Here is a 285,334-nt window from a genome sequence, read left to right as displayed (position 1 = left end):
AGGGGCAGGGGCAGGGGCAGGGGCAGGGGCAGGGGCAGGGGCAGGGGTGGGCTAACAGAGATTAAAGAAAAAAGGAGACGCCATCCCTGTGATCATGATACTTAGCAACGCAGACTTTTGACTCTTCCCGAGAAGAGCCCTTGTTTCCTCAACTCCTGGTTATAACCCAAATCATGAGCAAATTAAAAAAAAAAAAGGATCAGTGACGCGGAAGAGGAAACAATGGCAGGAAGTACATTAGATGTCCTAAGACTGGAGGCCTAGGGAAATATTTTCCAACCACGATTTCCAACCACTGTGCCTTCCCTCAGCTGTACTTTAACCTCGTTAGTATTTCCAAAGGCTCAACACACTGGAGAAAAACCATGTTTCCTCTTCCACTTTGTAATCTCCCAGCATCTACAGGAGTTTCCCAAGTACTAGTTAGATTTGCCTGGCTTCCCCAGAAAGCAGAGCCCAAAGCAAAGGTGAGGTCCTCTACATAGGAAAGCAGTAAAGCACCAGGGAAGCGCAGTGAGGGAAACAGGATGAAGCAGGGACAAAAAAAAAAGAGCCAAGGCATCTTGCCAAGGGTCTACTACTCAGGGGGCCATCACCTGGTATCGGGTGAGCCTTGGAATCAAGTGTTCCTTCCTGTAGGACTGACTGCCTTGCAAGAGGCTGTGAAAGCAACTGCTTCTTAGGACAGTCTAACAGGGGAGAAAGACTTATCTCAACTCCTGTTACCTCCGTTTTAGCAGAAACTTCCAAGGGCAAGAAGAATAGATGCCAGGCACGACCCCCTCCCCTTTTCACAGTGAAGCACTAGACCATCTATCTCCAAAAGGCTTGTATAAGGGGTGGCCCCAAAATTATCATGCCTGCATTATCTCATCACCCGCCCCAAGGTTACTGATGGGAAGCTCTGAGATGGGTTAAGAAAGATCAGAGAGGAAAGATTTCTTTAGAGGGGGCGATGTTTCTTTTCTCGAACCAAGGGGGAGAGAAGTAGAATGCTCCTCCCTCCCCTTAAGCTGTGATGGGAACTTCAGGAGAAAAACTCAGAGACTTGACTTTTTCCCATGGAACTTGGGGACACAGGGACTAGTACCTGACTCACACCTGAAGAATTAATGGGAAAGGCCCTGGTGAGAGCAAGACAACTACATTAGCAGTGGTCTGAAATTTCAGAGTTTGGAATAAGGATGCTTAAGTATTACGTTGGGTCACATGAGCTCTTTCTGGAAGGGAGCGAGCCATGAGTCCTTTTCAAACGGATCCCACCTAAAAAAACCTGGAGGAACCAGGTGGCCCCAACAGAAAGGTGGACCGACAAAACCAGGAGACAAGGGAGTCGTGGTATCCAGGAAAATGAAGCATCACCTGGTCAAGGGGACTGCAGGTGGCAGACCTCAGCAGCAGAGGGGGGAGTCTCTAAAGAAACTCCTCCCAAAACTACACAAGAGAAAGAGGCTGAAATGTTCACTGTGACACAGCCAGAGCATACCAACGCCAGGGAAAACAGCACCACCTACCTAAGACCCCGATATTCCCCTCTAAGCTCGCCACTACCCCCCAGACAGTGATTGCAAGATGAAGCATGGAGAGGAAGTGGGGAAGGAGCTGGATGTGTCTACTCTCTCATCGCAGACCTCCAAGCAGGGGGAGGGAAGAACTTTTCATTTGAGTTAAGAGCCCGGAGTTCTGATGTTGACTGGCCTGGGTTGTATTATCATTATTACCCAAAGAAAAGTAGCCAGAAAAGCTCTGGGGAATCCCTGGGATTTCATCTGGAGGCAGAGAAAAACACATGAACAAAACAGGTCGGAAGAGGCAGTGGTAGTAAAGACGGAAATTGGTCTTTGCGCGGGGCGGGGGGACCTTGCAGAGCAGCTGAATAGCTACAGCGCTCCACCAAAGGGCTGCCTTGGGGGGGGGGCCCTTCAGAAACGGTATGCATCTTGTCTTCTTATGTCAATGTCAAGAATGAAACTAGATACCATGGAAACCCATCAATTTATTCTTTTGTAGAAAAGGTTCTACAAAAATTAGTTTATTAAACCATCACAGGAAAATCCCTGGACGTGTGAGGTGTTCCTTGAATGAAGCCTGTCCTGGTCCTTCAGCCTCTCTGCCAGCCTTGCCCCACCCCCACCTGGCAAATAAACGCTGTCAACAGCAAAGAGGTCAAAAGCAAATGTGTAGGTCCAAAAAACCTATTCTTGACTGTGAGACAAAAATCACTAGAGATTGCATGAGAACCAGTAACGCCAAGTAAAAAAAAAAAAAAAAAAAAAAGGGAACTTCAATTTGAGAGCACGGAAAAGCAAGAAAAAAATAGAGCGATAAGCAAAACAGAGCTTGAGCGAAATCAGGAGAGAAGAGAGGAGATACCCACAAAGTTTGGGGTGTACGAAGGAAGGGAAGGCTTGCTTGCTGGCTCCCAGCTGTTATTTGAAAGAGGTGCATATATGTCAATCCCAACCTCCCAATTCATCCCAGCCCCCAGCCACCTTTAGTAACCATAAGTTTGTTCTCTACATCTGTGACTCTATTTTTGCTTTGCAAATAAGTTCATCTGTACCATTTTTCTAGATTCCACATATAAGTGATATTATACGATATTTTTTTCTTTCTGACTTACTTCACTCTGTATGAGAACCTACTGTACAGCACAGGGAACTCCAGTCAATGCTCTGTGGTGACCTAAATGAGACGGAAATCTAAAAAAGAGGGGGTATATGCATACGTAAAACTGATTCACTCTGCTGTACAGCAGAAACTAACACAACATTGTAAAGCAACTACCCAACACCTGGCTGAGGTTGTTGCTTTATAATCAGAAACAGCAGGGGAGGGGAGGGAAACTCAGACTGACCCAGCTAGGAATCAATCGATCAGAGGCACAGAATGGACTGGAATAAGTTATATGTAGGCAGTAACCGTCGGATCAGAGCAGAGATCAGAACAAGTTAGAGAGACAAAGTTTCATTTCTAGGATGCAGGCGTAGGCTTGTGGACTCTGGAATTGGCAAGGCATCCAGAGAATACAGGGTCTCGCTTTATCCTTTTCCCTTGTGGCAGAGGGAGGGAGACAGAGTGGTGTGGAATGGACGTCTCCTGGCTGCTTCAGTATGATTTTCTTCTACTTTTTCCTTCCCCGATTACAACAGTAAAAGGGGCAAAAGACAGACTAAACTACTTAAAATATATTTCTTTGTGGTCTATTTCCATCTTTTTTTTCTCCGTTCGAATAAAAATGTCTCCACCCCATTCCCTGCTTTCACGTAACTTCCTAAATATTAAGAGTTTGCTTAACATTGTACAGCAAAGACATCTCTGGCAGAATCCATATTCCACCAGGAGCCATGTTTTCCTTTTTCTGCCTATTGAAGCAGAATAAAACCATTCAGAAATAAAAATACACAATGGCCTTAAAATTCCTGCCTTATGAAATTGAGGCTGTCAGTTCCAGCTCCCTCTTATTTAAAGGAATATTCAGGCTGCACCAACATGGAAATGAAGCATCTTGACAGTTCCTCGAGGGTAATGGTGTAGAACCACCTGTATTTAACATTCCCACTTCGATTCCATTAACACATGGAACTCAGTTTTCTCGATCTGCCAGGGAGAAATGGAATAAAAATCAATATCCCACCGAAAAGCACTGATGAGATTTTATCTTCTCTCAAATCACAAAGGAATGTCAGGCCCCTTGACAGAGAGACTTCCGGAATAAACTGCAGGTTGTCACCACATAAAGCGACATTGTATGAAGTCAAGAGTTGAGACAGGTGCCACCCTCATTCTATTTCTTCCTTCCTGCAACATACATTTCACGTTTGCATTAGTGTGTTCAGATGCCAGAAAGATAAGTACTTTAACAACCCTGAGGCCTAAATCTGTGGAGGCGTCTGTTAATAACAGCTTCAATACATTTCCTCGTGTTGTAAATTCCAGCTTTCATATCTTTCCAAGAAGTGCCTCCCTCGATCTTGGCAGTGAATGAACTTGCCAGGAGGCCCGCCCCACCCCCAGCCCCGACTATGGCCGGGCGTTACTCAAGTGCAGCTTCTGCCGTAGGAGTGAGGTGGTGGCTCCTTGGCTACCTCGGCGAGGCCGATCCTCTGCTGCTCACAGGGGAAGATGCGCTCGCCTGGACGCTTCCAAGCCTCCGGGGCCAGTCGTGCCTCAGCTGCCTTCTGTGACTTGATCTTGTACTTGCCTGGGCTGCAACCGCTTCCTCGCTCTCCTACTCCTGCCCCACCGCCTGTCTGACTCAAAGCACCTGCAGACCCCCAGCCTCACCTGGGGACACTCCTGGCCCTGGCCAGTCCTCCCCTGCCTTCACACCCTCACCATTCAGAGCCAGGACATCCAGGGCAGGTGCCCAGTGTTTCTGTTTTTTTAATGGCTCAACAAATAATGTTTTTAATGATGGTTTTAATCCAGAAAATGATTTTGATAGCCAGCTGGTACATTTTGTTTCAACTTTTTATTTTATGTTGGAGTATAGTGGATTAACAATGTTGTGTGAGTTTCAGGGGTACGGCAAAGTGATTCAGTTATAGATATACATGTATCTATTCTTTTTCAAATTCTTTTCCCACTTAGGTTGCTACAGAGTATTGAGCAGAGTCCCCTGTGCTATCCAGTAGGTCCCTGCTGGTTGTCCACTTTCGATACAGCAGTTGAGTACATGTCAATCCCACCTTTACTGAAGAGCAGGGGTCAGCACGCACTTCCTACAAATGGCTGGAGAGTAAATACCTTAGGCGTTCCTCTGCTGATAGGTAGATAGTTAGAAAGAGATTTCCTACGGGAACTGGCTCACATGGTTATGGAGGCCAAGAAGCCCCACCATCTGCCGTCTGCAAACTGGGAACCAGAAAGCCACTTGGTGTCATTCTGTCCAAGTCAGAAGGTCTGAGAACCAGGAGCTCCAACGTCCAATGGCAAGAAGAGATGGACACCCCAGCTCAAGAAGAGACAGAGAGAGTCTGCCCTTCCTGTACCTTTTCAGCCCTTTTGGGCCCCATTAGACGGGATGATGCTCACCCCCACTGGTGAAGCTGATCTTCTTTACTCAGTCTGCTGAACCAAATGCTAACCTCCTTCAGGACACCCTCACAGACTCATCCAGAAATGGTGTTTTACCAGCTCCGTGGGCATCCATTCACCCAGTCAAGTTGACACATAAAATTAACCATCACATCCTATGAAAGCAAAATTAACCATCACATCCTATGAAAGCAGCCCTAGACAATGTATGCAAACAAATGAGCCAGGCAGTGTTCCAATAAAACTGTATGGACAACTGAAATTTGAATTTCACCTAAATTTCATGAGTCACAACACGTCACTCTCCTTTTGATTTTTTAAAAATTCTTTTAAAATGTAAAAGCCATTCTTAGCTCGGGGGCCAAACGAAAACAGGGTGTGAGTTGATTTGGCCTGTAAGACTGTGTTTTCTGAGCCCTGTGTTAGAGATTTCAAGTAAGCATCCCCTGTAGTAGCTGGCGTAGAGTGGGTACCCAAAACAAATTTTAAAACGTTACTTTGTGAGTGAATTAAAAAAGAATGAGGAAATGAGTGATGGAATGAAGGGAGAAATGAAGCAATAAAGGAATGAAATAACTATGAAAAATGTCTGACTGATCCCAAGGGACTCTGAAAATGTCTTTGATCACTTTTCTTTTTAATTCCAGTCTCGAGTTTCATCTCGGGACTCCCCTGCATCCAATCTTCAACTTCATGAATGCCCTCATCATTCACTCCTTCCACAAATGCCTTCTGAACACCTACTATAGTATAGCCAGGCCTGGCGCCAGCCACTGAGACAAACCCCACAGGGCTCAAGCGCTAGAAGGGACTTTAAGACGTGGACGAGGAGTTATATTTCACGTGAATGCCTATGGACAGAACAGGGTTCTGGGATCACAGGAGATGTCACCAGTCAAGATGGAATCAGGCTTCAATAAAAAGTGAGGAAGGTGGAATGAGATGAGGCAGGGGGACCCTTGGGCCTCCACCAAGACAGGACCCCTTGCCTTCTGATCAGACCCAGCCCGTGTAAGTCAGAATCAGATTCTGGGTTCCTCGATAGGATCGAGCCCAAAGGGCTTTTTATGGACTGAACGTTTGTGTCTGCCCAAACTCCTATGTTGAAATACTAACCAGTAATGTGATGGTATTTGGAGGCGGGGCCTGTGGGAGGTGAGGCCTGTGGGAGGTGAGCAGGTCATGAGGGTAGAGCCCACATGAATGCCCTTTATGAAAAGAGAAAGGAGGAGATGATTTTTCTCTCGCCCATGTGAGGATACAACAAGATGACAGCCACCTATGAACGAGGAAGCGGGCTCTCACCAGACACCAACTCTGCCAGCACCTTGATCTTGAACTTCCCAACCTCCAATTAAATGTTTGTTGTTGAAGCCACCCAACCTGTGGTATTCTGTTCAAGCAGCCCAAACTAAGACCGAACTCGTTGAATGTTCAAAACACCTCCCTGAAGCTCTCCGAGAAGCCTTCTAATCATTAATTTGCACGTCCCTTGGTTATAAATTCCAAGAAGAATTTGGGATAAATTTTAATCTGAAAATACATGTAAAATATTTTCTTCAAACAAAGAAAACCCAGCTGCTATGTTTTTCTGAAAGATACAGAAAGGTTCCCAAAATGGATGTTTCTTTCAGGGCCCTTAGATAAAAGCTGGGAAATAGCATTAAATCTTAACGGAGTGGAAGCATTTCTGAAGGGGACTGGGATACTACGGACCAGACACATGGCTTTCTGAAGAGCTAACTCAACACTGGGCTTGAACTCAAAGAATGTGGATGAATGGATGTTTAACATGAGCCCTCAATGCTCTCTTACACACATCAAATGTCTCTAGCCAGCTTCTGGCAAGTACTGAATTGCAGCAAATTAATGATGGGTTTCTGTGATGCGTCCCTGAAGTGTCAGTGGATCCTGCTTTAATCACTGAAAAGCAAAGCCAGCCTTCCTGGAAGGTGGAGAAAGCCATCTGCAGTGTGATGGGAAAGGCAGGAAGGCCCACTACCCCAAAACATCTGTGTGCATCCAGGTGCCACAGGACGGCCAGCCCTTCCTGAGAGTGGACCTGATCACATCACCGCCCCTGGCTCAGCTTCCTTCGGGGACTCCCCATCAACTTCCAAATAGAATCCACATCCCCTTGAAGTGATATAAAGGGATCTTCCAAAAGAAAAAATTAAGTTAGATCTCTACCTCACGCTTTAAACCAAAATAATTTCCAGATGGGTTGAAGAGTAAAATGTAAGAAATAAAACCTAAAAAGAACCAGAAAAAAAATCGGGGAAGTAAGCATTCTTGATCTAGGGATTATGAAGATTTACTAAACATGCAAGCAGAGAAGAAAAGATGGGTAGTTTGGATCATATAAAAATGAGAATGGTCTGTATATCACAAAAATGAAACCAGTGAAATCAAAAGGCGAGTGGCAAATAGGAGAAACTATGTTGCTATTTGATGAAGACTTCATGTCTTTAAAGTGTAAGCAGGTCTTGGCAAAGTAATGAGAAAACACGATAAATGCAGCAACAGAAAAAAAAATTGGGTACAGGGCATGAACAAAAGAAGAAAGAGAAATTCAGTGACTTATTCAACCACGATTCACGCCTACTCCACTGAAGGCCCTGCATCCATCAATATATAAACAGCTGGCAGGCTGAGGTTGAAGGCGCTGCGCTCAGTCCCAGCAGCAGAGCCCAGCCGCTGGGGTGTTGGCCTGAGTTGCTCACTGGACTTTCCTCCGACAGAGGTAGCTGTTTCTCCCCAGATGGTGTGGGACACCGTCCCCTGGGCCAGCCCACACCCAGTGACGGGCCAAAGGAGAGGCTGCAAATCATAGGCCCCCCTGCCTTGAGTCAGGACAACTCTGAAGATGACCCAGCTCGCAGTTCTGCCTCTCCTCCACCCGGTCCTGTTCTGCTCTCCATCTTTCAGGAGGTGCCCCCAAGATGCCTCCCCAACAGACACACGGCAGCCAACCTATCTCAGGTCTGTTTTCAGGGCACCTGCCTTGAGACAGGTGTTCAGCTTCAACAGTAATCAAAGAAATGCCAGTGGAAGCCATATTCTGATTTCCCTTCCTGGGGAGTGGAAGGAACGTCCATAAGGGAGAGGACAACCAGGAAAGTGTAGCAAAGTGTCAGAGACACGAATAAAAGAGAAAGTTTCAAACTGGAAGTAATGATCAACTATAACAAATAACGCAGAAAAGGAGAGGGAGTTAAGGGTTTTCAAAAGGTCCCCTGAATTTACCAATAATAAGGTTTTTCATGAACTGGCAAAAGAGTAGCTTTGGGGGAATGAAAGATGTCAGAACTTTGAGGGGGGAGTGGGAGGGGAGAAAGAGGTGATGACAGGTAAAGACGACCCCTCCAAGATGTGATAATAGCTTATAAATATGCAGGGGAGTCTTCAAACTCATGTATATTCGTGTGTGTGTGTGTGTGTGTGTGTGTGTGTGCGTGCGTGCGTGTGCGTGCGCGCACATAATAGCCAAAAGTGGGGTTGGGAAACTTTTTCTGTAAAGGGCCAACAATATTTTCGGCTGTGCAGGCCATATGGGCTGTGTCACAACTATTTGCCTCTGCCCTTGTAGAATTTTTACAATACATCATTTTATGGTCTCTCATGCATCTCTTTAGAACAGGGGTTCTAAGGACGTTAGCTTGCATGAGAATCACTTGGAGGGCTTGTGGGAACAGGCTGCTGAGCCCCACCCTGGAGTTCCTGACTTTGTAGGTCTAAGGTGGGACCTGAGAATTTGTGCCTTTCTAGAAAATGCTCCAGGATGCTGACGATGTGGGTCCAGGGACCACACCTGGGCAAGCGCTGCTCCAGGTGTCACTGTTCATATTAGGTCTCCCCAATGAACTGAACTGGTCCACAGAAAAGATCATGCCTGCTATTTCTTTTCAGGATAAACTCACTCTCTCAGGCAACTTCCTACAGTTCAAGACCCGCAAAACATAAGGCTACTGCCTTCCCCATGTGTAACAACCTGCCAGCAAGAGGTAAAACTGATATATAAGCATTTACCCTGGGCTTCTTTTCTTCCCAGGAGTATATGAGGAGGTCCCAGCTGCCAGGGAAGAAAGGGAGCATCTAAATTCTTCAATTCAGAGACGTGACAACAAATGTTTAATGACCCGCTTACGGGGAAAAGTGCTGATCTGTAGCATTTGCCAATTTCTGTTCTGTAAACACACCTGGACACGGCCAAGTGCAAGCTACCAATATGATGTTACTACCCAGAGCACTGGGTGGAGATGGGCACCATCAACTCCTGGGTCCAGGGTGACTGGCCTCCACCCATCACTGTATCACTTTCCTCGAATCGCCAGGAAGATGGTGGTGGATGGAGAATCGCCGCCGCTGAACGCTCAACGGCCGGACCCAGCTCCGCACCTGGCCTGTCTGGTTTTCTCTGTGGGTCTCAAGCCTCTGAAATGCAGACTGCTGAGACCACGCTTCCAAACTGTGCGGCCGCCAAAAACCTGTCCTAGGAGCCCCACTCCAACAGCCTATCTTCTGCAGTGTTCCCAGTGGAAAGAAGTCCAAGAACAGGCAGCAGTGGGTCCTGGGCCCTGCTCCCATCAGGATGGCAGAAGTTGATGTGGTTCTTAGGACCCCTGAGGAAGGACCAGGGCAATGTGCTCTTGTGGCGCAGCCTGCCCTGGTTCTGGCCATCAGGCTTCCAGACATTTCAAAGAGACAAAGCAGAGCTCTCAACCACCGCTGCCCATTAGGCCACCCGAGTGGTATCGTTTATTTTTCAATATATGAATACCCACCCCTGATCTTCTGATGTAATTAATCAGGACTGGGGCTTGGGCTTCAGGATTTGTAATAGGTGTTTGTGATGGGCAGCAAGGGTTGAGAACCCCTGAGCTGGGACGGAAACATTGACCTCTTGTCCAAAGGGACCTAGACCCCAAAGAGTCCAACCCTCATCTGAAAGATGAGAAAATGAAAATCCAGAAAGACTTGGCGATTTGGCAAAGATCATGAAGCTGGTCAACTGCACAACTGGGTATAGGATCTGTGCCCCGTGACTTCCAGTCCAAGTCTCCTTCTGATCCATCACACTGGCTGTTGTGGTCTGAAAGGCAACGACACTACAGCTATTTGGCCTCTTGAACTTTCCTGAGACAAGGGCTTGGGGACTCAGGTACTCAGCCTAGTGACTTTTATTTCCATAAGGAAGTCCCTAATGTTTATATCAGGGGAAGACAGACAGGCACGATACTTTTCCCCACCCCCATCGACACCATCGATAGTAAGCTGTCTTTGAAACATCTTTCTCCTCAGTCCAAAAGAAAATGTTTTCCTGACTTGGCATGCTCACAAATACGAAAAGAAAAAGAAAGGATTAAATTTGCTTTTAAGTCACCAAATGCACCATGCAGGTCTGTAATTGACCATGAGAGTGTTGGGAAAATATGATCTATTCTCTATAAATCAGGAAACCTTAAACAGGCTCTCTAATCGTAAATGCCGATCCTGGCAGTGTCCAAAAAGGCTCATGTTTATAAATTGTTCCCTGCTGTTTTAAGTAAGTGCACAAACACAAATCATACTAAGGACTTCAGAAAAGACTTAGCTGTGTGGCAATTTATTATAAGCAGTGTAATTTTCATCAGTCAGGCTGCCCTAGACTGTAATTACCTCTCCACCAAAAGAGTTGCCACTGCTTTCATTACACTTTCCTGGTCATATGCTCGTCTGGATTGCCACAGAGACACTGAATGGAAAACGCATTTATTTATTGTTAGTCCTCCTAATGGCTCCTTACTTGGTTTCTAAAGATGTTATCAAGTCACTTGCTTTTCCTGCTCCTCCCACCCCCACTAGTGGCATTTGTAGAAGACAAAAGAGGCCCAACTTGAAAACTCTCAGCTCATGTAGAACATCCACAAACTGCCCAGCATCTGCAGATACGCAGCTCTGGCTGAGGGTCCCCATCAGCCTGGCTAAAGTTCAAATGCTGAAGATTAATTAAAACCACACGCCACTGAGCACAACGACCAGCCTCCAGGTCACAACTGAAAAGAAACCACATTTTGTTCCCTATAGTTAGAGCTTTACAGGAACATTTAAAGGACTCAGAAGGTGACCCAACAGCCCTGTCTCCCACGTGGGAGGGTGTATGAATTAGAGGGCATGGTTACACCTTGGCCCTTGAAACAAGCAAGAAGCAGGGGACATTTTCTTCTCCCCAGAGCCCTTTCTAGTCCCTGATGCCATGAAAAGAAAATCTGGAAACAGAGATCCCAAATTCAGAGGGTGGGTGTGGATGGGAGATGAGGAGAGCCTGTCTACATAGTGACGGACGAGCTTTATCAAGACCAAGCATTTTGTCAGTAGACGAAGGGTTTGCTTATTGCTTAGAATCAGACTCAACTCTGGGCTGCATCCCCAGAAATCTTCCCACAGATCTGCTGTGTGCAGGCAGCTCTGCCACTCGGCTGCTGTGACCCTGAGTAAGACCCTTGACTTTCCAAAACCTCTGCTCCCTGAAGGTCCACTAAAGAGCCAATGACAGGAATTCAAAACAGTTGACTCTTTCAACTGTCACATCAAACTTAGGACACATAAGAAAGGGAAGGGTCCGTGTATCGGGAACAGGAGAATTCCCTTCCCGTGATGTTGGTTTTTTTCTTGTCTTTTCTTGTTTAAATCCACGTCACCACACACAGAAGGAGTAGCCCTGCCTAGGAGCTCCTCACTAGCAGCCTTGAGAAAGGACACAGGAAATAGCCCAGAACCACGGAATGCTAACATTTTCAATCTCAGAGAGGTGTGAGCAGGATGGCCTACTCTGTCTTCCTGTTTTATAGGTAAGAAAACTGAGGCCCAGACATGCTCAATAATGTATCAGAGTCACAGAAATGCTTCAGAGCTGCCTCCCAGTGACCAGGCCAGATTTTGCCCCCACTGAAGTCCACCCATCCCTGGTATACTTGCTAAGTGGCCTGCTGGCCATCATTAGGGAATGTCATTCGCCCGCCCGACTTTGCCCTGCACAACCCAGGGCATGCACCTGCTTGAGCATGTATATGAAGTGGCTTAGGACAGGGGACCCAGTAAATGCTGCTAAATCTGAATGCCCTGACTTCTATAGTCTTCCCCGATAATTACTCCTAGGTCTGGGCGCAGGAATAAAATCACACTCTTTCCACTGTGGACAAGCTCGGGGGATGCCAGCCAGGGAGCACAAGCCTGTATGTGCAGTGACCAGACACGTGTGTCCACTTGGTGGCCAGCTGCTGGGAGCTTGAAGGCAGCCTTACCTCCATCCTGAACGGCTTCCTGTGAGAGGGGGGGACATGCACAATTTCATCCCACCCCAAACGAGCCCAGGTTGGTTGTGCCACCACCGGTTAAAACTAATCCAAAATTCTTCCCAGTGACAGCTGGGCATAAACTCACGCTGTAGAAGGCTGGTTCAATCAGGGTAGAAATTTCTGCTTTGTATGGTTTGTCAGATGGAAGAGTGCTTGCTTCTGGATGAGTCTGTCACTTCTGCAGAAATCCTATACCCTCCATTTCCCCTCATTTGCTTGCATTTCACAAATGGCCACATCATTTTGTCAAATTGTGGAGCCACTTGGAAATTGGGCGTAAAGTTTTGCATAATCATTCATGTCATGCCTGTGACAGTGCGTGATTATATATAATGGTCTCTGAGGAGTCCCCATGCAGGGGAATGCTACCTGGCTGGCCTCGGAGCCAAGTTCCATTACAACCATTTCATAGAGGACACTGAGGGGAAAAATTGCTACATCTACACCGGGCCCCTGTGTAGACAGGGAGGAAAAGCAGGCAGCTCAGCCTGAGTCGGCGAGTTAGTGCCGGGAAAATGAAACAGTAGACTTTGTCTAGAGTTAACCTTGGAAACCATCTCAGTTCAACTGATTTCTGAGCCTAGACACAGAGGCCAAATTTAACCAAAATTTCACTAGGAGGAAAAAAAAAAAACAGCTTTTGCTTCAAGAAAATTTACCTCTATCTCTGAAGACAAAGATGTAACTGTTTCTCAAGAATGGAAAGATGTTTGGGTTTTGGGGTTTTTTTTTTTCTGCTTTTAAATTTTAAATTTTTTTAAATCGAAGTACAGTTGATTTACAATATTGCGCTAAGAATGGAAAGATGTTAATAACAGTAGAAACTGGGTGACATGGGTACATAGAGGTTCATTGCTATTCTCTCTACCTACCTATTTGAAATGTTTAATATTAAAACACCTTTTTAAAATAAAACATGTAAAATGTCAGTTTGGATGTATTATTAAAATGTCTGACCATACTGTTGAATTACAGATTATGTAGGGGGAACAAATGCACCCCAAGGAAATCCCAAGAGAAGCAAACACCTCTAGAAAGGTGAGGCAGGATGAAAGGGCAGAGGCATCGCTTTTGCGAAGAGCCCATTGGAGGCTGCTAAGTCCCCAGCGAAGAGGCTGTGTGGTATGTCAGGGTAGATAGGTTTTATATAGTCTCACAGAGTTTCCCAGAACCTGCCTTAGTAACAGAGATGCAAAATGGGTCACATACACCCCGGAGTGGCATAGAAGTTATGGAAATGCCTGCTGGACCAGATGCAGCTGTGCAACAAAAATAAGGAACACCTCAGCAAATGCTGTGTAACAGATAACAGTAAGAGCGTGATTCCCCAAAACCACAATGCAACTCCTATTTCCTAAAGTGACAGGCATCGTATTTCCAATACTCAGGCAGTAGGAATTGAAATAAATTGAGCTATAAAAAAATCCAAGTTGCATTCATCACACAATTGAAATATGTAAACTAAGATTCGTACCTGCCACATGAGCCTGCCAGAGAGCCATTTCTTCCCGTCTTGATGCTGCCGGATTCTCAAGCCTCTGTCTAAAAATCACCTCTTCCATGGAACTTTCCCTAAAGATTCTAACCCTGAATTAATCCTTAATTCTCTCCTCTCTTCATTTCTGTAATACTTCTTCTATGCCCTCTGGTTTTAGGGCTTATTTATGAGTTGCCTTACTCACTCGTGTCTCCTGTGTGTTAGACTTACCTCACCACAGACTGTAAATCCTTCCAGAGCTGGGATTACGTTGTACACTTTTAAAGGCTTCCCCCAGCTCAGCTTAAGACCCATCTTTACTGGGCAATCGTCTCTAATGATTACAGAGTTTACCGTCCTTGTGTCTAATATTTTTCAGTATTACAGTCAACATATTGGGATATTCTTGGCACTCACTTTCTGTACCTATTTGATCTTTCATTATGACAGTCTATTTCTATGTTAATGAAATGACACAGCAGTAACAATCCCTGTGAGATGGCGTGAAGGAAAGGAGGAGATGCTTCAATTTCTCTAAGGCTGTTCCTGGTCTCAGACCCCTGCCTCCTTGCCCACCCTCATTCTAGGGGTGAGAAAAGCTCTTTAGTGGCTTTTCCGTGCCTTCCCTGGCAGCTAGGAGTGGCCAGGAGATACCAGCTTGGTCAATGAGATGGAAGAAGAAGCCTGCTGGGGACTTCTGGAAGTCCTCTTCCTTTCCCTTCTTCCTGCCCATCTTGTGGATTCCGAATGTGATTCCTGAAGTTGGGGTAAATTTCCTAAACTAACTCCAGGCTTTCTCTAATCCAGCTCTCAATTACTTTTCTAATTTTGCCTCTTACAATTTTCTTCCATTTGAATTAAACTGATTTTCAAAATTTGTTTTTCTCAGTCTATAACTTTGGTTATGTTGTCTCCCCTCTATAGAAAGACCCCTCTCCATTTTAATCCAAACTTTTAGACCCAGCCAAATCTCTGTCTCATTGGAAGAGCTGCCCTTAAGCAAATTCTTCTCTTCTATCTTAAATCTCATAGCCCTTTTGACCCTACCACTTAAATAGGCATTTGCAGATTCCCTACAGTATTTCTTATATTATTGCCTTTCTTTGATATTAGTTCATATGAGTCTTGGTCTCTCCAATTGGGTTATTAGTTCATTCAGATTGTATGTTCTCTTCCTTTGTATCTCTCATAGCACCTGATACAATAATAAAATCAATGTTCAGGCACTCAATATGTACTTATGGAATGAGTGAATGTTGTTATGTTTAGAATATTCTTGCCTTATAATGAGACGTTCAAAGGTATAAACCTATCCATCCTTGGCTGATAGAGAATGGAGATCCAGCAAGCTAGCAGAGAAACTCGAGGGTAGTTTGCACGATGAGTTACTAATATGGACTGTGACTTGTCCAAGTAGGGTGCTTTACAAGCCCAGATGGGACAGGCTACGCTATGGTAACACGCATTTCCAAAATCCCAGGGCCTCATAAAAACAAAGGTTATTGTCTCACTCACTGTATGCCCAATGCAGGTAAAAGGAGAAGCAGCAGAGGGTTTTGCTTATCAGGATCACTTGGGAACTGAGGCTTAACAGAGGCTCTGTCTTGCTACGTTCACCCATAATCACCATGGCAGGAGGAAAAGAATGGGGTCTATCTTACACTGGCTCTTAAAACCTCTACCTGTATATGACATTTGCACTCAATTTTTACAACCAGAGAAAATGATATGGCCACACCTAACTTGAAAGAAGGCAGGACAGTGCCATTCGACCCTATGTCCAGGTAGAGAGGAAAACCAGATTACTTGTGACTACCACAGATGCTAACCTTGGCTAAGAAAAGTATATCAATCGGTGTTCTTTAGCTGCAGCCAACAAAAGCTGGCTCTGGTTAACTTGAGCAAAAAATGAATCTATTGGGAGGATATGGGTAGCTCACAATTGAAGGAAATCTACCTAGAAGAGACCAGGACCAGGGTCAGCCCTGAGCATACAGAAGAATGACCAGATTGACAGGCTCTTCAGAGAACGTTCAATAGTATGAATCAGCCACAATCCTATCATTGTGTCATTTGCTTAACTTTCAGATTCTTAGATGAGAGCATCTCATGGGCTGAGCTTGGACCATGTGCCAACCTTGACCAGGGGTGAGCAGGCACCTGCAACAAGAGTCCCACTAAGACTGTGTGCAGTGGAAGGAAGGATAGTGGGACCCTGTTAGAAGAAGGAGGAATAAAGGAAGATAAGAAAAAGCTACTCATGTCCATTTTGCACAGACTATTATACAATAACTTAAAGACTGCTGGTAGTATGGCATGCCTATGCAGCAAGACATTACACAAGGACTGAATATCTGTATCCCTTGTCCAGAGACCCCTAAGATTGTACCTTTCTCTTGGTTCACTTCTTCCAAAAGGAAGTCTACCTCCCACTTTCCTCCTCAAGTGTAAATCCTATCTTAGGGCATTAGTAACAGCATTATATGATTGTGGGAATAATCCATGGCTGCAATCAAAAGATGAAAGTTTAGCTGAGCAAAGTCACATGGCTGATCTTCTAAATAGCTTTCAGCAGATCCACGGCTGATTCACTCCTGTCTTCCCTGGTAGGAACTGATCCTAAACGAAGATGACTAGGTGTGCAGCCCTTTGAATGACAAGGGAATGATTTAACTGGGGGACAGATCAGCCATCCCTAGAAACTCCCCCCAGATTTCCAAAGGACAAAACCAGAAGTAGTAGCTCCAGGGCTGCTAGCTCAAGGCTCCAGCAACAGGAATATTCTGGGATGCTGCAGACAAAACCAAAGGCTCTCCACCTTCTGCCACTAGCCCCCAAATACTTCACTCCATCAAGAGCTTAACTGAAAGAGTAAACAAATCACAGCTACTCTGCATGAAACCAAACTTGGGAACCCTGAACACTGACTGCCCTCAGCCTCCCTAGTTCTGCCCGTAGTTAGTTTTTGATGCACAACATACCACCCAAAACTAATGACTTATGACAGTAGCCATTTACTTCGCTGGCGATTCTGGGAGTCAGCAATCTGGGCTGGGCTCAGCTAGCCAGCTCTTCTGCAGACTGCAGCTCGGGTCATTCTGGCATCTGCACTCTGCTGCCCATCAGCCAGGCGGCTCTGCTTACAGGGTTTGGCCAGCTGAGATGAGAGAACCACTGGGTCTCTCATCATCCTACAGACATGCCTGGCCTTCTCATGGTTTCTAAGAGCCTCAGGAGGGAAGCCTTAACGCACAAATGCTTTTCAATCCTTCGCTTGTATCACAATTGATAGCGTTCCACTGGCCAAGACAAGCCACACACTCAACGGATTCAAAGAGCAGAGACGCAGTCTCCACTTCTTGATGGGAGGAACTGCGGTGGTGCGCTGCAACGGTGTGAACACAGGAATAGATAAAATCTGTGGCCATTTTTCAGTCTTCCACAGAAGGCAACCTCTGTTGGAACTCCGTGGACCCATATTTGGAAATCACTGGGCTAAGCTAGCCTGATTTGTCCATCCTCTGTCTGGCTGGATAACTTCAGGTCCACCTGAGTAATATGAAAGGAACCAGCTCTGTCTAAATCTCTTATTTTCTGCAGACTGCTAGGTGAACAGGTTAGCAAAAGGGACTCTGCGGCCCAGCAACATAGACATTTATCTTGCCTCCTCAGCCTTGGCCATCTGCCCTAATGCTGCTTGTTCCTTTAAAATGCAGCGTTAGCAGACAGAGACCCCTGTGCCATCCACAGGCCTTGGAAAGACAGGCTGGCTTTCGGGTAGCACATTCTGCTGATGGTGAAGCAGTTCAAAGTGGGATAAATTAAAGCCCTTATTTAACTCAAAGAATTCATTTGCCTTTTGATCCACCTTCCACTCTGACAAATGCTCCCTTCCTATCACATTCAAACACACACCCCCCTCAGAAGCTAGTAAACTCATCCCCTGCCAAGGAATGGATTTTCCCCGTATTGCTCTATCTGAGTGATAAAAGGGTTTAATGTCCCAAGTTCGTTTTTCAGGAGCTAACTCAGATACACCCGACACAGCAAAGCGCCTAAGCTCTTTCTACAGTTATTAAACTGTTATCCCTAATTCCTCCGGAGATCCAACATGGCAGCGATGATTCCGAGGGCGCTTTCCTATTAAATCTGCATTTTGCACAGAGAGATAAAGCAGGCCAGTTCAACCCTGTTTACAGGGATGGCGGAAGAGCCCCTGCAGGCTGCTGGGGCTGCCAGCATTTTTCCTCTCTCTCGGAAAGCCTGGGTGGGATGGACCCTCACGGCTCATGGCCCAGACACATCTGCAAACTTTGCAGACTTTTCTAAAACACTTCCAGGGTGAGAGCTCAGGGTCACCTGGCAGCTCTGCTACGGGTGTATGATGAGAGCATCAAAAAGCTCAACCAACCATCGAGGGATAGGCGTTTCTAGACACAGCTGTATAAAGCCAAAAATCACTCTGGAGGCAGACATATCTGTGTGGTGTGAGATATAAGCGGGGTCTCCAAACTGTGTGTACATCTCCCAAGGGAGTATAAGATGATGCATTTGTGTATAGAAACAATACAGTAGAATTATTTATTTTTGCCTTGAAAAGAAAAAAAATTAAGGTTTTCTAGTTTCTAACATATAGATTTCCTCTGGCACCATCATGAGCCCACTATGTAAGATGGGACATGTCTCATTTGATACATGGGTCCACAACAGGAAGAGGTGTCCTCTCTCATCTATACTTTAAGCAGACTTTCAGGTATCACAGTTCATATGAGGTCAGTAAAATTAACTTAATGACTACATGATTTATTTCAGCCCAAACCAATGCTTACAAAACAGACCAGTGGCCTAAAGGATTCTTGCAAAGATGCTGGGACTGAAGATACTACCGATAATACTGACAATGTAGACTCATAGCAACAGTGGCCAAGCAGCTCTCATTGCTATTTGATCTCTCTGTCAGCCACACTATGAGGAAAAAAACCAAAAGAATAGGGCTAATGAGATCTGACAAAAGTTTGAAATATGAATGCACATCCACTGTTGCTGATGACAACCCTCATGCAAAGTACCATGAAGTAAGAGCTAATGATGGTTGGAAACCTTCAGGATTAGAAAGACAGTTTACTGCTTACCTCTAATTTATCTCAAGCTCTTGTAATTTCTATTTTGTGCATATCTTACAATATAAATAAAGATGCACATATTGGAATGCATGATAGGACATTTTTAACCAATGGGGTTAATCAATCAAAAATAATTTGGACTGAGACCACATAGATGGACCCTGAGGACATTGTACTAAGTGAAATAAGTCAGACAAAGAAAGACAAATACCATACGATCTCACTTAGATGTGGAATCTAAACACAACACAAAACCAAGTTCATAGGTACAAACAACAGATTGGTGGTTGCCAGAGGTGGGAGAGGGGTGGTGAAATGGGTGAAGGGGGTCAAGAGTTACAAAATTCCAGTTATAAAATAAATAAGTCTTGGAGATGTAAAGCACAGCATGATGACTACTGATAATAATACTTTACTGTGTATTTGAAAGTTGATAAGAGAGTCAATCTTAAAAGTTCTCATCACAATGGAAGTATTCTGTAACTATGTATGGTGATGGATGTTAACTAGGTTTACTGTGGTGATCATTTTGCAGTACATACAAATACTGAATCATTATGTTGTACACCTGAAACTAATATGATGTTATATGTCAATTATACCTCTTCAATAAAAAAATTAAACAAAACAGTGGCAATTTTACTACCTTACGTACTTCTTTAATATATAAACCTCGTAATTACAAAACAACACAATAATTTGGAAAGTCTAGCTTAAGAAGAAAGTGAAGATGACAGCCAACATTTGTGTAGTCCAGAGAAAGCTGCCTACGAATTCACTGCTTTTCAAACTCCAAACCCTGCATATTTCCCACTTGCCATGCAATCTCCAACTAAGAAAATGAAATTAAGTGACAGTGGTTACTGGAATTTTTTCATTTATTAACTACTGTAGGTGTTTGTTTAAATTGAATCCTGTCATCCCGGATTCCCTGAAGACTGTTCAAGGACCTTCCAAGAGCAAGTACAAGTTAGAGGCATCTCCTTCTGATGACGGTACCACCACCACCCCCACCACAACCAACTCACTGTGCTTCCTGAGAAAGGGTCCCCTTCTAAGAGCCTGACGTGTGTTAACTCACTGCCTCCTCACGAGAGCCCTACGAGGCACTGTGGTGGACACAGTCTAAAGCTGACCCCAGGACCCCCATCTTCTGTGTTCATGCCTTTGTGTCATGACCCCACCCATACCTTTGAGTGAGTGGTGGGTGGGACCTGGGACTTGCGTTTACTCACTAGAATACAGCAGAGGGGACATGATAACATGTGTGTGATTACAGTGCCTGGCTTGCTGGAGCCTCTCCCCCCCCCCCCCCGGCTGGTTCTGAGAAAGCAAATGGCCTCTGGTCACCAGCCAACAAGAAAATGAGTCCCTTGGTCCTACGACCACAAGGTCACACATTTTGCTAACACCTTCAGTGAGCTTGGGAGTGGATCCTCCCCCAGTCAAGTCTCAGATGAGACCTCAGCCCTGCCAGACCCTTTGACTTCAGTCTTGCTGACGACCTGGCTGAGCTGTGCCTGGATTCCTGACCCAGGGAAACTGCAGACAATAAATATGTGTTGTTTCAAGCCACTGTGTGTGTAGTAGCAAGGCTCTTCGGCAATAACTAACTACTACAGTGGTGTGGATATCTGCATCCTTGCTTTACGGGGGGAAGGTTAAACAAACAGTCCGCGTTCACACAGCAAGTAAGAGGCAAGATGAAAAACTAGGAAGTCTGGGGTCTGGACGATCAGCCTGAACCACCGCACGTTACTGCCTCTGCTGACATTTTATAGTCCACCTGTCTCACTCCCTCTTCTGAGGGTGGGGACCCCTGTCCTGAAGCCACGGGCCCCGCTAGGGCACCAAGCCCAATCCCTTGCAGCCCCGGTGCCAAGGCCGCGGCATGGCATTTGTGCCGGCACAAAGGAGAGAGCAGGGGTAATGGGCCATGACGTCCCTCCCACGGCCCTGGCATCTGGAAAGGAGCAAAGCTTGGTCGCACACCAAAGGCTCTGACTGTCTGCACTCTGAATAAACTCTGCCAGTGACTCAAGTTTCCCCACAAATAAAGGAGAAAAATAAGTCTGTGGGTGTCACAGGAAGAGTCTTGGCATGAAAGTCCGCAGACTTAGGCTCTGACTGAGGCTCTGCCGACCCGGAGGCCATGGGAACTTGAGGAAGTCACTTGGGTCCTCTGGGCCTCTGCTCGTTCGTCTCTATAAGGAGGGGTTTGGACTGGAGGAGGCTTAAAGTCTCCAGACAATTACATAATATTTAAGGTACTGTCTTGGTTTGAATTGATTCAATGCCTTCCTCTTCCCCCCCTCTGCCACAGAACTGAAAGGGCTGCCTTCTTCATGTCATTTACCTAATTTTAAAACCCAGGTAACACATTTTTAATGGAGAAAAAAAAACAAAAAGGAAAAGAAATATCGTGGGGTCAGAGACACAAGAAAGGATGGACTTAACAGCCAGAAGGAAGAAATTCTCACCCAGAGCTATGGAAACCCTGAGCCCCCAGCCTGGGCGTTTTCCATCTATCGTCTGCTCAGCAGCCAGGGCTCCCGCGTCCACCATTTCCTGGTAGATTGAGTCCCAGCCTGCATGACAGTCTCATTTTTCACTGAATGCATGCACTGAATGCTAAACTGTAATCTCTTTTTGCATGCTTCGGCTCCAAATTCATAACCGGAGGAGAGAGCCCGCTGCCTGGAGCAGGGGAGCTCCGTTGGCTGCTCGGCGGGCCCAGCCAGGCAGTCCTGCAATCCCGTGGCTTTTTCCCTGCTTCACACTTTGTCAAAATGCATCATGAGTGACACAAAGAAACGGCCGCTGGAAACTCCCCGTTTTCCAATCCTTTTACTTTCTAATTGTTCTTCTTCTTCGAGGCTTGGCCATCCTCAGAATAGGCCAGGGTCCCCGCCTGGGCTGCTTTCATTTGAGAGCGGGATGCACTGCATCACAGAGGCCCTTCCCACAGCTCTGAGCGGGGCGGTGCTGTCCTCATTGTCTCAGGCTCTGCCTTCCATGCCCTGGGCTGCCTGAGATGCTCTTTTCCCATTACTCCAAGTGACCAGCCCGTTCCCACACTATGAAAACTTGATCGAACAAGGAAGATGTGGTAACAAAACGTAAGGCAGGCATGCCAGCGAGACCCCTCTGCTGGCTTCCACTGCGCTTAGACTGCCGTGCGGGGACCGGGAGCCCAGCCTGCCTCTCCCTCTTCACCTCCAGCCATACTGGCCATCACATCCTTTCTCAAGAAAAGGGCCTTTGCGCACACTGTTCCCTCTGCCCTGAATGCTCTCTCCCTAGATCTCTCCACGGCTACCTCCTGTTTGTTGTTATCTGCAGAACAAGCCCAGCAATGTCATCCCTGAAAAAGCAAACGCTGCCCATGCACAAGGCCAGATTCCCGGCGCTGGCATCAGTGACTCCCCCTGAGCCACTCTGACCACTGGATCCCACTCTGCCCAGATGCAGGCCCGGCTGGACCTACCAGTGAACTGATGGCCCCAGGAGCAGCCTCAGTCCGTATGCCTCGCCCTGGTCCCGCAGCTCCAACATCACTGGTTCCCCAGCACCTGCGTGGTCACCTGTTTGGCATCACACCTCTGCCAGCTGTGTTCTTTCCCGGCCCACTTCCCCACTCCTCTGCTGGTACTTCCTGGCACAACGTCGCACTCGAGTGCGTGCCCGCACAGCCTCGTCTCACAGCCTGCTTCTCAACCCTACCTAGGCGCGTCTACACTCCTGATCCTTCTCTGCCTGGTGGCATTTCCTAGTTTCTTCGTGGCTCTTGATCTCTGAATGTTTTTTCTGTATATTAATTGCTTACTCTTTTATATTCACCGGCTTCTATACAGAGAGAGAGAGAGGGATCCGTGAAGGGAGAGAGCTCTGCATCTGTCCACACTGAGCACAGTGAGCGCTCCATAAACGTCTGCTGAGAAGTGAATCAATTCATTTACACCTCGCTGTGATTCTGAGCTGCTCCTTGTCTCTCAGTGGAGTTTTCCACTTACGGCTCAAGGTACCCTACAAAGCCTTCCTACATATCTGACACCCCCACTAAAGGAATTTCAAGCCACTGGAAAGTTCTTCTCAGTGCCTCACAGATCACACTCCAATCACCAAGGCACCCAGAGTCCACCAGCTCTGCAGGTAAGACCTGAACTTAAAGGGCAGTTAGACAGACAGTGTGATAAAAATTGAATGGGTCCTTGAATTCTTGGGACAGTGTTAACTGTTGGAACTCTGGACTCTTGCCTCAAACTTAGCTTGTTTATTTCTGGCAGATGAAAAAGCATGTTTGTCCCAAGTGGCCATCCTTTGCCCTGCAGGGTTTTCTCTGTGGTTAAGTGGGTCTTGCCTGGCCCATCCACCTAAGTTCCCTGGATCCAGGGCACCAGACATTATCTCTTGTTTGTTCACCATTGTGTCTCCAGTGTTTACTGTAGTTACTACTATAGTAACTACTATTGCGTGTCCACACAGTGGACACGCAATAAATACACAATGGTTGAATGAATGAGTGAATAAATGCACAAATTTCACTCTTCCCAGAGGGAGAACCACTAAAACCCACTGAAAGAACACACTAAGAGAGTAGGGTTCTCAGGAACCCCCGATGAAGCAACAGTGACAATGACTAGCCCACTAAGAGAAATCACAGTGTCAGACAGAGGACACATGGCATTTAAGGAGAAACATGGGATCTCCCATGACTCCTGCACAGGCAACCATGGGTTAGCCTTAAACAGATGGGCTAATTTCAAGAAAACTCCAAAACCAGTACTTTGTTTCCAGAGCTGGATTTTCTGCCAAAGAGGTCTAAACCACTCCTCTGATCACGTGGGGCACCTCCGGCTCCTGTCTTACAATGCGAAGTGACGAAGGGATGGTGAGCACTGGGAGGCGTCTTGGAGGAGGTGCTCGGCCCAGAGGAAAGACGCTGCAGAACTGCCCCAAGAGGTGAATGACATAATGTAGGAGAAGGAGTTCTGTAGAGCATGAGTCTCTTTACCACACTGTGTGCTTTCATGATGATGATAAAGATGGCTACGAAGTGTCTTCAGTGGATAATCAGCCCCAGACTTTGTCCCATTGGAAAGAAAGAGAAAAATCAGTGTGGTCCTGCTGGACTTGATCACGGGTCCCTCTTAGAATATCCCTCAGGTAAAATCTGCATGGGTCACACATGAAAAGATGCTCAACATCCCTACCTAGTCATTAAAGAAGTGCAAATGGAAACCACCATGAGATGCCACGTCACACCCATCCAGATGGCTATGATCAAAGAAAACAGCAAGTGCTGGCGAGGGTGTGGAGACACTGGAAGGCTGTGCACTGCGGGTGGGCATATAAAGTGGTGGAGCTGCTGTGGAAAACAGTACGGAGGCTCCTCAAAAAATTAAAAATAGAATTTCATGTGACCCAACAATTCTACTTCTGGATAGATACCCAAAAGAAATGAAAACAAGGACTCAAACAGGCATTTGCACTCCCACGTTCACTGCAGCATTACTGACAATAAGCAAGATGTGGAAACAACCTAAATGTCCACCAACAAATGAATGCATAAAGAGGGTGTAGTCTGTACACTCAGTACTCAGCCTTAAAAAGGATGGAAATTCTGACATGTGCTACAACGTGAACCCTGAGGACACTATGCTAAGCGAAATAACCAGTCACAAAAGGACAAATTCTGTATGACTGCACTTATATGAGGTCCCTAGATTTGTCAAGTTCCTAGAGACAGAAAGTAGCAGGGGGGTTGCCAGGGGCTGGGGGAGGGGGATGGGGAGTTATTGTTTTTTTTTTAATTGGAGTCTAGTTGCTTTACAATGTTGTGTTAGTTTCTGCTGTACAGCAAAGTGAATCAGCTGTACGTATACATACATCCCCTTTCTTGGATTTCCTTCCCATTTAGGTCACCAGAGAGCACTGAGTAGAGTTCCCTGTGCTATACAGTAGGTTCTCCCCCATTAGTTATCTATTTTATACATAGTATCAATAGTGTATATATGTCAATCTCAATCTCCCAATTCATCCCATCCCCCACTTTCCCCCTTGGTATCCATACGCTTGTTCTCTATGTGTCACTATTTCTTCTGGGGAGTTACTCTTTACTGGGTATAAAGTCTCAGTCTGGGATGATGAAAAGGTTCTGGAGACGGATGGTGGTGACGGTAGAACCACCATGTGAACATACTGAACGTCACTGAACTGTACGCTTAAAAATGGTTAAAATAGTAAACCTTATGTTACATATGTTTTACCACAATTAAGAAAGCAAAGAACTCTAGAGAGCTGAGGATTCAGCCCAACCTTCTGGCTTCTGGGGAAGAGAAGAGAGCAGCGCTCCTGAAGGGCCACAAGCCCCCTGACTGGCTCTGCCCAGAGCGGGTGTGACTGCCGCACCATGCCGACCAGCCTGCCCGGCCCACTCAGACACCACGTACAATGATGCTCTCAGCAAGCTGTCAGCTGGTCTGCCTGAATGAACCCTCCTGACAGATTGTTTGCTGCTGTTCAGACAAAGCTAATTCTGCCAGAAATAATGAGAATGGCCTGGTGTGGAAGTGCTGGATCATGAATCACCAAAGTCAGAGTTCCCTTCAGTCCATAGCCAAAAACACCACCCCCTGGATTAAAAAGGAAGGAACCGCTGATGAAAGCAACAGAATGGATGAGCCTCAGAAACAATCTGCTGCATGAAAGAAGTCAGGGTACGGATGTGGTGATCCCATTCAAACGAAGCTCTGGAATGGGTAAAACGAATCCCTGGTGAAAAGGACTGCAACAGTCTTCACCTGGAATGAGGGGATGGAGCATGGGGGTGTGGCTAGCTGAGAAGGGCTACCAGGAAACCTTCAGAGATAATGGAATTGTTTTACATCTCGACAAGGGTTTGAGCGGCATGACTGTATTTTTTAAAACTCACAAACTATGCGCTGGATCTATTCATTTCATTGTACGTAAATCCGATCACTTAAAAAGAACTACACACAGAGACGGGACTCTAGTTAATGCTTGATACGCATTTGGAAGTACTGATGTCTGCAACTTACTTTGACATGAATTTAAAAGTAAGATGAACTAATAGATATGGAGAGACAGTGATGAGACAAAAGGAGAAAAACACTGGCAATTTTAGAATCTAGGTGTCACGTGTATGGGTATTTATAATTCTTTCCATTTTTATCTAGAGTTAAAAACTTTTATATAAAATGCTAAGAGGAATAAAATTATGCTTTAGAAAATTATTTTAAACCACTTGATTCTTAGCACATGGTAGGACCAAAGAAAACATCAGAACTGCATGCCCATCTGATAGCACCTAAAATAGTGATTCTTAAACTGTTCCCCCCCAAAATTTTCAGGGACCTCCTCTCCTTCAGGAAAAAATACCTCTTCTTTAATATGGTTTATATTTGGGGATTCTACATAAGATTTTTATTCGAAAAAAGTGCTTCCACCATTTTAAAATGTGGATGCCTCTCAAAACTGTGTCATCAGCATTTGGGACTGGCCAGGTCATGGCTGGGCAAGGCTGCCCCTCACGCTGATGTACTTGGGCACCCTTGGTCTTTAGACACTAAAAGTCAGTGGCACTCCTGCCCCATCACTGTAGCAATTTTTAATGCCCCATTCATCTTTTCCCCTGCTCCCACTGACTTGCTCATATCCCTTTAGAGTTAGCACTACATCTAAGAAACCCAGGTCAACAGGTCTGCCCTTAAGTGGAGAAAGTTGTCCTATGACAGCATCTTGCCTGCAATTCTTCTTGAGTGTTAAAAATGCTAAAGGAACCCTGAGAGTATGGTTTCTACCATCCAAGTACAGTTCTCCTTAAGAGAAACCATCATTCTTCCATCTTTCCACGCTGAGACCTTCTGGTCTCCTGGTAAACAAATGGCTTTCAGATACTTTCACATCTTGACTCCAGGAGAAGAATGACCGCCTCTATCACGCCAACATTTGTACATCTGGTCTACCCACAATTCTACTAGCAGTTGACAATGAATAAACTGGCATTCTGGTACCCAAGAATAAAATTGAAAAAAGACCACCATGCTTAACATCCATGATAAAAAGCAAGCAGGGGGCAAATGTTAGGGCACATCATCGGTTTATAATTCTGTCTCACCCTCTATGGGGGCAGTGGCCTCAGAAGAGGACAGTGGTCAAGTGACACCCCTTTTTCCCCAGACAAACCGCTTTCCTGTTGGTTTCGTGTAAGAACGTGCAAAATGGAAAATGAGTGGAAAGCAAGCTGGAACAGATGTCTAATATCATTGAAGCTGGCTCCGAAAGAATCCAGATCTCAGTTTGGTATATTAATGCTCTATTTATCTTTAAGCACAGATGGATATTTTTATTAGTATTACTTTGTTTATCTGGTTTCGAGAAAGGTTAGTCCAGGGGGCAGATGCCTGTGTTATGAGAGCACATTCCTGCCGAGAGTCAGAAGAGAGGGGTAGCCTTTTCAGAGGAACTTTAATTAGAAAAGCCAAAGTTATAAATGTTGGCAGCTCTTGCCTGACCTAATGAGGCCAGTTGCAACAATAAACAGAAAGACAAACAGGACACTGGCAAGCCTGTGTCTTCCCACCTCTCCTCCTCACCAACCCAAGAGAAAAACAACATACCACCACCTCATTCCCAGATGTAAAACAGACCATGACAGAGTCCAAGTTCTCAGAAAACAGATGCTTCATAAGCAGCTGGTTATCATTGAGGATAACCAAGAACAATAGGCCTGTTACTGACGTCCTAGTTATGAATGCACGGACCTTCCAGAAGCTTCTGGGTGAAGCAATTTCTATTGTGGATTTTATGGCTTTTCTTATATGACAGACTGGGACCCTGGGGGAGGAATGCCCAGTGCCCTGCCACAATTATTTCCTCTCAGTTTGTTTTTCACTGGAGTTGATTTCTCACTAGTCTCTCTTTTTAGAGGACTTACATAGGATTATGGATCCACTTGCCCAGGAAATTTCTCACTGGGTTGGATTAGGAGAGTTTATTTACCTGATGGCTCTCCCAGGAATCAGGACAATACATTTGTTTTCCTTACCCATAGCATAATTTTTTACTACTCACCTTTTTGTTGACTCCTTTTTGCTACTGTCCTCTCTGTACATCTACTTAGCAGGTGTGTAAGGAAAAGAGCAAAGCTTTTAGAACCCAAAGGTCTGGGTTTGAGGGTCACCTCTGCCTTGTACCCTGTGAGCAAGGACACTCCGCTTACCAATCTGTGTCATAATTTTCCTACCTCGAAAATGGGAATCATTGTCTTTATCCCACCCAACTTACAAAAGCTGAAGGTGTGATTCATCATGTTCCATCCAAAAAAAAGCTCCGCCTCTTGGACAGCATGCTGTTCTCTCTTCCGAAATGCTCGTGCACGGGTCTCCTTGGACTTCTCTCCTCCCTCACCTCAATACCCGCCTGCTCTATCTCCCAACCCCATCATCTTCCTGGTTGAAAAGAGAGAAGACGCTTCAATCTCTGTACCCATACCTGATGCTGCAGAAGACTCCCCACTGGTCTACCCACCCAGTCTCTCCTATCATCTAACACGCACTGACCCAGGTGAACCTGCTTGGCCCAGAGTCACACCCTGCTGCTCCTCGATGGCTTCTGATGGCTCCATCTGGTATATTATCTCAGTTGGGTATATTTTGCCACATACGAAATAAGACACAGAGGACTCAGCTACTGGCCACGGGTCTCCTGTACATAGTCTCACTCCCCCTTCCCACCATAACTTCCCCAAACATTCCCTCCAGCAGTGTAGGTGTTGGCCCATCTGAAGCCTTGCCATCCCATTGTGCTGCTGGGAATATCCACCCTGCGCTCCTTCTTCCTGGAATTCCTTTCTAGTCACCTCCTCCAGGTGTTTGTGTCTCAAGGCAAACCTCCATGAAGCTATTCCTGCTTTGTCCTCTCTGCTCCGTTATCTGTGCCTCTCTCATCCCACTTAGCTTTCCCTCCCCTACCACTTGCTTATTTACTGCATGTCTATTCACATAATAAAGTCCTCGAGGGCGAGTCCTGTGTCTGAATTGCTTCCCAGCCCCACCGCGCCCCTTTGAATCAAGATGTGCCACCAGGAGCCTGAGCCAGTGCCCGCTTTGGGGAGCCAGGCAGGTCTGGGCACGTCCAGCCTCCCAGTGCCAAGGTGCACAAAGACCCGAGGAGCCCTCTGGGAAGGAGCCCATCCTGAGAGAGAAGGAGCCCATCCTGAGAGAGAAGGCGAGCAGAGCAGCACTGCCCCTCACAAAGCCTTAGTCATGACGCAGCGGCTTGGGTGTCAAGAAGAGCATAATGTTGGCCTTTCAGCTCTGCCTCCCCGCCCCAGAGCTCTTTACTAAAAAAATCTAGAAGGTGCTGGAACACAAACAGCACAATTTTACAATCCCTGGGAAAACACTGGTTGTGGAGAGGAAGCATTCTCCAGACTCTGAAAGGCTCCAGAAGAAAGACAAGGGGCTGATGCTCTGGTGCCTTAAGGATACAGCTCATCAAATTCCCACGGGAGCAGCAGAGAATAAAGAAAAAAAAAAACAATGCAGATGTTACACGAGACCTAACCGTTTATTAGTGAACACATGTGAGATACCTCTAGAGACGCCCCCCCACCCCGCCCCGGGGAAGTAATTTGTGGGGAGCAGGGAACTGCAGAGGCTGGAGATCCTGCAAAAGCAGGTGGGGATGGGAGCACAGATAACATTGCAGGAATGAGGAGATAAGAGAACCAGCCGTGTATACAAAAGAATTTTTCAAAGTACATACAGCTCCCAGGTTTGGGTCTCTGTGATTAATTCGTTCTGCGGGTTTCTCTTGGTTATGTAAACACAGTCTCACAATCTTGAGTCTTGTCACTCTAGGATTAACCTGTCTCCTGGGACCTCCATGCCTTCTTACATTAAATTTTCTATTTTTTAAAAAATCCCTCCCCCCAACCCCCATGTATTACATCTATTTGCATCATCCCTCTAAGGCTGCTACAAATAAATCTATTGAGCCATGGGTACCTGCGTCACAACTCATAAGAACCTTTTGTTTGTCACTGCACATATTGCAAACACCAGATATGAGCAAAGGAAAAACCTGTGATGCATGTCCCTGGCGTTTGGGAGCTGGTGGAAATGGTGGCGGGGGGAGGGAGGGGAACTGGGATAAGACAGACTATCCTGCTTAACTGCTCCTCATTTCTCATGCCTGGTGATTATTCATTACACTTGTGCGTTGATACAATTTGCTAGTTTTCTGAGTAGGCGAATTGCGCTTAGTCATCTTGGCATTTTTAAATGTAAATGAAAAATCACCCAGTGCTCCGAGCCAGAAGCGAGAAAGATAAATAACACGGGGAAGCTGGTGGTTGCCCGTCTGTCATAAAATTTCATTAGTTCTCACAGCCTGTACGACATAAGCAATGAATGATGCTAACTATACTTCCTCGACTCGTCCGCTCCCATGTCACCGGTGCTGCACCGGCCAGAGGAAGGGCCACCTGCCGGGGTGTCGGGATGGAGGGCACGCAAGCCTTAGCTGGCCTCAGGACGGCCAGGACAACCACCCTCGGGGGTGGACTCGGAGACCGCGGTCCACGTGGGACGGCTCTCTCCTGGGACTCACTCATCAAGCAAATATTCCCTGATACCTCCACGTGCCAGGCACAGCACTGAGCACTGGAGGGGTAAGACTCCATCCAACCAACACAGGGGAGAGCAACAAGAGCCAGGAGGAAAACGCACCAGGGAAGGGGGAGAGGATCCCTGACCGCAGCCAGGCGAAGGGCAGCTGCAAGCTGCCTCACTGACCACGGGGCCTCGTTGTCTCCACGTCCTGGAAATTGAGGACAGCCTGGGGGTCCTGAGTCTCTTGGGGTAACTGGCATAAATTAAGATAAAGACGCCCTGTTTCCTCTTCCCTTCCCTTCCCTTCGCATCCTGAACAATTCAGCCTTAAAGCTGTGCAGTGGGTCAGAACAAGGGCCAGCACCTGTGCAGGAACGGGAGGGAAACACAGTGGCCGAGGTACAAGAGTCTGAGCAGGTGAGGAGGCCATCCCATGAGGGGAGACTCGGCCGTGGAGGGTGAGTGGGAATCGGTCACATACAGGAGCACTGATCAAATCAGTAAATCAGTTAAGGAAATGGGGGCCTGGCTTCACTATCGGAGAAATGAAGGGGGAAGGCTAAAATAAACCCTGTGCTGTTGGGTTGGAACTGGAGGGATCAGAGTGAACAGGTAGTTTTCAAGGACAGAGCCAGACACAGAAATAAATACAGATGTATATACACATTCCCTTGCTGTGCCATTGAGAGAGCTTGGGAGCAAGTGCACCCAATAGGGATAAATACACCTTTCTTTGCATGGGGTGGCTGGGGTGGCTGGGGCGGCTGGTAACAAAAGCTTAGAGATGCCTGTGGCATCATTATCACCATAAAGGGAAAGGCTGCCTGGGAATGAAGTAGACAGAGGAAGAGGAAAGTAAAGAGACAGAATCCCAATGACATCATTTGAACTCCTGGATCCAGCCATGCCTGAAGATTATTTTATAAGTGAACAAATTTCTTCTTTCCTTTCTTTGTTTAAGCTTTTACTTGAGTCGTTGTTGCTTACAGAGGAAAGAGTTCTGATTATCAATTTGCTCAACAAATTCCTGATGACTGGTCTTAGTTAAATCACAACTTCAAATATTCCAAGCATCCTAGTTCTTTAGAGGCATTTGTGTATAATGCAGTCATTCGTTTAGCAAATACTGATTCGGTGTCTACTACGTGCCAAGCACCATTCTAGGTTCCTGGGATACATCAGTGAAAGAAAGCTGCCCAAAATCCCTGACATGTGGAACTGATGTGCTAGCAGAGCGAGACAGACAATAAACAACTCACAATTACCAAATAAAGAGAAGAGTGTAAATGCTGTGGCGGGAAATGGAAAAGAAAATGCAGAGCACAGGAAGGGGGTGACAGGCGTCCCAGTGTAGGAAAACCTGCCGTTTTAAATAGGGTGGGCAGGGTAGGACACAGTGGTACGGGGACATCTCAGCAAAGCCTGGAAAAGCAGGGAGTGAGACGATGACGAGGGAGAAGAGGGAACCGCCAGGGCAGGGGCCCTGAGGCAGAAGCAGGTCTGAGGTGTTCCAGGAACAGAGAGGAGTCGCTGTGGTGGGGAGAGAGCTGGGAGCCGAGGGGGTCATACAGGGAAAGGTTGGGGCAGACCAGGGAAGCCCTTAAGGGCATTTTCAGCCGTTAGCTTTGAGTGAAAGCAATCAGCATCACATCGTTTTCCGCAGAAAGCTGCATGGTGTTGGGTGTTAAAAGGATGCTCTGGCGGTTCTGTCGAGAATGGACCTGGGGGCGGGGAGGGGGGAGCAGAGAGGACAGGTGGGAGCACCAGGTGAGAGATGCTCGGGGCTCAGCCAGAGCCCTTCTAGGGGAGAGTCGGAAAGAAGTCGAGGACTTTGCGCTCCTCCTCCCGAGAATGAGGAAAGGTGCACGAGGTCTTCCTACTGTTACGAAAATGACTTTCATCTCACAGATGCCCTCCAAGGGTCTCAGGGTCCCCCGGGGGGACCAGTGCACACGCTGAGAAGCACTGGTGTGGAGAAAGGTTCCCGTTTGTGAACTCGACGGAAAACGCCCCAGAAGGAGAGGCCTGGGGGGGGAGGGGCAGATCGGTCCCAGAGACGCTGAGCAGCAGTTTCGTCACCATGAACAATTCCCGGCGATAAACAGAATCTGGGTAATAAAACAAAGTCTAACCTTTCTTTTCCTCTGTGCTGAGTCCAGTCTCTCTCGCTCACAGCAGGCCGCGGACACGGGGCACCCACCCGGCCCTTCAAGCCGGAGTTCCCCGTGGGAAACAACTGCACCTGCACCTCAGCTCGGGGCCGCGCGCAGAAGCGCGGCGCACGGCACTCAGCCCAAGATGGCGGCGGCGGGCCGTGTGCAGAGACGCTGCGCCCGACACTGCGCTCTCAGGCCGCCCCCTCAGAACCCCGCCCCTCCCCATGAGGCCCTATAAAGCAGCCCTGCACCTGTGGGTCGGGGAAGCACATGCTCTAGAGCGAGCACGCACCTGTCCGTACTTTGATCCGAGAACAACGCTTTCCTTTGCTTCTGAACCGAACTCGGTCTCGTTCTGTTGGCTCCAAGGACACCGGGCAGGAGGACCCTCATTGGGGTCCCACTCGAAAGGGTCGGTAATCGTTATATATACGAGTTTGCAGTTCCTAAGGTAAATTAGGATTTCATTCAACTTTTACAGAGCTGGCCGATATTTAACAGTTTGTTGGAGGATCCATTTCTAAGGACAGTACCGTAAAGATCAAGACAAAAGATCTCAAAGCCTTAGCCTGTAATTCTCAGTGCTGATGCCTCTGCTACACCGTTCTCAATGGCGTGTGGTCTGGTCAGCCTTGGGGGACCCTGAGACCCTTGGAGGGCATCTGTGAGATGAAAATTATCTTCGTAATAACAGGAACACATTATTCACCTTTCATCATTCTCATTCTCTCCTGAGTGTGCACGCAGTAGAGTCCTCCAGAGATGACGTGACATGTGATGTCACAATAAATTGAATGTCATACAGAGTGAAGTAAGTCAGAAAGAGAAAACAAATATCGTATATTAACACATATGTGGAATCTGAAAAAATTGGTATAGACGATCTTGTTTGCAAAGCAGGAATAGAGACACAGATATAGAGAATAAACATATGGATACCAAGGAGGAAGGGGGTGGGATTGAAGTATATACACTATTGATACTATGTATAAAATAGATAACTAACGAGAACCTACTATGTAGCACAGGGAACTCTACTCAGTGCTCTCTGGTGACCTAATTGGGAAGGAAATCCAAAAAAGAGGGGATATATGTATATGTATAGCTGATTCACTTTGTTGTACAGTAGAAACTAACACAACATTGTAAAGCAACTATACTCCAATAAATAAATAAATGAACTGAGTGTAGGAACAGATAGGAGAATACTCTTGCTTCTGTTAAGCTGCGATATTGTAATATGATAAGAAATATATATTTAATCTTTGTCCCCGGCTCCTGGCACAAGACTTTTATTTTAAATCCTCAAGGGTTTCCTGAGTGATAGGGGTGAGAGGAGCATCTTTTGTTTTACAGTATGAGCTCCTTCCAACTGTACCTGGGTTTATGCTAATGAGGTGACTCCTAGTGGTCCCCAACCAGCCTCAGGGTGGGAGCTGGTTGCCAGAGGGACCAACCATGTGATTAAAGGGTTGAGACTCTCAGCCCCAACTCCCCAACCTCCAGGCAAGGGAGAGGGGCTGGAAATTGAGTTACTCACCAGTGGCCAATGATTTACTCAATCATGAGTGTTTCTTTTTTTTAATATCTTTATTGGAGTATAATTGCTTTACAATGGTGTGTTAGTTTCTGCTTTATAACAAAGTGAATCAGCTATACATATACATATATCCCCATATCCCCTCCCTCTTGCGTCTCCCTCCCACCCTCCCTATCCCACCCCTCTAGGTGGTCACAAAGCACTGAGCTGACCTCCCTGTGCTATGCAGCTGCTTCCCACTAGCTAGCTATTTTAAGTTTGGTAGAGTATATATGTCAATGCTACTCTTCTTAATGAAACCTCTTTTCCAGCTTTGGGATTGGTGAACACACGGATGTGGGAGGGCAGTGTGCCCAGAGGGGGCGTGGAAGCTCTGCACACCCTCCTCCCCACTTGTCCCTGTTTGGCTGTTCATTTGTACCCTTTATAATAAACCAATAAACACAAGTTTCCCTGACTTCTGTGAACCGTTCTAGAAAATTATCGAATACAAGGAGGGGGTTGTTGGAACCCTCATTTATAGCCAGATGGTTAGAAGTACAGGTAGCAACCTGGGACTTAATTGGTGTCAAAAGTGGGGGCAGTCTTGTGGGACTGAGACCTTAACTTGTGGGATCTGATGCTAATTCCACATTAAGTAGAGTCAAAATTGCAGTGAATTATAGGACACCCGGCTGGTGTCAGAAAAATTGCCTGATGTGTGGAAAACCCACACATCTGGTATCAGAAGCTTTGTGAGTGCATGAACAAAGGAGAAACACAGGGGTGTGTTTTTTTTTCCCCAAGAAGCCCCGTAATATGTTATGTGTGTGTATTTCCCAGTTCTGTCCTCTGAGAGAATCTAGAAACACAAGCACCCCAAAAGCAAAGCGCATAGACCGTCCAGATCTTGATTTCTAAAAACTATTACGTGTTCACTGCAGAAACCAGGGATCCTTAGAGAAATGGTCAGGGCAGGGGGCCTACAAGGTGGGCCTGAAAAATCTTGCTGTGTCAGAGGAAAAGAAGGGTTCAAGCTGATAGGCTTGTGTGGGAAGGTCACAGGAGCTGCTTGAAAAAGCCCCCACTGGCCACATTTAGGATGATTGGAGCCTGAAAAACAATATACTTGAATAAGGAAAAATCCACGATTCTACACTGATAATAATAGAGAAGAAAAATTACTTTTGGCTTAGATGATACAAATATGATGAAAAACTTTAAAAAAAATGAATTTTCCCAAATCAGGGTAGTGGTTGTCTACAGGGAAAGGGGGAAGGGAGCTGACTAGTGCCTAACACAATTTGCTCTATTTACGTGTTTTCTGGATGTTGCTGTATGTTATTTTCTTAAAAAAGCAAGCAAAAAAAAAAAAAAGACATCTGCCACAAAATATGTGATCCATCGAATAAAGGCTAGAAAGATGAAAGATCAAAATTAGCTACCTATGGAACTATAGATGATTTTAAAATTCTCTTCCTTTTGCTTTCCTTCTTTCCTAATTTTCTGGGGTAAATATGCATTACTCTAGTAACATGAAGAAAACAAAGCCAGAAGGTTGCCCTCTGCACATACAGTGCAGACGGCTAGCACAACCTGAACGCAACAGCACGAAGTGAGATGTATCACTCTTTCGTGATTTCATTATAGGCACCTCTGTTTTTCTTCTTACGTATATCTTTCCACTTCTCCTTCTTTTATTCTCCAACAGATGTTGTAGAAACAGAAATTTAGTTATAGATGCCTAGATGGAGCACAATTCTTTGATTAATGCACTTGGAATACTTCATTCGGAGCAGAGTTTCATTTCTGACACAATGGAAGAGAAGAGAATATGAAAATGTATGTGGTTGGACTGCGAAATAACGAGACTTGAATTTTTTTTTTCAGTACCAAAATGTATCTGGAACTCCTCTTGAGTTCTGAGGAGTTCAAGTCACATTTCTTCAGGAGCTTCGGTAACATAAATCTTTCAGCTTCGAGGGTGTATTTCATTTTTGGAAACAACCAAAAATCACCCAGAGCCAAGTCTGATGAATAAGGTGGTTGATCGAGCAGGAAACTTTTTTTTTTTTTTGGTTAAAAATGAGGTGCAATTGTAGAGTGATGAGATATAAAACATAAACTAGCTCAGAAGACATTCCAAAGTGGAATTCTTTAAGCGTTTTGAGGCAGTTTTGTGGGGAAAAAAATGTAGAGCCCCCTCAAGAGAGTATTGTGAAAGAATAGTCATTTATCATCATCCCCTATCCATTTCTCTCACCAAATGAGGACATAACAGTCTCAGCCCCCATATATCCTGGGACCATCACTAATCTCCCCGAAGGGGACCCCCTCACCTGGCACACCCATGTGCCCTCCCCCATTCTGGAAGGTGGTTTGAAATGCTGTCCTCGCCTCACAGAATTGAGTACAATCATCCATAATGGTCAACTCTTCCACACTTCCTTAAAATTAAAATGTTGGGGTTGGGCATCCTGATCTCTCTGGACAGAATCACTAGCCAATTATTCCAACATCTTCCATTCTCTGAATCCCTGTCTCAGCAACTAAGGAGTAATTACCTCTTGTTCACTAAAACCAACCCGAAGGACCTGTAGCAGCAGTCTCTGGGTTGGGTTCCTCCCTTCCTAGGATGACTGTTTGCTCCTGGGGTCATTTTCTACCTGGAGTCTTCCCTCTGTGCAGCTGGAACCTGAGGGCCAGCGCAATTCATGTCAGAAGGTGCCTCTTTCCAGCTTTAGACTCTGAGCTGTTTCTTCTGTATCACAAGCCCAGGCCACCCCCATCTCAGTGTAACCTTTCCAACAGGACACTCTGAGGCTGCAGGGGGACCAATAGCCCTGGTCCCACAATCTTCTGGGCACCCTCTTTTTAAAATTTTTATTGGAGTATAGTTGATTTACAATGTTGTGTTAGTTTCAGGTATACAGCAAAGTCAATCAGTTATACATATACATATATCCCCTCTTTTTTAGATTCTTTTCCCATATAAACCATTACAGAGTATTGAGTAGAGTTCCCTGGGCTATGCAGTAGGACCTTATTACTTATCCATTCTATATACAGTAGTGTGTATATGTCACTCCCAATCTCCCAATTTACCCCTCCCCCACCTCACCCCCTGGTAACCATAAGTTTGTTTTCTACATCTGTGACCTTACTTGTGTTTTGTAGATAAGTTCATTTACACCCTTTTTCTAGATTCCACATATAAGTGATATCCCATGATATTTGTCTTTCTGTGTCTGACTCTCTTGATGAGAAAGTAAACCAGCGCCTGGGAGTGTGGCTGATCTGAACAGGGTGAGATCAAGCCAGGTCCCGAGTCTCCATCTTCCCCGACACAGAGCAGAATATCATGACAACGGCAGGTTGACGCAAAATAGATAAACCCCTAAAAGTTCCTAATGCCTAAAAATGCCATCGAGCTTTTAAATAATTACGTTTCAAAACATGAAAGGAGTGGGTGAGGAGTTAGGGCTGTGAAGGCCACGTTAGGGGGACATTTCCACAACCAGAGTCAGCGTGCCCCGTTGGTGGAACTTGGTTCTGGCTTCAGCAAACAGTATCCATTTCAAAGCCTCCCTTATTTGTCAAACTAAGTTTATAAACACAGCTATTTGCTCATAAATGTGACCTTTAAATCCCATTGCTCTAAACACAGACTCACTCTTTGAGCAAGCTGAGGGTGGGTGGACAGCAGGGGATGCCTAGAGAAAAGCCTTGAAGGAGCCCTACACAGCCTCTCCCCAGCGCTCAGACCTTAAACAAACCTCCTACGGCCCATCTCTGCCCACAACTTCACCAGTCCTTTCAGTGAGTCCATAGATTTTAATCTCTTGACTATTCACTACGTGCAAGGTGCTAGGTGGACATAGTAAAGGTACACAACTTGAGAGAACAGTCATTGTCTTTAAGGACTGCATGCGCAGCCATAAGACACCCACACAAATAGTATGAACTGTGGCAGCATTTGAGAACTACGGTCTGAAAGGTGTCTGGATAAAGTCACACTCTGAAGGGGAAGAGATCCATCTCTCCAGTGATGAGATGGACCGGAAGGCTTTGAAGAAAGTGACTTCTGAGTGGGTCCTGGAAGAATGCTTATTATTTTGGAAAGCAGAGAAAAGGTGAAGATCATTTTAAGACGAGCAAGCAACATGAGTGCAGCTAAGGAGGAAGGGGGGTGAATTAATATTTATTAAGCACATCATGTATACAAGGCATTATGCTACCTCTCATGGGGAAAAAAAAAAGGACAGCAAGTTTCATCAGAGCAGATTGTTCAATTATTTGGAAAGGGAAGGTTTATAATCTTAAATAGCTCTGGTATCAGAACTGCATAAAGCAGGAAGTGGTAAGATAATAGATGATACCACAATCGGTTTAAAAGAGTGTCAGCTCATTCAAAGGCATTATCTGTAGTCTGTGACCCAAACTATAGGGGTAGGAAGAGAAATAAGGGTGGAAAAGGTGGTTAGAAGTAATTTGATGAAGTATCTTGAATGCCCAAATTAGAAATTTATAGTTTGAAGACCCTGGGAGTCATTAAGTGTTTGAGGGTGAACGCAACTCTAAGCAATGTCTGGGAAATGAATATAGCCTCAAAGTAAACAAGTAAATATTCCAAATGAGGGGATACTGAAGAAAGGAAAGCCAAGTAAGTTTTGGATGAGGGCTTTCGTTTGACATTTATAGACCAGGTAGTGTTCTCTTTACGTCAATTTACTTTCCATTCCATTGAAAATTCTATTTTGGCATCCTTGTTTCCTTTCCTCATTGCTTTAATTCCATTAGCAGGCTGTTCATTTCAGTCTGCCGTATTTTCCATCCCTTTTTCTGTTCTAGAATTGATTTCTCCACCTCATGAGGGTAGTAGTGTTCCCAGCTCTTTACATTCATGAACTAACTTAATAACGGCCGTCTGAGGAAGGTAACTGCTCTCCAATGCCTAGAGTCATGCCCCAGCACCTAAAACAGCTCATTCTATCATCAGTGCCTGAAAAATATTTAAGTGAATCCCATTTTACAGATGAGAAAACAAAAGCATGCAGAGGTTATATAAGTTCCTCAAGGTCACACCACTCTAAATTCTGGAGCTGGGCTTCCATCTCAAACATGAAATTCCTGCATTCTTATCACAATTCTTATCATAATTGTTTATCTCTTTCAAAGATGTTCTTATTCACCTTCATCTAGCCAATCTCTCATTTATCAACTCTTTTCATTGGCCTAGCTTGGTATTTACCAATTCTTATCGGTTTAGGAGTCAAATCATCCAAACATTTCTGAAATGTTTCTAGAGCTCAGTGATGTGAAGTATCTTCATTCTCTGGTTAGGAGTATTCAACATATTTTCACAGTTCCGTGCACTGAAAACGTTTTGGGTTTGGTGCCCTTTTCTCTACACCTTTATTTCTGGGTTTCTTGGTTATTACACCTAGAGTTATGAGAACCAGAAAATCATTCATCAAGACACAAATAACAGGTGGATTGGATCATAAAAAGGTGATTGAGAGGAAACTGGTTAGAATTCCAGTTCCTGTGTGTTCAACATACAACAAAACACACACGCACACACACACACACACACACACACACACACACACACAACTAATCTCTATCTGTAATTATTCTGCCATTGCCTTTATGATAAACCATCTGTTCCCTTACCCCTGGCTGTATGCTTAGCAGTCTAAGTCCTTAAGTATAGGATTGATTACACTAGGGGTTTTCATGAGTTCTAGGTATTTGGTATTTATTCTTCCCCAATAGATGTTACAATCCTTGAAGATGAGAAGCAGGTTTCTTTCGTATAATAATTTCTCTTCCATTTTCCCTCAGTGTGTGCTGGAGTGTATAGAGGGTGCTAAATAAATTCTCTGTGCACACACACACACAAGCACACATGCACCCACACATATACACACGCATGTCACGTGCACACACACGGTAGCAACCTGCTCTCTTTCAAACACCAGTTATCTAAGTTGTATTTTGGACCTGTTTTTTTCTTCTTTGTTGACTGACTCTTCTGTAAAAGTTTAATCAAGAAGAAAGTAAGTGCCTCAAATGAACTTATCTACGAAACAGAAACAGACCCACAGACATAGAGAACAGAGTTGTGGTTACCAAGGGGGAGGGGGATGGGGGAGGGATGGACTGGGAGTTTGGGGTTAGTAGATGCAAACTATTATATATAGAATGGATAAACAACAAGGTCCTACTGTGTAGCACAGGGAACTATATTCAATATCCTGGGATAAACCATAATGGAAAAGAATATAAAAAAGAATGTATATATATATGTATAACTGAGTCACTTTGCTGTACAGCAGAAATTAACACAACATTGTAAATCAACTATACTTCAATTAAAAAATATAAACTGCAGTTGAGATTTTCAAAGAAATTATTTTGATTTTCTACTTAACCTGAATTCAGTCACATACCAGGTTTTACTTTACATTTAAAACAAACAACAACAAAAAATCAGCTTCCAAATTTATTGCATCAAATCAAACAAAAATTAAGTTCTTTCTTATTTACTGTCTTAGTCCGTTCAGGCTGCTGTAACAAAATGCCACAGATTGCATAGCTTATGAACAACAGAAATTTATTTCTCACAGTTCTGGAGGGTGGGACGTCCAAGATCAAGCTGCCCACATGGTCTCATGCTGGTGACGGCCCTCATGCTGGTCCACAGCCCACATCTTCCCCCTGTGTCTTCACATGGTGGAATGGGCAAGGGTACTCTATGGGGTCTCCTTATAAGGGCACTAATTCCACTCATGAGGGCTCCACCCTCATGACCTAAGCATCTCCCAAAGGCCCCACATACTAATGCCATCACATTGGGCACTGGGAATTCAACACATGAATTTGGGAAGGGGACACACAAAACATTCAGTCCACAGCATTTACCTATCAGTCTGTGAACTGGTGTTCTATGACTATGTTTACAAAGATAAAAATGCAGTAAGAAGCAAGTGCTTCCCCAACCCTTGTGGACCCAAAGGAATCAGACCAGGATCAATAAGGCTCTTCCCTCATGTTGGGCTGCACCCCGCAGGCCTGCCCAGCCTCAAGATGGAAGGAAGAGCCCAGAGTCAGCGACAGAGACATCGGTGGTTTAACGGATGGAGGAGGTTACATGCCCGAAGCAAGGTCCTGGAAGTACACCCCACTGTGTGTGGCGGACTGTGGGCAGGACGTGGCAGCAGTCTTTGTTCCTGGGGTAGCAGGAGGTTACCAGTTACAGGGGTTGGCTCATCGGTTACCAGGGAAACCAGCAGAAGGGCACACCCGTCATCGAACCTTTGATAAGAACCATCGAGGCCGGGGGTACTCACTGAAATATGATTGCTTTGAAGGAGCAGAAGCCCAGGGGAGACTGAGCCCTTGAGAAAACATGAGACCTAAGCTACCTACTCCTCCTTCGAGACCCAGTTCATCATCTAAATTAACTAATATTTTTCCTTAACATATCGAAGATACGATTCCACAGACTTCTCGCTTCTACTGCTGCTGGTGAGAAGTTAGGCACCCGTCTGAACAGCAGCTTCTTTCTAGGTGATCTGTCTTTTCTCTACAGCTCCATTTAAGATCTTGACTTTGACTTTAAGCGTTCAACATTTTCATGATGTGTCCTGGTAGGTATTCCTTCTTACACATCCTTTTAGGAACTCTGACTTCCTGGATCTCAGCACTGGTATCTTTCATCAATTCTGGTCATTTTCATATCCACCATCCCTCCCTTCAAACACCGACTTTCCCGTCTCCCTCTTCATTCTCTCTTCTCCTTCTGGGTCTCTGATTAAAGATTGTCCATCTCTTTTAAGCCTCCGTAATGTAGTCCAGCATTTATTTATATCTATTTTCTAGCTCACTAATTCTCTCTTCTGCTGGGTCTTATTTGCTGTTAAATTCAGACAGTGAGTTTTAAAATTTCATTTATGATATTTTTTATTTCCAGAGGAAGTTTTATTTGACTTTTTCAAATCTGCTTGATCATTTTCACGGTTTCTTTTCCCTTGCTCATAAGTTTAACCTCTTATTTATTTCTTTAGATATGACTCTTTTACAGTCTGTCTTTGACAATTCCAGTATCTGAAACCTTTTCATGTTTCATACTGATGTCCTTATCTGCTGCCTCTCAGTCATGGTCACTTGCTTCATAATTATTTTGGTATTTCTTACATAAATTAGTATCTTCTGGAAGTTTTTCCAAAGGAAATTTTTGAGGTTTAGTTTGAAGGTGGGTTCCTTCAGAGAAATCCTCCAAAAAGGGTTTGGGTTTCTGTTTGCCAGATGCCAGAGGGTACGACCAACCCAAGATCACTTTAAACCAAATTATAGACTTGAGAATTTTTCAAAGATTTCAGTTAGTCTAAATTTTGCCTGCAAAACGGTGTGAGGAAGAGATGGGTATAGACATGGTTTCAAAGGGGACACTTTCTTTCCTTTACTCAGCATTCAGTTTCAATCAGGTAATTTTCTTTGGTGTCCACTGGGTGTCAAGATAAATTCTAACTCAATTTTACATGGGTAGCCTTTTGGGGAAGGGTTAGTCCCAGCTTTAATGATGGGGTCTCCTATTAAACACTGCACCTTGGGCAGCTCCTAAGCCATGTCTTCTGCCCCTTGAAGCTGTGAAAACAAAAGCTTTAGGTCACCAACGTCGAGCAAATATTCTTTAGTACTCTGCTCATCCCTGCACATTTCTACTTTCACTTGATTTTGGCCTCTACTGAATCCTTATTTTTATAACAGCTTATCAGTACAGGCTTTTAAAATTGTGATTGCATTTTACCCTGACTTTTATTGTTTTCAAAGGAACAATGGATAAGAGCTGCAAGTCTGCCACCCTGTTGGAAATAACTGTCTGAAATTGTTTGTTTTCCCAATTGCCTCCCCTGATATTGAACTATTTGTGAACAAGGGACCACGTCCTGTTCATGCATCACCTGTCGCTGTGTGAGGAGCTCAGTAAGGGTTCGCTGATTAAAATTATGAGTGAATACAATTTTGATTAAAGCACCCCTTCAAAGGGATACACTTTTATTTTCTTTGATAACTAGAAATTTAATGAGTCATGTTCTTGAAGTTTTTTCATTAGCAGAAAACGACTTGTGCTACGACTTGCTCACTCTTTTCTTGGGAAGAGAAAAAAATTTTAAGGTAAGGTGGCAGTACATTCAAGACAAAATCTGGAGGAAAGAGGATAGTATAGAAGAATTTAGCATGCTCAGAGAAACTTCATGACGTTATAAACCTCCAGAAAAAAGGACTGGAATTTCATTTTGCCTCACTCATTAGATAGTACCCTATATTAAACCCTGGTTATTTTTTTAGTAAAGGAGGCTTAGCAAACTCACGGTTAGGAAATACACTTGGAATGGACACATAATTTAAGTGGAAAAAACAACCCAGAGTTTAGTGATAAAATATTTTCTTACATGGTAAGAACCCCAAAATCTTTACGTGAACACAAATCCACTCAAAGCAGACATTCCCCTGGACAGACATTGTACTTCCAAATTAGGAAGAGGAGTACCCCCTGCTTCATTCAGCTGCAGGTGCCACAAATAAATCAATATATATGGTATACATACATATATACCATATATATATATATATATACGTACCATATGTATGGTATATGTATACTTTATATACGCCTGCACAGACTTATTTTAGCTTAGCTATTCTGAAATGAGTATCTGTGACCTGGAATAGTCACAGAAAGACCCAGAATTTGGGTCAAAGTAATATGGGGAAAAAGAATTATATCAGCTAAAGGAGAAAGGATTTTTGGTTCTGGGAAGATAGCAGCCTTGGATCCCATGTATGCCTCCCACTAATAACATATAGAAATGCAGGATAAAATATACAGCTTTTTTAAAAATCTATGGCTGTTGCAGTAGAAAATGGTATGGTAGTTCCCCCCAAAATTAAACATAAAATTACCATATGATCCAGGAACTCCACTTTTAGGTATATATCCGTGCCCAGAAGAATTGAAAACAGGAACTTGGAGAGATGTTTGTACACCCATGTTCGTAGCAGTATTATTCACAATAACAAAAAGGTGGTAGAAGCCCAAATGTCCATCTGTGGATGAATGGATAAACAAAACACGGTCTATACATACAGCAGAATATTATTCAACCGTAAAAAGGAAGGAAATTCTGACACCTGCTACAGCACGGATGTAGCTTGTGGATAGTATGCTAAGTGAAATAACTGAGGCAGAAGAGGACAAATACTGTGTGATTCTCCTTATGTGAGTTACCTAGAGTCATCAAGTCCATTGAGACAGAAAGTAGGATGGTGGTTCTGGGGGTGGGGGGAGGGGGACAGTGAGGAGTTAGTGTTAAGTAGCTATTGGAGTTCAAGTTTGGGAAGATGAAAAAACGTTCTGGAGATGGAAGGTAGGAATGGTTGCACAACAGTGAAAGTACTAAGTGCCACTGAATTGTACGCTTAAGATGGTTTAAACGGTAAATTACATGTTATGAATATTTTATCGTAACACAAAAAGTCTATGGCTGTGCTCAAGAGCAAAACGGGAAAGCATACAAGTCAGAAGCTGGGAGCGGGCTGTGGGCCGCTGAGGTAGGTGTATGACCTCATGCCCCAGCCAGGGTGGTGCAGGGTGGTGTCAGGGGGAAGTTATCTAATCTGGTTAGCTAGGAATTCGACCGCTGATGGACTGCTAACTCAATGAAAACCGGGACTAATAAACTCTGCACCCCCCACCTCCCCACCCCCCGGTCCAGAGACACAAGATGGAACTTGTCTCAGCCATGACTCTTGCTGGGAAATCAGGAGACTAAATCAATAAATAATTCTCCCATGAAAACTCAGCATCTCGGGCCTGTGTGTTCAGAGTTTGCTCTGCGCTGCGTTTGTGGTGTGGGAAATCCCTGCGCTGAAGGGTAATGTAATAAAATCGCTCTTGGGCTGTGCTGGCTCCGGGGTGTTCAGAAGAAGCAAACAGAACACACTGGAGGGACCCTTGACAACTCAGGCTGCCAGGAGTCCCAAAGGAAAATAAAGTCCCTCTTGTAATCCCATATTACAAAATGCACAGGGAAATGATTCATGGTGAATGAAAGTCAACAGAAAAAGGAAACATGAAAACTACAGCCCAAAAATGTAATTGAAAAATAATCTGAAGGAGAACCCAATGTGACATGAAGAAAGAAAGGTATTAAAGAGTATGAAAAAATAAAAGGTGGAAAGAGTATTGATGAACTGGAAGCCTGTCTAGGTATACTGCCCAGAACACAGATGGGAATATACTAGAAGACAGGAAATTTAGAAGACACGGAATATAGATAGAAAAAATTCAACATACAGTTGGCCCTTGAACAACACAGGTTTGAATTGAGCAGTCCACTTTTACATGGGTTTTTTTCAATAAATATATACTGCAGTACTGTACAATCTAAATTCCTTGAATAGAATTCCTTGAATCCTTGGATGCAGAGCCGTGGGTCTGGAGGGCTGACTGTAAAGTCATATGCAGGTTTTCAACAGCATGGAGGGTGGGCATCCCTAAACCCCACTTGTTCAAGGGTCAACTGTATATCTAACAAGAATTCCAAAAAGGGGTAGAAATGATGTTCACATGATAATAGTTGACAATTATCCAAACTTGATAAAAAAAAAATCTTCAGATTAAAGAAACACAGGAAACCTAAGCATAAGAAATACAAAGAAATTCACACTTAGACTCATTGCAGTGAAATGAGGAAACCAAAACATTCAGGAAGAAAAAAATAAATTATCAATAATAGAACAATAGGGGCTTCCCTGGTCGCGCAGTGGTTGAGAGTCCGCCTGCCGATGCAGGGGACACGGGTTCGTGCCCCGGTCTGGGAAGATCCCACATGCCGCGGAGCGGCTGGGCCCGTGAGCCATGACCGCTGAGCCTGTGCGTCCAGAGCCTGTGCTCCGCGATGGGAGAGGCCACAACAGTGAGAGGCCCGCGTACCGCAAAAAAAAAAAAAAATAGAACAACAACTTAAATGGCAGCCGAATTTCTAACAGTATTATCAGAGGCTGGAAGAAATGGAGTAAGAGCCTCAAAGTAGTGAGGGAAAATAAGAGCAACTTCGAATTCTGTTATCAGAAGAGTAAAGATGACGGGAAAAAATTAGCTATATGCTGTTTATAAGAAACACACCGAAAATACAATGAAAAGGTGAGTGATAAAGGATTGAAAGCTATTATATACCAGGCAAATATTAACTGGAAAAAGCCACTGTGTTGACATAAGTAACAGATAAAAGAATAGTTAAGGCAAAATATGCTGTTAAGGATAAAAAGGACACTACACATTAATAAAAGGGAAACTTTATCAGAAAGCCGTATTAATCATATACTGTACCTAACAATTTAGCTTCACATTATATAAAGCAAAAACTGGTGGAAAACAAAAAGAAATTTACAAACCAGTAGAGTGGAAGATTTTAATATTCCTTTCCCAGAATTGACAGATTAAGCAGACAAAAAGTTAGTAACGATAGAGACTATTTGGACGACTACAATTAACAAGCTGATCAAAGGGAGGTGTGTAGAGCCCTGAGAATTAAAGAATACTCACGTCTTCAAGTATACATGGAATATTTTAAATAAGTTGACCATATAGTATGCTACTAACCAAGTCCGAACCAACGCCAAAGAATTGATATCCTACAGCCTACATCACAATAAAATTAAAAATCAACAACAACAAAATGATTTATTATGACTGGAAATTTTTTTTTAAATGTATTTCTAAGCAACCAATGAGTAAAGAAGAAATAAGGGAATTTTAGAACCAAATCATAATACAAACATTAAATACAAAGTCTGGAAAACAGCAAGTGTTGTGTGGGTAAATGTTTTCCAAGAGGCTCTCAGTGTTGGGTGGGGTGTGTGGGGGGGGGCGAGGGTTGCAGAGGGCAAGGAAGGTACAATTCATAGCATTTACCCATCCATACTGTAAGTATCCCACCAGGTCTGTTTCAAGCTACCAACCAAGGGTGGAGGTGGAATTGGGAAGAAATACACAAAATGAACTCTCACAGCCCAAAATGAGCCGGCTACCATTGGTTCCAGTACACCACTGTAAACAACTGAAATCTATCTTTAAATGCACATAAGAAACAAAGAAGAAGGATTGGAAAAGACTGTACTTAGCATGTAAATCAAAGGTTAGAAAAAGAACAGGGCAGCAGAGTAAACCCAAAGGAATTAGAAGGAAGGAAATAATAAAGATAAGAGTGGAAGTTGATAACATTACAAACAAAGACACAGTCAAGAGGAATAACAAAAGGAAAAAAATGGCTCTTTTGGAAGGCAAATTAAATAGGCAAACATCTGGCTAACATGATCAGAAGAAGAGAAATTAAAGTAAAAATAAACAATACTCTGAACAGAAAGAACACAATAGAGACGCAGTAGAAAAATAAAAGATAAACACTATGAACAATGCCAATAAACGTGAAAACGCAGATGAAAAGGGCAATTTTCTGGAAAAATATAACAACAAAACTGACTCAAGAAGAGATATGAATTGTGAGCATACACGTTGCTATCAGAGAAACTGAATCAGCCCACCTGCCCCCTGCTGCTCTCCCCAGACATACACAGGCACGATCGCCAAGCCTGGTTGGTTTTACAGGTAACTTCTGCCTTCAAGAGATGGATAATTTTAATATCGTAAAATTGCTTCAGAAAAATAGAAAAAAAATCCACCCAGCTCATTTTATGGGGCCATTAAGCCTTGAGACAAAACTGAAAACATTAGGCTCCTTTCATACATGCACAAAGAGACAAATGTAAGAAATCACCCATTATTTTTTAAATCTGGCAAAGCAATCTCTTAACTCGTTGCTAATTAAGACTTATCCAAGAATGTAAAGACGCCTTAGAAGGTAGATTAATATCATCATCACATTAACAGATGAAAGGAGAAAGATCATTTCAATAGATGCAGGAAAGACATTTAATACAATCCAGTAATCATTCTTGATTAAACCAAGATACCTCCCTCCAATAAATAAATAAATCCTCTCAAGTAAACTAGGAATAAGTGGGAACTCTCTCAACTTGATGAAGTTTGTCTTCAAAAGCCCGTTGCAAATACTGACATTAAATGTCAGACTACAGGTCCTAGCTAAGATAATGAGAAAATAAAAGAAAAAGTGAAAAGATTGAAATGTTTATAGCAGCCTTATTCATAATGGCCCCAAATTCAAAGCAACCCAATTCTATTGACGTGGAGATGGGATAACAAACTGTGGGAGATCCAAACAATGGAATATTATTCAGTCATACAAGGATGGATTACTGATGGCAACAATATAAATGAAATCTAAGAAAACACTGTGCCGTGCAGAAGCAGCCAGTACCCACATAAAATATCCTGTATGATTCCGTTGCTATAAAGTTCAAGAACAGGCAACACTGATTGACAGCCACAGAAAAGCAGACTGTTGGTTGCCTAGGGCTGGGAGGTGGGAACTGACTGCAAAGGAATGTCTTGGAGTGTTGAAAATGCTCTATATCTTGACTGGGGTGTTCATTACACAAGTGTGTATAGTTGTCAGAACTAATTGAACTAAATAATTAGGACCTATGCATTTTATTGGTTGATAATTATATCTCAGTTTTAAAAAGCACAATAGACACGAAAAGCTAAAGATTGCAGAAAAGGTATAACGTAATTAGTACAAAGAATACATGTCTACATAGAATACCCAGGAGAATCTGCAAATAAATATTAGTACTAATAAGAAAGTTCAGTAAGTTTGCTAGAAATCAATACACAAAAATCAATAGTTATTGTTAAAGGACATTATTAACAGCAGCAATAAAACTTTTAAGGTGTCCAGAAGTAAATCTAACAAATGGTGTGTCAGATTTTTATGGAGAAAGCAACAAAACCTTATGGGAGGGGGAAAGAAATAAAGGATTTACTATATTCATGGATGGAAGGGTTCGGTATTTTAAAGACTGTAATTTTCCCCAAATTAACTTATAAATTCAATACAACTTCAATAAAGATCACTGTAGAGTTTTTCAAAGAACTTGACAAGAAAATGCTAAAAAATTGCAAAGAAGAGGGAGGAGGAAAGACGGAAGAAGAAAAAGAAAAGGGGACTATCCTTTTGCATATTGGTACCGACTATAAAGTGTTAGTAGTAATTTGAACAATGTGATATCGCCATGGGGAACCTTAGAAATAGAATCACTTAGATATAGAAATTTGAAATATGGCAGAGATGGAATTTCAGGTCACTGGGCAAAGGATGAGAGTATTCAATAAATGATGCTGGGACATCACCGTATAGGAAAAGATAGGCCCAACTATTCATGTGAAAGAGGGTAAAATTGGATATCTACCTCTTTGTCACAGCCCCAAATCATCTAAATGTGAAAGTAAAATTTAAAAGAAAATATAGGAGGCTATCTTGATGACATTTGAGTACTGTCATTCCTATTTAAGATGCCAAAAGCATAAACCATATTGAGACAAGAAAATAATGAGAATATAACTATATCAAACTAAGAACTTCTGTGTATCAGGACAACAGTGAAAAGAACGTCAAAAAAGAAAAAAGAAAAGAAAAGAAAATCAGTAGCTACTATAAGGTGTATACAACCCATATAACTAGCTTTATATAATCGGAATATAATAGAATTCCTTAAAAACCAGGCAAACAATATGAGCAAAAAGGAAGCACAAATAAACAAATGGAAGATGCTTCAACCTCCCTGGTAATCAAAGCAAAATTCACACTAGAACAATAAAATACAATCCCATACTTATCAACTGGCAAAAATCAATAATCAATAATCAATCAATAAATCCAATACTAACAAGAATGGGTGGGGCTACTGGGAATTGGGAAGTCTTATACAGTACCGGCATGGCTACAAATTGGTACTACTACTTTGAAGAGCAATTCTGGAATAACTAAAAAAAAACGATGATGTGTAAAATCTACCAACCAGAAATTAGACTTCTCGATGTTTGCCATAGAGCAACACATGCACAAGGAAATACGTGCGTGACTGTTCATTGTGACATGGTTCACAATAGGAAAAAAACACAAATGTTATCGAATCATATACCTTAAAAAAATACAAATAAATCCGATGTATATTTATCATGGATGCGTTTATATTTAGAGAAAGTATATAAGGATCCCCAGCAACATCGGGATAGTGGTGGGATATGGGACACCCAGATTGCCTGGGTTGGAAGCCTGGCTTCTCTGGTTAACACCCGTGCGGCCTTGGTTAAGTTACTTAACCAATGTTTCCTCAGCCCCTCATCTAGAAAAGGGGGGATAAAAATAGTATGTATGTCACATGCCTGCTGAAGGCTTTAAAGGAGCTAATGTATGTAAAGTGCTCAGATAATGGCCAGTATATAGTAGATGTGCTGTTTCTATTGCCATCATTACCGTAATCGTCCTCACTGTTGTCATTATTCTCATCGTCAAGACAGTGGGATGGGGAGGGCGGGGAGGCACGGAGATAACTCTATAGCTTTATCCATGAGGACATACGGCTACATGCGAACACACAGTAAACCTGAGTTTAATGTGAGTATGTGGCTGAGGGTACCAACTACAGGATTACTTGTCATAGAAATTTCTAGACTTTGCTGTGTGTTTCAAATAGTTCACATCAAAAGTTTCTTTTTAAGTAAAAGGACAAATGACCTGTGCGATACTATGGAGAACTGTGTTAACTGCCTTGTGTATTGTATCACTGCGAGAGGAAGGTGCTGTAGAAACATACTTTTGGACAAATGCTTGATGCCTAACTAGCGGCTAGGCAACCACAAGTTACAAGTTAACTGCGAGAGGGAAAAGCCAGGGAAGTGAAAAGTACCGTTTTCCAGGAACATCTGAGATCCTGAAGCAGCAGAAATATGTGCCATTTCTAGGAAGGACATAAAAACTGAGCTCCTGGAAATGCCAGAGAAATACTTATTATTCCCTGAGAAAACAATTATAGTAACCTGTAGAACAATTCGTTCACTTTTCAAATGAGTGTTTATTGAGCTTCAATTATGCATACATACATATTTTCAGCTTGCCTTTTTGCCTGAGGCATACTTACCAGCTATTAAAAAACAATAAGAAAAAGAAAGAAAACTTTACATCCTTTAAGTGCGTCTGTCACAGTAAAGGGTTTTGGGGTTATATATCTAGAAAGGTCACCCATCAAGATGTTTTTGGCAACAAGAAGCAAACGCCACCTACAAATGGCAGAACCAGGGGTTTGCTGCTGTCTCACCTGAGAAGCCGGAAGGATTCAACTGCTCCCCATTACCCACAAGCCTTGGGCCCTTTCTGCCTCTCTGCTCTGTCATCCTGTGTGTCAGGAGTGCTTCCACTCAAGGTGGCGACATGGCGGCTGCTCGAAGGCAGAAAGCGCGTTAGGTAGCGGACCTCTTGCCCATCTCCTATTTTATACGGTAGAAAAATCTTTCCCAGAAGCCCCTCAGGAGAATTTGACTTCCATCTCAGTGACCAGAAGAGGGTGACATGGATGTTCCTAAACTGTTCATTGGCCAATTGGGATGACCATGACTGTTAGACCCACCACTAATCCGTCACCTGGGACTGGGACTTTCCTCTTTTAGTATATTACCCCTTGTATCCAAACAAAACTTGGGTTATGTTATCAAGGAGGAAAGCTACAAAGAGGATCTATGAGGGTGGGCGATTCTTACCTAATTAGAAAGACAAAGGCAAACGACAGAGAAAACACAGAACTCAATAAACAGCATCCCCTCAGTATTCCCCAGGAGGACATATTGCCCAGCAGTAGGTATTACCCACCTCTTTCTTGCCAGGGGTACCAGATTTGCTTGGTAGTGAGCAGCCAAGTGTTCTCCAGAGATTGGGCCCCTTTATGGTCTAGGGGTGACTCTTAATTGGTCTTTGGCCACCACGGTAAATCCGTTCCCCCTGCCAAGTGACCAGTATAGGAGTGGAATGTGACACGAAGGCGAGTCTTCTGCGGAGCCTCGGGAAAGGGACAGAGGAAGGAGGCCCTCTCTGCAGTCTTGAAGCACTGCTGTGTGGGAGCATCTTTGTGGCAATGCTGCAGCCATCTAGCAAGTCTGAAGGATGAGGGGCTGTAGCTACCATAGGGAAAGTGGTACCTTTGTCCAAGTTTCTAAATTAATCAGCCTTTCAACCACTCAACCCCCAAATTTCTTGTAATATGGGGTAACAAATTGTCTTTTTTGTTCAGGCCATTTTTGTTTGATTCTTTGTTGCTTACAGTCAAATCATCTTGATATTATACTTGCACTGAAAAATATAAAGCAAATAATTTAATGAGGGATTTAAAACATGTAGGTAGATAAGAAACTAACAAGAGCACATCTAGCTGCTTTAAACTGGTTCAAATCCATATGTTCAGAATAATCAAGTTTCACGATACTGCAGGAAAACGCTTTACTAAGTATTTCCTATATGTAAGGCATTTTTCTGAGCCCCAAAGTGAGGCTGCGACTAAGACAGTGAGTTAGGGACACAAAAGATATAAAATGCATAATCCTTAAATTCAAGGAGCTTATAATACAACTGAGGAGAAAATCAGTTGACAGTAAAAATTCTAAATTGTACATCCCTTTTAAAGAAGTGGTCCCATTAGTTCAAGGATGGTATCTATTATCAACCAAGTAATGAATTGTACCATCACGTCACGCCATAATATATCAAATATCGGATCCCTTACCACAGAAAAATCTCTAGATCCTGAAGTATATTAGAAAAAACTTTAATTTCATAAGATCAATCCTTCTTTTGAAATAGCAACTGACATCTGAATAGATCTACTTTATCCCTGAGCAAACTGAAAATTCATAGAGAAAGACATTGTCCAATTTTTTTACTTAAAGCGTCTTACCACTTATGAATAATCATGACAGACTTGGAGTTAGTGGAGTCTAGATTAGCGAGTCTTCGCTGTGTTTGCATTTGCGCATGATTTCTGATTTGATACTTTACCTTTAAATTTATTGATGAAAATAAAGCTACCGCAGAGATGGTGAGGGCAAGTTGACCTGCTCACACTTGATGTAATACATTTTGGGATTTGGGAGTGCCCAAGGCAAGTAGGATTCTAAGTAGTGGTAAGTGTGCATTTTGCCTTCCTAGAGACCCAGAGGGAGATGAAGAATGCTAAGCCCTGGCAGGAAGGAGCAACCCAGATATAAAATACGTCGGCTCTGAATGTATCCACCAGAGCAGAAATTTATTAAAACCCCATTTTAGACCATAAAGCAAATGCATCAATAAAGCAGCAGCTCTCACTAAGCTAAGTCAGGTTTGTTTTGTGTTTTGTTGCAGTAGTTTTTTTATGAAAATGTGAGTGGTTGAGCAACCCTGGCTCTAAAAGGAGTATCTCAAGGGCCAGTGCCATGACTGGCTGTAGTAGAGTGGGCTCCGTTCGATGCAGAATGGCCAAGCCATCACCTTCCCTGTAAAAACATTTGAGAGGTTTTCACTATGGCTGTGTTGCATTTTCCTCTTCAGAAACCAGCAAGTACCAACTTGGCCTGTAAATAGAATCTCTTCCTTCATAGAGGATGATCATTTTGGCTGATTCCCAACTGGAAGAGTTTCACTAGATTGGAAAGGAGAGAAAGGCAAGTGGAGGATGAAAGAAGTTTTAAGGAACAAGAGGGTGTTTCAGTTTCTAAAACTGCTTCATCATCCCAATTACCAGTTGCTGTCTGTAAGGCTAGCTGCCCCCTGCTTTTCATGGAATCCTGCAGTCCTGAAGGATGGTATGACTGTACATTAATTTTCAAATGAGCACACTTCACTGTCAAGGTCATGAAAGACAGGAAGGATGGAGAACCGTCACATGTTGGAGGAGACGGAGGAGATGTGATAACCAAAGACAATGTGGATATTGGATTGAATCCTAGAGCAGAAAAAGCATTTCTGCTTTTTCCAGGATTTCCTGTCTATCTATTTCCAGTAGACAGACAGGAAATCCAAGTGAAGTCTGTAGTTCAGTGAATAGCACTGTACACTATTACGTTCTTAGTTTTGATGAATGAATCATGGTTATTTAAGATGTAACTGGTAGTGTGGAGTCTATAGGAAAACACTCTGTATCGCTTTACAGCACATTTTTATTTTTCCTGGACTTTAAAGTTCACTAAATAAGGCTAAAATTAAAAGTAAAACATATTCAATAAATTGTTTGCTGTGTGACAGAAACGCAGTGTGTTTTTCTCCAATGAAAATGATGGCTGCAGAATGATTATTGCCTGTGGAACCTGATACCAGCTATTATGAAGAAATCCAGGGAACTTGCTTGACTCCTTGAAGGTAAATATGGTGTCCAGTACTGGGCTATATGCTCCCTGTCTCTTCAGGGCATGAGGGGGAAGCTGAAGTATGTCACTGGTGATGCTATTACTATGACCCACTTCCTACATGGCAATCTATTTACCAGCAGGGTTTTAAGCAAGAACTAGAGTTTGGGGAAGCCAAGAGGCAGGGCATGGAGGTTACATGGAAACCAGAGCTATGGGGCCTGGGTTCCTAGCCTCATGCATATAAGAAGAGCTGTCCTTCAGCCTATACTTTGTGGATTGATTTCACTTGGGGAAACAGTTCTATTGCATGAATTTGGCCATGGGGATGGGAGGAACGCTTTGTTTTTTTTTTTCATAGCGAGGTATTTTATTTTAAATATAGCAGTGTGTACATGTCAATCTCAAAGTCCCAATCTATCCCTCCCCCCCACCCTGGTAACCATAAGTTCAGGGAACACTCTTTTTAATTTTTAGCTTTCCTTATGGAAAATCTCAAATGTACACAAAAATAGAGAGACTAGTTCAGTGAATCCCCACGTACCCATCATCCAGCCTCAACAGTTAGCAACTCACGGCCATTCTTGTTTTCTTGTTTCATCTACACCATAATCTCTCCCCCACCATCTGCTCTGCAAGAATATTTTGCATTAAATGTCAAATATCCCATCATTTTTATCTGTCAACAATACTATATGTATCTCTAAAAGTTTTTTTGTAGAATCAAACATAACCACAACATTATGCTAAGTGAAATATGCCAGTCACAAAAAGACAAATACTATATGATTCCTAGAGATGCTTAGATAAGTCAAAATAGAGACAGAAAGTAGAATGGTGGTCGCCAGGGGCTGGGGGGAAGGGCAATGGGGAGTTAATGTTTAATGAGGACAGAGTTTCAGTTTTACAAGAGGAAAAGGGCTATGCAGATGGATGGTGATTGCACAACATTATGAACGCGTTTAATGCCACTAAACCGTACACTTAGAAATGATAGAGATGGCAAATTTTATGTGTATTTTACTGCAATAAAAAAGAACAGGGCTTCCCTGGTGGCGCAGTGGTTGAGAGTCCGCCTGCCGATGCAGGGTACATGGGTTCGTGCCCCGGTCCGGGAAGATCCCACATGCCGCGGAGCGGCTGGGCCCATGAGCCATGGCCGCTGAGCCTGCGCGTCCGGAGCCTGTGCTCTGCAACGGGAGAGGCCACGACAGTGAGAGGCCCGCGTACGGCAAAAAAAAAAAAAAAAAAAAAAAAAGAGCCAAAAAATTATAAAAAACTATAACAGTCTTATCATACTGAAAAAAATTAATAATAATGCCTCATCAAATATCCGGGAAGTGTTTAAATTTTCCCAATAACTCATAAGTTTTTTACAGTTAGTTTGTTTCAACAAGATCCATGCTTTGCTTTTGGTTTTTATGTCTCTTAATTGCCACAGAATCTAAAGATCTGCAGGATTTTTCATTTTCTGGGTTTTGTTGATTGCATCATTTGCGGTGTCATTTGACACACGCTTTGAGCTAGAGGCTTTCCTTCTGCTCACCCTCCCTTAAACATTCTCTTCCACACCAGCTTCTGTTCTGGAGCCTGTGATGGGGAACACTCCCCAGCAGGGCTCACATTCATCGTTATGGCTTTATTCCCACCCACTTGAGACCCACACACCCAGCTGCCTAGTGGAAACCTCGACCTCCAATCTCAGTGAGTCTGTTCAAAACAGAGTTCACTGTCTTCTCTCCCTCCTTCTACCAAACTTCCAGCCCTGCAGTGTCCCTTCTCCTCAGTGAATGGAAGCACAGTCTGTACAGAGGTCAAAGTCACAAATGGGGGCACCATATTGGAGTCCTCCCTCTCCTCCACCTCCTCTACCCCATCCTCTCAATCCTACCTGAACCACCTAATGCATCCACTTCTGCCCATCGCCAGCGTCACCACCTCAGTTCATGCCACAGGTGTCCCTCATCTGGATGTCATCTGGTATCTCCTCTCCATTGCTGAATATCCCCTAACTGGTTGTCCTGTCATATTTCAAATTACGTTTTCATTCAGCATTTAAAATCATCTTTCTACAACAGATCTGATCACATTGCTTTGCTAGTTAGAACCCTTCAGAGGCTCTCCATTGCCCTAAGGATAAAATCCGAACTGTTAAACAGGGAAGGCTCTTCAGGATCTGGACCCTCCTTGCCTTGGGAGGCTCACTTCCCCACTACTTCCTGCAGAGCCTCACGCTGCAGCACCCCTGTCATCAAGGGGTCCTTCTGAATCTCTAGATGTGCCTCTAGGCTCTGGTGTGTCTCCCTGTTGCCCTCACACTCTTTCCCCCCACCTGCTCAGCCCGACTTGTGCTTGGATTCCTGCAGTTACGTTCCTCCAGTGCCCCTCGCTGTGACCCCCATAGATGGTGTTGGTTGTTCCCCCTAGGCCCTCGTAGGCCCCAGATTTAGCCCTAAGAGCACTGTCTGTATCTCTCACTACACATAATCTCCTTAAGATCATGTCTTTTACATGCTTTTTATATGCTCAGGACCTGATAGATGCTTAGCACATAGTAGGCACTTAACTAACTGAACTGATTAAGGAGTGAAGGAATAAATGAATGAATCAATTAACCAGTGAGTGAAAATGCTCTTGTAAATGGTCCAAGCACACCAAAGGCAAGCTAGATAATTATGATTTTCAGAAATTTCTAGCAACAGAAGTCTTTTAGTCTTTTACTATGACTTACATAATTCAGCACAATCTGTTATTCCCTTTATCTTGCTTGGTAAGGCTTTTTCTTTCTTTTTTAATGTAGCAAAGGAAAATTACCTTCAGAACATTTTCCAGATAAATGATGAAGTTATTAGAACACAGGGCATAGCAGGCTTCTGAGAGTTGATAACGCTTGCGAGATTAAAGAGATTAAACAGGAGATTAGAGAGCTCGAGGACATTCTAGAAACAATCTTAGTTTAAAAAATCAGATGAGATATTAGATTCTTTTCTTCCAACATACCAAAAATGTGTAATGTTCTCCTCTTTGCAGGATAGTCCTATTAATGTGGTGTTTCCATGGCTACTTATAATGCATTTCTCTGTATGAAAGAAAACATGATGTGACTCTTTTTAAAGCTAGCAGTGCACATGAAAAAAGCTATTTTAGTACCTAACAAGAATGTCCATGCTTGTAATGTTTGCACTCTTTTAACAGACAGGCTCCAATCCTCTTTTGACTTGTCATGAACATGACTATGAAATTCTGGCTCTTTGATGACTGACCTAAAGTGAGAGTCCTCCCACCACCCCCACTGTGGCCTCTCTGCAGGTCAGTGTAATTTAAGAGAAACCACTCTTGTTTGTAGAGATTAGAAAAACGATAGTGACCTTACGATGACCTCTGCCATCCTGGGAGATGATGATGTGATTTTTCAAACCCAGTTCCATGCAATAAACATTGAAAGTTTATGTAGGTTATTAAGTCCCATCAAGAAGAAACATCCTTCACCAGCCTCTTTGCTCATCCCTCTCCCCCTACTGTTACAATGCATACACCTTAAGAATGCTACCAGGAGAACCAGGAGAAACAAACCTAAAATCCCCCATGAAGCCCCAGTTTCAAATAACACATCTGTAAGGAACCCCATCTAGTGATGACAAACGCCTTCAGTGTGCACTGGCCAATCAGCACTTGAAAACCATCATCTAGGCAAGGTCCTTTCCATTCTTAGCTGGAGCAATAACGAGAACAGCCATAAATGTCCTAGCATCGTGGGAAAAGGCTAGTGGCAAATAAGAAAACGTAAAGCAGGCTTGCTGTTAGTAATTCGTCATAGCCACGTAAACAGCAGAGCCTGACTGCATCCTAAATTATAAGTTGAGTTGAAATCTTAGTTCAGTTATTCCAATTGTACTTAAGGTGATAAATTCATCTCTGAGTACAACTTGATCCAAGGCCTATTAATTGTGATATGTAACTTTGAAATTGCCATTATTTTCCTTTTTTTTTAATGTATGAAACTTTTATACTTTATTTTTATTTTTTTTAATTTTATTTTTTATACAGCAGGTTCTTATCAGTCATCAATTTTATACACATCAGTGTATACATGTCAATCCGAATTGCCCAATTCAGCACACCACCATCCCCACCCCCCCGCGGCTTTCCCCGCTTGGTGTCCATACGTTTGTTCTCTACATCTGTGTCTCAATTCCTGCCCAGCAAACCGGTTCATCTGTACCATTTTTCTAGGTTCAACATACATGCGTTAATATACGATATTTGTTTTTCTCTTTCTAACTTACTTCACTCTGTATGACAGTCTCTAGATCCATCCACATCTCTACAAATGACCCAATTTCGTTCCATTTGATGGCTGAGTAATATTCCATTGTATACATGTACCACATCTTCTTTATCCATTCATCTGTTGATGGGCATTTAGGTTGATTCCATGACCTGGCTATTGTAAATAGTGCTGCAATGAACATTGGCATGCATGTGTCTTTCTGAATTATGGTTTTCTATGGGTATATGTCAGAGGGATTGCAGGGTCATATGATAATTCTAGTTTTAGTTTCTTAAGGAACCTCCATACTGTTCTCCATAGTGGCTGTATCAATTTACATTCCCACCAACAGTGCAAGAGGGTTCCCTTTTCTCCACACCCTCTCCAGCATTTGTTGTTTGTAGATTTTCTGATGATGCCCATTCTGACTGGTGTGAGGTGATACCTCACTGTAGTTTTGATTTGCATTTCTCTAATAATTAGTGATGTTGAGCAGCTTTCATGTGCTTCTTGGCCTTCTGTAGGTCTTCTTTGGAGAAATGTCTATTTAGGTCTTCTGCCCATTTTTGGATTGGTTGTTTGTTTCTTTTATATTGAGCTGCATGAGCTGTTTATATATTTTGGAGATTAATCCTTTGTCCGTTGATTCGTTTGCAAATATTTTCTCCCATTCTGAGGGTTGCCTTTTCGTCTTATTTATGGTTTCCTTTGCTGTGCAAAAGCTTTGAAGTTTCATTAGGTCCCATTTGTTTATTTTTGTTTTTATTTCCAATACTCTAGGAGGTGGATCAAAAAAGATCTTGCTGTGATTTATGTCAAAGTGTGTTCTTCCTACGTTTTCCTCTAAGAGTTTTATAGTGTCTGGTCTTACATTTGGGTCTCTAATCGATTTTGAGTTTATTTTTGTGTATGGTGTTAGGGAGTGTTCTAATCTCATTCTTTTACATGTAGCTGCCCAGTTTTCCCAGCACCACTTATTGAAGAGACTGTCTTTTCTCCATTGTATATCCTTGCCTCCTTTGTCATAGATTAGTTGACCATAGGTGTGTGGGTTTATCTCTGGGCTTTCTATCTTGTTCCATTGATCTATATATCTGTTTTTGTGCCAGTACCATATTGTCTTGATTAATGTAGCTTTGTAGGACAGTCTGAAGTCAGGGAGTCTGATTCCTCCAGCTCTGCTTTTTTCCCACAAGACTGCTTTGGCTATTCAGGGTCTTTTGTGTCTCCATACAAATTTTAAGATTTTTTGTTCTAGTTCTGTGAAAAATACCATTGGTAATTTGCTAGGGATTGCACTGAATCTGTAGATTGCTTTGGGTAGTATAGTCATTTTCATAATATTGATTCTTCCAGTCCAAGAACATGGTATATCTCTCCATCTGTTTGTATCATCTTTAATTTCTTTCATCAGTGTCTTATAGTTTTCTGCATACAGGTGTTTTGTCTCCCTAGGTAGGTTTATTCCTAGGTATTTTATTCTCTTTGTTGCAATGGTAAATGGTAGTGTTTCCTTAATTTCTCTTTCAGATTTTTCATCATTAGTATATAGGAATGCAAGAGATTTCTGTGTGTTAATTTTGTATCCTGCAACTTTACCAAATTCATTGATTACTGCTAGTAGTTTTCTGGTGGCATCTTTAGGATTCTCTATATACAGTATCATGTCATCTGCCAAGAGTGACAGTTTTACTTCTTCTTTTCCAATTTGTATTCCTTTTATTTCTTTTTCTTCTCTGATTGCCATGGTTAGGACTTCCAAAACTATGTTGAATAATAGTGGCGAGGGTGGACATCCTTTTGATCCTGATCTTAGAGGAAATGCTTTCAGTTTTCCACCATTGAGAATGATGTATGCTGTGGGTTTGTTGTATATAGCCTTTATTATATTGAGGTAGGTTCCCTCTATGCCCACTTTCTGGAGAGTTTTTATCATAAATGGGTGTTGAATTTTGTTGAAAGTTTTTTCTGCATCTATTGAGATGATCATATGGGTTTTTTTCTTTAACTTGTTAATATGGTGTATCACATTGATTGATTTGCGTATATTGAAGAATCCTTGCATCCTTGGGATAAATCCCACTTGATCATGGTGCATGATCCTGTTAATGTGTTGCTGGATTCTGTTTGCTAGTATTTTGTTGAGGATTTTTGCATCTATATTCATCAGTGATATTGGTCTGTAATTTTCTTTTCTTGTAGTATCTTTGTCTGGTTTTGGTATCAGGGTGATGGTGGCCTCATACAATGAGTTTGGGAGTGTTCCTTTCTCTGAAATTTTTTGGAAGAGTTTGACAAGGATGGGGGTTAGCTCTTCTCTAAATGTTTGATAGAATTCACCTGTGAAGCCATCTGGTCCTGGACTTTTGTTTGTTGGAAGATTTTTAATCACAGTTTCAATTTCATTACTTGTGATTGGTCTGTTCATACTTTCTATTTCTTCCTGGTTCAGTCTTGGAAGGTTATACCTTTCTAAGAATTTGTCCATTTCTTCCAGGTTGTCCATTTTATTGGCATAGAGTTGCTTGTAGTAGTCTCTTAGGATGCTTTGTATTTCTGTGGTGTGTGTTGTAACTTCTCCTTTCTCATTTCTAATTTTATTGATTTGAGCCCTCTCCCTCTTTTTCTTGATGAGTCTGGCTAATGGTTTATCAATTTTGTTTATCTTCTCAAAGAACCAGCTTTTAGTTTTATTGATCTTTGCTATGTTTTCTTTTTCTCTATTTCATTTATTTCTGCTCTGATCTTTATGATTTCTTTCCTTCTGCTGACTTTGGGTTTTGTTGGTTCTTCTTTCTCTAGGTCCTTTAGGTGTAAGGTTAGATTGTTTATTTGAGATTTTTCTTGTTTCTTGAGGTAGGCTTGTATAGCTATAAAGTTCCCACTTAGAACTGCTTTTGCTGAATCCCGTAGGTTTTGGATTGTTGTGTTTTCATTGTCATTTGTCTCTAGGTATTTTTTCATTTCCTCTTTGATTTCTTCAGTGATCTCTTTGTTATTTAGTAACGTATTGTTTAGCCTCCACGTGTTTGTGTTTTTTACGTTTTTTTCCCTGTAATTCATTTCTAATCTCAGAGCGTTGTGGTCAGAAAAGATGCTTGATATGATTTCAATTTTCTTAAATTTACTGAGGCTTGATTTGTGACCCAGGATGTGATCTATCCTGGAGAATGTTCCATGCCCACTTGAGAAGAAAGTGTAATCTGCTGTTTTTGGATGGAATGTCCTATAAATATCAATTAAATCTATCTGGTCTATTGTGTCATTTAAAGCTTATGTTTCCTTATTTATTTTCCCTTTGGATGATCTGTCCACTGGTGTAGGTGAGGTGTTAAGGTCCCCCACTATTATTGTGTTACTGTCGATTTCCTCTTTTATAGCTGTTAGCAGTTGCCTTATGTATTGAGGTGCTCCTATGTTGGGTGCATATATATTTATAATTGTTATATCTTCTTCTTGGATTGATCCCTTGATCATTATGTAGTGTCCTTCCTTGTCTCTTGTAACATTCTTTATTTTAAAGTTTATTTTATCCGGTATGAGTATTGCTACTCCAGCTTTCTTTTGATTTCCATTTACATGGAATATCTTTTTCCATCCCTTCACTTTCAGTCTGAATGTGTCCCTAGGTCTGAAGTGGGTCTCTTGTAGACAGCATATATATGGGTCTTGTTTTTGTATCCATTCAGTGAGCCTGTGTCTTTTGGTTGGAGCATTTAATCAATTCACGTTTAAGGTAATTATCAATATGTATGTTCCTATTGCCATTTTATTAATTGTTTTGGGTTTATTTTTGTAGGTCCTTTTCTTCTCTTGTGTTTCCCACTTAGAGAAGTTCCTTTAGCATTTGTTGCAGAGGTGGTTTGGTGGTGCTGAATTCTCTTAGCTTTTGCTTGTCTGTAAAGCTTTTGATTTCTCCCTTGAATCTGAATGAGATTCTTGCTGGGTAGAGTAATCTTGGTTGTAGGTTCTTCCCTTTCATTACTTTAAATATATCGTGCCACTCCTTTCTGGCTTGTAGAGTTTCTGCTGAGAAATCAGCTGTTAACCTTATGGGAGTCCCTTTGTATGTTATTTGTCGTTTTTCTCTTGCTGCTTTCAATAATTTTTCTTTGCCTTTAATTTTTGCCAATTTGATTACTATGTGTCTTGGAGTGCTTCTCCTCGGGTTTATCCTGTATGGGACTCTCTGCACTTCCTGGACTGGGTGGCTATTTCCTTTCCCATGTTAGGGAAGTTTTTGACTATAATCTCTTCAAATATTTTCTTGGGTCCTTTCTCTCCCTCTTCTCCTTCTGGGACCCCTATAATGTGATTTTTGTTGCATTTAATGTTGTCCCAGAGGTCTCTTAGGCTGTCTTCATCCATTCTTTTTTCTTTATTCTGTTCTGCAGCAGTGAGTTCCACCATTCTGTCTTCCAGGTCACTTATCTGTTCTTCTGCCTCAGTTATTTTGCTGTTGATTCCTTCTAGTGTAGTTTTCATTTCAGTTATTGTATTGTTCATCTCTGTTTGTTTGTCCTTTAATTCTTCTAGGTCTTTGTTAAACATTCCTTGCATCTTCTTGATCTTTGCCTCCATTCTTTTTCCAAGGTCCTGGATCATCTTCACCATCATTATTCTGAATTATTTTTCTGGAAGGTTGCCTATCTCCACTTCATTAAGTTGTTTTTCTGGGGTTTTATCTTTTTCCTTCATCTGCTACATAGCCCTCTGCCTTTTCATCTTGTCTATCTTTCTGTGAATGTGGTTTTTCTTCCACAGGCTGTAGGACTGTAGTTCTTCTTGCTTCTGCTGTCTGCCCTCTGGTGGATAAGGCTATCTAAGAGGCTTGTGCCAGCTTCCTGATGGGCGGGACTGGTGGTGGGTAGAGCTGGGTGTTGCTCTGGTGGGCAGAGCTCAGTAAAACTTTAATCTGCTTGACTGCTGATGAGTGGGGCTGGGTTCCCTCCCTGTTGGTTGTTTGGCCTGAGGCGACCCAACACTGGAGCCTACCCGGGCCCTTTGGTGGGGCTAATGGCGGACTCTGAGAGGGCTCATGCCAAGGAGTACTTCCCAGAACTTCTGCTGCCAGTGTCCTTGTCCTCACGGTGAGCCACAGCCGCCCCCCCACCTCTGCAGGAGACCCTCCAACACTAGCAGGTAGGTCTGGTTCAGTCTCCCCTGGGGTCACTGTTCCTTCCCCTGGGTCCCGATGCGCACACTACTTTGTGTGTGACCTCCAAGATTGGAGTCTCTGTTTCCCCCAGTTCTGTCGAAGTCCTGCAATCAAATTCTGGTAGCCTTCAAAGTCTGATTCTCTAGGAATTCCTCCTCCCGTTGCCGGACCCCCAGGTTCGGAAGCCTGACGTGGGGCTCAGAACCTTCACTCCAGTGGGCAGATTTCTGTGGGATAAGTGTTCTCCAGTTTGTGAGTCACCCACCCAGCAGTTATGGGTTTTGAGTTTTTTGTGATTGCACCCCTCCTACCGTCTCATTGTGGCTTCTCCTTTGTCTTTCGATGTGGGGCATCTTTTTTGGTGAGTTCCACTGTCTTCCTGTCAATGACTGTTCAGCAGTTAGTTGTGATTCTGGTGTTCTTGCAAGAGGGAGTGAGAGCACGTCCTTCTACTCCGCCATCTTGGTTCAGGAACCATTATTTTCTAAATAGTCTAAAATTGCTGTTTTGATTTCTTCCTTGCCTTGAGTTATTTAGGAAAGTTGTAAAGGGCCACGAAGTTTTTGTGTGTGTGTGTGTTTATACTAGTGTTAACACATTTTAAAGTGTTATTGCTGCATTTTGTGCCTGTATAATTCCTATGATTTGGAATTTATTAAAATGTTTGTGTCCTCTGATTGGTACTTGTAAATGCTTCATGACATATGATGTAGTCTCTTTCAAGAATTAGGTTTTTTAAAAAAATTTACATTGCTTTTTGAACTTAGTAACAATGATCACTTAACTGTTGAAATTTTTATGCTTTCATTATGCATCACCATTCTTTTATGCATTAGTCTCTTATTCTTCAGTTCTCTGCTATGGCTCATTTCTAGTGAGCAGGACATTTCTGGTCATTATTTTTTTAGGACTGGCATATATGAGGCATATTTTCTGCATCCCCAAATATATCTAAGAAAGTGTCTGTCACATTTGCACATACAAAATACTGGCTTGATCTAAAACACTTGAGCTACATTTTTTCCAGCAGAATTATGTTTTAATTGCTTCTTTTTATTTTGGTGTTTATGTTTGTGGGGGAAAAATATGCTTAATTTTTTCCCATTATATTTAGATTCCTTGAAATTAGAATGTTAATTCAGATAATCTATGCGTACTTTTATTAAATTTGCCTAACATTAATTTTGTCCTTTGATTTAAATATGTAAATCTTTCTCCCATAAAAAATTCGTGCATAATTTTTTTCATTATTGCTCCTCTTTACTGCTCCTTCTTTCCTGTTGGAAATATTTTTGTGTGTATATGAGATTTCTCGATTTTCTCTTCAGAATCTCTCTTGTATAACTCTTAGGTATATTTTTAATTAATAGGTATATTAGGCATATTTTTAATTAATAGGCTTTTTTGGGGCAGCTTTAGGTTTTCAGAAAAAACTGAGAGGAAAGTAGAGTTCACTTGTGCTCCTCACACTTCTCCTAATTACCCCAGTTACCATTATTAACATCCTGAGTTACTGTGGTCATTTGTGACAATTAACGAGCCAATATTGGGACTTCCCTGGTGGCGCAGTGCTTAAGAATCCGCCTGCCAATGCAGGGGACATGGGTTCGATCCCTGGTCCAGGAAGGTCCCACATGCTGCGGAGCAACTAAGCCCGCGTGCCACAACCACTGAAGCCCTTGCACTCCAGGGCCCGTGCTCCGCAACAAGAGAAGCCACTGCAATGAGAAGCCCGTGCACCACAATGAAGAGTAGTCCCTGCTTGCTGCAACTAGAGAAAGCACGTGCGCAGCAACGAAATCCCAATGCAGGCAGAAAAAAAAAAAAGAGCCAATATCAATACATTATCATTAACTAAATCTACAGTTTACATTAGGGCCGTCTCTCAGTGGTACACATTCTACAGATTTTGATAAATGTATAATGTATAATGACATGTAGGTCACCATTATGGTAACCTGCAGAATAATAGATTCATTTCCCTAAAAACTCTCTGTTCTCTACTTATTATTCTTTCCTTGTACTCCCCAAACCTTTGGCAACTTTGATCTTTTTATTGTCTCCATAGTTTTACCTTTTTGAGAATGTCATATGGTTGGGATACAGTATGTCGCCTCTTCAGACTGGTTTCTTCACTTAGTAATACACATTTAAGGCTCCTCCATGTCTTGCATGGGTGATAGCTCACTTCTTTTGTACTGAATAACATTCCATTGTCTGGATGGACCACAGTTAACCTACTAAAGGACATCCTGGTTGCTTCCAAGTTTTGGCAATTATGAATAAGGCTTCTGTAAACACCTGTGAACAGGATTTTACGTGGACATGAATTTTCAACTCATTTGTATAAATACCAACAGGCACAATTGCTGGATCATCCAGTAAGAATATATTTAGTTTTGTAAGAAACCGTCAGTTCCACTTTGAAGCTGTCTTCCAAAGTGCCTCTATTGTTTTACATTCCCAGTAGCAAAGAATAAGGCTTCCTGTCGCTCCTCATCCTCACCAGCACCTGGTATCGTCAGTGTTCTGGATTTGGGGCCATTCTAATAGGTGTGTAGTGGCATCTCATTGTTTTAATTTATATTTCCCCGGTGACATATGAAGTTGAACATCTTTTCTCATGCTTATTTGCTATCCATATATCATCTCTGGCAAGGTATCTGTTCAGATCTCTTGCCCATTTCTATTTTTTTAAATTTTTTTCTCTTGCCCACTTTTAATGGGTTTTCTGATTATTCAATTTTAAGAGTTCTTTATACATGTTGGATACTGGTCCTTTATCTGATTTGTGTTTTGCAAAGATTTTCTCCTAGATTGTGGTTTGTCTCTTTACTCTCTTCATAGTGAAAGCAGAAGCTTTTAAATGATGTTGTATCTAAGAAGTTATCATCAAACCCGAGATCACCTAGATTTTCTCCTATGTTATCTTCCAGGAGTTGTGTAGCTGTACATTTTACATTTAGTTCTATGATCCATTCTGAGTTAATTTTTTGAAAGGTGGAAATTCTGTGTCTAGATTAGTTTTTTCACATGTGGATGTCCAGTTGTGTCAGCAACATTTCTTATATATTTTTTCAAGTAATTTTTTTCAATTTATCCTGTTAGTTCTTGAACTTGTTGAACTTTTCCTTTAAGTCACAGTGAAAAGGGCCATGAACCCACAATTGGCTAAGTTACCTCCATCATTGTAGAATAGAAGTTTGGATTAGAAGATAAGTGGTTATGAAAAAAATGGAATAAAGTACACCAAAGAAGAAACATTTCTTGCTTCCCTGTATCTGTGGCCTGAGAATCATACCTGCTACACTTTCTGACCAGTTGTGTACCATTACTTATTTCTGAGACAGACATTTCTAATACCATGTAACATCATGCATTAAATCAGCACTAAGTGCATATTTCTATATTTCTTAACTTGGCAAATGAGGTGGTTCATTAGAAAAAGGTGGGGTTATTGGTTTGATTTTTTTTTTTCATGGCATAATTCTGAACAGCAATCTTTAAGGAGTTCTTAAGCAAATTCAAACTTTCCTGACACTAAATAATGGATATATACTGAAGTCGTACATTCTGGACAAAGTTTTCTAATAGTACAAATATTTCATAATTTCTTGATAAAATAATAATCTGTATTAAGTACTGATTTTTCTGTCAATTCTTAAAATACTTTAAGGTACCTAAGTTCAGCGTGTTCGTCTTCTCATTTTTAAGGAACAAATTAGTTTGAGTTCAAATGAAAATAGGACAAAATTAAAACAAAATAGGACATTTGACCCATTTTATAAGCAGCAGCCTAGTAAATAAAGGCAGGCATGGTAAATAAAGGTCTCCAGCTACCTTCTCTATAAAGCAATGGATGGAAGTGATGAATGAAAAAAAATTTTCCTATTTGGCTTTTTCTAAACTCTCTTCAGCTTTCCAGCATTTGTACCAAATTCACCTTAGTTATAATTTGAAGGGGACAGTCATGGAAAAGTCCTAAGAAGTGTCATCAAGTTCGTTTCCTAATTGAGACACATTTTTTTCTAATACAGATTTTTTGTCTTATGTTTTCTGTACTTAAAAGCCTCTACTATACAAAGAAAACTTTCTGGTAAACAAGGAAAATACACATTATTTAAGTTTCTCTTTCACAAAAATGCACATCTCATATGTGCACAGATTCAGACATATACCCTGAAATCTAAAGTACCTGAGTCAAATCACAGTCATTAACACCAAATGCATAATCTGTTTCAAATCAGAAATGTTTTATTTTTACTTTCTTACTTCTCCCACCTCTCACTCCACCATATTTGTATAATTCCCTCTATCCTTTCCACTATGCCACATCCTTTACCTTCTTGAAATCAGAGTGTAAAGTGACCTCTTCCAGAAAACTTTCCCCATATAAGTGTACCCTCCCCTTTACAAAAAGCTCAGCATAAGTTATTTTCATCCTCCACATCACTGTTAGACACTGAATTTCATCTGCAATTTACATAGAATCCATGCTACACCCAATGTTCTACTCTATTCAGTCACATATTCCTTGAAGGCACAGAGGTAGTTTAGATGTCAGGACTTCACGTTCCCAAGGTTAGGGCTACACATGGAGCTTCCAGGAAAACCCCCTTTTGGCTTTCTCTTCTTCCCCTCTTTGCCAGGAACAGGAAATAGTGACCAGAGTATGGTGGCTATACCTTGTCATCCTGAGGATGGAAGCACTTGTGGTAAGGATGGCTGAACTGAAAGACAAGGTGCGTCCTCCATTCCAACACTGGGCTGTCCACTTCTGCGTATCAGCTAAGGTCCCATCAGAGAAGCAGAATCCCTAGATGGGTGTGTTCTGTTACAGAGTCTGGACCTTAGGCAATCGCAGGAGCAGGTTAAGCAGAATCTGTAAGGCTGTTGTCCTTGCACCCGATGCTGATGCTGGAGGCTGCAGGCAGTGGAGAGAGGAAGATGGAAATGAGGAGGAAGAGAACAAGCGGGACCCACAAGCACAACCCGGAGTCCCTGGAGACAGACTGAACCAGTGTCAGATCTCACTGCCTCTGACCTTAGTGGTGTGAATATCCTTTAGAAACTGGGCATCTTCATCACCGAGCTAAATGGGTACACCTGGCCCAGGGGCAGGTGTCAGAGAAGCTGAAGGCGGATCCAAGAAAAGATGGAGCAACTGTGGGCCCAGGTGCTGGCTCACCTCATTGTGTGATAAGGTGAGTCAGCAGGTAATGACAACATGTGTGAGCTACACAATGGCTGTGATGGCCCTTCTATCTCCAAATCTCCCAGAGAACCTCTCTGCGACCCACTCGACCTGGAGATACACAGGAAAGGTCATTCTGGGATTTGTAGTTTAACACAGTCTGGTTGATAGAAAGCCATCACGTTTTGGATTTCTTTACACTTTCTCTTGTCTACACCACCTTATTTGGGACACCATTATCAGCAACCAAAATGTAATTCCTAGCCAGTACTGGACCCCTGTAAGTAAATGTTGACCAATAGTTGAACTGGATAATGAATAAGATGTGTGGATCCAGATGACTTCAACAGAGACTTTTCTTGTCTTGATAATATATAAGACATCACTTTAAAAAAAACAAAACACAACTTTTTTCTGAAAATCTTAAAGAAAACCATACTTTACTGAATCACTTTGTTGTACACCTGAAACACTGTTAATCAACTATACCTCAATTTAAAAAAAGAAAAGCACACTTCAAAAAGGCAAAATTAAAAGGTCATGGACCTGACAGAAAAGAACAGAAGGAAGGCTGGGAAGGGACGTGGTTATTGTCTAACTGGTCACGAAACTCCTGGCTAAGGGAAACACGGGCTTGTAACCAGAACTCTGAAATGTTAGTTCCAGGATGAAAGAATACTATCACAGTGCCAAGTCTTTTTTAAAAATACGGCTGTTTTGTGTATGGCATAAACTTTTGCAACTTGAGCATCTATGATTTAAGTCTGCTATCATCCTGTTATAGCTGTTCCTCGTAATTTCGGAATTATTTCCATACCACATGTGTCGGGTAGATCTTCAGGGACTGAGTTAGGCTTCAGGGCAGATCATTGGAGCAGGCAGGATGCTCTCCCAGGGAGAGCCTCAGATTGTCATGTGGATTTGACAAGGTTTAGGCTAATCCAATGGGGATCCCTGAAAGAGCCCCACATCGGGCAGAGATGGCCAAGCCCTAGATTCATCTCATGCTCAGTCATTGGTTGGGGGCCTTCTAGAAACAATGTGGTCTCAGCTCAAAAGCTGAGTTGGATCTGGAAGGTGCTGTGAGCTCCCTTGAAGTGGGACCTGAGCTGCCCACTTCTGTGTCCACTGCAAAAGCACAGTTACTAACAGGCACACCCTTTCGACATGATAGACAAACCCACTTCTCAAAGCCCAGCTGATAAGGAGAATACTTATTAGGGCAGAGTGACTTGCCTCAGGTCAGAAATTAATTGGAAAGAGCAGTTAAGAAATTAATTGACTTTCCGAAACTCACTCCTCTTGATTTGAGCTGGAAGGCCTTGCTGAGTTCACACAGACCTGAACTAGGTTGGAGAGCCTATTGACTTCTGTCCACAGTGCTCCCCAGTTCCAAGTTCGGTGACTTTTCTTCCTGTTCCACATACACCAACCAGATGATTCATGCGCTCACGTTTTCCCGGCTACTCCAGGTCCCGTCCTCCCAGCACCCCGCCTCCCCTGACTCACCCCAACTTGTTTTACTTTGTAGGTCCAACCACCTGAGAAGTAGCTCCTCAGACGTCACGTTTCCCTAACACCCTAGCTTCCCATCACAACCGACCTGCTCTGTTTTCGTTTCCTCGGTAGCAGGATGATGACTTAGGCTGAAAAGCGAATCGACACTGACTCATGAAGGCACACCGATCACCTTGTTTGCATCTCTAGCACTGAACCCAAACAAGGGGTCAGCTAATGGGGGAATTTAAAAACATTTGTTCATGCCCATGTTGGTGAAATTTTGGACAAAATTGGTACGTATTTATCCTTTACAGTGAGAAGGCAGCAGCTCACACTAATGACAATGGCCAGTTACAGATTTTACTCTCAAAAGGTACTCATTCCTAAGTAGTGACCTCAGCAAGTGGACAACGGTCATTTATCAGCCTGTTTGGAAATTTTGATATTGTGAAGGACTTTCTCTTTCTATACTTTAGGTTTTCTACTCTAGATAGAGGAGTAGAATTAGTAATAAAATAACAATTAAGGACCTGCTAGATACAGAGAATGGTGCTTGGTACTTTAACTGCACCATGGGTTTAATGCAGTTGTCCTACAAGCTATGTACCATGTTCCCATTTCACAGATGAGGATCAGAAAGTTTAAGTGGCCTAAGATCAACCAAGCAGCAAATTGTAATGGTCCAGCCTGCTTCAGGTCAGGTCTATCTGGCTCCCTAATCTTTTGCTCTATTCTCTCTCACCCCACAATTCACAAATTACATAGAAGAGTTTCTAAGACTTCCAACTTGAACTCCATAGCTGCTGGCATTTGCAGTGTCTAATAGTTGGGGTAGGACAGTGGTGGGATTATAAAGGGAATAAGATTGGCCATGCATTGATGATTGCTGATGCAATTATATGTACCCCTATTTGGGGAGGGTCAACTCTCTGATTTTTATATATTTGAGATTTTCCATAATAAACAGAGGCTTATATGAGTGTTCACGTTCCATAGAGACATTCAATGGATACAAACGGCTCACCCCTAACTGGAACATTATGAGGGCTCCCCCCACCCCAACTGGCTACACACACACACACACAGAGTCACACAGTTTAAAACATCTTCTAGCATGAGCAGTGCAGATGTGAATTAGTCCTCAAGGTGCAAAGCAGAAGTCTGGAGACCTTAGCATCTCCAACGCGTATGGTGTAAGCAACAGCCTCTAGCACGCGTGAATCACAGCGCTCAGCCCCATTCACCGTCTCAGTTCCTCTTCATTTGCTCAAGCCCAGCCAAATCCAACCAGGTATCACCAGTGGAGAGAACTGCAAATGCAAACTGTGAGCAAATTCGGAGAAAGCCCCCGATTTAGCCGTGAATGATGGTGAAGAGATATAAATAAACATTGCTCTCAGCGCAGGTTCCGTCAACACCTCGGCGCCCCGCACGGACTCCTCCAAAGGTAAATGAGCGAGCGTTACTCATCCCTGGTGAGCTCCAAAAACCACCTGATGGGGCACACGCTGTACTTGGCTTAGCTTGTTTGCAAACCTCAGCCCTTGGAATACAAAGCTACCAGAAAGCATGCAGCCAACTCTGAAATATGTGTTTTCAGGCAGCCATGAGGGCACAACAGTCATTCTCTTTTTTTGATCCACACGTCAGACCCTGGCAGTGGCCACTCTGGGAGTCTCACAGTTTTTTTTTCCCTCCACCTTCTCCATTTTTTAATTTAGTGAGACATACTTATTGTAGAATACATATATTTTTAAATACAGAGAATGAAAAAGAATAGTTTAAATTGCCTTAATTCTATCAACCAGAGGTGACTGCTGTTAATTTTGAACGTATGTTTCTAGAATTTTTTAAGGCATATATAAACTCTGAAAAATTAAAATAGGAACATACTGTAGGTAGTTTGCTTTGTTCATTCAAATATAGCCTATGAACATCTTAATGCCTATAAACAAACTTTACAACAATATTTACAATGTCTGTGCATGTGGACATAAAACAATTTATTCAGTCAAGACATACTGGATATTTACCGAGAATTATTACTGAACATTTAGGTTGTTTTCAAACTTTTGCTCCTAAAACTGAGATTGGATGACGATTTTAATAAATAATTATTTCTACAAATGTATTATTATTTCCTTAGAATAAATTCCTAGAAGTAGAATGCCCAGGTAGAAACTTTTGGAGACTTTTAACGAATTGCCCTCCAGAGAGAGTGCAGTTGTCAGTATCCACAGCGGCCTGATTCCAGAACCTCCACAGTTTCCAAAATCCATGGATGCTCAAGTCCCTTATATAAAATGGTGTAGTATTTGCATATGACCTATGCACATCTTACCATATACTTTAAATCATCTCTAGATTACTTCTAATACAAGGTAAATGCTATGTAAATAGTTGCTGGTGTGTAGCAAATTCAAGTTTTGCTTTTAGGAACTTTCTGGAATTTAAACAAATATATTTTTGATTTGAAGTTGATTGGATCCACGGATGTGGAACCCGTGGATATGGAGGGCCAACTGGATACAAATGTATACTCCCTGTCACCCTGCACCCTGACAGCACCAATTATCACTTTTTTAAGTCTTTGCCAATTCAGTAGGTAGAAGACTATACCAGTTTTTCTGAATTTGTACTTTGACCCTAATGATATTGAAATTTTTATGTTTATCAAAAAAAACCCATGTCTTTTCATTCATATAATTTTGTGCATTTACCATTTATCTCTAGAGCTGTTCACATGTTAATAGTGGTACTCCCTTGTCTGTCATATATGATGCAGTTGATTTCCTCATTTTTGATTGCCTTTTAGCTTTATCTGTCGTTTGGGATAGAGAAGTTTAAAACTTTTAGGTTAAAAGAAAAACGCATGCATCTTTATGGATCCTTTGACCTAAGTCATGCTGAGATGGTCCTTCCCAAGCCTTTATTTCCCTCTATTAACTCATTTAAACTTTTCAGTCCGTCTGAAATAGATTTTGGAGTTCAGTGTGAGGTACAGACTTAACATTCCTCCCAAGTGTTGATTCGGTGGCCCCTATGCTAAATGCTTCAGCTAAATATTCTTTTTCATACTTATTTAGCATGCTGCTCTTATCTAAACATGCTAAATGTGTATATACCCTTTGGTCCGTTCTTAGACTTGTCATTTTGTTTCAATGATCTTGGTATCTATTCTCGGGCAAGCACCACCAAATTATTTGAACTGGAGCTTCACAATACATTTAACACCTTGGTGGACAGCCCTGCCATATTCACTTTACTTTCTAACTTTTCTTGGCTATTCTTGGTCATTTATTCTTCCTGAAGAACTCGGGGGTTATTTTATTAAGTGCTGTGTCAGGATTATGTTACAGCCCTATATTATACTGGAGAGAATTAACATCATTACAATATTACCTCTCCTGATACAGAAGCATGGTATGCCTTTCATTTTATCCAAGTCTTCTTTTATGTCCCTGTGGCAGAGCAATACCCGTATGTTTCATTGCTTACCTACATTTCTCAGATGCCCTTGCACTGCAGTTATGTTGGGGACATTTGATTAGTCCTGAGCAATGGATTGGGAGTATAAAAGACATTTGCCATTTTTGATGCGTACGCGCGAGTCTCTTGCTTTGATAAGGTGGTGACCATACAGGACATATTGAGAAAGGTGGAGCCACAACACAGAAGCAGCCTGGATCTTTGTGTTAATGCTTGGAGGATGGCAGCCTTGAGGAGTCACCCACCTTGCATCAAGCTTTAAGTGAGCAAGTAAACCCTTTTGTTGGTGTCAAGTCATTTAGATTTGAGGACTTGTTATCACTGTATAGTCCCTTAGGAAAGGTTGCAAATGTCTTATTCAGTGTGTCTTCGGATTGATATCTCTGTAGTTACTGTGATAGGGAAATTGTGATTTGATTTACCATAGTATTACTTCATACCATATAGAAGGTCCGTGTGCCTAGCAGGTGAGGAAGGGAACAGATATGGGGGAAGAACTTCACCATGGTGCCTCAAAGTCTCTGTTCCTGATTGTCATTCTAGCTTACCCTTAGCTAGGGCTCTAGGGCAAAGGCTCCAGGGCAGCATTTCCCAACTCACACCCACTTCCTCAATTTTAAGCCAGCTTCACCGCTGCCCTTTACTTAGTCCCGGAACTCATTCCAAGTATAAGTGTGATTGAACACTTCAAGCAGCCTCTGTGTCTCTACCTGATACACTGGCTTCCAGATTCTGTTTGTCCTGGCTCCCAGCCCCTCTGGCTCTGAGTTTGGGGAGGGAGGTACTGGTTGAATTTTGCTAGGCGGCCACTCCTCTTTCTCCATACATGAGTCTCACCCTTTATATGTCAGGAATCATAGACTGATGGGTTCTTCTCTTACTCTGGCCTCACCTGTACTCTAATTTGCAGAAATTCTCAGAAATTATAGCCAAATGGGCAAACCCTCAGTTTGAAATGGAGACATGTTCTTTTTATAGAGAATCGGGGAGGGAGAAGTAATTAAATGTGCGAATGCAAACCATTATTTTAAACTAGTGGTCCTTTCATGGGTATTTTCATGAGAACTTGGAAAGACTAAGTGGAAACCCAGATGTCAGCTGAGGGAATAAGTTATCTCCTTCCTTCTACCCTCTGTATGTGGAAGGGAGTAGCAACTGCAAAGACTGATTTTCCCACTGAAACTTTCCTGAGAAGATGGAAATGATTATGGTCAGTTTCAAATCATATTTTCCCCCCAGTGGCATAAATCCTGAATGCTAGCCAGAACACATTTTCACTTGTCCTTATTTAGGTTCCTGTGAGCTCCTGATTCTCAAACACCCATTCATGGGTGAGATCTTACCTACAGAAAAAGTTCTTCGCTCCTCTGGGGTAAAATATATTAAATACAAATATTTTTTCCATAAAGCTAAGCTATTCCATTTAAGTAGCTATCAGATTATATTCTTTTAATATTTTTGGCATTAAAATGATCAATCTTTTATGAAGTCATTATATGAACACTAGATGGTAGTTTGATTTGTTATAAATGCCTTTACACAGTTAAAAGCTGGCAATCCCTATGTTGGTTTCTAAATTATTTTTGAGATTTTTTTCTGGTCTCTTATAATCTCAAACCCTCTGAACCACTGGAATGTATCTTCAAATAGTTTTTCAACACGTGGAATATTTTCTGAGCCCTTGCATTTCTGAGAACGCCCGCCTGTCCCACTGAAAGAGAAATTGCTGGGTATAAGGTTCTTAGCTCATAACTTTTTCCCCCTCAGAACACTGTGTGGAGTCACTTGGCATCTAACTGTTGCAGAGGAAATGTCGGAGACTCACCCAGAGTTTTGTTCTCTTGTAAATAAATTATTCCTGAACAGTTGCAAGATTTTTCTCCCCACTTATTACACCTCCCCCTGCTCGAGGCACTGCAGCACAACGTCCCCGAGTGTCTTCCCGAGACAGGATATGTGGTGGCTCACGGCCACGGGGCCAGACTCTAGCATCACCCAGGTTCAAATCCAGTCCTGCAGTTTACTAGCCATTGTATCCTTGGATAGTATTATGGGTTGAATTGTGTCCCCTAGAAAGACATGTTGAAGGATCTGGGAATGTCAGCTTCTTTGGAAATAGGATCTCTGCAGATGTAATCAAATTAAGATGAAATCCTTAGGGTGGGCACTCATCCAATTAGACTTACGTCCTTAAAAGAGAGAAATCTGGACAGAGACACACACAGAGCATAGAATGCCTTGTGAAGACAGACACAGAAGGAAGACTGCCATGTGAAGGCTGAGGCAGAGATGGGAGTTTGGCTGACACAGCCTGGGAACTGAATGCCTGGGTCTCTCAGAAGCTGGAAAAGGCAGGAAGGATGCTCCATAGAGGCTTCCGAGGGAACATGGCGCTGCTGATACCTTGATTTCAGACTTCAGGCTCCATAACTGGGGGACGCTACATAACTGCTGTCTTAAGCCACCCAGTTTGTGGCACTATTATTGCAGCCCTAGGAACCTAATACAGACTTCTCAGACTATGAGCTTCGATTACTTTATCTATAAATGTGGATAATCGTCTGTTAGCTGTAAGGTTGCTGCGAAGGTGAAATGTGATTAGATGAGACAAGGTATGTAAATTCTGGGACACAGGAAGAATCTAAGAAATAGAGGGGGTGTCTGTGCTGTTATCATCATCATGGCCGCCATCACCACCATCACCATCACCATCTTCCTTGGGGACCCTTTCTCTTGGGAATGCTTTCTTTCTTTTTCTGCACTCTTGACATTTTACACAAAGCTTATGTGATTTTTAAAAAATAATAAAGTCATTTTGCTTAACTCTGGATTCCCAGGCCCACCCCCAAAGATTTTTGATTCGGTAGGTCTCCGGAATGAGTATTATTTGAAGGTGTCCAGACATGAACTCTCATTAAGTACTGAAAGTGCAATGTAATTGAAGTGGCGGACCTGGTATTAGTATTCCTGTTCTATATACCCAGAAACTGAGGTCAAAGGAAATTGAACCCAAGTCAGAAAACGCAAAATCAAGTAATTTTTTGAGGCCGGACTACAATAACTTCACTTGTTTGATGAAATGTGAAACTCTATTCTAGTATGAAAAAATGCCAGATAATGAGGACTCTATAATACATAAAATATGGGAGACAGCCCAGTATTAGGATTAAGAACACATCCTTTGTAAATCAGGTAGGTTTAAATTCTAGTTGTGGTACTTACTTCCTAGCTATGTGAACTTGGAAAAATTATTTAATCTTTTAAAATCTTTTAAGGTCTCAAGCTCTTCATCTGAAAATGGGAATGACACACATCTTGGTTCTGGAGAAAAGTAAATGATGTCATGACAAAGCACTTAATGCACCGTAAATGCTAAAGAAATGGCATATTTTTGCAAATATGCATTGATACTTATTTCAAAAAAGAAATCAACATCTTCATTTCCTGTTATCAATTGTCTTAAAGGTACAAATGCAGGGAGAAAGAAGATCCATAGATGAGAACTAATAACTAATTTTAGAAAAGATCTGATGTTTATGCTTTCTTAGTAGCTTGCTAATTATTTTTGTTCCGAGAATAACCTTGCTGGGATTCTTCTTTAATTTGCATTTAGCAAATTTCCTTGTACCTTGGAATTCTCTAGTTTTATAACACTGACAGGTCATTTACCAGAATATATAAGAACCATTTTTAAGAGTTCCTGGTAACTAATAAAAAAATGTGTGTTTAGGTGTTTAGGGATGCTCTTTATGGGTTATGATTTTCTCAACCAGTAGTGCCCAACAGGATTTGTTTCCTGCTACACTTGGAGCATTCCACCATATTCTTCACGAGGCTTCAAGATTCCAAGGAGGAGGAAAAGAGAAAAGGGATACTTTCCTGATGTGGGGAAGCAGGACATTGTGACATCAGCAAAGGAACCGGGTGCACAGTAAACAGCCAAGCAACAAGATAAGAAGCTAGTCTGCACAAAACTGCATCTTGTATTTGTTTTATTTAAACCGTTGTGGGTTTATATCCTATTGGAAACAGCTACCATGTCGAGTTTGTGTTATTCTTGTTAGACACGGCCTGCGTTTCAGCGGTCTGGCGTGATCTGGGTTGCTTCTCCATGCCGTCTTCCTCCGCAAGCTCTGGTGCAGGTCACTCGGCTCCCCAGCCCTACCCCGCAATGTCCCATCAGGGACGCGACGAACCGGAAACCCGGAAGGTAGCTTAAGCAGAACAGGATGCTTACAGCAGTAAGTCTGCAGACAGATGCTCCAGGCTTGGAGCAGGGGCCCAACAAGTTCATCTAGAATCTGGGCTCTCTTTTTCCTACTCCACCTTCCCTGGCATGTTTCTTTATCACTTCACAATTGCGAGACGGCTGCCTCAGTGCCAGAAATTCCACTTTCAGCCCTGCTTCCTGAGAATGAAAGGAAGGGAAAGGCCCAGAGCACCGCCCTTTGAACACCTTCAGTAGTGAATGAGGTTTTTCCTAGAAAACTTGTCTGCAGGTTTCTCCTTCTCTCTCTCTAGTCAGAACTGGGTCACATGGCCTCTCAGGCTGTCAGGAACTCTGGGCAAGTGTGGCTGAGATCCCTCTGTTTGACTGGAGGCCATCGTGACTCACCTCCTGGGCTGCAGGTACTGCTTCCCTTAAAATCGTGGCCTGTTGATTAATGAAGGTGGAAGGCCGCGGCAGTGAACAGAATTTGCTCGAGTTCATTTCCCTGCGGCTGTTTCATTTTCCTGCATTCCTGAACTTCGCTTTCCACTTATGATGTCACCAAGCTCCTGGATGGAATCAGCCCTGGGGTGTAGAGCTGGAAAAGGTTACAGCTGAGGGGTAATGTCTGACTGGAGTGACCTTGGACCAGGATCCTTACTGGTTACCTTGGAGGAACTATTAAGAGATCTGAGGAACTGATTTAGGTTATTCAAGCTCATAGGAGGCTGATTTGTAAACCTTAATCTGTACACTTACAGTGGAACGTCTGTTCACCTAAGAACTCACAGCAGTTATCTGTCCTGGCTCCAAACTTACCCTGTATCCGGTGCCTGCTGGTGCTGGAGCTGGGAGTCTGCAAACCACACTCCTGCAGGCTCTCTCACCGCTCGGCTCTGCCAAGATGGGACAGTGATGCTGCAGGATGGAGAGGGCAGGGGTCCCTCCTGCCACCTGCTTCCCATCTGCCTGCGCCCCTGAGCACCTCACTCCAGTGCTCCTTCACCCCAGCAGCAGTGGCTGAGGCCACGTACAGCTTTCCTAACACCTTAAGATCCAGCTTGGTCAGTTCCCCGCAGAGGTCACAGCATCAGTAGAGCAGTGCCTGCTCCTCTCGGTTTCCACACTGTAATAATCCTGACCTCACTCCCCATCGTCCAGTTACAGAGGTGGTAGCTACTTTCTGAAGCTGCTACCTCTGTGACACTTAGAGTTTTTTTTAACCCTTTCGACTGCCTAATTAACACCAGTCTCCTGACCTGACTTGACCCAGCATCACCACCATGAAGCCATGGCCAAAGGCAGGGTCCTGAAATACTCCACGCTTCCCACACCTGAGTTGCCTACTGTAGCAGTGGTCACCTTTGCTAAGCCTCCAGAGGAGGACAAGCGTGGGCAAACGCCAGTTTATTATCACACTGAGGCTCTGGACACACACACTTATGTGGGAGCCCTGACGCTGGTGAGCAGAGCTACATCTGGTGGGAGCCCAGCTCACTGGAAGGAGCCTGAGCATCGGCCTTCTCACAGCAGGAGGGAGGCCTCCCTCAAGCACGAAGCAAACCAGGCCTGTCTTGTCACCACCTACCCCCAACATCATGGGACCAGGGGAAGAACCCTGTCTTTCTATTGTTGAGTAAGTATGTCTTCATTTCTCCATCTAGGAGTGGAACTGCTGGGTCATATGACAGCCCTTTATTTAACTTTTTGAAAAACTGCCAAACTGTTTTCAAAGGCAGCTGCACCATTTTACATTCCCAGCAGTAGCACATCAGGTTTCCAATTTGATTTTAAGTCTTATTTCTCTGACTGCTAATGCTGTTGACCACCTTTTCATGTACTTATTGGCCATTTGTATATCTTCTTTGGAAAAACTCGATTCAGATCCTTTGCCTATCCTTGGGCTCTGAAATCTATTTTGCTTTTAGATGGATAATTCTGTGCTAACTGATTACATCCTGCATACTAGGTTGGGATTTTGCCTAGAGGAAGCTACGTCTGTATCTACTGCAGTAAATTCACCAAGGCTTTGAGAGAGTTAGCACCCACTCAGAAGTCACATCAGACGGAATAAAATGCAGATTGGATTCAGTACAGACTCTCCAAGGAGAAACTTTGAGATTCTGCTTTCAAATTCTGAAGCAAATCCACTACAGGACAAAGTGGGAGTTGAGGGTAGCTTGGTTTTTAACTGAGTGCTAAGCCATTATCTAGGTAAATCGTGATAACATTAGTTTTAAGAGACAAAGTACAAAGCTTTACATTGGTTATTCAGAATCACGTTTAAAAATACATATGCAAGTGATAACTGTGCTTAATGACCACATTAACATAAAATTGAATACAACTCAACTTTCAGTAACTGTGGGCTAATTAAAACTATGCTTTTAGCTAAAAATAATGCTTTTAATTCTTTATGTCTCTTGTCATAAGCAATATTAAACAAAATAAGCAGGTAATTAAAAACATATTCTACAAAAATCTAAGAAACATATTTATTTTACTTGAAATGTAAAAATTAAAAAATCCAAAGTCAAAGAAATATATATAATTGTGAAGCCCTACTTAATTTCATTAGTGAAGATGCCACAGGTAGAGTCAGGGACAAGAAAGACAATATAATGAGATGGAAAAATGCTGGCCTGGGTGTCTGGAGACAAAGTTCTATCACTCAGAGTAAATTACTTAACCTCTCTGGACCTCAGCTGCCAAATCTATAAGATGAAAAGGTGCAGTTATATGGCTGTTGAGGCCCATCTCTACATGTCCTATTAATCTACAGTGACTGAAGGGCAGAGCTTGTATATGGCGTTTTCTAAGGAAACCTGTCCAGGAAAAGTAAGTCAAATGAAGTAAGATTGCTCCAAATCAGGAAGTCTATTCACCTTAGAATAAGTGGAAACTGTCAACACAAACATAGTCCAAGCCCCAAATTGTTTGTTTGTTTGGCTGTGTGTGTGTGTGTGAGAGAGGCTGGCACTTCCCAAGTTTTCAGGGTATTTCACAAAAGGGTTTGTTTCCAAAATGTTTGGAAAACAACAGGTTCAACAAAACTGTGGCACGCCCTTTTAGCTGCTTAACCAAAATCCATTCTCTACTTTTCCTTAGTTTAACATCACTGTGGTTTGATTCCAGACAGCACTATGTCTGGGGGATGGATTGTGACTGGCCTAAGCTCATCACTACAATCCTGCTCTCTGCTTTCTCAGCCTCCCTTGCAGCTACAGGCAGCCAATTCACCGCACATGGCAGTGGAATTCTCTTCCTCCCGGAAGTATCTCCAGGGATTACTTTTCCGGAGACTATGCTTTGGGATTATTGACATAGGCTAACTTAATTACAAATGAATGCACTTCCTGATCAATCTCATCAGAAGGTATTCGTCATTTAGGCCTTTTTTCCCATATGACACTGACTGGTTTCTCTCAATAAATAAAAACTGATGCATTCAATCGTGTACTTGACCTTGCCCCCATTTTTGGAAAGAACTGAAAATGAAGAGAAAAATCTGTTGGCCAAGGAGGAACATGTCTATTAAACTTCTTGTCTATCACAAACCTAGAGAACTCACGAATTCATATTTTCGGAGTACATGAAACATTAACACTCATGTGAATCAACCTTTTAGATATAGCCGTGTTGTCAAAAAAAGAAAAAAAAGTTGGAATCTAGTAATTCTCAGCTCTGTGTACCAAAATCACCTGTGATACTTTAAAAAGAAAATTATACGTCCGTTCCATCCATTCCCCACCCTTTCTAATTTAATAGGTCTGGAGGTGGCTCAGGCATCTGTAATTTTTAAAGCCCTACAGGTGATGCTGACAGGCAGCCAAGGTTGAAATTCTCTGTGTTTTACAAATCACAGAGGCTGTGACTCTTCAAGATGCTTGGGTGAATAAGGCCATAAGGCAAGGTGGAAATCACGTGGTAACAGGTATCAGAGGTTCTGGTCTTGGTCTGGAACTCAGCAGCTAGGTGACTTTGGGCAAATAAAACTCTTTGAGCCTTAACTTGTTATTCAAAAGAGGTTACCTTTTCCTGTGGATGTCAACACCAAACGTTTCTAAAGAGCACATGGAAAATTACAAGGCGTTTTGAAAACTTTTAACATAGTATTTAATGCTGTTTACCTCTTCAGGGAATATCCTTTCCCCTCCCTGTTCGCAGGAAAAATCCACTGTTCCTCCAACTGAGTACCAAGTTTCAATCTCCAAAGCCTTCCCTGACCAACCACACAGAACTGCTACCTCACCTGGGTTTCTGAAGCACTTTCTACATCACCCCCATCACACTGACCTTGCTAACTGACAACCCCTCTCGCCCCACCGGTACCGTGTCAGCTCTCACACAGTCAGGGGGTCTCATTCTTCTCGGTACCCCCGTGCCCGGCAATGCTAGCCGAGATGACCCACGTGACCACCTATCACCTTATCACTGAAGACAGAGAAATTACCCTCCTAGAACCCAGTTACCTATTGCTTCTCTTTCAAATGCCGAATCTTTTTCCTTCAGTGCACTGTTAGTTGCGGAACTCCAACACCAAAACCGGAAGAAACGGGGAGCGCTGAAACCTGCCCTCCTCATCAGACACGAATGAGAACTTACCAGTTCTTGGCCGTGACAGGAGTCTGGCTGGGTCCCCACTGCCGAGACATCATTTAATTCTCTCAACCATCCTATGGGACATACGCTATTATGATCCCCGTCGCACAGCGACATAACCGAGGTTCGGGGGACTTAGGTCATTTGCTCGACACGTCAGGAGGCCAGAAGGTGGAGCCAGGAATACAGAGGTCACTCCGGAGCCTGGAACCTTAAACTCTGCACGCACCTTCCTCGTCCCGAAATGCTCCTGACGACTCCTCGGCGTGGCTCAGGGGCCAGGAGCCCGCGTGCGTCGCTCCCCGCATCTGACAACGAATATGGTAAAGCTGTAACCGATGGGGCTGGAAGCTGGGGGCACCGTTCCCAGAACCATTTCCTCCCGGCGCCTCGGCGGCCCAAAAGTATCCCGGAAGTATCTGCAAGCGGCCCGCAAGCAGCCCGCGGCCGGCCCTGCCCAAGGGCCAGGCCCCTCGGGTCCGGCCAGGGATGCTGGCCTCGGGGCGGGAGGCGCAGGTCCGCCGTCGCGCGCGGCCTTTCCTCGGAAGCCTCCGCCGCCCCGCGCTCCTCGCGCCCCGCGAAGGTACCTCAGGTCCCGTGTCCTAGGCCCAGCGCGCTCCAGCCGGGCGGCCGGTCAACGCCCCTCAGGCCACAGCCCTCCACTTCCGCGTCCCGCCCACCGGAAGTGACGACCCGGAAGCTCCCGCTCCTCTCACGGGGGGCGGGGAAAAGAAGATGGCGGCGCCCAGCAACCGGTGAGGAGAGAGGACGCGGGGACCCCGGGGGGCCGCCGGACTCGTGCGTGATGGCCGCATCCCCGCATACTCTCTCTTCGCGCGTCATGACAGGTACTGCGCCCGTTCTCGGGCACCACTTTGGGGGAATTTTCTTCTTTTTGCCACGTGTGACGCCGTGGTTCCGCCTACCTGCAACCTTGGGAGCCCTTGGCGAGGTCGGCGGGGCACCAGTGCGGGAAGTGACTTTTGGAGTAGCCTGACGTGAAGAGGCCACGGAGCTAGGGTCTAGTCTTGCACTGGGGCCCCGGTGGTCCGCACCGTCTCCATCTCCTCCTCCCCCTGGGCGCGATGTCTGGTGCTTCTTTCAGTTTTCAGAGACTGGAGGCTGCGAGAGAGAGGACGGAGTAGACCCTGGGGGCTCCACGAGCCTCTTGGCTTATTAGAGTCTTAGGTCCTAGCCATTTGTAAGTTACTCGTACGTCCCGCTTGAAGGACCGGGCAAGTGCTTTTCTCCCCCACCCCCCAACCCGGAAGCCTTGTTCCAGGATAAAGCGTCATGATGGCGATGATAAAGATGATGACCACCACGGACAGCGGGCCATAACCACCCCCTGACCCCCAGACTTTTGTCTTTCTCCATTAGCGTGGTCCCTGATATAATCCCTCCACGCCAAGGACCTGTCACAGCTATATGTTGAAAGTGGGATGCACTTTCCTGCTCCTTGGCTCGGTTTCAGCTCAAATGTTACGTGTTCAGAGAGGCCTGACCACCCTATCTAAGGAGAGCCCCCCGCTCCTCTCTTCTTGCATCACCCTGTTTCTTTCATGATGGTTAGCACAGTCTGTAGTTATTTATTTATAACCGGTTTATTACGTGTTTCTCCTAACTAGAAGATTGAACCTTGTGCAGGCAGGGACGGTATCTCTCTGGTTCACCTCTGTGTCCCCAGTGCCCGACACAGTACCGGGGGTACACTGTTGGTGCTGAATAATTACATGTGAATGAATGAAATTTCTCCTGATGGAGTTATTAAACTGGAGGTTGGGAACTGTTTTGCCCCCCTCCCCCCCCCGTAGTTTAGGATGATAACTTATGGGTCACGAATGTGTTGCTGGTGGCCCATGTTGGAGATGGACTCCCTTTGGGCCTATTAAATAAGGCAGTTCAACTAGATGATCTCCAAGGTCTCTTCTGGTTCAAAAGGAGGGCAGGAGGGTGAGAAGTGGGAGTGTGTATAGATGAAACAAGATTGGCAGAGGTTTGGTAGTTGTTGAAGCTGGGGGATCAGTGATGGGGGCTCATTGTATTCTGCTATTGCGTATGACTGGGATTTTCCATAATGATACATTTTATCTAAAGGGTCTGTAGTTCTTTTTGAATTTCTTTGTTGCCTTCTCCCATCCCCGACTCTGCATGTTTGATCCTGACCCTAGACACTCATTCTCAGAGAGCTCATCCTTTCTTAGTGCTTGAATTACCACCTCTGTAGGGAGGTTTTTCCAGTGTGCGTTCCTCAAGATTGGCTGCTTTTCTGCCTTTCAGTTCTGTATTTTCAGCTTCCTATAGGACAAGTCCGCCTGACTACTTAGAATTCCCCAGTTCAGTAAGTGGACTGCATATGGTCCACATGGTTTGTTGCTGGACCCGTCTTTTTGATGCAGGTATGGGGGAAATTAACAGACAGCTTAGCTTCCTGAAGCTGTGAACATAATCGCCAAAAGATCTGCTAGTAAGTGGTGTGTGCAACCTGCTATGATCCACTTGGAAGATCCACTGGAAGAGCTTGATATGGAAGCAGCATGGGGGGAAGGTGGCAGAAGGGTAAATAGGGACTGTATCAGGTATCTAGGGGTCATGCCTGACTATTCTTCTAAAGCTTCAAAGAATTTTATAGCCATTAAAAACTTTTCAGGACCTTTCAGCTTCTTATCTGTGCACTTCATTTTTTTAAAAATAAATTTATTTATTTATTTACTTATTTGCTTATTTATTTTTGGCTGCATTGGGTCTTTGTTGCTGCGCGTGGGCTTTCTCTAGTTGTAGTGAGCGGGGGCTACTCTTCGTTGCAGTGTGCGGGCTTCTCATTGCGGTGGCTTCTCTTGTTGCGGAGCACAGGCTCTAAGGCGTGTGGGCTTCAGTAGCTGTGGCACACGGGGTCAGTAGTTGTGGCTTGCAGGCTCTAGAGCGCAGGCTCAGTAGTTGTGGCGCACGGGCTTAGTTGCTCCATGGCATGTGGGATCTTCCCGGACCCGGGCTCGAACCCGTGTGCCCTGCATTGGCAGGCGGATTCTTAGCCACTGCACCACCAGGGAAGTCGTGTGCACTTCGTTTTAAAAGCCCTACGATCATGACTCAGTGTTGATGATGAATAGTGGATAAGATCATATGTTTCCAGATTTTTTTTTTTTTGCGGTACGCAGGCCTCTCACTGTCGTGGCCTCTCCCGTTGCGGAGCACAGGCTCCGGACGCGCAGGCTCGACGGCCATGACCCACGGGCCCAGCCGCTCTGTGGTACGTGGGATCCTCCCAGACCGGGGCACGAACCTGTGTCCCCTGCATCGGCAGGCGGACTCTCAACCACTGCGCCACCAGGGAAGCCCTGTTTCCAGATTTTTAATGCATCTATTATAAGCCATGTGTATCTTCAAACCTACATTTGTTTACATGGGACCAAAATGTCTTTAAATTTCTGGGCACTGATTCATAGAGATATGACGTGTTTTGACTAAATGAAGTGTTTTTTTCATCATTTAAAAGTACAGTTTCCTAGCTGTTTCCCCCCCGCCCACCCCGTAAAATCTCGGTTTTAACCCACATAATCTTGAGAGATATTTTCCAAAGTGGTTCTTTTCCTCACAGGAACGTGCGTTTCTCATTGGACCAATGGAACTCAAAACTCCTTTTGAAATTAAGGCCCAGAACAATAAAACTTGATGTCTTCTCGACATAATCTTTTAATACTGAAATTGTATTATCCCAAAGAACAATGTCAAGGCAAAAAAGGAAATACACGCAGCATCCAATAAATAGGTAACAGACCCTTGCTATCAGAGGACTGAATTCAAAGGAAATTTCAATCAGTGGCCTGATTTCAACACTACTGTTCCTTCCTGTACCTATATACAGATAACACATATTCATGTATGTGGAAAATAAGCATTTCATACTTACCTGAGGGTTGAGAATATGATTCCAGTGAAGAAGGGACTTATCTCCAGTCTAAGATAATTGCCATGTTTACTGAGGGGTGGTGATAGCTCTCCTTCCCACAGTCCAGGTGAGCGATGTGGGTGACCCAGTCATCAGACATCATCTCATTCTTATATGGAGGGCACTCTGCTAGCTGTTGTAACAGAGGGGAGGAAAGGAGAGTCCCTACCCCTGAGGAACTGAAAAACATGATGCAGAAACAAATGGAAATATTTGCATTAAGTACCACAAGGGACTTCCCTGGTGGTCCAGTGGTTGGGACTCCACCTTCCAATGCAGGGGGTGCAGGTTGCATCCCTGGTCGGGGAGCTAAGATCCCACATGCCTCTCGGCCAAAGAGCCAACACATAAAACGAGGCAATATTGTAAAAAATTCAATAACGACTTTAAAGGTGGTCCAAATCACAAAAAATCTTAAAAAAGAAAGAAAGAAGTGCCACACAAAAACAGTGTGAAGTGATAGGGTAGTTGAAGGAGACTTTGACATTTTACAGGCAACGGGTGGAAGGCAGGACCGTGCCAGCAAGGAAGCAGCGTCAGCGAAGATGCACGAGCTGGAATGGTGGCGCGTGCAGTGCAGAGCATGAGACAGCGAGTCATAGGTACAGGTTTGGGCAGGTGATGTGTATTCCGGGCTTCAGAAGAAAACCGTTGGCTCTATGGGACTTGGGTTGGAGAGGAAAGAGAGTTAACTGAAGCCAGGGCGAGTGGCTTGAATCCCACGCCTGTACCGTAGTCCAGGCGTGGGATGGCAAGGGTCTGTATCTCTCAGCGGCAGGGAAAGTAGTGGACAGATTTGACCAGTGTTTCCGAGTTGACTGGAGTTGATGATTATTAGGTGATGAAGGAGGAGTTCAGGGTGGTCCTGGAATCTCAAGTAGGCGATGGTTCTATCAGCAGTAGGGAACAGAGTAAAGATAAGGGTGAGAGTAACATTCTCAGAGACGTACTAGAACCCATCCACGTGGAGATACTCAGCAGATGGAAAGAGGCGTAGTGACTCTAGAAATGTGTTGAAGATGAACAATTACCCTGGAATTACGTTTGTTCAGGGACAGTACGTAGTGCTCAGAACAGCAATGACACAGCTGCCTTCACGTGGCTGACACAGCAAGAGGAGCCACTGCAGGAACCCGAGAACTGATAAGTTGCGGGTGGTAGAGAACCAGGGGTCCTTAGGGTCATGGAAGCCATGGAAGGAGAGACTTAAAAGAAAGGTTGGGGGGGGCGGTCTGTGCTGTGGTCCTGTTGAAGGCTTGCCCAGGATGAGGCCTTACATGGAAGCATTGGATTTGTTGATGTTTGAGAGAAGGTTTAGAGAGAAATGATTAAAAGCCAAATTCAGATACAACAAAAATAGCTTCTTCCTAACTAGGTTCATAGACTCATACTTTATTGAGAGCTATTTCCTCTCCCTTTTCCTTGGCTTACCTGACATGGCCAAAATATTAATCTGAAACATATCTTCCAGTTTACTGTTATTTATTGAGAAAAATTCTGCTTCTTATTTTATACTTTTTAAAAAGTGACTGAACTGATTGTTTTATATTTTATCCTTTTTTAAAAATTAAAAAATTTTTAAAATTTATTTATTTAATTTATTTATTTTTGGCTGCATTGGGTCTTTGTTGCTGTGCGTGGGCTTTCTCCAGTTGTGGCGAGCGGGGGCTACTCTTCGTTGCGGTGTGCGGGCTTCTCATTGCGGTGGCTTCTCTTGTTGCAGAGCACAGGCTTTAGGCGCCTGGGCTTCAGGAGTTGTGGCTCGTGAGCTCAGGAGTTGTGGCTCGCAGGCCCTGGAGCGCTGGCTCAGTAGTTGTGGCACATGGGCTTAGTTGCTCCGCGGCATGTGGGATCTTCCCGAACCAGGGATCGAACCCGTGTCCCCTGCATTGGCAGGTGGATTCTTAACCACTGCGCCACCAGGGAAGCCTTATATTTTATTCTTAAAAAGATCTATGGTTTGGTCATTTCAGCATTTGATATAATAAAAGCCTAATGATCCTGAGATGAAAAAGTTCCCTAGCCCTGCTGGAGAATTACACTCACTTAAACGGTGAGCAGAGCTGATCAATACCGTTCATTCACAGGTCTGGATCAGGTCATTTCAAAGTTCTGACCCATCACTCATGTGTTGCTTACCGTGGTGTGGGCTCTGCTTCTGGGTAGGTCCAGTCATCACTTGGTGAGAAGTATTGACGATTTTAACATTTTTTCCCCCTTCCTCTCTATTGCAGGCTGGGTAGGAGGACGTGTCTGGTATCTAGAAAGGAGAGCCTTGCAGGAGTCACCTCGTAGGTTCCTGCATCTTCTCAGGAACGTCAATCAACAGTGGGTTACATTTCAGCACTTTAACTTCCTCAGGCACATGGTACGTTGAGAAGACCATCCTTACTTTGTGCTCCCTGCCTTTACTTTCCCTGTATGAGGGGACTGTACGAAGAGTTTTAAGAAGTGCTCTTTGAAAAGGACTTTTATTTCATGTGGTCTGAAGTTTATCCACAACTTTAATCCCTTGTTCAGTTTATACTTAACTGAAACCAGAATAATTCTGGTGTCTGAGTTTTAAAGTATGATCTTGAACTTATTGATTAAGTTTGGGAAAAGATTGAAAACTGCTGGCATGTTTTGACTAGGCCACAATTAGGAAAAGCTGAACTGTTATGATGCATCTTTTTAAATTCTTTAAAGTTCTGTGAATACATCAGTAATACAGAAATAATTGCTTTAACCGTGTGACCTTCCTGTTTTCTAACATCAGCAGTGTATTCAAAAGTCTTTTAAACACATGCCCTTCTGAGCAGATTCAAACAAATTGAGTTTGTGATTTGCCGGGCATTTTACAGTGGGCGTTGGTAATATAGCTCAGTAGGTTTTTGTCCAGGTCGACTTCGTGGTATCGGCAGTGTGGTAACTTACATTTGCCACTTTCTCAAATGGCAAAGAATCATAGGATGAAGAAACGACAGCTAAAAACTCATGATTTCAGTGCAAGCAGGAAAGAATAGCAAATTCATACTCTGAAGTCCTATTTGACATTTCTCTCACCTTTTTTTTTAACTTAAAATGCCCACTTTAACTTTTAAAATCTTAATGAAGCACATTGTTTTGATGAGAGATTTTAATTTCCAGAAATGTTCAGACTTTTAAAGTTGGGGATCGAGGATAATGGATGTTTACAAGAGAAACTCAAATATGTTTAATGCCTTTTTTATGTAAACAGAACTCTGAATTCATTCATGAGTTTGTAACTCCTTTCTAAGATGAGTATATGTAATTTCAAGTCTTTGTGATGTAATGAAAAATTGCTTAACTAGTTATCAGGATAGGTTGCTCCAAGTCCCAGGAGCATCTATAAGTAACTAGTTGTTGATTCTTTTCTCTGTCAGTTTATTTCCGAGCCTTGGTTTCCTCATCTGAAAATTAAAGCGAGAGATACTAATAATGATCCATCTTTTTTAACAACTTCTGAGAACATTGGATGAGATACGTATTCGATAAACTCTAAAGATATATGTTATATAAAACTGTAAAGTGCCTCAAGGATATTAGTCATAGTTACTCCTTTTGCTAGTAAGTAATAGAGATTATCTGACTCTAAAATCCAATTCTTTCCCCACACCCACTGCCCTAAGGTCACTGAGCCCTGGGTTGTGTCCCCCACTGAGTATGTCTGCATGCACTGTTCACCTGGGAACATGGAAAGTCAACAGGTTGCCTTGGCTCTTGATTATAGAAAACTTTTTCATTGTATTTGGAATATGAAACCTCCAGTTTCTGGTACTACATGGAGGGAAATTCTGGGGGAGATGCATATGAAATAAATTTATCTTTCTTTCAAGGAACTTAAATTCCTAGGATTTTCTAAGCCGTAGAATTTGAAAAACCAGTTAATTGTATTCTCCATATTTCTTAGTAGAGTGAGTCCCATGTAACACTCTAACACAAGTTACTTCAGTGAGTATTTTTGAAGGTATAGGAAAATCTTTTAGGTATTTTACAAGTTGGACTGATGGAAGGTGCTACTGAATAAGCGTTTAAGAGCATTTTGGTCCTTGGTTTCCTAGTAACGTGTACCTTTTTTATTCAGTATGTCACACAACTGAACAGAAGCTTCAACCAGCAAATGAAACCAAAGCCGGAACCAGTGGCATCTCCTTTCCTTGAAAAAGCATCTTTGGATGAGGCCAAAGCCGAAATATACGAGATGAGACCTCTTTCACCCCCAAGCCTGTCTCTGTCCAGAAAGCCAAATGAAAAAGAATCGATAGAACTCGAACCCACCCCAGTAATTGAAGGCTCTATAGCTGTGGGAACAGAGACAAAAGAAGAAAAGCAGTGGAAAGAGATGAAGCTGCGTGTGGATGACTTGCCAGGAATTTTGGCTCGGCTGTCCAAAATCAAACTCACAGGTACTTTGTTTTTCCAGTCTAGTCAGATTCTTACTTGAGAGTGGTTTTTTTGTTTGTTTGTTTGTTTGTTTTTTGGTTAAACAAAATGCTAATTTTGTTATTGCCCCAAAAGGAATGATTTTGAAACTACGGGTCCCCTCTTAGTATTTTTCCTCTCTTCAACTTAATTGGGATTTGAAATCAAATTTTTGGAATTCTGTTTACGCAGAATAGTAAATAGTATTACCCTAAACATATTGTACTAAAAATGGTCTCTCTTTTATTTGCAGTTAACACAGAATATTTATCCTGCTTATTTCCTTGTCTTTTGTGTGTTCACACCTACTACCCTGTGACGATGCAGTAAGATAATGTGTTCCGTTTCAGTTCTGGAAACAAGAAGGACTGCACTGCTGGGCTTGATGGGCAGTGAACACACGGGCCCTGGGACTCCCAGCTCACTGCTGTGCTTTGCTTCTTGTAGGGCCTCTGGGATCGTCCCACATGTGCGGGAATGTAGATTGTTTCTCTGCGAAGAAAGCTGGTGACTACACTGTTGAGCAAAGCTTGTCTGATTTTGTAAATAAAGTTTTATTGGAACACAGCCATAGCCATTGGTTCTGTGCTGGTGTCATGCTACCTCAGCAGAATTGAGTCATTGCCACAGAAAACTTATGTCCTGGAAAGCCTGGAATATTTCCTGTCTGGCCCTTTAGAGAAAAAGTTTGCTGACCCCAGCTATAGAGCATGGACTAGTGAGAGGCAAGCATGATGGGAAACAAATCAGTGGTGGTCAACTGAGAAATGACTTGGGGCTGAGTTAAGGAGAAAAGGGGGGAGAGAGAGAAAGAGAAATATTAAGGAAGTGGAATGAACAGAACCTCAGGTAGACGTGGTGGAGTGCTGGGGGCCATAAGATAGAAGGGTTAGGACACAGACTTGCAAGGAGTCTTAACTGCTGTTAGGGGAAGCAAGCCTTCCCCGGTCCTGGGCACTGTGCTCCTTGCTATCCTCCACGCAGCCCAGTTCTGAGAGAGAACGTAGAGTAGTGACCTCTGGGCTGGAGTCCCTGCCCTCAAATCCTCTCTCTCACTGGTTGAGTGACCTTGAGCAAGTTCCATGCATCTCTGTGCCTCAGTTTACCCATCTGTAAAGTAGGGATAATAATGATACCTACTTCCTAGGTCAATACTGAGTTTTAAATGGGGTGACATCTGCAAATTGTGTAGAAGAGACCATGTTAAGACCTATACACTTGTTTCTTAAATAAATAAAATAACTTTGTCACCTGGGTGCCCCTGCAGGCACTTGAGTTTGCTGCCCCTGCTCTAGGACAACTTGGGGCCTTCTGCTGTGGAAGACTGGATGAATGGTTGTGTTGAGACTTAAGAATGTAAACAATGAAGGGAGAACCAGGTTTGGGGGGAGAACAGTTTTGGACACACAGAATTCGAGTTGCTGCTGGCATATCCAGGTGGAGAGGTCCAGTGGGCACTGGCTGTGAAGGACAGGAGCTCAGCTAGACCACTGGGCCAGAAGAGCAAGCAGTCTTCAGTGTAGGGTTGACTGTGAAGCCGTGGTGGTGAGCAGGGTTGCCAGAGGTCAAGTGTAGAGTGACCAGAGCAGAAGGCCAAGGACAGGACTTTGGGGCATGTCCCCTTTTAAGGATTGTGCAGAGTGTATAATGGAGTCTGCAAGGAAATAAATGGTCAGAGGAAGGGAAAGAGGAAGTGGCTTTGTCACGGAAGCCAAAAGAAAGCCAGTCCATAAAGGAAGTGATCAACACTTAAATGGTAGAGGTCTCCTAAGATGCCTGGCTATGAAGTTATTTTATTTGGCAGTTAGGAAGTCAGCGTTGACAGACTGCAAAGTCAGGAACTAATTATCAATGTTTCTTGTTAGAGTCTCAAACGAGGTACTTAAAATTATTAATTTAAAATAACGTCTTAAAGTTTGTTTCATAATGCTTATTTCTTTAGGGACAGATAGGAAAGGATGATAACTGGTTTAGGATCGTTGGGGGGGGCTGGGGGCACATTTTCCTTCCCTTCATACCAGGTGTTGTACTGGTTCCTTTCTGTACCTTACAGTGCTGCATATCTGAATAGGCATTCCAGGTGCAGGGTTTGATATTTAAAACATGGTGTCTGAAATCTAAAGCCATGACTAAATCCCTTCTTTAACGGTACATGTTGTGCTCTATTTATGTTGCTTGTCGACTTACCAGTCCCCAGGTGTCAGTTTGCGAAGGAGCATACGTGGCACGTGTGTTCAGACGGGGCTTCTGCTGTCCTCTGAGATCAACTCCCAGAGGCCTGGGACCGGACCCAAAGCTCTGCATGTCGGCACGCATTCAGATGATGTGATGCCGGCGGTCCTGGACCACCCTTCGAGAAAGTGAAGGAAGGGTTGCACAGGCAGAGGGCCAGGCCCAGCCCCAGTGGCCTGGAGGATGTGGGAGAGCTGGCCCCTTACTTCCCGTGAGCCAGAGCAGCCCTTGCCACCACTGGCACGGGAGCAGCCAGCTGGGGGCTCGGGACCACACAGGAGAGATGTGCACAGGCGAGGTACACATCTCGGAGGGGGCAGAGAGCAGCAGCCTCCCCTGCAGCCACAGATGGAAAAGCCCTGGGCAATAAATTTCTCCTCGGAGCATTTTATATATTCCATGCCCCAGGCTTCTGGACGAGCTAATTGAATTAAAGTCATTTCCTTCTGCTTATTCCATTTAAAGAGGCAGCACCCTTTGGGTGACCCCGACCCTCTTATTTGACCTCTTACCTCCCTGTTTATTTTATTACTTGAATTCACACATGTCTTGGAGTCAGCAGGATTTTTTTTTTTTTTAAAGAAAATCCCTTGTATCTATAAATTGATTTCTTTTGGACTCTTAATATCTTGGGCAATTCGTTTATAGCTAATGATAGCCGAGACAGAAATACCTGGGAGTCAGTGATCACTTTTAGAGAACTAGTCTTCCTTTCTTTGCCTCCTTCTGTTTATAGCTGAACTACGCCGAGGATAACTAACTGTAGACTTAAGTGAAGAGCCACACAGTGACATCTTTGCATTTCCTTTGTAGGATAGGAGGGTGGCAGTGGGATGATGCTTTGGCATTTATGCCAGGATCTGGGCCAAAGTTTGCAGGAGATAATGCCATTTAAAGATATTTTTTTTCTGTGAAAGGAAGTAAGACTGAGTTTATAAAGAAGTAATAATATGTCTCCCTTGAGTTTCTCTTGCCAGCTGAGCTATTTACAGTATGTTTTTGGAGTTTGTTGCAAGGACCACACTGGGGTGAAGAAATTTTATTTGGATTAGGATCATAAGAAGCTTTGGTACTCAGCTGAGTTTATACTTAATATGTGTCAATAAAAAGCAGAATTTTTTTCCTGAGTAATGTCTGTGCTGAAAAGCTACAACACATTTTCTGAGACCAGAATACTAAAATAGATCGTTTATTGGACCCAATAGATTAGGCTGTCCATGGAACTGATATAAACTACAGTCTGTCAGTGTATAGATTTTTTCCCCCCAGAACCTAGAATGCTGCTTTTTATTAAAAGGAGAAAAAAAAGAAACCAAGAATAGAGGATACAATTTTATGGTAGACTGCTTGTAGGTTTTAGAAGCCAGCGCGCTGTACTCACCAGCTCGCAGATACTGCGTAAAGGATTCTCTCATCTTCATCAAAATATTAGTTGAGTGGAATTTTAATTTTTTAAATTTTAATGTATATTTTGAAATAAATACCTTAATGTTTATATACTTGTTAAATGTTAAAGCAGTATTTTTATCAGTAAGTGTTGACTTTTAGCACAAATAGAAAATATAGATAAGAAAAGTAAGACGAATGGAATCTCCTTATAAGTCTACCCTCTCAAAGTAATAACCATTTTGATGATTTTGGTGTATTCTAGAATGTTTTTCTGTACATGCCATTCAGATATTTTTGCTTTTTAAACAAAAGTCAGATCATAATGTAAATGCTTTCTGTACTTTTTAAAAAATTCTGATTCTGTGCATATCTTTTTGTGTCCCTGTGCTCACCCTGTTTTTGATGACCTTCTCTTTTAATAAGTAGTGTTGTCTGAAGACACAAAAGCACATGATAACCTACCACCCAGTTTGACATGGTGTTGTTGGACTTCTCTTGCGTTTTAAGCTTGAGGATAGAGGCTCTCAGTTTCCATTACTGGTAAAACATTCCTGTGGCCCAAAGGAGACACAGAGGCAACCAGCAAGGGAACTTTTTCTCTGAAAAGGTTTTTCCAACGTGTTTTTGAAACCACAGAGCCAGCATCCTACTTCTTCCCAAGTCTGGTTTCTCGTGCCGTCCGCTTCCATGCTCAGCACACAGTGTGTCTGTGCCCAGCTTTTGCCCCAGTGCCCCCGCCTGCTGGGCATACCCGCTGTGCAGGAGCAGTGTTGGTGGGGGGCTTGCTCTTTGGGTTAAGGTCCTCAGATTCATCTCTGCCTCGGCTCTGTGAGAAGTACGTCTGGGCCAGGCCTTGCTTTCTATCTGGTGTGACTGCTCTTCTCTCCCTCCAGCTGTGATGCAGCTGCCTCCAGACAGTCCTGCTGTTGCATGAAGTGGGTCTGTGTCGCCGTGGTCCACCCTGGCCTCTGCTTCTGGCCCCTCACCCTCCACACCAGCCAGGAAGACAGGGTCCCGTCAGATAGCCTTTATTTCCCATATTTATCCATTTTCTTCCCACTTGGTATTAAGGTAGTCTAATTTTCTACTATTCAAATAGTGAAAGTAATAAGTCAGCTCTCAGCAACTGTCTTCAATTTCAACTCATCTGCACTGTATTTAACAAACATTTCTTGAGGGTTTTAGTATCCTCTCTTTACTTAATTTATTGCTGATGTAGGTTTTTCTCCAATTTTCATTTTTATTCCATCATTTCATTTGGTTTCTGGTAGGAGTGGGCCACGTAGATGCCTCAGCCAGTGTTCTAAGTTAGAAGAAAAATGCATTTATCTCGGCTATTCTGTTTTCTATTGATATAATTGTTTTAAATTCAGTTTGATGTTATTTGGATTGATTGTAAGTGTAAGAGGTGTGGTAGATGCTCGAAGCATGTAGAGATAAATTTCACGTGGATGATAATCATTCTCAAAAAAACATTGACGACTTTAAAGAAGAGAAGGAGGAAAAGCTATGAGTTGAGAATGGGCTCAGCTCCATGTAACTGAAAACTTGAAGAACAGTGACTTAAGCAAATAAAGGGTTTATTACTCTTTTGTAATAAACCTCAAGAGAGGTTTATTACTCTCTTGAATCTGAAATTAGGAGCCCAGAGCCAGTGCTCAAGGATGTTGTCTACATAGCTGGCTGCTGTTTTTTGCTCTGTTGTCATTAGCTTGTGGCTTTTGTCCTCAAGACCACAAGACAGCTGCCACTCCCCCATCATCATGTTATGTTCCAGGCAGAAAGAATGAAGAAAGGGGATGGTGTAGAAAAGCAGAAGCCTCCTTATGAGACTTGGCCTTTTTAGGGATTTCCCTGGTGGTCCAGTGGTTAGGATCCTACACTTTCACTGCCGAGGATGTGGGTTCGATTCCTGGTTAGGGAACTAAGATCCCTCAAGCCGTGCTGCCTTTTTACTTGGGAAGGGAAGCTTTTGATAGGAATGTCTCCTTATATCTCATTGGCCAGGACTGTACAGCATGGCTTTACAGCTGAAAGGGAGGTTGTAAAAAATTCTTACCTCTATCATTTAAAAAGCCAAAGCATCTGAAGTCCAGCCTTGTCAACTCTGTCGGTATCCAGCTTCTCTGTATTCTCACAGCACCCCCCGGGCTGTCTCATTATGCAGTGTATCCCCTCCCAGGAAGAGGATGCAGGGCTGCCCACCTCTTCACCCCCAATTTTCCAAAGAAAATAGAACAGCACCCCTAGGTCTGCTCTGGGACTACACCACACGTGCACTTCACATGTAACGTGTTTAAATGAAGACTGCTTTGCCACCTCAACATGCACTTTCCCAGTGGTGGTTGTGGACGTGTAGCCATCTGTCGGCAGTCTTTCCCTGTCGTCTTGATAATCAGATACACGTTTGAGACTCCTAGTTCGTGCTGGGGAGTTGTCAACCCTGGACTGTACAGTGAGGAAGGCCACCCAGCCCAAGACTACCTTGAAAAGTGTAGGTTTTAGGTTGACAGTGAAACTTGAGCTAAACAAGGGAACGAGCCAGGTGGTCCCATGGAATTTCCTCTTTCCTTTCTTTGTTGCATTTAACAGTCACTGAAGGCTTTGGCATCCTAAGTTTTCTTCCTCACCCCAAATTCCATCATCCTAGGGGACTTCACTATCTTTAGTGGTTCTGAAACTCCTCGAATCGCTTGTTATAATGCAGATTTCTGGGCTTCGTCTCCATAAACCCCTTCCCTCAAGGTCTGGGATGGGGCCTAGGAATCTGTATTTTAACAGAGGGCCCTGGTAGGCATGGTCCCCAGAACATATTTGAGGAGCTCTTCTTACCTGGAGAACTCATTCACCACCTCTGTACCACCTCATCTTCATTCTCAGCAAACTACCTTGCTTTCCATTTCAGAAAAAAATAGAGCTTTAGTTCTCATCAAGTGGGAACTCAGCAACTTCCTGCAAACAGAATTTATCTGAATTCTCACCTGTCATTGCCTCTTCTCCCCTCTGCCTGTTCCCCCGACCCTCCCCCCCCCCATCAGCAGACGGCTCCATCACCGTGGCACCTGGGAGTCCTCTTAGACTCTGCAAACGCAAGCAGGCCTCCCTCCTCTGTGGAGGGCGGGTTACTGCATCTCTGGAGGGGACCAGACGATTGCTTCCCAACCCTGCAGGTCAGAAATGCCCAGGTGCCTAATTAGCATTTGGGGGTATTATCAAGGGCTTGGTTTCCAGTTCAAAGCAAAACATGGTAGCATCTCATTTATTAAGATTAAGGAATGAAAAACTTACAGAAGTGAATTTAAAAGAATGTTACAGTGTTATCTCTAAGTACTAAAAATAGTTTTTGCTCAATACCATTATTTTTTTATATCTTAAGGGGGTGGATAGTGAATTGGGAAGTTAAGAATGAAAAGGGGAGTGCTAACATATCAGTGATTTGCTAAAAAAAATATGCAGGGGCCCGCTTTTTATCTGTATTCACACGGGCAGGGGAGGAGGGTAGGTCTGTCTGGCGCTCCGTCACCCTGCGGCCTTGTCCTTGCCATCGCCCTGCCTCTCGCAGTCACGTCTCCCCGATTCCCCATCGCAGGCCAGCTCCTCCTCAGCCTTCGGTCACACCTCTGAGCTCAGTGAGCGGGCACTCGGTCGGGAGCCCTTCACCTCCCTCACGGCGTCCGTCCGCAACTGCACCCTCTGACATGCTCCCACGCTCTGTGGTCATGCCTGCTGGCTTGTCTGAATCTTCACCAGCCTGTGGGCACCAGGAGGCCTGGGACCACATCCATCTTCCTGCCTTGTTGCATTGCCAGGGCCTTGCTCCTGTTCTGCCCATAATAGGTGCTCAAAAAGCAGAAGCTCGATGGGAAAAAAAGAAAACTAATGAACTCTGTTGCCACCATTTGTAGAATTTGGAACTGCTTAGCCTTTTAATTACAAATAATTATTTTACTGTGATATAATAGTTGAAATGTTTAGTGGTGACTGAAAAGTATTGTACTTGAACTAGATGACCTGGGGCCCCTAGATTTCCTCTGTCTGCTTTGTATAGTGTCACCTTCACCTGTTGTCATTGATACGAAACTGAGAAAAATCTTCGTTATTTTAATGAAAAGTGCTCAACTAACAGTTTCTTCTTGCCAAACTCATTTTTCAAAAGAAGTGTTTTTACTTCTTAAAAGCTTGATAAGCGTCGGTTTTATGGAAACGTTTTTTAGTTAGTTACAAAGGTTGTAAAGTGTTGGTTATTAAGTATATTGAAAAGAAAAATTTCTTTATTGAAAAGAAAAACTAAAAATAGGACGACAAAGTAGAAAATCTTTGATGGTTCAAGGAAAAACTGTGATTGAAAGAACACTCTTAGGGCCTCACTCGGTGTTGCATAATTAACTTGGATATAAACAGCTTTTATTTATGTGTTTTATTTATGTGTATCACCGACCAGATAGCAATTTCATCTTCCTTTTCTGAATGCTGTTTGGGTGCAAACCCAGCGCTTCCTGGGGACTGTACTTAAATGTTTCATTTTGGTAACAGTGTTGCTCAGTAAATTAGAAGTTAGGGGTTTTAATTTGGTTTTAGGATTTTTAAGACCAGCTCTGGTCACTGAGTATGAAAAAAAGAAAGGGGAAAACTAGAAGGCCCAGCAAGTTCTTAGTTTTGCAGCTGTGTTATTAAAAATCTCCACTAAAAAGCCTTTATCTTTTAACCAGAAGTGGCTATGGTTTGTAATCAGTTACCCCCTGATTGACAGGCTTTAATGTGGCTGAGAAGAAAATACCGTGTCTCTCATCAATTGACTTTTCATCTGAACATAACAATAAGCGTAGAAGTCGCCACCTTCCTCCGTACATGTGTGGGTAAGATAACCGTCGGGACGTTCGCGGAACACCGCCAAGCTGTGGAGGCTAAAAACTCTTAAATTAGACATTGAACCATTTGAAGCTTACGGTGTTAACAGAAATGAAGAGAGAGGAAGAAATCATTAAGTACAGCTACCAAGTAAAAATACATGCTCGTCTGAAAATCAGAAAAAACTTAATTCTTGCCTCTGAATTAAGTTGTATAATTTTGAACTTTGAGATCTGCTAACAAAAACATTCCATTGCTTGGAGCCACCGGTGAACAAAACCACGTACAAATTCATTAACTGCCTGTCCTTGGGCAGCTTTGTACATAAAAGAGCTTTCAAGAGATTCATCACAGGCTTGTAGGATTTGGGTTATAATATTGCATAGTATCTGCTATCAAGGATAATGAGATGTAATAGATCACAAGGATAATTTGAAATCTATAGAGGATCTCAAACTCTCATTTAGCCAGTGGTTTCAATCTTTTGAGCAGATCTTTTATCAGAGTTGATAACTATCCAAATTGACTTATTGGAGTTTTGTTTTTCACTTAATTCTTTTGGGGCCAGGGCTGAAAAATAGCGAGGCCTTGAAAGACAGAGATAAAGCAGGATGTAGAGGACCAGTGTGTTAATATAATCGTTAGAGTTATTTCTAAATGACGATCTCAGAAAAGAAAGCGCCTCCATTATGCTTATGCTCAGAGACCAACAGTTCTCAGAGTATTGAGCCTTTATCAAAAAAAAAAAAAAAAACCGTTCCTGACAAAGCTGCTGCTGCTGCGAGAAAACCTATTGCTTATTGGAAAAGGCGAAACCCTTCAGTGGTTCCTGGCTGCCCTGGAAAGCACACTGCGAGCTGGAGCCGGGGAGCCTGGCTACACGTGCACCCAGGACGTGCAGGGGGCGTCCCCGCAGCGCGGGACTCCCTCCTCTGGGACTTGTGGCCATCCCCCTTGAGACCCGTGATGCAGGGGCGTCGTGGGTTATGCGCAGGGACGCGGTGTCCTGCGAGCCCTGCTGGCCTGGTGGTGGTTTTGTGATCAGCTGGGTGGTGCGTGTGTATATCTTCCCTTCCTTTAGCGGAATTTTCTTCTGAAAATGAGTCTTTGGAGTACTTGCTACAGTACATCCCATAAAGCAGAGAGCCAAATATTATGCCTAAAGCGTATGACTCTGGGTTAGACGGTAGATTGAGTTCACTGCCGCTGGTTGACGCCTGGATCTCCGTGTATAAAATCAGACGTAATACCCACCAATGCTTGCCTTGCTTTTCATTTTAGAGCAAGCTTCTGCAAAGTTTGTTAGTCGTGTACTTTATCAGTAAAAGAGTTTTAAGTGCACGTGTGTATATTTATAAAATATTTATGCTATTGTATATAAATATGTCATATATAACAAAAATGCAAAGTTACTTGTAAGTAAAATTCATGTATTCTTACACCAGTGTATTATATTCATTTTAAGATATACAAAGTGTGTGTTTTAAAAGAGAGGGTTGAGAAGTCAAATATAAGTGAAAGTTCTCATGTTTTCTTCCCATAAGTGCAGTGTTTCCGGGACTTAAATAAATGTAAAGGCACTTTGGCATTGCAAAGTGCTTCACAAACGTAAGTCTTGTTTTTATCACTATCATGGTTAGTCCACATTTCTTAAGGACTGCACTCCGGGCACTCCCCTGGACGTTCTAAGACAGAGACGCGTGGAGCTTGTGTGAAGTGTTTTGCTGTTTCTCAGAGTTCCTTAAGACACCACTTTGAAATATTAAGTCTAAGCATAGTGGCTGGAAAAATACATCATCTTGAAGTGCATTTTAATAATTACCAAGAGCACTGCTTATTAAGCCCTTATTACTTGCCAGGCACTGTGCCGAGTGCTTTTGTTATACTAGAAACTAGTGTTTCTCTAAAAGGTGTCCCTCAGTGTGGACAGGAGCATGGAGGCTCCGCGTGGCGGGTCCCGTGGACAGTACGCCTGGAGAGACAGAGGCTGCGGGTAGCGGCATTTGCACGATTGAAGGTTGTACTAAGAGAGGTTAACTCGGTGTTGCTCCAGAAACAAGGGTTCTATCCAGAGGGAGGTGTTTCGAGGGAGCCGTCCTGACTTGATCTGGGAGAGAGAGAGAGAGAGAAAGAGACCCGTCCCACAGCTGGAGCCCTTCTGTGCAGGGCTGCCTGGGGAGAAACCGCTTCCTGTTGCCAGATCCAGGGATAGTGTCCATTCCTCCATCAGGACAGAGATGAGACTAGTTGACCCTAAATTCCCTCTGACCTTTTAGGGCTTTATTATTCTTGGAGTCACTAAATTGCGTTTCGCTCCTCTGCTGTACCCATTCCGCTTATTCCATATTGAAGGCCATGTCACTGCCTTAAGATCCCTCACGCCACCTGTGTTTGCACCATTGCCACCCTTGCCAGGTCCTCTCCCTGCCCACCTGGTTCCCTGCAGTGGCCTTTGCATGGTTCCTGAGCGAGCTTTCCTCCACTCCGGTCAGTCCTCTGTGTCCTGAAGTCTAGTCTTCCTTAAGTGCCACCCTTGTTACAGTATCACACGTTTTCCCTTACTGCAAACCATGTTACCACAAACTTTGCAGGTTAAAACAGCACGAGGTTCTTACTTTGTAGTTCCTAAAGGTCGGAAGTCCAAGTGTGGCCTGGCCGGATCCTCCACTCAGGGTCCCCCTGGGCTGAAATCACTGTGGGCCGGGGCCATGCTTCTCCTCTGGGGCTCGGGGGCCGCTGGCAGAACTCATACCTTTGCATCTCTGCGTCTGAGGTCCCCGGACCACTCTGCTCCTAGCGGCCGCCTGGGCTTCTTTGTCATGTGGTCCTCAGGTAGCTCACACGGGGAGGCTTGCTTCCTTCTGGGCCAGCCAGGGTGCCTGCTTGCAACGGTTTGAAAATCTAACAACCTGTTTTTAATTATAGAGAGCTTCTCCCTGGAGGAGGCAGGCAGACCAGAGACCGCATCTGGTCACTCCTTGTCAGCAACGGCATCTGGGAGGACGTGGCCCTGACCAGTCTTAGGTCCAGCCTGATGGTTCCAAAAAGAGTTGTGGGTAGAGCTGCAGCTGTGCTAGGTGTCAGGGCTGCCTTTGTCACCATGCAACTCCCTAGGTGGCTGCTGAGTCTCTGCATGGTGGTGATTGTGACTGGGCTGGACCTCCACCCACGAGCCAGGGGCAGGTGGGAGTGGGTGCATCGGGGTAGGGGTATCCCTCTTCCTTGGACCTCCAGAGTCACCCCTGGGCCTGCAGGACAGCGCTTCTGGGCTTCTGTTAGATGGGTCACACTTCATTGGCAACATTGATTTTATGTTTATTTGTGAAGGGACAATATGAGATTACCAAATAAAATATAATTTCAAGTGCTGTGAATGAAAGAATATATTACATTCACTGTTAATGAGATCCTGGTGCTGCAAAATGATTCCATATAATGAATCCCAGGAAATCAATGAACAGTTTAATTACCATTGTGGCAGTGCTGTGTGAGAGTATTGCTTTGCTTAGTTTTACAATTTATCAATTTTCTTTTCCTTTCTTTTTCTTTAAATTAATTGATGAAGTAAGTATAAATACATTCTTTGTTAGCTTTTGATCTTTTTTTAGAAATGTGTTACAAAATTCAGATTTCTTCCTTTGTAGTAATACTGGCCCCTGTATTATAAAAAATAATGGCCCCTCTATTATAAAAAAAATACACATTTTTTAATGTGTATTACTGTTTACAATTTGTATATTTTTAAATGGGGCAGTATTTCCATTTTGTAAATTTAATCATTGCTAAGTCTTACTAAAACATTGTCCTGGGATTCCCTGGTGGCGCAGTGGTTGAGAGTCCGCCTGCCGATGAAGGGGACACGGGTTCGTGCCCCGGTCCGGGAAGATCCCACATGCCGCAGAGCGGCTGGGCCCGTCAGCCATGGCCGCTGAGCCTGCGCGTCCAGAACCTGTGCTCCGCAACGGGAGAGGCCACAACAGTGAGAGGCCCGTGTACCGCAAAAAAACCCCAAAAACCAAAAACCAAAACAAAACATTGTCCTTTTCTCTCTGTCATTCTTTTGTAAACTGCTTTCTGTCTCTTCTCAACTTACCACTTGACCCATCAGTCAAAAATTTGATGTGCTTTCTGTGTTTATTGTCCATTACCCAGTCATGCTCTGGGGGCAAATAAAAAGAAAAACACTGCTTTTGTGTGTCTACATACCCTTTTCAATTTTAAACAAAGTGAATTTTCTTTTTACAGTATTTTTAGCTTGTCAGTTCAGTGACTGTGTTGCTATCTTTTCCACTATGGTGGTAATTGATTTTTAAAACTTATTTATAAATCACAATACAAAATATTGACCTGGATATTTAGAGACATCTAAAGTTGTTTTTTATTTTGGTGACTCTAGATTTTACTAATTATATATTGAGAAAGTTATCATGGATTTTCTACACTCTTTTAACTACCATAGATGTTTATAAGTAGTCTACTTTTTTTAAAACAAATTTATTTATTTATTTTTGGCTGCGTTGGGTCTTCATTGCTGCACGCAGGCTTTCTCTAGTTGCGGCGAGCGGCGGCTGCTCTTCCTTGCAGTGCGCGGGCTTCTCATTGCGGTGGCTTCTCTTGTTGTGGAGCATGGGCTCTAGGCACACGAGCTCAGTAGTCGTGGCTCACGGGCTCTAGAGCACAGGCTCAGTAGTTGTGGCACATGGGCTTAGCCGCTCCGTGGCATGTGGGATCTTCCCAGACCAGGGTTCGAACCCGTGTCCCCTGCGTTGGCAGGCGGATCCTTAACCACTGAGCCACCAGGGAAGCCCAGTAGTCTACTTTTGGTCTAAGATTCAAGGTCTCAAAATAGAATCAAGAATTATTTCAACTGATTTACTCTATGGAGAGAAGCAATTTACTGAGTTCCACTTTGAGAGGGAGAACCCTGCTGTCTCTTTTCCTTTGAATTCCCGCATTGACACCATGGACCCTTTGTTCTTCGGGTACTGCTGGGAAGGAGCCTGGGTTTTGAGGACTCTTCTCCCAGTCCTGGCTTGTTGCCACACATGGGGCGACACGTGAGGAGCCACTGAACCCATGTTCAGGGCTGCTGAGTTGTGCAAAACAAGATGACTGATCCTAGAACACGGCCTGTTGTGAGGCTTAGCGGTTGATGTTGTGATGTCTGGAAAGAGTGACAAGCCTCCACAAAGGAGGGTGCTGCTTGAGTTTTGCGCATCTCTTGCTAGGTAGGTATGGCTAGGGCTCCTGCCTCCACGGGCTTATATTCCATGGAGGCGCTGGAGTGTGACAAGTACCGGGAGGGAAATTGAAGGGTGATGTACCTGGGGAGGGCCTTCCGCACGTGAGATGGTCAGGGAAGTTCTCCCTAAGACGTGATATTTAAGACAAGATCTGAAGGACGAGAAGGATCCAGTTATGGGAAGAGGCAGAGGGAACAAAAAATACAAGGACTTTGAGGCAAAAAAGAGCCTGACCTGTTCAGAACAATGCCTCATGTCCAGCACGGTACTGATTGTGGGTTAGGTGTGCAGTAAATGTTTGTTGAGTGAATAAGTGAATGACTGGATCTGAAATACCTATCTTATTTTTCACTCTTGAGTGTAATGGAGTTAAAGGAAAATTGGCATTTTTCTACAGTGAACACATACAGTTTTTATAATCAGAAAAATGTTTTGTAAAACCTTTTTTTTAATGAAAGATCAGCCTACAGGTCATGTTGTTGTAGTGGATTGTTTCACATGGAGGGGGCTTGCTTGGCCGTTACCGTCTGGCCCTGCGTGGTGACGAGCTCTGCTCTGTTTCTGTGTTGCAGCCCTTGTGGTCGGCACCACCTCAGCCGGATTTGCCTTGGCCCCAGCACCTTTTGACTGGCCCTGCTTCCTGCTGACTTTTGTCGGAACTGGCCTGGCTTCCTGTGCTGCCAACTCCATCAATCAGGTCAGTGTGTCACCTTTCAGCTGGATCACGATTTTGTTACTTCTTAGATGATGATATTGTCACATAAAAAAAAAAAAAACCTTCCAGAATTGCACCTGTAACTGGGAAGGTCCTGTGAACCTGTGTCCTACAAAGTCTGGGGCACAGAATCAATTTGTCTTTTCTATTGAGGTGAAAGGTTTTCAAATATTTTCAGGGGAGAGAGTGTTAGAGTATCTGCCTCAAATGACCAGGATTCGGGGTTAGGAAGTGTTTTAGGGCCGTCAGACTTTCTCCTCTTACCCACTTCAGGTACGTTCCCCTGAGCTTACATTATTACGTGCTGTTCTTTCTTTGGTTTGACTTGTTTGCGTTTTAAACCACCACTATGCAAAACAGTGTATTTTAAACAAGCATATCCAGCTTAAAAAAAAAAAAAAAATCAAAAATTCAGTATTCAGTAAACTTGGTGTGTGGAATCAGAATATATCAAAAAATTAATTAGCACATTATTTTTAATGCATCTTCCCCTCCCTATTATGTATTATTTTAAACATCAAAGTAATTCTCTAAAATAGTTTTTTCCCTCCGCCTGGTCATTGTGGGGTGCCCCAGCCTTGTGGCTTTCTCATAAGATGCTGTGGTGGAAAAGTCTTGGCTAAAACGTAAAGAAAGTCATTTTCATCACCAGAACACCCAAGAGGACTTGGCACGGTTTTAAAACTGGCATTCAAGTTACCAGCAGGAAAACGGCTTGGCTGAGTGGATGCGTGAGTTGGTAGTCTGAAAAACATGAGTGTTTTCATTCGGTGATGCCTAACATCATTGTGTCGTTTACAATGTGTTACCAGCTTTTTGGAGAAGGATCCATGTATTTCAAATGAAGTTAATTTTCTGTTACAATTTTAAACTTCAAAACAGTCTTACAGTGAGGTTCAAACAGCCCTGCTCCTTTGTCCCTCCTGTAAACCATGATGCCATCTCTTCCAAGTTGCTCCTACCCTTTGCTGCCCTCCCATATTCCCTGGCTAAGAGAATGATCATGGTTTCACAATGAACATGTTTTTAATGAAAATTGGAACAAAAAGCAGTACAAGCAAAATGGATTTATGTGGCTATTTTGGGGTCTAGGTTTCAAAATAGTTTTTAAATTATTACTTTTATGTAATTGTAAATCTGGGTCAAAAGATTAAGCCAGGAAAACATTCCAGTTTTCAGGCTCCTTTTAAAAATTGAAGAACTGCGTTTATCCTTGGGATATTAACTGCTGTCTTCTGTTTCAATTACACGGATTTTTAAATAGAGGCTTCCGACAAAAGTGTGGAGACTCAGAAAACAACAAGAAACTAATAAGCATCAAATGGTTCAGAAATGCCCCAATATTATAAAAGATAATACAGAATGGCCTTGAGTTGGAGCTGCCTGCCTCCGCTCCCACCACCACCAGAAAGAAAAAGGTGGTTCAAGAATTCATCACGGGGGAAAAACCCTTCAGCTGTAGCAAAGAAATATCTGGAGGAAGTAAATGATTTACATTTAGGCAGAAATTTGTGGAAGCTGAACATAAACCAAGGTTTTAGAAATTTTACAAGTTTAAATGAGCTTAGATGGCTATGTTAGTTCGCAGTCTGTAGGAAGTATATTTGCTGCAGGGGGTGAGTTGGGTTCTGTTGGTTTTAAATTGGTGAGGTTCTTTCTGTGCTGACAAGTGGCAGTGCCTGTCACTTCCGTTTGTCGCCTCCGTAGGCTGGTTTCCTCGCCTGGCCCACCTCTCACGCACACAGCTGTCCTCCTCTTCTTCTGGAACTTTCTCACACCCTTTGCAGCAGCGTTGGGCGTGGCGTCCGCCCTTCATCAGTGCTGTTGGACGCATGAATAATTTCTTCATCTTACTGTATTCATCACATTGCTTCCTTCCTCTTGCCTTGGACTGTGATTTCATTGGGAAGCCTTGTAATACTTAAAAAATCTCAATGATTTCCACCGCTGTTGAATTTCATGGTTATTATGGTATCAGTTAGCTTCTTAAATTACAGTATTTTCTAAATAACGTTGGAAATATTTTAGTCCTAGCGTTGTTAAGCAGTCTCATAAAATTAAAATAAGGGAATGTGAGGCGATTTTCATTAGTGCTTTTCTTTAGTGTAAGCAGAACGAAGAGCACAAGGCCACAAGAATTTGCCTGAGTTTTTGACCAGCAGATAAAGAAAGAAATAGTCCTTGGCAAAAAGGAAGCGCTTCCTACTTTTTTTTTATCTGCAACCCGCAGCATGTAGTATCTTAGTTCCCCGACCAGGCATCGAACCTACACCCCCTGCATTGGAAGCATGGAGTCTTAACCACTGGGCCGCCAGGGAAGTTCCTTCCTGCCTTTTTGAGGGAGCTGGTGTTCAGCTGAAAGAATGCAGATGTGTGGTTGGTGTGCCCGAATGTTCTCCAGCTTCTGATAGAGTTCTATAGGGAGAAAATGTCCTTCCGTCACATTTATAATAGGATTCAAGTAACATTTCACATTTTTTTAATACTTCTCTTAGCTGTTATTCATTTAGTTCTGAGGATTTCTTCTTCATACCCTGCTTCTGTGATCTCTCTTTGTGAAAGTAGGAAAAATAAAGCGTTGGAAAACAGTTCTTACATTTCTTTTAAGGAGGGAAAATGAGGTTTAGCTTCTGATTTATGAAGTCCTGACTAATGCATAAAGAGATTCATGTATATGTAAGAAACCACTAACATGACAATATAAAAAGGAATTACACCCATGTTTTGTAAACCATATGCATACTTCATTTAAAGCCATAGGGCAGCTTGAAAGCAGGAATGCCTTCCAAGGATGAAAGCAATCCATAAAATTCAGCGACTGGAAGATAAAATGTTATATAGATGGCTTTGACTGATCGAATCTTGTAAAACGAGAGACCAAAAGGAAGAAGCTGAATAAATTCAATTAGAATGAATTAACAAGTTGAAAGATAAGAATTATCAGAAAATTATCATCACAACTCTTGGCTATTTGACATAACAGATATTGTAATAAGCTGTATTGGGGATTATTTTACTTATGTTACACATATATGAATTTTTAAAATAAAGGTCAAGAGTGTATGTCAGTAAGTGCATTTCTACAGGATGAATTTTAACAGTGATTCCATTTTATGGATTTGCCACAACTTTCCCAGCCAATCCTCTACAGTTGCAACTTTTTGCTTCTACAAGTAATGCCACACGCACCTCTGTTTTTAAAGGACAAAATACTGGAAGTGAAATTGCTGAGAGAAAGGCTACCAGCCAAAGCATATATGAAAATGATTTAATGCTGGAGTGTATGATCTTAGCAGAATAATTAATTTCTAATATTCATACAATGCTTTAGAGTTTACAAAGCGTATTTACATAAATTATTATCTAAGCCGTACAACCCTGTGGGGTAGGTGAGATTATTTCCATTTCTGTTTGTAAAACGTTTTGTTTTGCCGTTGAATTATTCTTTTTAAAAGCAACATTTAAAATTATGATGAAAATAAAGTGTTTATTGCACATCAGTGAGAAACTATAAGTAAGTAAAAATAACAGTAACATTTTTTATTTTATGTCCCCTTGTGCCAGGCACTGTTTTGTGTGTGAGTCACAGCAGAGAAAAAGCAAAAATCCCTGCCCTCGTATCTTGTATCCCAGCACCCAAATAGATCCACTGCTCTAGTAGCTTGTATCCCAGCACCCAAATAGATTCACCACTTACCATTGTGATTTATGTTATTACTGTGCAGACTTTTTTCACGCACATACCTTCCTATTAATTTCTCACAGAAATGATATATATATAATATGTATATTTTCTATATATTTTTTCCTTTAAGTAGTATGTCATGAATGTCTTTCCATGTCGATATTTGCTATATAGCATGATTTTAAGAGTCCTATATAGATATACCATGATTTGTTTAATCGGTTTCTCCTTATTTGACATTTTAGGGATTTTCAATTTTTGCCCAAATAAATAATGCTGAGCTGAAATTCTTGTAGCTGAATCTTTGAACATGTCCACAACTATTTCTTTAGGTAGATTCTTGGAATTGTGCCCCTGTATTAAAAGATTTATCGTTTTCAAAATAAAAAGTTAAAATTAAAAAAGATATGTATTTTAAGTACAGCTTAATTTCTTCCCTGAAGGTCTTTTTTTGTTTGTTTGCTTCAAATCAACTTATGCTTCCACTTGGCAGTGTGTGACAGCTCATCACTGACGCTGCGTATTAGAAAATCTATGCTGGGTTTATAGGTGACCTTAGATGTGTCCTTTTAATTCAAAGTGTTTTGATTCCTCAGGAGGTAGAGTGGTTTTTTATTTGGGGAGACTGTTTAAATGCTTATTTGCCATTTCTGTTTGCCCATTTTGCTGTCCGATGCTTGCCTTTGTTTAAGAAGTCTCGAAGTACGTAGATTGGATTAACTTTTTCTCACGTAAGGTCGGAATATTTTCTGCAGTTTTTTGGGGTTGTTTTTGAAGTGCAGATGTTTCATATGTTTATACAGTCAGATCTTTTAATTTTTAATACAGGGTTTCTTAGTCTTGGCCCTCTTGACTGTTTGGGCTGGAAAACTTTGTCCTGTGCATCCTGGGGTGTTTCCCATGGTCCCTGGTCTTTGCCTACTGGATGCTGTTAGCACCAACCCCCTAGTTGTGACGCCTGAAAATGTCTTCAGACGTTGCCAAATGTTGCTTGGGGACTTGGTTGAGAACTACGGCTTTGATGATTTCTACTTTTGGTTTCACTCTAGATTCTGGCTACAGCTCCTGCCTCGGGCAGTCTCTGGCTCACCTTTCTTCTTACGTAACTGCCCACTGATGGCTGGGGTGACCACGTGGCCTGGTTTATGCTGGTGTTCCTTGTGTAATTATTAACAACGCCCCTTTTAACTCAGTTTAGACAAGAAATCCTATGTCTCTCTCTTCATAGCCCACCTACGCCTTCCATCTTTCACTATAAATGTGGTGTGGTAAAAGCATCTTTGTATCAAATAATTTGGGCTTGGGTTCTGGCTTTTCTACTCCCAAGTACACTGATTGGACCCAGGTCAACTGGCTTGCCTCACCTTCACCCTCTCTGTGGTTATGTGTTGGATCTACTGTCAGGCTAATTGTGGTGCTGTGTGTGCGCCTGCAAATAAGACCAAGAATATTTTCCTCCATTATTACTCTGCTGTCAGTAGATTGTTCAAGAAGTTTGGTGACTTGTTTTGTGTTGGATCCCTTTTGTTTTTGTAATATCCCTGGCGTACTGGATACTACAGTTGCCGTTTACTTCCAGGGTAACTGGCTCTATTGATGGGCAGCCTGATGATTCGGAATGTCTTCCTCCTATTGAGCCAAAGTCGGCCTCCTTATCCCTCCAAACTATGGGTCATTGCTCTCCTGTCTGTGACAGTTCAGCGTCCCTTCTTCCTTGTGACCGTGCTCCCAGTCTATCACTTCCTAACTGTGGTTAATAGGCTCTTGTGGTGTTGCAGTGAAATTATTCATCTGTAGCTCATCCCTAGGGAACGCTGAACTCCTTGAGACCAGTGATTATGATTTGCTTATCTTGTCTGACCATCACCTCTTCCCACAGCATATAGCTGGCCAGGAGGGTGAAATTCCAAAGGAAGTCATACTGGGAAGAAAAGGAATATTTATGGGGGAAGCCGGGGAAAGTAGTAAGAAATTTCCATAATAACAGTAGTCGCAGCTGACACTTATTTCGCACTTAACCAGATGCCAAGTAAGGTTCTAAGCATTTTGTAAGTATTAGCTTGTTTGTTTAAATGTACGTTCATGGGATTTCAAAAAATGGCTCCTTTGAAAGATGAAATAAATGATGAATGAATTCATAACCTAGACTTAGCTCTAAGAAGAACTATTGATGTTCTCAGAGACTTTATTTTGGAGAAAATTACAAGAAAGGCACAAAATGTAAGTAGAGTTTCAGATCTGAGAGGTAGGTTATAATTAGAGAGGTAAAGGAGATAAGGTCATGTTATCTTTGGGATCTAGTGTATCAGAATGTTGAAGAATTTTTATGAAAGGAAATGAAAGAGATCAAGAGGTGTGAATAAAATAGGGTCAAGAAGAGACCTGTTTTTTGTTTGATACGGACAGTACTTGAGAGACTTTTCATGGCTGAAGTAAGGTAAAATGGAAGAGCTTTGGATAAAGAGCTCTGAATTATAGGGTGGGTAGGGCAAAAGAAAATTTACAGCCTTTTAAACTGTGAGAAGAGAGACAGATAAAGATTCTCCTGTTTTCTTAGTGAATATGAGATTAATATCTAAAGCATCTTTCTCTGTTTTCCCTTTCTCTGATGTTTTTTTTGTTTTGACTCTGCAGTCTGCCTTGAGCAATAGGAGTTGACTTTCATCTTCCATGTTGAACAGAAGTGGTTAGGAAACTCGGTGTTGCATTCTGGGGGAGGAAGGCTGATGTCAGCGAACACTGGCGATGTGATGTATAGAACGTATCGTCTGTGTAAGAAAAATCAATATGAGAAGTGTATTTTTCTTCTGAATGTTGTGATTTGTTTGACTTCGATGTTTTAACTGGTGGGCAACTTGCATTCACTCCGAGGCTTCTGAAGTCCGCAACTTGTGGCTTACTCAGATGACTCAGATTAGCTACTGCGCTAGATCAGTTTTGCAGAGTCTTCGAATAGCATGTGGGAAAAAGTCTCCAACTATATATGTTTTTTATATAAGGCAAACGATGAGCATTACTGAGCAACATAAGAAAGAAAATGCGTTTTCAATGCAGAGTCTCTTTCCCTGCATTGATATAACCCCAAATAGTTGCTAAATTGCATTTGATTCCTTACTCCAGCATGATCCATCTAAGTAGAGTGAGTTTGGCATTGGAATTCATAACCGCATAACTCTAGGTGAAGTTTGGCCAGCAAATGTAGAGATGACGATAATTTGAACATATATTCGTAGACAGTATTTTATAATTTACATGCCACCTTAACTGACCATTATTTTGTTTGCTTCTTACAACAACTCTGAGGTGGCATCATCCCAGTGCTATAGAAGAAAAAGCTTGATCACACATCTGAACCTGGTCAAATTGAGAGCAGAATCTGTGGGCCGTGGGCCCCTAGTTCACTGCTTCTTCCCCTCGCTTGAAATGTGTTAGTCCGGGCACCACTCGGAATAGGGCTGTTCCCACTGAATGAGTCACCTTCCCTCAGCTGACTGGCATCCTTGCTGCAGAGCCCTGGAGGTGAAGGAACCGTCATGGGCCGGCAATGTCTCTGTCTCTAGTGAGACAGGGAGGATTTGAAGCACTTACGCCCTGTAGAAGCCAAGTGCTCCACTAATGTTAGATGTTATTATTGTTATTGATATAAAAGTGTGGTCTGTTTCTGGCCCACTTTCAGAACCTGGTTACCGTCCAGTTATCTCCAGTTAGGGTCATAATATAGAGAATGGGATATTTTTTTCAGTGTACTAAGAGCCTTGGGTTAGCCTTGCAAACTGTAATATGTGCATGTGCATGAATATGCATATATATTATTTCAAGCGTGTAATACCTGCACGTGGTCTTGGAATATGTGGTGACTTGGGCTCAGCAGGCATTATTCGTCCTCTGCCACTTCACAGCCATGTGGAGTTGTGTAGTCAGTGCTGGTAAATCTAACAAATACTGGTGAAAAAGGTTGATAAATCACAAAAGCAGGAATTTAATTGAGACATAATGGAATTAATGGAAGTGATACTAATGTAGGTTTTTGGAGTTGTGGTTCTTGGCTTGTGTCTCTGGGCAGCGGGTTGTGATTGACTGTGATGTGGGAGGTTTAGAAACTTGCTTCCTGCCTGGATGGCTCCCTGTCTTCTGAACCCAGCAGGAGTCAGGCTGAATTTTTCCCAAATTATCTTTCTTTTCTTTTCTTTTTTCCCCAAGTCTTCAGTTATGTTTTGCCTTTCCTGATAGCTCGTTCATCTGAATCCCTTCAGCTTGTTTGTTCTCTCCTCGGAGCCAGCCTCCCTGCCCCGCTGTTTTCTAGGTGAGGTTGACTCTTGGTTGACTGATGGCACTGATGTCAAACTTGACCGTGAGGACTGACCCTGGGAAGCCGTCTCATACTCACTGTCTTTGTCTTAGTCGCTGCTCTTAGGGTTTAACGCGTGAAAAATTTCAATGTTTTAGTATTTTCACTTTAAAATCGGAGTCATTTGATGACTCTGAATTCCATACTGAACTTCCAGACCCTTGAATAAGAATAGGAATCAGGGTGTCGGCGATGGACAGTGGAACAGATGTGTTAGACCTGTGCTCTTGAATGCAAACCGACTTTTGAGGATCCTTTGTTTGTTGCTATTTCTAACCAGTAAAGGAGCTCCATACTGCTTTAGGCAAGGTATTAGACCTTTAAAATTTGTATGTAAGTAATTAAGTAAATCCTAAAATTCACATTTTCACGACCACCCAGTCCTGTCTTATCGATTTTCCAAGAAGTTTTAGAAAATATTGTTTGGCAAGAAGGGGAAATTACTTACCTGTGTGATTAATCTTAAGGAAAATGTCACTCTGGCATTTCCTTCAGATCCTATGCCAGATTTCTCTTGGAAGCAGTGATCACAGGGGGAACAAAGAAATTCTAAAGGATTTGAATGATGGAGTGTAAAGATAGGATGAAACAAAAGAGAAAATTGGGTAGTTAATAAGATTAATGTATACTTGTAATATAGAGTATCCTTATACCTGAAAATATACTGTGTAACCTTAAAATACTAAGAAAATACACAGTTTTAGCTTTTATTCCAACGGAGATTTCTTTAATCCTAGAAGATATTTACCTGCTAGCTTATAAAAAAGAAAACTACGGCTGAAATAAAAGTCTAGTGTATTATCCTAACATTTTCATTAATATATCTGAGTAAAATTACGTTATTCTGATACCACTTTTAGCAAAAATATGGTTGATGATCTAGAAAATTGCTACTGTTCATATTGCTGTTATTAGGTGAACTAATACGAAGGATTAAACGGTGCTGTGTATAATTTCCTTAAACAGCTTGATCAAGATACGTGACTAAAGATCTCTCTCCTAAAGCTAATGCTGTCAACTCCTAATTTAAAATAATGGGGATTAAACAAGACGTGGGATGTTAAGAATTTAAAAATATCTTAAGACCAGATTCTCAGTTCTTATCAGAATATTCAGGGATTTTGTAAATTAGGGTATTAGTAAAGGACACTTTTGACTGAGCCTGGATTCCCTCGATTTTCGCTTGCTCTTGAGTAAATGACGGAATGGCAAAATAGCTTATTTAAATAAGCATGCGGTTAACCTGGAACAATTAGACAGTCCCCGGATTCAAAGTCTAACATGTTTTCACAGAAGAAGAAAAATCGTTCTTAAGTTTTTCAGCAGAGAGATATTTAGCCATCCCAAATGCCTCTGGCTTAAGTAAAGTCAGGTCGCATTAAAAAATTATGCTTTCCGTAAGTACGTGGTGAACAATCAGGCCTCAGGACTTTGCTTTAATGCCTTTGAAAGTCAGGAAGATGTGACTGAGCTGGCTTTCACTCGCGCAGAGTTTTGTTTGTTCTGCTGAGTTCAAGTCCAAATCGCCGAGGCGGGGAAGAGGGAGGCTGTCGGAGTCTCCCCAGCATCCCCCGCCTGTTGGAGAGAGGCTCCGACTTGCCCGTGACCAAAAAAGCAGGGTGCAGTTACGTAGTAGGAAATGCTAGTACCAGGTGGTCGTCTCTTCCTGCAAGTCATTTTCGGGAAGGATCCTCGCATGTTCATCGGCTCCTTTTGCCAGTGATCAAAAGGCCAGTCCCTGCTCTGAAGTAGCTCCTAGTCTGGTAGGGAAGACAGTTGTGTAAATAAGTACAGTGGAATAATAAAGCACACTAGTATAGGGGAAGAATACAGGCAGTGTACAGGGAAGGGTCCGGGAGTGGTCATTGCCCCCTCTGGAGGGCAGGAGAGCTTCCCCAAGAAGGGACCAGAGCCTCCAAAGGTCAGGTGGGTGTTTACCAGCTAGATGCGTGTGAGAGGGGAACTTTCCAGGCAGAGAGAAGGTCATGAGTGAAGACCTGGAGACTGAGGCCCCGGTTGGGGCTGTGCTGTGAGATTCGGCCGAAGGACTCAGCAGGGGTGGGGCATCACAGCCGGCCTGCCATGCTCAAGCATCCGGACTACCCTGTAGGTGCTGGGCAACCATGGTGGGTGGTCATAAAGCCATCACACCTGTAACGGCTCTCGAGCACTCTAAGGGTGGAGAAGAAGGCGCTGACTTTGACCCAAGGACGCTGCGTGGTCCGTTTCCTCTCCAGCCCCACCTCCTTCCACGTCCCCGTCCTAGATCATGGAGTCTGCCGGGATCACAGCTGAAGTGTCATTCATTCAGCAGACGCTTCCTGCAGGCCTGTGTCCTGCCGGGCACTGTGCTTGGTGCTGGCAGCAGGAAGGTCGCTCGTCTGTTGGAGTTTAAGTGGAAAAGCAAAAGGTGGGCGATAAATATTTTAACAAGAAAACACCAGGCAGGGACGAGGACGCGATGAACATAGAAGCAGGCAGTGCAGCAGCGTCAGGTACCCACCTGCATCACCTGGGCAGCGTGCCTTCATGGCGCTTTTCACAATTGTAAGGATGCGTTTGGGTGATTGATTGATTGTAAGCTCAGCGCGGGCAGCGATCTTGTCTGTTTCTCTGGCGCAAGGGAGCCGCTCAGAGAGGCCAGGAAGGCTGAGGGTCGAGCCCAGGCTCACTGACCAGGCTGCTGGTGGAGGTTCGGTATCTGCCACCCGTGAGCCCTGTGACTCGGGCGGTTGACCGAACCTGTCTCAGCAGAGGACGTTGTTGAGAAAGTAAATGACGCAGTTAGTTCTTAGAGAGGGGCCTGGTACTTAGAAGGCAGGCAGGCAGGCAATGTTAATTATTATGACTTCTTATTAACAGGAATTTATTGACTGAGGAAAGGAGATGGGGAGATTTTCTTTCTATAAAAATTGATTCAGCTTTTCTGTGATGCCAAGCTTGAGGACAGACCGGTTCAGATAACAAGTAGAGCTCATGAGAGCTTGAAGGGGCATCGTTAGGAGAGATGCCAAGTTAGAGGACTTGATTATTAATTTGATGTCCTAGTGCGGAAAAGAAAGGTGGGTACACACCTGGTAGATTTCTGACACGGGGGAGTGGGTGGATAGAGTGCCATCCACCCATGATGCCCAGGTGGGGAACACAGAAGAAGGAGCAGGTCTTGGCAAAGAAATAATAATGCAGTCTGGATTTGGCGGCGTGGGGTGGGGGGGAGAGGGGTGGCAGGTAATGTTTGCCGCGCTTTTGGCGTCTCCAGGTGGAGATGGGTAGGGCCAGCATCCGAGCAGGAGACAGAGACAACGAAAATGTGGAGAGCTGGTACCAGAAAACTGGCGGTGGGCATCCAGGTGAGAGTGAATGGGGGCTGGGGGCAGAAAGCAGCCTGGACTTGAGGACAGTAGAGAGGCTGCACTCTGTGGGCTGGGACTGGTGTGAACATTTTGGGTGTTTTCTGTGATGGGAAAATAAAGATCTTGGACAAACAGAGGGAAGTTATGTCAGAGGCGTGTGGATGGATCGACTCAGAGTAAAACGCCAAGTCCCCCCGCCTGGGTGCTGCTCTCCTCCCTCTGGCAGCCTTGCTCATCCAGCTCCAGCCACGCGGCTTCTTTGCCCTCACCCCAGCCCATCAGTAACGCTCCTGGCGAGAGTCTGGGGGTCTTTGTGCCCACTGCCTCCTCACAGGTGTCCACGTGGCTTCGCTCCAACTTCCGCTCAGGTTTCTCTGGCCCTGAGCCAAGGGCAGGCCCACACTCTGCACTCCTGTCCCTCTCCTCTGACCTTGGTTTTATCTATTGCTCTTCCCCCAGGGCCTAGTAAATGGTCTGACACATAGTAGGAGCTCAGCGTGTGAATGAGTCAGTGATAACTGTTGCTTATCGTTTGGTGGGAGAAATGGATGTCAATCAAAAAATGACACAGATAAATGTGAAATCACAACTGTGGTGAGTGGTTAAGGCGTTCAGGGCACACAAAGGGGATGCCTAACCCGTCCGTGAGGAAGACAGTCAGTGGGTTGATGCTGAAGAAGCAAACTGGAAACCTGTGCTTGGCCTCGTCATTCACCCCGGTCTTCCTGTGGATTGCGTCTTGGGGTGAGGAGGGACTTACCTGGGGGCAGATCCAGCTATGCACCCCCCAGCCCCTTAGGCTACCTAGTTCCTGGGACTATAATTGTGTTTGTAGGAAACAGTCTTGCTGGAAAGTGATTATAGACAAGCCTAAGAAGTGAGTTTTTTTTTTTTTAACCTTTTCCGTGATCACAGGGAATTCGTCTCAGTTACCCACAGTGATTTTTTCCACTTCAGAGACAAATGCTTTGGTGTCTCTTCCTTCCATGTTTTATTTGCCATTTGAGGGCTGTGTGGTGGCCTTGATGAACTCGAGGGTGAGTGCCCTGACCAGGGAGCAGCTGCTGTGCTCAGCCCAGATCAATGCAGAACCCGTGCAGCTGGAACCTCCGGTTTTTCAATACAAGCTAGACACTTGGGTTTTCCTGTGAAATTTCCTGAGTTTTCAGTGTGAAGTGTTGGCTCAATTTTTTGAAACCCTGTGTATTCCAAACAAAACCTGTCAGTGGATTGAATTTTCCTTGAGGACTCCACCCCCAAGTCTAGCCTTTGAAATAGGACACACAATTTATATATTATCATTTACCAAAAATTTTTTAAGATGAAGGAAGCATAGAAAAATCTTCCTTCTGAAAACAGAATTCTTCACAACTAAATGGTGGAATGTACTTTTCTCCCCTTATTTTCATCATGCCAAGAAAAGTGAAGCACAAAATATCTCAGTAAGTTAGATAGAATCAAGCCGGTGAATCTCAGGTTGGAGATGAAGCGGCTGCCTTTCTTGGACACGTGTGTCTTCGCAAGCTGTACCATAGAAGAGCTCATTATTTCCAAATTTAAGAAAGGGGGTATGGTACTGTTGTAGCATACAAAAGGTAAAGTCAAGGAGGGTCAACTGAAAATTGCTTCAAGAAACACCTGGAAATTTCAAATGTGTTTACAATTATTTTATCACCGATGGTGATGGGGTTACATTTCAGAAAGTGCCATTAATTGTAATGGAGTAACAGACAGCTCTCTGTGAAATTTAAGTCCGTTGAGTATCAGCACCTTCAAAGACAATAAAAATTCCAGCCTGCATTTATCTATCCCCCTGTGAGAAGTTACTACAATGGATATTGTGTCATTCCATGTGAAATTCTTTGCCTTAATCGTCTCTCATTTATTTGCAGTTGTCTGAGGTCAGTTTTCCATTTTGCAGTTGTCAAACAGCTGTCAAATTAAAAGACCAGATCCTGTGTTAATTTACATTTCATGCCATTCCATATTAGTACATTTCTTGGCTTAAGTATTTAAATAGTTATCCACATGTCTTAATCATCCTTTCCCTCATTAGCCCATGTTTTCCCCCACAAATGTCCACATACAAATTAAGTATGATACTCTAAATATCTTTATTACTTTCTAAGCATAGCTTTAAACAATTTGCGCGAACTTTTAACAAAATCACTTGAATTAACCTGTTAATCCGCCGTTGCTTTTGCAAGAAGAGAAAGTCAAATCGATGTAAACATGTCATTCTTACTTTCATTGTCATGCTTGTTTGCATCCTTACTTTTATAATTTCTGTCAAATTGAAGCCTAAATAGTCACTGAATGTAGAATTCTTAATTTGCTTTCTAAATGTCTGCGTAGCAGAGTGTAATAGTAAAAAATTCAGCGTCCATTTTTAAAGTTCATTGATCAAAGACGTGTTTCTGGATATGCCACTGATGTTTTACAACAAAGTGTCTCAAGCTGCCAGCCAGTGACATCAACACTGTAATCCTCTGTAAAGAGGTGTTAAAAGATAAACTGAGGCATCTTAAATTTTTCAAGTTTCTTCGAGCAAAAATTGATCCAGGCTGGGCAGCACCAAACCAGAAGTGGTTAGGGGTGCTCCCAAGACAGGAGCCAAGGAAAAGGCTTTTCCTAGAGAGGAGGCTAGCGAAGCCAGGAAATGATTTGATTGGCTGTAGCTTGAGCCTTATTTGGGAACCTGGTTGGCTGTTTGTGTTTGGCTGTCCTTAGGTTTTGACTCCTTCACCTCTGAGATATTTACAGGCTTAGGTTTTGTTTTGCATACACAGGCTGCTGAGACATTAGGGACATCTCAGTCTAAAGGGCTCCTTGTTTATTGAATTTAACAGAGGTTCACTCTAGGTGTTTGAGGCAAATGTCAGAGTTAAGTAATTCAATCAAAGAATTACAATCATAAGCATATATAATTCTTAGTTATTCGATAGAAAACACTTTAAGTGGATATTCTTAAGTATGGCCATTAGAGATTAGTATGTGGTAGCACAAAAACATTCCCCTATTAAGTTATATTTAACCTTCTGCACTCAGGTCATTTTAATCAATATTTGTTTAGTATGTGTTTTCCATAAACTTGTATGTTAGGGCTTAATTTAACCTTTTTTGGATTTTGATGCATTCTGCCCTGATCTCATAATTCCCTGTAGCTTTCTGTGACACCGTTTATTAGATTGCATTTTATGTTTTGCATATCTGAACGTGCACTACCCTCTGAGCCCCTTTCTGGCTGCAAGGGCATATTTTGTTTATCTTAATTTCCGGCACTCACTGAATGGCTGTTGAATAAGAAAATGAGCCCTCAAGTGATAAGGTAGATCAGTGGTCAGAGGGGCCTAAATCAGCATTGTTGCTCTGGGCCTTTGTTATTCTAACCTCATCACAGCTGTTATTTAAAAAAATCACATTTTACAAGGTAAAGAGGAGGATAATCCTGTTGTTTGTACAAATTCTCTTGGAAACTTATTAGCCATCTTTGAAAGGATTAGCATTAAGATTATAATAAAACAAGTTGAATTAAAATTGAATAATACGAAGGGAGCAGGTAGAATCAAGCTTAAGTTAATGACAATGTAAAAGTTATTTATTACAGCACAGTAGGTTTTTTCATACAGTACTAAATGAGAGTGTTTATTAATTTCATCTTTGTCATTTGAAGACTTTAAAAAATTATTCTTCATTAATTGGTATTGCAAAACGTGTGGATGAAATGAGTTATGTGTTCTCTGTGCTTACAACTAATAACTGTTAGTGAAAACATATTCCAGTGATTCATTTCCTCACAGAAGCCTCATTACCAGAGGAAGAAATTAGATAGGAGATACAGAAGCCCAGACTCTTCACATACCCTGCTGTCTACTCAACAGCTCTGCTTGGATTTCTGTAAGATGCCGGAATGGTAATGTCTAAAACTGAACTTCTCATCTTTCCCCGTAAACCTGCTCTGACTGCCCATCTCCGTTGCTGTCAGTCAATCCAGTGTGATGGTTGTTCAGACCAGAGACTTTGGAGTCATCCACGACCCCTGGTTTTCTCTCAAACCCCAGATTCAGTCCATCAGGAAATTATGCTGATTGGGCACACACACACACACACACACACACACACACACACACACACACACACTTAGCTGTAGAGGTTATGAGGAGTGACAGGAGGATGGTTGGACCGTCACATCACCACCACTGGTGTGTCTTGCCTGGGTTATGAATAGCCTCTCACTGGGGTTGCTGCTTCTTCAGCCTGTTCTCAACACGACATCCAGAGTGACATTCTAAAACGTTAAGTGAGTTCACATCCCTCCTCTGCTCAAAACCCACCAGGGACTCCCCAGACCCCTGTGAACATCCTGCCTCTCTCCCCCCAAGTTCAGTTTCTTCACATTGGTCAACACATTTTCTCATCTCGCTCATCTCAGGTCTTGAGAAAAGGAAACCAGTCTTATGTTCATAATGTGTTAATTACAAGTATTAGTCATTGTACTTTCTTGTTGGTTAATTGCTATGATTGTTCTGTCGTGTCTTTTGTCTATTTTAGCATGAAGACATTTTCTTTTCAAATGATATGTAAGAGCTTTATGTGTGTTTAATAATTTGTTGCAAATATTTTTCCGAACCTTTCCTTGACATTGCCCTTTATTTATGTTATTTTGGAGTATAGGGAAGCCTTACATTTTTTAAATACTCAAATCTGTTGTTTTATGAGGTTTCTCCCTTGAGAAGGGTAGTTAGAAAGACCTTCTACCTTCTACCTATATTTGGATTCTTTAAAAAAACAATAGGTTATGAGATGGTAATTTAACTTAATATGGTCCTGAATTGTTAGCTTGTCATCCCAGGATTATTTTGAACTGCCACTCTTAAAATAGCTACCATTCTGTTCTATTTGGATTATTTCTGTTTCACTAATCTGTTCATTCTGTTGTTTCTAGAACCACACCCTTTTAAGAAGTTGATCTCTGTAATGTACTTTGATGTCTGAGGTTGCATGTCTCCTGCAGTGCACTTCTTCTTCAAGACTTTTTTTGGTGCTTCTCATCAGTTTATTGTTTCAGGTGAAGTTGAGAATCTTTGTTTTGAAGTTCTTAAAAGAAAAAAACCCATTGGGTTGTCCTTAGAACTACATTGTACCTGTGAATTTACTTGTGGAAAACAGACATCTTTGCACTATTCAGCCTTCTTATCCAAAAGCATTTCCTAGCTCCTAAAGACTATTTGCTAACTCTGGAGGGCAGGAAGGTGCAAATATAACAGGAGACAGCACTAGATAGACCAGCCAATCTGCAGATGAATCCCAGCTTCAGAAAGGTTAAAATATAGGGGAGAAGAGCACATAGAAGAATCAAAGAAATACACTGATTTTTTTCCGGTTTGCTCACACTTTATATTCTTAGTAAATGTAATTTCTAAAATTTAGACCTTCTCCCATTTTTGAATGTTCATTCCTAGGTTTTCTTAGCTCTTAGATTTTTAGTTTCTTTAAAATCAGGTCCCATTTCTCACCTGTTTTTCTGTTATATCTGCCTGTACTCAGGAAGCGTTTTCTTTTTTCCCATACAAGTATGCTGTTATGTCTTCCTTTAGTTCTTCTTTTATGGTATTGAGAGTAAAAAGCAAATGCTTTCCAAAGCTTACTTTTATTTTTACTAGTAGGATTTTTTCGAACATACTTTCTACTGCCTCTCGGTACTGTTTCCACTGTTTCTGTGGGAAAGTTTTGATGGTCCCACTGTTACTCCCCGTCTATTCACCACTCAGCTCACAGAGGTCTCTCCAGCCACAGTCCCTCCACCGGTGCAGGGTGTGCAGTATTTGCTTGAAATTGCAGGCGTGGGTGCTACTCCTCTCTGCCCTCGCGCTTTGCCACAGTGCGTATGGGTCTCCCTTCCACCGAACGCTGGTAGTTCTGGGTTCTTCATCTGCCCCGAGGTAACATCCCCTGGTCCCACTTCCTATATTTTGTGTAAGCTTGTAATTTATGCCTTTATTGAAGCAACTGGTTCAGGTATTTAACTTGTTTTCAACTATTTTGTCTTCCTCTGAGCGTCTATTGTATATACCCGTCGCTAGGCAACGGAGTTCCCAGGAAACTTCCCGATACCTGGGGAGTGAGGAGGCAGACAGTAATTCAATGATCACAAATTGTATTTGAAAATTACAGGATTGCTTTAGTGAGTTCTGCAGATGAGAGGTGCCTGGTACTATTTGAGTTTGTGAGAGGGATGGAAACGATGCCCAAGCTGAGAAAGATGAGTGAGAGTTTCCCAGGGAAATGGGGGAGGGAAGAGCGTTCTAGGCAGAGTGGCTAATTCGTGCACAGGCCCCACGGCAGAAGGGAGCGTGGTTGAGGACAGCTTGGAGCGCTGTCACTGGAGAGAGATGGGAAGGGGGCTGTTGAGTGCAGGGAGGCCGCGTGGGAGGAGGGCAGAGGGCAGGCCACGGATGGTGTGCGTGCCACGGTAAGGTTTCTAAGAGCATTTGGAAACCGTTGTCACGCTCTAGCATCTCTAGAGGGGTCACCTGATCAGATTTGGTATTTAAGCCAGAATGGATAGGGCGAGAACCGTCAAGAGGCTTTGCCATTCTCTAGGGAAAAGCTGGTGGTGGCTTAGACCAGAGTGATGCCGGAGGGGGTGAGTTGGAGAGATATTTAAGAGAGAAAATGAACAGCACCTACAGATTGATTCACACTCGAGGAAAGAGGGAGAGCAGTTGTCAAGGATGACTCCTAGGGTGTAACTTGTGAGATTAGGTGGATGGTGATACCATTCACTCAGAGGACCTAGGTTTGATGGAAGAATCATGAGTTCAGTTTCGGACATGTTGAGTTTGAGGTACCTTCATTATAGCCAAGAGGAGACGGCAAGTGGACAGATGGATTTATGGGTCTGGAAGCCAGAACAGAGGAACGTGTTACAGATGGAAATTTGAGAGTCATCCCAGAGGTGGTGGCTGTAGCTGTGGACACGAATGAGCCCAGCCTTGAGGAGCTGTGCTGTTTCATGGCACGAGGAGGGGGAATGCCCTTGCCGAGGACACTGGGGAGACAGAGGAGGAGAAAACCAGGGTAGCAGGGCAGCAGAGGGCATAATGAAGAGGGAGGGAGTGGTCAGCGGTGTAGAAAGCTGCCGGAGGCCATGCGGGCCAGTCCTAAGGCAGTCTGCTGAGGGAGTGGGGAGGGGTTGTGGGCGATGGGTTCAGGAAGAGCTGTTCCCACGGTTGCTGGGTGGGAAGCCATGGGCCCACAGTGAGGCAGGATTCCAGAAGATGCCGTTCCCACGGAATAGAAGCGCACGGTGCTTGCGGGAGTTGCGCGGCGTGGCGTTCGTGGTGGCCAGGGTGGAAAGAGGACTAGCCATAGAAGAGGATGAAATGGTGGCAGCGGGTGTGGGAAACTTCACGCGGAAATGGTGAGTGACGGCCACGCCCTCTGGGACACAGTGTCCCGAGGCTTGTCCAGGCCTGGCTCTCCACCCCGCGGCTTTGTGTCTCCGCAGCTTAGATCCTAGAAGTAGACCTTAGGATGTGGAGCACGCGCACCTTTGGAACGCCCTGTCGTCCCGTGCAGGCGTCGGTTGTGTTTTCCTTCTCCGTTGTCTGCCCTCCGCACTGTGAATTTCCTTCCTCCATGCTTTCATCTCTTGGTCCTTTCCTTCTGTGGTCTGGGTGAATGTGTCCTGCTCGCTCTGCCTGGGACTGGCTTAATCTCCTTCAGGGTGGATTTTGTTCTTTAATATTGCTAGGGCTGATTTTAATTCTGTAATTATATTTTTAATTTATTTGTCCCTGTTTTACAGCTCTCTTTTTATATCTTGTCTGCCTCAGCCAGTTGTATGTCATCTCACGTTTGATTTCAGGCTTTATGATCTGAATTTTATTATGAGTAGATAGTCAACGTCCATTTTAAAAATTATATATTTATTCCCAGGCACTTTCTGAGAACCATGACAAGGAAGAAAGAGTGACCAGTTGAAAAACTTAAGCCAGAAGCAAGGTTAATGCTTAGGGATGCATGTCTTAAACTCAGGCACTTCAGCTTTAAGCAGCCTAGCAATCAACGTGAAAGAGGAAATAATGCAGTAGGGAGGCTACGTAGTGTGACGGCTAAGGACACAGGTGTGAGTCTTGCCTGTTAGTAGTGGTGCGACGTGGAGCAGATTCCTTCACCTTCCTAATGTTTTGATTTCTTCGTGGTAAAATGCAGATGGTAACAGTGGTATCTGCCTGTGTCATGTGCTGGCATTCAAGACAGGCAAATGAAACATTATTTCTGTTCTTACAGCCTAGTGGGAAATAGATATATACACAAGAAACTGCAGTTGAAGGTAGAAAATAAATAAGAGAAATAAAGTTGTATAGGATATCATAGAAGAAAGATTATCTCCAGCTTCTAGAGGAGGGAGCACATTTAGCTTGGTAGACCGTGCAGGATTTGAAGCTGAGGAGACGATGGATCCAGTTGGAAGAAATAAGCTGAGCCTGAGCAGGGCAGCTGGAGGGCATCAGGCAGACATGCACGTGTGTGGTGTGGAGGGGCCTCCAGCGGCAGGTGGCCGGGAGGAAGTCGTTGGCCACAGACAGGAGCCGTACGTCAGGTGTCATAATCGCCAGGCGAGGGAGTCCAGGTCTGATTCAGTAGGAGAGCCGCTGACGTGGGAAAAGCCTAGAGGCCTGTGGCCAGTGAGGGTGTTGTTACCACCGCCCCAGCGAGACTGTAGGACACAGGAACTCAGAAATGACGGTGATAATACGGAAATGGATTTGAGAAAAAAAGGGCCTTCGTTCTGAGAAATTAATTTACCTTGAGCTTGACTCTGTTAGTGTGCAAGTGTGTCCGCCGGCCTGGGTGGCAGCCACCACTCTGTGACAGGGTCCCCTTCCTCCTAGGACATGCGAGACCGCCAAGCCTTCGGCGTGCTCCGGCAGCCACGGGAGTGAGGTCGCCGTCACCCTGTTGAACCAGTTGGTATCTGCCATCTGTGATCTTCCCAAGTCCATGCTAGCCTACTATTTGTAGTTTATCATAGTTTTATCATAATTTCTTTGGTTAACATTTTAAAACCAGTGAGAATCAAGAGAAGTGTAATACAATTATAAATAAGACTGTGATCCAGAGAAAATATGTTTTCTGAACTTTTAACTGTTAGTAAATGATTAGCAGTGCTTTTTCATGAAATTGAAAGAAAATTATAAGAAATGCCAAATTTTCTCTTTAAATCTCTTTGAGTAGTTAGTTCCCAAACTTTTGCTACATGGAAATTTCACAAATGTTAAAATTAGGTTATATTACAAGTGAAACAGATTTGCTTGCCTAAAGATCATTTCTTACACATTCTTGTTCCCATCTGAAGCTCCAGTATGGTGGTTATGGGACCATGAACTTGTTAGTTGCTGACCCGATGACAGTGGGCCATGTCAGTGGGGAATAAACCTAGCCTGCTGACATCCTTCTTTTTGGCTGATTTTTCTTTCTGTAGACATTTTTTATTGGCAGTTGTCCAATTTGTTGAGGGAGGGATGGGGTAAGATGATAAGAGGCCTGCTTCTGTAAAGGGAGGTGTGTGTGTGTGGGTATCCTTGGACTGTTATGAAAACTCATCTCCCAGTAGGAACCTCACCATCATCAGAGTGTAAATACAGGGCTAAAAGTTGCCTGCTAGAGGCTGCTCCTTTCCTCACTCCGCGTGATTCTGTCCATTCGGGTGTGTTCCCAATAATCTGCTTCCATCTTCTGTCTAATCTGTTCCTGGATTGATTGTATTGGGTTGTTTCCTGCCTCTGCTGGAACAGTATTAATGCTGTATGCCACAGGCCAGGGATCACCCTGATTCTGCCCCTGTGTCTGCCCAGGCGTCCCTCCACCCCTAAGTGCTTGTGTCCCCTGGTTCCCAGCGAAATGGGTTATACTTTGAATAAATACGTATTCAAATATATATTAAATATGTATATTTTTCTGCTTGCGGCCTGCAGGGCCTCCCGGTGAGTCACTGCAAATAACCGTAAACACAATGATGCTAATAATAGCATCACTTTACATACATCATCTGATTTTATCTTCGTAGCGACACTGTTAGCTAGGTCTTGCTTTCCCCGTTGGACAGATGAGAAAATGGTTGCTCAGAGAAGTTAAGTGAGTTGCCTCAGGTTATTTGGCCAAATGGCAGAGCTGAAAGTCCTTCCAGTTTTATCTGACTCTGGAGCCCCTTCTCTCTTGACCCTGACTTACCCACCAGATTCCTAACCTTGCTTTGACCAAACATCAACACACAAGGCACCTGTTCCCAGATTCCTGCTGCCCTTTCACCAGCAGTGGATTTCTGGGCCTGACCTGCTCCTCTGATGTTTTCTGCATGTTGACCTTAAGCCTTGGCGTACCTCTCTGCTCTAGCTTCCCACCCCTCACCCCACAGTCGGAGATTTTCTAGGCACAGGGCTGACTGCAGTCCTGGTTGGTGGCAGTGGCTGTGGGGATGCTCTGAGGAAGAAAAATGCCCTTGACCAACTGAGGGAAGTCCTGCCAAGCGGCAGGCGGTGCTGGGATGGCTGAGACTGGCCTCTCAGTCTCCACGAAAGCCAAGTGCTGGACAGTCCACTGGCCAGGAGACCGCTGCTTCAGTAAACTGCGTTGAATTAAGATCTTTCCTAAGTATGTGTCTGCCAGAAACCTGCTAAATCCTCCCTGAATCCCAAGAAAGCGAGGTAAGGTTTCCAGCACTTGCCTCTGGGGGAGTTGCCTCTACACAGGGTCTGCCTGCTTCCAAAAGGGCTTGAGAGCAGAAGCCAAGCCCATTCAGCCCCCAGAGAGGATGTGCAGGGGGACGGATGTGGAGAGAAGGCTGGCAGTGAGGACGATACTGCGGTGCCTTGCGTTTCGAGGGTACCTCACAGTTTACAGAGCTCTTTCCTGAGCCAGGTCTTTGATCTTCCCCGCAGTTTCCTGAGGTGCATGGAACAGGGGTCACCATACGAGTACCGCTCTACTGCTCCGGACACTGAGGCTCAGAGTTAAATAATCACCCTGCCTTGGGTGCCAGAGCTCAAACTCAGAATTCTAGCTTTTCTTCTGTCACGGAACCTATTGGTTCTTCTACCGGCTCATGCAGTAAACCTTTGATCTGGGGAAGCGACGGCTTCTGAACTTTTCTTTACACAGTAGGCTCACAATTCATCATTAAGAATCTGGATCCCCAAATCATAGATCTCTTCTCAGCAGCCTTAAGTCAGTAATTTTCTTAAGACTATTTGAGTATAGAATGGATTCACATAGGTAATATTATTGATGCACGAGTGAAAATTAAAACTTTTCTTAGAACTCAGGCTTTTATCCTAGTGTGGATAAAGTAGCCCAGAGCATGATGGAAGCATACGAAACTAATTTGTCTGACTAAAAAGAAAAATTTTTACAAATCATAAAATTAGGAAGGCAGTTTATAATGAAAGGCATTCGATAGAGAATGTAAATGTTATTTCTGTGGTCTATTTGGTATTACATTTTCAATGTAAATCATGTATCCCAAAGAAACTGTGAAATTGAGAAATAAATCCGCTCTTCTCCGAGTTAGGCAATGTGAGATGGTGTGAGCAGGGCTTTCTGTGCGGGACCAGCGTTCTCATGCTCACAGGGGTGAGGCGGGGCAGGCAGCCTGAGAGCAACAGGTGCCTGCAGTGTATGTTCAGAGCCGTTTAAGTATCTTTAATCTGTTTGTTTTAAGTCAAACCATGTGATGTGTGGACTAGGACCATTTTCCCTTCAGTATCAAGTGCTTTTCCCTTTTCTTCTCTTTTGGTGCCTGTGTATCAGTGGTACCCAGCTGTGAAACTAGGCTTGGTTAGTGTTACTGAAAAGCAGATACAGTATTTACAACAGTTAACAGTCGATTGGATGCTGTTGGTTTCACGTCTCTCTCTCCTGTCACTGTGACAGTGCGTCTCTAAAGAATAAATCAGGTACCTGATTCTTGTCTTCTGCTCAGTTCAGCTGTGAATAGGTTAGTTGTTGCATCAAATATTGCAGGGTGACCACTCTATTAGACTCGGACAGCTATGTAGCCATAGAAAGAATCGCTTCATCTCTTGAACTTGGCACAAAATTTGTGAATTGGGCGGCAACCCCTTTAGAGAGACTAGTGTTTAGCGTTTATTACACGCCATTGCCATTCCTTCGAGGATTGAGAAGTGAGGGATCGTTTTAGTGAAGTGAGCCATATCCTAAGAATATTCTGCAAGCAGTTTCCCGTTGTTGTTTTCCCTAATTTCAATGAACATAGAATTATGAAGTTAAGACTTCCATAGGACAATCCAGAGTTGATTATTTTTCCTCATTCCGTTCAGAACATGAGTTTGGGTGCTGCCGCCAGTTCCGCTGTCCTTTGTTGGTGGACATTTGCCCTCATGGTCTGTGTTGCACATGTAATTTGTTAATGGGCCTCTTGATAATTAGGATAGTGTATTCATTTCATAGCACCCGCTTGTTAGATGATTACTTGTGGGAATACGTACGGGGGTGGCTGGGGGGGGAAGGCCTGTCGCGGTCTTGCCGTCAGTGGTCCAGTGCCGAGCACCCTTTGTGCCCTGGGTGTCGCTCCGCTCCCCGGCTCCCCTCTCTCTGCTTTGGTTTCTTTATCTGTCAAAGTATGGAGTCTCCTTTCCCACTCTTAGGAGGCTCCTGAGGGTTGGGTGTTTTCATTATGTGACTGTGGCCAATGCTGGAGATTATTTGTTTAATGTTGAATCAGAACCAGTTTATAAGTTATACTTGAAACAAGTGTTCTTAATTTTAGAAATGTTCCTTTTCGTGTAGAATTATTTAAATCTCATTTTTTCTTCCTATTGCGTTATCAGTTTTCACTTTGATTTGAAATCCAATAGAAAATGGCCAGTTAAAGCAGGTGACAAATTGGTTTAGGAGATGCTGGTTGGGTTTCTTCCGCCCTGAAATGTGAACAATGAAACGTGAACTTCATCTTTAAGATGTATTTACACAGGTTGTCACTGATGAATGCACATCAGTAAAATAACTACAGGGATGTTTTTATCCTGTCACCTCCAGTTGAGACGTTTCACGGAGGCCGTAGTTTTCAACATGCGCTGAAAACAGAAGGCGCCACTCCTACAGCTGATAGGAGGTGACAGCATGCCCTTCTTGTTCCACGTTGTCATCTTATTAATAAAAATGCAATAAAGTCCTGAAACCGTCGAGAATTGGATTTCAGGTGCTACTGGTAATTTTCGCAGTGTTCAAGTCATTCTTTGCTGAATTAGCCTTGGACCAAAGAGGTTCATTGAAAGAAAAACAGTTGGGCTATTGAAAAATAAAGTTTTATTTCTATACCGAAAACCACGCTGTAAAATTTAAAACATATTCATAGGCCAGCGTTCAGAGCCAGACGACAAAATGCAGCTCTCCGGGGAGGTAAACAAATTGGATCACGGATTACAAACGGGATGCCTGTGAGTTTAAAGAACTGAACCAGGGCTCCTGCTGGTGTTAGGACTTGAGGCCTGTGTGTCTCCATCTTTATTGTAAGGCCTCTGAGAAGACTTCACAGCGAATGTTCTGGGTAGTTGAAGGCATCCAGTTCACTTTCAGTCTTTGAAATACATGTCAGTACTTAAGTCGGGTAGACAGCAGCACTGATCATATTAAGCACAGTGTCTGAACTTGCAGCGAATGCATAATTAACGCATTGTTTTAAAGGACCTGAGGTATTAGTCAAGGGCAAGAGCTCCACGCCCAGCATGTCCTGGGGGCGAGGAGGAAAGCCGTTCCCGGGCCACCTGCACCACCGCAGCGAACTCGGTGCACGAAATCTATTTTGTTACACCTCTAATACGAGCGGAAGCCACCAGACAACCCCCATTAAAGTGCTTGCCACGGAGAACTCTCTCTGGGGTAGTAAATGCTAATTCAGTGTCAATTAGAAAAATGCTTCTAACAAAAAACACTGCGATTAATAAGGGGGTACTTGTGTTGATTCATTGCTGGGATTTTTTTTTTCCCTCTGATTCCTTATAAGGATGCATCTTTCATTACTTTCTATTTATTATTTTAAATATGTTTAGTTTGAAGGCACTTTACCATTTCATCTTTATTTTAAAATGTATCCAAATGTTTACTTCTCCATCAATATCCATTTAAAGTTAAGCCATTTGGGTCTCGCTAACTTAAATTCCTTTAGTCAGCCCATTGAATAAAAGGTTCAGTATAAACTCTTGAATTAGGGCATTCAAACACAGGTTTAAAAGTTTTTGATTTCTATAATCCTCTTCCTCGTTTTAAAGATGTATAATGTATATTTTAAAAATAAATCAAGCTTTAATAAGCATCCTGTTACCACAGCTAATTAGCGGAAAGTAACTCTTTTTCTCTTTGCAACTTTTAGACTTTATATAGATGTGTTTATATGTTAATAGGGTATTCTACACTTTTATTAGTATACATTTTTCAAGCCATTTAATTGAACCAAGTGTGTTTAATGGTGAAAGTGGTTACAGTTCTGTCTGTCTTACTGTTTTGAGGAAAATCGACTTTGTTAAGCTCACTGGTATGCGAGTGTGTGTGAGGAGGGGAGTGTTGTTGGGTGGAGTTGGGCGGAGACATGCGACGGGGTGTGATTCCATGGGGTGAGCTTGCTAGTGTTTCTCTGGTGACTTCGTGTTTAATTCTCTCCAGCTCTTGCAGCATTAACATCTATATATTTTTTGTTCTCTGCAATGTTTTATTAGTGTTTAAAATTACAAGGAAATATTTACGTATTAATCAGTATGAGCATTACTGAAATACGCTGAATCGTATTGATTTGGTTTCTGACTTGTTTTTAACTTTAGAAGAGATAGATTGTTATAACTATAATTCGTCTCTCCTTGAATAATAGAATCACATGTTTGGTGCAAAGGACTGAAAGTGCGAGGCTTCATATTTAAATCTTTGAAATATAATCTTGAAAGAAAATAGTTTAATTTGACCAAGACTATGGTACAACTTTTGAATTAACTTCAGCTCTTTTAAAGAGAGTTGGTTTTAAAGTAGATGATGGAGCAATGGTAAATTTAAGCTATTTGCTTTCTTTACTAAACCAACTTCTCTACTGTAGGTGTATGTTTTCATAAATTTGATGTTTTGAGTAGATTATTTTCTGAAGACTGTTCTTCCTGTATCTACTTTCCTGGTGCTACCACTAAGTAAAGTTATACCGCTGAGACATTATAGTGGGGTTGACGACAGCTCTGTCATAATAAGCATATTTCAGCTATTTATTATTCTTACCTCAGTTTTCTCATGTATTTACATACTGGTGGTGAGGAGGGAGAGGTAAGATATATTCTGAGGTAAAGCATTAACATTTATAAATAAAAATAAGCCATACTCACTTTAAATTTTCTCTCCCTAGAGGAAGTTTTAAGATTATTGAAAATTCAAATGCAGTAAATGCATTCTACTTATTATATTCAGGTAGGTCAAAACTAAGAACGAGTCATTTGAGCTAGTGACTTCTATTAAATAAGAACTGTACGTGTGTGAGTGTGCTTCATTGAGAATTTATGCATTTGCCCTACGTTTAGACTGTTAATATTGTTACTGTCATTCTGTACTTAAAAATAAAAAGTAATATATTTTTTGCACACTTAGCTGTTATTCTATTAATTACACGCTATTGAGAAGTTACTGTTTTGCCCTCAGGTACCAAAACAGTCTGGTAACACAGCCACATCAAAGTTAGCACCACCTTCAGAAGTGTTTTTAATTTTTTCAAAAGTTGCATTTTTAATAGTAATTTGAGTCGTGTGTGTGTGTATGTGTGTGTGTGGTTTTTAAATTATAGCACGGGATCTTGAAGCCCTGGCCAGCACCTCAGATTTGTTTTTTAATTTTTTCAGAAGTTGCATTTTTAATAGTAATTTGCATCTTGTGTATGTGTGTGTGTGTGTGTGGTTTTAAATTATAGCACGGAATCTTGAAGCCCTAGCCAGCACCTCAGATTTGTTTTTTAATTTTTTCAGAAGTTGCATTTTTAATAGTAATTTGAGTCTTGTGTGTGTGTGTGTGTGTGTGTGTGGTTTTAAATTATAGCACGGAATCTTGAAGCCCTAGCCAGCACCTCAGATTTGTTTTTTAATTTTTTTCAGAAGTTGCATTTTTAATAGTAATTTGAGTCGTGTGTGTGTGTGTGTGTGTGTGGTTTTAAATTATAGCACGGAATCTTGAAGCCCTAGCCAGCACCTCAGATTTGTTGCAAATGCTGTGTATAAATCTGATTTATCTTTTTTCGTTCTTTTTTTACAGTGTAGACATTTTCTGTTTAATTTTGCCCTTTTGGTACCTCTCATAGTTTAATAAGCAATTTCACTGAACTGAATTTTTAGTTAAAAACAAAGATATGAAAAACTACTCATATGCTTATGAGTAGATTAAAACATGAAAGGATTATAAATTGTGTTGTTTCATCTGCATTTTAATGCTGCAATTTTGAGCATTTGCAGCTGTAATCTTTTTTTTTTTAGTTTGTCCTATACTTATGCGACATGTTAGCTGTGAACATGCTTATTTGACAAAAAACTGTTCCTGCAGTTATTCATTTAAAAAAATACTAAGTATCAGATATCTTTTTTTTCAATTATGACTTGATTATAATACTTGTGTTCTTTTTATGCTATTTTATGTTTCTGGATAGAAAGTAACTCTTTGCAAATATTCTTTTGGTCAGAATAAACCATTAAAATTGAATGACTTATGATACAAATTATGAATTCTCCAAATAGGGTGTGCATATAGTAGGGATTCTTTATTTTTTTTTTGCATGCGTGGTGACTTCTTGTAAAAATGCTTTCACCTCAGATATTTAGATAATTAAATAAAAAGGTTTGTGGAGGAGGGGAGAGGGTGCTTTGAGAGGGGGCAGTTAAGTACATTATGGATGGATTTATGATTGTACAGCTGGGCCGAGTTACAGCAGGAGTACAGAACCCAAACAAAAGTGTTCAAGAAGAGTATATCTCAAGGTACATTTCTAAAATCTGTATTTCTACATTTATTTATTTTTTAAAACACCCGTTTTGCGTTAGTAAAAATAAATCTTTTTCTTTAGATTTAAGAGATTGCCAGGTCCATTATGCTTCAGTTGTAGTTTGCAGAAATGAAATTTCTTCCCTTTGATGAAATAGTACTTTATATTTCTGCATTGGTGTATAAATAATGTAACCTTTCCTCAGCTGATGAGCCCCTTGCCACGAAGAACTATTAACTCAGGTTCTCAGTTTCTCCTACCTGAATTCCATTGTTTGATTTCCAGTTATACACATACTGTCTGAATCAGCTTAAAACTTCCTGTGGTATCTACATCTTTTGTAATCTTTACCAGGATCTTGCTCTCAGTGGTTATGTAGGAGAGCTATTTTTATTTAGGCTTATGTGGGTAGACCAGCTCTTTCAGCCTCCTATATTTTTGTTTGCCTTTACTCTGTTTCTTTAAGGCCCCTTGAGAAAACGACTCATAATCACCTCAATCATTTTCTTCATCGCACTGTAAGCCATGCGTCCCTTTAGCAAAAGATGTGAAGATGTAGGTTCTTTGTGCTCCACAAAAACAGACCTCCTTACTTGGGAAGCACGCCTGCAGAAAAGCCCACTTTTGCAGAGCCGTGAAAGCAAAAGGTCGGGAAGAGTATGCGTAAAATACAGCCAGATATGCTTGGCGGTTTTTTTCTTTATTTATTGAAGAATAAAGGTGGTAAGCCTCCTTCTCCTTTTTCAGCCTGAGGACCAACTTGTCCAGGAGACACTGTAGTCGTGTATTAAGAAGCGCGCGTAAGTTATAGCTTGTGATACTCCTTAACCCCACGTGTGTACACCTGTGAGCCCAGCATCTTCCCACATCTCTTCCTCTGGGGGGCTGGAGTGGACGTGCTGAAGTCAACCTCTGCCAATCTGCGGCTTCAACAAAAGTCAGGGAAGTAAAAGCCTTTGGACGTAAATGGAGAGATTTTAGTCCCCAATTAAATTACACGGAAGAAGTAAGAATCCTGTGAGTGAATGTGTTGTGCCCCCCTCAGGATTATTCCTCCCTTCCTAGGAAGACATTGCTCCCATAATTGTAAAATATTTCTGCAAGTAAAGGCACTAGATATATTACTGTTACTGAGTAGATTTGCCTCTTTAAGATAAAATCTGAGTAAATGTCCATCAGTGATTGGATGATTTGAAGCCTAGTCACTGCCTCTGTAATGATCAACTGATCTGTAATAGACAAAGTCCATCAAATAATGTCTTGGTGAAGGTCAGAAGTTTGGGAGCAGAACAGGCCCAGAGTCAAATTCCCGCTCCACTTACTAGGTGTACTATTTTTGTCACCAGGCAATCTCACTGAACCCCAGCTTTCTCACGCAGGAACTGAGACCTGTAACATCTACCCTGTAGAATTTTCCCTAAGGGTTAAGCTAGGTCAGTTGGTTTCAGAACTTCCTCCTTTGCCGTCTTCCTCACCGTCGCGTTTGCCTTCCTGGCCATCGTCTCTGTGGTCCTCACCGTCTCGCCATCTCGCATCCTCCAGGCCATCTTCCTGGTTGTCATCTTCATCTTTGCTCCCCTCTCTCTCCTTTGCAGCTTTCTTTTCTCCTCTTCTTCCTGTCCCCCATCTTTCCCTCCTCCTTTGCTCCTCTTCTCCCCCAGCATTCCCTATAACAGAAGACTTTTCAGGGACCTTCACAGAACTTTGGGGTTCTTCAAACACTGTGTGAAAACCCCTGAATTAGGCTGTGTTCGAAAAGCCCTCACACAGTGGCTGGTCTCTGGTTGTGCCCTCATTGACTAGTGGTTCCCCTAGATCAGGAACCTAGTTCCCTACTGTATCCCCAGCAGCACATAATAGATGCCTAATAAAATTCTTCTCGAGTAAATGAACAATTGGATTTTCATTGTGATGTGTAGCTTGGATATATTCAAGTCATTTAAATGAAGGGCCAAATGGCCATTGATTTGTAGACATCTTAAAAGGGCAGTTTATTGAAGAGAAAGTCAAAAGGCATTTCTAAGTAGTTACTGTAATTTAGAAGAACCAAAAAGCTGCTCAAGAAAAACTAAAAGGAGATTGTTTAAATACATCTTGATTTGTCCAGTGAAAGAAATACTCTGCAGTCATTATAGGTGATGAGGTAGATCTATTTGTGTATGTATGTGTGTGTGTGTATGTGTGTGTGTGTATATATATATATATATATATATAATTTTTTAACACAAATGATGTTCACTCTATAGTGTTAAGTGAAAAAGCATATTCAGAGCAATATGTAGGGAGACAGAGATAAAAATGTATTAACTTTGTATGTGAGTATCAGTACTATGGTTTATCTTTTATTTTTCTTTTTTTCCTGATTTTATAATTAGAAAACAAAGCATGAAACTGGTTTTTAAAGCCTAAGAAAGCTGCTTTATATATTAAATATAAAGGTGTAAACAGATCAATTTCCTTGTTGTTAGGGGTTCTGAATACTCCCGTCCAGTTTAAGATTATCTTTGAAGTCTTAGTTCCAGTTCCTAATTAAACATGATCTTCAGTACTCTATGTCCAGAATTTTCTCAGTGCTTTAAAATTTTGAACATCTTCTTCACCGTCAAATACACCATCTCCCGGCTTAATCCAATAAATAAAAGCCAGAGGGCACAAGCTTTAGGCGCAGGTTTTCCTCTTCAGTTTCTCTGATCACTAGTCCCTATGCTTTCCATTTTCTGTTTTCTACTCATTTTGTAAATATGAGAGAAGACTCAGTAAAATATTTAAATAATTTCACTAATACTATGGTTGAGACAAAAATAGCGCAGCTAAACTCAAACGTGAGGAGGTAGAAAACCACACTTTGTAATAGCTCAGATATTTTGTCAGCTGATGTACAAGTGTTTATATCACAGAAGACCATTTTTAGGGGCATCGAACATGTATAATGTACAAGAAGGGACATCCAGGGAGTTGAAGACTGTATATGAGATTAGAAGAATGAGTTCTCGGGGCCCATTCTAGCATCCCCCCATATAGCCCAACGGTCCACTTTATTTATTTATTTATTTTAAAAATATTTTGGCTGTGCCATGCAGCATGGGGGATCTTAGTTCCCTGACCAGGGATCGAACCCACACCCCATGCGGTGGAAGTGCAGAGTCTATACCACTGGACCTAAACGGTCCACTTTAAACACGGGGATAAAAACCTACGTGCAGGGCTGCTAGTCAGGAGATGCTGGCTGTTAACCTATGGGTTGGTAAGTCAGGCAGCCACCCACCCAGCGCCCAGGACTCCATAGACATCAGAGCAGGGGTGAGAGCAGGGGGGGGAAGTGTCTCTTTGGATTAGCCCCAGGCCCATGCTCTATTGGTGGTTAAGTATTTTGAATGGACCCTGCTATGTATCACTTACATGTTGTGGTTAGAAGTTTGCATCAACAGTCTTTGTAGCCAAAAGACCTCAGTTTCATGCAGTTAAATCTTAGCCCAAGAGAAAATCTAGAACAACCAAACAGGATATGATACACAGAGGCAAAAAGTGGCACAGACCTACCCATCTCATTTTACCTAAGGTTGTGTCTATGAAAAAACACTTTCAAGTGAAATAACGTATGTGAAAGCATTATGTAAGCTGTGAAACGCTGTTTAAAGGTAATTTATTCATAGGTCTGTGAGGCGGAGAAATTTCAAACGTTCCGTGGGAATAGGTTGATTCAAACTAAGAAACTGTTGAATGCCGGTTGCAAGGGTGGGAATAAAGAAGCACGTAGCAGATGCCAGACAAAGATGCTGCACCCGTGCGGTTCCGTAACCCTTACAGCAGCTCTGGGAGGCAGGTATGGGTAGCCTGTCATAGAGCCTGGGGATCAGTTAGAAGAGACGCAGAAAGCCCTGCCTTAGCTTGTGTTTCCTTTCTGTTCCCCGGCCTGATTTCCTGCATCCACGGGAGGTCCTCTGCCTCTGCCTTTCCTCCCCTCTTGGGGCGCTAGGGAGACATTAAAACTGCCACCATGTCTGGCAGGACCCCTTAGCAAAAATCAAGGGAGTAGGAGGGGGAAGCTCCAATTCTCAGCTCATTTTCACTGAGAGAAGGGCTCTGTCCTGGCCCCGGCTTTGCTCGGTGGGATAGTTTTAGGTCACTGAATGTGACCGGGTGATCACATTATACTATAAAATACGCTGGATGCAGCAAGTAAAACAGATAACATTCCATTTCAAATATTCTAATGGCAGTAATTTAGAAAGCAGTAATATTAAAAAATTATGAAACAGATTTTTCCCTTAAAATTATTATACGACAGCCTATATTGTTACCATGTGATAGTAGCAAATGCACAGGAGGGTTAGACGGACAGACTCAGTATAATAAAGAACGCTGATTTGTGTGTTGCAATCTTGGCATTCATCAGGTGGGTAGAGTAATTAGGAAGGAGATTCTGAAACCAAAGCCAGTAGCTTTTTGACAAAGTCCCTTTCATTCAGAGCATTTTCCAACTAAAAAAACTGGGGGATTAAATGATAAAATGATGAACAAATGAATTGTTTATGCCTGCCTTCTAAATAGACATTTCCTTAGTGATCTATACATTTTCATTATTTATAGTTATGTTAAAAATACTTGAACTTGCTTTTGTTTGGGTTTCCCTTTCCATAATATTTCTACATTCTACGTTAGAATTTAATCATGAACAAAATGCCACATCATTCCTTATCCAAACATCATGAAATCATTGCAGATGAGATGAGGAGATAAAGTAATTGGATTAGAAATGGATGGTTTAAGTTTACACCATTTTATTATATCAGGAATTTTTGATATTTGAGACGTAGATTTCCACAGCTGTTCAATCACTTGTGCCTAAGATGCGTATATGAAACCAGGTTCTGTAATTTTGTTATTTTAAATTCCGAAGGAGGATAAGTGTAGATGGTGAAATCCATTCACCTGAAAAAGTTTTATATGAAGTAAAACAACTGATGTATCAATTTTAAACAACATGGAGGTATGATCCTTGTATTACTAAATATGCGTTAGCTTGATTCTCTGCTTTCTCTCACTTTGGGTTTATAAGCACTTTAATGAATGGTGGTCATAGTATCTGAGCATAAAAGTTTGTTTTTTAAAAATTTTCTAACCATAATGTTCTCCTAATCTTAAAAAATAAAATTTTATGTATTTTTTCCCATCTGACAATTATATTGGCCTATTGTAGAACAGTTTTTGATAAAGTGTTAAATTTTCTGTGGGATATACATGTATTTTAACCTCTAACCTATTAAATTATTTGAGAAGAAGAAAAAGAAATTTGTTGTGCTAAGAAACTATATCAAAGAATAATCCTGGTTATTTTTACTTATTCTCTGCCTATGCTGATGCTAAATCATAGCATAAAAAATCTTTGGGTAGTATTAGAGAAAAATTATGCACTGTTACTATAGAAATTTAATAATCTAATGTTGAAAGAATTGTGTCATTAGAACTTTTTAACCGTTCTGATTTTGAGTTTAGTTCCTTTTAGATTTATTTAATTCCTAAAGAAAACAGTACAGTTCAGTCAGTTGGAGATTTTGTTGAACATTTTAAGTTAAAAATTTGTAATGTGGCAACTCTTGTAGCTTCTTTATTGAGGGGATGTGTGATGCTTGTGAAGTTCTTTACACAGGGACCAGATGAAGCTTGGGTTAATGTGAATTTGAAAAACTTTCCTAGAATTTCCCTGCAAGTTATTAAAAATAAGCCATTTATTCACTAGTTTTCTTTATTAGAAATGATGGAGTAAAACTTTAAAACTTAGTATTTCAGTAATTAGACTGTATTCATTTAGTTGGATTGGGCTGCAGTTTACTTTTGTACTTTCCGTGAAAACAAAAAATCAAAAATGTAATAACTGTAGTTTGTTGAATGTATTTTTAAAAATAATTAGAAATATTTTACCAATGCATATTTAGGACTAAATAAAGGAATTGTTAATAAATTACTTTTGTGACTCATACATTAAAGGAAGCTTTAAGGGGACCTCTGGTTATCCATTAATCTGTATTACTGTAGCTGCAGTTAAATTACACTAATTTGTACTAGCTGGATTTGTGAAAGGTTCAAATTATGGAATATTTCTGAAGAAATCCAGTATTATTTTTCAAATTAAATCAGAATAATAAAGTTCTTGAAGAGTTTCTTCTTATTAAGAGTAATCTTTGAGTGTGGGCACTGTGTCTATGTTTATATGCCCCCATTGTAGCTAATGGTGTAATTCATTGAATTAACAAACATGATTTGTAATTATACCCATTGTGTAATACAGAGTACTTGACAAAATATATTTGAAGATACTTAAACAGTTGGTTATCAAGCATTTTAAATGCCTGCTGTCACTACCAACACCAAATATTGTTAAAACTACGAAATGGTATTCTGTAGAATGAAAAAGTTTTCTAAATGGAAATCAGTTTCATCCTGACTCTAGTATGGGTGATGAAAAAAATGACTAATTAAGTAAAGTTTTAAATTCATGAAACCTTTATCATAATTGAAATCAAGGAAGGAAACATCCTTTTTAAGAAAAATTAGTCTTTAATTCAGATTTTTCATTAATTCTAGTACAGTCTTAATTAGTGAAGTTTTAGTCTGCATTGACTTTATGGGACGTAAGTGAGACTCTGTGTTACCATACAGAAATCTTTTCTTTTTGTGAGCATGTTAATAACCTAGATGCTGAATGACGTGACTTTTACAGAGAGGAACCCTGGTGTTCACGGCGGTTCTTTGAACCAGTGTCTCTGAGCTCTCTTTGGTTCTTTGCTTTGGTGTTAAAGAATTCCTTTCTACACAATAAATATTAATAACAGTTTTTCAGTTACTTGTAACTAAAAGGCTTCGTGATGCAGACCGCATAATGTCTTCAAATTCAACGAATGTTAGTGTCTGAAGGAAAAAAAACAATGATTCTTCACAATCCATTCCATCTAGATCTTTAAAGAGTATAGTTTTTCACGTTTCATCGAGTTGTCTCCGACACTTGTGCCCTTTGGGAATATTATTGATGATATGCTTACATGCTTGTTAATGTGCTCTTAAAGAAAATCGAGATAAAAATACAAAGTTACAGTATCTGTTGGCTTTAGTAAACAACTTATGTGTTAGAAAATGTCTGTTTTCTGGAAAATATTAACTGGGTCTTAGAATTACCTTAATGGTTGCTCATATTGGAAGATGAAAAGCATCGCCTCTGTCAGATAGGGTTTCAGAGGCACAGAATGACTGTAAGATGCCTAATTTTGCTTTGTATGTGGGACACAGATGGTTTCACCTCTGAAAAGGGATCACAAGCACATAAAAAGGAAAAAGGAAATTAAACCTCTTCCCAAGGAATATGTGTGGTGTAGTTCACTTTCGGAGAGAATTTTGAAATCAGCTAGCTTAATAAGCTAAAAAAGCCAGCATTGCCACTTAACTTCAGTAGCAGAAAGTATGCCTTCCAAAGCGGTAGTTCTTTGACCAGACCTGGGTAAAATCAGTGCCCTTGGAGGGTTTTTTGTTTTTTTTTTAATTAAACTCTTTATTTTGAGATCATCATAGACTCACATGCAGTTGTGAGAAATGATACAGAGGGATCTCATATACCCTCCACCCAGTTCCCCTCTGTGGTAGCGTCTTGCAAAAACATCACGTGACATCATAGCCAGGATACCAACTCGCCTTGTGTTTTCAAAATGCTTTTTGAGCCTGTCCACAAGGCCAAAGCATAGCACTATGTTTTTTCTTTCATTCTGAATAAAGAGCAACTGTGCATAACTATACATATAAAAATTATCTTTAAAATTAACCTAATAATATATATGATGAGATCTCTGTTATTACCTTGTGGGCACAAAGATCCATACTGTAAAGTTGTTCATTTGCGAATAGTTGACTCTTACAGATTTTACGTGGAGTGGTCTTTGTTTTCCTTCACAGTTTAGTTTATTGGTTCTGTTGACACATTTTACTTTGATTTTTTTTAAAAATCAGAAGTTGAAATCTTTGAATAATTTTGGTAATTAACCATTATCGTAATGATAAAATTTCTTTGGAGCTCATGCAGCTATTTTGTTGGGAACAAAAGTGTGTTAGCATGTCGCAAGCACGCCACCGGCTTTAGATTCTAGGTTAGTAGTTCTGAAATTTTATGGATATAAAGACTCACCTGCAGAGCTGATGGAAAAGGCAGGCTCCAGTCCCCACTCCTAGATGTTCTTCGTTTTAGTAGGTCAGGGGCGGGGCCCAGGGATCTGCATTTGTAATTAAGTACCGCAGAGGATTCTGATGCACTCGGCCCCTGAACTGCACTTTGAAAAACACTGTCCTAGACGTGGAGCCTTTCTAGCATTATATTGCAGAAGCAATAGAACGTTTATGTTTTCCTCTAAATGTGTATAGAGAACATCATCTTCATTTTCTAAATTTTTGTTCAAATATGGAATTACTGTTTTTCATAGTCTTATTACTGAATCTATTAGAATTTTTAGATTTTTTTTAAGCTGAGTTATAATTGACATGTAACATATTAGTTTCAGGTGTACAACATAACGATTTGCTATTTATATATATTATGAAATGATCACCATACAGTTACAAATTTGTTACTCTTGTGATGAGAATTTTTAAGGTCTACTCTCTTAGCAACTGTTAAATATACATACAGTGTTATTAACTATAGTCACCATGCTGTACACCACATCACCAGATTTATTTTTTTTATAACTGGACATTTGTACCGTTTGACCACCTTCACCCATTTCAACCATATTGAAACGGTTAGATTTCAGTATTGCAAGTCAGTCACACCTCTGTCCTCCAGTTGAAATCCTTTTTCAAACATAGAGAAGCAAAGGCATTTGCACAGTAAAGGGCTTGGAATAGAGATTGAGGAACAAACACCCTAAAAGCGCTGCCTTTGATGATTGCATTTAATCAAGTAGTTTGGTTGGTTGTCCTCTCCTACCACCCCCCACCCCCGCCCCCGTCTAGCCTTTTTTTTTTTCTTTTTTTTTTTAAGTAATGACAGAAAATTAAAAGTAATAAGGATTAGAGATGAAGTTAAAGAGGAAGAAAATGCTGGCGTAAAACAAAACAAAGAAAAATAAAGGTGATTTATTTTTAAAAGCTTAGGAGTTCGAGCAATCTCCTGTGAAGGCAAGCATCCTGAGTATTGCAAACAAGGTCAGATGAGGCTCAGTAAATTGTTCTGAAAGCTCAGAAATAGGAGAAATTTTAGAAACATTTCCATCAAAAACTGATTTTAATTTTATAAATACTTGGCTATTCAAAATAGAAAATTACTTCATTAATCTAGAAAATTAGTTTGTGTGCATCGTTTTCTTTCTCAGAGATGACAGAAAAATGAGGTGTGACTCATTCACTTGACCTCTGAGTAATAAGCATCCTTTTAAGGAAAAGCTGGGGAATTATATATACCCTTTTTTAGATGTTTTTCTTGCTACTTAACCCAAAAGTCTAGATTTGCTTTCATTCATTACCAGTTTGCTTAACCCCCTTTTTTGCTGTTGGCTTGGCTGCACCATACTGATGTTGTAGGAAATTTCTCACCATAAAGCCCAGTTGAGACTCTTGTTGTTTGAATGCTGTACTTAATTTGTTTTTTTGATATGTGCATGTCAAAACTTAGAGTGAATCTCCTCCTTCAAAATACATTTTTTGCTGGGGTGTTCTTTTTTGTGATTATCTTATTTATGAGGTTAGCAGAACAAGAACTCTACCTTGATTCACAGTGTTTGGAATTAATTATAGTGAAAGGAGACAGAAAAACATGCATGACTGTAGTCTGTTCATACAGATATTTGCATGTGCTGATGACTTCATGTTAACAATCAACGCTTTATTAACTTAAGACTTTTTGTAAAGTTGTAAGGTTTAGTTTACATCCTATGTTGAAATCTTTTTTTTAAGTCAATGAGAAATCTTTTTTTAAATCAATGAGAAATTAAATGAGTAAAGATGTTTTAGTTTTGTTTTTTTTTTTTTAATTGTTTTACCTAATGCTGGCGAGGATGCTGGAAGGCAGGCCCTCTCAGGCTGTTGAGAATGTAAACTGGGACAGTCTTTCTGGAGGGAAATTTTGGAAGTATAGTTTAAAATTGTTAAAAATGTACGTTCCCCTCAACCCAGCAATTCCATTTCTGGAAATGTTTTAAATTATCAAAATTCGTGCATGTATTTTATGTATTAAAATTCGTTAGACATAATTTCAACATACAGAAATGGGCTCCGTTAAATTATGTTTTATCCATATAATGGCATACTATGAACATCATAAAAGTCACATTTCCAAATAGCATTTAATCACACGGTAAGTTTGTGAGTGTTATGAAACAAATATTAGATTATTATAGTGAATACAATATGTATATGTCTGAGTGGTAGATCCAAAAGTATTTATAGCTTTTAACCTAGTAATTTTCCTTTTGGAAATGAATGTATATAAAGTGAAAGTAAACAAATATTTACACTTCTTTTAAAACACTGAACAAAGATAAGGAGAATAAAATAATTCTCCCTACGAGTTATTATATTTTTAATACAGAAAATCTTAAGGGTAGTGTTAAAAGACTGTGGTTAGGATTCTGATGCATGCTTATCTACAGACTGTAAGAACTTTCTAAAACAAATCACTTTAAAATAAATGGGTGAACGGAGAAAAAATAAACAGCATTAAGATAGACTGGAAAGGACACTCTCTGGGGTGTCAAAAGGAAAGAGGGATTTGAGTCCTGACATTCCGGGAGCTGGGGTGGAGTGGGTATCTCTTCAATTCGGTATCGGGAAATCACTGCTATTTTCAGTTGTCAAATGCAGTTTATATCGAGATTCATCGGCATGCCCTTAGACAAATTGCTTATATTTCTATGTTGTTTTTCTCCATGCAGATTTACAATTACAGTTTTGTGATTGTTATCAGAGCTCTTTAATACCAAAATGTTCTTGAAGTATTCTTTCAAATATTTCATACAGTGACGATCATTAAAGGGACACACATGAATAAAATTTCCTTAGAGAGGGAATAGCATCCCTCAGTTATAATATATTGGTTTATAGCTCTTGTCCAATCTTTTTCAATACACATACACAGATAGGCACTATACTGTATATGGTATGTCATAATTTTATTTTTTTCTCTTAATACCGAATCATGAACTTCCCAAGTCACTCAATATCATTTGCTTGTAAAAGGCTTTAAGCGTTTTGTATGCCATTATACAAATAAAACAAAATTTACATTAACTAAGCCCGTATTGTTGGATATTGGAATTGTGTCCAGTACTTTGTGTTTCCACTGCAGTTAAGCATGTCAGTGGTTCTTTTGGAAAAGAATAAAATCATTTGAAACATATTATTATTATTATTATTATTATTTTTTTTTTTTGCGGTACGTGGGCCTCTCACTGCTGTGGCCTCTCCCGTTGCGGAGCACAGGTTCCGGACGCGCAGGCTCAGCGGCCATGGCTCATGGGCCCAGCCACTCCGCGGCCAGGGCACAAACCCGTGTCCCCTGCATCGGCAGGTGGACTCTCAACCACTGCGCCACCGGGGAAGCCCCGAAACATATTCTTTATATTATTATACCCCTGAACCTTATTTTTGGCAGTTATCGTCTGCATCTCTGTGAATCTTACCATGCTGCCTCTTATTATTTTATAAATTAAGTATCTTATCTCCCGAGCTGGACTGTGATCTGGGGCCAGGGTCTCCATCTCACAGCCCCTCAGAGCATCCTCATCCCAGCCGTGTCTCACACTCAAGCCTCCTGTGTCGGGTGGCGTGTAGGGCCATGATTGAGCACAGGGACTCAGGCAGCCCAGGTTCAAATCCAAGCCTTACGACCCTGGTTAATTACTTGTCTGGGTTTCAGTTATCTCGACTTTCAAATGAAGATAATGGTAATACCTACCTACAGGAGATAAGGCTTAATACACAAAACACTGAGCCCAGGCGTGGGAATAGTAAACCCTCGGTGAGTAATAGCTAATAGCGGTACTTATTCCTGATTTGTTCAGAATAAGTCAGTGCATTGCTGTAGCCTCATCAGTATTAAGAAGGCATTTTCCCATTGCTCTTCCGTGTTTGCTTGTCCGTTACATTCATTTAGTCATGAAACTAACTATAGATTTTCACCTGCTTCAAGTTGTGACTGGTTATCGTGAGAAGCTAACATTTGAATGAACCCTCACACTATTAGTCAGGATCCATCAATTATTTTATGCATAGCAGATTTGCTGGTCACCTCATGGGAAATATATTTCCTTCGTTACTAAATCCATAGCTGAGAATGTGCACTGTCTTTCAAGTAAAAAGCTGATCAAAATAAAAGGTTTTACAATTTTATTATTTAAGCTTTCATAAGACAGTTTCAAATGAAATAACCTAGCTTTATATTTTTGTAATGTCTAAGTCAGTGGATTTTTTAGCAGTAAAATAAAATAAAATTGCATAGTGATTGCAAACGTAGGTATTTTGCTCATCAGCATCACAGCTCAAAGTGGGAAAACTACAGATGTGCACACTTGAGGCCTTCTACGTGGGAGAATCCCACTGTCACCTCCAATATTTAGTATCAGAAATGGTTTCAGCTGGTAGTCGTAAGCTTTCTGGACTAATAAATGTCTGTAAATTCTTGAGCAAATCAGAGTATGCTATAATAGTAAAAATAAAACAAAACTTCTGAGAAATATGGCCTTAGCGAGCTACAGCCATGAATAAACAAATGAACCTATGGAAAATATAGGTTTGAGGACTTCTTAAAAGTGAAGAAACCTTTTCTAAAAGAAGCCTCTTCTCTTAAGTCTGCTTGACCTGCCGTGTTTATAAGGGCCTTTCTCCTTCAAACTAACCTTCAAAAGCGTTTGTGATGAAACTTTTACATTTCTAATGTGTTTTGGAAAACCTAAAAGATTTAATGTGGTTTGGAAAATGTAATGTAACATTTAATTTTTAAAAATACTCCCAAACCATCTGCAAATCTTTCTTTAAATGTAGCCACATCTGTTTAATTTACTCTTTGTGCTTATTATTTTTCTCATTATTATAATAAAACAAAATTGGAAAAGAGAGCAAAAATTCATAGACCCACCACTCTGAACAAATTATAAACTATAAACTATATTATTAGTGTTTGAAGCATTTTCCCAGATTATTAGAGTCTTAATTATCATCTTTAATGACTGCCTGATGTTCCATCAAGGTGTCTTACCACATTGTAACCGTTCCTTTAGTGCTCTTCCAGTGTTTATTTGTTAAAAGCAACCCTGCAGCAGACGTTTTAAATTTTTATCATGTAGTTTTCTCCTATACTTCTATATCGTTTCCTTGATATGTAGTTCCAGAAGTGGAATTTATTAGAAACGAACTAAACTCATTAAATTTAGAGTTCCTTACTGCCCTTCATAAGAACATTTTCTCTTTCTTTTGTAAATGATATTGAAATAATATATTCTTATTTTCATATTCCTGTTTTTGTTTTTAATTTCAGGCGTTTTATATCCTTAATAGTAATCTCATTGACTTGTTATGAAGCAATACAAAATTTAGATTATTAAATATCATGTAATATATGTGGTCAGTAGATCTTCAGCGAGCCTGTTCATTTAATTGCAATGTTACATCTGATTTCTTGGTTGCATAGCTTTCAAAATCTTGATTTGTGGTGGTAGTTTTCTTTTTAAAAAAACTTTTAATAGAATTAATTTTTAAGTCATCACATTATGATAAATGATAAATAAAATGAGGTATATATTCTCATATATTTTTAAGGTACACATCCTCTCAAATATATTTATAAGAGCTGTCATTTTGAAAAATTATACTAGTATAAACTAGACTCTGCTTTATTGCTGTTCCTCATATATTCTTTCAAGAATTCATATGTGGATATTGTCTGGGATTTTTAAGCCTAATTATAAGTTATAGTGCTAATTTATCTGTTAAAGATCAGTTGACAAAGTCCCAACCCCCTCTTCCCAGTGTGACTTGTCTTATTAATTTGTATTATACCTGTAAAGACTGTCTTTTAAAGAATGAGAAGTATTTTAGTGACGTGTCGTTATGGAATAAAAGTCACTGTCAACGGATAAACCGAAATAAATGTCTTAATGGTTAGGTAGTTCGGCAGACTGTGTTTTTATAAAGACATTCATTACACAACATTGCTTTTCATCATTACAGATTTAATTATAAAAGTCTATTTGCCTTTCTGTTTGCTGTGGCTGCTTGTGGGAGTGGTAGTTACTTACTGTTTTCCTGGCACATAAATTCAGGGTTTCTCTGCTTCACAGAAGAGAGACTAGTACATGATCTGGAAGGCTTTTTTTTTTTTTTTTTTTTTTTTGCGGTACGCGGGCCTCTCACTGTCGTGGCCTCTCCCGTTGCGGAGCACAGGCTCCGGACGCGCAGGCTCAGCGGCCATGGCTCACCAGCCCAGCCACTCCGTGGCATGTGGGATCTTCCCGGACCGGGGCACGAACCCGTGTCCCCTGCATCGGCAGGCGGACTCTCAACCGCTGTGCCACCAGGGAAGCCCCTGGAAGGCTTTTTTTAAATATAGGAGAACGGTGGTCCACTTGGTATTTCTAAAGTAAAATCTCTGACTAGACGTGCACTCAAATCAGTTCTTACATGTTTTGTCTGTAAAACCTGACTCTGGGTACCGTTTAGAGTTTAACCTGGTGCCAGCTCCTCCTCATTTGCTTTTTTACCCATCCTCAGTGTGGAGGCTTCTTTCTGCTGTTTTCACTGTCTCCTGTCACCAACAGTAAGAAAGGGAGTACTTGCATCTCTTAGAAAGCCTGCCCTCCCATTAGCGTGTATTTAAAAGGAAACTGGAGGGGAATTCCCTGGTGGTCCAGTGGTTAGGACACCGGGCTTCCACTGCTGGGGGCTCGGGTTTGATCACTGGTCGGGGAACTGAGATCCTGCAAGCCGTGAGGCGCAGCCAAAGAAATTAAAATTAAAACAAATAAAAATTAAAAAAAACTGGTAAGAAAGGTGGTCGTTAAAATTAAAACCTTTTCTGTTTGGAAGTATTTCATTAAGACATTAATGCTGTCCGTTTAACTCATATTTATTAGAAAACTAGATTGCTACTTTACACGGATAGTTGTGCAAACACAGAAAATCGTATATATTCTAAGAATTGCCTCTGAGGCAAAAAACTGTGATGCTGACAGAAACTACATGGACATGTAATCGGTTGCAATTCTTTAAGTATTGGGATTTGATGACCAAATAAATAGCTTAGCCATTCACCTAAGCTGCATGATCATACTAGTAAGTTCACAGTCGCATATCAATTACTGTAATTCATGGGCATTTTTAAATGTTTGCCTGTTTTCTGGGATTATATTGATATTTGACAGAAAAGTTGGAAATATTTAAGTTCTCTTTATGCCATTTTTAATTAATTAAATTTAAAACTTAAAAAAAATTCCCATTGAAAAACTCAAAGTGGACGTCAGAACCCTATTATATCTTTTCTCTCCTAGAAACTCCAAGTAATTTGGAGTTTTTATCCACATATCTTAGAAAAGGAAACATTTCTTCCCGGTTTGCTTTTAACAGGAAGACTGAAAATATTTTGTGTGTGGATGGAAAGCTTTTCTTCCATGGATCAACCACTGTGTTATTTCAGCATCGTTCTGTAAGGTGGTCAATGCACGTGTTACACTCTCAGAACACGGTAACCATGCTTATAACGTGTCACGGGTTTTTGTTTGGCTTCTCAGGAAAGAAGTTATATACTTAAACTTTTCTCAGTTCTGGGAAATTTCCCAGTATCCTTCCCTTGCCCATGACATATGTCTTGCCCTACCAAAAGAATTTTCCGCCGTTTCCTGTGTTTCAGTGAAGGAACTGTAGGTCCTTCTCTGTAGGCCCAATTCTATGCTTAGATACATATTCTGAATATATCAGACACAGAATCAAGGCATGTCCAGTAATCAGGTTGAAAGGAAAGCAGTGGGAATATAGGAACAGAAACAATTATAAAAGGCTGTCGGAAGTATTCCACTTAATGACTACTTATATAACACCTGTGTTCCCTTCTTCAGCCTTTGAAAATGCCCCAATATATTTTATGTGCTATTTTATTTTTTGATTCAAGTATTATTTCCATTATTATTTATTTATTATTTTGATGTAATAGTCATTGTTTTTATTCACCATTCCAGTTTTTTTCTTTTTCACTTAAGTTCCTAAAGAAGCTCATTTTGTAATATACCTGCTTTCAGCACGAAGACTTTCAAAAGGTTATTTAAAAATAATTTTAGGTAATCGGTAAGAGACTGTTTGAGGATTGTAGGGGAAAATAGGCAGCAGAAAAACTTTATTAAAGTTAAAATGCACTATAATTGTACCCCCATCACAGAATCTCAGAGACAGAAGGGAATGGGGTCATTGAAGAGCGGTTTCGAGTCACTTTGCTTAAGGTAACATAGTAAGTAGTAGGTAGTTGGTGTCTCCTCAGAAGACGAATCATTTCCCTTTGCAGCCGTATAGGATCTGAAGTTCAAAAATAAACCGTAATCTTAGAAGAAATGTGTTAATCTTCCAACACGTTATTGAACATTTACAGAAGGCCTGCGTAACTATATTTTTAAGGTATTTATTCTCTGATCGGCAGAATGAGTGAGACACATTTTTCCCCCGATTCCCCCAGCCTCCTCCTCTCTGCCGCCCCCTCCTGGGTGTGTAGAGTAACGCGACGATTAAACCAACAGGGGCCGGGGTGCCGGCGCAGGCTGGCTCCGGGCCACATGCAGACAGGGGAGGTTTTGTGTTACTCCAGGTTTTGGTGTATCGACGTGTCCTCACGAGGGAGGGCATCACCCAGTTGAAATACATACTGCAACCCCTGAGGGATTAAGTGTGTTTCCTTTGCTTTATAGTTAAGAATTTTACAGTTTCTTTGTTTGGAACATCTCCGATGGCTTAATGATTTCTGTAGCTCCCACCCCTGCCCCGATGGGACCAGATGTGTATCAGAGCAGCAGCTGAATCTCTGTAGATTTGCCAGTTTTACTGCTCACCTTGTGATATAACCTTTTCTTTTCGAGTATCGTTTCGTTCTTCTGCCATGGATCCTAGATAAAGGTGATTTTACTTATTTCTTGCCTTTTAAAATGTTCATGTTCTATTTTTTTTTTTAATGGTGGCATTTAAGCTCTTTGTAGTATTTTAGGGAACTGTTTCAGAGGTCAGACTTGTCATATTATTGATAGTTTATCACCATTAATGGTTTCAGTAAGCATGCCTGTTTTTTTATAGTTGTGGAGGGATCCACAAGACTTTATTAATTTGCTAGTCTTTTGTTCCCATTAGATTAGGATGAAGTAGCACTAGTTGAGGAAAGGTTCCTTTAATCTGTGAGACCCAAGTTTTAAAAAGTTGGGTTTAAAAAAAAAAATTCGCAATCTAAATAGTCTGTTCATATTACTCGCCTTTAGTGGACTTTAATGCATTTACTTATTGTTCTTCAAAACTGGCCTTCAGAATGACCTGTTTTAAAAATGATTTTTGCAAAGATGGAATTATGGTCCTTGGCAGCTGTTAGAATAGAAATCCCTTGGAGCTTATTGCGAGATCTCTGGAGGGTTCTTAACCTCGCCCCGGACACCTCCTGCTGTTGACCGTGCTGGCTAAGATTAGGGGCCCGAACTTCATGTGCGGTAGGAGCAGAGACCACGTCCTCTCTTTTCTAAATGCTAACCTTGTGCTCAAGTCCGCTGACGACACGGGGAGACGTGTGGGCTTGGGGGAAAACTAAGCATGTTGAGGTAGGGGTGGGAAAGATCCAGCTAAAAGACACCATTCTGTGGAGAAAAGGGGTGCTTGATGGACTAGGTTTCATAGGAGGTGGGAGGGAACAGGGTCGCCAGCCCAGGTGGAGGGAAGGAGGAGGCTGCACCCATCAGTTGAGAGCGGACCAGATTGAACTCGCCCCCCACCCTCCCGTGAAGGGGAACAGAGCCAGTGGGCTAGAGAGGTCCAGGGGGCTCGCCAGGGAGTGCTACAAGCCCCCTTTGAAACTGGTGACTCTGAACTTGAAGTGAACCCTCTTGCCCTGTCGGTGGTTGTTCGGGCAGAGCTCCACTGCTGAGGCACACACGAGAAGCAGAATGTAGGGCACACCAGCAAGTCAGCTCTGCGCTAATGACGGATGTGGCACAGCACCGCGAAGGGTCCCTGCGGGCAGGGCAGACTGCCCCTGAGGACCTGACAGGAGGTTCCGACCCGTAGAGGGGAGCAGTCAGGGCGAGAGAAGGTGAGGCCCTGGGAGGTAAAGGGGCCAGAGCTTCTGTGAAGGGCTTTCTGTGCCACGTGAGTGCCTGGACTTTATTCCCTGGGCAGCAGGTAGCCGTGGAGAGTTTTAGGCTGGGAACTAACATGATCAGGTCTGTACCTGAAAAGATCGTGTTGGCTGCTGTGTGAGAAATTGGTAGGGGTAATCCGTAATGCAGATAGGAAGTGTGGGGAGGCTGCTGTAATCTAGGCAAAATAAAATGGTCGCCTGAGTTAAAGGAGCGGCACCGAGGATGGAGGGAAATGGGTGTCCTTGAGAAATATTTAGGATCAACATTTTATCCTGTGGTTCTTTCTGGGGGAAAAAAAGGATTCTAATTGACTAAGGCTCCATTGATATTGGCTTTCTACTAGATAAGTTTAGTTATTCTTTATTAGTTAACCTAACGAAGGTCTGTCCAGATTTTATATTTGTATCATTTAGGTAAAAATTTTTATTACTTTTTCTTTTTCCTAAGTAGAACATACATGGTCTTTATAGACAATTATAAAATACAAAAAGAATACTCACCCCACATCTCTCTACCCAGATCTTGTAAATATTTTGCTGTGTTTTCCTTCCATCTCTTTTCAGAAAGCAGTGTTACAAATTGAGTTCCCTCTGGGAGGAGAAAGGGTGACCTATAACACCATTTCTGAAGCTCGTCAAAACCAGTGCAACTTTCTGAGTTTTCTTTTACTTATAGGATATGGTACTTCAGGCCTCTGATAAGTGCTGGGTGACCTTTTAGGGCGAAGCCTTAAAATACAGCTTAATGAGCGACGGCCTGAGTAGCATGTTTGGAGGGGAACATTACCCCAGCACCACGTGAGCACGTACACACCTTATTTCAAATACCTCGTGGGGAAAAATCAATGGGAACAGCGAGTCTCGCTTAATTTGTTTATTCTTGGTATGGCAATGGAACACTGGTAACAACCAAAGAGCCATGGCTGACCGCGTATCTTAACTGATTTGTAAGCTGAAAGTAATGGTATGTGGAACCCTGCTAGATAAGGTGCCTCTCCCGGTGCTTTATTTATTTATTTTTGTTAACATCCCTTTTAACTTGGTCTGAGACCGATTGAGACATTATCTTGGACCTGGGAGGCTGTGAGCCATACTGGAATGACAAACACTTGTTGACAGCTTTGAGAAGATGGATGGAAAAACAAACTCCGACAGGGTTCACACGTTTGTTTTTCCTTTGAGCCTTTAGAAGAACGTTGCCCCCATTATTTAGCATAGGGGAAGAAAAAGTTGCACCTCGTTATCAAAGTCAATATTTCCTGAGCCTGACTTGCAGACATCTCTAGAACACATCTACTTTTTGCATAGCGTGTAATTAATCAAAATAGGAATAGGAAGTTCATCACTAGGGCCAAGTTACATTTCGACCTGCTTTTGGTGTCTGTGTCATTTTAGCTTACAAAATTCAGTAGTGTCGTAAGTACGTTGTTATCTGTTAGAAGGGCTAATAAGTATATTTTATATCTGAGCAGCATCTCTCTGGAGTAATAATAATTATCTACTAATATAAAAGCATGGTATAATAGAAAAGCACAAATCTGATACTAGGAATCTAATAAATATTTACCCGTTGGTGTAATAGTGACCCGTATCTTCATGTGATTACAAGGAGGAAAAAGTAATCCATTTACTACTCTATTAAATAGACAGAGCTCTTGATCCCCAAACTGATTATGAGACAAAGATTAATATAAATTATTTACTGTGTTTATAATGATTAATGCCTTTCAGATACTTAAACTAGGAGTAATGTAGGCAAGTTATTTTATAGGTATGACGTGAGATGAAATGATTTGGGGCCATTAGCTTTACAGTGAGTTAGAAATAATTTCACTGCATCCGTCTGCCTAACATCTTCCCATTTTCTTCTGGTAATAGAATTGTCCTTTCCTATCGAGAAAATAACACTCACGATTTGAGGGCGATACAGTATCACTGTGTCTCTCCACCTGCACCCTCCCCGTGGTCACAGCCTAGTCGCATCATCACCTAGCTGTGAGGATTCATGGCCATGGTTGTTCTGGACTTTTCTTTTGGAGGTATCAGGAAATAAACTTTCTGCTAGGGTCACCAGGAGGATGAGAGTCTAGGGCTGCCCGTGCCATTTTGCCTGCTTCCTGGAAGGCGCCTGCATGCAGGAGTATTCGGGACAGATGCGAGAGACGGAAAGAGCCAGAATCATGACAGCACATTTGGCACCGGACCCAGTAATTCCTAAAAGCAGGCACAGCCCTGTAGTAAGAAATTAAACCCCATTTTTTTCTTTGAGCTGTTTGGGTTGTGTTTCTACCATTTGCAGCCCCAAGAGCCTGACTCATATAACAGCTCATAGGATAGCTGGGGAGCAAGAAACTAGGAGGAGTGTCACCAGTGGAGGCTGGTAGGGTGGGGAGCCGGGATTAAAGGGGAAATTTTAAATGAAAAGAATTCCAGAAGAACGACGGATTTTTATGAGGGAAAGAGACTGAGAGAAAAACTTCTTTTGGAAATGAACATAGACAGAAAATAAGTTGTTTTCTGAAGGAAAAGCAAGTATTATTCACTCCTGGGCAATGCACTGCTCTGACGTTTGAAGTTCTTACAGCCTTTCCTGTATTGGGATGTTGGAACTAAGAGGTCTGGACCCATATGGTGTTGGCTTCAACTGGAAAGGGCGGAGGTGGAGCCTTGGAGGTAACTTGACCCAAGGAATCAGTGTTGGGCCTGTCCTCCACTTCCCTTTATCCTGTTCCATGGCCACAGGCAACCCAAGAGAAGGGAGGACATACGTTCCTGGGCTTTTGGTTTGTAAAATCCCAAGGAAAGACTCTGTTTGAATCGGATACCACTCAGTAAACCAGTCACTGTGTCCGGGGGGGGGGGGGGGGGGGTAAAGTACTGGGTGACATGGCCATTTGAGACCTAATGACTAGAGCCTTCTAAAGGAAGGGCCCGAGAGGACAGGCCTGGGTTGAGCGGCTGTCCAAGTGTGTTCACCGAAGCGTATCACTGGGGGTGTTATTCGAAGCAGCGAGGGTATATGAAAAGGCGGGCCGAACAGTGTGTTCTAAGGGTTGGTAAGACAACATTTGTATTTTATTTTCAACACAAGTTGTAGCAGTTTTACTTCTCTGCTTCGGACGTAGTTGGAGCCAACTGAAATGATAATAACATTATGAAAAAATTGCAAAGCACAGGGGAAAAATGTGAGTAGATTATCACGCCAGCTATATGTTCTAAAATGTTTAAATTTCTCATCTGCATCACCGCCGCTTTACGTTTTGGGAATGTGGTTTCAATAGCTAAACCAAAGCAGTGAACCTCACTGAAAGGCATTATAGGAAACGCATGAAAAACAGCGTAAAGCAGCATAATGCGCTCGGAGGAATTGTCTAGCCCTCGCTGGAATGAACCAGAAGTCTTGGTCAGCTTGGTATTTCTACCCAGATGTCGCTTGTCCTGATAAATTCGAGCGTTCGTGGGAGTCAGAAGCTACTGCCAAGTTTTGGCACCCTGCAGTTCAGTTGCTGTGCTCTAGTCCTCAGTCCCCATCTTTGGATGGCTGACTTGCCAGAAACAGAGAAAATATAACATCTTCTTTCATCCAGATGAAACCATTCATTAGAATTCCTGAACTAAGTGTGTGTGTGTGTGTGTGCGCACACAGACTTGAGAACTGCCAAGATAGTTATTTATACAAGAGTTTCTGTGTTACATTGGATAACACCTTACCAGCATTTAAATAACGTGATTTGTAATTGGAATCCTCATTAGTCCTGTGAAATTAATAGTTCAAATACTTATAGAATGTGTTTGAATATTGGGGAAGGAAGGGAATGTGACAGACGGAACATTTTAATTATGTGTAACTTGAACACATTCAAAGAATTTTTTAACACTTATAAATTGTAAATCGTTTCAACATGTAGTTCAGTCTACAAATATACTTATTTGCAGTGATGGTTTATTTAATAAATTATTTATTGAGTGCCTATTTGCGTAGTTCTCTTTAACATTAAGGATGGGAAATTCACATATCTCAGGAAGCCTGTCATTGAGATCATAAGATGGTCATACTGGACAGTTAACTACTTTTAAACAGCGGCCCTGTTGAAAGTATTAGAGAAGAGGCCTGTATCAGTTAAGGTTTGATCAGGATGTCGGAACCACTTGAGAGATATAAGGGATTAGGCCTGGTGGGACCATGGATGTGATGCAGTCCCGTAAGCCTCTTGCCCCTGTACCTGGTGCCAGGCCTGAGGAAAGCATAGGAGAGCAGGAGTGACCCGGAATCCGCAAGGAGGAGCAGAAGTGCATGAGAAAAGACTGGAACACGAGTCTGTTTCCTGCTGCTTCCAAGCCTGCACCTTTGATGATGCAGGTTGACCTGCAGGAGAGCCTGCACTTGACCATGGAACAGCACACAGACTTGGCCCAGGATCACGAGACGTGGACAAGCTCGGGGGGCAGCTGCGGGCCCCGTGCCGCTCCGGGCCAGCAAGGCGAGCCAACGGATCCCAGCTGCCACGTGTGAGCCGCAGTAGAGCCAGACCTCACACCAGTTTTGCAAGTGTAAACATGGCCGCTCCTGCATTCCCACCTTCCAGATCTCATGTGTGCTTCCGTGGCTGCCCCTAAGCTACAGCTGTGGGGAGAGGGCGTTCCGGGCAGCACGGTTCCCGGTGAGCTAAATCAACGCGGCATAGACGCATCACAGCTCGCCGTTGTCGGCCTGGCGCTCGGATACACCCTTCAGTCGTACTTCCAGATAAGGCGATAGCAAAAAGTTGTGTGTACACTGAACATGATGAAATTCTCCTTACAACCAACAGTTCACTGATCCACTCCCTGAAAGAGGAGGCAAAGTCCCTTTATTCATCTCTGGGGGAATGTTCACTTCTCTTCCAGCTGATCCTGTGTAACTTCAATACTGAGGCATGAGAGTAAATATTACTAGCATATATTCAGTGGTAGGAGAATGGGAGACAAATAAAAAATGTGGTTTATATATACAAACATATTTATAGTAAAACAAGGAGAAAATACTCAGAACTATTACATTCCTTGTTTCTGCAACTGGTCGCAGGGTTGTAGCTGGTGTTTATAAATACCTTCTTCTGCTGGCCAGTCCGCGTGCCCTTTGTCCTTGGACGGCTGTAGTTCCTTGCCACAAGAGATGACCCAAAGCTTAGTTCTTGGAGGCTCTGGGACTGGACCTCTTATACTCTGGTGGCAGGAAGGTAACGTGGCAATCCACCTCGTGGAACAGTTTCCTGAGTAGTTTCAACATGCATCTCCTCGATGACTCACTCCAGTGTGTTTACCTATGAGAAATAAAAGCATGTGTTCTTGCAGCGACTTATACACAGACGTTCATCGCAGCTTTTTCGTAATAGGTAAAACCCGGAAACAACCCAAATATGCAACAAGTGAATGGATGTACAGATTGTGGTATTACCATGTCATGGAATATTAACAGTAAAAAGGAATGACCTATTGGTACACTCAGTGATAGGAGGAATCTCAAAATAATTATGCCATGTGAAAAAAAATCCAGACAAAGAGAGGGCATATTATTTGATTCCATTTATGTAAAAGTCTAGAAAATGCAAATAGTCTATAGGGGCACAGAGTAGTTCCGTGTCTGCCTAAGGATGAGGTGTGGACAGGAGGGTGGGGGAGAGGGACTGCAAGGGGGCATGACCGAGCTTTTGGGAAGATGGATGCGTGCGGTGTCTTCGTGTGGTGATAGCTTCGGGGGTGTGTACAGATGTCAAAACTTAACCAAATCATATATTTTAAATACATGCAGTTTATTGTATATCAAGTGGACCTCAGTAAAGTTAAAAAAAAAAAGATTGAACCAAAAAATGGACAGTCTGTATTTTCATTTACCAACTAGAGTGACACTGCTATCATGTGAAATCAGAAACAGACTTATCACCTTTTAAATTCTGTAATTCTTGACAAGTGATTGTTGTATTTGCAGCATTTCGATTTCACCTCAGGTGCAGCCACATTTCCAAGTGGTTCAGGCAGGTGCCATGGGGATTGAAAGGAGGAGGGGATCACATCAGGTCAGAGGTTCAGGCTTCAATTAAACCGGACCTTAGTCTTGAAGGAAGGGTCGGGTTTGTGAGGGGCTGGGAGTCTTGTGGGCGGGTGCAGGTGTGGGGGAGAAGCGGCAGCTCTCGGCCTGCATGGCAGCAGTGTCGTCACACACTGCCCGACGCCGGTAGGTGAGAGCAGCTGTTCTCATTTGCTGCTGAGGAAACTAAGGCTCCAGACACTAAATATTTCCTGCAGCCTCAGACCTAGAAGCCACCTAAGTCTCCATCCCCACGGGCACTTTGCTGTGTTCATAAGACAGCGACAGGTGTGATACCCTGGTCTCAGGTGTACAGGAGAGCTGTCCCAGGCAGAGGGGCATGTGGCCTTAGTCTCGGCGTAACCTCATCACTTGTGTATGGTTTCATCTGGCATCTTATTCCCTTCAGACCTGGCTTTGGCTCTAGTAGCCTATTTCCCGTGGTCATCTGGTTCTTGGTTGATTCACAGGCTTTGGGATGTGTGAAAAGTTCTGAAATTGTGGACAGCACTAATGCTCTAAACCTGAAACATTGGCTTTGAGGAATGCAACTGTGTGTTTAACACGTGGTTTTCAAAGCGGGTAAAAGTAGAACTGTGCATGTTCCTGGTAATTAGTGCACATATTTTTTAAAATGTGTCTCTCCCGGAGAATTTTTCTCTAGAGAGTACCAAGAGTATGAGTTTGTAGTATCAAAATTAAAATGAAATGTACTGTGAAAAAAAACTGTAGAATTAAAGCAGAAGAGAATAATTGTTTCACACTGTATTTAATGTTTTGTTTTGTTTTCAATCTTTTTGCAGTTTTTTGAGGTTCCATTTGATTCAAACATGAATAGGACAAAGAACAGACCTCTGGTTCGTGGACAGATCAGGTAAAATCATGAATGTCAGTCTCCTCCATGTTACAAAACATTCATTTGCTTGTCCATCCTGAATCATTTCCCAGTATTTTGCCTTGAGTTGTAAAGTGAAAAGAACACCCCACCCGCGAAGGGACATACGGGGAGGGGGATATGTAGTGCTCTCCAACTCTAACCAGAATGCAGGGCTCAGAGCTCAGAATGGATCTGAGATGGGCAGTTTTGCTGTGGGAATAACTGACGCAATAGTTTTCCTTATTAGACTCGGTTTTGAGACGTGGGCTTGTTTTGCTCATAGTGGCTAAAGGTAAAAACATTCCATTAACACAGGTGATTTCAGACAGATCCATACAGGGTCTCAGCAGCAAGCTATGTCTGAATCCTTATGTTTTCAGATGAGCTGAGAGCACTGTTAGACCCCAAGTAAAGCACTGCATCCTTTACTGTCCTCTCCACCAAATTCAACTAAGTAGAACTAAAAGGCATATAAATATTTTAATACCACTAATGGTTAATAATTAAACATTTTACTTCCTGGAGGCCTCGAAACCGGCATTTTAAAATATTTTTTAAAGTCTAATAGCAGCACAGGCCGAGAAGAATAGAAAGGGCCAGTGGTTCATACTGCATGACTGTTCTAAGTCAGAGAAACCTCTGTCCACCTGTCCCGGCGGAGCCCTCACGGAGCTTCAGATTCATTGGCGTAACACTGTGGATCAAATAATCATACATATCAAGCAAAACAATAAAGGAAACAAGTTCAGATGAGTCAGATGTCTGTGTAAACGTAATTTTTAGTATTTGCTGCTTTCAGCCATTCAGTTCTTAATCTAAATATTGAAAAGGGCAGTAGATCCAGATGAAAACACCTAAGAACAGAAATCTCATATCTGACTGATAGTTTATTTCCCTTTTTGAGATCTGATGCAGCTCTCTGCTGTCTTTATGTTTAGAAAGTGTCAGAAGCACTTTGATTTGAGTAAAGTCGTTTTAGAGGGCACATGTAAGCCCTGTAACCCATCTCAAAAGCTAAACGATGCTCCTGCCACTGCTGAAATCACTGGTGCGTTCCTACTTGTTTGGAATTTCTGTCCAGGCTTTTTTCCTCAGTGAAATTGTACTCCTTTAGGACCAAGGGAAACGGGATAAGCCCAGCAAACAGCCATTAGGCATGGAATGGTCATCAGATAAAGGCCGTCATTCTTCTAGTAGGTCGTCTTACTTCGCCCAGCGTGCTCATTTCCTCGCGCCCAGGAAAGCACAGTCTCTCAGTACATCCAGGAGGAAGGAGCATCACAGCCTTGGTGGCTGGTGTTGGCAGTGCCCTTCCGTTAAAGGAAGAGGCTACAGTACGATTATTAGTCTTGATAGACTTGTAACTTATCTTTTGTTTGCAAGATGACCGAGGCAGAATCTCATTTATGATAATAAACTGTAATTGCTCTTCTAGAGGGCAAATTATAGGCCTGAAAAAGCTAGACTCAGACTTATTTTTCTAGCTAGGATGTATTTTATTAAATAGGTACAAGGAGCTATTATGAGTCTGGGGCAAAATCTTGCATTGAGAATCATAGTTTTAAAACTGAAGACTTAATATCTTGCCATTTAGTGTTTACTATAATTCAGTAAATTATTTTCTTCTACACAGATATTTTATAAATGAGTGGCCATAGGGGTATAGTAGAAAGTCTTGTAGACGACCGTTGACATTTATCTCTCAGCTTTGGTGGCTCTCCCATTCATAACGGCTACTGGGCCTTAAGTCCAAAGCCTAGCCAGTTTGCTCTGAAATTCTCTTTTAGTGGTTACTGTCCCATTTGATCTGGGCCCGTATGGATCTGCACAACCTTGTAGACTTAGTCACAATTTGGCAGGTAAACTGTGATCCCTGTCGTTATTGATGGGCAGCGGTGACGTGAATCTGGGGCAGAAATCCTTAAAGGTCGTTTTGCTGTTGACAGCCTTTGTCCATAGCTTGGTTGTATCCACTTGACAGACATACTGTAGACGTTTATTTTCATTATCTTTTTCAAGTGATTGCAGTTTTTTTTGAAAATTTTTGTTTAAGTGAACTAAATTCTATTCTAGGGAGTTAAAGTAATATAGCAGTCCTGAAGGAAAGAAGCACATGCCTGGACTGGTCGTTCTCAGAGCTCTTGAGGACCTGGGGGAGCTCCCTGAAGGGGCTCTTCGCTTGTGTGCACTGTCGGTGCAGTTCGCATGTGCCTGGCTGCCTTCTCTGCACTCCTAGGTGGCTTCCCTTCTAGAAAAACACGACAGGGAGGGTTCAGAGCTGGCAGAGAGAATAGTGCCTTATTGCTTACTTATTCTTTATTCCAGAAAGGATTAGAGGCTTCATAAGGCTATTAGTAAAGTAGAGAAATATGTAAAGAAAGTCGGGGTTACAGAAAATAGAATGGGGATAAATGGTAAGATCACAAGAAAAGCATATCAAATTCACATAGTTAATAAGGTTGAACTGTAAATGTCATTCTACATTTCCTGGTGAAACCACACTTACATCATAATGAAAAGCATTATACGCGTTATTTATATTTAAGTCTCACTATAGCACTGTGAGGTAGATGTTTTTTTTTGTTTTGTTTTGTTTTTTGTGGTACACGGGCCTCTCACTGTTGTGGCCTCTCCCGTTGCGGAGCACAGGCTCTGGACGCGCAGGCTCAGCGGCCATGGCTCACGGGCCCAGCCACTCCGCGGCGTGTGGGATCTTCCCGGACCGGGGCACGAACCCGCGTCCCCTGCATCGGCAGGTGGACCCCCAACCACTGCGCAACCAGGGAAGCCCAGGTAGATGCTTTTAAATTCCTCCCAGTACTCACGTGAGAAAACTGGGGATCCAAGTACGATGAATAAATTTGGCCTCGTCCACTTGACTCCACACCCTGAGTTCCTAACAGCTGCACATAACTCTCTGTAAAAGTCTCTCTGTCCATGAGAAGAAAACACCACTCCAGGGAGACCAAACTTCTGCCTCTTAGTTCTTAAAAAGTAAGAAAGAAGGGGCACTTGGATGATATTAGAGGAGCGGCCTCAGTGACTTCTGTAGCGGCGGCAGATCATGGATTTCAAAGGCATCGCTGGGTACAAGCCAGAGACAGGACACCAAGCACCAGCTCCCAGTGGGACCCACGGCGAGTGCGTGCGTGGCCTCGACACGAGCGGGGAGGGGAATGGACTCACTGGCCCTTCAGCCTGACCCAGGGTTAAACCGACATGGTGAAAAGAAAGAGGAGAGCAGCTGCCTGTGTGAGTGCGTCCCAGGTGAGGGCTGTGACCAGAGATGCTCGGGGACAGCACTCTGCCACGAGTGTGACCGTCATGTGGGCTGAAGTCAAGGGGCCCGTCCTCCCAGCTTACCCAGGACGGGCCTGCTTTATACCCGTTGTCCCAGCAGAATTGTGGGAGGTGTCCCCTCTCCCTGTCAGCAGTGTCCAGCTTGAGTGGTGACCAAATGCCACCTACATGAAGGGAGTGACGGTGACAATTGTGATGTTCACAGAATTCCCTTATTTTAAGGCTGTTTCATACAAATTCCAATTGTTTATTTTGCCTCGAAGAGAAGAAAGAGCATAAATGGAAAGTACGATGTACCTAAATCAGTTTGCGGGTAGGCATTGTCACACCGACCCCTTTAAATAGCTTTTTATTCAATGACTCTCAATATCTTTATGTCTTATAAATTGGAAAAGATAAATAAGGTCAGCTGACTTGTTTGGACATTCCTGGCCAGACTGTCATGGCTCTGGTCATCGCTGTGCGGGGGAGACTTGGGCTTAGAGCTCCCTTTCATTCTCAGACAAAGAACATTCCCGAGAACTCACCTTGCTGGTGACGAAACCCACTGAGGAGGTTGAATCTGCAGACTCAAAGGCAAGAGTGAAGGTAGACGTCAGAGGAGCTGACGTTCTTATCAAGAAGGTCATATAATCCCATAGTGTTAGGAAGTAATGAAAACATCTGTGTGAAACTTTTGAAAATTGTAAAGCACTATAGAATTTAAAGACTCATTCAGTTTTTCAGAAAAAAGGCAGATTTGATATAATCGAGTTTTAACTTGATGATCGGAAAAAGTGAACTAGCAATCTTTAAAAACTGTATGTAATAGAAAACATCTCAGTCTTCAGATCTTCTTCTTGTGGTCATTGCAGTCTAGGAAAAACGTTATCTCACTCACTGAGCCTGGGCAAGTCAGTGAATGGTTCTTCCCACACCACCACTTCCTCACGTGCAGGGTGAGATCGTATCTCCTACCTTGTTCATCTCGTAGCGTTGTTGGGGGGACAACGTAAGATCGATAAAACCACGTAAACTGAAGTGCATTGTTGGGGAGTGGGTTTGACACTCCAGAGGAACGTAGAGTTGTTTGCAGAACTTTCATCTTTTTCCAAATCTGCTTTGAAATACAAATATTTTCATACTTATCAGGCAATAACATAAAAAAGAAATTCAGATTCGATTCAAGGGATGGGGAAAAGGAAGCAAAACACTTGGCAGATAAGGGAACTCAGAAAATGAAAGTGCATGTTTCCATTTTCATGGTTAAGTTGGTCCAGCCAGTGGCAGGTTAGTGAATGCTTCATTCATCCTGTCATTATCAGGACGCATTTATGGAGGATGTCGTCCCTTAGAGGATGTGCTGGTTGCTAGAGTGACGAAGAGGCAAATGACATGGGCTCCATTCGTGGAATCCCGTTGGAGAGAGGGGGGCACACAAGCATGAGAACCCTAAGTGCTGTCCAAGGTACAGCTCACTCAACAAATGTAATTTTTGAATACACCTGCCAGCCAGACAGGCCCCACGCCAGACACTGGAGGGGTAGCAGTAGAACCTGTGCTGGGGGGTGCCCAGGGGAGGTGGGAGCACACAGAACCTGACCCAGACCGAGGAGGTCAGGGCGACCATCAGGGAGTGGGGTCTTGGAGCTGAGGACCGAAGGGTGAGTAGGCATGGGGCCTCCGGCTCTCCTTTCTGCCCCTCCCTCCCCCGTCTGCGCCCTGTCACTGGTCCTCTTCCCACCTCACTTCTCCCCTGAGGTGCTGCCCTCCACAGTGCTGTGCCCACAGCCCAGACTCCTCTTCCGAGCCTGGACCCTTTGAAATTCTCTTCTGGGAGCCCTGAGGCATCTCACATTCCGTAAGCTCATCATTTTCTCTCCCAAGTCTCTTTTTCCTTCTATGCTTGTTAATTTACATTCTAAAGTCAGGCACCTGGAACTCATTCTAGACTTTCTCTTTCTCTTATCCCCTTCATCTGACTATTCAACATATTGTGTCTTTTCCACCACCTGGATCGCCCTGGCGTCTGCCCTTTGACCATCCTCCGTTTTGTGGGGTGATTACAGCAGTGCCCCAGCCGCCTTCTCTGCTTTCTCGCTCACCCCCTCTCCATCCATCTTCCACTCAGCTGGCAGATAAGCATCACACTCGTGTCTGGCTTAAAACTTGTTGGGGTCTTCCAAACATATTTGGGGAAAAAAAATGTGTTTTAAATACTATGTCATACAAGGCCTTTCAGAGTCTGATCCTTTCTAGTCCTTCCAGCTTCATCCCTCTGTTCTTTTTATTCACGCTTTTATGTTGTATTGTCACTAAGTGGAATTGCTGCGTTTTCCACCAAAATGCCCTGCTTTCTCTGACCCCTGCCAGCTGTGCTAGCCTTGCCCTTCCATGCCCGGGTAGGTCTTCAGCCAAGCGGGGCTGCCCCCGGACGGATCGCTCTGTCCACGCTGCAGTAACGCGGTGCTGGGCTTTGGTCTTGGTGGCTTTCTTGCTCTTTGGGCTTGTGTCTGCCGCTGCACCACTCAGCGCACTACACGCCTGCCCTTGGGCGTCTTCCACTACCATGTTGTGAGCTCTTCCAAGACGAAGACTGAGTCTTCCATGTGTTTATGTCCACCGCCTAGGATTATTTATATAACACGAATATCCTGAGGGCCTCATATGCACCAGGCATGATTTTTAATGGCTCGGGGGCCACTTGGTGAACTTGAGTTCGTTGTCCCCACATCACTTAGGTGCATCCCTTACGCACATCGCTGGTCGCGGAGCCTCGGTGCGTTTGGTAAAGAGCTCAGCGTCTGCGTCTAAGAATGTCTGGAGAGGGGCTGCAGGGGTCAGATGGTGCTGTCTTACCTCCAGGACTGGCTCTTCCCTGCAGACTTGACCTCTGTTAACTGTGGGCCACACCCCTGCATCTGTGCCCCTGAGGCTGTCGGCACAGCCGCAGCACCGCCCAGGGGACCACGGCTCTGGGAGCCTGGATGACTCGGGGTTGAGTGAGGCAAAATCAAGAAGGAATTTGAGACCTCTGGGCCCCCCGTTTTTCTGCTGTTTTGTATTCTCACCAGTAACTTCCTGCCTGCCTGCCACTTACATGTCACACGCATATCCAGTGTCCTTGAATGCCCTCTGTGTGATGAAGCTCTGTATTTACTTGCAACATTGGTCCTAATTGGATAAAACGGATTTCGTAGTTCTCGGGTGGCGGAGGGGAGGGCAGATGGGGACCTGGGAGTGGTTAAAGTGAATGTCCTCAGTAGTTCCTCCTGAGACAGCCCTCGTTTCTTCCGAGGAGGATGAGACCAGGTGCTTTTGCACAGGTTTTCGCTGTCAGCATCTAACACTTGTTTTTGGCGGCTGGGGCCCCGTTTCTGCCTTCTGGGCCCCAAGCTCCAGCCCTAGAGGGCAGCTTGCAGAGTGTGGGTGCCTGGCCTAGAGGCTCCCTGGGCCTCCCAGGCCCTCTGCCCCATCAGGGCCTTTCCTTCTGACTTAATATTTGGACAAGTGGTCCTTCCGTCACAGAGATGAGTGTTAAATCAGCCCCTCCATCTGGTTTTTCTTCTCTTTTTACAGCCAGACTTCCAGAAAGCATGGCACCCCTCACCCCTCCCACCCCCGTGTCAAGGCTGCTGCTCTCTGCGCTTCCACCTCATTCCTCTCTGCCTGTTGGGTCTTCAGGTCCCAATTCCACTTAAACTGACTCATCGTAGACATGGAACCCTCAGCCTTGGCCCCCAGGTCTTCCGGCCGAGTCCTCTGTCCCAGTTCCCAGGCCCAGTGTGAGAAGACTTGCTGGCCCGAGTTCTGGTCCAGCGCCCTGGGCCAAGGGCAAGGCTTGTGGGGGCAGTTAAGCGGGGCGGGGGCGCGGATACAGGGCACAGCACCCAAGGCCACTCCTCCAGGGCTGCTTTCCAACAGCTTGAGCCACCCTCGGCCTCATTCTACTTGGTCACCTTCTAACTGGGGCCCACCTCCCCACCCCCAGAGCACCCACTTGGCGTCAGATCCCTTCTGTGACCTGTAGGCAGAGCCTCCGGAAGACCTGAGGTTAGACGTTCACCGTTTGCCTCAATGCACAGACCTGTGTGTGCTCTCACTGTCCTCCCGTATCTGGCGCTCTTCTCTAGGAGGGTTTCCTGGTTCTGTCAGAGTTGGAGCTTTCTGTTTTCTGTTCACTCTCCTGTTTGTTTTCAAAGAGGACAGAGGGATACATCTTTCTCTGAGTTGAAGTCCTTCAGACTTAAATTTCTAACATAGCTTATATATTTTTTTAAGTAATAACCTTTTTTCATGGTCTACCCTAATTAAAATTAATCTTTTTTAAGAATGTCAAGGCCAAATGTATCTTGTCTATATTTTAGAGTTACATAATTCCCTTGTTTAATTCATCAAAAATTTATTGATTACCTAGAATGGAAGCAGCACTGTCAGTTTTATTGTTATCATGCTCAAAAGGCTTATAATCTGGGTGGAAAAATTAGCCAAATGCATAAAATGCTTAGCAGACAAGACGGGGCAGCCTATAAACATGTGTTGACGGAAATAAATGAATTGGTACAAACAAGAAGGTCTCCGGGAGGTCAGAAAGGGGAGATTCGGATAAGGACCAGCTGGGCAGTGAAAGCTTCCTGAAGAAGTCAGGCGTGGGCTGGGCCTTCTTTCTTATTTTGATTCCGTCTCCTTTGAATTATCCATTTTCCAGCTCGGTCATGTTGACAGGGAAAGACTACATGTCAGCGTTAGTTTTCCCAACTTAATGGCTCCGATGAGAGTGATCCATAACTTGTAAGCTTGAGGTGTGGGCTGTGAGCCGGAGAGACAGAGCGATAAGAGCAGAGTGGAAGGTGATTCAGAGAGGCTAAATCAAAGCACTTGGAATTGGGGGCAGCCCATACCTGGTTTTGAAATGAATGATGAAGATTGAGTTTTCGGAGTGAAATTAATGGATTGTTTAGTTGGCATTATTAACTTAAAGAACGGGGTTTAGCTGAAGTATTATAGGGATTTACAGGAGACATTTTTCACATTTACTGAAGGTTTTACCAGTAAGCAGTTAAGCAAATGTAAACATCTTGCAGGCTGCAGGGGACCTGGGAGTGTTATTCATTCCCCCCACCCCCGTCACGCTGGTCTAGTAGACACGTAGCCGGCCCTGGTGAAGCTCTGCAGAGCTTCTGGGTGGTTACGATTAGTCTCTCGTTGTGTATATAATGCGAATGTAATAAGAACATAAACATTTTATAAGTGTAGAAATTTCTTTTTTTTAGTGTTAACAAGTCATTTGGAGTGGCAGGAAGAACAGATTTGGTCTCAACTTAATAATAGTGGTGCTAACAGACAGAACTTTATCCTTAAAATAAAATCATTCAACGTATGAAACATACTAGGAAGAACCAGCAAAAGGCCTGTGTGCACGTCATTGTGACAAGTCATCCCAGTGGCTCTATGAGAGGAACACGGGAGTTTTCTGAAAGTTAACATGCTTTTCTCTCATTGTCATAAGAAAAAAAAAAGAAAGCATTTATGAAAGCATCGTGAGTTGTGAGCATTTGTTGACAGCAGTCCTGGGGATGGAGGAATCCTTCAGCCCCCAGGCCCCTTTGTATAACCAGACAATACTTAGATATTCTAAGAAACATGAATATACAGAGTAACTATCGTATCGTAGCGACATAGCCAATACCTTGCAGTCACGTGGGAAATAAGTCATAGGAGCAAACACCTTTTACTAATAACCTGGAGTCATTTGGTCTAATGTCCTATCACTTTATTTCCTCCCTTTTCAAATAAGATGATGATGTGAAAAGATTCGACACCGTCAAAAGCTACTCCCATTGACTGCTGTTACGGGAGCAGTAGTCTTAAGATCGTGTTCTCTCTTTTGCCTGGTTTGTAAAGGTTTGTTTCAGCCAACATTTTGGGCCCCAGCCTTAGGTACCGGGCATGTAAAGATGAATGGTACAGAGTCGCACTGAAAGAGCGTACGTCGGGGATGGGTAGACAAGGCAGCAGGGGAGGTTAGCGTGAGACCAAGAAGTGCTGTGACAGCAGAGGGCACGTGGACCACCCATGGGGGACCAACAGGGAGGAGAGAGGGGTGAGGGAAGATGTTCTTGGAGGACGTGTTTTGATGTCAAGGCTGAATTTGGAGGATGAGTGAGAAACGGCCACACCAAAGATAAGAGAAGTGTCGCTGGGGGCAGGGTGTGGGGTCGTCCTGGGGCAGAGGAGCTGCACGCACTCGACAGCAGAGACCTTCCACCTAGACCACAGACTGCAAAACAGCAGCCACCAGACCAGATCCCGAGGAGGCACTTTTTTGTTTGGTGCACTGCTTTTCTGCAGTTGCCAACGTTTAAAAATAGAAAATTTGAACATAAAACCGCAGATTTCTAGGCTTCTTTGGCTCACTCCCACGTGGAATCCGCCAGCGCAACCTGACTAGCAGTTCCCACAGTCCTCACGCCTCCTGTTTTTTCTTAAGTCCGCCCACTTTACGCTTCACATTGCCAGCCTGGTCCCTACAGATGTCCATGTTTGCAAACACTGTTTGGACCTGTGGACCAAAGGCTCCGGTCCCAGGCGGTGCAGGAGATGCAGCCTCCCACATCTGCACCCTCATGTCCAAGTAGCTGCACGTGCATGCAGCTCCCAGGAGTCTCCAGAGCTGTAGGGATGGATAGTTTTATTTCCTAGCTTCATTTTTTATAAATTGTGTTTTATTAAAGCTTTTCAAAGACTCCTAACAATTCACTGACCCTAAGTTTATGTAAGTGAACAAAGCTGCTTTTTTTTTAATAGATTCCTATAAATTAAAAAGGGAAGGGGTCAGAATTAAACCATCTGGCTCAACCAGGAAAAAGGAAAAGTATGTGTCTCCCACCTAGGCAGGCCTAGGTGTTCCTCCCCGGGGCCTGGGGGTAATGGAGGAATTCCATAGGTGGTCCCGCCCTCAAGGATGTGAGAAAACACTGAGATTGGACCACTACACTAGAAACTTGCTTTTCATGGAGGAGATCGAACAATAGGAATCTTCTCTTTGAAAATTCCAGAGTCTTCGTACAAATAACATATTCTTAATTTGAGCTGAATCGATGGAGCGTCATTCAAGAGGTAACCATTCACTTCCTTCCTGAGTTAGAAGGCTGAATCTGAGAGGTCAACAGTGGGCCAGTGTTCCTTTGGGTGTTTTTTGTTTTGTTTTTTTTCCCCTAACCTATCTTTCTTATCTTCCCCCTAGATTAATAAGATTCTTCAGTCAGTTTTCAAAAACTCATTCAGCTCAGACCTGCTTTGTTTTCCTCCTTAAAGTTTTACTTAATGTAGTACCACAGTCCCCATATTTTGAATATAATCATGCCAGAAATACATACTTATTCTTGCATTTCTCTTAAACATGTTGTAAAATTTAATTTTTTCTTGAAGCAGGTTACCATCATTTTATATGTAACTGATAGTCTTTCAAAACTTGCTGTAACTAATTTCCTTTTAAAGTATGTTCTGTGTCCTCATTGTCATCACATATTCCTTAAATTCTAAATTTACATCAGTCCCCTGCTACCTTCCAGTATCTGTAACTTCAGACTTGTTCAGAAATAGAAAACTCCTAAATAAGGTTCTGAAGAGATATTTTCAAAACAGTTATTTGTGAACACTTTTCCCAAAAACTCAGGTCAGAGCTCAAATGTGGGATTTATGTAGGAAATTAAAGTTAAATTGGCTTGGTTTGATTAAGGTTTTGAGTTTTCTTTTGTTTTTGAAGAAAGGGAATTTCGTTTTACAATTTAAAAATCATTTATTCTGGAAAAATGACCAAGAAGTATGAGATTCATTTTTGTCTAAACCAATTACCTGCAGAGCTGCTTAAAATATAAAGCCTTCTTGATTTAATATAACATTTCTTAGACCTCTCTGACACATTACTTAAACAGAAAGGCCACATTTCTCCAGTAAATTATTTTAAAGTCAGGTAATTTAAATTACATTTAAGTGTAATAAGTAGGTATCATATTAAAGCTTGTATTTTCTCATTTGTTCCTAATTTCTATAGATTCCACGTTGATAGAGCTACTCAGGATTGGTCTTTACTAAACAAAGAAATACTAGATTTTATGGGAGGAATAAATAATTCATAGAAATGTGTTGACAAATTCCCCTCCCACTCGTATCTCTTAGCTTCTTTCCACGGTAGCCTTGGCCAGGAAAGGCACAAGTAGAAAGACCTCACGCTGGTGCTCAGTAGAAAGATCTCTCAATTTAAAATGTAATTCAGTTTTGGATGTGAGCTTGGAAATAAATCATCATTCCACCCTCAGCATGAGCCGTGAACCTATTTGCATGAGTGAGTGAAGGGATACAAAAGAATATTTTTTAGCTCAAGAAAATTGCTAGATCTTTTCCTGCCACCATTCCCCGCCCCCATCAAGTAGTGCTGTTTTCCTTATTCACACATTTTTTTTTCTGTTTTATTGACAATGAGGAATGTTTTGCAGCAGTATCACACCCCGTTCCCCTGCTTTTCTGATCTTTCCTTTATAAATTCACTCCAGCAACATCCACTCACAGAGATAACTCCTCGGTTCTTAATAAAAGCCATGACAGCTACTGTGGTAGACGTGTAAGCACACATTTAAAAAAAAATGTTTGGGGGCTTCCCTGGTGGCACAGTGGTTGAGAATCCGCCTGCCAATGCAGGGGACACAGGTTTGAGCCCTGGTCCGGGAAGATCCCACATGCCACGGAGCAACTAAGCCCATGCGCCACAACTCCTGAAGCCCTCACACCTAGACCCCGTGCTCCGCGACAAGAGAAGCCACCACAATGAGAAGCCCGCTCGCCGCAGAGAAAGCCCGCGCACAGCAACGAAGACGCAACGCAGCCAAAAATAAATAAATAAATAAATTTATTTTAAAAACGTTTTGCAGGTGATCAACCCAGTTTCTCCTGGTTCTGGTTTATTTTTCTGTAATTTGCTGTAATTAAATTAAATTCTTAATTTAAAGTTATAATTGGAGATAGAAATATTCTGCCATTTTAATTGTTATTATTAGAAACATGCTTCACAGCCATCATACATTTATAATTTATGATTAAGAACTGACATTCTTGAGTATATATACATGCGTTTTCATATTCTAGTATATATCCGTTACGTCTTTATAATTTTGAAAAAATAAATCAGGGGAAACAATTTATTGCAAGTTTATCAGCCTCTACCTCCAGCTCTATTTAAATAAGTCCTCTATTTAATAACTGTTTCGTATCACCTGTTCTTTTTCTTGTAGCTGATGTTGCAACTTGAGAGTTCATAGTACTTGTGTTTGTTTAACGTCTGTCTTCCTTTCTAGACTAAACTCTGCTCTCTGTCTTGTTCAGGGCTGCTGTACCCACACCCAGTGTAGCGGCTGGCTGTGTAGGCAGTGAGAGATTTGAATGAATAATGAATGAACACCTTGAGTGAGCACTCTTAAGTGCTTTATTTACATTATTGCATTTAATTCATAAGCAGTTCTATGGTGTGTCTCCCACTTCACAGATGAAGGAACTGAGGCCAGCAGGTTAAGTAATTTGCTCCAGGTCCCATAGCTCCATGGGGTAAAACCCCTGCCTTCCCCATAGTATTGTTACCGAGCCTTATGTGTAAGCCAGTTTGACTCGGGTTGCAATCTTGCCATCAAAAGATTCCTAATACAACCCTTACTTTACAGTTGAGGAAACTAAGGACCAGAGAGGTTAAATAATTCGCCCACTTTTACATAGATAGTTTACATCAGAGTTCTCATGAGAGAACTCGGAACCACCTGATTCCTGTACAACATGCTTAGTTATGCCATATACAGAAACCAGAATGATAATATGAATAAAGAGTATCAAAGCATTTTCGGAAACATTTTTGTTGTGAATCGTTCCATGGGACACAATGGTAGAGAGAGCACACTGAACCCCAGGACACCCATCCCCCGGAGTCAACAGTTATCAAGACTTTGCCACACTTGCTTCATCCCGCCCTTTCAGTGGCCAAAACGTGTTAAGCCACGTGACTAGGTTGGATTCAAGGTCTTTGGAACAGAGAGGGGTTGAGGGATACAGCTGAGTTCCTGCGTTAGCTGATGACAGATCTAGTTCACAGCGCTGAGTGCTTTCCACTGCAGTGACATTTATGTAAAGACAAGTGAAAGTGGGCGACTTACCAGGCCAGCACAGTCAGCAGTGGAAGCAGAACAAGGGTGCAGGGTTCTGTCGGCTCAGCCTGCGTCGGCTTGGCCAGACGCAGGCCAGGTAGGACCAGCGTCACGTTGGTGATAGTGTAGCAGCGGGTCTCCAGATCACCTGGGTTCCTAACAAGTTCCCAGGTGATGCTGCTGTGACTGGTCCAAAGACCACGCTCACGACAGAACCACAGGTGCAAAGGGTCTGCCAGCAGGTCCCAGCGAGACCCTCTCCCTCGGGTCACCCCAGCCCAGGGAAACCCGAGGAAGCCTCCTGTTCGCCTTCCTTCTGGTCTTACCTCTAGAAATCAGGCCTCCGAGTACCACTTGAAGTGTGGATGAACTTCTAAGGAATTTAAGTGAGGAAAAAAAGATGTCAACAAAAATTTTAAATAAAGAATAAAGGGAGAAATAATGGGGGGCAGGGGGAGTGGGGTGCCTCTCCCCAGGTTTGGGATACTTTCCAAAACCCGTGAGCAGGGAGACTAGGTGGGTGTTTTGATCAAGGGCTGAGCAGCATGATTAGAGGAAGAGTACAATGAGTAATTGGCCTAAAACAACAAGAAATCAGTCTTTGACAATATTGCCTTTCAGGTCTGAGATTTAGCTCTGAGCACATTTTATGAGACTAAGGCAGAAAATCATAGTTGTATAACCGAGATGAGAAAGGAGTGCGCTTTCCTAACCTTTTTCTGTATCAAAAATAGATCTATTTATTAAGACAGCTAAACTTAAGCAACTTTAATATCACCATGATATTTAAGGATTTCACGATAAATCCAACTTGAAAAAATAACCCAGATACCACTTGATGTATTTCCCCTTTATTCTTGCTCGGCCTCTTCCTACTTCCAGCTTCAAAACGAACCCTTCGCTTCTTTTACTGATGTATTTTCACTGTGTGCAAAGATTCTAACCAAAACCCTGTGGGTCGCCCTTTGTTTACTTAACTCTTTTATTCTGCCTTATTTGAAACAAAGCTTCTGTTAACTTCCAAACGTATGTAAAATGTAAAAAAATGATCAAAAAAGTCAACAAAAAGGAGACATGGGAGAGACAAGGAGAGGCAAAAGCAGGAGCTAATAAAGGGCGGTGCGATCGCCCTGGGGTCAGCCGAGGAAGGCCGCCCGGAGGAGCAGGCCCGGCCCTGCTGCCCTGCTTTACCCACCGTGGGTTTGGGGGTCTGGAAGGTAGATTACGGCTACTGGCTACCTGAGTGCTGTTTCTCTCAACTGAGCATTTGATAAAAATGGTGCAGTGGGGTGATCGCGATTCATTTTCCTCAAAAAAACGCCTAATGCGGACCTCTCTCATGAGTGGAGTGAATGCTGGCCGTGCTGGCAGGCAGAGGGCTCCTCAAAAGCAGATCTGATCGTTTCCTTCCCTGATTTAAGAAGCAGAGGGAGCTTCATGGACTCTGCATCTGCCCAGAGACCTCCCCATGGCCCTCCCTACCTCTGCTCTCTGACTCCTCTGGCCCCCAAAGCACGCTGCCCCGCCCTTTGCCTGCCTCCCATCCGTCCATCAGGGTTTGGCTTCAACATCTCCCGAACTTCCCGTGTCTGCTCCACACCTCCGCCCACACTGGGTTCCTGCTCCCGGAAGGCTCGCCCCTCACTTGACTGTTCCACCTGTTTCACTGTCGCCCACTGTGGGATAAGCACCCCCAGCATGAGGACCATGTCTATCTTGCTCACCGTGTTACATCCCAGGTCTGTCCTTTGTTTCAAAGAAATGGAGTGCTTCCCAGTCGTTTCCATGTCAGGGAATGCAGTAGGAAGTTAGGCCACGTGGGCAGTGGGGTGAGCTGAAGGAGCTGTGAGCACACAGGAGGCTGCTCCCAGCTGAAGACCCCAACCTCCCAGCCCCCTGCAGCCCCCAGAAGTGAGAGCGTCAGTAAATGGTATTAGACCAGTGCCCTCCACGTACCAGTTAGAGGGTGAACCCCGGGTTACCTGAATGAGCCCGCAAGGAAACCCGAGTACAGGTCCTGGTTCCGAGTCTCAGTTTCTCATCTGTAAAATGGGGATAATACTATCTATCTCAGTAAACTTGTCTGACTTTGTTCACTTTTGTTTTGTTTTCAATGCCGCCGTGCCCAGTGTTGATACAGGTTCTGGGAATAGGCTTTCTCATATACTGCTGGTGGGAGTGTAAACTAGTATAAACTCTCGAGTACAGTCTGGGGTACAAGTCAAAACCCCTAAAAATGTTCATGTCATCTGACTCAGTGATCTGGGAACTTATCCTCAGAATGTATTATAGTCAGAGCTGTGAACAACGACCTGTCTATGAGATATTCATCCCAACATTATTTCTAATTAAAAACTGGAAAAATGCTGTGTCCAAAAAGACATATTGATTGAATTAATTGCGGTATATCCACGGAATAGGCCACTATGTAACTATTAACGATAATGGTGTGAAATAATTCTTAACTGCATAGGGAAATTATTAAGATATATTGAAAATAGAGTAAGCAACAAAACCACAATTCATTGTGTTCTCAGTTTTGGTTTTTTTTTTTAAAGAGCCAAGCAAAGTAATTCTTTCTTTCTTCATTTTTGGCTGCATTGGGTCTTTGTTGCTGCACGTGGGCTTTCTCTAGTTGCGGCGAGCAGGGGCTGCTCTTTATTGAGGTGCACGGGCTTTTCATTGCGGTGGCTTCTCTTGTTGTGGAGCACGGGCTCTAGGCGCTCAGGCTTCAGTAGTTGTGGCGTGCAGGCTTCAGTAGTTGTGGCACGCGGGCTCTAGAGCACAGGCTCAGTAGTTGTGGCGCACGGGCTTAGTTGCTCTGTGGCATGTGGCATCTTCCCGGACCAGGACTCGAACCCGTGTTCCCTGCATTGGCAGGCAGATTCTTAACCACTGCACCACCAGGGAAGTCCCTGTTTCAGTTATTTTTAAAGTATTTGTATCATTGGAAAAAGGCTAGAGGACTTCCCTGGTGGCGCAGTGGTTGAGAGTCTGCCTGCCGATGCAGGGGACAAGGGTTCGTGCCCTGGTCCGGGAAGATCCCACATGCCGCGGAGTGGCTGGGCCCGTGGGCCATGGCCGCTGAGCCTGCGTGTCCGGAGCCTGTGCTCCGCAACGGGAGAGGCCACAACAGTGAAAGGCCCGCGTACCGCAAAAAAAAAAAAAAAAAAAAAGGCTAGAAAGCTATAAACCAATGTTTCTTTGAAAAGCTAATTTAGAATATTTTGTGTGATTTTCTGTCCTTCCAAATTTTTGGAAATGAACATATGTTACTTTTATGGGTTTTTATCCGCCCTCTCTCCTTCCTTTCCTCAGATGTAGGGGGGAGAGTAAGTACTTTTTAATTTTTTTTTAAATTTTATTTTATTTTATTTTATTTATTTATTTTTCAGTACGCGGGCCTCTCACTGTTGTGGCCTCTCCCGTTGCGGAGCACAGGCTCCGGATGCGCAGGCTCAGCGGCCATGGCCCACGGGCCCAGCCGCTCCACGGCATGTGGGATCCTCCCGGACCGGGGCACGAACCCGTGTCCCCCGCATTGGCAGGTGGACTCTCAACCACTGCGCCACCAGGGAAGCCCTAATTTTATTTTATTTTTTGTTTTGTTTTTTGTTTGTTTGTTTGTTTGCAGTATGCGGACCTCCCACTGTTGTGGCCTCTCCCGTTGCGGAGCACAGGCTCCGGATGCGCAGGCTCAGCGGCCATGGCCCACGGGCCCAGCCGCTCCGCGGCATGTGGGATCTTCCCGGACCGGGGCACGAACCCATGTCCCCTGCATCGACAGGCGGACTCTCAACCACTGTGCCACCAGGGAAGCCCCTTAATTTTATTTTTTAAAAATTTTTATCGGAGTATAGTTGATTTACAATGTTGTGTTAGTTTCAGGTATACAGCAAAGTGAATCAGTTATTCATATACAACTATCCACTCTTTTTTTAGGTTTTTTTCCCATATAGGCCATTACAAAGTATTGAGTAGAGATCCCTGTGCTATACAGTAGGTTCTTATTAGTTATCTATTTTATATATAGTAGTGTGTATATGTCAATCCCAGTCTCCTGATTTACCCCTCCCCCCTTATCCCCTGGTAACTATAAGTTTGTTTTCTACATCTGTGACTATACATTCCACATATAAGTGGTATCATATGATATTTGTCTTTCTCTGTCAGACTTAACTTCACTCAGTATGACAATCTCTAGTTCCATCCATGTTGCTGCAAAGGGCATTATTTTGTTCTTTTTTATGGCTGAGTAACATTCCATTGTATATAAGTACCACATCTTTATCCATTCCTCTGTTGATAAACATATATGTTTATGAAAAATAAAGCACAGGAGTAGAAACTTCACAGAATTAGTCATTGGGACCCTTTTACCCACAACATGAGCCGACCCCAGGCTCCTTGGACCAGGAAGGAAATGGGTTCCTTGAGCATCTGGGCGCTGAGAGTGATCGTCCCTACCAGGGTGGATATCCTCATTTTTGTTTACATGGTTTGTCAACCTACCCAATTTTCATTCGTGCCCCTGAGCACAGATTTAAACACCAAACTTGAGCCTCATGATTTTCTGTGATTCCGACAAGGGTCAGAAACTAAACTTCCACGTAAAATCGCCTATCTCAATAAATTAAATTCACGCGCACTTTTGTAAAAGGGCTTTTTACAACACTAATACCTTTGAATCCAACTGGCTTCCACAGTCCTTGGAGAAGGAGTGAACAGCCTTTTTTTTTCCCCACAAGGTCCAATTCAGGAAAAATAAAAATGTTTATGAGCCACATTTTTCTTCCACCCAAATAAAACTAGCTTTTCAGAGTCCCATAGGGAAAAAAAAATCTGTTCTTATAAGCTATAAAGTACTTGATTGAAAGAAGAACAGCAGTTACAATTTTTGCACTGCTTACCAGCCATTTCAGTTCCACTTTCTGGACCAATGTGAGAGGTGACCCCAGGCGTCTTCCTCCCCGTGCCCCTGGAAAACTGTGTGTCTGCTCTACAGGGAAGCTAGGTGGTCCAGGTCACATGGTGTGTATCACATGGTGTTTATCCAGGTCACAGCAGAGAGAAATCTGCTTCAGTAGGTGTGAGGGAGAGAGTTGGGGCCGATAGCAGAGGGAGGGATGGGGAAGTCAAGGCTAGTTGGGTTTGGAGGGGATGGTCAGACCTTGGAGAAATGTGAACAAGGCCATTGACGTGAGGATGTGCCTCAGTGGAGGGAGAAGGTGAAAGACAGACAGGGAGGGGATTACACAAGAGCAAAACTGGAGCGTTTACCTTTAAAAATGAGAGAGAAAATGGGAGGAAGAAGTCAAGATGAAGGTATCCACCACTCATAGTAAGAGGGAAGGATGTCTGTTGAGGGGTTGGGGGCTCCCCGCCCAACCCCCCGCATCTTGTCTTTTCCTTGAGGGACAGACAGGCAGTGTTAGGGACATGGCCGCACCCACACGTGTGCCTGCAGGGACGCGAGCCGGCCTCCCTAAAACCAGAGCCCCCTCGGAGCTGCACCCATGACGCCTGTGTCCCCATGGGCACGTGCTGGGGCCTGCGAGTGAGCCGTGGCTTCTCCAAGGAGGAGACAGGCTGAAGCGCCCTCCTTAGGTGTCTTCAGGGGAGTAAAGAAACATGCAGATGGGCAGGGACTAGTAGATGCAGTTTCCACACTTTCGAAAAGCCCTTCACAAGAGGCCCCAGGAAGTCCACTGTATAAAGTAGGCTCTGTTGAGAACCAGGCTTGTAGACTTTTTATCTGACAATTTACATATAGGGCGTTGTGCCACCTCTTTTGAAAGCTGTGTGTCCATAAACCACGGTCCGGCCGGGCAGCGTGATCACCGCGGGCGGCCCCTGGTGTCTCATTGCTGGCCCAGAGCTGGTGCCGTGCTGAGCCTGTAATTTGTTACACATAGTGGTACTCAGGCACACTGTCCTTACGCGTCAGTACTAACTGGGTGATGTTTTTAAATAAAGAGTAAGTAAATGGACAGGACTGCTTCCAGAAGTAAGACACTGGTTTTTGCCCCAATCCTAAATCCTGGGTTCCGAAGGGGTCATCTGTCACGATCACTTAACTTCCCACCAGCTGTGCAACAGAACCATGTGCAAAGCAGGTGCCGTGTTGGGCAGCCCTCGCGTCAGCCCTGGGAGGAGGGGGCGGTCACTGCTGCTCAGATAAGGACAGGGAGGCCGGGACATCCTGCGGCCTGGGAGGTGGGGCAGGGCCTCCTGTTGAATCCGGGCCTCGTCGGCCTCCACTCTCTTCACTTCGTTAGTCCCGGCTGGCAAAGCCAGGAGGAGCAGCCCGAGCTCCTGCAAGCCAGTCCCTCCTCGTTGTAAATGTCATCCAGAGGATGTCCTGGTTCAGGGCAGAAGCCAGGCCAGCACCACGCCCCAGCTCGCTTCCCTGTACCTGTGCCCCACGTCGTGATTGCTTGGAGCTGAAAGTGATGGCTCTGTGTCCCCTGCTCTCTTCCAGCCCGCTGCTAGCTGTGTCCTTTGCCACTTGCTGTGCAGTTCCGGGAGTTGCCCTTCTGACCTGGGGCGTAAACCCACTCACGGGAGCTCTGGGGCTCTTCAACATTTTCCTGTACACCTGCTGCTACACCCCGCTCAAGAGGATCAGCATTGCCAACACGTGGGTGGGAGCCGTCGTGGGGGCCATCCCTCCCCTCATGGGCTGGACCGCGGCCACGGGCAGCCTGGATGCTGGTGAGTGTCTCAGCGTCTCTCCACAGACCCGGGGCCTGGGTGCTGGCCCCGTGAGCTCAGGGGCTCTTTCATGCGCTAACACCACTGGTCAGAGGCCACTTCCTTCCCTGAGCTGCGGTGCTTGGTGGTAGATGCCGTTCTCTTCAGTACCAACCCTTTGGCACGTGTGCGGTTGTGGCCGTCGGAAGTATCGAGTGTAGAGCTGCAGGGAGACCGTGTCAGCCTGGCTTCTGGGTGAACAGATGCTCTCACCAGTAGGGAAGGGCTGAGCGAAAACAAAGGGCAACAGGTAGAATGAGAAGAAAGCACCTGAAAGTCAGGAGCCAAGGCAGGCCTGGTGCTGTGTGGGGTCGGTCCCGATCCTGGAGTGGGTGTCAGGGCCGGCCCGGGCACAGCGGATGCTGCCTCGTCAGCAGGCCTGCTGCACCAGCTCTTCGCTTCCCCAGAACCAGACTATTCTCCCCTCTTAGGAGAGGACAGACTATTTTCATTAGTTTCTAATTTATTTTTATATGATTTGCTTACATTTTTCATGCGGTCTACAATAAAACCATTGAAACATTCCTCCAGTTTTTTGGCTGGGATGTCACAAGTAAATTTGTGGGGTGAAAATAGCTCCTTTTTACCATCTGTAAGGGAAGTTTCACAGTCTAATTAGTCAAGTAATTATTGTTTTTCACCAACGCTTAGGAAGGAAGTGGTGAGGTTTCCTGCAATATATGTAAGTACATATTTTTCACATGAGCGATCAAAAGGCTGTTGGCCATAAACCGTTGCCCTAGAAGCCACGTTTCTGAAACGTTTTCGTAAAAGCTCTTACGTTCCCATTTGGAAGCTTACAAAGGTGATTGCACCTTTATCAGGATTGTCTCTTACAGTGGCTTTAATATCCTGTAAATGTTGGCGTTTCATGAATCTGCGAATATAATATTCTGAAACGTATGTGCCTGTTTGTTCTGTGACGAGCCTGAAGCCAGTCTCCTGCGAGTGGGAGATGGCGTCAGCCCATCGGTGAAGGGCTTGGCCCTGGGGGAGGGGGCTTGGGTTTGGGGCGCTCCCGCCCTTAGCTGGCTGCCCTTCAGAACCAAACTTGACCTCCTTACGCGGTGTCTCCTCGCCTCCCACCTGGGACTGGAAAGACCCTTCTCATGGAGCTGTTGTGAGGATTTGCTGACTTGTTATTGAGTCTCCCTCAATCATAAAGCTGGTGTTAATTAGTACAGATGAAGGAAGGTCGTGAGATTTGATTCATTGGCAGAGTCTGAGCAGTTCCCGATTGTTCCCTGGCTGTTGTTTTGGGACAGGGAGATGCCTCCCGGCTTAGAGAGAAAGCACTGGGTCCATCAGCGATCTGTGTCTTGGGTGAGGGAAGTGGGAGGGAAAGCAGGGCTCTGGCATCCCTGGACCAGATGACGAATGAGCTCCCGCCCCCACCCTCCACCCCCGGTTTTCAGTTGTAAATTTAAAGAGCCCACCTGGGCACTGCCAAACCTCCTGGTTAGATTCCTGCTGTTCAGTTCAGCCTGGATCCCCACACTTGACCCAGCTAGCCTCCCCCTGCTGTGCCCTCCAGGCCTTTCCAGTCATCGCCCAGACACTGGAAAGCAAGCAGGGCGCTTCTAGGCTCTGCCTCCCCGCCCACCCCGCACTGTGTGCTCTGTTCCCATCCACGTCCTCCTGCCTAAGCCCTCGGATGCCTGCTCCAAGCCACCTGCCTGCCGGATGGACACAGCCCTGTTCAGTTTCCTCAAACCTGTCACAAGGAACAAGGCACCAGAAACTACCTTTTCTGTCCAGGGAATCCCAGCCAGGGCCAGGGTCAGGGCCAAGTGTGACAGGGACAGGTATCGCTTGGAGGTATGTGAGGGCTGTCCAGTCCAGGGCCGTGGAGAACTCGGTCACCTTTGTCATGCAGGGTCCTCGGACCCAGGTTCTTGCTGAAGGCTGGAGGCCCCTGGTAGTTTCCTGCGAAGAGCTTGGGCTTCAGCATGTGTTCGAGCTGCCTCCCTGGAGGCCAGAGAGAGAAGCTTTTCAGGTCCTCCCACTTAGGACGCACATCCAGGTGGAGCCCTTATTTGTTCAGCCACAGTCCGGATCTGGCTAAAATGCTAATGGGCATATTTAAATTTTTTTTTTTTTAATTTGAGGTATAATATTTCTGCAATCCAAAGTTATTGTTTGTATACAAACTCATTAATGAGGAACAGCTCAGGGCCAGGCTGTACCTTTTATAGGTAGCAGCTTGAAAATGCACGTTTGTCTTGAGAAACGAGACCCTTCATCTACCTGAACTGACCCTGGTGTAAAGCAGAGCAGCCTGAAAGGTTTGTAAAGCCACAAAAAGAAGGTCCTTTTGCAGTTTATGCGATTGACTTCTATTATATCCCTTTTGTATAAATCTTGAAGGTGCATTGTGGGGCACACAATGACAACATGGTTTACTGCCCCCAGAATCCTTAATTACCACAGATCAAATCACACACCCAAAGCCTTGTGAGGTTTATACAGAAAGAGGAATGCTACTTTAAATAATGCTTGCAATTGCTTCAAAAGTTTCAAGACATTAATTTGATAGGTAGAGCCAACTTGAGCTAAGCAGTAGATCTTTGAATGAATTGAGTAAGTGAAATAATGGGTGAATGAAACAGTGATAAGTAGCTTCCGTTTTAAAGATGAAAAAACTAAGGTATTTCCAAGGTCAATCGCCAGATATACATTGAGCATCACCTATGAGTACAGCAGGAAATGACTCAAAGAAATAAGGCAGAATCTGAGAGAATGTAGTTGAAAGATTTTTACTCCTGGATTTTAGGGACTAAGTCGGCTGTGATTTTATATAGTTTTATCATCTTCTAGAACTGCACTTTGTACTGTGGCAGCCGCTAGCCGAAGTCCAACACGATGGTGCTCAAACTTTACTGCATATCAGTCACCTGGATGGAGGGCTTGTTAAAACTCAGGATCCTGGGCCCTTCCCCCCAAAGTTTCTGACTCAGTGGGTCTGGGGAGGTGCCTGAGAGTCTGCATTTCTAACAAGTTCCCACGTGATGCTGATACCCCTGGTCCAGGGACTACATTTGAGAACCGCCAATCTGAAAAGGCAGAACCAGCCAGCGCTCTTACTGTTAGAATGCCCTGGAAATACCGAGGGATTTGGGCCAAGGGCGTGGCAGATGGTATTATCAGAGATGCGCTAACAGTGTCATCTGTACTATTTACCGAGGTTGTTGTATCTCTTCTGGGTTCTTATCTTTGGGGACGTGTTTGTTTGAAGGAGCCCTTCTGAGAAAAAACAGCCAGCAATGTTTCCTTTCTTCTGTGGTATCTCCAAACCATCTTGTCTTTAAACCTCCAAAAACTGGTCACTGTGGAGCAGCCATGAGGAGAGAAGTGTTTGGAAAACTCTGTCGAGCTTGCTGCTGGGGAGGGAGGGGGAGGTGGGTGACAGAGGTGACAGAGGCCCGCTCGGCTCGCGCCTTCCCGAACCGTCCCCCCAGCCGCCCCTGCGTGCGGGGCCCTGAGAGATACAGGGTCACTGAAACCCAGTCCCGGTTCTCACTTGTGTCTCATGTCTCAGAGTCTTCAGGGAGAGGCAGGCCGGTGATCAAGTATTTCCCTGAGCAGAGAGCTTTAGCGGGGGCTCCGGGCTCTCTTAAATTGGCCCCCAAATGGGTCCAGGAAGACTTCGGAGCCGAGTGACTTCTGAGTTAAGTCGCGGCCCGTTTAGTTGAGGAGGGAAAGTGCTTTCCAAGAAACGGAAAGTGTGTGCACAGGGGTTGGTAGGCATACAAGTCTACACAGACCGAAATCCGTGCCTCCACCTCAGGACGCCGCATACCAGCCCCGGCGTTCATTTCAGTCGCCGTCCCCCTGACCAGGTGGACTTGGGCTGAAGCCCTTTCCTGGGGCTTGGTAGACATTGGTTACGATTGGGGGGCAGCAGCTCGGGGCCATGTGTGATGGGGATCCTGAAGCCTCACCTTCAGGGTCCTGCCTCGAAGGAACTGACTCTGGATGGGAGGAAAGATACCAGATTTGTAGCTACAGAAAACTGCGTGCTTCCCAGACGGCCGACAGAATGAAGAAATGCAGTGTTCGGAAGCACCCTTCTTAGCATCTAGATCTTTCTGTGGTTTTTGTAGTGGCCACGGGGCCAATCACGACCTCCAGGGCACCAAGCACGGAAGAGATGGTGCTGCCTTCCCGCCTCCAGTAAAGACGTGAAACATAAGACAGCCATGGGGTTCTGATTTCTTTTCCCCACAACATTATTGTTGTTGTTGGTTTTGTTTGTTTGTTTTTACCACTAGTGGAAAAGAATTTCTCGCTGTTCTAGATGCCCCAGTGGTGTGGGTCCAAAGCCTGTGCTTGATGTGACCCTTCAGAATCCAGCTCAGTGTGGGTGGGCGAGTGAGGCCGGATTGGTGGGCAGGGGGAGGGGGTGAGGTGAAGACAAACAGACTAACGGATGGAAATTGTAAAAGCTAAACAAACATTAGGTGTTCTTGGTGTTTGCTGCTTTGTAGCTGCACAAAGAACTGTGAACAGCTAGCTCTTCTCTCCCAGTGGAATTTTTGTTTCAGAGGGTGCCAGCCCCAGCCAGGGCCCAGCCCTAAAAGCGCTTTTTGTGTCAATAGAGGTGATCATTACAGTGGAATTTTCTCCTGTGTCCATTCTCCTTTGTGACCCAGGCTTAGACCTTTCCTCCCACCTGCCTAATTACTTTGCTTTTTTTGGGTGGGGGCGGGGGAGTGTAACTGCTGTTAGCAGAAAACATTAAAAATGCTTAGCAACTAAAACTCAGGAAGGCCCAATAAGAGGGCTGGCCCATGGTGCAGCCAGCTCGCTGCCGTAGGAATGGAAATGCTTGGTTTGATTCTGCAGGCAGTGGCCAGCAAGGAGACAAGTGACCTGCACGCCCTGGGGAGGGCGTGGGGGTGGGGGGCACACCGCGGATAAGTGCCTGACAGCAGATGCTCCTGCTTGGCCCGGCCTGGAGCCGCACATGGTAGCCTCTCAACAGCGTTCACCTCCAGAGATGGTCTAGTTTATCCCGAAGGCTTCGGGTTAAAGTCCCTTCCCCTCTCCCATGCCAAAGCCACCTCTCTTCCCATCACCTCCATTTCTTAAAAAGGCTCAGATTCTGTTTTGTTATTTTCCTATATTTGAATAAATCCCCGGTCTTGGGTCTTTCCTATATTTGAATAAATCCCCGGTCTTATGGCATGCTTCTGGTGACTGCCTTGAAGAGATTTGTAAATGGCCTTTGGTTTGTAATTCAGATGTTGTTGTGTGGTCAACATTAATTATGTCAGCCAACATTCAGTTACAAATGAGGACTCAGAGACGGACTCTTATCAGGAAGTGACATTTGACAGATAGATGGTTCTAGTAACAAAAAGAGAATGAGTTTTTTTAGCCTCAGCTGGTAAACTACAAAATGTTAAATACTGTTTCACTTTATTTACCTCCTTTATTCTGGGATGAGAAAGTAGAATAGAATTTACTCACTCATTCATTCCACAAATATTTATTGAGGGCTAACAAGTACCAGGCACTGTTTAACCCAAGCCCTTTTGAAGCTTTCCTTTAAAACACTGCCTCACTTTGAAATCAAACTCGAAAACGAGTAAATTCCTTTTGTGTGAGATTTTTCCATAACTAGTCTTAGAGCTTGAGATTGATTAAGATAAATGACATTTCTAAAGACAGAGTGACCAAGAGACATTACAGGAATATTAGCAAACCAAACGATATTTAGAGGCCTCTTGTCTTCAAAGACGAAGAAACAAAAGTCAGAAGGACCATATGAGAAACACGCAGCGAGCCGGAGGTCGGCGGTGTAATTGGCGACCATTTGGCACAAAAAGGCCCGGCCTTGTCACCCCCGGGTCGCGTAGCTGGGCAGGATCACAGGAGCTGGACCACAGTAGGTGAGGCCTGGCCCGCAGTGCACATTTAGTCAGTTCTGTTCAACAAACAGATTCATGCTCGGGTGATAAAGGGAGAGACCTTCAAGTGTGAGCTGGGGAGTGGGGAGCAGGTGAGTTTCCTAGAGCACCCACAGAGGCTCGGAGCCCCCAGGGGAGCGGGGGGAAGAGGAGGGGAGGGGTCACCTTGCTCAGAGTCAGGGCTTTGTGCTGCCTCTTCCCCCGACTGTGCTTCAAATGAAACCTCGGGCGGCTCCGCATGGACGGTGGGGCGTGGACAGCGGGGCTGGGACCGTCCGGAGTGGACCGTGGAGGGAGGCAGGGAGAGCATCCCTTCTCCTCGCCGTGCCTCTTCATCATTCCCCAGTCACTGCCAGAGCATTCTTCAAGGGCAGGCGGCCATTGCCGACTCTATTTCCTATTTCCAGGGGACTTTTCATCTCCCCTTTGTCGCCATGCAGTTGATGAACTGGCCCCCGTCCCTTCCCTTTCTCTGCGGCGCCGTGGAATTTCATCAAATGGGGGAGGCTGACCTGTCCCACAGGCGCCTCTGTGTTCACCCTCGAAAGAAGGGCTTTGAAACTGCTGACCATGAAGCTTTGGACTTGGCTGTGCTCCCCCAGCCAGCCCCAGTTTACATGAGCACGACACCCCAAAGCTGCTGAGGGCCACGTGGAGAGAGGGAGCCCACTGTCCACGGAGGGAGGACTGCCCGAGCCCAGCCCAGGCTTTGCTGGACCTGCGTCTCTCCTCCTTTTCAAGTCCCTGCGTGGGCAGCGAAGGGCAGTGAATGGTTGGGGTCGGGGTGGGAAGGGTTGAACGTAAGCCCACCAGGCAGCAGAGAAAGCAAGCTGAAACCACTGAGCTCCATTCCAGAGGAGTGTGTTTTGGAAGAGCCCATACAGAGTCAGAGCTCCAACTTGGAGATTTTTGTCTCCACCCTGTTGGGAAGCCATTGGCTGGGATTGCCTTGGCTTTGTTTGCCAACAAAATGATGGAAGTACGCTACGGACCTGAGCAGAGGGGACAAGGGTGAGGGTCTCCACCTGCCGGTGTGGCGTAGAGATGCTTGGGAGATGTTCCGAGAGTATTTTCCAAGAGTCACTGGGAAGACACTGGCTGGCCTTGCCTCACCTAAGGAGCCCCCCTAATCGGAGAGGGTGCCAGGAGATAAGGGTTCCCCTCAGCTGGTCACACACAGCACAGTCGACGAGCTCACCTCTGTTTTCTGTGTGTGGAGGGAAGGAAGTAAGGCCGCTGACACCTGGCCCTTCTCTGGAGTTGCCTCCAAGCTGGGATCATGGCATCATGATCTCAGGAAGTTGCTGTCCTCTGGAGAGTCCGTTCGCACAGATACGCCAACTATCTCACAAGTTTCCGTATCCTGTGTATTCATAGACCAACAGATATTTGATTAAAAGAAAGGAAGCAGACATTTCTTCTGGATACGATTAAACCAAGTATGTATGAAGATTCTGCAGACCGGTAGGAAAATGAGAAAACACATTGCAGAGAAGGAGGAAACGCACAGCTTGTGTGAATGGATTGAACCTCAGAGACCATCATTGAATCTCAGTTTACATATCACTTCTTCCAGGAAGCCTTCCCTGACCTCTCCAGGGCCGACTGAGGTCTTGCTCCTGTGTGCTCCCCTGAAGCCCTGCACCGAAGGTGACATTCCTGGGCTGTGATCCCTTGTGTGTTGTCCCTGTCCCTGGCCAGACTCCAGCAGAGGCCTTGAGAGTAGACCGTGCCTGCCCTATAGTGGGCAAACAGTAAATATTTGTTGTCACAGACCATGGGCCCAGTGAAAACAGACTGCTTCGTGGGGGTGAGGCTGAGGTGAAGCCTTTGAGTCAGGAAACCGAGGGCTTTATGTTCCCCCCACGAGGAAGGTGGGTTCCCCCAAGGCCCCTGGACTAATTCCAGCCTTCCTGTTCTAGCTCGCCTTATCTTGATGGAGACAGTCATTTGTTTTACATCTTTTACGGAGCCGAGGCCTTGCAGCCCGTCGAGGAGAGCTGTGTGGGGCGGGGTTTTATGATTATACTCCTTGAAGGCTAAGCTGTGATGTCTAAAGCTCTTTCATCTGCGGCATGACCCAAACCCCTACCCAATTTCCTCTCCCAGAGAAAGCAGCGTGCCACTCTTACGAAAGTGATTTTTTTTTAATTATGTTATTTGAAGGAGAAGCATAACTAAAAACGTGTATTAAGCAAAACAGAATACTCCAATTGGCACGGGAAAAAAGAGGGCTTTTGAGAAAGACAAGATTCCACGTGGGAGCCTGATGTCTTAACCATTTCGAGCCTGGCTTCCTGGCTGAATTGGCTCTTTCTCGGCCATTGCAAGAGCAAAACAGCTCCTGAGCCCTGACCTACCCGTCCCCTCCCCCGTCTCTACGTGAGCCCTGATGCCATTCCTCTGGGGACACAGCTTGGTCTTGTCGGCTCCCCTGGGCTAGGGCTGCGCTCAAAGCCTCCGAGTGGCCCAGTGCCCCGAGAACCAGTCACACTGCCTCATCTGTGCTGGCCCTTCTGACATCCAGAGATGGCTCTATTTTGCCATCGGAATACGAAGGAGAAGTCTCCTTCTGTCGCTCTGTTTTCCGCTTCACTTGTACCTGGGTGCTGCCCCCTTCCCTTCTGTCTTGGCTAATTCCCCAAGGGTGCTCACTGTCAAGAAAAATATTACCTGTGTGTTTGTAATTGAACAACCTTGGTTGTTTTTTTTTTTTTTTTTTTTTAAGGCACCAGCACTCTTATCTTAATAAATGGGATTTCTCCTTCCAGCAAGCCTTCCTCTGCTCTGCTCCACTGGCATTCTGATGACCACCTGGCAGTCCCTTGTTACCGTTTTCAGTTGCTGTTTGGCAACAACTTTCTAGGAGAAGGTGCTGGTACACGGTGCCGGGGTGCTGAATAGCCTTGGGCAAGTTACTTAATCTCTCATCTATGAGGTGAGAGCAGCTGTGCCTGTAGAAAGGTGCCGGGAACAGGAGAGCATGGACGTGATTCCCCTCCGCGGGCCTGCGTACAAGCCTCCAGGCCTTCGTGGGGATGGATGTCTGCTGGGCAAACCTGATACGGCCACAGAGAGAACCTTCACGTCTCCACCATGAACCGTGCGGGTCCCCTCTGGAGGAAGAGGCATCAGTGTGTGCCACTCCAGTGCCCCCCAACCACCTGTCCCCCCCTCCCTGCTCTCTGCTGCTCTGGGGGAGATGCCCCTCCCCATCGGGTGTGCAGGTACCCCGAGACCCGGCCCCGCCCTTGCTGGCTGTCTCCTCACTCCCCATGCCTCCCCACAGCCTGCACGTCTCCCAGAGACACGACGAGTGACTCTTCCCAGGATCAGTGCAGTTGAGACGTGGCTCACACACCACCTTTGGGGACGCCTTCCCTGACCAGTCACTCCCAGGTCGCCCATCCTGCCGCCCTCTTTTGATTCTCTGAGTAGCAGCCGTCAGTGTCGCCTGCGTCGTGTGCGCCTCCCGCTGGGCCCCGTGCAGGGCTCTGTCGCTTTGGCCGCTGCCTCTCTGGCCTCCAGGGTCGTACCTGGTGGGTGGCTGACACTGTCCTCTGTTTGCCACCAGATTCAACAAATAGTAGCTGCTTCTTTTTTTTTTTTCTGGCCCCACGGCATGCGGGATCTTAGGTCCCCAGCCAGGGATCGACCCTGCGTCCCCTGCAGTGGAAGCGCAGTCTTAACCACTGGACCACCAGGGGAGTCCCAGTAGCTGCTTTTGCTGTTCAAATTGGAATGTGTCTACATGAATGAAGATGTATATATGTGCTAGTTATAGATAGGGTTAAAATGGTCTGGAGGGGATTTGACAGCCACCCTACCAAAATAGGGACCCTAAGGGCAAGTCTTTGTTATTTTCCTTCTGGATTGGAAGGCTGACGAGGAGTCGGTTGACTCACAAAGATGCAAAATGAAGAGCGGCTTCCTTCCTCTGATCCTCTCCGGCAGGTGCGTGGCAGGACTTGGAGCCCACGCTTACCCTCTGGAGGACTCTCAGTGATTTGACTGTGTTCTCTCCTGCTCAGGGTCTGTGTTAGCAGTCACTGCCCCAGACCCCGCCCTGTTTTTCTGCACATATTCCCACAGACGAGGGGCTCAGAAGATCTGCATCACCATCTAAGATAGGACAGTGGGTGCACATGCTCAAGCCCCCTGCAGCACAGTGCTTCCCAGCGTGGGTTCCAGTGGGTCCTCAATCTCCCAGTTCTCGGATCAGGGGCCCCAGAGGCAGGTGGGGGTCTGAGACACAGGAAACCCCGAGTGAGTCAGCGCGGCCGGGACCCTCCGAGGAGGAAGGAAGCAGGGGCAGTAGAAGGTCCTAAGGTTCACATGTCAGTGCTGGAAACGGGGGTCTTGGGAATGGCTTTTGTGGAGCAGTTCTCTGTGCACATGGGCTCCCGGGCTGGGCTGGAGGACCCTTTGCCCCATGGTATGCAGCACTTCTCTCTGGAGATGAAAAAAAGAGGAACAAACCCTCACGGAGTTCACATCCCGGAGGGGAAAGGAAACAGGTAGTGATGGGATAGGTGGCTCACCCCGTGGGGGACGCATCGCAGCCCAGACCCTCCTCACGACTTGCCGTGTGGATATCCCAAGGGCGAGTCAGACCGAACACACCAGAGTTACCCTTAGGAGCTGCCCTGCACGGCTTCCGGGTGTGTCCTCTAGGGCGCGAGGTCTCCGGGCACCCCTGGGCCCAGGAATCGCTCCCGACGCCTCCCTCCCTTCTCTGCACTCACGTCCTGTCACCTTTGCCTCCTTGGTCCCTCTCAGGCCCATCTCTCCTGCTGCGCCGTCACCGCCCCGATCCTCACTCCCCTCATCTCTCTTCTCCTCTCCTCTCCTCTCCCGAGTGATCCGTCCAGAGCTGCCTGGGCCCCTCCAGTGTGTCCTTTCACCAGGGCCCCTTTCCTCAGCCCCTCTTGCCACACGCACATGTGCACTCTCACGCGTTAAGTCCCCTCCATGGCTTTCTGCTGCTCCTAGGATGGAACAGTCCTTGGCGCCGCCTGCAGAGCGGGGGCGGGTGGCCCTGCCCGTCCCTCTGGCTGGTCCTGGAGCCTGGCCCCGCTGCTCTCTGCACTCCAGACACATGCCTGCCTTCTTTATTTTAATTTACTGCTTAAATTATCATACAGTAATATCGACCTTGTCGTTCTGATGTACAGCTCTGTGGATCCTAACACACGCCCTAGTCTTCTTGTCATGCTGTGACTGCCGCGCCTCCTGCTCGGGGGCCTTGATTACCGCACTGGCCTGGTCACTCCTCTCTGGGCGCAGACATCCTCCTCTAGACGTCTGCCCCGCTCCATGCGCTGCGCCCCCGCGCGCTGCGCACCGGTGCCCTGCGCCCCCCTTGCACATGCTTCTGCACAGCCGCCGCGCGGCTCTGGGGGAACTCTGCCCACGTGGCTTGGCGCTCACGCTGCATCCGCGGTGCCTAGGGCGCGCTTGCCTCTCAGTGGGCGCTCGGGGAACACGCCCTGTGTGAGGAGAGGAGGAATGAACCGTCCGCTCAGGAATGGCTGCAGCCCCTTCCGGAGACCCGGTCCAGTGCCGCGGGGGAGCCGGGGCTGCAATCAGACGGGCTCCCGCCGAGTTCCTCCTTCACCTCTTGTTGGAGAATTTAGCGTCATCTGATTGGTTCGCTTAATGAGGATTATAAAACCTACCTCAAGTCCTGCAGTCGGATTAAGTGAGGTGACTGTAGAAGTCTTTGTTAGAAGGAGGCACTCAGTAACTGGCAGCCTTCACCCCACCGTGTTGGGGGCAAGATCCAGTTCCGGAGAAAGGGTGCTCAGGTGTTCACCTGTTCTGAGAAACAGCAGAGCCTCTGCCCCTGTGCCGCTCTGCGTATTCAGGTTGCGCTGGGGAGTCCCCTGCCCTCCCTGCGGTGCGGGCCGTGCGCCCCGCCTGCTGCCCCCGCGTCCCCGGTGCCGCCCATAAGGACTGCGGTTCTGTCGGTGCTGAGCGGGGAGCTGCCACCTGCCCGGAGGGGCCTTCCACCTCGCTGCCCAAGCCCCTCACTCGCGAGCCGGCTGGTGGAAACAGAGCTAAAAGCCCGGCCCAGAAGGCCCTCTGGGACTGGGCCGCCCCTGAACGTGACCCCCTTTGTTGTCGCGGTGTTGGCACCGCAGGGGGCGGGGGGCGGTCAGGTGCCACAGGTGCTCAGCCTTGTGGGAAGCCTCCCACCCCCGCCCACCTCCATCTCCGAGCAGAGAGGGAAGCGCAGACGCGCGAGGACCCGAGGGAGTCTGGCTTGCGGGGTGGGAGCGCGCCGCCAGGGCCGGCAGCTGTCGGAAAGGGTGCCTCTATGGATCTCTGATGACGGCGTGTCTTGCTTCCCCAAACCTCTGTGCAGGAGCGTGTCTTTTGGGAGGAATCCTCTACTCCTGGCAGTTTCCTCATTTCAACGCGCTGAGCTGGGGCCTCCGCGAAGACTACTCCCGGGGCGGCTACTGCATGATGTCGGTCACCCACCCGGACCTGTGCCGGCGCGTCGCCCTGCGCCACTGCCTGGCCTTGGTCGCAATGTCCGCCGCGGCCCCCGCCCTGGACGTCACCACGTGGACCTTCCCCGTCATCGCCCTCCCCATCAACCTGTACATTTCCTACCTCAGCTTTCGGTTCTACAGGGACGCAGACCGGAAGAGCTCCCGGAAGCTGTTCTTCTGCAGCCTCTGGCATCTGCCCCTTTTCCTGCTGCTGATGCTGACCTGCAAGAGGCCGGCTGCGCAGGGCGACGCGGGCGGGCCGCAGAGTTGACGGCGACCGGCGCGTGGGGAGGAGCAAAAATCATCCAGGGAGACGCACAGGGGTTGTTTTTTTTTTTCCCCCCTTTGCTGTTAGGCGAGGATATTTTGGTAATTCCAAAGCACCAGGAGAGAAGTCGCTGTGTTGAGAACAAGATTGTAAACTAATTTGGTGCTCGGTGATCACTCGACAACTCTTTCCACGGTGATATCCAAAATGCTCCCCAAATAAGAACTGGGTTGGCTCCGCAGTTTTACGTGAGGAGCGCATTTCTCTTTGAGGGTCTTTACAGAGCTCTTCCTCTAACCCCACCCACTTTGTCCTCTCCCTCAGGTAGAAGTGCAAGCACACCTTCCTTTCTTAGCCCCTCCACACACACTCCCCAGCTGCCGACCGGGGTGGCCGGACGAGGTGCACACTCGCACTCTGGTATCTGTGGTTCCGTGGCCTCTGGTCCCTCGCCGGCTGTCAGAAGAAATGCAGGCTGCCAGTCGCAGTCCCCCTTCCTGTGAATGAGCCAGGGCCCCCGGGTCCACCTTCCTCTGTCCCACACACATCCTCAGCCTCATTTTCCCTCAGACAATAACAGAACGCCAAGGACATGCTGCTGCCCAGCCTCTGCGGGAGGAATTCCAAACGGTTGTCTGGGGAATCTCAGACTGGACCACCCACTGCCCACCCTATCACGTATCAGCATTTCAGAAACTCCAAGGAATCAAAGGCATCTTTAAAGTTCACTTTAAAATATCAGAGGTGTCAGAGCGTTTCTTTCTGGAAGGGTCATGCTAGACTTAAAACTAGAAATCCCTCCGGCTCTGATCCATCTCGTCCTCTTTAGTCACTGCTGCGGTCATCAGCTCGGCTCAAGGCTGAGTGAGAAGGGAAATCAGAAAGGGGCCAGCCGGCCCACATAGCTCACATTCTTGTCCCTTTAGTGAGGAACACATTTCCATCCTGCTATCTTCTAAATTCAGAAATTAGCCTCCACACGTCCAGTGGCTTGGAGAGCCGGAAGCAGGAGCTGGACTCCGGATGGGGGTGCTTAATGGTCCTGGGAGGCGCATGGGTCCCCGCAGACAGGGCTGGCCTCCGTCACCAGCAGTCTGCTCAGCCCCCACATCACCTGCTTGTCCACTGTCTGTCCCGTTTGCCCGAAGGTCTTGAAGCTTAACAGGATACTTTAGTTACTCAGTGCCCCGGAAGGAATCCATCTGGGAATTTATGCAACACTTAAACAGTGCCTGCAATATGCCTGTTCTCTCAAAACTTTCCACAGCGATTGCAGGTAGCATCTGATTTCTGTCTCTGCTTACCTGAAACATCACCTCTTGGCTGCATCCAGGTGGCACTGTGGGAACTGGCATGAGTGTGTCTTGCGGGGACATCCACAGCCCTCAGATTTGTAAAGCGAGTCGGTTCTCTTCCTGCTGCAATAAACCAGCACCTTGAACCATAGTGTGTGTGGCGTCATTCCACTCCATCTCCGGTTCCTGGTGGAACCGATAACACTTGCCGCACTTTCATGAGCTGGGAGGAGAGCAGAATGCCCCACTCGGAGATGTTTCTTATTGAGGGGGTGGAAGCAAGCAGCCTGCGCTCCCGAAAGAATCTGCCTGACACCCACCCTCTGTTCTGGATCACCTAGTCTCTCCCTTCCCCTCCCTTCAAAACCATCGCCCTAGGAATGGTCCTTGGGGCCTCTCTGACCTCCTCACTCGTCGTTCCCCGGCTCAGAAAATACAGTGCCCAGTGTGCAGTGTGCACAACCAATGATGTCTCAGCTCCTTGGTGCTCAGACCCCAGGATGAGAACCTTCCACGGGAACCCCTCACTGCCACCCCACCCCCACCGCACCACTGTGCTGCTTCTCACACCTCCCCGGGGCTACCCTGTGCTCAGACCACCGCCTCCCCAGACCCCGTCCCTTCATTCCTGCGGGGACGTGGAATTCACGCTCCCATGACCCCCTCAGCCCTAGAGCCCAGACAGCTGCTCGGTCACCTGGGCTCCTGACGTCCCGGGGCTTCACCTCCACAGCCGGGTGTTCTGACCCTGGCCGATGACCAGTAGCATTTCCCGCACGGTGAAGCCCGTGTGTTTCAAGCATCCCTCGGCAGGTCTCTGGGAAATCCTGTCACCCCACTGGGGAGAAAGGAGCACGTGCAGAGGACCTCCCAGGGACCCAAGGTTAAAGACAGGAGGGTCTGAGTTTGCTCATCCTGGTGATTCCCTGGCCATGTCAGGAGCCCAGCCTGGGACGCACTGTCTGGACCTGATCTGCAGAGTTTCACTCAGCCTGTCAGGCCAGTGGCTGCAAGGACAGGACTCAAGCTGGGGGCCCTGACTCAGGAGGGGGGCCACACGGGTAGGAGCAGAAGCCTGTGCTTTGAAACGGGATTGCACTTGGACTTTATTTCATAATATGGCAAGCTAATGACAAGGAAACGGGTCATGTCCAGTTTCCTTATTTAGCTTTTTAAGAAACATGATTCTTAACACGCTATTCCTTCGACTCTGGGAAAATTGTACCAACTTCCTTTTAGTAAAACCACTGTATCCGTTGAGGATAAAACCAAATTTCACCAAAGGGTCTGTCTCTGGAGGCCGACAGTGAGGGGGATGCTGTTCGTTGCCTCTTCCCAGGATTGGTTTGTGTTTTCAGACATAAAAATAGGGTCTGTCTTGCCCAATCAAAACACCTTTATTGCGCTTTAAATACACTTTGAGTGCCCCGTGCCCTGACGCTAGAGGGAAAAAACAAGGCTGTCGGAAACTGTGCTTTGCTCTGCGGATGTACAGAGTTGAATTTCCCTCTGACCGTGTATTTTTTCTCAGTCCATCCTCACTCCTTTTGCCTTGTTAAGAAAATAGCTAGGACTCAGCACTTCTCTGCCCCATGGCAGTGCTGGGACTGCCATGGGCAAAGGTTTTTCTGCTTGCTGACGCAGGTGTGATGGGAGACTCACTTCTCTGAGTTCAGCTGGAGTCAGGGTCTCCGTCCTCTGACTTCCACCCACCCCCCCTCCCCAGCACACTCCTGTTACAGCAGGACACTTGTAACTGATGGCAGGAGGGACTCAGGGGAGAAAGGTTTTCAGGAAATGCTCTCCTGACCTTTCTAATGACATGCTCACAGCCCAAGAGATTTTGACTTAAAGACGAACTGGGTTGGGATGTTGCCTTGCTTTTTCTCTGGAATCATCGGCCAGCTAGCGATCATCCACAAAGCTCTTCGTGTCCGGGGCACGTTTTCTCCATCTGTCTTGTAGGATCAGTGGTGTCAACTGACAGGCAACTAAATAAAAAGCAAGTAGAAAACAAACAGGGTCCAGCAATCGACTTGACTGCTGCTCCATGGCACTTTTTCCCCAGTGTCTAGAGCAATGCTTGGCCCAGAGTAGGTGCTCAGTAAGTGCTTTTTAAAAATTATTATTATTTTTTTTTATTTTTGGCTGCATTGGGTCTTCACTGCTGCATGCAGGCTTTCTCTAGTTGGGACGAGAGGGGGCTACTCTTTGTTGCGGTGCATGGGCTTCTCATTGCGGTGGCTTCTCTTGTTGCGGGGCACGGGCTCTAGGTGTGTGGGCTTCAGTAGTTGTGGCACGTGGGCTCAGTAGTTGTGGCTCGTGGGCTTAGTTGCTCCGTGGCATGTGGGATCTTCCCAGACCAGGGCTCGAACCCGTGTCTCCTGCATTGGCAGGAAGATGCTTAACCACTGCGCCACCAGGGAAGTCCCTCAGTAAGTGCTTTTTGAGTGAATAACCCCATCTGGGCTACGAGAGTCCCCTGTGGTCAGAAGGACAGGGTCTGTTAGCCTGGGATCAAGAAGGAACTGACTCGGAAAGCTGTTTATAACAGGCGGTTTCGTGAGAGAAAATGGCTTGTAAACCGTCCTTATCCCACTGCTGGGACAGTCCCCGTTCCCACCCCACCAGCAGGACAGTCCGGGGCTGCACCGACCAGAGGCCCCCCCCACCCCCGCTTCTAGACCAGCACCCACAGCTTCTCTTGTTTCTGGAATCTCCCTTCTCTGACTTCAGACCATCCCCCCCACCGTTCCTGCTGTGTCTCCCGGGGCACCTGTCAGTGTGCAGCCTGCAGGTGTTACTCACCTGTCCATGCACCGTCTCCCTGCCCCACCATCAGATCCTAAGCCCAGTAAGGCAGAAGCGTCTGCTTCTCATTGCTGGATCCACGGGCACCCAGAATAGAAGGGACTTGGGAGTGATCACGAGGCGGGTGTGCCGTCAGTGAGCAAAGGAATGAGCGGGTGGCTTTAGGGCAGGTGCTGGGGCCGGAGGGACACTTGTCTCGGCTCCACTGGGACCAGCACGGGGTGGGGGGGGTGAGTAGGGCACACGCCCCATGTGACTGAATCCAGGGCAGACGCAGCTCTCGACCTGTCTTGTGAAGAAAACAGCCAGTGTCGAGCCAAGATGATGACTATCGTTCCTTCCTGATGTTACTCGGTCTTTGTTTTCCAAAGTGTGGTACATTTTCGCTCTTTCCTGTGTCTTCAGGGCTGTCTTGGCTTAACGACTAAGCAGCAAGGAGTTCTTAGTCAAGTCGGCTTCTTGGCCCCGATTTTTCTTGCTCTCTCTTTTTGCTTTTTCAAATGCGTTAGCAGAGAATCTAGTGTCTAGCTCCATCTTCTTCCTTAATCGTCACCCACCTCCGGCGGGTGAGAGCCAGCCCGTGCATCCAGGTCAGCTTAAAGGAATGGGACCCCGACCTGGCGCATAAGCTGGGGGGCTGCCTAGGAAGTGGAAGCCAAGAGAGGGAGGATCCCAAGTGCGATACGGCAGCTCGGCCAGGCCGGGGGTGAAGATGGAGTGCCAGGGTCTTGGTAAAAGCCAGTGTGTACCCGACAGCTCCTCTCTCTAAAGCAAAGCCCAGAACAGAGCTGGGGGGTGGGCAGGAGGGGGGAGGGGAGGGGAGCAGAGGAAACTTTGGAGGAGACAGTGCTTGGCTGAGTAACCCTACCCCAAACACCTAAAGAGGGGCCAGGTGACAAGACGAACAATCCTGGGAGCATTAGCTGGGCTAACACAAACACCGCCCTCCACCCTTCCCACCCTCAACAAACAGACAGACACAAACCAAACAAAGCGTCAGTGAGGGGAGAGGCACCTGCCCCTCTGTCATCTGCTGAGCCAGTGACCGTCCACGTGCCGTGAACCGGGCCTGCTGTGGGACAAAGGGACGAACCCAGCTTCGGCCGCGACCCCCAGGAGCTTACTCTCTGGAGAGTTCTCGGGGAGGGAGTGGAAGGCGCATTCCAGCTTCTTCCCCAAAGTCCTCCGCTTCTAGGTACTTTGGCCACAAAACTAATTGGCCGGGAGGCAACTCTGCTGAAAAGATAAAATAACAAAAAATAAAAGAGGGACGTTAAAAAGGACACGATGGTACATGAGAAACGAATAACAAAATTAGAAAGACTATTGCAAAATCAAAATATCTGAATACATTTTAAAGGTGTGTAGGGAATTCTCTGGCGCCAGTGGTTGGAACTCCGGGCTCTCACTACCGAGGGGCCTGTGTTCAATCCCTGGTGGAGGAACTAAGATCCCGCAAGCTGTGCAGCATGGCCAAAAATTTTAAAAGTAAATAAATAAAATTTTAAAAGATTAAAAAAACTGAAAAGGTGTATAGATTCATGGCAGTACTGTGCAAATAACTTCTTTTATTTTGTGGGTTGGACCTCAGCGCTTGTCTTCCAAGTCCTTCATTCATAGTATTAACTTTTTTTTTTTGCTTGGTGGTTCATCTCCTCGTTTGGCATCACGCTTTTTATGTTTTGCTAAAATCTCTTCCTTCATTAAGAGAGGTATCTGTTTCCAGACGGTGGGGTCCCAGCTTGCACCCAAACTGTCTCGCGCCGTGAAAGCCTCTCCCCGCTTGGTGCCCTAGACACAGTGTCACGTGTCCTCTGACCGACGTTCCGACGTCCTACAGGAAACGGGGGTCTAGCTCTGCACCTTCGAGGTCCTCGGCCTCTTTCCCCTCCAATGCAATGTGTTTCAAAATAAGAAAACAACTCTGGGGGCAAAGCATCGTCACCCATCAGCTCCAGAAAGCCATCTATAACGTCACTGGCTGGAGAAAGGCTAGCGCATTTCAGCCAGCTGAGATCAGGCACGGCTCGATCCAGGCGGCAGAATCTCTCTCCACTTGCTGTTGTCACCACTGTTGGCAGGCTCTCTCCCCTTAAGAAGCAGACACCCCTTAAACAATTATTCATTCCTTTATTCACAAATACTTGTTTACTACTTACCTCGAGTGAGGTGCTGGGGTGCAGAAGTGAAAAAAACAAACCCCCCTGTCTTCCTGCCTGGGATATCTTGAGAAGAAAACAAAAGCCCCCGGTAACTGTGGTTGCCTCCTCGGTTGGCCACTGGGTGACTGGAGCCAGCTGCTTGTTCAAACCTAAAGAAAAAGAAAGTGGACATTGAGATGCTGGCCCTGTTTGGCCTGATGTAGGGTTTGTGCTGATTCCTGACCCACTCGGCCTGGTTCACATCGATCGGCCCGCGAGCGGGACGCAGCCGTCCCTTCCCACCGTGAAGGTTTGAGGAACTCGGTGAGACGAGGGTGGACAAAGGGGAATTACACTGTACTGGGTTGGCCAAAAAGTTCCTTCGAGGTTTTCGTCACATTTTCTGGCAAGCCCCGGATGAGCTTTTTGGCCACCCCATAGTTTGGTCCTCGGAGAGGCCTTGGGGTCAGGGCCATGAGGAAGTGGGCCCAGGAGAGGCGCTGGGAAAGGGGTCCCAGCGAAGGCAGTGCCCAGCGGCTATGCGGACCCTCAGATGCCACTGCCCATCACCACGATAAGCCTCTCCTGACCGCCTGACACCTGTGGTCCCCGACTCATCGTAAGGAAGGACCTCCTTTATATACAGACCCGGGTGAAGGTCCACTTATTACAAGACCATTAACAAGGTGAAAACCCAGGGTGTTTTACTACCTGCTCTTTACACCAAGTCAGCCGCACCCCTGGGACTTCCCAGGCCGGCACCCTCTTCAGGGTGGCAGGGCCACCCTCAGAGCTAAGTCAGTTCCTGTCAAGAGCATTTGCCTCAGCACCTTTAAAGTCAGCTGCTTTCTTCTCCAAGTAAAGTGCTTCTTGGAAGACACTTCCATTTTCTCAGGAATCGTTTAGGGAAAACTTTGGATCAAAGAGCCAGGAATGAGCCAGGCAGGTCCGTTTTCCAGTAGCCCCAACCCTAAGCTTCCGTGGGCATTGGGGTCCCCGTGCTCCCTGGCTCCCCGCCAACCACGCGGCTCCTGCCCAGACACACGGGGCAGGAAAGCATCAACCGCAAGCCGGGCTCCCTTGGAGTTGTCCCTGCCCCTCGTCTAGAAACGGACACTTGGCATTCTCGCGAGGCATTTTCATGCTAATTTGTTTAGTCCAAAAAGAGGAGCCCAAACAGATGTGGTCCATTTGGCGGGGATGTAGTGCATTTGTTAGTGCGAAAGCCTCCTTGGCAGGAGGTTAAATATTACCCTGGCTATTCACGAACACTTCATATTTCAAGAAAGGAAGGGAGGCTAAGGCTGCGTCCTATAAATCAGCCTTTCGAAGAGGCAGAAAGAGGCAAACATTTGATAAGTCTGTGTCGTCGTGCTCGGAGATCAAAGGCGCTACCGTCTGTACTCATGCATCCGGCGTTCCGGCCGGCAGCAGCTCTGACACACCGAGGCTGGGCCGGCTGGGGAGGAAAGGATTAGCCAGTTCTGATCTATGATCAGCTGGGTCTCGGGAGAAGTAGGAGGGTGTTACGGCTGAGTTCTGGGCTGGCTGCGGCAGGAGAGGCGGAGGGCCACCCCCTTCAGGCTCTCGCTTGGGACGGTGGTGCATCTGCTCCCTGAACCCACTTCACTTGGAGACAAACGTGACCAGGGATAGACCCGCAGCCCCCAGCATCGAAAAGCTGAAAATACCTTGGCTGTTGGGCACAGCAGGAGGCCAGGTGGCCAGCCCCCTCTGCGGAGGGTCCCAAGCCAGCCCGGGGCTCCCTGGGTCTCAGGCTGCTCTCACCACCCTGGGCCACCCCTGGGCCTGTCCCACAGCCCCGTCCCTTTACTTACTCTTGCATCCACTTTGCCTTCCCCCAGCTTCTCTTTTACGCAGGGGTACCATTGGGAGCCCCAAGGAATGTGCTCCAGAAGCCCTGACCCTGGTGCCCATATGGACAAAAGGACAGTGAACACAGATGGACGGACATCTTCCTGCAAACACCAAGGGTTAGAATTGACCCACTTGGTTCATCTTCCCCAAGAGCACAGACCAGTGCCCACCATCTGGGAGAAGGCCCAGGGCGGTTTGCAACCTGTACGCCAAATGTTTCAAAGAGGAACATTGGTATGAATTTTCCCACCTAATTACTTGAGATCTGATACGGTCCCTTCAGTGATTATAATTCCTGATTCCCAGATGGATGCGGCTGGAAGGTTGGCTCCATTTCCAGGAGAGTTAAAGGAAGCAGGATGGACCCAGGGCCTCTTGCCCACCTTGAAGTGCCAACAGGTGTTCTTAAGCTGCAGGAACGTGAGCAATCTCAGCAGACACGGACAGAAATCTTCTTCTCTTTTTGGACGACACCGGTCACAGCTCCCAGACGCAGACTGGACCGTATCATCGGCTCTCCTGGGTCAACAGCTTGCCGACTGCGGGTCTTGGGACTTTGTCTCCATAACTGCAGGAGCCAATTCCTATCAACCAGCCAATCCCTCAGTCCTCTTGGTCCTGTTCCTCTGGAGAACCCAGGCTCATCCAGATGGGTTTTGTCAGAGCAAATGTGTAAGGATGAAATCTCTGCCCACGCTGACTCAAGCTTTCTCTCCCTTACTTGTCTATGCTTCTCTGATGTAGAGGGGGCCGCCCTGTTAATTAACCTTTGTCACCTCACTGAGAAGGGCTCCTAGCAGTTTAGAAAGTCTCAGGAGATGAGTAGGGCATGTAGACACAAGGCTTTAAAGAATTTTGATAGAGTCTTTATGTAGTTCTGAATGACTTGGTAACTTCTGGGTTTCCTTTTGGGGGGCACCTTTTATATCTTTATATCATACCTACGTGTGACCAGAGCTGCCCAGACAGATGTTGCCTGGGCTGAGAAGTAAAACAAACATATTTATATGTCAGTTTTATATAGCCTCTTCCCAAAGCACTGTCTTTGTCTGTGGATTATGGGCAGCCAACTGGCATTAGATTTAGAAAGACTGATGGTTACTCACAGAGCCTGGCATGGTGCCCTATGTCTAGAGCAGCGAGATTAACGTATTTTAAGGTGTAGGAGTTGAGGCCCTTGCCACCTAGCAAATGGACACATGCCTGTACAATTTTGCAAACTATTTCAGAGGGTCCATGGATCCCCCTGGTCTCTAATATGGGGAGGTGGCTCTCAACAGATTTTCCCTCTCTCTTTTCAAGTGTCTTAGTCATGCTGACACATGTCTTATCTCAGGCCAACTGCTTCAGAAATCTCAAAGAGCATATATATCCGTTCCCTCCACGCACTGATGGAGAAATCATGCATTTAGGAGGCAGACAGATCCGAGTTTGAATTCGGGTCTGCCCCCGGGCAGGGGTCTGTTGCCACGTCTACGAGTTCCCATCTGTAATGCGGTACGATTCCTGCCATTTCAGAAGTTGGTGAGGGAGGCTCGGGGACGGGGCTGGAGTAAGTAATTCACGCGCTTTGCTCCGTACTGCGCTGCCCCACTGAACTGTCTGACGAATGATTTTCCTGAATTGCCCACAGCTGTTCTGGCCTCGAGCAGACACAGCCCACGGCTCTGAAGTAGAGCAAGAGTGGAAACAGAACGGTGATGCTTCCGCGTGTGGGGTACGGGCGTGCGTGCGGTTTGCCCTGCAGGGTGTCTGGCTCTGTTTTCCCACCGCCCCCCTCCTCGCAGGTCCTTTCTGTTTCTGTTTCGACGCCTGAGTTCATCTTCACCCAACAGTGCCTCCTATAGGGGACCCCGGTCTTCTACTCACCCTGCTTCCTCCTGAAATGTACTGGACATTCAATACGTCGTACTTCTGTCCTCGTTTTTCAAGGGTGAGCATGTACAGTTCACGGCGTCAAACAGCATCTGGTACAGAACTTGTGTATGGAGTTGAATCGTCGTCCGTTCCACTTTCCTTTCCTCTGCACGTGCCCCTGAGTTCTCCTGGTCCCTCCTTCCTGCAGGAGCTATGACTTAGGGCCAAATCAGCCCTGACTTCTGCCCCATTTGTATTAGCGTCCTAGGGCTGCTGTAACGAGTTGCCACACACCGGGGGGCTTAAAAACAACAGAGATGTGTTCTCTCGCGGTTCTAAAGGTCTGAAGTCTGAAGTCGGTCGGTATCAAGGGCTGAAATCAGGGTGTCAACAGGAGTAAGCTCCCTCCGAAGCTTCTAGGGGAGTATCCTTTCTTGCTTCCTCCAGCTTCTTGTGGCTCCTGGTGTTCGTTGGTTTATGGCTTCATGACCATCACACTCCAGTCTCGGCCTCCTTTCTCACACAGCCCTCTCCCGTGTGTGTGCGCGCGCGCGCGTGTGTGTGTGTGTGTGTGTGTGTGTGTGACATCTCCCCCACCCCCGACCTCTCTCCTAGAAGGACATGTACATCCTTAGCCAGATCCCACCCAGATAACCCAGGTTAACCCACCCATCTCAACATCCTTAACTTAGTCACGTCTTTTGCTATGTAATAGTCACAGTCTCTGGGGAGTAGGGCCTGATATCTTTGGGGGACATTTTTCAATGTCATTATCAGCATCTAAAACTCCAGCCATTCATCTGTTCAATACTTGCCAGATAATCCCTGCCCACAGCCCCTTCCCACGAGAGCTCAGCTCCCCCCGAGACCATCTCAACCCTGTGTTTATCCCTCTTTTTCTCTTCACATCCCCTGCCGTCATCCTCATGGACAACAGCGTCCATTTTTAATGAACTGGTGACCCCCTTTGATCTGACAGCCCTCAGCCTCCCCACCGGCTTGAGCTCCAGCCTCACACCCCACCTCCACCTGCCAGCAGGCCTGCGTCCCTAGGTCCCCTGTTCCCTCCACACGGGTCTGCAGCAGGAGCTGGACGGGACACACGGTTGCTCACCTCGAATCTCCGCAGCTGCCCTCTTCCTTTCCCGGTCTTTTTGTGGACAGCCCCATCGGTGTATTCGTTGGTATGTGTTTCCTAGAGCTGCTGTAACAAATGAGCACAGACTTGGTGGCTTAAAGCAGCGAAGTTTATCCTTTCGCAGCCCTGGAGGTCCCAGCGTGGGCAGGCCTGGCTGGCTCCCGAGCCTCCGGTGGAGGATGGGCCCCTGGCCTCCTTCAGCTTCTGGGGATCCCTCGGCTCGTGGCAGCAAAACTCCAGGCTCTGCCCGTGTCTTCACTGGCCTCTCTTCCATGTCATCCTCTTCTAAGGACACTTGTCATTGGATTTAGGGCCCGCCCTGATCCAAGATGATCTCAACTCAGAATTCTTACCTTAATTACATCTGTAGAGACCCTTTATTCAAATAGAGTCGCATCACAAGTTCCAGGTGGACATACCTTTTGGGAGACCACCACTCAGACCCCTGCACCTCTCCAGCTTCCAAATCTGAAAAACACAGCATGCTGCAGGGTGTGGGAGCTGCTTGCCGCAGCCAACAAAGGGCCAGGTGATGCAGTCTGGGAATCCTGAGGAAATAACTCCCAACTGATGGACCTTGACCAATGGGGGACAAGAGAAGGAGGAAACCCCCTCCAGTGGTAGATAAACCCCCGTCCCATCCTGTGGACCTCCTTCCACTCTTCTGAAGAAGGCTAGTGAAAAAAAAGATAAAATAAAATAAAAATAAAGAAGGCTAACGAGCCAGCCTGCCTACCTCTTCCAAGCTCTTCTCCAAGTCGCCCACAAAGTACAGCCTCTCCTCTCTCCTTCCCTGGCCTCACTTCCCGTGGCCGCTGGTCTGCACCCTGTGGGCTTGTGCCTCTCCAGTAGATTGTTAGCATGTTGCTGCTCGCCTCAAGCCTTGTCTTCCAGAGGAATGAAGCTGCGACTCTGTACAGCTGTGCCCTGAGTTCCCTTCGAAGGGGCTAGGGTTAGGATGTTAGCTGTGGGCTTTATGTATATAGCCTCTATCATGTTGAAGAAGCTCCTTTCTATTCTTAGTTGATTGTGTGCTTTTTATCATGAAAGTGTGTGGAATTCTGTCAAATGTTTTTTCTGCATCAATTGAGATGATCATGAGTGTTTTTAAAATTTTTTCCTTCATTATATATATATATATATATTTAACATCTTCATTGGAGTATAATTGCTTTACAATGGTGTGTTAGTTTCTGCTATATAACAAAGTGAATCAGCTCTACGTATACATATATCCCCACATGTCTTCCCTCTTGCATCTTCCTCCCTCCCACCCTCCCTATCCCACCCCTCTAGGTGGTCACAAAGCACCGAGCTGATCTCCCTGTGCTATGCGGCTGCTTCCCACTAGCTCTCTATTTTACGTTTGGTAGTGTATATATGTCCATGCCGCTCTCTCACTTTGTCCCAGCTTACTCTTCCCCCCCTCTGTGTCCTCAAGTCCATTCTCTAGTAGATCTGCGTCTTTATTCCCGTCCTGCTCCTAAGTTCTTCATGACCATTTTTTTTTTTTGGATTCCATATATATGTGTTAGCATACGGTATTTGTTTTTCTCTTTCTGACTTACTTCACTCAGTATGACAGACTCTAGGTTCATCCACCCCACTACAAATAACTCAATTTCGTTTCTTTTTATGGCTGAGTAATATTCCACTGTATATATGTGCCACATCTTCTTTATCCATTCATCTGTCGATGGACACTTAGGTTGCTTCCATGTCCTGGCTATTGTAAATAGAGCTGCAGTGAACATTGTGGTACATGACTCTTTTTGAATTATGGTTTTCTCAGAGTATATGCCCAGCAGTGGGATTGCTGGGTCATATGGTAGTTCTATTTTTAGTTTTCCTTCATTATATCAATGGAATGTGTTACACTGATTAATTTTCATATTTCGAACCACCCTTGCATTTCAGGAATAAACGCTGCTTGGTCATGGTGTATAATCCTTTCAATATACTGCTAAATTCACTTGCTGTTATTTTATTGAGGATTTTTGCATCAGTATTAATAAGGGATAATTTCACTGCATCCTGTACTTTTTGGTTTTTTTTTTTCATTTGTTTCAAGGTATCTTTAAGTTTCCCTTATGATTTACTCTTTGACCCATTGGTTGTTGAGAATGTGCTGTTTAATTTCTACATATTTGTGAAATTTCCTATTTTACTTCTACCGTTGATTTCTAGTTTCATTCCACTGTGTCCAGAAAAGACACTTTGCATGATTTCAGTCGTTTAAAATGTATTAAGATTTGTTTTGTGACCTAACATACAGTCTATCCTAAGAATGTTCCACATGCTCTTGAGAAAAATGTGTGTTCTGCTGCTGTTGGGTAGGGTATTCTGTACGTCTGTTAAGTCCAGTCGGTTTATATTGTTGTTCAAATCCTCTGTTCCCACATTTATTGATCATCTGTCTGACGATTCTATCCATTATTGAAAGTGGGGTTTTGAAGTCTCCAACTATCACTGTATAACCCTCTTTACTTCTGTCGATATTTGCTTTACAAATTTTGGGGGGAGGGTGTCTGTTGTTCGATGCACATATGCTTTTGTTATATCATCTTGCTGAACTGACCCTTTTATCAATATATAATGTCCTCCTTTGTCTCTTATAACAGTTTTTAAATTTAAAGTCTGTTTTGTCTGATGGTAGTATGTCACTCTCTCTTTTGGTTTAGCTATTCGCATAGAATATCTTCATTCTTTCACTGTCAGCTCATTTGTGTCTTTAGATCTAACGTGAGGCTCTTCTGGACAACACATAGTTGGATAACGCTTTCTTTATCCACTCTGCCAGTATCTGCTTTTTGAAGGTCTAATCCATTTACATTTAATGTAATTACTTATAAGGAAGGACATCTGCCATTTTGCTATTTGTGTTCTGTCTGTCTTATAGATTTTTTGGTCCCTCACTTCCTCCATTGCTACCTTCTCTTATGTTTAGTTGATTTTTTTGTAGTGACACACTTTGATTTCCTTCTTACTTACTTTTGTGTATATTTATAGATCTTTTCTTCATGGTTACTATGATACATTTAAAATCTTAAAGTTATAACAATCTAATTTTAATTGCTGTCAACTTAACTTCAGTAGCACACACTCTGCTCTTATACAACTCCTTACCCACCCCTTTAATGTTGCTGTTGTTACAAACTACATCTTTATACACTGTGTGTCCAACATCATATTACTTTGATTTTTACGCATTTGTCTTTTAAAACATGTAGAAAATAACAATAATACTGGCTCCTATATTTGCCCATGTATTTACTTTTATCAAAGATCTTTATTTGTTTATCCAGCTTTAAGTGGCTCTCCAGCATCCTCTCATTTCAACCTGAAAGAGTCCCTTTATTATTTCTTGTAGGGCAAGCCTGAATTCACCAAAACAAACTTTCTCTGGAATTACCCAATGGGATCTAATTGCTTGAATCATTACTTAGGTAGTACCTGTGTTTATACTCAGGAGTCCTTGAGGCCAAAGACAGATGGAAGGTCATGAAATGCTGCCTTCAAAGGTCAATAATTCCTTCCTGGATGGGGCAAAGGCTCACCAAGGTCTCTTCTGGATCTCTGCTCCTCTGGTGCCAAGTCTGTGCAGGAATCATTCAGGCTTCCTCGGTTGCTTTAGGAAACAACTATTTGTTTCTGAGCCACCAAATAGGAGGCCTGGGGCGGGAGAAGAGATTCCTTGTGTACAGCTGTCTCAGTTTCCAACTGAATTCCCCCTGTGTATCCATGTATTAAATTAATCTGTCCTTTTCACTTTTATAATGAATAGATACCTTTATAATATCTACACTTAAAGCTATCAAGATGGTCCTGGAGATTGTGAGCTGTATGAAGGCATGGACTGCATTTCTGTTACTAGCACAGGGCCTAGCCACAGGGGTAGCTCAAGAAAGGACAAATAAATGCATGAATAGATGAATCAGCGAAGGCTTTGAGCTAGTGAAAAATCCAGAAACTCACTTACTTTATAATCTGGGGGCTCCAAAGCAGACCACAGACTGACATTACAGAGTATTTAAGTGGCCATTAAGTAAGCTATTACTCTAATGCAGTAACCCAACGTGCTTAATTACTTTAATTACTTTGAGCAGCAAGAACTCGTTGGCCACCGACTATCAGTCTGGGACGGTGCCTGGCGCCAGGGCAGGGTTGGAGGAGGGTTTACACGAAGTGGGAGAGTTGGTGTATGGATGGTGATGTGTATAAATAGGGGAACGTGAGCCATGCGCAAGCGGTCTGGGCGTCTCCCCAAAGGCGGCTGGATTGGGAGGCTCTTGCGTGGTGGGGAGGGAGGCAGTGGGGATCAAGCTCTGTCTGGCCCCTTTTGCTGCAGCTTAGATGACCTTCGCTTTGCTGAAAATCAGTGCTCGCGTCTGTAAACAAGAGTCAGAAGTCCTCTTGCTCTCAGGAGCTCTCTGGAAGGAACAGGGGTTTGTGAAGGTCAGAGGTTGGCAGTTGGATTTCCTCCGTCTGAACTACCTGTGTTTGGCTCAGATATTAATGACCCCCAAGACTGTTCTTAAATTTTATTTCAAACCTGTAACTTTTTAAATCTCCTCACATATGAAATGCAGGCAATTTCACATAAAGATCCAGTTTTCTAGCTTTGCTGGGAAAAATCGGGAGATCTGGCAACAGCGACCCACTAGCCCAGAGTGGCACCTGCTGCTTTCCTGTTCACTCAGCCTCTCAGTCCTTTCTAACCTGGCCAGGCTTGGTCTAAACTATCCGCCAAGTTTCAGGACGGGTATCTCAACAGGAGGGGCTCACGTGATTCTCGTGAGGGAATGCCCGTGGGGGTGGAGGGCGGGAGAGTGCCCCCTAGTGAGTTAGATCAGAACATCTGAGTGTGTTTTCAGCCCCAGAGGTTCCGAAGGTGCCCCCTCTCCGCTTCTTCATCTGAGAATCACGGGCCATCATGAGCGACAGGACAGAGGAGAGCAGTGGGGCAAGGGAGAGGGCTGTGACAGTCATTTATTTACATGTGACGAGGAGAGCTAGCATCCTTTTAATGCCAGCACGGGTCTGGCATTGCTCTCAGCCCTGACAGCATTACCAACCCATTTTACAGACGGAAACTGAGGCAAGAGACATTAGTAACTTTTCAGAGAGCCCTAGGATGGCAGGTGACAGAACCAGACAGCCTTGTCCAGATGAAATCAGAGTTGAGTGAGGTGCACACAACCAAGAACCACGGAAAGTCTTCGAGTGGAAGAGTGACACGTAGAAATCGGTGTCGGTGAGCGCAGTTAATCAAGGTGGGCAGAGCAGAGCCTGCAGGTTAAACACTCATTGAACTGATGGTCAAACAGTTTCCACAAAGAGCTTTTACTCCAGAACAAGGTGTTACGTTCAGCATACTGGTAACCTCCTCGGGACGCAGTCTTAGGGAAACCAAGTAAGAGGCAGCTCTGGGTTTTAAAAACCAACCTCATTTTTTAGGTAGATTCACCTTTGTGCTGTTGTACCTTTCAGATGGATACGGGATTGAAAGTCTGATACTGGCCCCTGGAATTTTGAGAGGTGGGCAGACCGCTATGGAGACAAAGCCCACCTTCAATGTCATAACTAATTGTCATGGGTGGCCAATGGAAGTCAGCATCACTATTTTATACTCATACTCTTACTTCACAAAAAGTACCAGGCGTTCCTATTTCAAACGGGTTTCCCAAAGGCTCAAAGTTAAGAAATTCATCAAGCGCTAATGGAAGTCAACAGGAAACCCATCTTCCTCCTAAGGCCAGTTTTTCCAGTAATGCACTTAGCAAAGCCAGGGAAATGGCTGGTGGCGTTTATGACAACGGGAAACTCACTTATCTGTTACTTCAGCCTCTTTGTGGACTGTTGGGAATCGGAGATGAGGAATAGGTTATGGAGGTGATCTCCAGAGGGAGAAAGTGAAAAGTGGAAAGAAGGGTCGGAAATGGAAGAGGAGAAAGCGTCCATAGTGAAGTGGATGTGACATTAGAGTCCACACGACACTGTACTCAGTTACTTCCCGCCACTTGAAGAGGGACCGGTTTGAAATACCTGAGAGCTGTACACAGACCTTTGGGAGATAAGTTATAAGAAGCACTGGTGTCCCCAGATACCTCTGAAGATTTTCTCTTCAATTAAAACAGGATTCCTCTCCAGCCAATAAGTAAGGAGGATCTGGTTCAAAGGCTCTCAGGCTGCCACCTGCTACTTCAAAAGCGCTTTCAATCCCCTGAGCAATTGACTACAGGACATTTGCACTCCTGGGTGCGGTTTCTACCATTTTCTAGACATGCTGTCTCTCTCTCTTTTTTTTTTTTTTTGCAGTACTCGGGGCCTCTCACTGTCGTGGCCTCTCCCGTTGCGGAGCACAGGCCCCGGACGCGCAGGCTCAGCGGCCATGGCTCGCGGGCCCAGCCGCTCCGCGGCATGTGGGATCTTCCCGGACCGGGGCACAAACCCGTGTCCCCTGCATCGGCAGGCAGACTCTCAACCACTGCACCACCAGGGAAGCCCCATGCTGTCTCTCTCTGCCTGAAGGAAGGAGCAGTCTGTGAAGGTGGGCTTCAGTGCAGACCTGATGCATATTTGTCAGCCTTTACGGCTGTGATGGTAGAAGTGGGACAAAAAAAAAAAGGTCCTATTTTGATGGCTGAAAAATACAGATAGGTCAGGATTTTAAGGGCATTGATAAGGAATCTGGATTTGGGTTCTACGTTTAATATTAAACGTTGAAGTGACTGAAAATTCCCCATTGTGTTGCGACAGGTACTCTGCCATCCTATAAACAGGGCCTATAAACTACAAAAAGTTTATCCTAGAAACGTGTAAAAGTACTCTAAAGCACACTAATTATTAGAGAAATGCAAATTAAAAAGAAAAAAACACAGTGAACTCACCCATTAGGATGGCCGCTATCAGAAAAAATAAAATAACAAGTGTTGACAAGGTATGGAAAAAGTGGAACTCTTGTGCCCTGCTGGTATGAATGTAAAATGGAGTAGCTGCCATGGAAAACGGTATGGCGGTTCCTCAAAAAGTGAAACAAGAGAATTACTGTAGGATCCAGGAATTCCTCTTCTGGGTAGATATCCAGAATAATTGATAGGAGGGTCTTGAAGAAATATGGGTACACCCTTGCTCGTAGCAGCATCATTCATAATAGCCCAAAGGTGGAAGCAACTCCACTGTCCATTGATGGATAAACAGATAAACAGAATGTGGTTTATACAATGGAATATTATCCATCCTTAAAAAGGAAAGAAATTCTGACACGTGGTACAACATGGATGACCCTTGAAGACATAATCTGAGTTAAATAAGCCAGACACCAAAGGTCAAATACTGTATGATTCTGCTTAAATATGTACCTACAGTAGTCAAAGCCACAGAAAGAGAAAGTAGAATGGTGGTTGCCAGGGGCCGGGGAGGGGGAAGAGGGAGTTATTATTTAATGGGAGCAGAGTTTGGGTTTTGCAAGATGAAACGATTTCAGGAGATTGGCTGCATAGCAGTGTCAATGTAGCTAACACTACTGAACTGTACATTAAGAAATGGTTAAGATGTAAAGCTTATGTTATGTATTTTTACCACAATTCAAAATAGAAAGAGAACAAAACAAAAAAAATACGCTAAGGCAATGGTTCTCAAACTCAGGCACACATCAGAAACTACTGGGGGAGTCTTGTTACAACACAGACTACTGGGCCCCGGCCCCCAGAGTTTTGGGTTTCTTTCCTAACGAATTCCCAGGTGATGCTACTGCTGCTGGCTCATTGAGGTGGAATTTAATCGTTGCCAAACTTGTACAATGTGTCAGGCACGTTATTAGACACCTTATATGCATTTTAATTCAGTCCTTACAGACTAATTCATTTATTCAACAAATACACATTGAAAGCCTACCCAGGGCCCTATGCCAGGTGTTCAGTGATAAACAAAGCAAGTATGTTCCTAGCCAAGGGCGGTGGGGTGTACAGTGATACAGTGAATGAACAAACAAAATAACGACAACAGTTATAAATTACTGAAAGTGCTGGGAAGAAACGAAGTGGAGCTGGGCTCAAAGAAGACCTACTTTTGATAAAATGATCAGACAAGGGCTCTGAAGGTGTGATATTTAAACTGAAAACTAAGGATTAGTAGGAGCCCAGTCATGCAAAAAGGAGGGAAAGAGCCATTATAAGGAGAGGAATCAGCATGCGCAAAGGGCACGTGATGGGCGTGGGAGGGGGGACTTGGGATATTTAAGAAGTTGATAAAGGCTGGTGTGGCTGGGCTGTCATGGTCATTGGCGTGTAGAGCAAGATGAGCTGGGAAGGTCAGCAGAGCTGCAGCAGGGAGGGTTTGTAAGCTGCGGTAAAGGGTGAGGATTTGATACGCGTGTTGGGGAAACGCTGGTGGCTTGTGAGCACTGTCAAGGAAGACCCAATGGTCACCCGAATCTAATGCTGCTTAGACCTCATGGAAAATTCAGACAGAAGCATGTCCACTGGATTTGACTTCCGGGGGAAGCAGGGTGTCTTCGTCGGCTCGAGCTGCTGTGACAAAATCCTATACGCTGGTTGGCTTCAACGACAGACATTGTTTTCTCACCATCCTGGAACTGTGAGAGTTCTGGAAGAGGCCGGGAAGTCCAAGATCAAGATGACGGGCGATTCAGTGGCTGGTGAAGGTTCTCTTCCTGCCTTGCAGACGGCCACCTGCTGCCATGTCCTCACTTGGTGGGAGTGGGGGTGGGAAGGAGGAAAGGGGGAGTGTGTGTGAGCCCTCTGGTGTCTGTTCTTCTTGACAACATGAAATAAAGTATACACTAGTTAATTTTTTTTTAACTTAGAAAGGGTGAAAGCAAATATAAGTGTGTTAATTATTTCTCAAAGCAAGGAGTCAATAAATACTGTCTAGAAGTAAGATATGTAGTTTAGAAAGTTATTTTATTTTCTTCTTAACTTTAGCAGAATCTTTTAGGAAACTGTACTCCCAGGGATAAAGAGACATTTATTACTTCAATAATTCCTTCATTTTCAAATGGAAGTTATCTATAGTTAGCATTTTTAAAAGCTCACACACACACACACACACACACACACACACACACTGACATGGAATGATCACCCATATCATGGCATTACTATTTACTTAATGCTCCCATTTGAGAAAAAAAGACACAGTAATGTATACTCGTTTACTTGTATTTGCATAAAATGTTTAGCAACAGTGGTTGCCTTTGGAGAGAGAAACTTGAGGATCTGGGTTAGAGAGTCATACTCTACTCTGTATTTCTTACAGATTTTTCAGTGTATGCATAAGCTGTTCATTGTTTAAAAAAAAAAAAGATGGGACTTCTCTGGTGGTCCAGTGGGTAAGACTCCGTGCTCCCAATGCAGGGGGCCCAGGTTCCATCCCTGGTCAGGGAACTAGATCCCACATGCATGCCACAACTAAGACCTGATGCAACCGAATAAATAAATATTTTTAGAAAAGAATAACTGGCATTATAAAGAGGAAATAAGAGGTGAGAAAGTAGGACCTGCACGTGTGTTTGGCTCTGAAAAGGAGCAAAAAACAGACAAAAAAAAAAATATATATATATATACACACACTGTGTATATACATATATAGGAGTGTGTTTGGATACTGATTTGAACCATACCATAGGGAGGGAGGGACACAGGTCAGGTCGGGTTCCTGGGCGATGCCCTTGGGACCCAACACCTGTAGAAGGAAGAGGAGGGGGAAGGCTTGGGCAGGGGCCGATCCCAGCTGTGACACGGGCCCCTCGTCCTCTGCCAACTGGGCAGGAAGCCCTCAGAGATGCCGGGAGCCTGCTGGGACGACCAGGCCTTTTCTCCCTGCTCCGTCATTGGATGGGGCCCTCCTGGAAAGGGGCGTGACTTCCGGCCCTCAGTCTGGAGGTGCTGACAGCCGGAGGCCGTGTGCTGACAGCACTCCCGCAGCTGGGGCAACGCGTCCTTCACTAACGGGGTCTGGCTGGCACAGCCGTGTCCACACCGCAGAGACTGGTGTCAGGGACAAGGAGATGGGAGGGGAGAAGGGCTGAGGTCCAGAGCAGTACTGGGGGTCACTGTGTGTCAGGCTGGCCCGCAGCTTCTTCCACTGCAATGAGAGGGAAGAAGGAGGGGTAGGAAGGAGTTGGGTGAGTGCTAATGTGCGTGGATGTCTGGTGGTAGGAATGTGTAGACAATCCCAGTCAGCATCTACGTTCTCAAAGAGGCTTTGAGAAATGCTGGAGGGATCAAAGGTAAGAAACGCTGTCTCAGGAGCTGGGGAAGTGGGCCTCCTGGGGACATTTAGGAGAGTTGTGCCCTTATGTGCCCGTGGAAGGCTGCGGTGGGGAAGTTGAAGCAGGACCAACCATCCCTAAGGCACCATCTCTTCCCGCAACTCAGCAGCTCAGGCCCAGAAGGTTGAAGGCAGGATTGGCCTTGCATTTCCACGGCCAGGAGAGCTTAGGGGAGGAAGAGGGGGCTGAAGACTTCTGTAGGAGAGGAGCTCAGGCTCAGAAGAGGTGTGGAACTTATTCAAAGTCACACAGCCGGTAAGTGGTTGGGAACCAGATGAGAGAAAGTAATGCAGCCCTGGCGTACCAAAGTCAGAGTCCTGGCAGGAAAGACAAGGCACGCTCCTGCTGGGTAATGTGGCAGCTACTTAAAAGATGCTGGAGGGGAGAACACAGGGAGGGCATGTGCCTTGACGCTGGAAAGGGGAGGTGTCGTCACCCCCCTAGGCCCGCAGAGGCCAGGCGGACAGCCGTTCCAGAACCTGGTGACAGCAAGGCTGTGTGGGAGGACTTCCCAGCAGGAGCTGTGTCTTGCTGGACAGGAAGCCACCAGCCTTTGATGACCCAGTGGTGAGGGATCCTGGGGCATAAATACCTGTTCTGCAGTCTCCCCACCACGCCCTGCCCCTTGGCCGAGGGCCAGGGAAGCTGTGGGCCCAGAGCAGGGGGCCACGAGGGCCAGGGAGCCGGAATCAGCACACGACCTTGACTCCTCTGGACACCAGCCACCAAAGCAATCTGGGCACCAAACTTCTTTTATCCATAAGACAAGAGCCATCATCCCTCTTCTGTGATGTGCAGAGGGCTCCTCTTAGACGGCCGCGCGCCTGCGACGTCGCGAGGCGATGTGTCCAACTAAGCCCGGTGGGCACACGGTCCCCGAGGTGCAGCTGGAGCGCAGCCTGGGAAAGGGTTTCATCTCGGCGGAGCCCTCAGGCCACGCGGTGTCAGATCCCGCGTCTGCCTGGCCAGCCTGAGCTGCGGGCCCGGGCAAAGGCCCGCCTCTGGCCGGCAGCTCCCCGCAAGGAGAGGGTGGGTCCGGGGCGCGCCGGGGACAGGTTCCCTCCTCTGGGCGCTGGGGCGCCGCGACCCTCTCCCCACCGCCGCAGCCGTCAGAGCGACCCCTGCGGGCGGGCGGGCATCTGGGCGCAGTGGGGCACAGGGCGGAGCGAGCCTGCAGTCGCCAACCCGGGGCCCGCCTCGCTGCGGAGTCGTGGCGGGGGTGACACGGGTTTCGGTGACGGGAACAGGGCTCCGGGCCATCAGCTCAGGCAGCCCAGGAAGTGCGACCCTTGCGGCGGGCAGCTGGGGGGCCGGCCCCCGGGGGAGCTGGAGGGTCGATGGGCGGAGCGGCGGGGGCTTGAGCCCAGAACCAGAGAACCTTCAGGCGGAAGAGATCGTGGGCATCTTTCGGCTCAAGTATCCTACTCTACAGGCGGGGAATTTCAGGGCCAGAGAGTGACCCGACGGGGGTCGTGGGCAGCAGGACCTGGGGGAAGAGGGACAGGAGGTGGCCCCTGAGGCGGCCTGTGCGTTTCTGAGGGAGAGGGGCTGCCTGCCACGTTAGCCCGACCCAGGCCCGAGGCGAGCACCTCATTAGGTAAGCGCAACAAACCAACCGAAAGAAAACATAAACCCTACAGTTGTGCTCAAATTCAATTCGCTCCTCTGCGGGTTTCTCGAGGGCAAACCTTCTGAATAAGTTTATCCAAGGGAACCCTTTCTCCGGGTCTGGGTGGCCGCGTTGTGCTGACGGCCAGGCTCGGGCGTGGGACACCCCTGACTGCTGAGCCATGATTGCGGGCAGAGGCTCCAGCTGGGTTCACGGTCAGCCTCGCCACCAACTCCGCACAGGCTGGCCTCGGGTTGCGCCTCCGCAGAACCTGCAGCGGCCCCCACGCCTGGAGATTTCGGGGCGCGTCTCTGGGCTCCAGAGCGCAGCGAGCGGACCAGGCGAGTGGGCGGAAGGGTCAGAGCGCGGGGTCACTGTGCAGGTCCGCTCCGCCCGCCCCGCCCCGCCCCACGTAACGGTCCGCCGGGCGCTGCTCAGGTCCGGATCACCGTGCGCATGAGGCCGCGGAGCCCAGCTCTGCGCGCTGCCGATTGCTGGGCGGTCGGGGCCGAACGCGCTCGGGTGGCCTCGGCGGCGACTTGGCCCGGGGGGCGCTGGGCTCCGCGGAACTCTCCGGGCAATTTCCGATGCCCATATCTTTGCTTCTTCTCTCTCCTTCCTTTCACCCCCGGAAAAAGAAGTCGTAAATATAGCCGGCGGACTCGCTCACTCTTTTTTCTTTTACACTGGACTTTGCTAACCCGCAGGACAGGGACCATTTTTGTTAGGATTATCAAAAAAACAAAAAAATTTAAACCATGGCATTTCACACCCAACCAGGCCTGAAGTTAGCCATGTGGGAGCTACAATTGGCCTGAACACGCACAAATCATAAACCACTATTCCCCTCCCCCCAAATCCACAGAAGTCCACAAACTCTAAGCCGCCTCAGGATAGGAGGGACTTCATTTCCCCCCGAAATAATGTGAATTTGAAGAAACCCTTCGGAGACACTAACATTTTCCCTGTCGCTTAAAAAAAAAAAAAAAGTCCGTCTAAGCTAACGCTCAGAAATATATTCTCATGTTTTAGAAGTTTAAAATAAACTTATAATAAGTTAATGTAATTAAAAAACTAACGGTAGATAAATCACTTCCGAAGAAGGAGAGGGGAAAAGAGGACTGGAAAGAAAATTTCCCTGCGAATATAAAAGGAGGAGGAAATCCTCCGCCTAAATTTTTTTCCCCTCAGCCATCCTATAAGAAGATGTCTTGGGCTTGAGAGTTACCAGGGGGTCGCGCAGAGCACAGCTGGGCGCGGGGGCCCGGTGGGGGGCCGCAGGGTCACCCAAACCCTCCCGGGTCACCGCCCCCTCTCTCGATCAGAGATGCTCACGGCCTACGGCCTTCCTCTGTGTGCTCCCGACGGAGGGGAACCGGGCCCGGGGCGGGACTGCGGGACTCGGGACACTACCTCGAGAGGGGACAGCGAGGGGACAGCGCAGCAGGGTGCCCGGGGCTTGGTGGTTCCGCCGCCCGCGCGGACCGGGAAGGTAGCGGGGGCAGCGCTCAGCCGGGGGCCGCGCGGGGGTCGGGATCGGAAGGAACGTTCTGTCCCGGAACTGCGCGGGGCCAGGCGTGGGAGGCCCGCTGGCCCCTCCGGGTCGCCGGCATCCAGAACTTCCTGAGTGCCACCGGGGTGACTGGAGCACCCGAGCTTCCAACCGGAACGCGGGGCAAGAATGCAGCGGAGTGCGGTCCCCGCCCCGACCGGGAGAGTCACTTTGCGGAGGAAAACCCGGGAAACAGGCTTGGAGTGGACTTGAGGTGCAACTCGGGGATCGATTTGCTCCGAGTTGAAGTTTGACTTAGAAAAAAACATCGATGGTAAAAAAAAAACACCTAATAATTCGTGTAACAGGCCAGCAAACCGAACCGTCTCCTAAATGAAGGCGAATGTTGGCTTTGATATTTATTCATGGGAAGAGAGAACATTTTCTTCACCTAACGTCCTCAACACCCTCATATCCGGACAAAACTTTCTACACGTGACTTTCACACTCACTTTTTGACCAGGAAAATTTCCCCCAGCCTTTAACTCCTTGTTAATTTCTCCCTTCTTTCTCGCGATTTTTCTTTCCTCAGCACTTTCGGAAGCGAGGGAAGAATTTTTCCTGAGGATGGTTTACACCGACCCCAGTTAACCGGCAGCTGGAGAGAGATCAACTCCTGGCAAAGAATAAGAAGGAAAGACTTAGGGCTTCCCTGGTGGCGCAGTGGTTGAGAGTACGCCAGCCGATGCAGGAGACACGGATTCGTGACCCGGTCCGGGAAGATCCCACATGCCGCGGAGCGGCTAGGCCCGTGAGCCATGGCCGCTGAGCCTGCGCGTCCGGAGCCTGTGCTCCGCAACGGGAGAGGCCACAACAGTGAGAGGCCCGCGTACCGCAAAAAAAAAAAAAAGTTTGACAGCGATTTCCACTTAAACTTCCTAAACCGGTGCCAGTCCCGGAAGGGCCTCCCCCTCCGGATCCCGGCGTGGGGTGGGCGGGCATCTCCGGCCTGACTCTCGCTCCTCCACCGCCCTCCCTATTTCTAACACACGCACACACCACGATCCCGCCCGCGAAACATCTGGATGGGGACTCGCGTCGCCACACAGGGACAACTGCAGCCAAGGCTGGCTCCTGGGGAGCAAGTGCGGAAGTGCGTGCGGGAGCCGGGGCGCAGCGCTAGGTCTCTCCAGCATCCTTCCTTCCAGCTGCTCCTGTCACCAGCCCCCTGGCTCCGCCCCTCGGAGCCCGCCCCTTGCCTCAGCCAATAGCAACCCCCGACTGCTCTCCACTGCTCCAAACCCTTTCCACACCCCCACGTTCCGTGAGCCGGTTGGCTGTCGAACCCTCAGCGGAGCGGCTGGATTTGCATGGTGCTCCGTGTTTCTGGTAGGTGGAGCAACCCGTCACTCCCGGTGGCCGGGCCCGCCCACTCTGCCTGGGTCCCCGGCTCTCTTCCTGCGCAGTTCTACTTCGCAGCCTCCGCGGGGAAGCGCCGGGGCTGCAGTCAAGGCTCGGTTCGCAGGACCGCGGGAAGGCAGCCCCGGCGAGCGGCCGTGCAGCGCGCACCGTTTGGAGGGGCCCGGGCGCGGGAGTGAGACGCTCTGCTGGCCCCGAGCGCGGCGTCGCAGCCCCCGACCAGCAATTGCCGCCACCCGACTTTCGTTCCAGTTGCGGCTCCTCCGGGCAGCATGTCAAAAGCCGCCGCCGCTACAGCTGCCGCCGCCACCTGGGGAAGAGCAGCAGCAGCGGCGGCCGCGGGCGCGCGGGGGCAATAAGCCGAACCACTCGGCGTCCAGGGTACTCTCTCCGCGCTCAGGGCTCCGGCGGGACCCGCGCCATGTGCTGAGCCATGACCCTCGCCGCGCCCGCGGGCAGCGCATGGGGCAGCGCCTGAGCGGCAGCCGATCCTGCCTCGATGTCCCCGGCCGGCTTCTGCCGCAGCCGCCGCCGCCCCCGCCACCGGTGAGAAGGAAGCTCGCGCTGCTCTTCGCCATGCTCTGCATCTGGCTCTACATGTTCCTGTACTCGTGCTCCGGCTCGTGCGCCGCCGCGCCCGGGTTGCTGCTGCTGGGCTCGGGGTCCCGCGCCGCCCACGCCCCGCCGGCCCTGGCCTCAGGTCGCGACGGACCTCCCTCAAGGCTGCCGTTCCCGGCGGCGCCAGCCACCCAGTTGGCTCCTGGCGGGGAGACGGCCGAGGGCGCCGCGAGCCAGGAAGAGCAGAGTCCCGAGGCGCCGGACTCCCCCAGCCCCATCTCTAGCTTCTTCAGCGGGTCGGGCAGCAAGCAGCTGCCGCAGGCCATCATCATCGGCGTGAAGAAGGGCGGCACGCGGGCGCTGCTCGAGTTCCTGCGCGTGCACCCCGACGTGCGCGCCGTGGGCGCCGAGCCCCACTTCTTCGACCGCAGCTACGACAAGGGCCTCGCCTGGTACCGGTGAGTTTCCCCGGCAGGGCCAGGGCTGGGGCCTGGGGCGCCAGCCGCGATCCCGACGGGCAGAGGAGGGAGACGTGGCATGTGCTGGTGGAAGTGACAAGGGTACAGCTTCGGACCACTGGGGTCCGGGAGGGGCCGAGCAACGACCGCGCGGTGCTGGCCCGCAGCGCGGTACGTACGGGGTGCGCTGGGCTCCGCTCTCACCACAGTCCGGAGAAACTTTTCGAGGAGCTCTGGGGGCTCAGCGGCCCACGGTGCCCAAAGATTAATCGGGCGATCTCTCCTAAAAGAAGGAGGGCAGTGACTGCGACGGTGTTCAGGGGAGCGCGCGACCCCTCTAACTGTGGCCGCGGCCCAGACGAATCCAGCCAGCGTCGTTCGCATTTTATTTTTCCGCTCGGATCCGGGACGGTCTGCGCCCCGCCGGTCGCCGTCTCCGCCCCAGACCAACTTCTAGAGCAGCTTCTGCTGCCCAGATGGGGATGGGGTGAGAGCAACGCCGTCCTGCGGAGGCCAAGGGGAGTCTGTTCACCTTCCGAAGGGGGTCAGACCGGCTCGCGGCCGGGCAGCCTGGGCTCCGGAGGGTGAGCCAGCGGGCGCGTGGCGCGTGGAGCGGTGCTGGTCCCTGTCGGGCAAAGGCGCGCACTGCAGCCGGTGGGAGGCGAGCGGCTTTGAAGGCTTAGCGGCTCCTGGGGCTCGGCCCTCCCGTTTCCGCCTCCCAGGCCGGGGTGCTGAGAGAGCCAGGGCAGGGAGGCGTGTCTCCGCGGGCCCTTGACACTAAAGGGTGCAAAGAATATTCGGAGCCCATTGATTGAGAAATGCGGGTTGCCCAGAGATCGGGGCTTCTGTAAAGTCGGTTCTCCGGTCGGGTTGTGGGTTCGGTTCCAAAGGGACAGCGGCCCCTCGGGGTCATAATCACGACCCCTGCTCAAGGCTTCCCGCAGTCTTTGGGGTGAGCTGTGGGGTCGCTCGAGTTTCCGGTGAGGCGCGGGTGGGCCCGCGGTCCAGACTCGGGCCTTGGGAAATCCCGTCGCCAACCAGGGGCCAGGCCACCGGCCCCCACCCCTTCTCCCCGGTCACCATCTCCGAGTCCCGCAAACGTGACTTCCTCTAGCCCCCGGCACCCCTCCAGGCCCAGTTAGCCTCCAAGAGGGTGGAGACTTCGGAAAACAAAAGGGGAGAGTCGAACCAAACCCCATTCCCTGCCCGCAGCCCCTCTTTGGGGACCGGGAGAGCTTGGAGGATAAAAGGGGGCTGACCGAGCGGATTAAAACCGCTCTCTTCCCAGCCTCGCCCTCCTCCTCCCTTTTGTCCTAATGTTTTTATTATTGTCAGGAGTTGCCCAAGTCTCGAGGTTTAGCCAGCTGTGACAGTCACCCTTCCCACTGTCCCCGGGCCCTCGACACCGGTTGTTGCGAATTCGAGCTCTGGAGCCCGAGCCTGGGTCCACGTCCCGGCCCTGGCAGCTGGCTTGTCGCGCGGGCCTCACTACTCTCACCTGTGCAATGGGCGGCCCGGTTCTCCGACGCGCGGGTCAGGTGCCTGCCTGGCTGGCAGATGGGGGCCTCTCTAATTGCCAGCTATTGTCATCGATCGTATTGTTGTCATTTCTGCCACCACCAATCCTCCTCCTCGGATGGCGATGCCGGGGGCCGGGACGTCAGGCTGTAACTAGTGCCCGTACAGGTAGAACCCACCCGAGGCCGGAGGCAGCCGGAGATTTTCTGAGATCAGACGCAGTGGGGGCCGGCCTGGGAGGAACTGGCAGGAAAAGAACTGAATCCTTAATGTCGGGCGGTTCTAGAAGCACCTGGGTTGGGCAGTGGAAGTCACCACAGGCAGATTCGCGCAGTCTCTTAGGCGGCCGCCCTCCACCTGCCACGTTCCTTCTGATCGACTCAACAACGCAGAATAAAGAACGAAGTCGCCCTGGAAAGGCTGGCGGCGCGCCTGCAGCGGGGAGCGCAGCCCGGGAGCTTCGGGCGGGCGGGACCGGCGCCCGGGGCCGCTCGCATCGCGGCCCGCGGGGCGGCTGGGCTTGGGGGCCGCTGGGGCTTGGCCGGGCCGCGGGGAGCGGGAAGTGCATCCTCCTCCTGAGCCGCCTCCCTACCCTGATGATCCGGACTGTCTGGGCCCGGAGGCCCAGGGCCCGCGGCGGTGACCCCGCGGAGCGCGCGGCTGGAGGAGCGAACTGCAGACGCAGCGGCTCGCCCTCAGAGCTGCGATCCCGGGCTGCTCCAGCCGCGCCGGGCGTGGCCGCAGGGTTAGTGGTTTTTTGTTTTTGTTTTTGTTTTAAGGAAAAAAGGATAAAGAATCTTTTCAATGCCATCTGCTTAATTACAACTTTTAAAATAATTTAGAATATTCTGGATGTCTGGGCAAATGTGTGGACTTAATTATTTTGAAGGCGGCCGTTTTAACTTGAAAAACAGACACACCGGAGAAGAAGCCTGACCCAGAAGGCTTTTCCTAAAATCCGGTGTCTAGGGAGCACGCTTCGCCCTCCTCCCCCCTCCCCACCCCAGAGTTCAGTCCGCGGGGCCCAGCCCAGCTGCTCGCCAGAGGTGCGCGGCTCGGCTTCATCTGTGCAATCAGGCAGCAGATTGGAGAAGAGTATAAATAATAATTAGCCAGAGTTGCCGTTCAGAAACAAGTAGTTAAAGCAAGTCCTCCACGCTAGAAAATAGGAGACAGGAGAGACATCTTGAAGGCGTTAAACAACTACGGGCATGGATGGTTGAATCCGAGGGTCAGCGTCGTCGTCGGCTGGAGAATGAGATCTTGCCTATGTCTGAACGAGTGGTTAGTAAATTTCATCGACTGATACACAGCCCGGCTCCGGGCCTAACCAGTAACCCAGGGCCTGGGCGGCTTTGCTTGAAGTCTCCCCAGTTGATTGTAGTTCCTTCCACGTGGCAGAACTAGACGCCATCAGCCCCAATGGGACGGATCGCAGTGGGCTGGAGCCTATCGTGGTGGCCACGCGGAGCTGACCCGCCACTGGCCAGAGGGTGGGCGGTTTGCCGCTGCCTTCCCCCGCTGCAAAAATCAGACGGTCCATCAGCCCTGGAACCCGAGTTTGTTTTAGTCTGGGACGACAACTCTTCCGGGTTTACTTTTCCAGTTCATCATCCAGCTCACTCTTGAATCAGGCCTCCCAAACTGAGCAGGTACTTACGAGGACCCCACGGAGTGGCTTATGAGGACTTCCGTTTAAACTGGCCCTTACCTTCTGTTGCAGGGGGTGATGGTGTCTGAGAAACGGACAAACAGGTTCAGGAGAACCTCACACATACCAAGATGGAGAAACACCCACCCGGTACATTTAGGCATTCAACATTGATTTAAACTCTGAATGGTCTAAAATTAAGTATATACATTCTTTAATAAGTTTCTCTTTTTGATTTGGCTTAAGTTTGGTAGATTTTCACAAATTTAATGACCTCAGTTTGAGATTTACGTTAGCCAAATATTGTGGAATTACTATTTTTTTATATAGAAATATTCCTTAGACTTTACAGTGGCAGAAATTCCTTTCCCACCTTGACTCTCCTTTCCATTTTTGGTTGTACAAACTAAGCTGACACTTTAATGCTGTGGCCACATGAAAAAAAGGTGCTGTGTGTGTGTGTGTGGTTTAGTCATCTTGGTAGCTAACACTTACTGAATGTTTTCTCTATGTGCCAGGCACTGTTTCAAGTTTTACAGGATTAGCAGATTTAATCCTCATTACCATCCTGTGAAGTAGGTACTTTTACAGATGAAGAAGCACAGGCCCAGAGAGGTTAAGCTACTGGCCCAGGATCTCACAGCTAGAAAGTGGCAAAGCTGATACACCAACCCAGGCAATCCTGCTCCAGAGGTCACTCTGGGCCATTCTCCCTTGCTTAAATGACAGAATGTGATGTTGGTCATATATGATGAATTCAAAACTGAGTTGTTGGGGTTTCTTTGTTTTTGTTTTTTGGGGGTTTTTTTGAGTTTTCTATTGCACCTCCAGTGACCTCAGTGAAGGTTGCTCACTTTGTCATTTACTTTAGTCTACGGCCATACCACCCTGAACGCGCCCGATCTCGTCTGATCTCGGAAGCTAAGCAGGGTCGGGCCTGGTTAGTACTTGGATGGGAGCTTGGAGTCATTAAAATGACAAAAATATCCTCAAGTATAAAGGCTGAGAAAACATGGCAAGGGTCCCCACCGAGAGTAAATTTATTCTCTTCTATGTGTCCTTTATAAGGCTGGGAGACATGGGAGAATACAGGGTTAAATGAGATGTTCCAAAAGCTCTTGGAATGAATTTATTCATTTTAAAATGTACAGCGCTTCAAATCAAGACTGAAAACTTGTACTTATTAACCAGAAGACAATTACAAAAATTACAACTAACACTTGGATAGAGCTCTTTAGAATTAGAATCTGAAACCCAGTGACTTTAGAAATCTCTGTCTCAAAAGAGAACTTTCCCTACATTTTAAATTTAACAAATGCTGAGAAAACTAATTTCTCCCCTCTTTTCCTACTCTATTTCTAAAAACTTGGTGGCAAAGACTGTTTGAGTCTTCCCTAAGGGAAATTTAAGATAAGATCTGATTGGGGATAATCCTTTTTGAAGTAATTGCATTTTTTCAGTCCAGGAGTTTAAATCAAGTATGCAGCTCACTTCAGGCTGCTGGGTGAAGATCAAAAATCTACATTTATATGCAACAATTTGAAATACAAACCATCATGTTACAAAGCTGTCAAGATTTATTAGCAAGACAGTGTAGCATGTGTTGGACTCTGTTTTCAATTAGGCACCTAAATTAGACCATAAAATGGTTGATTAATCTTTTACAAGTTGAGGGGAAAATATAACATAAATTAACCTAATCATAAGTGTTTTCCCAGATGCTCTGAGTTAATAAAATAGTCAATATTAAATAGCAACCTATTTGTTTTAGGTGAATAAAACGCTGAAGTGCATGAATTAAATTACACTTATCTTCCAGATGATATGCTATTATTGAACAGGTCTCTAAAAATCAGGTTGCAGCCCATGTCTTAAAAATATATGTATCAAAATAGAATACTGCAATTTGACTAAGCTACTAAACTAGATTTTGCTTTTTTAATGGAGCCTGATTATTGAAAATTTACAATTTAATATAGACTAATATTTATAAAGGATATTTTTCCCAGCTAAAGTTGTATTACTTGCCATTTTAAAGTGAGCTGTCACAGCTTCTGTTTTTTTCTGGTTTGGTGTGTTTACTTTTTGTCTGAAGAAAAGCTTTCAGATAGTTTGAAAAATCAATATGTCACAAAAAACCTCATTTCAAATATCTATGCTGATGTACCTTTTGGTTGAAAACATTGTAGAACGTAAGGTTTTCTGATTATATAAGATAAGCCTTTGAATCACTAAAATTATTTAGAATTAAAAGCACACCAGGAATTTAAAAAAAAAAAAAAGATTCACCAGTCGGTTATTGTTATGAATCAGGGAAGTGGCATTTATTTAAAGCTTCAGGACTGAAATACGTGACCAAGGCTGCCTGCTCACCGCTTTCTATGTCAGTAGTTTTTCAATACTTTATGCTCTCAATTCTATGAACATGGAAATTAAGTTGATTGACAGAAACACAAAAAGTCCACTCTAAAGGCACAGCATAATGAGCACTTCCTTTGCTGTGAATAGACTTAGTTTCCAGATAGGGTGCTACCTCTCTCTTTTAACAGTCAGTGATTTCAGACAGTAAGGGAAATTTCAGTGCTAGGCTGTCGGGATAGTCAGGAATCGCAGCAAAATGAATTCCCCAAGTATGTGGCATATTTTCAAGGGTAATGAGTACAATATGCTACCTACCTCAAATGAAAACATTTACCATGACCGGAAAGAAATAAGATACTGATATCTTTGAAAACTATTCGGGAGTAGAGCATGAAACATTAAAAATATATATATTTAAAAGATTACCTTGTTAGAGCTCTCCTGTTCCTCTCAAACTATACCAAAATAAAACTAACATCAAATAAAACTGGTATTAGCATATGTTCCTTTCTGATTTTAGATTTGGGGAAAAGTTTAGGATGCGAGGAGCAATTACTAGCCTACTAATATGATAATAAATACTTTTCATTCCAGCCAAGAGACTGTGTGAAAATACTGCTAGTGCTAATAATATCCCCGATTAATTTTCTCTGTACATAGATAAGGGTGACATTGGTTTCCTTTATATTATATCTGAAAGTATTCCTTTAAATATACGTCTGTGACTTGAAAAATATTAAAAATAGCCTAAGTTACTGGGGCATTAAGAAAATGTGCTTCATTTTGTCATGGATGAAGCATTTTAAAATAGCAAAGTTGGAATGCAGTTTGTTGCCTCCCAAAGAGAGCTGCTTTTAAAAATTACGAGTCCAGATCTGGGGAGAGGGAGCTGGTATAAAGAGTACTGCCAGCAAGGCATTCATATTTTCTACCTGCATTTTAAAAGTATGTATGTGTGTATACACATACGTATTCACTGTGACTTTAAATTGATACATTTGTTACAGAACAGATAAACTCTTGGCGTAAAATATCTTTGTCCCTAAGTACCTATAGCAAATGTGTTAAAATAAGACTCTGGTTTTGTAAATTGCGTTTCAGCCCAAGCTAGACTGTTTTGTGCCAAGGGGTCACTTTTAAACCCCTTTGACTTGATTGTGAATGATTCCATGTGCGTTCAGCAAGCAACTTGGGGGCACATGATTCAGAATCCCTGTTTTTTCCCCGGATCTTTGCCCACAATACTTAACAGGGTTACACTTACTTAGAAACCCACAAAATGCTGAAAGATGGTTCTGGGCAATACGAAGCTTGGGGCAACAAATGGAGAGTGGGAAAAAAAACCGCACGTACATAGTGGGAAGAGAAGTAGAAGAAGCAGATTTTTCACGCACACTCGATTTAATGAATGGGGGCAGGAGGGAGGCACTGGTGACAGAAGTGTCCAACATGGCCCAGCAGGCGCGATGGGCCACGTGTCTGCTCTCCGGCAGCCAGAGGGGCGTCCGCGCGGACTCCCGGCTCTGTAAGGGTGGGCGACGCGCAGCCGAGGGCGCGGGACGTGCTCCGCGGCGGGCATGCCTCGGGGACCAGTCAGCACGGCCCCTGGGTCGCGTGGGACCCCCGCATCTGGTCCGAGGAGGCAGATGGCGGTTCCGCCTCGTGTCGGGGGCGGGGCCAGCGGCCTGGCTGCCCCTCCGCTCCGCGGGTCGCCAGCCGCGACCACGTGACCAGCCGAGCCCCGCGCTCCCGCCTCACCTGTTGGGCGCAGCTGGGCCTAGCATCCCGCGCTCGCAGAGGGTGATGCCGGCGGGCCAGGCCCCGCGCTGATTAGCCCTAGCAGCTGTCAGGAGACCAATGGCAGCCCGTCTTCGCGATGGCCCCGCCCAGAGGGGCGGGCAGAGGGGCGCGCCCCGCCCGGACCAGGCCCGGCTTCCCAGCTGCTGCGCATCCTGTCCGGGAGGCGAGCGGATGCTGAAACGCTCTCCGAGGCCGGCTTATCTGCTGATCTCTGTGTCTCTTCTCTGAACGTTTGCCTCTGTTGGGTGGAGCAGTGAGGACGGAGTCAGACTATCCCGTCCCTGCAACCGTGGCGTCGGACGTGGGTCTGAAGGAATGAATTCTTCAGAGCCGGACTTGGAAGCTTTGTCTTTTTAGGGCCATATTTTGGGCGTGGAAGAGGGTGGGGTCGGTTTTCAACCGGCACGTTTCTTTTCTTTCTCCCCCTCCGCCCCTTAGCCCCGCTCCTCACCTTTTTCTCTTTTGGGGAAAGAAATATATAATCCTCAATTCACCCACTTCTATAAAGGGTACTTAAAATGCGATTCAGCAAATTCAAAATAACCAAAATAACCAAATTCAAGATAACCAAAAATAATTTAGTTCCCATAATGTGACCCGTTAAGTGACGGGATGAGAAAAAGTGGGAAAGAGTCCGACGGATCGGAGAGAAGGGAAAGGAAAAGCAAATAATTCTCAGCCCCCTTCCGATTCCTGAATCTCCGCTAGACTGAGACCAGGGGCCCGTCCCTCCGCAGTCCATCCCCGCTGCTCCCCTAGGATCCTCGAAGACACGCACTCCCGGGGCGCCCGCCCTCCTTCCCTCTGCCCCTACCCAGAGTGGTAACGCATGGCTCCCCGGGCAACCTGGAAGCCGCCTTGGTGGGAGGCTTGGGGGAGGGGGCACTGACCAGCTGACCCTCCCCTAGTGCTGTCCAGGCAGAATCCCAGCTCGAAAATGCCTCTTCTCGGGGTGGGCTTTACAGGGTGGCGTTGAGAATTCTGCTGTGTATTTGGATAAGGCAGCCTTGTCCTCCGGAAGTTTTTTCGGAGGTGCAGGAGATGGCCTGTCTTAAAAGGGCAGGAAGCTCACTTAAGATATTGCTTATTGCTGCAGGAGATGTTGAAGAAATGCAGGATTTTGTCCACATGTTCATTAAAGTAGTCTCCCTGGAGGAGAAGACACACCCAGCCAACAATTGGAGAACTGTAACCTCCAGATCACTCACGGTGCCTGCCCCACCCCCCAGCGGGAAGGCGTCTCCCTCCCCATCCTCCCCTCTGGCTGGAAACCCGTCCTGGCTCAGCCCAACCATTCCTCTCACGTGTGCTGGTCCTTGGGTCCCTGATGCCCTCCATCTGACTGTTCCAGCCTCCAGACAGTATATGTTGGTGCTGCCAGTTAACACAGATACACAAAGAAATAAACATCCTGTCCCACCGAAGAGCTTTTACAGATAGATGCCCAAATGTGTGTGGTAGAGGGTGGGAGAGCAAGGTAGAGAGGTCTCATCACTTTGTCATTGATTTGAAATACTTGATGGAGGAAGGGAAAGGTGACCATTTTAAGTCTCTTTCTGTAGTCGAAGTCATTCTTATAAATCGTGTTGACCTTTTTTTTTTTTAACCTATTCCAGCAAGGATTTGTTGAGCACTTAGCTTTTAAAAATATATAGAGTTAATTTTTTTAGAGCACTTTTAGATTCACAGCAAAATTGAAAAGACAGAGTTCCCATATACGTCCTGCTTCTCACAGACACAGCTTCCCTGCTCTCAACCTAAAGCCCCAGAGCCACACATTTGTTACCATTGATGAACCTACACTGCTCATCACTGTCGTCCAAAATCCATAGTTTACATCAGGGTTCACGCTTGATGTTACACATTTTATGGCTTTTGACGAATATATAATGACATGTATCCATCATTATAGTGTCATACAGAAAGTATCATTGCCCTAAAAATGCCCTGTTTGAGCATTTACTTTTAGCAAGGGCTCTCCCGGGCAGCACTTGAGGTCCCAAGGAGGTTCAAGAGATGTGAACTTGTCCTTGAGGTGCCCCGTTAGTCGGTGAACTAAACTCTACAGGCTTCAAAGAGGTCTCAAAGCAAGGTCGGCACTGGCTAAAAATAATCATTAGTCCTCCTGAACCACTAATACATCTAAAAACCATTTTAAGGAGATGAGAGTACGTGTGATAAAATATTCAATAGTCAAAATTAAGAAATGTGATTTTGTATTTTATTTTCCGGGAACCTTCCAGAGAGAGGTAAGGAGAAGAAGGAAGGAGAGGGAATGTCAGTTCCTAGGTGATGTAATAGGAAAAAAAGATAGCTCCGCCTTAGCGATTGAGGCCTGTTGTGTGCAGGCCAGTGGCCAGCGTGCATTTCATGTTAGCAGTGATACTTCCTGTGTGATTTTCCACATTCTGCAGAGGAGGAAAGGGGACCTCACAGAGATGGCCAAGGTCATACAGCTGTATCTGTAGGTGGCTTAGCGTCCTGAACCCAGTGCCTCCCTGAGGGCCCTTCAAACTCTACAACATGGAGCTTCTCTCCGTGGCTGAAATGTGACAAGATGTTCCTTCCGGACCAGTTTAAGCCATGTCTTTTGTTGTTTCTTTCCTCCCCTCAAACACAGAGTTTTCCATATAAAATATCCCCAAGATTATATTTTTCTCTCTTTTTCTGTCCCAGCTTACACTCACTCTCTACTCCGTCTCTGTTGCAAGGATGTCTGCATTGAGGCTGGTAGTCTTCATGCCCGTCACCCCTGCACCGACCCGGGGCTCTGGCATCATCCCTGGAGCCCTTCCTCCCGCGATGAGATCTGTATACCTGATGCCCCTTTTCTGACCTCAGCTCCCTCCATCTCCTCGTCTGCCAGCCCATCTCTCCTCTCACCTGTCCCTGGAAGCCGCCCCGCCATGAGCAGGGCACTCAGATTCTTAGTTCTCAAGATGATACAGAAACCCTCTCCACTCACTTCGTATGGTCTCTTCATCTGCTGTGTCATCTGACACCCTAAACACCCTCTCCCCCCACTGTGCAGACACCCACTTTGGTAGTGTCTCCAGCAGCTGGCAGGAGAAGGTCTTATCCCAGAGCAGCCCTGGCCCACTGAGTTCCTACCCTCGCCCAGAACTCGGACCTTATAGCTCGCCAGCCCTGCTGGTCACCAGCCCTGACCCATGCCAGGAGCCCCGTGTGCTCTGGTCCTTATGAATGACGTCCTCTAACTTCAGGCATCGGTTAACATGTCTCTCCACACACAGGGGGAAACTCCAGAGAAATCGCAGCATCTGTAGGACTTCCACTGGTTCAATCACCTCTCCGTGTGGCCTTAATTTCTACTTTGCCCAAGACTTCCCTCCATCATTTCCAGGAAGTGCTGTATTCTGTCTTTTCTGTATTATTTGAAGAAAATACAGACATCATATTATGTTACCTATATATCTGGCCTATATATATATTTTTTAGTAAAATTTTATTCACATGCCTATAAAAAAGTGTACCAATGAGAAGTGTGCACCCTGATGAAGTTTCACAGCCTGCATCCCCACGTAACAGGCGTTCCAGAGTCCCCAGAGCCATGCCTAAGATCCCTTCCAAATACCGTCCCTGTCCCAAGGATAACCACTGTCCTACCTTTTACCACCACGGATTGGTTTGCCTGTTGTTGGACTTAATATAAATGAAATCCTTGATTGAATATTTTTAGGGTGTTAAAAACATGCAAATTCATTGCCAATATTGACAGGTTTGCAGATTTCACATACAAATCAGATTTTCTGGGTTTTTCTTAATTTGTATTTTGTATTGGAGTATAGCTGATTAAAAATGTGTTAGTTTCAGGCATACGGCAAAGTGATTCAGTTATATACGTGTATCTATTCTTTTTAAAATTCTTTTCCCATTTAAGTTATTACGGAGTATTGAGCAGAGTTCCCTGTGCTCTATAGTAGGTCCTTGGGTTTTAAATATAGCAGGGTGTACATGTCAATCCCAAACTCCCTAACTATCCCTCCTCCCTGCTGCCCACCCGCCACCGCGATTTTCTTTTTTTGATAAGGGATCTGACAGTTCTAGGCCTGCCTTTCTCATGGCAGCAGCTGGCTGGAGCTGGAGAACAGCTGTGTCTGTGACCGGAGGCATCTTCTCTTCCTTGGACACAGTTTCCACTGTTCCTTATTGTCTCACACTTGGCCTGCTTCTGTCATTTGTCACCTGCCTGGTCCAGCTCAGTGCCCCCTTCCTTCAGGTATGTGCTGTTTCAGGTTTGAATTTCCTCATGGACATTCTCGTCCGATGTTGGCATTAGCCTTTTTTCTACTTAGTTTTCATTTTACACCTCTGTAGGGATCCTGGGAGAGGATGCGCGGAGGTCTGTTGGCTGGGTGCCATTTAGAATCAGAATCACCATCATCAATGATTTTTAATGGATGCTCCTCCTATTTAAATTTTTTTTTAGTTCTTTAACAGACTCTCCTTCCTTGTGGCCTCTTGTCAGCAAGCCTTAGGGTCAGCTCCTTGCTACGGACACTCTGTGACCTCAAGCAAGTCACTTTATCTCTTTGGTGTCAACACCCACACTGATCTATCCCCTGCCCAGTGAGCTCCTTGATCAGGGCCTTGGATTTTGTAGCCACGTCAAAGGGCTTATAATAGCTTTAAACACTTACTCTCAGACCTTATCTTTATCTCCTCGAGGACCCTTGGCAGGTGGTCCACAGATCACACTTTGAGAAGCACTGCCTCAAGTTTCTTCAGTGAAAGAAAGTTCTGAAGGATTAATAGGTGATGTAGAAAAAATGGTTGCATGTTAGCACAGTAAAGGCCCTGATAAGTACTGTAACCAAAGAAAACCCCCCAAATCTGTTTAATTGTGTTGAACCTAGCGTTTCCCCCGAGTACAGAATCCTCTTTTCATTCAGTGCCAACTGATAACCTGAGGAGGGGTGTTTGTCGAATGCCGGTGTGGGGCACGTTATCAGAACAGGTCTCCAAGGTCACTTGCAGTTCAAGAGTTTGACCCCTGACCCTGGGCTCTGTCTGTCCACCTTTACCCCTTGGAACAGGCTGCCCCTTCTTTTTTTTTTTTTTTTTTTGGCCACTCGGCATGTGGAATCTTAGTTCCCGGACCGGGGATTGAATCCTCGTCCCCTGCAGTGGAAGCGCAGAGTCTTAACCACTGGACCACCAGGGAAGTCCCAGCTGCCCCTTCTTATTGGGAGTTAGATTCCATACTTGTGCCACTGGGACATCGTCTCAAATGTAATGTGTCTGCACCCCCTTTGCTCCTGGGATGATGGGTGAGAATTTCAAGCTGGGTCTTGCTACAAGCTTCTTTAGCTGGGCTTCCAGCAGGCTAATTGCTGGTTCAGCTTTCCAAGAAGATTATTATGTCTCTTTTCAAAAGTAAGCACTCGTCGCTGTGCTGTTTATACGGAGCAGGATGTCTGATGATGCTGGATAAAGGGGCAAAGCTGTTTTGCACCCTGCCTGGTCCAGAGTCACCCCTGTGGTCTGCATGCGTGTTATCATCACACCAGGCTGACTGCTCGCCCTGCACGGAATCCTGAGAAGTAACAGCAGGGCCACGAAGAAACATTGGCAGCCTTGAGCTGCAAACAAAGCCAATTGCTTTTTTCTTTTTTTAAACATGCATTTCCCCCTCTTTGTGTCGGGGCCAAGGGGGGACACTTAAAAGTGTTCTTTAGTTTTACAGCACCGGAAACGAAGGAAACTTTCAGATTAGGTGTCGCTGGGAAAGGAGATGAGTGGAACCTTTTACAGAGAGAGATGGGGGATTAGTTTACCTGTTTGTACAAAACTTAAGTTACAGGAGGATCTGGATTTCCCCTCCACGCACTCTGCTTGCTCGAACGATCTTGTTATCTCCTGACACACTTAGCAAGGACGCTTCCTCGTATTTGGCGAAATCCGAACTCCTGTTTGTGCGGCCCTCTCACCTCGCTTCTGGGTCTAGGGGTGTGTCTGGCTAAGGTGTTTCCCACGATCTGGAGGTGAACAGTTTCACACCAGAGTGGGGTCCTGGATGGTGTACTCTCGACTAGTTTTTCATTCTTATCACACTTCCTCTCCTATAAAGTTACGTAGCTTTTACCAGGACACTTAATACCCACCTTCTCTTCCTACGGGGCCTGTGAACATCAGGCAGTAACGACGCAGCCTTCTCGCCAAGTCGTGACCAGAGCGTCTAGATGGCGGTCCTAATGGGATACCGTGGAGTCTACCGTTCCTTCCTCCATGATTTAATTTCATTCACCAGACAGTCTGGAACAACTAGGATGGGCCAAGCAGTATGAAAGCACTTGGGAGAATCAGATGTTAACCCGTTATCAGACGCCACAAAGAGCTCACGATCTTCCTTAAAGGGCCATAGTGAGAGATAATATAGAACAAAGTGAGAAATACCATGGGAGCAGAGGAGAGGTCACTGTTGAGCTGGGCTTTGACGTATGGATAGGAGTTGGCTGGCTGATTGTCCCAGAAAGCTGATAAAAGGATTCAGGGCAGAGCAGCTCTGTGGGAAAGGCCCAGAGAGAGGCCTGGCCAAGTGATGGGGACATGCGGGGGGATGGGGAGAGGGCCCAGGAGCCCAGCTCGGAGGTGGAATGTTATGTTGAGGATGGGTCTTCAGCTCACTGGAAGCTTTTTGGGGCAGCAGAGCCTCCCATACTGAAGAAATTCAGACGTGACATGAATTATGCATTTGAATCATATGAATGTATTTTTGAAGAAAAGGAAATGCTTCGGTCTTTCCGAGGCAGAGAAAGCAAGAAAATGTATAGATGGTTTTCTGGGGTGATCAACACCCAGCCCCACTTGATGGTTTCTATGAGGCTCTTGGAATTCCAGGACAAGCATGTGTCCCCATGGTGCTCAGGAGAAGGGACAGGCCACGCCTCCTCACTCGTGACAGAACCCACACACCCCTCTTCCCTGTTGCCTCTCTGGGTGACTTGAATGACTGTCCCACAGGGCTCTGGGGGAAAGAGGGCCCTTCTTCCCAGGTCCCAACTGGGCTTCGGATGCCGGTAAGAACCAAATGGCCACAGTCTGCAGGCAGGGCCGTCCACCTCCTCCTCTGGTCCCTAGTTCTGCTGGGGGTCGGGGAGAGCCCTGTCATTCCTCTGTGGGGGGACTTCTGAGCGAGCAGAGGAAACCAGGGGAGAAAGATACCACGTGGCCCCGACTCCCTGGGGCTGACCCTGGCCGCTGTCTGAGAATCCTGGGCAAGTTGAGAGAAGCACACTGGGTTCCTGGTTGCCAGCATCCCCAGAGCGGTTTAGTTTTAGTCCCATCACTCACCGTGGAGGAACTGAGTTAAGCTTGGGAGCCTCCCATGTTAGCTTATAGAAGAGGTGGCACTTACTGATCAATCCCGGCTTGGAACTGCATCTCCCTTGGATCCAGGGGCTGCTTTTGTTTAGAAGAAACAGATCCGAGAGGCCAAGGGGTGAGCTCAGGAGAGCCCGACCAAGGGCTCCTGGTTAGGGGGGTGCCAATGTGAGCGGGGGTGGGCCCTGTGCACTGGCCCTGTCTCTCCCCATCTGTCCCCTCTGGTGGAATGTTCTGTCACTCACATTTTTAGGGTTGTTTTCTTCCAGTCCCAGCTGGAAACAGAAGTACGGAACAGGCTCGTGGTTTTTTGTGTTCTGTTAAAGGAGCATTTGCCAGGGAGAAATGTGTGCCAGCTTCTTCGAGACTTCAGCTTGCATTCATTTGGAGGCCTCTGATCAAAACCACCTCATCTTACCCCAGATGGTGTCTTTGGGAGATGTTGGTTGGGGGGGATGGGAAGTGCAAGGGCATGGCACCTATGGGTGTGTGTCCTCTGTGGTTGCTCAGCCCCCAGCTGTGTTGGGGGACGGGTCCCAGGAGCTGGAGCTGTGGACCCAGCACTAGTGGACCCAGCGGTCTGGGCTGCAGGTAGAGATGCTCCCCACGTGACTGCACCATTCAGGTTCAGCGGTGTGCTTGGGTTAGTCAGTCCCACTTATTTTTATTGCATGTGACCTCCGTAGAGAATTTTCCAGCTGCTGGTTGCTTGCCAGTTACATTCTAATTTAGATTTGGTGCTGTTTTGTCTTCATAGTAAAATCCTTTGTCTTTTCTCTACTCAGTGGAGTCTATCAAGAGGATAACCTGGGGGAAACAGACATTATGGACACCCCTGGGGATTGTGTCCACTGGAAACCAGCAGTGGGGACAGAGAATTGGGGACGAATCCAGTTGATTTCACTCAGCTCGTGGTGTCCCTGGATTACAATGGCCAATGATGTCAGTTTTGCTTCTGATAGTTACATATTGATTTTGTCAATTAATTGAGCAGCTACTCTGTGCCAGGCTCTGGGGATGCAGAGATTTATTCATTTCACGATTATTATTGAGTGCCTATTTGATGAACACTGATCCTGCCCTCCTGACACTTACATTCTACTAGGGAGATGGGCAGGAGACTGATACACAAACAAACTAATAAAAATAGAAGGTCTCCTGCAGTGATCAGAACCATGAAGAGAAATAAAACAGACAGAGGGGATGGAGAGTTGTGGGAGAGAGGGTGATGGGAGAAAAGGGCTATTTTAGGCCTTTTTAAAGAGGTGATGTTGGGTAGAGACCGGAAGGAAGAGAAAGGGCATCTTGGGGGCCCGGGGATGGGATCACGTCCCTGTGAGAAGTCACTGTGATCAGAGATCAAAGAAAGAGGGCAGGTTAGGGGCAGAGAAGAAGCTCTCTGTGTTCTTAGTGTGTTCTTAGTGTAAAGGGGTGCCAGTTGGGGGTTCCATAAATGAGGGCGGGGACAGGGCCTGGCCTACACCATGGATATTGACTACAGAGCTCGTGAGTGAAGTCGGGGGTTGAGACGGCTAAATAAAGTCATGCGGTGTGTGATACAGGCAAAAAGAGAAGGATGCTCAAGGCAAAGAAATATTGCAGAGGAAGGAGTCAATAAATCTTTCGAAGTGGGGAAGGATCTTTCCTGGAAAGGTTTCAGAGAAGAGGTAACGCAGAACAAGGTTTTGACGGATGAATAGAAGTTCGTGTACAGACCATGTGAGAAAGGGGGAGTCTTCTTGGCAGAAGGAACACATGTGAAAAGCCAAGGAGGTTTATGTGAAAAAGTGTCGTGGACGCAGGGAAGGACCAGCAGGGGAGAAAGGAAGGCGAGTGGGACAGCGTCAGGGGGACTGAGGGCTTTGGTGAGTGAGCCTTTAACATCATGACTTCAAAGGGTAACTAGTATGGTTCATTATGCATCTTTCCTCTCTCTCTCGCAAGCATTTCAACTTGGAAGTGGTATTTACGAAGTGCCACTGAATAGTGTGAAATAGGAATTGCTTTTGCTGGTAATCAGAGAATATGCCCCACCCCCCAGAAAAACAGGCAAAGGCTGGGATCCTCTTGGGATGTGCTCGGGGACCCACATCCTCTAAGCTGGGTGCTTTTCGCTTGCCTGGATGGAGCCCGTCATTAGGGTAGAGCCCAATGCCGTGTAATTAGAAATTCCACTTCTCAGCTCGAGGACCTGCGCAGCAACAGCCCCTCGGATGCTGGGTTCCAACAATCTTAGAAGCTGCTCAGGGCTTGGCTGCCACAGCCAAATGCCAAACCTGGTAATTACAAGGTAGCTTTGCAAGCACACACCTGTTCTGAAGGTGCAGGTAGGGCCTGCTGCCCCCTCACTGGAGCGTATGCCTCCGCACAGACCATCCCCAGGGATGCTGGGTGCACATGTGTGTTTATCCCCTGCCCCCATTCCCTCTCTTCACCCTCCCCCTTCCTTTCTTTCTAATCTGAACATTTCTCACTCTGTCTCTTTCTGAATGCCACATTTCTTACCATTTTGTCTCATGAGGCCGCCTCTTTGGCTGTTTTACTAGGAGTGACCCCAGTGGACTGTGCGTTTCTCTGAAAACCAGAACCAGGAAAGTCTCACCCCTTGGGCTGTGTTGTGCTTCTTATCGTTCAGAAGAGCCACTGCACAGAAGGGCCCAGCTTGGAGGATGGAAGGATGCTGCTTGGCGGGGTGGGGTTTGGTGGTGGAGTTTTTCCCCAGGATCGCTCATCAGATATTTTCCACTTGACATTCCTGGTCTACAGCCAGGCTAATTTAATTTCCAGCTGACAGGCGACTCCCCGCGTGATGGTAATCTCAAATAGTTAATGGGCTAGAACAGGAGGCAGCCTATTGAGTTGATTCTTGGGGGCTCTGCTCGGTGGCTTCCCAAGACTAATTTATCAGCCTGTTTTTCTTGGTTGGAGTGGGTTGTTCAGCCTGGCACAGCTTTTGTGTCTCACTGCTTCTAAAGATGGATTGAGTCGTGACTTCTGCCCTCTGGACGTTTAGAACCAGCTCGCTTTGCCTTCTACACACCTGGTTTGTTTAAAGGGAAGAAGGAGGGCAGAGCGGGTGTAGCCTCAGGTCAGCTCCTCTGTCCAAGATACCTGAAAACACCTTGTGAGAAATTTTGATTCTTTCCCTGGCCCCAGCAGGGTGGTAGCAAAGCCTTTTGGGCGAGCCGTATAGAGCCGCCCTGGTCTGCGATGTTGGTCCTATAGGATTGGAGGGCAAGTGCTTTTTCTCCTGCAGGACACTGGAGTTTCGAGAGATTTCTTTACGAGACAAATACTGTTGAAAAAAACCAGGGCTAGGGCTTCCCTGGTGGCGCAGTGGTTGGGAGTCCGCCTGCCGATGTGGGGGACGCGGGTTCATGCCCCGGTCTGGGAAGATCCCACATATCATTTGTTTCGGTTGGGTTGGGTGAAAAATGAACTCCTAAAATAAAGGCTAAAGGGCAGAAGTGCAGGGAACCAGTGAGACATTTAGCTTTCACTTTCTAAATTCTCTCTCTCCATATATATATGTTTATATATATATTTATGTTTATTCCATTATAATTTTTACCCTTATAATTCCCCATTTATTTATTTATTCGGTATGCGGGCCTCTCACTGTTGTGGCCTCTCCCGTCGCGGAGCACAGGCTCCGGCCGCGCAGGCTCAGCGGCCATGGCTCACGGGCCCAGCCGCTCCGCGGCATGTGGGATCTTCCCGGACCGGGGCATGAATCCGTGTCCCCTGCATGGGCAGGCGGACTCCCAACCACTGCGCCACCAGGGAAGCCCTTATTTTTTTTTTTTTTATTGTCTGAAAAAGAGGGGAGATGGACGCCTCTTTAGAAAGGGGGTAGGTGATAATAGATGGGTCAGATGGGTCTGGAGAGATGGTTGCTGTATTTGAGCATTTTAATCCTGGAGGTTCTTAGAACTGCTGAGAGCCGGGATGAACGTGACATTCGGAGTTGAACCTTCTGAAGCCCGAGTCCTTGCTTTGTCGTGGCTGGATACTTGGGGCAGCTCCATCTAACTGCCCTCAGCCTCACTCTCCTGGCTCTAAAGTGGAGCAAACACCCCACGGAGAGCCTGAGTGCCCAGTCCTTTCCAGTGGATGAAGTGCCACGCGCGGGTCTTAGAGTTGACCTCATAACGGCCAAGGAAGAGAGAGACGCATCTTCTGATCACAAGGAGGCCTAGTCACTCTTGCCTGGAGGCAGACTGGCTTCCCTGTTGAGCCTCACAGTGGGCCGTGTCTTTGTGGCTTTACAGGACCACGTGCAGACCACTGTCATGCCAGCTCATCATATCGATGTCACTAAAACACAGAGGCGTATCCCATTTGGAGGTAGTTCAGGCAAAGCATCGGGGGGTGAGCGAAGCTTGGGGGTCCTAACTGTGATGCTGACCTCACAGGTGGATGGAGAACACGTGTCCACCGTGCCGAGTACGCTGACTGCCAAACACACCACCTCGTCTGGGCTTCTGATGGTCGAGCAGCTGGCTCATGGCTGGCGCATTGCTGATGACCCATCTCGGGGCTCTCCACCTGGGCCCATGGATGGCCCCCGCGAGTCTGTAATCCCCCTGAACCTGGGTGCTGAGGCTCATATGCATGTCACACACGTGCACTCTAGCACCCAGCTCTTTTCCCAAATTCTCTGTAACCCCTAAAAGTGGAAGCACCCTGCTCTGAGGGCACAGCTCTGGGACTTGCAGCCTGTCAGTGAGGGTAACATTCTGGCATGATCATTAACAAGACCCATTTCTGTTCTGAGTAAGAGGAAAACCCTCTCTCTTCCGAGGAAGCGGGGCCCCGGGAAAGGGGGTCCTTCCTTGGACAGACACTGTTTGTCTCGTAAAGAAATCTCTTGGAATTCCAGATTCATGGGGACAGCTTAAGGAGATGCAGTATATATACAATGGAATATTACTCAGCCATGAAGAAGAAGGAAATCCCGCCATTTGCGGCAACATGGATGGACCAGAGGGCATTATGCTGAGTGAAATAAGTCAGAGAGAGAAAGACAAATACTTATGGTATCACTTATATGTGGAATCTAAAAAATAAAGCAAACTAGTGAATATAACAAAACAGAAGCAGACACAGAGAACAAAATAGTGGTTCCCAGTGGGGAGAGGGGAGGGGGGAGGGGCAAGATAGGAGAAGGGGATGAAGAGGTACAAGCTACTATGTATAAAATAATCTACAAGGATACACTGTACAACACAGGGAATCTAGCCAATATTTTTTTTTTTTTTTTTTTTTTTTGCTGTATGCGGGCCCCTCACTGTTGTGGCCTCTCCCATTGCGGAGCACAGGCTCCGGACGCGCAGGCTCAGTGGCCATGGCTCACGGGCCCAGCCGCTCCGCGGCATGTGGGATCCTCCCGGACCGGGGCACGAACCCGTGTCCCCTGCATCGGCAGGCGGACTCTCAACCACTGCACCACCAGGGAAGCCCTAGCCAATATTTTATAATAACTTTAAGTGGAATATAATCTATGAAAATACTGAATCACTATGTTGTACACCTATAACTTATATAGTATTATAAATCAACTATACTTCCATTTAAAAAAAAAAAAGAAAAAGAATAAAAGAAGATGGTTGGGGCATCAGCTCTGGGCACCTTTATACAGTGAGTTGATTCCACACCTCTTTTTGTTAGCTGGTCGTCCTACCTGCTTCCACGTGAGAAGTTAATCGATGTGCACTCAGCCAGCCCAGGGAAACAATGTCTTTGAAGGGGTTGGGGGGTTGATTAATTTCCCAAACGTGCTAATGGGGCAGCCGAGAGAGCGTCTCTTGTTCTCTCCTTTAGCGGGTGTTTGCTCACGGGCTTAGTGCTGCGTGTTCCCAGCCCGGGATTTGGAAGTGAATTCATTTGGGAAAGTAGCAGCTTAAAGGTCTTTATTTGGTTTTGTGGGTGAATGGAGAATAGCGCTGAGCATCTCAGGGAGAGGTGGCCATTGTTCGCGGCCCCCGGCCTCCGACTGGCCTCCCAGGAAAGCTCCCACCCCACCCCAGGCTGACCTGCCTGGACCCAGAAAACCTTTTCTAGCTTAGAAACTGGGGTGATGCTCACCTGCTCTCCATTTCTGCTTTTTACATACGGACACAAAAACCTAAACCCTCGTTTGTTTATAACGTTTCTGGGATGAACACCGACCTTGTGTTCTGAGTCTCATCCTGAACACTGTGTGGGAAGCTACAGTTTCTGTGGGTGAACTCAGAACACAGAAGGACCCCACCCTCAGTACATCTTGCTTAAAAACTGAAGGTCTTTCCTCGTCTCAAACCTGTTACCAACTTTTCTTTTTTCCTTCCGTCTGCGTGTCTTCGAATCAGCCATTCTGTGGTTTTCACCCCAACACCGCTTTCCCACTCAGATCTGCGGAACTGCATTTATTGTGTATCTGCCCTTCTTGAACACATACTCCAGGTGGCTTGTGAATGATACCGAAAGGGCCACAAACACATAAAATGTGAGAGTAAGACAGGAGAATCGATAGCGGGGCCATAAAATGGAGCCAGGAACTGGCCTAAGAAATGTCTCTCAAATGACAGTGGACATGACCCTCAGCTCCATGGCAGCCTTCACAGACAGACACACCTCAGTTACACAAATCACTCAAACAAGCTGTTTGCTCAAAAGAAAGCATGGCTGTTCTTGGTACTAAGTTGGGGACGGGGTTATATAAAGAGGATGCTGCGGGGTAACAGCCACTGGCGTGGATAGCACTCTTATTTTTTAATTTATTTTACTGAAGTATAGTTGATGTACAATGTTGTGTTAATTTCTGTGGTACAGCAAAGTGACTCAGCTGTACATATCTATACATTCTTTTTCATATTCTTTTCCACTATGGTTTATCACAGGATATGGAATATAGGTCCCTGTGCTCTACAGTAGGACCTTGTTATTTATCCATTCTATATATAGTAGTTTGCATCTGCTAATCCCAACCTCCCACTCCATACCCCCCCTCCCCCTTGGCAACCACAAATCTGTTCTCTACGTCTGTGAGTCTGTTTCTGTTTCGTAGATAGGTTCATTTGTGTCATATTTCAGATTCCACAGATTAGTGACGTCATATGGCATTTGTCTTTCTTTCTGCCTTACTTCACTTAGTATGATAATCTCTAGGTCCATCCATGTTGCTGCAAATGACTTTTTTTATGGCTGAGTCCATTGTCTATTATGTACCACATCTTCTTTTGGATAGCACTCGTAAAAAGCACATGGCTAATCCAGCCTTTTTGGTAAAGGGTAGTTTTCTAAAAGCAAAAGGTAAAATCAGGACTCTCATCCAGTTATAATGTTAAGGTTTATATTTCTTTAATGAGCACGTTAAAGATTTTATTTTACTTATTATTGGTTTGGCCAAAAAGTTGGTTCGGGTTTTTCCATACGATGTTACAGAAAAAACGGAATGAACTTTTTGGCCAACCCAATATTAATGAGAACCAGACAGATGTTACCGTTGGTCCAAAGGAGAAGTCAAAAGAACTTAAGTTTCCTTGACATAAAGGAGCATTGAGATGGATTACAAATAGGTGGAAACTGGCTTTTTCCATGTAGTGGGAGGTGGAAAAGGAAACCCACAGAAGTTCCACCAGAAAGCACTTATTTGCATGCCTATGGTCCAGACTTACATTGCCTTTTGCTATGTTGTTGCCTATAATTTACAGAGTTGCAGAATATCTCAAAGGCAATAAAAAGGCTAGCTCCAGATAACACATGGCACAGTTTTCCACTGGAGAGATCCAGTAATCTTTTCTGCCTATTGCAAATTTCTTTACATCTTCTTGTATCAGTCCCCAGTAGCCTCATGGAATTTATCACCAGCTAAAAGCCCAGATCTGTTTAAAATACGCTGCTGGGAAGCACAGTCTCCCCCACTCCTGATACGTCTTAGAGCCACTCACCTTCCACGTTTGATGTGGCTTCTCATTGCCTCTGAGATCAAATCCAAATTCTGTCTGGCGTTTGTTCGTTTATTCATTTACCCTTCATTCATCTAAGAGCCATATATTTTGGCCACAGTGCAAATAAGGCAGAGCCCAGTCCTCAACCCCCTCGAAGTCTATAATAGCAGCTAGAGAAAGGTTATGCTAATGTTTGTGCGTGTGCGCGCGCACACGCATGTGTGTATTTGCAGGGAGGGTGGTGGTCCTAAGAGGGGAGCAGAATTGCTAGCCCAGCCTGGGGAAGGAATGAGTGCCATAGGAATGTACTAGAAGGAGGAGGGCTCTGCTTGCCCATGGCTGGGGTGAAGGGTGAAAAAGGAAGGTAGGGGACATAGCATGTCCTTAGGGAAAAGCAGGGAGACACCTGGGCAGGGAGCTTGAATGTCATGTTGAACATCGTGAGAGCAGAGGGGAAAGGGGACCACTCCAACCTGCTTTCCAATCTTTCTTGCCTTATTTCTCACCGTTCCACAAACAAACTTCAGTCCAAGCCCAATGTTTCAATCACTGTCTTATGTTCTTACACTCGGGTATCTTCTCTTCTTGATATCTTCACTTCCACCCGCCCTTGGGACCAGCTCAAGGAAGCTTTAGATGTCCCAAAGGACATGATGTCTGGGTGCTTCTTTTCCACATTTCAATGCAATATGTATTGGCAAACTTTCTGCTTGTGGAATTTCTCTCTAAATACACAGTAAGCCCCTGGAGGGCAAGAATCATCCCCGTGAATGATAGCTACGTGCCATTTCACTGATTCCTTAACCATCCGTGAGAGAGACTACGTCCACGTTCCTGGTCTGTTTTCTTTTTGAGACCCAGGGGAGAGACATTTGGAGTATCTCACCCCACCATCATTTGATGAATGCAAATGAATTTTAATAATTTAAGCAAAATAATATATAAAATGACAGTGAATAGACATCAGCTCATTAGAGTCATTTCTTTTTTTCTTACTGTTGTTAACAGCGACCACTTATCATTTTTAGAGAAAGTGGTTTATTACCGGCCCCAAGAGGTGGGGCATCCAAAGTTCGAAAGTGAGAGGCGCTCATGGCTGGCTTCTGTTCCACAGGTGAAATAAGGAACTTGTTCTCTGCTGTAGCTTAGCACTCAAGGTCAAGACCTTCTTTATGTGTACGGCCTCGTAATGTAATTGTGTCACATAATATAATGGGTAGGATGATACATAAATGTTGCTCGAGAATTAACTCCTTTGAGCATTGGGATCCTGAGATGGTCACCATTTTCAAACCTGGCCCAAATGGTAATTCATTATCCCAGACTGCCCCCAATTCTCTTTACATATTTGCATTGTGACCTCTAGTCATTAGCCTTAAGCACTGCTAGTTCCCTTCCTTTCATTCATTCATTTATGTGTTCATCCAGCAGATTATTTTCCAGTGCTTCCCATGCTGGGTGTTTTGCTGGGTTTTGTTCTTGTATTTCCTTTGAAGATAAAAATCTTTACAATTCACTGTCCATATAAATACAAAACAAAACATGGCGGGCCATAAGATTCAACCAAACATTTTGTTCTTAGAAATCGTCATTAGGGCTTAAAAATAGTTACAGGGTTAGTTTTTCACTGGGGCTAATGCAGGGTAAAAGGCTAATCTTGCTTGTAATTCTTAGCAGCCCTCTCACTACCCATTTGGTTATTTGATCTCCCTGGTGCTTACAGTTCTGTTCCCTTGTGTGAGTTGTGGAGTGGGGGGGAGGGAACGCTTTGTCTCAAGCACAGAAGAATCGCTGGAAATTTTAAGACTCACCATCTATCAGGAAGTTCTCATAGAATTTGAACAATCTTGATGAGACGTGCTCAAGTAATACAGAACACTTGAGCAGAGCTTCAGCCTCCAAGACTTTCCATCTGTCCTATCTTTGGACATGAAACACACAAGCAAGTTGGACTTTATATAGTAATCTGTTACAGATGCACTAAGTTTTTATAAAAAAATGGTGACCGTGATAATGAATGGATGCGACTTTCTCCTCCTGAAAACTGGCTCTGGAAAGCTTCCGTACTTCACAAGCTGAGAAACCCCAGAAAAGTAGGAGAGAGGGCACTTTGATGGGTGTCTTTATTTTATTTTTAAAATAATTTTATTTATTTATTTTGGCTGCGTTGGGTCTTCGTTGCTGCGCACGGGCTTTCTCTAGTTGCGGTGGGTGCGGGCTACTCTTCCTTGTGGTGCGCAGGCTTCTCATTGCGGTGGCTTCTCTTGTTGCGGAGCACGGGCTCTAGGCGCATGGGCTTCAGTAGTTGTGGCACGCAGGCTCGGTAGTTGTGGTTCGCAGGCTCCAGAGTGCAGTCTCAGTAGTTGTGGCGCACGGGCTTAGTTGCTATGCGGCATGTGGGATCTTCCCGGACCAGGGCTTGAACCTGTGTCCCCTGCATTGGGAGGCGGATTCTTAACCACTGCACCACCGGGCAAGTCCTGATGGGTGTCTTCAGAGTTTCCATCGGCCTTGCCATGTCACTTCCTTTCTCTAGACACCTTCCGATCAGCTTCAAGCACTAGATCAGACCAACTGGGAAGAAATAATTGCTGCTGGTTATCGGCGTACAAATAAGAAACTGCAGGGTTTTCTTTGTCAGCAGTGTCTCCAGGTTTATACACTCCCAAGGATGTTCTCTAGAAAACACCTCTTTACTTCTCTAAAATGTTCTCGAGCTATTTAAAGCCTGTGATAAGGGAAGTTTTTTTGCTCTCATTTCCCTTCAGTTTAGCTTAACTCAAACTTACGTCTGGGGTTTTTATTGACCTAATTTACTTTATACTTTATATCAACTTTTCAGTTGATAACCATAAAGTAGAGTTCTGTTTGTAAAGTTGAAGGGGAGCAGGGAGAGGGATGGGGCCATTGTCTTGGACTTATGTCGAGGATTGACTGGGATTTCTCTCTCATCCCAAACTCCTACTGTCCCTGCAGTCAGGAAGCAGGAAGGTAATGGATTATATCAACTCTTCATTCTGTGAATCTGGTTTCCGCAGTTGGGTTGTTTCTTTTCATCAGCCAGGGATGGACCCCTGCCCCTAAACGGGCTGTTTTACTTCAGGTAAACCTCATTCTCTGCCATGGAAAGAAAGTAAGAAAGAAAGAGAGGGAGAGAGAGAGAGAGAAGGAGGAAGGAAGGAAGGAGAGAAGGAAAGAGAGAAGGATAGAAGGAAGGAAAGAGAGAAAGAAGGAAGGAAGCAAAGAGAGAGAGAGAGAGAGAGAAAGAACCCTCCAAAGTAGGATGTGTTCATATGAAACACTGCCTCATTTCCTGCTCCCCTTTGGTTTGGATCATCACATCCGTTCAGTGATGTCAACCCAAGAAGGGGAGTTTGGTTTTTCTTGGTCTCCAAGGTCCTACCAGGGAACTAAGAAGGAAGGTCCAAACATGGGATCCTTCCTAGCACAAGTGAAGAATTTCAGGAAATGGAGACTCTTTCAAATATTTGTTTTACAGGAGACTTTGAATTTAAGAACCAATGTGGAATTTCTTTTTCCTTAGCAATATTTCCCTAGAAATATCCCTACTATTTAGAGCCATAAGTCAAAGGAGATAATAAAGAGGGGACATAAGTGGGGTTCATTCCACCTTACCCATAGGAAGGGTTTTGCTGCTTTAAGAGCTTATTCACATATGAACTACATTTGAATCTCATTTTCTTTTTTTAAAGCAGGACAAATATCTCCATTTTACAAATGCAGAGAGACAGCTCAGAGATGTTAGGCAACTTGCCTGAAGACACACAGCCTGACCTTGAACCCTACTTTCCTTTCTATTCCACCAGGCACCAGGTTGCCTAACGAGTGAGTGCCTAGTTTTAGGATACCCTTGACATTGACTTCCACCTGAATTGCACTCTTGGAGTTGATCTGTACCCCCAAGGTACACTTTGAAGTACACTTTGTACCAATTCAATCATCGAATATTTATATAGGTTCTCCTTTACCAACTTGTGCCAACCTATGGCTGGCTGGAGGAGCAGGGGGTGGCATGAGGGTGGGGAGGGAGAGATGGAGATTGTAAGGGTCCCCGTACAGAATTTTAGAGCCTAAGAACCCCCTTTTAAACCAATCCATTATTTTTTTATATTTATTTTGTTATTTTTTATTTTTTGGCTGCGTCAGGTCTTAGTCGTGATATGCAGGCTCTTTTGTTGTGGCGCGGGGTCACCTCTCTAGTTGTGGGCCGCAGAGCGCGTGGCCTCTGTAGTTTGTGGCACTCGGGCTTTCTAGTTGAGGCGTGAGAGCTCAGTAGTTGTGGCGCATGGGCTCAGTTGACCCGTGGCACGTGGGATCTTAGTTCCTCGACTAGGGATCGAACCCGTGTCCCCTGCATTGGAAGGTGGATTCTTTACCACTGCACCACCAGGGAAGTCCCCCAGTCCATTAATTTTTTTTTTCCATTAATTTTTATACACAGGAAACTGAGCCCAAAGTGCCTCGTCGAGGTCTTAGGCTCTTGTCAGTGGCAGGGCAGGAACCAGAGCCCAGGGCTTTCGCTGGGCCAGGAAGTCCCTCCCCTTGCCCTGGGAGAAGCGGTGTGGGGGGGGGGCGGTGCTTCCCTGGTGGGGAAGTGATTTTCATCCGCGCTGTGTTGACGGGCGGTGTGGAATGGCTCAGAAGCTCTGAAGTAAGGGCCTGTTTACAAACATTTGCACCTCGTTGCCCAGGGCACAGGGTAGGCAGACTTTCTTGGGATGAAGCAGGGAGCTGGGAGAGGATTTACCGGAGCCTGTGACACACACCAGCCAGTGTAACAGCCTGAGGGCTGGCCCTTTGTTGCCTGGGAGGTAACCCAGGCAGAGCTGGGGCTCCCACCGCCCCCAGGGAAAAGGAGACGGTTCCAGACGGGAAGCCCGCACTGATCAGAGTTCATCTCTGATGAGCAGGTCAGGTCTACACAGAGGAGAATCTGCCAAAGCAGGAAGGGGCAGAACTGCTTCAGCGGCAGCCTTTCCGCCTCTGCATCTGGTGCCCTACTCTCCCCTTTCTGGGTCCCCTGCTCTGCCCTGTCTGCCCAATGGCAGGGCTGATTTTACTTTTACTTTAGAGAGAGTGTGCCTCCCAGAAAACTTTCTTCTGTTGATGAAAAAATATTTTTTTTCTTTTTCTTTTTTTTTTTCAGGAAACGGGACACAGATTACTCTGATTTCACATGATTTGTGCCCGCACACAGTGAGGTCCGATAAACACGAGCAACGCCCCACAGAGCGCAGACACAAAAGGCTATTAGCTTTTAATTGAAACTCTCCCTCCACCCCCCCCCAGCCCCCCAGCCCCTTCGAGGAACAGGAACTCAGGCCTTTGTGAAGCAGAGTCTATAACAGAGGACTCTGCCAAAATGAAAGGAATCTTGAGTTGACCCAGAGGAGTGAGATGCTCTTTTGAGCCCCACCCCCTTATGGCATTCAAAGGCTTTTCATTTTCTGAGCAGTATTGAAATTCTAGGACAATGGAGGCCAAATCCTTGCAGTGGGGTTGGGGGCTGGGCGGGGAGAAAGGAGAGAGGGTTGGCCAAGGAGGGGACCCGGGGGAGTCCATCCTTTGTTATTTTTCTTCTTTCCTACCCATTACCTTAAAAAGAGAAAAAAAAAAGAAAGAAAGAAAGAAAGTAAAAAGACCCAGTAAACTTTATAATGAATAATGACATCACTTCCGGGAGCCCAGCTGCTCCTGGGGACCAGAGAGACACGGAGAGCAACAGACTATTTACAATTTCATTTTAAATTATTTGAAACCCTCCCAGAGGAGTTCTTTGATATGCAAACATCTCACCCAAATGGAGATAATTATTTATGGAGATGTGGCCCTTTGAAGGGGAGCTCCGATCTGGTGGGCTCAGAGACTTCCTACAAAGGAAGAAGGTTCCAGATAAGAAGGGGCTGAGCTGATCCCCATCTTCCTCCCCCCCCCCCCACTCCTCCCCTGGGAAGAAAACTGCTTTAAAGAAGAAACTTCCCAGGGTTACAACTTACAGCTCGAGTTACAAGTCTCAGGAGCTGCCGGTGTCTCCTTGTCCGCAGTCAAGTTTACAGGAAGAGTTCCTTTCTCATCCCTGGGTGTCTCATCTTTCTGTCGGGATGGAAGCTACAAGGCTGGACCTTTGTCTTTGCCCCCCTCCCCTCCCCCGAAGTCCACTGTTATTTATAAGGTCACAAGGTAGAAAGGCACCGCCCCGGGGAAGAGTTTGGGGTGGATGTTCAGGGCTGGTAGATGGGACTTCAGAAGAGGTGACAGCCGTGCGGCATTGGTGGCCGCCTTCAGAAGAGGTGACAGCCGTGTGGCATCGGTGGTATCATGGTGAGCACGGCCGCTTTCAGAAGAGGTGACACCAGCTTCCCGCACACTTGTCACTACAGAAACCCCTCTGATTAGATCTCTAATGACCCTGGGGACCCCAGAGCACCCGCTAGCTTCTGGGGACATGTGCCCTCTCCTCGCCCCCGACCCTGCCAGTGTCTGTCACCTTCGGGACTGTCGGCAGCTTTGCAGTTTGCTCCTTGGCAATGCCCCCTCCCTGCGACCCCCCAGCTGCCCTTCTGCCCTTTTCAAGTTAGCCAGCTGAGTGCTTCCCGGGCCTCTGTGATGGGGAGATTGACACACTCAGCTAACCTCAGCCTAACTGCCTTCCTTGGGGACCAGGCAGGGTGGGCCAGGCCTCTGGAGGAGGAAAGGATGAGGGAGGGGCTTGGGCATCCGAGCAGTCAGATCCCAGGAACCCAAGGGCATCCTTTCATAAAAGAAGACTTGTTATTTTTTGTTCGTTTTCTGAGTTTTTCTGGCATGTATTTTCAAGGCAGGAAGTTGGCTGTTTAGTCCCTGATCTTGCCTGTCACAGGTTAAGATGTGCTACTTTTGACAGCCCTCAGTGTTCCCTGGGAGGAAAGGGTTTTCTTTTTTCCTGAGTGGTCACAGGTGCCGTGATCCCAGCATCCCAGGGAGAGCCCTCGACTGGAGCCGCAGAGGAAGGTGAGGGTTAGGAAAGGATCCCAATGAGCGTGCTGCACCTGCGCTTGAGGCCCGGGCTGAGGGTGCAAAGGTGTGCGACCCCATTCTTCCCAAGGAGGAAACCATCCTTCACAGACAGGAAGCCAAGGAGAGAAGGGATCGCGGGGTTGTCGGGGTTGCTGTTTTTTTTTTTTTAAAGCAGATTCTATTTATTTATTTTTTAGAGCAGTTTTAGGGTCACAGCAAAATCAAGCAGAAAGCTCAAAGTTCCAGAAACCGAGCACCCGCGCGTGAATTTGGGGTTCAACCACATTCCCATAGGTCTCCTGCTCCCCCCGAAGCACAGCCTTCCCCCATCAGAGTGGTCCACTGGTTACGATGAGCTTACACTGACACATCAGTCATCATCGCCCCAAGTCCATAGTTTACATACAGCAGGGCCCACCCTTGGAGATGTCCGTTCTGTGGGCTTGACAAACGCATAATGACACGTATCCGTCATGACGGTATCACTCGGTATTTTCACCGCCCTAAAAATCTTCTGCGCTCTACCTGTTCAGCCCCACCCCTCCCTGCGTCTCTGGGGATCCCAGCGTTTTGGAGTTTTCCTGCTGATACTTGCGGGTTTATCAGCTGCTCAAAGAAAAGGGGGGCGAGCATCCTTCTTCCCCACGTGGATTTCGGACTGTGGGGGCGGGCATCCTTCTTCCCCACGTGGATTTCGGACTGTGGAGGTTTATTTAGTTAGTTGTTTCCAGGCTGGGGAGGAGAGGTGTAACCTTCCTAGAAATCATGATTCTTCTGTGTGTAAAGGTTTCTCCTGGCTGCTCTGTTGTTTTTTGAATTCTCAGGGGCTGGACGTGGGCTTTGGGAGCAGCTAAAAGTGAAGCAGCATTTCGGCTTCCTGGCCAGTTACCAACCTGACACCACAGTGGGATAGTCCTCAGAGCAGTTTATCAGAATGCAACCTCCTCTTCGGTGCTAATTCACAGACCAGGAGGCTGAGGCCTGGAAAGGCAGGCATGTGGCCAGGGATGTTCACCCTCATGAAAACTTGTAGCTTCTTCTTTTTTTTTTTTTTTTTTAAGCAACAGGAAATAGATCTGTGATGTCAAAATGTCTAAGTCTCTATTGACCATTTTCTCTTTTCAATCAAGATTTTCCTCCCAAGGGTATCCAAACAAGGATTTGGGCAGCCTCGGGCTATTTGTAAGGGGATTTGCCTTGTGGAAGGAGCTTGCTTTAAGCTCTTCGTTGGAAAGGGGCAGCACAAGGGGAAGATTTCGGAGTGATAGAACCGGTGATGCTGGTTGTTAAAGATTTCTATGTATGTGTCCGAAGTCATGGAACTGGACACCAAGAATGATTGTTTACTGTATGTAGGTTAAAAAGTAGACTTTTAGAATTAAGAAAAAAGATTGCTGTTGGAGGTCAGGAAACGTGTGGGTATTTTTTTTTTTTATTGGGGTAAAGTTGATTCACGACATTGCGTTACTTTCAGGTTACAGCACAGTGACTCGCTTATACATATATCTATACCTATCTATCTATCTATATTCTTTTCCAGATTCTTTTCCCTTATAGGTTATTACAAAATATTGAGTAGAGCTCCCTGTGCTCTGCACTAGGTCCTTGTTGGTTATCTATTTCATTTATAATAGTGTGCATATGTGGGGTATTTCTGTAACCAAGCAAGAGGACATTCTCCCCCAGGAGAGGGAAACAGGGGACCGGATGTTTCCCTGACTCTTCCTAGTTTTCCTCAATCCAAGGGGGAGATGGGCCCACCCCAACCCAATGTGGCTTGCAGCTTGTCCCCTCTCTGAAGTTCAAGTTCATTCACTTCCACCATCTGCTTTGTGTCAATGTCTTGGCATCTGTTCGGCTGTAGTGCGTTGGGTTACATCCATTTCAATAACCTTCCTCTATATTGTTGTGTGATTTGCCAGTTCAAACAGTAAGTTCACTTGCTGGACCCTGGGGGGAGGCGTGCCATCTGAAGAAAGAAAAGAAGCAGAAAAAGAAAATTAGGGCAACCTTTGCTACTGGAGAACATCAGAATGATAAGGCTTTTAGAACTTCTCTGGTTCATTCAAAGTTCCTACGCATTTAGACCCTCTGAAGACAGACCCCAAACCCACTCCATCTGCCCTGGCCCTGGAGAACTTGGCGGGTTGGGTTTCCTTCAGTCATAGCGGTGTAGCACTTGGATTCTGAATATTAAACCCTTTCTTATAGATTCAGTCTAGGTACAAATGGCTGAACACTGGAAACAACTCGGACTTGATCAAACTCGATCTGCTTTTGAGTGAAATGCAAAATAAGTTGAGAGCCGGGCCCCTCTTTAATCCTTCATCACGTTAGCCTGATGACAGGCTAAGTGGTTAATGGGCAAAGTGGGTCAATCCAGCTTTAGCTTAAGCCGGGGGCAGCTGCAGGGCTGCAAGGCAGTCCTTCGGGGAGAAGCATGCTTCCTCTAACTAGCTATGAAGGAGGAGCCCGTTGCCCTTTCTGCCTCTTGCAATAGAGTTTACATCATCATTTCCATAAATGTCTCCCTAGAGGGATTTTGGTCTCAGTAGATTAGGGATGGCTTGAAGCTGGAAGTTCAGAATGTCCTACTGAGAGGTAAATATTTGGTCAAAAATGATGTGGAAATTGTCTTTTTTTCCAATTTCTGGGCCCAGGTTGGAATCAATCAGAAATCTCTATCCCATAGCAAATGGAAGATCGTACATCTGTGACCGCTACTTAGTGTCCCATTAGGTAACCATCTCCTTCTGATGTACACACACCAACGTGTACACGTACATGTTCAGCATGGTCCTACTGTGTGCTGTGAACTGTGTGCTGAACACGGTCATGATGACCGTAATAATGGAGTAGTAGCCGCAGCCAGTGGATATCGAATATGTGACGTGTGCCAGGCGCGTTCAAAGCATATTATGATCATTAATTGTCTTAATCCTCATTAAACTCCCATACGGCTGGTGTTATCGTCTTTCTTCTTACAGCTGAGGAGAGAAGGCCAGAAAGTAAGTTGCTGAAAATGAGACAGCTTATAAGTGACCGAGCTGGGATTTGAACCCAGGCGGTCTGAGGTCCAAGCCCACAGTGCTTAAATGTTAAGCTAAATGCTTCCGTTTTACCAACCCCGCAACAACCGAATGCAGTGGGTGGAAATCACTGCCGTTTCACATATTCGGATGCTGGAACTCAGGGAGCAAATCAGGCGCAGTCTTACATCATTGATGCCTGTGATTTTTAGTGCTAATCACCACACAGAACTGCTTTTTGGTCCAAATATCATGTCCTAGCTTTCCTGTAGGTTAGAGCAGTTTTGCCTACGTAGTTATGTTTAAATTATGCTAAGAAAGATATCATACAAGTCTCCCTGCCTATGCCAGGCACTCTTCTAAGCTGCTGAGGTATATTAATACGTTGAATCATCACAACAACCGTAGGAGATCGGTAGTGTTATTATTTCCCATTAAGTACATCCGCGAGGAACCAGGGGTGCACAGCCTTGCGCCTGTGCGACTTTTCCGCGATCACGGTCACACATCTAGTAAGCGGAGCAGTGGGTACCTCAACTCAGGCTCCGGGTCTGTAAGACCCTCCCTCTGCTGGGAAGGAGCTCAGTTTTCAGGCCCTAACGTGCCTTTCTGCTCCGCGCAGGGACCTGATGCCGAGGACCCTGGAGGGGCAGATCACCATGGAGAAGACGCCCAGCTACTTCGTGACGCGCGAGGCGCCCGCGCGCATCTCGGCCATGTCCAAGGACACCAAGCTCCTGGTGGTGGTGCGGGACCCGGTGACCAGGGCCGTCTCGGACTACACGCAGACGCTGTCCAAGCGGCCCGACATCCCCAGCTTCGAGAGCCTGGCCTTCAGGAACCGGACGGCGGGCCTCGTGGACCGGGCGTGGAGCGCCATCCAGATCGGCCTGTACGCCGAGCACCTGGAGCGCTGGCTGCGCCACTTCCCCGCCCGCCAGCTGCTCTTCGTGAGCGGTGAGCGGCTGGTGCGCGACCCGGCCGGCGAGCTGGGCCGCGTGCAGGACTTCCTGGGCCTCAAGCGCATCATCTCCGACAAGCACTTCTACTTCAACCAGACCAAGGGCTTCCCCTGCCTCAAGAAGGCCGAGGGCAGCGGCCGCCCTCACTGCCTGGGCAAGACCAAGGGCAGACCCCACCCCGAGATCGACGGCCAGGTCTTGCGGCGGCTGCGCGACTTCTACCGGCCCTTCAACCGCAAGTTCTACCAGATGACGGGCCACGACTTCGGATGGGACTGATCAGACCCTCCCGCCCCGCCCCCCTCCCCACCCGGGGCTTAGGAAATATTGAGAGAGATTATATGTATGTAAAATGTACAGAAATCTATTTTATAATAATTTATTTTTAATTCATAAGCAATTAATTCACTAAGCTGCCTAGCCACGCTCTTTAGAGAGTCACATAATCTGTTAACATTCCAAAGTGTTTCTAATATTTTCTTCTTGTCCTCACAATGGATGGTGCTTCCTTTTTTTTTTTTTTTTCTTTCTTTCTACCCATTGTATTTAAAAAGAAGAAAAGCACAACTTGAGATTTTCGTTGTTACGGGTATGCAGCCTTCGATCGCTGTCTGGATGCACTTGCCCACCTCCTCATACGGAAGCTTCCATCTCCCTTCCTGCCTGGGCACCTCTGGGAGCTCTGAGCTGCCAGACCTTCACATAGCAGCTTCCTCGCTGACGTGCTGACACATCCAAGGGCGTAGACTCCAAACCACAGCGCTAGGTTTTCCCCCCAAGTCCGCTCAGCACACGGGGGAATCACTACCTTGGCAGGGACATCCACATCCTTTTAGAGTCTGCCTGTCAGGGCCCTTGACTTTACCTTTTGATTCTGAAGGATGCCCCTGCCTCGTCTTCTGCCCCATCCCTGGTTCAATAACCGGCTTGAAGTGTGTGCAGATATCAGTCCCCCCTTCTGCAGGTCCCGCGTCTGAGATGCTCGGGTGCTGCTTTAGAAATAAAGACAATCCCTTCTAATTTGCATGCGAGTGCATCGTGTTCCCTTCTCCAGGCAGACGGCTCCGCTTTGACACACCAAAGAGTCCCCTAGGCTAGCAGAACCACCGGATCGAACCAAGGGTGCCGGGTGTCGAGACCTGAAGGGGCCAGGTTCATCCCACGCCCTCTGAGTCTACCAAGTTGCCACTAGGTGCAGAGCCAGCCCCTGTGTGATGTCTGGAGCTCCCCTCCCTGGAATTCCTAGCTCATCTCAGACAACACGGTCTGTAGCCAACAGGCAAACAGCGAGAACCAGGAGACCCTCTTGTAAAGAGACTGGGAGCGCTGGCCCGTGTTGCCTGTAAGCGCTCGAGCCTGGGCCGCTGCCCCTTGTTTTAGCCGGGCCCTGGCAGAAGGGGTGCCAGCACTGTTGCTGCTGCTGAAGAACTCTCTCCCCTACCTCTTCGTGGAGGGGGCACTGGAGGGGTCATTTGTGATGACCAGCTAGTGGCAGCTGGGTAACCGTATAGCAATATCAAAGAATTGTCATTTGTGTTATACTTTCACTAAGGAATATGTGGGAAGATATTGTCAAAATGGTTGGGTTGTGATATTTACAAAGGACACTTTGGTATGTTCTATGGGAGACTTGCTCGCCAGTGAAACAAAACACTGGTCTTTAAAGGATGTCTTATTGATAATCTGGTCTGTCTTTGCCCACAAGTTTTAGCCCCGACGTAGCTAGTTCGTGCTTCGCTGCAAAGCTAAGGTATAGGAGGATGGGCGCATGGGGACTGGAGGCGGGAGCTCTGTGCATTCCTGAGATGCTGTGTGCATTTCATAGCTTTGTTACTGCCTCTACCAAGCCGTGTAGAACCTGCACTTAGGGGAACGCCCATGATCATGGCATGGCTCTTCCCTCTTGCTGCTTGGGTGTCGAAGACATCTTCAGAAGGGTGCTAATTGATCGTGCATTTCTCCAATCAGCAGGCTCATTAGAAATAAAACTGGGAACACCTCTTTTCCATTACAGCATGACATCGCTTAAAGTCAAAGCCAGCCCCCATCTGCCACCTGATCCTGCCCTGTCCGCTTTCTGTCCACTCTCGTGCTCTGACATGGTGCGTGATGTCAACTTGCAAAAAAAAGTTCAGAGAAGGGTTTGCCACGAAGCAGTGGGGAAATGCACATGAACTTTTCCCTCCCCTCCAGGGCCCTGCTTGCCTTTCTAAGCTGGACCATTTTCGATTAAGTTGTTTATTCCCTGCCTTAAAACTAAAACAGGAAATCCTCAGAGAGAAGGAGGGTCATTTAGTCATGAACACTGAAGTGAGTCAAGATTCTATTCTGGGTCAAATCCTTGAATCCAAACAGATGTCGATAATTAGCACTGAAGGACTAGAGCGAGTTTTTCTGTTGAAGACAAATAAATCAGACTTCCTGTGCATCTCTTCCGAGGAGTCTGACGGCTTACGGTTCCTGACGGCTCCTGAGTCAGCTTCGGCCCCAAGGTTACACCCCATCGCGTGACACTTATTACAGGGCACACGTGTCTTCCTCCTGGAGAAGTCTGCACGGCCACCGACTTAACCTTTTAGCTGCTAGAAGACAAACACCATTTCTGGTTTGGCAATTTGTCCTAACACGTTTCGGTTTTCTTCCGCATTACAGGAAAAGCTCTGATATTCATGGGGTACTTTATTCCTCTCAGTTTGTTTAAAAACAAACAAAAAGATTAACAAAAATTTTGGAGGTTGTTATTGTTCCTGTCGAGCCCACACTGTCTTTGAGGTGTTCGTACTTGGTAAGTGGTACCTGGAAGGGTGTTTAGGTGTAGTAACTGCATCATAAATGTTTAATTGGAAGATGAAGGAAGAAAAGTTGTCTTCTTCATGGGATCCTCCTACGAAGTCATTTTGAGTGACAGGTACATTATAGGCCTTTGGAGAAACGCAGTTTCAGATCCCACCAGGATATCTTCATGAGAAAGGAAAATGGAAGGTTCCGCTAAACTAGAAACGCATAGTGTCTGAAATGCTGACATGGAAGTCAATGTCCTTTTTCTTTTCAGTTGATCAAGAAAGATGGTCAGTAAAACTTCAAGGTGTGGTTAGATTTTTTTCCTCACTTTTGTAACATTAATTTATGACTGAGTTTCATTCAGCCCAGTAATCTGGAATACTGCACATTCTAGCAGTGTGTCCTCTATAACCTGGATGTTAGAATAACCAATATGTACAAAAAGAAAAAAAAATTAAATCAAGTATTTTGTCCTATGTATAACACAAATTAATTTTACACAGAGAAAGATGTTTCTAGGAAAATGAAATTCTGGTAATTCATACTATCTCTTTTTATGAACAAATAAAATATATTTTACCAACTTGTGGGTAATTCTGTGTTTTATTATATGTTGTGGATGGGTAAGGAGATGGTATTTGATTGAATAACTAATCACATGCGTGCACACACACACAAAGGTATTCCAAAGGCACGCCGATCTTTCATATTTTAAAAGATTTGATCCAAAATCCAAATAGTCTGCAAGTATTTGGGGTAGATTTTTTGTAAATGACTCTGAAGGCTGCAAGATCAGTGAACGGGCTCCTGCCCGCTGGAGACTGTCCATGGGACCCCAAGAACACCAAGTGCTACAACTTCAGTGCCTCAGGGTCTGGCCAGGGTGGGTGTGAGGGGCTGTCATGCGTGGACATGTGTCGCACTATGGGTGCCTTGTAGCAGGGCACTGTTGCCTGGGTGATTTGGGGAAAGGTAGCTTCCCCTTCTCACATTTTCAGTGTGTTCTCACGTCAGTCATTTGGAGCTCCTTGTCTTTGGGACGGAGTGGAAAAGGGTTTGGACAAGAGGGCATTTCCGTATCTGTTTTCTCTTGCCATAGCACGCCACCTGCACCGTTATGGATTATTATTTACTACTTTAAACATATGATTCATTCTTTTACCTGATTTTTTTTCAATTTTCAATTGAGATTCATTTTCATTTGGTACACCTCTGGTTGCGTTTTAAAGTAGCCGACACTAAGTTGATACATTAAGGCTCAAACCCAAGAGTTCTGACTTCTTTCTTTTTCTTTTTTATAAACCACTTTATTGAGGTGAGATTGGCATACAAAACGTGTACATATTTAGTGTATGCCACTGGATGAGTTTGGTACTAATCATACACCCATGAAACCAATGCCACCATCAATGCCATAAACATATGCATCACCTTCAAAAGTTTCCTCCCACCATTTTTAATTACTTTTTTTGTGGTAAGAACATTTTACACAAGATCCACCCACTCAGCAAAATTTTAAGTATTCAACATAGTATTGTTAACTATAGACACTGGGGTGTATGGTAGGTGTCTAGGACTTAATTCATTCTATATAACTGAAACTTTTATTCAGTTTAAAAAGGAAACATATTACAGTTTTAGGTAAATAGCCCTTATCTCTTGCCATAAAGAGGAGGTAATAATAAAAAATGTAAATACAGTGAAAACAAAGAGACGCTAGTAATTTCTAGTTATGTATAACTCAAGCCACGTTGGCCATAAGCTATCCACTGCTCCCGGCAAAGGCCACTCCTGTTGAAGCCTAGCACGCACCTGAGATATGCATATTGCCATGAAGGCTGGAAGCGACTTGAAGAAGAAATGATTGCTCATGCTTTTTGGTGTTGAGTCCAGCCTAGCATTTTGGAAAGGCAGTGAAAAGAATGCCCCTCCAAATAGGAAGATTCCTGCTGGTCAGTCTAGAGATAAGTCTCCTGTTGACACCTGGTTTTCAAAAGCCTGCAGTTTATAGAACGTGTTCTTTCAAACCTAGGAGTATGCCACTAGGTGATATATGTGTGGGCCTTGAGTGCTGACCTGACTTTGCACCTCATCCCATCAGTTTTTTGCTTTTTCTACAGAAAGGTAATAAAATGGACCTCAAATCTACTCATTAATCTGATGGCACAGTTTAGAGCAGTACTTCTCAAGCTTGGGCAAATACTCGAATGACTGAGAGAGATCTTAAACATTACTGAAGCTCTAACACACCTTAGACCAATTACGTTAGAATCTCTAGGGGATGAGGCCCCGACACTGGTGTATTTAAAAAGCTCCCCGAGCATGGACCTTGAGGGCATTATGCTTAGTGAAATAAGTCAGACAGAGAAAGACAAATATTGTGTCATCTCACATATACGTGGAATCTAAAAATGGCAAACTCAGAGGAACAGAGCAGAATGCTGGTTGCCAGGGGCTGGGAGATGGTGGAAATGGGGAGATATTGGTCAAAGGGTACAAACTTCCAGTTATAAGTGAAAAGTTTGGGTATCGGGGACTTCCCTGGTGGTCCAGTGGTTAAGACACCACGCTTCCACTGCAGGGGGCACGGATTCAATCCCTGGTCAGGGGAACTAAGATCCCGTGGTGTGGCCAAAAAATAGAAAAAAAAAAAAGAAGTTTGGGTATCTAACATATAGCACAGTGATTATAGCTTATAATATTGTACTGTGTATTTGAATGTTGCTAAGACAGCAGATCTTAAAGGTTCTTAACGCAGAAAAAGAAATGGTAATTATGGTACAGGATAGAGGTGGTAGCTAATACAATGGTGGTCATCAATTTGCAGTTTATTTTATTTTATTATTTTTTATTTATTTATTTTTTGGCCATGCCACACTGCATGACATTCAGGATCTTAGTTCCCTGACCAGGGATTGAACCCGTGCCCCCTGCAGTGGAAGCGCAGAGTCCTAACCACTGGACTGCCAGGGAAGTCCCTAATTTGCGATTTATAAATATATCCAATTAAGATGTTGTACACCTTAAACTTACATCATGTTATGTGTCATTTATATTTCAGTAAAGCTGAAAAAATTAAATAATAAAATGAAATTAAACAGAAAGCTCCCCAAGTGATTCTAACATGTAGCCAAGATTGAGAGCCTTGGTTCTCCAAGAGTGTGTCCTGGACCATGTCAGCATCCCCCGGGAAGTTGATAGACATGTAAATCCTCAGGCCCCATCTCAGACCTACTGAGTCAGAAACTCCGCATTTCAGAAGCTTTCCAGATGATTTTGATTCCTACTAAAGGTTGAGAACCACCGTGTTAGGTAGGGCATAGACTTCATTTCCTTTTAAAACTGGAGAGCTTGGATTCCTATTCAGGCACCTTTTCCCCTGTCCCATGCTCTTTACCAAGTCCATTACTGAGCAGTCACCCCTTATAACTCTGGGTCTCCTTTAAGGGAATGTCGATCTCACAGCATTGCAAACAGTGGCCATGGCTGTTTGGCTTCCCTCACTCTGCCGGGTCCTATTTTATCGGGCAGCCCTCAAGCTATCATCGCTAACATGTTCCTGAAACTGCCTAAAAGGGGGATGATAGACTTATATATCATAAGGGATTTTTAAAAGACAGCTAGAATCCTTTAAAGCCCTAATGCAACTTCCCTTCTCGATTCAATGTTCAATAATATATTTCCAGCACTTTGTATAGGATCCATAATTATTTCTCTTATCCTTCACAACTGAATACACAACTGACTCCCTCAAGGGCACTGATGGGCCATTCAAGGTGGAAGATTCCCCCGGGGGTCACGTTCTCAGTTATAAAAAGCTCATCTAGGGCTTCCCTGGTGGCGCAGTGGTTGAGAGTCCGCCTGCCGATGCAGGGGACACGGGTTCGTGCCCCGGTCCGGGAAGATCCCACATGCCGCGGAGCGGCTGGGCCCGTGAGCCATGGCCGCTGAGCCTGCGCGTCTGGAGCCTGTGCTCCGCAACGGGAGAGGCCACAGCAGGGAGAGGCCCGCGTACCAAAATCAATAAATAAATAAATAAAAAGCTCATCTAAACCAACAGTGCCCATCACTAGCACCTAGTTTTATTTTTTCATTCCCACTCTTGTTTATTATTACTGGGGGTGAAAGGTGATAAAGTACTCCCGAGATAGCACAAGATCTGCTGTAGTAACATATCTGTGGGCTCAAGCCTGCATTCCTCCTTTGAGTGCTTGGGATAGTCTGTTCCCATCCAATAGTCTGTTTTCTGGGAACTGAAAGGGGTTTGAGGTCCCCAGGGTGCAGTGTCCTGAGAGAGGTGAGTAGAACGCAATGATGTGCCTTCCTTCAGCCTTCATACTTGTGCAGGTGCTAGAGGCTCGTTTATATCTTTATAAAGATAAAGATGAAGCTGTTATCATTCCTCCATGGAATCCTGGCCTCAAAACATCTAGACCTTGCGTGCTTTCTCTTTTGATATATTTAGCAGAAGAAGGAGCCATGGAGGGCACCACATCTCCGTGGGAAGCAGTCAACAATAGAAGACTCTGGAAACTCTTGGGAAGGGGAGTCGTCTGATAGGAGGGAAGTTCAGAGACTTGTTTGGGATACGCTATTCCGTGTGACTTGAAGCAAGAAGAAGCTGGGGGCAGAGATGAGTTCATGCATTCAGTAAGTATTTACTGAGTGCCGACCACTGCTCGGGACACAACCTAAATAAGACACATGTCTTGCCTCAAGTAATTCCTGGGGGAGGTGAAGATGCAACGCAGCGTGACAAGGGGGCCATGCGGAGGAGCTGTGGGAAAGAAGGAGAGCGGGGACCAGCCTGATTTGGGGTGGGGGAAAGGAAGGGTCAAACCCATCCATCCGGTAGGATGCAGCCAGGTGATTGGCTGGAGGGTGGTCGGGAGGCAGAGGGAGAGAACCATGGCAAAGATCTAGATGGGCAGGAATCCGGCCAGTTGGGAACTGCAGGCTGATCAGTGGGGACGTGCATGGAGTGTGTGGGAGAGGGGCGAGAGAGTTCCAGAGGGACCAGCAGAAGATGGGACCGCAGGCAAGTTCACCGCAGTCCAGCTACTTCTGAGCCGCAGAGCCACAGGTTCCTCCAGCCGGCTGCCTACCGGACACCTATTTGGACGTCTCCCTGAGCATCTCAGATAAAAACATGCCCCCAGCTAAACTCTAGGTTCTCTTTCCTAAATCTCCTCCCCTCATCTCACCTGCTCAAAAGCAAAAACAGTGCATCCCTGGGGCCGAGAGCTGCTCCCTCCTTTGTGGCCAGCTCACAGGACAGACCACGTTCCTGGCTCTGCTCTCGCCCATGGCCTTGTGGGTTGGCCTACTTTGAAGCTCTCCTACAGATTAGGAAATCCTTTCAAACTCCTCACGGGCCATTAACATCTTTCCTTCTTTCAGGGTGTTCTTTGAACGGACTGCCCTGTTTTAGAGGCAAGAAACATAAATACGTCCCTGAAAAAATAAATTTTGACTTGAAGAGTTTGTAAAATCCAATTCTTTATCATCTTGATCATCTCCAGTCCCTAAGTTGGTGAAATAACATTTCAAAACTGTGAGAAAGAAAAAAAAAGTGGTCTGGATACACAGTGATTGATTTGAAGGGCCTGACAGCTCTAGTACTTAGCTTGGAATTTATGAATCAAAAGCTTTAAAACTTAACTCAAGAGAGTTTTTTTAAGTACTACTATTTCCACCTAATTAAGGACTGTCACACAAATATGATTTATTTACAGTTATCATTCATGCATAGTGTGGAATTATCCAAGTTTTTAAAAAAATTTCTAATGACTTTTGTGCATTAACTCAATCAAGAGACTTTATTAAAATATTATCTTTCCCCTCCTGGATAAAGAAATTAATGCCTACTTATTACATGAAATTTAGAAACGATAGAAAAATATAATGAGAACATAAAAATCACTTGATTCCTACCACCTGGAGTTAAGCGTGGTGAATACACCTAAAGGATCATATATTCAATTTTTTCTGTGCATAGTTGTATATAAATTTATGTGTGTATAACATAAAGACGATAAAAATATATAATTTTGTATCCTGCTTTATTTATTTAACAGAATATTTTTACTTATTAAACATGCCCCTAACAATATGCTTTATTAGAAAACATAATTTTTAGTGACCTCAAGGTAGTCCATCTTATGGATGGATCATAATTTGCCTTTTTCCTGTTATTGGATTTTGTGCCTGTTTCTAATTTTTTACTGTTATAAATAACGCTTCAGTGAAAATGTTGTACATAAATACTTATCCATTTTGGATTATTTCCTTAGTCTAGATATAAACAGGATTAGTAAGTGAATACAGAATCAAAGGTTATGACCTTAATAAAGACTTCAAAGAATTGCTTTCTCTCTTTTTTAGCCATAGTTATATGGGAAAAATGGTTCTTCTGCAGTATCAGGTGGAAAAGAGTAGGATGTGAAATTGTATCTTCATCGTTACCTCAGTTATTTAAAACACATTAAAATGTGTGTCATACAAGAATATATTAGAGTGATTGCCTCTGAGTAGTGAATTATTTCATTCACTTCTTTAGACTTTTTGTGTGTGTGTGTATGGTACGCAGGCCTCTCACTGCTGTGGCCTCTCCCGTTGCGGAGCACAGGATCCGGACGCGCAGGCTCAGCGGTCATGGCTCACGGGCCCAGCCGCTCCGCGGCATGTGGGATCTTCCCGGACCGGGGCACGAGCCTGTGTCCCCTGCGTCGGCAGGTGGACTCTCAACCACTGCGCCACCAGGGAAGCCCTACTTCTTTAGACTTTTAAACGTTTTTGTGGACAGTCTTTCTGCCCCCCGCCCCCCATGACATATTTTTACGGGCCACCTGTGTTCACCTCTATCCGTGCACTGCTTTCTCTTGTTTTAAATTCTTGATTTACTTTTTTTCTTTCTTTCTTTTTTCAAGATGGTTATTTTTATAAATGAAAGGTATGCACGCCAATGAATTCTTCAAGGCTTCTAACCTAAATGACGTCCCCCTGAGTCACCTGCCTCTTTCCACGCCTCAGAAGGCAACTCCGTTTCAACTCGTTTTGTGGATTTTTTTACACTGTATTCTCCTTCAAAGTCTTCTGATGACAGATTACTCCACGATCGAAGTTTATTAGTAGACACACAATTAGTGCTGAAGCCTTAAAGTTTTCTTCACATTATTCACGTCAAAATAAAGGTTCAAGTTAAGTTAAAATGAGCTTTCCTCAAGCTGGGTGCGCGGACAGGATTAGATCAATCCATGATTCAGAACCATTTAATTTTAAAGAGAAAAGTACAAATTATAAGTACAATTACAATTACTTAAGTTATATGTAATTACTAAAGAGTTTTAAAGCATACTGCCTTTTAAAAGGTTTTAATTAATAAGTTTATTCAGAATGTATTTATTGATGACCAACGATATTCTGACAGTGGGGGATTGAGATGTGGTCCTTGACCTCATGCAACCTCTGTTGAGAGGTAAAATGATTCTGGTACCCATTCTGGTGTGTGGTGTGGGTTTTCCAGCACCATCAAGGAGATGGCATCATGTCCACAGGTGAGGGCTCAGTCCTATTAGACTGTCCTACCTCTCGCTCCAGATGCCAATCACAAGTCCAGGTTGTCCCCTGGGCTTCTGACCAACTGGCTAGGAATGGGAGGTTCCCATGAACCCCCTCCTTGGATTCACTTAAATGTCTGGAGCAGCTCACAGAACTCAGAGAAGGATTCTACTTACTAAATTTCCTGTTTATTATAAAAGGATATTGCTTCCCGTAGGAACTGCCGGATGGAAGAGAGGCACAGGGCAAGACATGGGGAAAGGATGCATGTGTGGGGTTAGTGCCCTTATAAAGGAGACGCCACAGAGCTGCTCGGCTCTTCCACCAGGTGAGGACACAGCAAGAAGTCCATGACTTGGAAGACGGCCCTCTCCTGATCACTCTGGCACCCTGATCTCAAACTTCCACCTCCAGAACTTTGAGAAGTAAATTTCTGTTGTTTAAAAGCTACCCAGGCTGTGGTATTTTGTTATAGCTGCCCGAACGGACCCAGACAGCTTGTCAGTTGCATCACCGGAGACACTCACCTGGTCCCTGGAAGCATTGAGTTTCTAAGCCCTAGTGTGGAGGTGTGTGCTTAAACATTCTTTTTTTAAAAATTAGTGGTAAAATGTACATAAAATTTACCATTTTAATCATTTTAAAGTGTATGTTCAGGGGTATTAAATTCATTCACATTGTTGTACAGCCATCACCTCCATCATCTCCAGAACTTTTCTCATCTTCCTAAACTGAAACTCTGTCCCCATTAAACACTGATTCCCCATCCCCTTCTCCCCCGGCCCTTGGTAACCTCCATCCTACTTTCTGTCTCTATGGTTTGGACTCCTCTAGGGACCTTGTAAAGTGGAATCATACAGTATGTGTCCTTTTGTGACTAGCTTACCTCGCTTAGCACCCATCCTCCAAGTTTATCCATGTTGAAGCAAGTTAAAATCTTCTTCTTTCACTGGCAGGATAGTATTCCATTGTGTGTATGGACCACATTTTGCTGATTTATTCATCTGTCGATGGACACTGGGGTAGCCTATGCTTTTTGGCCACTATGAACATGGGAGTGAAATATCTGAGTCCCTGCTTTCAATTCTTTGGGGTAGCTACCCTTAAATATTCTCCTGTGTAAGTTCACATAGGGAAATTTCCGCGCCCCCCCCCCCCGGGGTTTGTATGCATGTTTGGCTCCCAGCTTGTAGGTACAGGCTAACACAAGGATCTTTTCTCCTAATGAATCTCAAGGGTGCACCCTGTTACAAGCTACAGGGCAGTAACGGGAACAGAATTTCATGGTTGATCTCCACCGCCTCCCCACTAAATGGTTGTAAAAATGGGGGAGTGTGTGAGTGAGAGATTATTCTTACCTTAATTATTTTTGAGTCTTGAGAAATTAATCAGTGTCCCAGTGATTGTTTACATTTGGCCATATAAGAACTGATCCCTGCTCGGCTGGCTTGTCCAGCTGTTCACAGATGTTGAAATCTAGGAGGCTCATGAAAAGGGGTGCTGAAGGTATTTTCCTAATGGTGTGTAACTAGTCAAAAATGACCTATGTGATTTCTACCCCAAATTGAGTTTAATCCATGACCTTTCTTTGCTCAGAAAGGAGGGAGATCAAAAATATACTGTGACTACTGTAGTCCTTTGAAAATGGTGGCTTTCTTCCTGGTTGAAATGGTTATTTCTGTCACCAGGAAAAACATGGCTACAATACTATGGCCTGGATTTTGGGGGGACCTGCTTTATTTAGTAACACAAATAACTTACACACAGCATCAAATCATTCTATGAAAACGAGAGGCAATTTTGTCCTTAAATTTCTTTGTATTGATTCTTTTTACCACAGGCTTGTTTATATTAATAACTTCACACTCTTTGGGAGAAAAGGATTTGCCAGACACTGTTAATCCCAAACCAGGCACAGTGAGAATTTATTTGCTCATCCATCTATTCAACAAATATTTACTGAAAACCTACTATGAGCCAAGTGTCTCCATTGGGCTCACTTCAGAGCAGAGCCTGAGGCAAGGATGCAGTGCAGGTGGTTTATCTGTGAGGTCACCCCCGGAAGTGGGAGTGGGGGAGGGGCATGCAGTGAAAGGTGGGGCTCAGTCATGCTGTGGGCACCCGAGAAAGAAAAGTCCATGTACAGGCCAGCAGGGTGGGGCATCTATCCAACCAACCCCTTACTGGTTGAGAGTTACCCCTGGGGGCATTAATTTGTTTGCATACCTCCAGCAAATTCCTAAATAAAAAGAAGCAGTTTCTTGAGATGGGGAGCTGTCAGCTTGCAGGAACCTGGGCCCTGGTGATGTGGGGTTGGCCACTGGCAGTGTCTGCTGTGCCACCTCGGCTTCCTGCTAGGGATACAGCAATGCATGAAACAGGTACCCTCTCTGCTCTCATTTTTGGGGGAGGGGAGGACAGACACTAGACAAACACAAATTCTGGTTATAATTGTAATAAATGCCTATAAGAGTTTAGGATAAGTGCTTCATGGGGTGACTGACCCCATCTGGGGATGAAGATTATTTCAAATTCCAAATAAATGGAGTCTGAGTATACGATTTCTTGAGTATTTATTTATATACTATAAGAAAAGTTTGAAATTTGGTGTTGTAATTCCTGTCAGTTTTTGTCATCACCCTGAGAGTTATGCAGGATACCAGGTGAGAAACTCACGCTGGAACTTTTGGTGGCAGCCTGATTGTGGCTAGATTGCTCTGATTGGACTGGCTGAGCAGTTATGATGGAATGGTTTACACGTGGATACGTTTAAAAACATTATTTATTTTCTAATGATAGGAATGATATAAGTTTACTAGAGACAATAAGGAAACCTATAGAGTATGTATTATACATAGTGATTATTATATATAGTATATATAGTTACTATAAGTAAGCATAGTGATTTTATATATTTTATTTTTCATAAATAATAGCAATTAGTTATGTTATATATATTATAAATAATAACACTCTCAAGAAAAATGCCTTGTTTAAGGGTAATTTCCCTCCGATCCTTTTTATTCACATGTATTTGCTAAGTCCTTGAGTCATCAATTTAATATTTAGTTTCCCTTATCCTTGGATATTCCTGAAAATGCATTGCATGTAGTGAGTTGTAAAACTACAAAAGTGCAGGACTGAATCACATAGTAACTGAGTGAATGAGTCTCGCCAACCAACCCATGAGTAGGCCCATTTTACTAGAAATGTTCTGTTCTCTGTAAAGTTGGGGAAACACAAAATTTCCAGATAATTTCCACAAAATTTCCACAAAATTTCCATGATATGTGAATATCATAGATGTGTCATCTGTGAATGTCAAGATCACATGTGTGTGTATTTCTCATATATTTAGTTGAAATTATACCAACTGTGCAGTAACATCCTATTTTATTTAACACTATTTTTGGAGCATTATTACAATTTTTTCGTCATGATAATTCTGATGGCCAAATGATATTCTATAGCATGAATATATCATAATTTGATTTTATGTCCAATTCTACTATTGGAATGTAAGTTGCTTCTAGGTCTGTGTTACTTTAATCAATACTGCAGTGAATATCTTGAGGATTAACCTGTGTCTGAATTTTTGAAATTTTCTTGGTATAGATTTCTAAAATTGCAATTTCTCGGTCAAAGAGAATGAATATTTTTAAGGTTTCTAATAAATGTTGTCAAATTGCCTTCCAGAAAAATTGAAATATAGGTGTAAATTTTTTAAAAAATGACTCAACTCTTCAATTCCATTGATGAATCTGTTCTGTCAAAATAATCAATCTGGTTGTGTATTCAGAGCTTTTAGATGCCTTTATTTTCATTGTAAAAGGAATTTTACAATGAAAGTAAAATCTTCTGTTTTTCCTTTTTGGGGATCAGGTCCCGATTTTTTTAGATCACTGATACGTAAGTCTTGTTTGTGAGTCTATATGGGAAGGTGTGTACGTATGTGCACATATGCACGTGGCCAATGGAATTCTGGACTTTTCCTCCACTTTTTGCCCTCCACTGTTATTATATTTTTCTTTGATGGTTTTTTAAAACCACAACTTTAGAGGTGGTTTCAGGATGACCTATTTATTTCCTCACTGAGATGATTTTTAAAGACCTAACATACCACCCAAAGCATGGAAGCCTTCAGGAGAAATTTGCTTTTGCTTTCTAGAAGAGGTTTACAGAGTGTTTTTAAAACCCCAGAGAAGATGAAATTGTGTTTTATTCATGAAATAAAAACGGCCCGTTGACAACACGAGCTTGGAAACTCCGTTTCTTTGGTAGCAATTTTTCTCACTCTCAGATCAGGAGGGGAGGACGGAGGCCTTGAACCCCTTTGCTCTTTCCCATTTATTTACCCAATCTATCAGCTTGACCGTTGGAACCAATGAGTCGATTAGGTCAAATGGTTGACCAATGCAAGTTAAACAAGTTACTCGCTTTAAAAAAATAAATAAATAAAAGCAACCTCTTTTCTTGTTAACCACTCAATTGACCACATGAAATGTCCTGTCCTTCTGCGTTTGTGTGGTGTTGACAGCCAGTCGAGGCGATCAGGACAGAGCGGAGATGAGGACAAAAGAGCCTGATAACACTTGAAGTTTGGGCTGACGGAGGGGTCAGGGGCCACAAAAGCAAACTGAGATCAAGGATACACAGAGAGCTGGGGGCAAGGCCCTTGCAAACCCGCGGTCACTGCGAGAGTGGCTGGGCTGCAGAGCCCGGTGGGCCGGCTGGGTACACAGTCACCCCACGGGGAAGGCTGCTGGCTGAGGCCACTGCCTGCCCATCCCAGCTGAACTTCATCCCCCTCCACCCTGGTGAGAACCAGCCCTCCCCAAGTTCTGCCTGGGGACCCTGTAGGTGCAGAAAACTGAAAGCAGCTGGCAGGGAGGAATGCGGGGCGGAGGCAGGGCGCTGAGGTTGATCTGGGAAAGAATGAGCTTTACTGGTCCGTGTCCAGGCCACGCCATGCTTTAGGGCCAGTTTGATTCTTCCTGAGAAAAGATGCCGGGTGCCGGGAGCGGGGGTCTCAGTGTGTGAGAGATGCTCATCCATGTTCAGCCAAATCTGAGGGGAACCAGGGAAAGAAAAAAATAAGTTAACTGAAGACTCAACTTTTGACATGTGCTTCTTTTTTTTTTTTAATTTCTTTTATTGAAGTACAGTTGATTTACAATGTTGTGTTAATTTCTGCTCCATGGAAAAGTGATTAGTTATACATACATATACATTCTTTTCATATTCTTTTCCGTTATGGTTTATCACAGGATGTTGAATACAGTTCCCTGTGCTCTACAGTAGGACCTTGTTGTTTATCCATCTATATATACTAGTTTGCATCTGCTAATCCCAACCTCCCAGTGCATCCCTCCCACACCCCTCTCCCCCTTGGCAACCACAGGTCTGTTCTCTATGACATGCACTTTATATTGCGTCCTAGCTTGGGTTTCTCAGAAGCAGTTCCCCAGGCGAAAGTTTTGTGTAAGTAATTTATTTGGGAGCTGATCCTAGGAAACACCGGATGGGAGGAGGACAATTGAGATATGGAAGGAAAACAAAAGTCAAGATGCACTATTGAGCAGATTCCCATGATGGGTACCAGCGCTCAGTGTCTCTGGGGACCCCCAGGAGACAGTACAGAGCAAACTCCAGAGTTGCCCCACCCAAGAGGAAGGAGAACGGAGCTATTCACCTGGCAAGTCTTGCCAGCCAGGGGTTGAGGACTTTCTGGGAGCCGATACCTCCCTGGCTCACCCTCACTCTGGCGAAGGGGGCTCCCAGTGGCCAGGCAGAGGCCAAAGGTAGGGAGTCAGGGTGTAGGCAGTGGGAGATGTTCCAGGCAGCACTCATGGCCACGGTGGGTACTAAGGGACACAGGAGGCGCTCCCAGGGCGGGTGTTACAAAACCCAAGTGTGTGTGTTCAGCCTAATAAACTACTGTTCAGTAGTTTCTTATGGTTAGTTACAATGTGGAATCTGAAATCATATCAATGAACTTTTTGTGACCTGTTGCATTAAAATTTATTAGCCTGGCTTGCACTTTGAATGGATCTTTAACCAATGCACGATTCTTAAAATAGTGTGCATGGGTCATTCAGAAGATATTGGTTCAGTGAGTTATGCAGATCTTCCAAAAAGTAATTCATTTTTAATACAGTATAAAACAGTCACATTAACTAATATCACAGCTGACATCATCAGAAAAATCTTTAAAATATTGCAACACTGTCAAGTTCACTGTGACAGATACACATCTTCTAAAATTCTAATTTTCAATTGAAACCTTTGTGTTTTATTATCGGGAACTGGCACTGTCAATTGTTTTCCTTGAAGTGACAGATCACTTTGTTCATTTTAAAGAACGTGTCTGCTAAATACCCAAGTCTGAACCACTATAGCTTATCATTTCTCAAGTAATAACGAATTCCACAGAGGTGCGGGGGGAGGGGAGAGAATTAGTTCAGTGTGCAACTCAAGCAACTGCCCAGGTACTTTCCTTGGAGACGGCTGTTGTCCTTTAGGACCCAGCAGAAGTGTTTTTCTGTACTTTCCATTTTGTTACACAGAATATGAAAAACCCAGGCTTTCAAGGATCAGTCAGGACTTAATAAAATTAATCACTGTTGCTGTTTTATCACAGACACTTTTCTTTTTTTTACAAATTTTGATTTTTAATTTATTTATTTTTGGCTGTGCTGGGTCTTCGTTGTTGCACGCGGGCTTTCTCCAGTTGCAGCGAGCGGGGGCTACTCTTCATTGCGGTGCGTGGGCGTCTCATTTCGGTGACTTCTTTTGTTGCAGAGCACGGGCTCTAGGTGTGCGGGTTTCAGTACTTGTGGCTCGTGGGCTCCAGAGCTCAGGCTCAGTAGTTGTGGCACACGGGCTTAGTTGCTCCACGGCATGTGGGATCTTCCTGGACCAGGGCTCGAACCCGTGTCCCCTGCATCGGCAGGCAGATTCTTAACCATTGCGCCGCCAGGTAAGCCCTTATCAAGGAGAGTCTTAAGCAGCACTGCCTTGTTTCACTGTGTTGGCAGTGAACAATACAATGTTTACTAAGTCAAATTTGACCACTGCCCCTGTTTGTGCTGGGGCTCCAGCAGGTTTACACCCCTTGCTTTTGCACCATCAGCGCAATGGTCATCACAGTGAAAAAAGGCAAATAACAGCTTAGTGTTTGGGGATTTGGAGAATAGTTTGGATTTCACAGACTTCCTGAAGGTTGTCTGTGGGATATCCGGGCGTGCGGGCGGTCCACTGAGAACCACTGTGTTAAATAAAACACTGCTTGGCCGAAAATTTAAATGCATACTAAACACATATATGTAGTATGCACCTCCTTTATTTGTTTAAAAAATTATTTTTTCTCTTCAAAAGTATCACAGACCTATAGTAGAAAATTAACTAAAGCAACTATATGACAATTAAAATCGCCAGTAACCTCATCATCCACAAAACAACTCATTAATAGTTTGCAATTTGTGTTTTCAGATAAATACCTATCTCCCTCTCTATGTATTTATCTACTTACATACCTTTATAAAAATGGAATTATATTAAACAAGCTATTATATAATCTGCCTCGTTTGTGTAACAAGATGGCATAAATATTTTTCTATACCATTAAACATTCTTATATAAATATAAATACAAACACAAGACGGGTGGTTGGTATCACATCCTATGGTTACATCAAAATTTATTTTAACCAAACCCAACTGTTGCAAATGTACCTGGTTTCCTACTGCTTTGCTATTATAAAAATTCTCCAGCCACCATTCTTGTGCCTGAAGTGTTAGATATATTATATATTTATATTTTCTTCCTGACTATTAATTCTTAGAAGTGGAGTTGGTAGATATGGAATCTTCATGTTTTAAAAGTAATAAAGGATTTTGTCTAATTGTCTTCCAGAAGCTTGTCTCCACCAGGTCTGGTTGCCCGATGCTGTTCTATCACCTCTGACCTGCAGTGTAGTTCCTTGGCCCTGTGTTGAAGTGTTTGCTCTGTTCAGTTGTGTAACACTCATCCAGCCCCTTCATACACACACACGCACATGCACACACCACGTGCCAGGGCCCCAGTCTTCCACTCACTGTGAAACCTGGGATCTGGCTGAGGAATAAGGTCCTGGATCAGGAGAACTGAGCTCAACCCCCTGGAAGAAAGTTAAACCCACACCAACCTCCTCTATCATTTTCAGCCTTGAACCTTGGAATGCATTCAATGGTGGCAGAGACAGAATGGAGTTCACTAAGGTCCACTGTTTTCACATAACATAGAATGGACCATCTTAACCTCTTTTTTTCTTTTTCTTTTTGCGGTACGCGGGCCTCTCACTGTTGTGGTCTGTCCCGTTGCGGAGCACAGGCTCTGGACGCGCAGGCCCAGCAGCCATGGCTCACGGGCCCAGCCGCTCCGCGGCATGTGGGATCTTCCCGGACCAGGGCATGAACCCATGTCCCCTGCATCGGCAGGCGGACTCCCAACCACTGCGCCACCAGGGAAGCCCTCTCCGTGAATTTGACTCTTCCGGGTCCCTCATATAAGTGGAATCATCTGTATTTGTCTTTTTGTCACTGAGTTCTTTCACTCACCTTAACTGACCCACCGATTTTGACAACCTGCTTTTATGAGCCCCTATCTGACAGCACCAGGATGGTTTGATTTGAGTGTGTTTGCAAGAGGATAACATGAGGATTTCCACGTCCCTGAGCAAATTTGATCAGGAGAGGGGAAATATAAACGGAGTTCTTGCCCTTGAGAGGGATCATTTGTCTAAATGCATTTTCGGAAGAAGCAGCCCAGCATTATTATCAACGAGGCTTTGTTGAATGTCTATTGATTTAAACAACAAAACCAGTATTTCAGGCATGTATTCTCTTGACATTTCTGTGATGAGAAGCACACCATTCTGGACCAGGAAGATTTCAGAATTACTGGGACCGCATTGTCTTTACTCCTCTAAACCGGAAGGACTCCTCATTCTGAAGACCAGTCTGGACCTACTGTTCTTTTTCTGATGGAAAAAGATGGAATGTTACCGGGTTGGGTTTATCTTTTGGACGTTCAGGTGTAGTACAAGCATTCACACCCCAAAGCCCCGTGTCAATGGCGTTCCAATCCTTTATTCAAGTTCATTTAAGCTATCAACAAAGTCCTCAGCAACATGGATGGACCTAGAGGTTGTCATATAGAGTGAAGTAAGTCAGACAGAGAAGGACAAATATCGTATATCGCATATGTGTGGAATCTAAAAAAATGGTACAAATGCAAACTTATCTACAAAACAGAAATAGAGTCACAGATGTAGAAAACAATCTTATGGTTCCCTAGGGGGAAGGGGGGAGGCATAAACTGGGAGATCGGGATTGACATATACACACTACTATATATAAAATAGATAGCTAATAAGGACCTACTGTACAGCACAAGGACCTCTACTCAATACTATGTAATGACCTATATGGGGAAAGAATCTAAAAAGGAGTGGATAGATGTGTATGTATAACTGATTCACTTTGCTGCACACCTGAAACTAACACAACATTGTACATCAACTCTGCTCCAATAAAACTTAAAACAAAACAAAGTCTGAAGAATGCAAACACAGGGCTGCAGAGTATACTGTGTGGAGGTTGAAGGCTGTCTATGTCAAAGAGGGCTTACTCTAATCGTAGATTCTGATTTCTTCTGAGGGCTTGCTTTGTGGAAGGCACCCGGTTATTGAGTGTATGAGCTAATTTCATTTTACAAAAATGCTATCTTGCAAATAAAGAAACAGAGGATAGAGGGGTTAAAAACTTCCTAAAATTGCAGTTAGTTGTAGAGCAGGATTGGAATTCAGGCAATCAAGTTCCAGACTCTAGGGGTTTAATAAGCTCATCCTACGACCCCTGACCTTAGTATTTATTAGACTGTGAGTATTTATTAGACTGATCTATTGAAGAAAAAACTTTTTAAGAGTGACATAGCCATTGGATTTACAAATGTTCATAAAATATAAAGAGCTGGAAGTGATAGTCTTTGTGATTATGTAAACATACCATGAAAGTTCTTCTTAATAAATGGTTTCTGAAAATGTTTTGGCAGGGGCCCTGCCAGCAAAAACATTTGAAAACTCTGTTTAGTTTACAAATGATTTTAGAAAAGGATGATAAGAATAATCTAATTTGATTAGAACTGAGAAAAGACAAAAAGTTATTTAAATCTAATTGATGAGGGCTTCCCTGGTGGCGCAGTGGTTGAGAGTCCGCCTGCCGATGCAGGGGACACGGGTTCGTGCCCTGGTCCGGGAGGGTCCCACATGCCGCGCGGAACGGCTGGGCCCGTGAGCCATGGCCTCTGAGCCTGCGCATCCGGAGCCTGTGCTCCGCAACGGGAGAGGCCACAGCAGTGAGAGGCCCACGTACCGCAAAAAAAAAAAAAAAAAAAATCTAATTGATGAAAAACAAGACTTTAAATATGACTTTAATGATCTGGGGTACACCAACACAATATCAGTCAAAGACAAAATAAGGGACTGTTTTCAATATAGTATATGAAAATGACTTACTTTGTGAAAAATAGAATCGGGAATCACTCAGTTCTGAGAACAATGTTCTTAAACAAAGTAAGCGTGTAAGAGAGGCAAGGTGCATTGCACCCAAATGACCACAAACCCAGCAAGTATAAGTAAAATTTGTAATGGCCTTTCTTCCTTGTTAATAATGATATATGAAGCTACGCACTACTTTTTCAACCAAACACTCAAACCCAGTGGAAAAAGCCTATGCATTTCATCCGGGATTCTGACAGCAGTTTAGGCAAGACCCCCAGGGAGGAGACAGCTGGCGGTATGACACCCAACCACCTATTGGAAATTTAAAGGCATTTTCCGCTTTCAGGTCTCTACCACACCCTCTACTTCACTCAAGAAGCAGAAGGTTACAATCCCCCAGGAGCCAATCAGAGGGACCTCAGGGCAAAGAGGTTATTTGATTCGATTACAAGACTCTCTGATGGCTATCTACAAGGCTCTCAGAGCTGTGTGGTTGAGGACAGATTTGGGGGCTACAGAAAAGATGGATAAGATGGTGGGCGAGGTCTTAAGGAGTTTATGGTCCTTTTAGGGAAGAGGAGACAAAAATCCTGAAGTAGAGACACAGCAGGGAGGGAGGGAGGAAACTGGAAAGTGAGAGCTGCAGTCAATAAGAGCCTGGAAGACAGACAGAGAGAGAGACAGAGAGAGAGGGTAGGGACTGTGTCTGGAGGTGTGAAACTCAAGGTTTGCAGCCATGGCATCTGACATCAGCATAACAGGGGTCTCCAAAGAGAAAAGCAATATGGTGGCACAGAGCCGGGAACTATAATGCGAGAGAAATTTCCTGAAATATGACAAGGTTGGAAACTACATATTGAAATCGACCGTGTCCCTGAGAGTGTCAACCCGGGATAAGCAACACCAACACATATTCGAGTAAATGTTTTGGATTAAAAAAGAAGAAAAGAGATCCTCTGGACAAGAGGTAAAACACAATCTCTTTGTACCTGCCCGCAGGGTAGATCACCCAGATACGACAGTGATATTTCGTGTCTCCCTTTTACCAGGTTTTCGTTTTGTTTGTTAAATTTCCCAATAGCCACACTTTATACTGTTATTGCTTCTGGATATCCCAGGTTTCGGGTCTGGGCAGAAGGCCTCTGCTCACTCCTACTGTCATTCTCACCAGATTCCTGACGGTCAGGCTTAGTACGTGTTTAAATCTCAAAGACTATATTCAGACTGATGAGAACGTTCTGTTGATTTTATTCATCTCTAAATGTCTGTCCTGGACCACAGATAGCCATTGTGCATTTCCAGCTAGGTGATGAACAGAATTCACCCAACATTCCACTGGGAAGAGTCTGTTGTGTTGAAAACCCAGACTCCTCCCCAGCCCCTCAAGAATTTATCATGAGAAAACGTTGGATGCCCATGACTCAGAAGCATGCATTTTAGTTTTCTTCATAGCACTTACCACTTGGTGACTGTTAACAGCCGCCCCTTGCTATCCAAGGGTGATTGGTCCCAGGACCGCCCCCGCCAACGGAGACCTAAACTCAGGGGTGCTCGAGTCCCTTATAAAAAATGACTTAATATTTGCATATAACCTACTCACATCCTACCATATACTTTATATCATCTCTAGATTACTTATAATACCTAATATAATGTAAATGCTGTGTAAATAGTTGTAAATACAATGCTACGTAAATAGTTGCCAGTACAAGGCAAATTCAAGCTTTGCTTTTTGGAACTTTTTGGAAAATTTTTTTTCTGAAAATTTCCCATCCGAGGTTGGTTGAATCTGCAGATGTAGTAATCCATGGACCCGGAGGACTGACTGTATATGGTGTTCATGGACTCTGACCTCATGGCATCCAGGACCTTGTTTGTTTCCTGCTGCTTTCTCAGCATCTGTCGTCAGTGGTATCTTAATAAATACTTGTTGAATGAGTGAACGATGACATGCTTTCAGATATCAAGCATTCATGTTAAAGCAGATATGTGTGTTCTTAAAAGAGGGCTCCACTAAGTGTACTCAGCTTTATCCCAGACATTTTAGAGTAGAAGAGGGAGAAAAATACAGGGAATTTTGTCCAGTTCCAGAGAAACGTTCCCACTGTCACCTCTGGTACCTATTAGTCTTAAGATTATCTACACATCTTCCAGAACTGACGAGACTAGTTTAAAATTCTTTCCACTAAATAACTAGCTGTTGCATATTTCACCTACGTTAATACATGAATGAATAAAACAAATATTAATATTTTAGTAGATTGAAATAGGGCTATCATTCAACAATATTGTATACCATCACAAAATGTATTTTTAGTAAGAAAGAAAATTAATTTTTTCAGCTAAAAGTGAGCCATGTCATATGCAAAAAAGTGTAAAAAAAAAGCAAATGCATAGATTTTTCCTTTAAAAATATAGGAATGGGTAAAAAAATAAAAAATAAATTGAAAAAAATAAATGAGTGGAAGCATGCAATATATATTGTTTTCACCTTGATGTTTTTAAAAGAAATAAAAACAAAAAAATTTGAAAAAGTAAATGAATGGAAGCAAGTATATATATTGCTTTCACCTTTACTTTTTAAAAATTCATATAATATGTGGGACGCTGTTCCTTATCAATCCGTACAAAGTGTACTCATTTGTGGTGGCTGCATATTGTATAGATTTACAATACTGTATGGTACCAGTCACCTATGGATGGACATTTAGGTAGTTTCCAATCTTCTGCTGGTTGAACAAAGCTGTAATGACCAATCACATATCTAGGTGATGCCATAAATCTGAAAGTGCGTGTATCTGTGGGACAAATTCTGGGAAGTGAACTTTCTGGACAAAGGGTATGTGTGTTTGCGATTCTGAAAGATTTCACTCAGTTACCAGCTGTAGAAGTTATATCAATTTACACACTCCAGCCAATCATGAGAGCCCTTTAACCCCCTTTCATGGGCACTTGGGACCTCATATGTGCCCAGGAGGGGACTACTAAAGGCACCAAAGACTTGGATCCTTTCTGTACTGAGGTGACCATAGTTTGGGAATAAAAAACGAGGACGCAGGCAAGTATACTTATGGGAAAAACAGGCTGGCGTATTTCTACTTGAGGGTATTGTGAATTTTCTGGAATGTATCGTCACATTGCCAAGCTCTGATATGCATGTAAGTGCTTGTAGGAGCTATAATTTACTGAGTAGGTAGGTGTCTATCCTCTAAAGTACATCTTGGCAGAATTTGTACAAAGACATTTCAGAAGCTGGGAGCCTTAGGCCAAGGCACTCTTTGGCCACTGGACCGATGGATTCTGAGCTGACGTTATTTTGTTTGAAAGAAGGTTGCGGGGGGACCACATATCCGGGAGTGATTGCTGTATAGTCGATGAACTCAGCAGTGGCACGAGTCCAAGTCCGTCATTAAGGCCATGTGTACATGACGTGAAAACAACCTGTGAATTCCCTGTGTTCAGATATTTGGTCTGTTCCACGGGGGCGGGGCGGGGGGCTCAGTTAAGCTGATGGTTAGATTTAATTGAGTGGCTGCTTGGATGGATGAGACAGTTCCATTAAAATGGTTGATCCAATTAGTCATGTGAGATGATTGAAATACTGGATCAATCGCCCCTGGTTTAGTGTTTTCTTTCAAGGCAGGCTTAGCAGTGGGAACCATGGCCCCTCATTTTAGCACCTGGGTGGCCTTAGCTGTGATGTGGGCTTCCAAAGTGTGCCATTTAATCCCGGGAAAGCCCAGGCAATGCAAACAATCTGCCTCAATAATAATAGCAGTAAGTCCAGTTTACTATTGTCTTTATTGTATTTTGAATCACAAAGGGATGGAGGCTGCGGTAACCTTTTTAAGAGTCTAGGCTCTCTAGAGGTCTTAAGTCAGCCCTGTAAAAACAGCGATGTATGTGTTTGTTGTCCTTATTTTATGGGTGCACTCTTCTAAGCTCATTGCCCAAGAAACTCTTGGTTCATTTCCTTAAAACTTAGGCACAAACTACTACCAGGAATAAGATGGGGCCATGCCACTTGTCAGTGGTTAAATACAAAGCATTGCGTGATGATCTGACAAACAGATCAGAGCTGGCTTTTATGCGGCGAGTCTACAGTTGGAAATAGAACCTTTTATTAAATACAGCTCATCTTAGCAACATTCAATAACATATCATACATCACAGGAATGCTTTTTCATCGTGGAAGAAAATAGCCACGCCAAATTGGGAAAAGAAAGAAAAGAAAAAATCTCCTGAGTCTATCCCTCCATCCAAGTTATGTTATGATCCACTTTGAATTTTGGGGGTGGGGAAGAGGCAGGTAAAAATAACTCCAGGGCTTCCCTGGTGGCGCAGTGGTTGAGAGTCCGCCTGCCGATGCAGGGGACACGGGTTCGTGCCCCGGTCCGGGAAGATCCCACATGCCGCGGAGCGGCTAGGCCCGTGAGCCATGGCCGCTGAGCCTGCGCGTCCGGAGCCTGTGCTCCGCAACGGGAGAGGCCACAGCAGTGAGAGGCCCGCGTACCGCAAAAAAAAACATAATAATAATAAAAATAAAATAAATAAAAAATAACTCCAATCAAATCTGTATTTTAGGATTATTTCCTGCCTGTAAGAAAATTGAAAGTAAACTATCAAAAAAGCATCTAGGTACAATTTGGTGCCTTTCTAATCCTAATTGTGTGCACAAATTGTATTATAATCTTGAATCTAGGGGGAAACTTCACAGCTCTCCATGTGCAAATCAAAATCCTTTGTCTCTGGGAGTCAACTCTCTCTCTCAGGTGTGAGAGCTTATCTGATGCCGCAATGTGCGGGGAAAACCGTAGTTTTCGTTGCTAACGTTTTACAGTAACTCCTCAAGCTTAAGAGCTACAGAAACTTGTATCTCTGTGACAGGTGTCTGCACGAGGCAGGTGGAGGCCCCATTTCAGTCTCGTGACCCCTGTAGTGATAATTGCCAATCAGACAATTGATCTGTCTTTGCGGCTGGGGATGAAATGAGCCGCTTTACTCTTGGCTTTCTGCTGCTGTTTCTTGTGAACTGAATTCTAAATATACTAAAATTATCCTCATGACAAGTGGCTGTTTTAAAAACCTGCTCCCAGCACTGACTGTGTCATGAGGACATCTCAGTGTAGGCCAAGAATGGGTTCTGGAAGAACCAGGCTCCCTGTCAGTAAAAGTAATTTTAAACACCTTTATTTGAATGAAAAAAATAAAATCAACAAGATAGAAGAAGGAACAGATAGCAAACCTGTGTCACCCCACTCTCACCCACCCACAGAGTCATGGATGGGAGGAAAGACCATTTATTGAGCATCTACTATGAGCAGGCTCTTCCCCTCCCCTCCCCTTATTTAAGGACAGTATGGGAAGGTGAGAGACACATTGGAAAGGAGGGGAGAAACAGGGTAGGGTAGAAAGGAGAGAGGGAAAAGTAGAAGAAAGATTCCTGAAGTCCAGTTTCCCTTATTTTGGGGGGTATTATTTTATTGTCATAAAATATATAACATAATACATAACATAAAATTGACCTTTTTTTCTTCTTCTTCTTTTTTCCCTTTTTTTGTGGTACGAGGGCCGCTCACCGTTGTGGCCTCTCCCGTAGCGGAGCACAGGCTCCAGACGCGCAGGCCCAGCGGCCATGGCTCACGGGCCCAGCCGTTCCGCGCGGCATGTGGGACCCTCCCGGACCAGGGCACGAACCCGTGTCCCCTGCATCGGCAGGCGGACTCTCAACCACTGCACCACCAGGGAAGCCCAACAAAGGGTTTTCATTTTGTTTTAAACTGGAGACTGACTTTAAGGGGAAAAAAATCCAAATAAAAGCAAGGGCTCCCATCCCCCCTTCTTGTCTCTCCTCCCCTCCCCCAGAACTTACAGGTACCTCCCCATAAGTATGGAAGAGTGACTGGCATCCCATGTTTATAAGGCCACTCTGCGATGCGACTGCTCCTCTAGGACTTTATTAATAACATTTACGATTCCTGGAATAACTACACCACGCTATTCTCCCAACACCGGGCCCTGGAGAAGTCATCACCCTAGTGATCATGACAAAAGTGAATTCTAACAGGCTGCCTGCTGGTACAATACGCTATGAGTCACTCCCCATGTTCTGGCAGTAAAAACAAATTAAATTAAGGATCCCTGTTCACCAAAGGCCTAATTCTCATTTCTGCAAAGTTTCCATTAAACAAAGTCGTCTACAGGAGGTACATACTAACGTTCTCCCCCCCGGGAACTAAATGCAAAGGAAATTCCAATAGGAGAATTATTAAATTTCCCCATTAATTTTGTGTTACACCCTCTCAGCATTTATTAATCCTATTAGGAAGATTCAACGATCTGCCCTCTTTGAATTCTGTAAAGCATTTATGGAAATTAGATTTCGTTGGGGAGATGTGAATTGCTGAAAATCAGAAATGAACAAAGGAATAGATTAAAGGGAGTTTGCTTTGCTAATAAAGATGGTGAGGGAGTTTCTTCCTTTTATTAATAGCATGGAAACATTTCAGAGAATATTTTAACATTGTTTTCCCCTGAAAGAACCCCAGTCCAAGTAGTTTTTCTTCCCTCATTTAATGACAGTGATTTTCACCTTGCCTTTGATTTAGGGGTCCTTGGAAAGGAGGCCTGGTGTCTGGGAAAAGCAGGTGAGGTTTCCACCTGCTGGGGGTGTAGATGAAAGGGTAGCCCTGGGAGGAGGTGTGTGGGTGTGCTTCCCAAACCCATCAGTTGGTTGGTTGATTGGTTGTTGCTGCAAGACTTCAGTGAATTGTTCATTTTCTAACATTCCACTTCATTCAGGATGGATTCCGGGGTTCACAGTATTTCCCAGGTACGTGTGAGCAGGGCTGTGTGTAAACATGAGTAGAAAACCTGCCAGAGCGACAGAACACAATTTATTGAGTGCCGATCAAGCACTGGGGACTATATACTTGATGCTTTTATAGATCCTTTTTAAATTTTGGTTCTCACAGCAGGGCTCTAAGGTACGTATTTTTATTTTATGTGATGGATGAGAAAACTTGCCCCAGGTCACATAGCTTGTCAGTGGCAGAACTGGAATTCATTCATTCATCCATTCAACACGCTGGTACCGATTTTGCACTAGACGTGGTGCTAAGCTCTGAGGTTCAACAACTCTTTGTGTCATTTATTGAGATGTTTTATTACCTTTTCTTTCTTTAAAAAAAAGCTGGTGGGTTGAATGTCTCATATATTTTTTAAAATACAAAATTTATGGATGTGTAATCGTGCTTTATCTTCAACATTCAGTTAGTATAATTTTTTCTTTTTGCTGTTCCTTTACAGCAGTGTTTTCCACGTGTGGTCCCAGGACCTACAGAGACAGTATCCTGGGGGAGCATTTGTTAGAAAGGCAGATTCTCACGGTTCATCCCAGGCCTGCCCGCTTAGAAATTCTGGGGAGTGGGACATGGAAATCCAGATCTTAACAAGATCTCCAGGAGGTTCTGACATTTCTTAAAGTTTTCATGGCTTCATGGACTGGGCAAGTAACAGAGACAGGAAAGGAAGGAGTGAAACTGTCATGTATTCAGCACCTACTTGCTGCTAAAAAGTGTCCTGAGAACTTTATACTCATGACCTCATCTCCTCCTCACGACTCCTACCTCCTGTGGAGTAAATATTATAAACCACATTTGTACTAATGAAGAACCTGAAAGTCAGGATGGTAAACTGACTTGCCTGAGGTCATATAGCCAGAGTCAAGGTCAAGGTTTGAACCCTGGCCTGACTTTAAAGACCATGCTTTCTTCTAGTGCCTCATGCTGCATTAGGAAACTAGATGCCTGAGAGCGTCATTCACGGTGAAAGGTAGAGATAAGCACAGACCCATAAGCAGAGCCTTGGGGAGGACACAGTGTTGCCTGGGGCCCCCTAGTGTGACCCCCTACATGTGCATGTTGAGTGCAGTGGAAAGCAACAGGGATCAGCATGACAATGGATGTAAGACAAGAATCGCTTTCTCTCAGAAAGTTGAGCCCGGAAGGGAGTAGAGGGGAAGCGAACCGCTATTATGAGAATAAGGGCTGTCCACATGGTAGATATTAGGCTTTGTGGTAATAACAAAATAATGATTGTGTAATCACGGGCTAGTGATGTTGGTGGTGATGGTGGTGGAGATGGAGGAGGTGGTGATGATGGTGGTGATGGTGGAGTTGGTGGTAGTAGTTGTAATGGTTATAGCAGTTACCACTTACCAAGCTCTAGTTAAACGCCAGGTATTGTATTATAATGGAGGTTACTTGTATTGTCTCTTTTAATCCTTCAACAACCCAATGGGAGGTGGAGGATGGAAGATTCCATCACCACCATTCTACCATGAAGAAATGGAGGCTTCCAAAAGCTGCACACTTGCCCAAATTTAAAGTGCCAAAGCTAAAACGGGAGTGATCTGTGCACTGATAATAAGGGCCAGCCCTAGCGGAGTGCTTACTCGGTTCTAGGTCCTCTGCTTGGCATTTTAGCTAACCTTCATCAGATCTTTATTAGGCAGCCATCATTGCAGATAAAGAAACAGGAGCACAAGACGTAAGTAGTGTATTGCTCACAGATCTATAAGCAGCAGAGCCAGAAATTAACCTGGAGCCCACATCTGGCCACTAAACTGTACCCTCTCAGCATATATTGGGAGGCGGGGAGTTGAATCTTCAGAATTAGTCTGATTCTTTACAAGATTTCATGATGACTTACTGGATTTTTCTGGTGCTTCCCTAGGGAAATTGTTAAAGTTTCTACCTTTATAAGACTCTGGGAACTTCAGGTCCCAATTTTCAGTTGCATCAAAGTGTTGCAAGTCTTTGCAGTTCTTTACATTTCCACATTGGGCACTTGGAATTGCACTTATCCAGTCCAAATTCCATAGCAACTGACCGATTGAAACAGGATTCTATTTCAAGCGTGCTTTGTAATTGAGCACTCTTCTCCGGCTATAGCTGCAGGTCATCCATATAAAAGAAAAGACAAATCTTGAAGTCTTATCTCTTTCTGAGATAGGAACCATAATTTGGCTTATTTTGCATCTTACAAGAGTGGGTTCAAAGCTAAGCTAAATTACAAAGGGCTCCAGCTGTCACTCTGGAACATGCCTTTTTGTGCATCCATCTGGAAAGGATTTGTTCCTATGGGGGCATCTATATCTTACAGATATCAAATGCTGCTTGGGTGGGTGAGATGGGACTTGGAAGTCCTTTCATCCTTTTAAGATTTTCTTTGTAATCAGGGTACCCTTTGATAGTGTCTGACCTGCACTGAGTTCTCCTAACATCTCTGGCTAACAACCCTGGTCTTACAGAAGAAATGTGGATGTTGGTTCTTACAGGAGAGGCAGCTTGGAAGGCAGCATATCATAGTGGTTCAGCAGTGCTACTTGCTCGTGACCTGCCAACGAGTGTTGGTCTAGAACTCTCTGCTATTAGTTCCCAAGGAGATCCAGAGCCTGCACCAGAATGTAAATCAGCTAGAAAATGAAGCATGCTGTTTAGCTCAGCTGATACGGTTTCATAGCCAGACTTTCTCAATGAAGGAAGCACTGAATAGACTTACAATCTGATATCAACACCTTATCTTCTCACAGACCAACATAAAAATGTTTGAAGTCTAGCTACTTCATGTCACTGTGGTTTAGAGCACAAATTCTACAACCAAACTACCTGGGTTCAAATCCTAGCTCTGCCACTTATTAGGCTGTGTGATTTGAGGTAGGTTCCTTAACTTCTTTGTGACTTGGTTTCCTTACCTATTAATTGAGAATAAATAATGTTTTAATCAGGAATAATAAAATTAGAATAATAATATGTTCAACACAGCTTTGCCACGATTCCCTCTGGCTTTCGTCCTTTTGTCTAAAAGGCCAGATGAGGGATTTCCCTGGTGGTGCAGTGGTTAAGACTCTGCACTCTCAATGCAGGGGGTACAGGTTTGATCCCTGGTCAGGGAACTAGATCCCACAGGCATGACGCAACTAAGAGTTTGCATGCCACAACTAAGGAACCCGCCTGCCGCAACTAAGACCCAGTGCAACCAGATAACTAAATAAATATTTAAAAATAAATAAAACAAAAGTCCAGGTGAAAACTGAGTTCCAAGTAACTCATCTTGCATGTATCACAGTTATATTCTAATTACCTGTGGACAGAATTGGAAGTCTATTTTACAAGCTTTGCTTGGGGTCTCAGAATTAAACTTCAGACCTTTCTTCACACTACCAAATACATTTAGCTATGATGCTGGAAAGTCCTGGCCTTCAGAACCCATGGGAGATAAATTCTGAAGACCCCTACAACCAAGAATTCTGGGAATATTTAATGAAGTAGGGTAAGGGGGCGAAGTAGGCATGTTGTTTTTATTTCCTCTCCTTTCCCAGTGGTAAAAAGGAAGATGGGCAGGAAATATTGAACTAACCTCTAGACTGGATCCAGATAGCCCAGGTTAAGGAATCAGGCTAATTTTTGAAAAGCTGATTTTTAAAAAAATGTATTTTATTGAAGTATAGTTGATGTTGTGTTAATTTCTACTGTACAGCAAAGTGATTCAATTATATTTATATATATATATATATATATATATACATTCTTTTTCATATTCTTTTCCATTATGGTTTATCACAGGATATTGAATATAGTTCCCTGGGAACAAAGCTGATTTTGATTTTACGTATTTTTTGAAAATATTTTGAATTGTGGGAAAATACACATAACATAGAATTTACCATACTAACCATTTAAAAATATGTAATTCAGTGGCATCACGCACATTCACATGGTTGTGCAACCATCATTCCTTTTTATTGTCAAATAATATTCCCTGGGCTCATATGAATAAAGATGTTATGCACATTTATGTGCAAGGACCTGTGTGGACATAAGTTTTCATTTTGTCCTGGGGATATAACTAGGAGCAGAATTTATGGTTCATATGATAACTCTGTGTTTAACCTTTTGAGGAACTATTAAGCTGTTTCCCAAAGCAATTACACCATTCTACATTCCCAGCAGAAATGTAAGAGGATGCCAAGTTCTTTACATCCTTGATAACACAACTTATTATCTAACTTTTTGATTATACGGAGCATGAGGTGGTATCTCATTGTGGTTTTAATTTGCATTTCCCTAGTGACAAATAATGGCAAGGATGTGTGCGTGTGTGAGCGTATTGGCCATTTGTATATCTTCTTTGGGGAAATGTCTATTCAGATCTTTTAGGCAGAAGTTCTTAACCTTTTTGCATAATGTACCCCTTAGGTGGCCTGGTGAAACCGATGATCCCTCCTCAGAATAATCCTAATTACAAAGAAAACCTATTATACTGAAATAAAATTATCAAAACTATTTTAGAAACCATATTTGTCATATCTTCATTGTAAACCTCGTTACTACCGCGTTAAATAAAATTAAGAGGCATATTAAT

The 285,334-nt window shown here is 44.9% G+C and overlaps 2 protein-coding genes and 2 long non-coding RNA genes across 4 annotated transcripts; 2 read left to right on the top strand and 2 right to left on the bottom strand.

The window, feature by feature from the left end:
* Positions 1-41,913: 41,913 nt before the first annotated feature.
* Positions 41,914-55,054, bottom strand: LOC114888824. The gene is made up of 3 exons (XR_003791893.1): positions 52,150-55,054; positions 44,264-44,407; positions 41,914-42,943 (listed from the first exon to the last, which is right to left on the bottom strand). It is a non-coding gene; the product is annotated as an uncharacterized LOC114888824 (long non-coding RNA).
* A 38-nt stretch (positions 55,055-55,092) lies between these two features.
* On the bottom strand, positions 55,093-83,750 carry LOC114888823. Its single transcript, XR_003791892.1, has 7 exons — positions 83,661-83,750; positions 83,077-83,381; positions 68,764-69,002; positions 57,651-57,729; positions 57,465-57,539; positions 56,542-56,671; positions 55,093-55,840 (listed from the first exon to the last, which is right to left on the bottom strand). It is a non-coding gene; the product is annotated as an uncharacterized LOC114888823 (long non-coding RNA).
* On the top strand, positions 83,318-193,996 carry LOC114888822 (protoheme IX farnesyltransferase, mitochondrial). Its single transcript, XM_029211380.1, has 7 exons — positions 83,318-83,921; positions 89,257-89,390; positions 91,110-91,431; positions 105,732-105,856; positions 159,491-159,561; positions 179,512-179,744; positions 192,063-193,996. The coding sequence occupies exons 1-7, from the start codon at positions 83,318-83,320 to the stop codon at positions 192,464-192,466; spliced, it is 1,893 nt and encodes a 630-aa protein (XP_029067213.1). The 3' UTR covers positions 192,467-193,996.
* A 24,471-nt stretch (positions 193,997-218,467) lies between these two features.
* LOC114889439 (heparan sulfate glucosamine 3-O-sulfotransferase 3B1) lies at positions 218,468-253,312 on the top strand. Its single transcript, XM_029212727.1, has 2 exons — positions 218,468-219,413; positions 252,687-253,312. Exons 1-2 carry the CDS (start codon positions 218,860-218,862, stop codon positions 253,303-253,305), a joined length of 1,173 nt encoding a protein of 390 aa, XP_029068560.1. The 5' UTR covers positions 218,468-218,859; the 3' UTR covers positions 253,306-253,312.
* The last annotated feature ends 32,022 nt before the right edge of the window (positions 253,313-285,334 follow it).

The sequence above is a fragment of the Monodon monoceros genome, unplaced genomic scaffold (assembly GCF_005190385.1).
Source record: "Monodon monoceros isolate NGI ecotype Baffin Bay Population unplaced genomic scaffold, NGI_Narwhal_1 Super_Scaffold_9, whole genome shotgun sequence".
NCBI lineage: Eukaryota > Metazoa > Chordata > Mammalia > Artiodactyla > Monodontidae > Monodon > Monodon monoceros.
This window is presented reverse-complemented; position numbering and strand designations above follow the sequence as displayed.

Bases quoted from the DNA above. Each gene is read 5' to 3' on its own strand.
- LOC114888822 (XM_029211380.1), top strand. From the start codon at position 83,318: ATGCTCCTGACGACTCCTCGGCGTGGCTCAGGGGCCAGGAGCCCGCGT. The intron at 105,857-159,490 runs GTCAGTGTGTCA...ATCTTTTTGCAG, and splicing joins CTGCCAACTCCATCAATCAG to TTTTTTGAGGTTCCATTTGA. The intron at 179,745-192,062 runs GTGAGTGTCTCA...ACCTCTGTGCAG, and splicing joins CACGGGCAGCCTGGATGCTG to GAGCGTGTCTTTTGGGAGGA.
- LOC114889439 (XM_029212727.1), top strand. From the start codon at position 218,860: ATGGGGCAGCGCCTGAGCGGCAGCCGATCCTGCCTCGATGTCCCCGGC. The intron at 219,414-252,686 runs GTGAGTTTCCCC...TGCTCCGCGCAG, and splicing joins AAGGGCCTCGCCTGGTACCG to GGACCTGATGCCGAGGACCC.